Source organism: Meles meles, chromosome 5 (genome assembly GCF_922984935.1).
Source record: "Meles meles chromosome 5, mMelMel3.1 paternal haplotype, whole genome shotgun sequence".
Taxonomy (NCBI): Eukaryota; Metazoa; Chordata; class Mammalia; order Carnivora; family Mustelidae; genus Meles; species Meles meles.
This window is the reverse complement of record NC_060070.1, coordinates 118555376-118843733: the sequence shown is the minus strand read 5'-3', so window position 1 is coordinate 118843733 and position 288358 is coordinate 118555376. Positions and strand designations below refer to the sequence as shown.

Below are 288358 nucleotides of genomic sequence, written 5' to 3'. Positions count from 1 at the left end.
CTTGCCACCATGGCCATTACAAAAGTGATTACAACAGAGGTCCTAAAAGCCTGTGCCAATCTCCATGGCTCCACCCCCTGTTCCAGGGATTGGCTCATCCATGGGGATGTGACCTGGTCCCAGCCAATGAGGTGGGATGAACCTGGGGTCTCAGCCTATAGAGCGAAGCATGGGGTGGACCATCCAGGCCAGGGGATTTTCCATCATGACTGCAGAAGTGGTTTAGGCCAGGCCCAGGAAGCCAGGTGCTCCATAACATTGCTGAGGGCTCAATCAGACTCGTCCTGAAGCCTACACATGCTAGATCCTCCTCTAACTCAGGAGAACCCTAAATGTGCTCATGGTTTTGGCCTGAACAAGATGACCATCAATGTGGTACATAACCTGCAAGATATACCCTGTCAGGCAATGGGGACTGACTCAGCCAAACAATACCTACAAGGAGTTCAAACACAGACAAATGCATTGTGGGAAGTTTGAGGCCTACAGAGAAAAGTGGGAGAATCCTGATGGCCAATCTCCCTATCATCTTTTTTTCCTTTCAAGTGGAGGGACAGGGGTCAAGCAGGATAGATCCCAGTGCACTCCCACCCTGCCACTGGAACAGTGTACTCCCACTCCGCCATTGGAAAAGAACAGACCTCTCACCCATCATCCATCATGTAGCAAATCTGGGGTGTGAGAAACTACCACCCGTGGGCCAAATGGGACCTCCCCCTGTATTCTGTCAATCAAGTGTGGACAGAGCATTAGTTATGGATGGTCTGTGGCTGCTTTCAAGTCACAGTGCAAGAGTGGAGTCATTGTCAGAGACACCACATGGACTGCAACACCTAGCAGAATATCTTTACAGAAGACTGTCCAGAAAAGTCTGTGCCGATCCCTGGTCTCAAAGATCCTAGGATCATGTCCCTTCTTTGAGTAGAACATAGCGCCTTCTGGGTCAAATCTAATTTCTTCACCCCCAGAGGCAAGGACTTCCATCCTCTTAGCCAGAACTCCATCTCATGCCTCCTCCATTGACACCTTGAATGATGCATCTACAGGTCTGAAGCCCAATGGGAATTCACTGTCATTTACATGGCAGTGATGCTCAGAAAGTAAGGTAAGTGTGCCTTGTGAGTGTGAGCGTGTGTTTCCTCTTTGTTATCCACAGTGTGCAAGGAGAACACAATACAGTAGCATGATTTCTGTCCCACAAGACTGTCCATGCAATGTGCTTCCATATTGATCTTAGAAGGAAGCCACGTTCATAGAACAAACTTCCTCTGGGAGGACTCCCAAATCCTTTGTCCTGGACACTATGTTCCACTGGGGCTGGGGACACAGAGAGGGACAGAGACTCCCCCTGCCCATCAGGATTTTGAAGGACACCTGTTGTTCCAGGACAAAAGATCCCCAAACCATTCAGACACCAGTCATCCAGCCAGGAATATGTGAAAAAGATCTACACCAAGCAGAAAGGACAGACAAAGAGACAACAAATGACAGCCTTGTGTGACAAGTGCCACAACAGGGGACACTCGGAGGACTGCGGGCGTGCAAGGTTGGCCACACCTGGGGGTAGGTGGATGGGGACAGCTCCAGAGGGTGATCACAGCTGTTTCACTACGGGGGATGCTCGGGAGGACTGGGAGAGTACAGAGGTGGCCAGTCAGGGTGGCAGGGGACCAGGAGTGCTCCAGGAGGATGTCATAGCTCTGCCCTTGTGTGGCTACACGTGTCAGCGTGATTGAACATTGGCCAGACTGGAAATGATGGGGCGGGTGAGGGGCAGTGTCCCTAAACTGTCTTCTGCAAGGCAAAGTTTCAGTAACTAGATTTCTTTCAGTATGATTACATGTCACATGCATCTCTGAGTAACTAAATCTGATTCTGTAGAACATGAAGTATGATGTTGGCCATGGCTTTCAAGCCTGAGGTCCGGGGGCAGAGCACACTTGAAATTTCTTTTGCTGCCTTCAGAGTAGGATGACTTTTCCCACCTTCATCTCTGACCCCAGGACAGGGAACAAAGGCGACACAGACCTAGACGTCAAAATGTTTACAGAAATCTGCAAACCCAAGTTCTCACACGAGCTAAAGATTCAGGACAGGGTGACAAAGGGGGAGGCAGACAGCAAGGAACCAAAAGAACACATCACGTGCAAGTGAGCTGGCCCACTTCTCTACCTGTGGGAAGCAAGTCATGCTTGACAGGAGGGAGTCCCACCTGCCGCTGGTCTGTCTGTTTGCTGCCCTTGAGCAGAGCAGAGGTTGTGCCTCCGGTCTCAGCTAAGAGGAAACAATAATTATGTTTAGCTACCTACTTCTGGGGACAGGTAATATGCTCAGTGCTTTGGTGACTAAATCCTCTCCCATTTAAGTTTTTTAAAAAAACCCTTAGGCAGGTAAGATTGATATACAAAAAGCTGTCCATAGTTAATGTATGTAACGTGACCCTGGCCCTAACCCTAATACCTAGTTAAGATATACTCGATTTAGAATAGTGCCCATAAATTAGAGGATGGCTTTTAGGAGCTAAGGAATTCCGGGAAAAACCTTCTGTCTTAGTTTCCCTCAAATCTGGTAAATCAGAACACATTCGGCTGTGTGCTATCTGGAGAGTGGCCACACGGGGGCAACAGTGACTAAACATTGCCGCAAACCCCACTGCAACTGCAAAGCCAATTCTTCCTTTACCCTGTCAAACCTTGTTGATCCAATGTTTGCAGATCATGGTATGGATTATGAAAAGTGTGACTTTGTTGAATTTTTTGAAACCCAAACTAATTCCTTCTACCTGTTAAGAATAGAAGTTGTTTTCTCAAATCTCAGAGTTGGGGAGCAGATGAGGGCCCAGGGCCTGGTAAAAGGCTATTACTATTGAATCCATTCAGGTCTACTTAGGAAACAAGGATGGCTTCTATTCCACTTCTTTTCAGGTAGAATTTGTGTCAGCTAGCAGCACTGAATCCACACAAAATAGTGCAGCTCAGAGGAAAAGGAAGGAGAATCAACAGCCTCCAGAAGCAAGGAAGAGCCACACTCAGGAACAAGGAAGACAGATTAGGAAAGTTCAGCTCACCCAATTTGCATTTCTGTAGATCTTGTGGAGCTAGAGTGCCCCCAATGCCCCTGGGAGTCCTGGGTCAGGCCCAGTTCACACCCTGATGCTGCACTGTTGGAACCCATGACAAGCCTACTGGTCCCTTCCTCCATGAGGCACCTCCTCCCCTGATGACTCCAGCCTGCTTCTTGGAACACCCATTCCCCTTTCTGACCCCATGGTTCCCTTTTCCCATCACTGCCATCATAGAGAATACATCCAACTACTCACTATTCTGTCGTGTAAATGATCTTTTTGCTCATGTTTACTGTGAAATGATACCTTGCATCATCTACCCTGATGCAGAATACCTTGTCGCACTGCATGACTTCACTGTGGACTCCGAGTGCCCTCACGGTGTCATGGGGCTAGTGTCCTGGGCAAGCTCCTCACTGAGCCGGCTCAGCTGTTGCAGTGACGGCCTGAGCCAGGCAAGTAAGGCAGCACAGCCAAAACCTTGGTTTGGGTTCAGAATTGTTCATGGCCCCTCAGCCACATCAGATGGCCTGGGGGCACACCCTGCAGACACTGGCTAGTCAGTGTTGCCCTGAGGAATCTCCATGGAGCAGCCATTGTGTCCAATGGCAAACTCAAGAGGAGCAGGCAAGGTGGGAGCTAGTACTCCTGAGGTAGAATCAATCTTGGAAACTGCCCAGAACTTCCAAGGTGTTCATTCTATAGTCTTGCATGAATCAATTAATCTAAAAACATTTCCTCATTTTAGAAGAGATGAGCCTGAAGCCCTGAGGAAGTGACTCTCCTAGGTCATCTGGGCAATCAGCAGAAGAGCCCGACTGAGAGGGGAGATGGCCTCCGGCACGATCCCCCAGAGTGGCTTGAGCTAGAGCTACAATCACCCATGTATCTTTCCTGGACTTCCCGACTCTCATGGGACTCTTCATGGGGCATATTCTGGGAACAAAGCTCATGTCAGGGCCACAGAATCCTCTGACACTGGTTATAATGAGACTTGGTGATGTCAGTGGAGTCCCAGGCTGTAGGCCATCTCAGAGTTTGTCTGCAAAGAGAGGGTTGGTGGGAAACCCACATGCTGACAAAGGGTAGAGGAAGATGGAAAAAGCTAGGGAAAGAGGGGCTGCTCACATCACATCTGGCCCCAGATGACACGGTAGTGTCCAGCAAGACTAGCCCCCCAAATGCCCCCCAACGCCATCACAGAACTCACCCCTAATGTTTGAAGCTGAGCTTCACATATGGGTCATGAGCACTCCGGCTAGCTCAGGGAAGCCATGGCACAGGACATAATCAAGTCAAAGCCTTGACAGATGTATACTCATGGAGCGATTACATTTGTTTCTCCAAATGTAATCTGATATGGTAAAAAATTCACAGATAACATACGGATATTTTTGATTTAAAAGAAAGCCGTACTTGTTCAGTTAATAAATATTTATGGAGTGTGTACTTAGTGCAAATGTATGGCTCTAGTCCCACCTGGGGGCTTGCAAAGTGTGTAGGATATAATCAATGGATCAACGATAGGAAGGGATGCAGGCTAAGGCAAAGAGAGCCATTCTATTCAGAGAGACCCATTAAGGAAGGACCAAGAAGATGCTTTTAGCCAGGACCAGAACGACAGGGTCAGCGAATTCATCTGGGAGAAGAGTCACAGAGCAACTTGATTTATACTTATTTTGACCATGAAATATAAATATCAAGAAATATTGCCATAAGTGTTGCTTTGGAACATTTGGTTCCTCTCTGTAACTATTTGGGTTACTCATGGAGAGTACTCGTAAAACAATGTTTTATTTAAGCATGGACTTCCTGTATTAAAAGGCCAATAAATAAACCCTAGCCAACCCCAGCAAACACCACAGAACGTTACAGGGAAAGGGAGGGAAAACTGAATGGGAAGTCATGAGAGAGGAAGAAAAACCATGAGAGACTCTTCATTACAGAAAGAAACTGAGGGTTGCAGGAGGGGAGGTGGATGGGGTATGGGGTACCTGGGTGATGGGCATTAAGGAGGGCACGTGATGCCATGACCACTGGGTGTTATATGCACCTCATCTATTATTGAACACTTCATCTGAAATGAATGACGTACTATAAGTTGGCTCATTGACATTCAGTTGAATAAAAAGAACTCAAGCAAACACTCCAAAAAATCTGTATGGAACCACCAAAGATACTGAACAGCCAATGTAATGTTGAGAAAGAAAAACAAAGCTGGAGGAGTCACAGCTCCAGATTTCAAGTTAAACTACAAAGCTGTAGTCATGCTAACAGTATGGTACTGGCACAAAAATACACACAGACCAAGGGAACAGGATAGAAGCTCAGATATAAACCCGGAATTATGTGGCCATTTAATTTTTCCCAAGGCAGGCAAGAGTATTGAAAAGGAAAAGGACCGTCTCTATAACAAACGGGGTTGGGAAAACTGAACAGCTATGCACAGAAAAATGCCATTACTCTGCTTCCTTACATCACACAGACACATAAGCTCAAAACAGTTTCAAGACCTCAGTGGAAGACCTGAAACCATAAAAATCCTACAAGACAGTAACTTGTTGACATGGAACAAAGCAACATTTTTCTAGACTGTCTCCTGAGGTGTAGGAAATAAAAACAAAGATAAACTACTGGGACTGTATCAAAATAAAAAATTTTGCCACAGCAGAAGAACTAGGAATAAGTAATAATACTAAGACAACGTACTAAAAGGGAGAAGATATTTGTAAATATCCTATGCAGTAAAGGGATAGTGTCCAAAATACATGGAGTGGGTACAACTCAACACCAAAAAACAAACAATCCAGTTAAAAAATAGTCTGAATGTCGTGGCCAGCGTGACAACATGACCAGGGTCGAGAGGGTAAGAGGATGGTGAAACGAAGTCGAGAATGCAAAGAGATGAGGGCAGGAGGGACAAAGTGGATGATGTCCAAACAATGTCAAGTTTATTTGAGGTTGTAAGGCCATTACAACCTGTACACTACACATACAGTGTACAGAAACAATTACAAGGAAGTTTCTTACTTGATTGATTGTAAAGGAAATTACTACATGTACATGCTAGCCTTCCAGGCCTCCCCTTGTTCTGTTTCCCATGCCCTAGCAACAGACCCTCTAATGCCAGTGACCTTTGTCTTTAAGTAATCTATTAACCAGGTACACCATCTTATAATGGTATGATTTATGGTTTGTGCAAGTACAGCACAGACCCACCACGGACTTATTGACTATGCCTGATTGCCCTATAACAATTAGGTTTGTGCAAGCAGTCACATAAGTGAGTTTCAGGTCCCATTGCTCAAGCCCTTTCTCAAGCGCTACTCAGCCTTTCCATCTGCAGGAGATATTAACCCCTTAGGCATCCAGGAGATGCAAGTCTGGGTCTGGTTTGGTAAACTCACTCTAGCTATTTTGCGGCTGCTCACATCATCCAAAAACATGAATAGACATTTCTCCAAAGAAGAAATGCAGATGGCCAACGGTCCCATGAAAAGATGTTCACCATCACCCAAGCTCAGGAAAATGCAAATCAAAAGTATAATGAGATATTAGCACATATTGTCAGAATGGCTCCCATCAACAGCACAAGGAACAACAGGTGCTGAAAGGATGTGGACAAAGGGGACCCTCGTGCACTGTTGGTGGAAAAGCAACCTGCTGCAGTCACTCTGGAAAACAGTATGGAGGATCCTCAAGACATTACAAATAGAGCTACCCTAGGATCCAGCAACCACACTACTGGGTATTTACCCAAGGCATATGAAAACAATAACTCAAAAGGATATATGCCCCCCTATGTTTCTTGCAGCAATATTTACAAGATCACAATATGGAAGCAACCCAAGGGTCCATTAATAAAGTGCTAAATGAGATGAGAGATATGTACACACACACACACACACACACACACACACACACAACACACACACACAGTGGAATATTACTCAGCCATAAATGGAATGAAATTGTGCCATTTGCAGCCACACCGATGGATTGAGAGAGGATTATCCTAAGTGAAATCAGTCAGTCAGAGAAAGACAATACCATGTGATGTCACTCTTGAGTAGAACTGAGGAAACAAACACACATAAATAAAGGAGAAAAAAAGAGACAAACCAAAATACAGATTCTTAAGAACAGAACAAACTGATGGTTACCAAAGGGGAAGTGGATGGTGGGATGAGTGAAACAGATGAAGGGGACAGAGAATATGCTTTTCCTGATGAGCAGTGAATAATATATAGAATTACTGACTCACACTATTGTACACCTGAAACTAATATGACACTGTACGCTAACTTGACCAGAATTAAAATAAACAATAAAGAAGACTTTTTCCTTCGGTAACCTATTTGAAAAAGCTTTGATACACAATGTTCATATGTCCTACTTGGGAGTATTTCCTCATCAATATTTATTCATTCTATGCCTTGAATTCAAATTTCACTAAATTCTTTATTTTACCTGTTAATCCTAGCCCACAGGAGCCATGATCCCTTTTCATCCAGGATCAGAACCTAAGCATTCAAGAGAGTGTAAGTAGAGAAAGATGCCATGTCATAATCCAAAAAGCTATTACTGTTTCTGTTTTAGTATGAGATGGTCCAGAGTATGGGGCAGGTTTCAGAGCTAGTTTGTTCTTTATCCTGGATCACTAATTCAGTGGTCACTACTTGGATCTATTTGGCTACTAGATTTCCAGTGTACAAGCTTGCTTCTAAGCACATCCGTGGAAGACACAACGGTGGGTGTGCTCAGTGTGGGATAGGAAGAGGATCAAGTACAGATAAGGGTACGATCCCTTCTCTGATCCATGAACTGCCATGGGTGCAGGTATGGGAACAAAAGCAACAGGAAGTCACCAAGCTCACCAGATGAATGCTGGAGTCACAGGTCAAGGGATCTCGTGATGTGAGGTGTGGAGGTTGCTCTGGGATACCTCTAGGAGAGAGGGGGGAAGGAATAAGAAAGAGAAACTGCCTGCCCCTCACCCATGCCACCTGCCCACCACTCCTGGCACACATCAGTCTACACTGTTGACACAGCCTGGGCTCAGGATGGGCTGGCTCAGATCCCTCAGCACTCAGTGGGGCAGCTGGCTCCAGGGCCCAGGGACATGCAGAGGGTGGTTGCATGGCAGGCTGCCCCTCCAAGGTCATCCCTCCTTGAGCAGACACCCCTGCAGGACTGCTGAAAACCCACTGAGAGGTTTGAAAGACATGCCATGGATGAACTAAGGCATGGCGAAACAAAAAACAATATTGGTTTTTAAGGTCAGAGCTGTCCCCTGAGGAAGGATGACAGCTTCCCTGAGGAGGATTGAGGGGAGGGCAGGCCAGGTTGAAAAGGAAGATGTGGCTCTCATGATTGGGGACCTACAACCTCTGTCCAGGGCAGTGCATCGTCCTCACCTCAGAGGGGATCGGTGGAAGTGTTCCATCAGGGGACTGACAGAGCTACCTCTTGAGAAGGCTACCCTGGCATCGCCTTGTACAAGGCAGAGGAGGGCCAGATGGAGGGAGGGCAGTACCCCAGGAGCCCATGGGGCAAGAGCAGAGGCTCATGACCATGAAGATGATGAAAAATATGAGGCAGTAGCATGGGAGCCCCTGGCATGAATGTGTGATGAGCACAGTGCCCACAGATGCAGTGACTGGGCACCTTCTGTGCCAGGCATGGTTCACTACAATGGACTCCGGTTTAGTGCTGACCACATCCCTAGGAAGTGTGCACCACCAGTGCCCTCCTCTCCCCATGCTGCTGCTAGGAATCACAGTTACCAGATCCTGATTGGTTTTCCTGGAAACTGAGCACTGGTTCCCACCACACACTGCCCCTCTGGTGGCAGTCTAGTGTTATCCTTATGCCTGGCCAGAGACTGCTATCTACCTATCTCCACACAACTCAACAGACAGGAGGGTGTCCCTGAATTCCACAGCCTCTGATGAGACAGACCACAGGCCCCACTACCCCACCCACCACCATCACCCAGTGGGTCACCCAGGACCTTGGCTATTGTCATGTAACTCACCATGCCCTGTTCCTGTCACTTCCAACAGAAAGTTGGACTCTGATGCCCAATTTACCCTACATCCTGGTTTATGACCTGGGGCCATGCCATGAACCCACATGGCATCTTCGTGTTAGAGAAGGCCACCCTGCCCTCCTGGAAAATGTTTCTAAGGAAGTACATGTCCATCAGGACTATAGTGTGAACAGTGGTACATAGCTTGCTTGGTAGCAACCAATAATTCTAACATTCTAATAATTCTAACCTCCCCCTGCCTCCCCACCCCAGTCTCACAAAACCTTCCTCTGTCCCCATGGAAGTCATGATCTGCCCTCAGAAAATACCCCAGGGAACTAACCTTTAAACTTGAATGCTCCCTTCATGCTCTGGTTCAAATCTTGTCCAACCACAATAGTATGAAAGTAGAAATCAGTCACAAGAAGAAAATGGGACAGTCACAAATATGTGGAAATTCAACAACATGCTAGTAAACAACCAATAGTCAAATAAGAATTCCAAAGAAAATTTAAAAGTACCTTGAGACAAATGAAAAAGAACCTATGAAAAGTTATGGGATGCAGCAAAAGTAGCTCTAAGGGGAAGTTCATAGAAATTCAGGTCCTCAATAATCCCTCTGAAAGCTCTCCAGTAACCAACCTATTATATTTGGGAAACAAGTGGGGGGGAAAAAAAGCCCCAAATCAGTGGATATAAGGAAATAACAAAAAGGAAAGTGGAAATAAATCCAATGGAGACTAAAAAGACAAAAGATCAATGAAAATATGAGCTTTTTTTGGAAAGTTAAACCAAACTGACAAACTTTTAGTTAAAAAATGAGAGAACTCAAATGCAATGAGGAAAGAAAGACAATTGATTCCTGTCTCACATCAAAATCCTAGAGATTTGAAAACAACCTCTTCAACCTTGGGCACTGCAACTTCTTGTAAGACATGTCTCTAAAGACCAGAGAAACAAAAGCAAAAATGAACTATTGGGACTTCATCAAGGTAAAAAGCTTCTGCACAGCAAAGGAAACAATTAACAAAACTAAAAGGCAATCTGCAGGATGGCAAAAGATATTTGCAAATGGCCTGACAGATAAAGGTCTGGTAACCAAGATCTACAAAGAACTGCTAAAACTCAACACCCAAGAAATAATAAAACCACTCAAGAAATGAGTAGAAGACAGGAATAGTCACTCCTCTAAAGAAGAAATACAAAATGCCAACAGTCCATGAAAAAGTGCTTCACATCAATTGTCATCAGGGAATTCAAAACCACAATGAGATACCACCTTCTAGTAGTTAAGATGGCTAAAATTAACAGGACAGGAAACCAGAACTGTTGGCGAGGATGTGGAGAAAGGGGAACCCTCTTACACTGTTGGTGGGAATGCAACCTGTCTCAGTCACTTTGGAAAAGAGCATGGAGGTTCCTCAAAACGTTAAAAGTAGAGCTGCCCTAACACCCAGCAATTGCACGCCTGGATATTTATTCCAAAGATACAGATGTAGTGAAACGAAGGGACACATGCTCCCCAATGTTCATAGCAGCAATGTCCACAAGAGCCAAACTGTGGAAGGAGCTGAGGTGTCCTTCAAGAGAGGAATGGATTAAAGAAAATGTATCACATACATACCATAGAATTTTACTCAGCCGTCAGAAGGGATGAATGCCCACCATTTGCATCAACATGGATGGAACTGGAGGGGGTTATGCTAAGTGAAATCAATCAAGCAGAGAACAACAATAAGCATATGGTGTCACTCATATATGGAACACAAGGAATAGTGTGGAGGACCACAGTGGAAGGGAGAGAAAACTGAATGGGAAGAAATCAGAGGGACACAAAGCATGAGAGACTCTTAATCATAGGTAACAAACTGGAGGACAGGTAGGTAGGGGGGTGGGGTAGTTGGGTGATGGGTATTAAGGAAGGGACATGTGGTGATAAGCCCTGGGAGTTATGTGCAACTAATGAATCAGGACCATTAGATCAAAAATTATACCTTGGCTACCAGGTGGTGGGTAATAGGGAGGGCACGCATTGCATGGACCACTGGGTGTGGTGCAAAAACAATGAATACTGTTACGCTGAAAAGAAATTAAAAAAAAAAATTACACTTTGGCTAAGTGAATTTAAATTAAAAATGTGAAAAATTTAAAAAAAAGGAACTTGAACTATTACAAGGAATATCACAAAAATACAAAGGATCGTTAGAGAGTACTATGAGCAAGTAGAGGCCAACACCTTGGACAACCTAGAAGAAATGGAAAAGTTCCTAATAACAACCTAGAATGAATCATGAATGGAAAAAAATCTGAACAGACTGATCACTAGTGAAAAGATTGATTTGATAATCAAATCCTTCCAGGAAACAAATGCCCAAGACCAGACAGTTTCACTGAGGAGTTCCAACCAGACAGTAGAAGAAGAATTAATACCTAACCCTTCCCAAACTGTTTTTTAAAAAGGAGAGAAAATGGAAACCTGAGTGGCTCAGTGGGTTAAGCTGCTGCCTTCAGCTCAGGTCATGATCCTAGGGTCCTGGAATCAAGTCCTGCATCAGGGACCTTGCTCAGTGGGGAGCCTGCTTCTCTCTCTGTCTCTGCCGGCCACTCTGCCTGCTTGTGCATGCTCTCTTTCTGACAAATAAATAAATAAAATCTTTTAAAAAATAAAAATAAAAGAGGAGAGAAGGGCATACGCCCAAAATCATTTCATGAAGGCAGCAGTACGCTGCTACCAAAACAAGACAAGGAAAGGAAAAGCCAATATCCTTCATGAACAGAGAAGCAAAAATCCTCAACCAATTATTGGCAACATCAATACCAGAATCCATCCTTAGAATCACACAACATGATCCAGTGGGATTTATTCCAGTGATGCAAAGATGATTCCACATCTGCACATCCACCAATAGCACACACCACCTTAACAAAATAAAAGGTAAAGATCCTAGGATTGTTACAATAGATGCAGAGAGAACACTTGACAAGATTCGATATGCATTTATGATAAAGACTCTAGACCATCTGGGTACTGAGAGAACATACCTCAACCAAACAAAGGCCCTGTATGAAAAGCCCACAGCTGATGTTATACTCGAGGGTGAATGCTGAAAACTTTCCCACGACCAGCAAGAACAAGATAAAGATGCCCACACCTACCACTTTCATTCATCATCATATTGAAAGCCCTCACCAAATAATTTAGACAACAAATAAAACTAAACAAAACAAAAAAAGATATGAAATCTAAATAGGAAAAGAAAATCATCACTCTTTGCAGATGACATGATACTATATGTAGAAATCCCTAAAGAGTCCACAAAAAATAATTTTATTGAGAAATAAACAAATTTGAATAAATTAGGATAAACAAATTTAGTAAAGCTGAGGATACAAAGTCAATATACAGAGACCTGTTGCATTTCTTTTTTTTTTATGAATATATTATTTGACAGAGAGAGAGAGAATAAGCAGATGGAGCAGCAGAGAGGAAAAAGCATGCTCCCTGCTGAGCAGGGAGCCCAATGCCAGACTCATTCCCAGAACCCCAAGATCATGACTTGACCTGAAGGCAGACACTTAACTGAGAGAGCCACCCAAGTTCCCCAACTTGTATTTCCATATACTGATACCCAACTTTCACAAAGAGAAATTAAGAAAGCAATGCCATGGACAATGGCATCAAGCAATAAAAATCTAGGAATACACTGGTGATTCACAGACCTGTTACCCCTGAGGTTAATAATATATGCTTATATAAAATTTAAAAAATTATTAAAAAATAACTAGGAATACAAGTAACCAAGAATGAGAAAAACCTGGTATAATGAACACATGGTGGAAAAGGAAGGAAAAATATGTGCATGTTGGTGGGGGAATGTATGTGTTAAAGATTTGGAAGATGACACAAATATACGGAAGCATACACCATGCTGATTAACTGGAAGACTTAATAATGTTAACATGTGCACTGAACCCAAAGCAATCAATACTTGGGATGAAATCCCTATCTGAATTCCAATGGCATTACTCAAAGAAATAAAAGACAGCCCTAAAATTCATATGGAATCACAAAAGACCCCAAATACCTAAATCAAAAAGGAGAAAGAAGAAGAGAGAGAGAGTCCAAGATGGCAGAGGAGTAGGACACCTTCTGGCACAAGGTATTTAGCTAGATAGCTATCAAACCATTCTGAACACCTGCAAATTCAAGCAGAGATCCAATAAAAGAATAGCTGCAACCCTACAAACAGAAAAGCAACCACTTTCCACAAGCTAGGAGTACAGAAAAGTGAGTATAAGCTGATAGGTGGGAAGATAAACCTTGGGGGGAGGAGCCTCTGTCAGCTGGCTACCACCAGGTGCTATGGGCAGTAGAGCACAAATTCAGAACATTTAGAAGTGTGCTCTTGTGAGGGATGTTGCTCTGATGGCTAGGCAGGGGGGTGGAACCTTCGATGGGACAGTATAGTCTCAGGATCCTTGGGGTCCTAGGAAGACCAGGGGTGCTTGAGGGCAGCAGAGCTCCAGAGAAGGGAAGCCAGCTGCAAAGTGTGAGCCCAGGAGTGGGCTCTAAGCTGGAGGTTTCCATAAACTGTGATCCATGGTATAGTCTGGCTCTTTGAGAAGGTGCCCAAGAAGCAGCACAACTGGGGAGAGCCCCCAGTATCCCCCAGGAGGAGTGGTGCCTGAGCATGCTGCAGGAGTCTTCTGGGTTTGGAGACTCTAAATGGGGTCTTGTGCCAGAGACAGAAATGTCTGGTCACAGGTCATAGGTGCAGAGAGCACGGAGTGCAGACAGAGACCAGGGAGACATGACTAATTGACTGCTTTTCTATGAGGTCGCACTGAGGAGTGGGGCCCAAATTCTCAGCTCTGGGGCCAGAGACTGGGAGGCTGCCATGTTCACTCTCATCCAAAAGATTGGGATCATTCCCTGCATATTTTCAGACCACAATGCTTTGAAAATGGAACTCAATCACGAGAGGAAAGGAGGAAATAATACATGGAGGCTAGAGAGCATCCTACTAAAGAATGTATGGGTCAACCAGTCAATTCAAGATGAATTTTAAAAATTCATGGATACACAAGAGAAAGAAAACACAACTGTTCAATATTTTTGGGATACACTAAAGGCAGTCCTAAGATGGAAGTATTTGTAGAGCACTACAAGTCTTTCTCAAGAACCAAGAAAGGTCTCAAATACACAACCTGACCCTACACTTAAACGAGCTGGAGAAAAAGAGTAGCATAGAAAGCCTAAACCAAGAAGGAGAAGAGAAACAATGAAGATGAGAGCAGAAATCAATGAAATAGAAACAAAGAATAGTAGAACAAATCAATGACAGTAGGTGCTACTTCTTTGAAAGAATTAATAAGTTTGATACACCCCTTGGCCAGACTTCTCAACAAGAAAACAGAAAGGACCCAAATCAATAAAATCATGACTCAAGAAGGAGAGATCACACCCAACACCAAAGAAATACAAACAAATATAAGAACAGAGGATGGCAACTCTATGTCAACAAATCAGACCATCTCAAATAAATGGATGCCTTCCCAAAAACATACAAATGGCCAAAACTGAATGGGGAAGAAAAGGAAACCTGAAGAGACCCTGAATCACAAGGAAATTGAAGTAGTCATCAAAAATCCCCCAGGAAACAAGAGCCCAGCACTAGATGGCTTCCTAGGGGAATTCTATCAAACATTTAAAGACCATTTATTACCTCTTCTTCAGAAACTTTTCCAAAAAATAGAACTGGAAGGAAAACTTCCAAACTTTTTATGAGACCAGCATTATCTTGCTCCCAAAACCAGACAAAGACCCCACCCAAAATGAGAAATACCACCATCCCTGATGGATATGGATGCAAAAATTCTCACCAGCATCCTAGCCAATAGGATCCAACAGCCTATTAAAAGGATGACTCACCACGACAAAATTGAATTTATGCCTGGGCTGCAAGCATGGTTGGACAACCACAAATAAATCCATAGAATCCACTACCTTAATAGAGGAAAGAATAAGAACCACAGGATCCCCTCAATAGATACAGAAAAAGCATTTGACAAATTCATGCATCTCTTACCGATCAAAACCCTTCACCATGGAGGGATAGAAGGTACATACCTCCACATCATAAAAGGCATGTATGGGAAACCCACAGAGACTGTCATTCCCAATGGGGAAAACAGAGCTTTTCCCTTCAGGTCAGGAACATGACGGGGGTGCCCATTCTCATCACTACTATTCAACATAGTACTAGTATTTCTAGCCTCAGACATCAAAGAACAAAAATAAATAAAAGGCGTCCAAATCAGCAAAGAAGAAGCCAAACTCTCACCCTTTGCAGACAATAGGATACTTTCTGTGGAAAACCCTAAAGACTCTACCCCAAAATCGCTAGAACTCATCCAGGAATTCCATAAAGTGGCAGGGTATAAAATCAATGCACAGAAATAACTTGCAGGGGTGCCTGGGTGGCTCAGTGGGTTAAGCCGCTGCCTTCGGCTCAGGTCATGATCTCAGGGTCCTGGGATCGAGTCCCACATCAGGCTCTCTGCTTGGCAGGGAGCCTGCTTCCCTCTCTCTCTCTCTCTGCCCGCCTCTCTGCCTACTTGTGATCTCTCTCTCGCTGTCAAATAAATAAATAAAATCTTAAAAAAAAAAGAAATAACTTGCATTTGTCTATAGCAACAATGCAACAGAAGAAACATAAGTTAAGGAATCCATCCCAGTTTTATTGCACCAAAATCATATGATACTTGGGAATCCATCTAACCAAAGAGGCAAAGGATCTGCACTCAGAAAACTATTCCATGCTCATGAATGAAATGGAGGAACATACAAAGAAATGGAAAAATATCCCATGCTCACAAATTGGAAGAACAAATACTGTGAAAATGTCTATGTTACCTAGAACAACCATAGATTCAATGCAACTCCTACCAAAATACCACCCACATTTTTCACAGAACTGGAGTAAATAATCCCCGAATTTGTGTGGAAGCAGAAAAAACTCTGAATAGCCAAAATGATGTTGACAAAGAAAACCAAAGCTGGTGGCAACCCAACTGCAGACTTCAAGCTCTATTACTAAGCTTTAATATCAAGAGAGTATGGTACTGGCACAAACACACACACACAGAGATCAATGGAACAGAATAGAAAACCAGAAATGGATCCTCAACTCTAGGGTCAACTAATCTTCCTCAAAGTAGGAAAGAATATCCAATGTGGGGGGGTGCCTGGGTGGCTCAGTGGGTTAAAGCCTCTGCCTTCGGCTCAGGTCATGATCCCAGGGTCCTGGGATCGAGCCCCACATCGGCTCTCTGCTTGGCTGGGAGCCTGCTTCCTCCTCTCTCTCTCTCTGCCTGCCTCCTGCCTACTTGCCTACTTGTAATCTCTATCTGTCAAATAAATAAATCTTTTTTTTTTTTAAAAAAAGAATATCCAATGTGGGGAAAAAAGTGTCTTCAATAAATGGTTCTGGGAATACCAGACAGCCATATGCAGAATAATGAAACTGGACCATTTCCTTATACCATATGCAAAAAATAGACTCCAAATAGGTGAATGACCTCAAAGTGAGACGGGAATTCATCCAAATCCTTGAGGAGAACAGAGGCAGCAATGTCTTTGACCTCAGCCACAACAACTTCTTGCTAAACACATCTCCAAAGGTGAGGAAAATAAAAGCAAAAGTGAACTGCTGGGATTTCATCAAAATAGTAAGCTTCTGCACAGCAAAGGAAACCATCAACAAAATGAAAAGACAACAAACTGAATGCAATAAGATATTTTCAAATGACATATCAGATGAAGGGCTTGTATCCAAAATCTAGAGAGATCTTACCAAACAGCACACCCACAGAACAAAGAATCCAATCAAGACATAGGCCAAAGACATGAACAGACATTTCTCCAGAGGAGACATCCAAATGGCCAACAGATGCATATAAAACTGCTCAACATCCCTCGACATTAGGAAAATACAAATCAAATCCATAATGAGATACCACCTCTCACCAGTCAGAATGGCTAAAATGAACAAGTCAGGAAACGACAGGTGTTGGCAAGGATGTGGAGAAAGGGGAACCCTTTCATTCTGTTGGTGGGAATGCAAGCTGTAAACCCACCCTGGAAAACAGTGTGGAGGTTCCTCAAGTTGAAAATAGAGCTACCCTACAACCCTGCAACTGTGCTACTGGGTATTTATCCTAAAAATATAAATGGAGTGATCCAAAGGGGGACCTGCACCCCAGTGTCTATAGCAGCGATGTCCACAAGAGCCAAAGTATACAAAGAGCCCAGATGTCCATCGACAGATGAATGGATATATATATATACCATTGAATATTATGCACCCATAAAAAAATAAAATCTTGTCGTTTGCAATGGCATAGATGGAACTAGAGGGTATTATGCTAAGCGAAGTAAGTCAATCTGAGGACAATTATATGATCTCACTGATATATGGAGTTTAAGAAACAAGACAGAGGATCATAAAGGAAGAGAGGAAAAAAGGAAGCAAGATGAAACCAGTGAGGGAGTCAAAGCAAAAAAGAGACACTTAATCTCAGGAAACAAACTGAGGATTTCTGAAGGGGAGGGTGGTGGTGGAATGGGGCAACTGGTGATGGGAATGGGGAGGTTATGTGCTCTGGTGGGTACTGTGTGGTGTGTAAAATGGAAGAATCTCAAACCTGTACCCCTGAAACAAATAACACATTATATGATGATAATAAAAAAGACATGAAAGAAAAACATTTAGAATACAAATGTAAAATAAGTAAATATAAACAAACAAATAATTTCACTGATAAAGAAAGAAAGAAAGAAAGAAGTAAACAGGCAACTAAGCTACCTAAAGTCACCACACTCCAATTTCAAGCTAGATTACAAATCTGTTGTCATCAAAACGGTATGGTACTGCCATAAAAACAAACACACAGGTCAACGGAACACAATAGAAAGCTCGGAAACATAATCATAGTGCTTTAGGCAAAGTTTAATCATCCATGTATTAAAGAGATATTTAAACTTAGTTCTAATAGAATTATTAATTCTGAAAAAAAATAATTCTTAACTCTGAATGGGAATCAATATTTATGTCCTGTTCCAATGTTTGTTACCAATAAATGCATTTTTAAAACATGCTGTTTTATATAAATATACATTATAAAATAAGGATGATTTAGAATCCACACTTTTAGGAAAAATTAAATTCACATTTGTAAACTTACCATGGAAAAGGAAACATAGATATCCATCATCACAACTGAGAACCTCACAAAAGAAAACAATCAGACACAATCTGGTGTCTGATGGAAGAATAGAATACTACTTAAGTAGTTCTGCCCAAATATTCAACCTGTTGAAAGCTACAGATCCAGCTACTCATTCACAAAAAAACAGATGTCAGAGAGAAGTCCTAGCAAAGAGTATGAAGATGTCACCAATGAAGTCCACACTGCATATATTCTGATGGAAAAATATATTCCCAACAACTGAACAGTAAAACAGGAGAGAAGGAAAGAAAGAAAGAAGAAAGAAGAGAAAGAAAAGAAAAAAGAAAACAGAAACCTCAGAAGCTAACCCACATATGTTTAGGCTTAACTTATGACACAGCAGCAGAAAATATAAAATGGGGAAAAGGCCATCTCTTTAGTTAACGGTACTGAGAAAATTGGACACTAAGTGCAGAAGAATGTGATGGGATCACTTTCTTACACTGCACATACAAATCATGACTGGATGAATGACTTGAACATAAGAACTGAATCCATGAACCAGGTAGTCAGTTTCTCGATATTGGGTGAAGAGTCTCTTACATCAGACACCAAAGGCAAAGGCAACAAAAGCAAACATAAACAAGTGGAAGGACATCAAACTGAAATTTCTGCATGACCAAGGACCATCAGACCCTTAAAAGCCAACCTCCCCAATGAGAAAAAATATCTGCACACCCTATGTGTGAGAAGAGACTAATATCCAAAATTCACAAAACATTCCTTCAAATCCAAGCAAAAACTGAATAAAAACTGGTGAGAATATATGAATAGACTTTCCAAAGATGGCATACACGTAGCCAAAGGACACAGAAAAAGTTGTTCAACATCACTAGCTGTCATCAGGGAAACATAAGTCAAAACCTCAATCAGCTATCACCTCACAACTGTGGGAATGGCAACAGTCCCAGAGACAGATGCCAGGTGTGGTCAAGGGTGTCTACACAAGGGGATCCTGTGTACTGTTGGTGGGAATGGAAATTGGTGCAGCCACTGTGACAAACGCTGTGGAGGTTCCGGGAAAAAGAAATACAACTACCACATGACCCAGTAACTGCTCTACTGGTATTTCTTTGGAGAACACAAAAACACTCTCTCCAAAAGAGAGATGCACTCCCATGTTCATGGCAGCATTATTCACAATTACCAGGCATGGAAACATCAACCTTGGGAGTATTAGGAGTTAGGTAACTGAAACATAGAAAGACAAATACCAGGGGCTCTCATGGACATTCCACATGGAATCCAAAAAGTACTGAATGCATACATAATGAGAACAGATTAGTGGTTGCCAGATTCAGGGATGGGGGGGGGGGGGGAAATGGGTGAAGGCAGTGAAAGGTGCCATGTTGAGTGATAAAAATCTCCAAGTCATGGAATGTTCTGTGCAGCATGGAGACGAAACTAACCTTGCAGGATGGAGTACAGGCTCCCCCACTACTTGAAAGTACAGTGTTCCTAGGAAACTTTTCAAAGCAGAAATGGTGTAAATGGAAAAAGGAATGACCATTCAGTTCTACAGAAAAGTGAGTGAGCATGCTCAGACACCAAAAGTTCCTTCTCTTTGGCTCTTCTTAGGCCTCAGGACACAGCATCCTCACGGATGCCCAAATAAATGGAGATAAAGCACAGCAGGTGCTCACAGACATGATTCAAAGTGCCAGTACCTGGATGCGGAGAGCAGTGCCCAGGAAGGAGCTGGCTGGGGTCCATGCTGCGTCTAATAGGGATTCTCCACAAAATAGATGCTGAACGCAATGTCTACTTCTAGAATTCTTCCACAAGATGGTAATCCTCTACAGGTTGCTTCCTGCTACTACTCCAAAACCCCAACTGTCTTACCATGAACTTAAAGAATAATGGGGAACATTTGTACTTGAAAGTTACTAAGGAGGTAGGTGTTGAATGTATGCCCAGACACAAACATCAGCAGATCCACTGACTCTGCCTGAAACAGGCCCTCAATTAAATCCCCCCACACACTGGGATCTTGTCACAGAGCCAAAAGATCAGGCCTCCCATGCCCCTAGCCCTAGCCCTAACCCTTGGCTGGGTTTTCAGGCATCCATCCCCAGAGGCCTGGTCTTGATTACCTCTGTATGGGGAAAGCCTGAGCCACAAAACAGAAATCCTCCTGCACCCTAGAAGGAAACCGTGCTATTTGGAGCTGTGCCAAACCCTCAGAGATGGAAAAACCTGCATCCCCCTTAAGGCCGCCACCAACACCAGTGCCCCTTGGACACAAACTCACAGGCTGACACAGCCTGACAACCCCATGTCAACTCAGCACCCCAGGGAGCTGGCCTAAGCTCAGGCAGGTCTGGCCTACCATGCCCCTAGGCCCTAATCCTAACCCTAGGTTACGTTTTCAAGAAACTGTCCTCAGAGGCCTGGCCTTGAATCCCTCCATATTGGGGACCACAGAGGCAGAACACAGAACTCTTCCAGCCCCTCAGAAGGAAACCATGCTATTTGGGGCTTGGAAAACCCTCAGACCTGGAAAAACCTGCATGCCCCATTAAGGCAGCCAACATCATTGGTGCCCCTGTATACACACAACTGTACCCCAACGTTCAGCCTGACAACCTCCTGTTGACTCAGGCCCCTGGGGATATGGCCTCAGCACCCACAGATTGGGGCATGCCACGCCCTGTGGGAGGCTGCGATAAGGCTCAAGACGAGAACCAAACCAGGCCCTAACTTGTGTCTCCTCTATTGTCTAACTGGCTGATTAAAGACCGAAGATAATGGAGTTGAGTTGCACTGAGAAAGGGTCTGTGCTGTGTGCTGTGCGCTCACCCACGTGACTTCCCACAGGCAGTTAGCTTGGAATACAATTCGGAAGGGGTTATAAATCCTTAACTGTCCTTGCTGTCCCAGCACAAACTTGTAGATTACTCTGGAGATTGTTGTTACTTCTTGAATCAATATTGAAACAATGTCTTAGCTCCAGCCTTTTGGAGTCGTGAAGTCTGTGTGTGATCATTTACAAGATAGATTAGGGGAACTGATTACGGGAATTTGTGGTTGTTTAACTAGACATGGGTGTATTGCTTCTCTTATTGTATAACTACTCTATATATGGCCATAATGCCCCTAATAAACTCGGCACTGTTGGACATCCTCCTCAGTGTTCCTCCTGCCCAGATCTCTTTGTCTCTTTAACTTCTTTTCCCCATCCTCTTACCCTCATGTTTCCTGGTCGATGACAAGTGGCGCCCGAACAGGGACCGTGAGCACATTTCAGGGGAGCGCACATACAGGTAAGTAGTTACTGACAGTCAGGTAAGAGCAGCCAGGTTGACGGGCCACAGCAGGAGTAAAATAATATGGGGCTTTTTCAGTCTGTAGAACATGATCTTTTTGTCACAGCATTGCAGGCCCTTTTGAAGCAGAAAGGGTCCAAGGCCTTTAAGAAGGACTTGCAGCAAATTTTTTGTACGGTCTCAGAATTGTGCCCATGGTTCCCCAAAGTAGGAACCATGAGTTTGGATGCAGATATTCCCCTTCCCTCTCCTGAGTTAATCGCTACTTTAGTTGGATCGCGGCCACGTGGGATCATTTGTCTTTGTGTGTTTTTGTCAATTGTCCTAAGTGTATTTGTCTTGTTGTGGACTGAGGACATGATGGGACAGACACAGACAACTCCTCTGTCTCTGATGACTGACCACTTCTTGGGCATTAGGGAAAGAGCTCATAACTGAGCACGGACATATGAAAGGGAAAGTTTTGGACTTTCTGCATGTCTGAATGGCCATCCTTTAATGTTGGATGGCCCCGGGAGGACCGCTAGGTTTGCGGTTGTCTTTGTCCTGTCTTTTTGTTGTCGGTTGTGTTGTTATTGTGTTTGGAGACTTGAGGTTTGGAGAAATGAGGCAAGCAGAGAGTAAGGGGACTCTTTCATCTCTCTGTTCCTCCTAATAGATGTGGGGCTTCTCCCTCACTCATTTTGTTTGTTAAAGGCTGAAACTGGAGCCAACTGAGGTTGGCTTAACTTGGGACAGAGACCTTAGGGAATATTCCCAAGCAGCTGCCAAAACTCTGTTTTGGGGAAGTTCCCTGCTTTCTCTGGCCTGACTTGGACTGCTTAACCCTAAGTTGGGTTTGGTGGTTTAATTAAGATAGACATGTCTTTGAAGTTACAGCAGTAAATGTGAAGCTTTTATTCTATCAAAGTTTACTGAAGGTCAAATAAGCTCATGTTATTTGTTAAAATCTGTTAGCAAAGAGATGACTAAACTGATGGTTAGTTGTCTGTCTCAAAGTTTAATGGGTAACTGTTAAAATAGCTTTCAAAGTCTTTGCTAACCTGAAACTTTAGACCAAATGGGATAAAATGCTAGAGTGCTGGTTGCCAGAACTAGGTTTGTGCTTTTGAAATTTGTTGGTAAACATCTTTTGTGCTTAACTGAATTCTGTTGCAACAGCCCCGGGGCCACTGTCTGAGCTAGACCCATTCCTAAGAATGGAAGGGGAGACTGATCACCTCCCATTAGCCAGGGATACCCAGAGGGAGATTGTCCAACCCGTTTGAATCTGAAGAGTGCTTGATTGTGTGAATGTGTCTGCATGGCTCCACTGCTTCAGCTACGGAGTCTGAGTGGGCTGCACCCTGAGTCTCACCGGGCATCATATGGCATAATGGTCATCTACTCCACGGAGTAGCCTGGTCCGGGGTTTATATGGACAGACTTTAGCTAAGACGCTCCTAAGTTCCCGTGAGGGATGCGAGCAGGACAGCATCTGAAAGATCCCCCTCCCTTTGTCTGCAACATCGTTCATGATAGGAGGGAAAACTAATAAACCCACTATCTTAAGATTGCATGCTTAAATATAAAAAGACACTGGTATAAAAAAGCTGGTTTTCTATCTGTTTAAAAGGGCAAAGTTTTCTTAGGTTAATTGATCTGTTAAAAAAAAAAAAAGTTATGGTTTTCTCTTTGCCTGCCCAGAAAATTCAGTTTCTATGTTTTGTTTTATCAGGTGTTTAACCTCCCTAATTGTACTTAGGCACATGTTTTAAAACTTTCTAAGGTTTTAGCAATTGTTGACAAGATTTAAATTATAAATTAGATCTCTTAACTCAGGCTTTTCCTTGGTATGTGAAGTTACTCAGTAATGATGAAGTTCTAGAACCTAGGTGAGGTTCGGTGGGCTGAGGTCCACAGCCAATGACCAAGAAAGAATTCTTGAGAAATCTTTGGTGCAAAATGGTGGTTTATTAAAGCACAGGGACAGGACCCCTGGGCAGGAAGAGCTGCTGCCCCAGGTTGTGAGGGATGGCAGGTTATGTATTCTGCGGTTGGGGGAAGGTGAGGGGAAGGGAGGTTTCAAAGGAGTTTTCATATACTGAAGAGGGCCTACAAGGTGCTGGGAGTATCCTGGAGGTCTTCAGTCTTGATCAATGTGGTCTTTGGCAAGCCATTAACATCAAGATAGTTGGGAGATTCCTGGTGGAATGTCACAATCCTGCTAGCAAGCATCTTTGTTAGAGAGATTTAGGTTCAGAAGAGATTGACCTATATTTACATTTCCTTCTACCTCAGCCTCCTTCAGTTTTGTGTATGGAGGGGAGGGCTTGAGGAACTGAGTTATTTGCCTCTGGAAATTATCAATAGCACAAGGTAACTTCTTTGTTGATCTCGAGGATATTTGTAAACCAAGGGGAACTATTTGTCGTTTATGGTGGTCAGGGGTGCCTGAGGAATGCGGATGGAGAGGGGGTGGCAAGGTGCCAGCTTTTGCCTTGTCCTCAGCCAGCCTCCTGCTCCCTCATCATTCCCACCTGAACAATTTTGACCCTTAAATCTTTGAGGTGGTTGAAGGTGGAAGGTCTCATCTTCTGTAACTTCTTCCTGCTGAATAGGGGCGTAGAGCTGTCCCTACCTACTCGGGTCAACATTGATCTGTGGAAGAATGTATAGGGGAGTTATGAAAGGTGGAGGCAGCTGAATCCAGCGCTGACAGTGAAGAAGTGTCTTTGTCTGTGGTCAGGATCATCTGTCGTGGTGAAGTCATTGCTGCAATGGAGCCTTGGCACCAAGTAGAGAAACACTGAACAAAGCAACATATTAAGATTAATAAGGCGATAAGAATGAGAAGCCCCAAAAGGAGATTTTTAATTGTTGGCCATAATCCTCCCTCAAACCAGGAAGCTAGCCAATCACTGAGAGAGGGAGAAGGATCTTGTAGAGCCTTAATGTGGGCATTCATATCTTTTATTACATTTTTGTCCTGTGACATTTTTGTGACAGTCTGGGATATACACACAACCTTCTGCTTTGATAATTGTGCATGTGCCACCCTGTGCTGCTGTCAGGACATCTAAGGCCATCCTATTTTTTGGACTACCTTGCATATTTGTGAGGCTTCGGTATTAAGCAGGGAGATGCTATTTAGTCAATCATTGAGTGCCTTTGCAGCATATTTATTAAGGGCTTCTACATGCCAAATGGCATCTTCTAGTCCCAGAGATGGAACAAAAATGGATGCGAAGTGATCATACCATTTAAAAACAGATCGTGTCCACCTTTGCTTTGATTAGCCAGAGTGTGATGATTTTAGTAGTGTGCCCATGAATCCAGGCAAATCCTAAAGTACAGCGACCCATCCACCCTGGAGGAAGCCAGGGCCACAGGTTAGGTCCACATATCCAGTGGGTTCTGTTTGGAGCTGACCATCTAATGCCAGGTCGCCTTACCCAATCAGTAGCAAACCAGTCAGTAGCCTGGAGTACTATTATTTGGGAACACATTTCTAACGATAGCCATCCTAGATATCGTGTGTTATTTGTCCAGGTATCATACGTATGATTTTTTTGTTCCCAGCATAAAACTGCCTTTTGACTGAGCTGTCCAATCGTGGGTGTGAGCCACAAGTATGTATCCCAGATTTGATATATGCCATCCTCAGTATAGCAATAAGTAGGATTTTGGAACTTAGGCCCATATTTTATTGGGGAGTTATGGCTTGATAGCAATCCCCTTTCCTTCCAAATAGCTCCATGGGCATGTAGTACCAGGAAGGCATATTTGGAGTCAGTATTAATGTTTATTTTTAGGCTTTGGCAATAGCAACGTGCTAGTGAGCACTATGGTATACCTAGCTTTTCTTATTCTATGGAAAGTATTGTTATCAGTAAACTGTCATTTGTATTTTTAACAGGGGCATCTTAAATCTGACCAAATAGAGTAAGCAAGATCAATAACCTCTGAACAGTTTTGCTCTATAGAGAAAGAAGTACAGTGGTCAGGTTCAGGCATACAGGTAACTGGGTTTAAAGTTTGACAAGTTTTAAGCATTCTTTCTGGCCTATCTGTAAGTGTAGCCCAGTATTTAATAAGTCGGCCTCCACCATCCATTGGTGGCCTTTGGCTTCTAAGAAAAATCTGGACCTGATGTGAAGTCATTACAGTCAGGGACTGTCCCATAGTGAGCTTTGAGGCTCTTTTTGAGGAGGGCTGTTCTATGCTTAGCTAAAGCATCTGTTTGCAATTGCACCTCGATAGAGGTGGCTTCTAGGATAAATATGACTAAGGGATGAAATCATTTAAGAAGCCCTTTGAGTGGTCCAGCCTTAACAATATCCTGATTACAGAGGACCACTGGCAAGTGGGAGAAAACTTGTCAAGAGATAAGGGGAGACCCATATGCATCATCCAATCCACTCATAAAGAAAGTGGGGTCATCCCTTATCTCCACAAGTCCATAGTTAATCCTATGGAGTGCGGTATGCTGGATTTTAGGCAATTTCATTATTCCAGCCACACACAAGGTGATAGTTAAGTTATACAGTTGTTGGGGAATCAATCCCATTTTTCAGTTGTTTAATCATGTGCCATGGGGTCTTGTTATTATCCCCTCAGAATAAAAAAACAAGAAGATCATCTAAATGAGCTATCAGGCAACTTTTCTGAAGTTTACCTCAAATTGTCTAGCTTAGGTAAACAAACATTTAAAGACAATCAAATTTAGAATTGAACATCCACAAAGGTGTATTACCGAACATAATTTTTCTCTCTAAAATAACCCTCATTTTCAGAGATAGCCAAATCAGGACTAATTCATTTGAGAAACAAGTCCAGTTTTCACAAACTTGGCCTATTATTTACATAAGCTCAGCAAGAACAGTAAGTGATCATACAGATCTTTTAGAATCTGCTTTGCTGGAACTTCTTATAAGGAATCTCTAGGTTGAACTTCTAGTAGCCTCTCTGGGCCAGAAGCCAAGCCACGTACTTGTCATCAGACATGCCTGCAATACCTGTCGACTTGGGTGAATTCTTCTTTCTGAGAGGGTCCCAAAGTATCCTGCCAGGAAGTGACATTCTTTACTCACCTGGTGAGGCTGCTGGGAACTCTGTAAGCAAGGTATCAGGCCAACAGTCCCAAGGGGCTTTATGGCTCCAGGTTTCATAAAGTCAACCTTAGTTCCTTTAAACTGTGTGGTCATATCCGAGTCTATGCATGTCTTTCACAAAAATGACATTCGAGTCAAAGCCTTGGTAAAATAGCCAGTTTCCAATGCTGTCCTGTTACAAGGAGAACAGATTCTTATTGAACTTATGCAAATGACTGATTGCCATGGAAGAAAGAATACCTTCTGAGACCCTTTGGTTTCCAGAGGGTTCAGGTAGAGAGAAAAGTTGAATGCTTTGATTTGTTTGCAAATAAATAATTTTACATTTCTGTTGCAGCTTCCAGTCTGCGATGATGACGGGAGAAGAATTAGGCACAAACAAGTCAGCTTCAAGACATTGGGAGCAGGGGCAACAGTCGAAAAGACTGGGGCCACGAACAACTCCTCAGTCTCACTTTTATTAGATTGAAACAATAGCCAACAGAAGAATCGATGAAGGTCAAACGCTAGTCATATGTCTTGTGGACAACAAGCAAGGAGGAGAATAAAGTTTATAGTTAACCAAGCACACTCAAAGGACCCATCTAAAAGACAACCGGCACTTCTGGGAAGAGAAAGGAGCGACAACGGAAAAGGGAAGCAGGCAGTATTTCGTTCCACCCTGAGCTGACCAGGCATTCCCTGGTGCTCTGCTTCCCTGAAGCAGGCAGCGTTCTGCCAGCTGCCCTGCTTCTGTGAAGGGGCGGCGTTCTGCCCTGAGTGAGCCGGGCATCCCCAGCTGCCCAGCTTCACAATTGTATATCGTCCTTCTCCCCAAAGACCTGTTGCCAATACGTTTTTCTTAAGGCCATATCTAAATGTGCTTGACAACTAGTAAAATCCTCCAGGGGCTATAGTTTAAGCAACAAATTGGTCCGAGGGGCAGTACCATTCTGTATCTTAAGAAAAAAGTATCCCTAGTCTGGAAGAGCAAACATTAGAGAACCAGCAATGTCTAAAACAAGACAAAACATTGAGAGACACAACACTATAATCTTTTAGTTCATTTAGTCCCATGTTACTAAATCTGGTGAATGCAGCTTTAGTTAGTTTTGGAAATTCTTACCCATTTCAGTTTTAGGATTCCAAGTATATCAAATATCTGTATTTGTCCTGAAAGTCCTTTATATGAATCTCCTTTACATAAAACTCATTTTACAAGAGAATTAAAACAATTATAAATGACAAAAACTCGGAGTGGATATGGTTAGAGCTGATGAGATGAGAGTTTACAATTTAGCTGGCAAGGAAATCAGGTTATTTCTGTGACACATAAATTTCCATAATTACAATATCAAGCGATGATCTCTCAAAACATTAAAACTTTAGGAAATGCATAGAATCTCTAGAATAGTTATGGCATTTTCCCAAATGTAACCCAAGGTTTATCATTGGTTTGGCAGTACTTCATGAGTAACTTCACATACCAAGGAAAAGCCTGAGTTTAAGAGATTTACAACTTAAATCTTGTCAACATTAAAGTTTAAAGCACATGCCTAAATATAATTAGGAATGTTGAAAACCTGATAAAACAAAACATAGAAACTGGGTTTTCTGGGCAGGCAAGGAGAAAACCATTTACATTTTCTTAACAGCAGTTCAATTATTCTAAGAAAACTTGATCCTTTTGAACAGAGAGAATTTTAGTCTTATACCAACATACCTTCAAAACCCATTCATTTCAATCTTAGTCCATCCTGACCATAGCTAAAATTCCTTCCAAATATTTCCCTTCACAAACCTTCTACAACTTTTCTTTGCATTCAGGTTTTGTCCCAAGCTATTTCCTTCCAAACAACCACCTCATTTAGGACAAAATTACCTTCCCTTACCTTCAACAAAATGTATTCCCATTCCTTAAATCTTTCTTACATATCTCCTACTTTCCTACATACAGAGTTGCTTCCTTTATTTCCAGAAGTCTTAGTTACACTTAGCAGAATTTTGTACTCTTAGAAACACCTTAATCTCTAGTGAAGACTAAGTATTAACCAATTGTGAACTGTTACAACAGAATTCTTCAGATGACAAATTTATGAATCAGTTAAATGCAAAACATGTTTACCAACAGATTTTAAATACTCTTAGTTTCTTTGCAATAAGAAGTCAAAAGCACAAACCTACATGTAATAATTAATGAATTAACATTTTATCCTGTTTGGTTAAGACCTAGATGTCCAACAAATTTAATTCCATTTATTATCCAAGCAAAACTTTAAACTTTCAGGTTACCAAAGACTTTGAAAGCTACTTCAGCAATTACCCATTAAAACTCTGAGACAGACAATTAACCATAAGTTTAGTTGTTTCTTTGCTAACAGATTTTAACAAATAACATGAGCTTATTGGACCTTCAGTAAACTTCAGTTTCACATTTACTGCTGATAACTTAAAAGACATGTCTATCTTCATTAAACCAAGCACCTTAACTTAGTTCAAATACTGATTTACGTTCCACCTGGGCCCAATCCACTTTGAATGCTTACCTGAGACATGGATGGGAAGGTCCGGAGTGGGGGGTGTTAGGTCCAGGGGCTGCTCTTCTTGCTCCTTGACAGTGAAGAGAGAAGGAGCCATGGTGCATGATCTAGAGGCTAGTCATGCGGGCTGCACACATGTTGGTGCAGAAATAGGAGAAGGGGGAACAGAAGAAACAAAGTGCTGCCAGGAGGCAGAGAAAGGATTCCCGGTTTTAGAGCTCATAAACCCCAACAGGAGCAGACGCCATGCTTTCCCACCAGCAAGGGGAGAAGGGTTAAGCAGTCCAAGTTGGGCCAGAGAAAACAGGGCATTTCCCCGAAACAAAGGGAGTTTCAGCAGCTGCTTGGGAATATTCCTTAAAGCCTCTGTCTCAAGTTAAGACTAACCCCAGTTGGCTTCAGTTATAGCCATTAACACGGGAAGTGAGTGAGGGAGAAGTCCCCACATCTATTAGGAGAAACAGAGAGAGATAAAGTCAGAGTCCCCTTTGCTAGGGATGGCCCACCAACCTGGGTTTATTTGAAGTCCTACTAACATAATTATCATCCAGTATGTCAAGATTAAGTTTACTAGCTGACTCATTCAGGCAAACACATTCTGCAAAGCCCCTTAGTTTGGGGTTGTGGTGCAGAGCAATGGAGGCCTAGGTATGAGCAATGGAAGGTATCCTAGGTCCATTTGCCCTGTTTCCTGCAGAGGAGATCTAGCTGACAGATCCCACTGAGGCCATGCAGTGTTACAGGAGCTCAGTCCTTTCCTAAGTTTTGCAATCCAAATTATTTCTAGTGGGTTAAAAGGCACCCCAAGGTAGAGTCCTTGGGAACTGCAGAAGCCTAATGAGGCCATGCCCCCAGAAAAGTAAAGAAGGTCCATCACCAAATCTCCTCTGACCCCTGGGTGGCGTCCCACGTAGGATATGTCAGAGGCTCCCGTGTGTCAAAAGCGACCAGAGGCATCCCTCAACAAAAATCGCTATTGATCACCATCATGCCTTCCCCCAGAAGGCATTCCAGCCATAAAAGGCCCTGGAGGGGTGCCGGCATCCCTCCTCTTCCCCATCACATCCTAGGCTGCTGAAGCATGCCTGGTGAATGGACCAAAAATACTGTTCCATGCCATGCCATCATCTGTCCTGAAAACTGCATACTGTTTTGCCATTTTTTAAAATATTTTATTTATTTAACAGAGAGAAATCACAACTAGGCAGAGAGGCAGGCAGAGAGAGAGGAGGAAGCAGGCTCCCTGCGGAGCAGAGAGCCTGACGTGGGGCTCGATCCCAGGACCCTGAGATCATGACCTGAGCTGAAGGCAGTGGCTTAATCCACTGAGCCACCCAGGTGCCCCCTGTTTTGCCATTTTAACCCATGGAAATACTAAGAAGGTTTTTACAAGGGGAAATTACCCAATTTCGTAGCTTTAAGTAGTTAGCAGAAGACACTGACAAGAAACAGTAAAGACTGAAATCCATCATGGTCTATGCGACATTCCAACACATGTGGTCCTTATAGCCAACTTCCCCAGGAAACGGTCCCTGGTTGCATTTTAATTCAATCGGGTACTAGTTTTGGCTGGCTCCCAGTGGAGGTCTCTTGGCCTGAAGTGGCTAGACCAAAGATGTGGAAGGGATCACATTAGATCAATCAGGAGGAAACCTCACACAGGAGTCTTAAGATTGGCAGTCGTCCTAGTGACTTAGGTGGCTGTCCCGTGCCCAAGAGAGACAACTTCATATAAGGACAGGAATAAAGAGAGTGTATCAAGTTTCTGGGTCCTATTGCCATTCTGGCCAGGGTACTAACTTACAGCCAAAAGGCAGACGCTCTCCTCCCTGTAGAGGATTACAGCCTGAGCAATTGACATGTAAGTGTTCCAATAAGACCATACTCCTTGAAAAGCCCGGAAATGAGAGTAAAGGAAAAGGAGAGAAACTACTCACCAATTTTGCACCAAAGCTCAGAGTCCAAATGTAAAGACTCATAACCCCACGTTCGGGCGCCATATGATGAAGTTCTAGAACCTAGGTGAGGTTCGGTGGGCTGAGGTCTGGAGCCGATGACCAAGAAAGAATTCTTGAGACATCTTTGGTGCAAAATGATGGTTTATTAAAGCACAGGGACAGGACCCCTGGGCAGGAAGAGCTGTTGCCCCAGGTTGTGAGGGATGGCAGATTATGTACTCTGCGGTTGGGGGAAGGTGAGGGGAAGGGAGGTTTCAAAGGAGTTTTCATATACTGAAGAGGGCCTACAAGGTGCTGGGAGTATCCTGGAGGTCTTCAGTCTTGATCAATGTGGTCTTTGGCAAGCCATTAACATCAAGATAGTTGGGAGATTCCTGGTGGAATGTCACAATCCTGCTAGCAAGCATCTTTGTTAGAGAGATTTAGGTTCAGAAGAGATTGACCTATATTTACATTTCCTTCTACCTCAGCCTCCTTCAGTTTTGTGTATGGAGGGGAGGGCTTGAGGAACTGAGTTATTTGCCTCTGGAAATTATCAATAGCACAAGGTAACTTCTTTGTTGATCTCGAGGATATTTGTAAACCAAGGGGAACTATTTCTCGTTTATGGTGGTCAGGGGTGCCTGAGGAATGCGGATGGAGAGGGGGTGGCAAGGTGCCAGCTTTTGCCTTGTCCTCAGCCAGCCTCCTGCTCCCTCATCAGTAAGTACTGGTAAACCAATAATAAACCTTGAGTTGCATTTGGGTAAGTGCTGTAAATACTCTAAGGGTTCTATACATTTCCTAAAGTTATAATGTTTTGATAAGGTCATCACCTGGTAATTTAACCATATCTATTCTGAGTTTTTGTCATTTGTAATTGTTTTAATTATTTTGTAAGATTAAGATTATACAGGAGAAATTAAAATTATGGCTACCTTGAGGAAGGAGTGCTCTCCTTGCAACCTCAAGTCCCCACTGCTCAATTAATTATTATGCCACGAATGGAAACTAATAATCCAGCCGTAAAAGGCAAGAGAGGAACTGGAGGTTTGGGCTCGACTGATATATGTTGGGCCCAATTAATTTCTGCAGATAAACCTTACTTGACTCTGATAATTCAGGGCCGAGCCTTTTTGGGGTTAGTCAACACAGGAGCGGATGTTTCAGTGATTGCTTCCCAACACTGGCCTAAAAATTGGCCTCTTGTGGATTCGGATACTTCCATTAGGGGTGTGGGACAAGCTTGTGCTCCTAAGTTAAGTGCAAATTTTCTAAATTGGTCTGCTGTTGAGGGCCATCAGGGAGCATTCCAGCCCTTTGTATTACAAATTGACCTTAATCTATGGGGCCTTGATGTTTTAACAGACATGGGCGTTTCTTTAACCACAGCCCCTATTCCCAGGGATAAACAGCCCTTGGTCGCAATGGCCCGTATGAAAAAGATGGGATACACACAAGGCAAAGGTTTAATAAAGACTTTACAGGGAGAGTCCGATCCACTCCAGATACAATCGCAGCATTCTAAGGCTGGTTTGGGTTTTCCTCAGGGCCACTGAAATCCCCTCGTGCACTGCATCGAATGGAAATCTAATGACCCTGTATGGGTGGATCAGTGGCCCTTGCCTGCAGAGAAATTGGCAGCAGCAGCGACTTTATCGGAAGAACAGCTGCTTTGGGGTCATTTAAAGGAATCTTTTAGCCCTTGGAATACTAGCCCTTGGAATACTCCTGTATTTGTAATTAAAAAGAAATCAGGAAAGTGAAGACTTTTACAAGATCTGAGGGCAGTAAATGCTACTTTGAAGCCTATGGGGGCCCTTCAGCCTGGATTACCTACACCATCAGCCATTCCACTTCAATACAAGCTGATTATATTAGATCTAAAGGATTGGTTTTGTTTTTTGTTTTGTTTTTTTTTACCATTCCGCTAGCCCCCCAAGATTGTGAGCAATTTGCCTTTACCATCCCCAGTACTAATCATAAGGAACCTGCTAAATGTTATCAGTGGCAGGTCTTTCCTCAGGGCATGGCTAATAGTCCTACTCTATGCCAGGAATTTGTTTCTCATGCAATTTCTCCATTTCCGACACAATTTGAGCCGATGGTTTACTGTATACACTATATGGATGATATTCTTTTAGCGGCTGAAACGGCTGAAATGGAGGAAATTTTGCAACGAGCCTTTGCCTTTTTAGTTGTTCAATTGCAGCAATATAATTTAGTAGTTGCCCCTGAAAAGGTGCAGAAAATGGAGCCTTTTGAATATTTGGGATATATTATTGAGAATAAAAGAATTCGTCCTCAAAAAATTTCTTTGCGAACACAGTCTTTACATACTTTAAATGATTTTCAGAAATTATTAGGAGATATTAACTGGATTAGACCCTTTTTACATCTAACAGCTGATGACATGAAGCCCTCATTTGATATCCTAAAAGGGGATAGTTCCCCATCCTCCTTGAACTTTGAATGAGAGCGAGCGCTAAAGTAACGTTACAACTAGTTAATGATAAACTATCACAAGCACAGCTCTGTCAGCATGATCCTGCCACGCCAATATATCTAATCCTATTAATGCCACCCAGGTTACCTTTAGCAGTTATATGGCAAGTTCATGGACCTTTGGAGTGGATTCACTTAGCTTTACACCAACTACATGTCATCACTGGGCAGGTAGAGTTATTAACACAACTGATTACCCAGGTCGTCAGAGGATTATTCATATTACAGGTAAGGAACCTGAATTCTTGGTCCTACCAATGCTAACTACTGAGCATGTGCAAATGTTATTTAGCTTTAATCTTGACTGGCAAATAGCTCTTTCTAATTATACAGGGCAGCTTAAGTATCACTTGCCAGCGGATAAATTATTACAATTTCTTTCCACTACCCCTACTATGGTGAATAATCCTGTTCAGACACTTCCCCTCGCTTCTGCTATCAATGTCTTCGTGGATGCAGATAAAAGGGGGCATATTGGCATTCATAAATCTTCCTGCTCTGGTCATGAATCCTTTCAAGCATTCTATGCTACTAAGTCAGTTCAGAGGGCGGAGTTAAAAGCAGTACTGCTGGCCCTGGAAAATTTTCCTGAACCCTATAATTTATATAGTGACAGTTATTATGTGGCACGCGCCGTCCCAATGTTGCCTACTGCTTATATCCTTACTAATGATGAAGAGTTTCTTTACCTCTTCACAAATATTCAACAATTATTAAATAAGAGAACTAATCCCATATACATTTCACACATCCGGGCACATACTAATCTGCCCGGGCCCTTAGCTGAAGGCAATGCTATTGCGGATGCTTTACCCATATACAATTAGCAATGATCACTAAACTTGATCAAGCTACTCAATGTCATGCCTGATTTCACCAAAATGCAGCTGCCCTGCGCAAGCAATTCTGGTTGACCAGGGAAGAAGCTCAGTAAATAGTTAAAAATTGTTCTACTTGCCCTATTCATCATCCTCAGCCAACTTACACTGTAAATCCTCCATGCCTAATGCCTAATCATTTATGGCAAATGGATGTAACTATCTTTCCCCATTTGTAAAACTTAAATACCTCCATGTTTCTATTGATACTTTTTCTGGTTTTATACATGTTACAGCACATTCTGGAGAATCTTTCACTGATGTTCAAAATCATTTACTTTCAGCATTTGCCATCCTAGGTACACCAAAGGCAATCAAAACAGATAATGGGTCTGCTTATGCGTCCCAAGCTTTTCAAACTTTCTGTGCTATTTTTCAAATAGCACATTCCACAGAGATTCCATATCATTCTCAAGGTCAAGCCATTGTGGAGCGTGCTAACAGCACCCTTAAATCCTACCTTAAAAAATTTAAAGAGGGGGAGATACTACAGGGAAAAGTGAAATACTCCCCACATATGCATTTAAATTTAACTTTATATGTTTTAAATTTTTTGAATGTTGATGATATAGGCCGGACAGCTGCTGAGCGATTTTGGCATCCTGACTTTTCTCCACTTCCATACACCTGGTGGAAGGATCCCCTGATCAGAGTATGGAAAGGCCCAGATCCAGTACTCTGTAAAGGGTGAGGGTTTGTTTGTATTTTTCCACAGGATGAGGATACCCCGTGCTGGCTCCCAGAAAGGTGGTGCCGACTCCTCCCCCCTACGACAATGCACGGAGATGCTGGCCTTGAATCCGAGAAATCAGCAGAGGCGAAGGCGACGTCTGCCTCCTTTTTGGTCCTATATGAAGTGAATATATACAAGAGGTGCCACGGCTTATAACACCCCCCCCGGAATCCCTGGGTTCACTATCACTGACTGGTCAAAGAAGCCTAAATATTCACTCTGAAGATGCAGCCTTTGTCCAGGAGGACCACATACACCTCGTCTACAGTTTCACAATGTGACTATCCCAGGAGGACTTTTCATCACAAAAAGCATGGTCCATTCTGAACTATGGAAGTCAGTGACAGCTTTGGGCCTGATTTCTGTTAGGAGAGGGGATCATAATCTTGAGCAAGCTGCTCAGGTGGATATTTCCATTAAGGCTTGTGTCCCTCGTCCTTTTCACCTAATTGTGCACCCTGGTACTGTTTATCCACAGGTTTATGAGGGATCCAAGGGACGTTTTCCTACCTATCAAATTGAATGTGATGGATGTGTACTAACTAATTGTCTACCTCTTACTTCTCCGATTTTTGGGGACTCCCCTGTTATGATTTTCCTGGTTATGCAACCTCCCTATGTGCTGTTGCCAGTGGAGGTTGAGGATTCCTGGTATGCTAATTATGGGTACCAATTAGCTATAGAGTTACAAAAACAAATCAACAGGGTTAAATGCTTCTTAGGGTTGTTGATAGCTGGAATAACTGTATTAGTCTCTTTGATTGCTACTGCTACTGTCTCTGCTGTAGCTCTCTCGCAATCTGTACAAACTGCTACACACATTAATTCTCTAGCTAAAAACATTTCACTTGCATTGGCCACCTAAGAGCACATAGATGAAAAAATTTTAAGTCGATTAGAAGGCCTGGAAGAAGCTGTCGAATATTTAGGGGGACAGTTATCTGCCTTAAGGATGCAATTGTCTTTGACTTGCCATGGAGGATTTCAGCATATATGTGTTACTCCCCTTAAAGCCTCCAATTATTCTTGGGATGCAGTTAAGCATCACTTACAGGGGGTATGGTTTCACAATAATGTAAGCCTGGATCTTGCTAAATTGCAAAAGAAATAACTAATATAGGACTTGCACAACTAGAACTAGAAAATCCTGCTGATGTAGTGGCAAAAATTTTAGAGGTCTTCAGGGATTCAATCCAGGCAATGTAATGAAATATTCCTCTTGGATCTTTGTAATAATCTTTGTGATACTTGCTGCTCTGCTCGTTGGCTGGGCTGTTTCCTCATTTCGTGCCGGACAGCAACGACTAAATACTCAAGCACAAATTCATATGCTTGACTTATTTAAAAAGGAAGGGGGAGATGTTGGAGGTGGCGATAAGGCTCCAGACGAGAACCAAACCAGGCCCTGACTTGTGTCTCCTCTATTGTCTAACTGGCTGATTAAAGACCGAAGATAATGGAGTTGAGTTACACTGAGAAAGGGTCTGTGCTGTGTGCTGTGCACTCACCCACGTGACTTCCCACACAGGCAGCTAGCTTGGAATACAATTCGGAAGGGGTTGTAAATCCTTAACTGTCCTTGCTGTCCCAGCACAAACTTGTAGATTACTCTCGAGATTGTTTCAATATTGATTCAAGAAGTAATAACAATGTCTTAGCTCCAGCCTTTTGGAGTCAAGTCTGTGTGTGATCATTTACAAGATAGATTAGGGGAACTGATTACGGGAATTTGTGGTTGTTTAACTAGACGTGGGTGTATTGCTTCTCTTATTGTATAACTATTCTATATATGGCCATAATGCCCCTAATAAACTCGGCATTGTTGGACATCCTCCTCAGTGTTCCTCCTGCCCGGATCTCTTTGTCTCTTTAACTTCTTTTCACCATCCTCTTACCCTCATGTTTCCTGGTTGATTTGTCATGCCCACAGCGACAATGCCCCTAGGCCCTAAACCTCACCCTAGTCTGGGGTATCAGGCATCCATCCCCAGAGGCCTGGACTCAAATCCCTCCATAGTGGGGTCCGCTGAGCCAAAAACCAGGACTCCTACTCCCCTCCAGAAGGAAACCTTGCTATTTGGAGCTGCACAAACCCCTCAGAGCAGGAGAAACCTGCATAGCCCCCTCAGGCCACCACCACATTCATGGCTCCCATGGACACAAACTTGAGCCAGAGACATAGCCTGACACCCTCCCTAAACTCTGACCCTGGGGAGCTCACCTCAGCATGCACATTGGGCCTCCATGCTCTAGGCCCTAACTCTAATCATAGCTTATTATTTCACACTTCTGTCCCCAGAGTTCTGGCCCCCAAGAACTCCCAATTGGTGACCCCAGAGCCATACCGTAGGACTGCTCCTGCACCCCAGAAGGAAACCATACCTCTTGGAGCTGCACAAAACCCTGGGGGTAGGAGAAACCTGCACAACCCCTGAGGCCTCCCCAACCTTTCATGGCCACCCTGGATAAAATTCCACAGCCTGAAAGTCAGCAGAAACCCGCCCTCACCTCAGCCTCTCCAACACCCTGGGAGCTCACTTGAAAACCAAAAGATCATGCCTGTCATGCCCCTAGGCCTTATCCCTAATGCTTTGTTGGGTTCTCAGGGTTACACCCCGGAGACCTGGCCCCCAAACTCTCCATATTCAAGATCCCTGAGTCACACCACAGGTTCTGCCTGACCCCCAGAAGGAAACCATGCCATCTGAAGCTGCACACTACCCGAAGATCAGGAGAAGCCTGCATGCCCCTCTTTGGCCACCTCCACATTCCGCGGCTACCCTGGTCACAAACCCACAGCCTAACACTCATTCTGACACTCCTCCTCAACCTAGCCCCCATGGGAGCTTTCCTGTGGCAGCAGATCAGGTCACAATGTCCCTAGGTCCTACCCCCTAATGGTAGTTTGGGTTCCCTGGCTTCTGTACTGAGGTCTGGCACCCAAGCCCTCTTCTTCTGAAACCTTTCCAAAAAATAGAACTGTAAGGATAATTTTCAAATCCTCTGAATAAAGCCAGCATAACCTTGATCCCAAAAGCAGGCAACAACCTCACCCAGGGGGAGAATTACAGACCACTGTTCCTAATGATTATGGATGCAAAAATTCTCACCACCATACTAGCCAATAGGACTCAACAGTACATTAAAAGGATGATTCACCATGACCAAATCAAATTTATGCCTGGGCTTCAACAGTGGTTCAACAACCACAAATCAATGGAATCCACTACCTTAATAGAAGAATGAACATGAACCATAGCATCCTCTCAATCGATGCAGAAAAAGCATTAGACAAATTAATGCATCCCATCTTGATCAAAACTCTTCCCTGTGGAGAGATAGAGGGTACACACCTCCACACCCTAAAGGACATCTATGGGAAACCCTCAGCGAGTATCATTCCCAGTGGGGAAAAACTGAGAGCTTTTCCCCTCAGGTCAGGAACATGACAGGGATGCCCATTTGCATCATTATTGTTCAGCATAGTACATCATTTCTAGACCACAAAAAGGAATAAAAGGCATCCAAATCAGCAAAGTAGAAGTCAAACTCTCACCTTTTACAGACAATAGAATACTTTCTTCAGAAAACCCAAAAGACCCCACCCCAAAATTGCTAGAACTCATCCAGGAATTCCGTAAAGTGGCAAGATATAAAATCAATGCACAGAAATCACTTGCATTTGTCTACAGCAACAAGGTGACAGAAGAAACAGAAATTAAGGAGTCCATCCCATGTATCAGGCACCCAAAACCCTATGATACTTGGGAATCCATCTAACCGAAGAGGTAAAGGATCTGTCCTCAGTAAACTATACCATAATCATGAAAGAAATGGAGTAAGACTCAAAGAAATGGAAAAACATTCCATGCTCATGGATGGAAGAACAAATATTGTGAAAATGTCTATGTTATCTAGAACAATTCACAGATTCAATGCAATCCCTATCAAAATATCATCCACACTTTTCACAGAACAGGAATAAATAATCCCCAAATTTGTGTGGAAGCAGAAAATACCCTGAATAGCCAAAGGTATGTTGAAGAAGAATAACCAAAGCAGGTGTCAACCCAATTGCAGACTTTAAGCTTTATTACTAAGCTTTAATCATCAAGACAGTATGGTACTGGCACTAAAGCAGACCCATAAATCAATGGAACAAAACAGAAAAACTGGAAATTGATCCTTAACTCTAGGGTCAACTTATCTTCCTCAAAGCAGGAAAGAATATCCAATGGGAAGGGGAAAAGTCTCCTCCAAAAATGGTGCTGGGAACATGGGACAGTCACATGCAGAAGAAACTGGACCATTTTCTTATGCCATACACAAAAAATAGTCTCCAAATGGATGAAAGACCTCAATGAGGCAGAAATTCATCCAAATCCTTGAGAAGAACAGAGTCAGCAACCTCTCTACCCTTAGCCACAACAGCTTCTTGCTAGACATATCTCCAAAGGCAAGGAAAACCAAAGCAAAAATGAACTATTGGGATTTCATCAAATTAGAAAGCTTCTGCACAGCAAAGGAAATAGTCAACAAGATCAAAAGAAAACTAACAGAATGGGAGAAGATATTTTCAAGCAACATATCAGATAAAGGGCTAGGATCCAAAATCTAGATAGAATTTAACCAAACAGCACACCCACAGAACAAATAATCCAACCAAGACATAGGCCAAAGACATGAACAGACATTTCTCCAGGGAAGACATCCAAATGGCCAATGGACACATAAAAAACTATTCAACATCCCTCAACAAATCAAATCCATAATGAGATAACACCTCACACCAGTCAGAATGGCTAAAATGAACAAGTCAGGAAATGACAGGTGTTGGCAAGGATGTGGAGAAAGGGGAACCCTTTCATACTGTTGGTGGGAATGCAAGCTGGTGAAGCCACCCTGGAAAACAGTGTGGGGGTTCCTCAAGAAATTGAAAATAGAGCTACCCTACAACCTTGCAACTGTGCTACTGGGTATTTACCCCCAAAGATATAAATGGAGTGATCTGAAGGGGGACCTGCACCCCAGTGTCTATAGCAGCAATGTCCCTAAGAACCAGAGTATGCAAAGAGTCCAGATGTCCATCAACAGATGAATGGATAGGGCAATGAATTGAATATGATGCAGGCATCAAAAACGAAAACATGCCATTTGCAATGACATGGATGGAATGAGAGGGATTATGCTAAGCAAAATAAATCAATAGGAAGGATAATGATAAATATCATTATCATCATCATTATCATTATCCTTCCCTGATTGACTTATTTCATTGATTATATGTGGAATTTAAGAAATAAGAGAGAGGATCATAGGGGAAGAGAGGAAAAAGGAAGCAAGATGAAACCAGAGAGGGAGACAAAGCACAAGAGACACTTAAACTCAGGAAACAAACAGAGGGTTCCTGAAGGGGAGGAGGGTGGAGGGATGGGGCAACTGGTGATGGGATGGGGAGGATATGTGCTGCGGTGAGCATTGTGTGCTGTGTAAATCGGAAGAATCACAAACCTATGATCATAATAAAAAAGTGAAAGAAAAACATTTAGAATACAAATGTATACTAAATAAAGATAAATAAATAAATATCTCACTGATAGAAAGCAAGCAAACATAGAAAGTCACTGCACTCCAATTTTAAGCTAGATTACAGAGCTATTGTCATCAAAACCGTATGGGACTGTCATAAAAACAGACACACAGGTCAATGGAACACAATAGAAAGCTCAGAAACATAATCATATTACTTCTGGCAAAGTTAATTCATTTGTATATTAAAGGTATATTTAAACTTAGCTCTGATATAATTATTGACTCTGAATGGGAATTCATAGTATTTGTGTCCTGTTCCAAAGTTTGTTTCCAATAAATGCATTTTTAAAAACATGCTGTCTTAGATATATACATATAAAATAAGGATAATTTAGAATCCACACTTTTAAGAAAATTTAAATTCACTTTCATAAATCACGCACGGAAAAGGAAACACAGATATCCATCATCACAACTGAGAACATCACAAAAGAAGACAATCAGATACAAACTGTCTGATGGAAGAATAGAATACTACTTAAGTAATTTTCCCCAAATGTCCAACCTGTTGAAAGCTATAGATCTAGCTACTCATTTACAAAAACACAGATGTCAGAGAGCAGTCCTAACAAAGAGAATGAAGATGTTGCCAATGAAGTCCACACTGCATATATTCCAACAGGAAAAATATTTTACCAACAAATAAACTGTAAGACCAGAAAGAAGGAAACAAAGAAAGAATGAAACAAGCAAAGAAGGAAAGGAAGGAAAGAAAGAAAGGAAGGAAGAAAAAGAGAAAAAAAAAGAGAAAAGGAAAGGAAAGGAAAAGAAAGGAAAGACCTCAAAAGATAACCCACACATATTTAGGCTTAACTTATGACACAGCAGCAGAAAATATAAAATGAGGAAAGGACTGTCTCTTCAGTGAGCAGTACTGAGAAAACTGGACACTAAATGCAAAAGAATGTGACTGGATTGCTTTCTTACACCGCACATACAAATCATGAATGGATGAATGACTTGAACATAAGAACAGAATCCATAAACCAGGTAGTCAGTTTCTCAATATTGGTTTGGGTGAAGAGTCTCTTACATCAGACACCCAAGGCAAAGGCAACAAAACCAAAGATAAACAAGTGGAAGGACATCAACTGAAATTTCTGCATGACCAAGGAAACCATCAAGCCTTAAAAGCCAACCTCTACAATGAGAAAAAAATATCTCCACATCCTATGCCTGAGAAGAGGCTAATATCCAAAGTACACAAGACACTTCTTCAAATACAAACAAAATAAATAAAAATTGGGGAGAATATGTGAATAGATACTTTCCAAAGATGGGCAACAGACACAGAGAAAGTTGTTCAATGTCACTAATTTTGTCAGGGAAACAGAAGTCAAAGCCACCATCAGCTATCACCTCACAACTGTGGGAATGGCAATTGTCCCAGAGACAGACATCTGGTGCAGTCACGAGTGTGTGCATAAGGGGACCCTGTGCACTGCTGGTGGGAATGGAAATGGGTGCAGCCTCTGTGACAAATGCTGTCAAGGTTCTGGAACAAAAGAATACAGCTATCACATGAGCTGGTAATTGCTCTGAGTATTTCTTTGGAGAACACAAAAACACTCCTTCCAAAAGAGAGATGCACTCCTGTGACCATGGCAGCATGATTCACAATTAACAGACATGGAAACATCAACCTTGGGAGCCTTATGCTAAGTCACTCAGAAACAGAAAGACACACACCAAAGGCTCTCATGGACATTCCACACAGAATCCAAAAAGTACTGAATACTTACATACCGAGAATAGATTGGTGGCTGTCAGATTTGGTGAAGTGGGAAAATGGGTGAAGGTAGACAAAGGTGTCATGTTTGACTGATAAAATCCGCAAGTCATGGAATGTTCTGTGCAGCATGGAGACGAAAGCTAACCTTGCAGGTTGGAGTACAGGCTCCCCCACTACCTGAAAGTACAGTGTTCCTAGGAAACCTTTCAAAGCAAAAATGGTGTAAATGGAAAAAGCAATGACCATTCAGTTCTACAGAAAAGTGAGTGAGCATGCTCAGACACCAAGTTCCTTCTCTTTGGCTCTTCTTAGGCCTCAGGACACAGCATCCTCATGGATGCCCAAATAAATGGAGATAAAGCACAGCAGGTGCTCACAGACACAATTGAAAGTTCTGGTAGCTGGATGCAGAGAGCAATGCCCAGGAAGGAGTTGGTTGGGGTGCTACCGCCTCTGTGAGCATTCCTCACAAAACAGATGCTGAATGCAGTGCCCACTTTTTGACTCTTTTCATAAGAGGGAAATCCTCTTCAGGTTTCTTCCTGCTACTGGAGCTGGGTAAAAATGTAGGTCTTTCCAAAAAGACAAGTGTCTTACCATGAACTTTGAGAAAAGTGGGGGAGACTTGTACTTGAAGTCACTAAGGAGGTAGATGTTGGAAGTACACCCAGACACAAACAACAGCAGGTCCACTCTGAAAGGCACCTTCCTCAACAGGTGGAACATGGACTACCTCCCCCCAGAAACCTCCTCCTTCGCCTCACTCAGGACAACCCACAAGAGCTGGGAGTTACCTCAATTCCTCCTTTCTCCTATTCCCAATATCGAACCCATAGGCAAACCTTCTGAGCTCCATCTTCAGTAGGTACCTGGAATAGCACTAACCCCTCCCAGTCGCCCATCTGATCCACACTGAATCCCATCTCTTACCGGAGTTCATGGAAAATCTTCATCATTGGCGTACCTTGCCCATCTTCAACCCTGTGTCATCTGTTCTCAACACTATAGCCATGATGGCCCAATGAAACAGGTTCCCATGGGGTCACCGTCCTACAATGGCTTTCTGTCACCCTATTGTCACCTCCCTGAGGTCATGTTCTAAGCTATCTCCTGTGGCCACGGGTCTTGTGGCTGCTCCTGGACATACCTGTCATGCTGCTACCCAGGGTCTTTGCATATGCTTTCCCTTCCAATTAAAAGACTCATCATTGATATCACTCACCTTTCTTCAAACTTGACTCAAGCATCGCCTTCCTAATGAAGAACTCACCAGCCCCCTACATGAATAGCAAGCACCACTGCCACGTCCCCTTCAGCACCCCACCCCTGCCTCCTCCTTTCTATTTCCAGACCAGTTATCGCAGTCACCAGGCCATCTCAGCAAGGGGGAAATGGAGGCCTACTCAGATGGTTTCAACACTGACTCCCTCTGATTTCCTAGTCCAGAGCCCTGGGGGAAAAGGTGACCAGAGCTCTAGCATAACCAAAATGCCCGGGACAATGGGTCCCACTCCACCACCCTGAAGACTATCAGGAAAATGAGCCATAAGAGGAATCCACTTGCACATGAAACCTGAAACCAGAAACCTTTCTCGATTCTAGGTGAGCATACACACGTCCTCCCCTTGCCTGATGTGCTCATGTGAGAAAGCTGAGCAGAGAAGCATCCTGGGGTCCAAATCTCCCTCTGACCAAGGTCCTGGGAAACAGACATCTCTCCTCCCTGCACCAGCCACCTGTGATTGATGTCCGCCATACTCCTGTGCTCGGGCAGAATGGTGCACCTGTCCCTCTCTCCTGGGATGTCATCACAAACCAGCTCTGCTGCATGGTTTTCAGAAAGGAACCTGCAGCCCCACCAGCAGCAGTGGCAGCAGCAGCAGCAGGAGCAGCACCAGCAGGCCTCCCAGGTTTGGTCTCAGTCTCACATGGGAGATTCCATGTGGAACTAGAGCTACAAGGAGACTGACATGCCCTGTGGCCTTGGAACCTAATGGCAGGAGTTGCTATTTCAGTATGGAACTGAAACGAAATGAGAACTGGCCTCTTCCGCACAGCACAGGAAAGTGGAGGATTTCTCAGGGGTGTGGCTCTGGAAGAAGAGTTTCTGCCACTGAATTCATAGACACCAGGAGAGGACACTTGCTGTGCCTTGTCTGAGGAAGCAAGGGGCACACTGGGCAAGAATCCAGAATGCTGCCTGTGGGATGCTTCCCACCAAGCCCCTTGCTGAGGTGACGGCTGGAGAACCCAACAGGAAGCAAGTTTCCTATCACATCTGCAGCAGGAGGGCTGGCCGGGGAGCAGAGCCCTGACCCTGGAGCAAGCTGACCTGTGCATCAACAATGAAGGCCCACTGCTGTGGCTTACAATCTCTCAGCTATGATCTGACTCCACTGCTAGGCTCACACCTGCTGACATGGTGACTCCCAAGACCCAGAGACTCTCTTCCCCAGCTCAATGCTGCTCACAGAGAAGCCAACTCCAGTCTCAGAAACGTGTTCAGCATTAGCTCTAGAATTCCCTGGGTTTGTCTACACTGGCCCACCCTGGTGTCCCTTCCAGATCATTCCTCTAGTGCCCTAGGGTTTTGAGCCACCTTCAAGACGCTCTTCAAAAGGCAGGAACAGGTCCATATAGAGAGACCAGCCGAGCGGCTCTGCATGTGGGAAACTCGTACCACATCCTCCCCAAACAGCAACATTTTCAAGTCCAAGATTCAAACACTCACTCATGGGGCACAGAGCACCACATCAGCATGAACACTGCTCTTTGAGATCTCCTGTCTCCCATTTCTTCAAATCAGACACAAAGCTCCAGTCACCACTCTATTTTCCCTTCACAGAAGTAAGGGAAAGGATAGAATAAAGCTCTCTGTGGACACAGCACACTCCTATCCAAATAGAATTCCATGTTCTTTCTCATCCAGGCAGACTTACTCTGCCCATACTAATGAAAGGTGCCACAAATTCAGTCCTCATATATATATATATATAGATGACCTTGTGTTTTTCCTTTTGATGTTTGGATCTTGAAGTCAATGTCTATACTGCTTGCTTAAAATAAAAAGAATAAGAATGACATGGTCACGGAAAGGTCTGGGTCTCCATAACCAGACAACACGGCTCTGGTACGGATGAGGATGAAGACACAACCTCTTCCCAGGAAGCAAAGCCCACACCTCAGGGATCTTGACATGCCTCATGGGTGATGAGCTCCTTTGCTCTATGGAGTTGTCCAAGTGCAAAGATGCAGGCACCCTCCAGGGCTCATTCTGTTTTCTTCATCATTCCCAAGTTCAAGTCACAAGGGACTCACTGGGTCAGGCTTCAGAGCCCAGGATGGGCCACCAGGTGAGCAGCCCCCACCCCACCCCCCCAGGGAGGGGAGATTTTCTCTGGGAGCACAAGGAGTCCCTCCCTGAGCTACTCAACAACCTACACTCCATCTCCACGTGTCCTCCTCGCAAAGGCCACTGTGCCCTGTTAGAGCCCCATACCTGTGCTTTACTACAAAAAATATTTTCTAATATTGGAATGTGGTTCACAGAAGAGAAAATCATGAACACCCACAAAGAATTCTTTAAATATTTCAGATTTGTTTCCCATTGCTTAATTAACCAGGAAATGAAAATGCACAGATCGCCCCTTCCACTGGCCTGTACAATTCACAGCAGTGACTTAAAGGAGAGCAGGAAATACAAGAGGAACAGATGTTCTGATGACGCGTCATTTCATCATCGAAGTTGTGAAACTCCACACACACTCAAAGAAAGAACCCAAACCAACGTCTCACCTGGCAATGTAGAGAAGTCTGAACTGGAGGGACAGGGACAGACAAAGAGCTCGTGTGTGTTGCTGAAGCTGGTGGCACACAAGAAGGGGCTCTGCCAGCTCTCCACCCAAGCCTCACCTGTCCCCAGCCAGGAACCTGCTCACAGCCCTGACCTGTCACAACTGTCACACGGGGGACACACGGCCTCCCCTGGAGCCAGCCCTGCCCACACCCTTGGCAGATCACACTCTGCTCTCCTCCGGGACCCCGGCCGCTCTACCCAGACCTGGAACTGCCCTCTCTGATGCAAAGCTCTTTTCAACATGACACTGGCCCAAGGCTTTCATAAATGTGTTGTATTTGTCTCCACTTACCTTCCTACCTGGGCAAACTGACAGTCACGTATCAATGGAACATGAAAGTGCTCGGAGATCTGAGTCTTTCACTGAAGCCTTCTGAGGACTCCTCGTGCAGTAAATACCACAGCCTATGACGGGGGTTATGAAACTATTATTTACAGAATAATACAGCCCAAATCACCTCATTGTTAGTTGCTCTTCATTAGGTCGAAAGTTTCTGTGTAAAAAGCCTTCCCATAGATACTACCTTCCAGCAATTTTATGAGGAGAAACAAACTTTGTGGGATAAGCTGACTCACCCAGCATCAGGCAAGCAGTTCCAGAATTCACCCCAGGGCTCCTGGAGTCTGCCAAGCCCCCTTGATGCCACCAGCATGGCCTCTATCCAGGAGAATTTCCAGAGACTCTCCTTCGGACTCCACCACCAAAGAAACTACAGAGAAAATACTACCAGAGAAAATACAGCACGTTGAAATATCTGGAGGATACATTGAGTCAAACTAGAAAGTCAAGCTTTACTTTTAAACGGTAAAATTTGACATTTGAATCATTTTGAATTTTCCCTGTAGCTTAATTGGAACTCTTGCTATGAAAACACTAATCAGTTATGAAACATCACTTTGACATCACTTTGACAAATGACGGGACATCATCCATGTCTCTATCTGGCTGCAAAAAGCCACCTAACTCTAGATGGTGGCCATTCGACCATACCCCAGGCCCAAGGGAATAAACACTGTTAGATGAAGGATCCAATTACATGCTAAAAACACACTAGATCTCATCTTTCTTCTCCGATACAAGTGACTTCCTAGGAAACAGACGTGCAGATGACATTTTGTAAGCAGTAAATGAACAGCGAAAATGGGATTTCCTGCAATGTCCTTCCTGCAGGGAAACCAAGCAACTCTTGCACCAAATGCAGAGTGCAGACAGCTACTTCAGATTTACTTTGTGCCTCAACTAGAATAAAAGAGAAAAGCCTAGGGGTTTTTGGTTAAAAAGAAGTTTAACCTCCAGTCCTGACACGTAAGTGACATTGTGCCCAATGTACCTGCTGCTTTCTCGGAACACTGATGTCCTGTGACAAGCTGCGTGACTGACTCGGACGCTGTTGTTCAAAGCTTCAGGTCTTGTGGAGCCAGATCAGAAAAGTGTTGTCAGGTGGGGATGAGAAGGCACCTCTGACCTAAGGCCGGCACACCTGCTTCTGTTCCTGGGAGAAGGGAAAACACATGCTTGTTTCTTTTCTTTTCTCTTCTTTTTCTTTTTCTTCTTTTCTTTTCTTTTTTTGTTTCTTAAGTAGTAATTATCAACATTCTAAAGTAGACCAATGACTTTGTCTTTTTGGAAAAATGAAATTATCCTTCCAAATGAACACCTCGACACCTGTTCCTTGTGCAACTTGAGTGAGGTCTGGTTTCCTCCAGCTTCCAGGCCCCCACCTGGAGGATGCTCCTGCAGGATCCTGACAGCTCATTACCACCAATAGCACACTATTGAAGATGGGGGATGGCTCTGGGGCTTCTTAGATCCACACGTGTGCCTGGGGGGGTGGCAGGAACCTGGAGGACCCTCGTGCACAACTCTGACAGCCCATTCATTACCACCAACCCCGCAGACAAGGTGCAAAATGCTGAGGGTGGGGAACTCTTCTGGGGCTTCTACCACCACATCTTTGGGGCGTCTGGAACTGCAGATGAACTGTCGAACTTGGGGTGCTGCTCAAGGTCCATTACCTGCACTGTGCCAGGGGATGGGAAGCACCACAATGAAGTTGGGGACTGTGCGCTGTCTTTACATGCACTTGTCCTGGGGAACATGGGAAACCCTGAAATGTCCGCAACCCATCCCACAAAAGCCTGGAATGTCCGCAACCCATCCCACAAAAGCCTGGGTGAATAGGCGCCCTGGAATTCGGGGGTGTGGGGGATAGGGCCAGTTGATGAACATCAGACAGAAGAGACTTTCAAGGGGAAAAGAAAACCCATCTGAGTCCCCACAATGAACTCACTTCATGCACCTTTCGAGGAACCTACCCCTGGGACCCACACACCAGCATACAGCCAGCACTCACCAAACCAGGACCCAGGCCCAGGATCTCTCCCATGGACACTTGGCCTGCCCTGCCTCTGCATCCTAAGGCAGCTCTAGGCCCACCCACAGATGACTTAGCTCCACCCCCACGTGCTGATCAGTCTAGTGGTGATCAGGTGGTGATCCTGTGATCAGGTGGTGCACTGAGCCAATTGGATGCCACACCTGCCTGTACCAGGTGTCCCGCCCTTAGGCCCATACCTCCCTGCTTTTGCATGGACTCCTGGAGGTGGAGACCTCTCCATCAAACACCTGGCTCCGTGGGGCAGGCATGGGCAGGTCGTGGGCAGCGCTCCCCTTCCCCGAGACATCTGGCCCCTTCTGGGGACCCCCCTAGCTGCAGACCACCGTCAGAGCCCTGCCCCTTCCCTTCCTGCACCAGCCCTCCCTGCAGAGCTCTTCCCAGCTCCGGGCTATGTCAGCTGCTCTCAGACCTTCCTAGGCATGGGCTTTAGGAAATGCAATGGTTGGGGTGCCTGGGTGACTCAGCCCTTAAGCGTCTGACTTCAGCTCAGGTCATGATCCCAGGGTACTCGGATGAGGCCCTGCTTCTGGCTCTCTGCTCAGCAGGATGCCTGCTTCTCCTTCTCCCACTCCCCCTGCCTGTGTTCCCTCTCTCACTGTGTCTCTTTCTGTCAAACAGTAAATAAAATCTTAGGGGGGAAAAAAGGAAATGCAATGGCTTCCCACATTTCCAAGGCAATTTTAAGACCCAGTAAGTAATGCTCTAAGTGGGAGGAGCTTCACCTTCTGGTCTCACCCATAGAGTTGATAGTGCTTCTCAGACCTTCCAAGCATCCTCCTAGGATGAGCCCACTCGTGCCGGAATATATACACGTGTGCTTCGTTCTGCAGGGAAGCTCCAGGATGAACAAGAACAGCCGCCCTCCTGTGCTGTTGGCGGTGAGAACCAGGAACATGGATTTTTCACTTAAAAAGAAAACACATTGTTATTGTAGACACTAAAGGAGAAAACCCTTTTAAACATTTTAGAGAGAAAGGAAGAGAGTTTTACTCAAACCCAAGTCAAGACAGCTGTCTGGGAGACACAGTCTTCACAAGGAAGGGATTGCTCCGTGGGAGGATCATTTGGGGCAGGTGTCTGTATTCTTTCTGTCTTGTTTTTCATACAAAGTTACACATCATCATGAGGAAGAAAATTCCAGAAAGTTACAGAATTTTTCTTTATATTTTCAGTATGTGCAAGTCAGTATGACTTTAATCTAATGGGAGCAGGAGAGGTTCTTTTGTTTTTCTTACCTTTTTGTTTGCAATGGCATTTTTTGGTTCTCTTTTTCTTCTCAAAGCAGATGTACAACATGTGCTTGGGGCAGAAATAGGGCCCATGCTCTGAGGTTTTGCCCAGTCATTTGAGCTTGGTAAAATGTTAAAGGATAGCTTGTCTGGGAGCCCAGGATCCTGGCCCATGGATGGTAAAAGACAAAAAAATCTCCATTATCATTCTAATTACAACTAAAGAGAGGAACTTGAGACAAAAGCACCTTTAACAATCCTACTAAGAAATGAAAATGATGCCTACAGAAGGTGACCTGTTCCATGGTCAACACAGGTAACAGAGGTGTTCACAGAAGCTGGGCTCCTCCCTTTCTCCCACCCAAATCTCTGAAGCACACAGATAATTTAAAGTCAGAATTTTAGAACCTCCCTACATCTTAGAGATGTCTGGTACCATTCCCTCGGACTACAGAATAAAGCAGAGTAGCTCATTGTCTCAACACGAATTTAAACATGAAGTCCCCCTAAAGCTTGAATACACTGTCTTGGTTCTTTCCCTGTAGATTCTGACTAGTGTATGTCATAGTCATACCATATAAACACCACGATGGTTGCAAAGTAAGTCATCGTGGGTAAGGGAATACATTAGTAATGTTTGTAAACATTGTCTCACCTTGTAGAAGAGGCTGAGCTGAGTGTTTCAAAATACTATTTCAGACCTGTCTTACCGCACACTTTGAACATACCAGAGCCTGAATCAATTTTTTAAAAATAGTTCTTTCAGTAAGTTTAATACCAGAAAAATATCATAGTGTCTCTATTCATAGGATCTTTGAGTATCTGACTCAGAGGTCCTCCATGCTTAATGATCATGATGGGCAGAGGTAAAGAGACCAGCTGAATTCATTCCAGTTGACCACACAACAAGAAACTCCTGAGACTTGAGATGTTTCCAGATTGAGAAAACCAGAGATAAGAGGGAAATAGTACCATGTATGGAATAACAAGGGATCTGGAGTCAGTTTGGGGATCCCACTTAGGTTTCTGACACTAAAATCCTCTGTGACTTGAATTATCTCTGAGGCCCTGTCTAACCATCTAGAAAATGTGACTGATAATCTCTACATCAAAGTCTGGACATTTAAGAGGGAGAATTCCAGAAAGAGGTGGTGTGATGGCTCTCAAGGCAGGTGCTCAGGAAGCCATGATTACTATTTGGGTCTATTTCTTTTCCAGAAAAAAGACCACATGTTGAATCCGTATTTCCAATAGATGGCTCCCAAGATGATTTTCAACACTTAAGGAACATCAAGAACCTTCTGTTTTGTCATATTTCACTCAGAAAACATGCTGTTGGACTGGTGAGGACAATACAATAGCACTTTGTCACTAGGGGTATGCAACTTCCCCTTTCCATATGGGTATGTTTGTCCCCCTTTGCTCAGGGCCACCAGAAAGGGCAGCTTGGGTGGGGGCACCATCATCACTAGGAGTGGGAAACTTCCCATTTCCACATGGCCATGTTGTCCCCCTTAGCTCAGGGCCACCAGGAACGGCAGCTCTGTGGGGACCACACGCCAAGGATGCCAGGTTTGGCTGGGGCAGGCATAACTCTGACTTAAGGCTCAACTCCTGTCTAGCTAATTACACTGCTCTTCACACACAGAGTGCCATTGTCTGTGAGCTCTGATGTAGGAAAGGTTGAGGATTTCCCTTGTGATTCCCTCTCTGACCCTTAGGATATGTCGCAAAGTTACATTTAATTTTCAAACATTGAGGGACTTCCTGGTTTTCTTTTCATTATGACTATGACTCAATTCCCCCTGTGTTCTAGGAATATAATCTAGTTAATTTCAGGCTTTAAAATTTGTAGACTTGCTTCATGGCCCAACATTTCATCTACTTGGGTAAATATCCTAGGACCACTTGAAAATAATGTATTCTGTACTTAATGGGTAATGTACTTAATGGGTTACATTTATTACCAATGTTTCATCTGCTTTATCTATCAGATATTAAGAAAGGTATATCTTCAAACAATGCTACTCTAGTCAACATTGCATTGGAGAATCTACCAAGTGTTATAAGACAAGAGAAATAAAAAGAATAAGAATCCAGGGGATAATTGTGACTATTGACAGATAATACGAGGGTGTACATAGAAAATATACAATAGTCTATAAATACACTATTAGAATTCAAAATGGAAAACTTGCAAATCTTAGAACCAAGAAAGCAATCCAGAAAGCAGCCAGGGGGAAGAGATTTCTTATGGTTGGAGGCAGGATCATCAGAATAATGTCAGACTTGTCCACAGAGACCTGGCAAGCCAGAAATGGCTGGCAAGACATATTCAGGATGGTAAGTGAGAAGAACATGCAGCCAAGGATACCTTATCCAGCAAGGCTGTCATTCAAAGAAATAATGTCTGTTCTTTTGAAGCTGTTTCAAAAAATAGAAACAGAAGGAAAACTTCCAAACTCATTCTATGATTTCAGCATTACCTTGATACCCAAACCAGGCAAAGACCCCATCAAAAAGGAGAATTGTGGGGTGCCTGGGTGGCTCAGTGGGTTAAAGCCTCTGCCTTCAGCTCAGGTCATGATCCCAGAGTCCTGGGATCGAGCCCCATGTAGGGCTCTCTGCTCCGCGGGGAGCCTGCTTCCTTCTCTCTCTCTGCCTGCCTCTCTGCCTACTTGTGATTTCTTTCTGTCAAATAAATTTTAAAAAATTAAAAAAAAAAAAAAGGAGAATTGCAGGGACACTTGGGTGGCTCAGTAGGTTAAGTCGCTGCCTTCAGCTCAGGTTATAAACCCAGGGTCCTGGGATTGAGTCATGCATCAGGCTCCTTGCTCCGCAGGGAGCCTGCTTCTCTCTCCACCTCTGCCTGTCTCTCTGCGTGCTTGTGTGCTCTCTCTCTTTCTCCTTCTCTCTGATAAATAAATAAATAAATAAATAAATAAATGCAATCTTTAAAAAAAAAAAAAAAGGAGAATTGCAGACCAACATCCTTGATGAACATGGGTGCCACAATACTCGACAAGATCTTAGCCAATAGGATCTATACAGTACACTAAAAGGATTATCCATCCCAACCAGTTGGAATTTATTCCTGGGATACAAGCCTGGGTGAACATTCGCAAATGATTCAACATGATAAAGCACATTAATAAAACAAAAGACAAGAACCACAGGATCCTCTCAATTAAGGCAGAAAAAGCATTTGACAAAATACAACACCATTTCCTAATTAAAACTCTTTGAAGTGTAGGAATAGAGGGGACATTCTTCAGTTTCATAAAAACCATCTATGAAAAGCCCACAGTAAATGCCATTCTGGCTGAGGGCTTTTTTCTTAAGATCAGGAATATAACAGGGATGCCCACTCTCACCATTATTGTTCAACAAAGGACTAGAAGTCCTAGCCTCAGCAATCAGACTACAAAAAGAAAGAAAAGGCATTCAAATTGGCAAAGAAGTCAAACTCTCTCTTCACAGATTATATAATACTTTATGTGGAAAACCCAAAAGACTCCACTCCCAAATTACTAAAACTTATACAGCAATTCAGTCATGTGGCAGGATGCAAAATCAATGCACAGAAATCTGTTGGTTTTCTATACACTAACAATGTAACTGTAGAAAGAGAAATTAGGGAACCAATTCCATTTACAGGAGCACCAAAAACCGTAAGAAACCTTGGAATAAACCCAACCAAAGAGATAAAGGACCTACACTCTAGAAATTACAGAACACTTATGAGAGAAATGGGGAAGGACACAAAAAGATGGAAAGCCATTCCATGGTCATGGATTGGAAAAATAAACATGGTTAAAAAGTTTATGCTGCCCAGAACAATCTACACTTTCAACCCCATCCCTATTAAAATACCATTGGCATTTTTCATTGATTTGGAACGAACAATCCTAAAACTTGTATGAAATCAGAAAAGACCCCACAAAGCCACGGATATGTTGAAAAAGAAAACCAAAGCAGGGTCCATCACAATGCCAGACTTCAAGCTATATTACAAAACTGTGACAGCAGTTTTTCATGCAAAACAACAGATATTCACATATCAAAAACAGACACATAGATCAATGGAACAGACTAAAGACCCCAGAAATGGTCAACTCATCTTTGACAAAGCAGGAAAGAATATCCAATGGAAAAAAGACAGTCTCTCCAATTAATGGTGCTGAGGAAATTGGACAGCCACATGCAGAAGATTGAAATGCAATCATTCTCTTACATCACACATAAAGATAAACACAAAATGGATGAAAGACCTCAATGTGATACAGGAATCCATCAAAATCCTAGAGGAGAACATAGGCAGTCACTTTTTCAACTTTAGCCACAGCAGCTTCTTCTTAGACACATCACCAAAGGCCAGGGAAACAAAAGCAAAAATGAACGATTGGGACTTTCATCAAGATAAAACACTTCTGCACATCAAAGGAAACAGTCAACAAAACAAAGAGGCAACCCATGGAATGGGAGAAGATGTTTGGAAATGACATGTCATATAAATGGCTGGTATCCAAGATCTATAAAGAATTTCTCAAACTAAACACCCCAAAATCAAATAACCCAATCAAGAAATGGGCAGAAGACATGAACAGACATATCTCCAAAGACATGCAAATGGCTAACAGACACATGGCAGATGTTCAACATCACTAGCCATCAGGGAAATAACCTTACACCAGTTAGAATGGCCAAAATCAACAAGTCAGGAAATGACAGATATTGGTGAGGATGGGGAGAAATGGGAACCCTCTTACACTATTGGTGGGAAAGCAAATTGGTGCAGTCACTCTGAAAAACAGTTTGGAGGTTCCTGAAGATGTTAAAGATAGAACTGCCCTACCTCCCAGCAATTTCACTACTCAGTACCCCAAAGATACAGACATAGTGGAAAGAAGGGACACCTGCACCCCAATGTTCATAGCAGCAATGTCCACAATAGCCAAACTGTGGAAGGAACCAAGATGACCTTCAACACATGAATGGATAAAGATGTGGTTCATATACACAAAGGAATATTCCTCAGCCATCAGGAAGGATGAATACCTACCATTTGTATCGATATGGAAGGAACTGGAGGGGATTATGTTGAATGAAATAAGTCAAGCAGAGAAAGACAATTACCACGTGGTTTCACTCATATGTGGAATGTAAGGAATAGCGTGGAGGACCACAGGAAAAGCAAGGGAAAACTGAATGGGAAGAAATCAGAGAGGGAGACAAACCATGAGAGACTCTAGACCCCGGGAGCCCAACTGAGGGTTACAGAGGGGAAGGGGATGGGGTAACAGGGTGATAGGTATTAAGGAGGGCACGTGTTGCGATGAGAACTGGGTGTTAGACACAACTAATGAATAATTGAACACTACATCAAAAACTAGCGTACTGTATGATGGCTAACTGAACATAATAAAATTAATGGATTATTTAATTAATTAATATGCTTTCTCCATGAAAAACATAATAATGGGAATAGAATTTCAGATTTGCATGATGAAATATTATCAAGATATATTTCACAGCAGTGTAAATATAGTTAACACTACCGGAATTTATACTGAAAATGTTTAAAATGGCAAAATCAATGTTAGGATATTTTACAATTTTTTAAAAGTACATTGTGTATGATTCCATTTTTATAAAGATTTTATTATTTTAGAGGAGAGAGAGTATGGCATGAGAAGGATGGGAGAGGCCCGAGGGGGAAGAGAGGATCGTCAGCCCACACTGCACTGAACACAGACCCTACACGGAGCTCGATTGCCCACCATGAGATCAATTCCTGAGAAAAAAATCAAGAGTCAGCGGCTTAACTGACTGAGCCACCGTCCATCTCCTTGGGCATTAGTATTTGTGCATTCCCTGCTCTCTCCACCACCGCTGTACTGAACACTCCTCAAAACGCATCTATGAAAAATTGTGCCAGAGTTTCCTAGGGCCAGTCTGAATATGAGCACTGCTAGGTAATGGGAGCCCCTGCGGCCCGGAATGGGAACTGCTCACTGTTCTCTCAGACAGGTGTGCCCATCACCCTTCTCTCCGGGGGACCTCCATGTCCTCAGGCACCTGAGGGCCACCCGGCCCAGGAATTCACCTTCTTTAGCAGATGACAGATGGAACTTCTTTCTCTGTCCAGGAGTATGAACCCTGATCCTGGGAAAGGAGAGCTCTCCTGGGACTCTGGCCCAGCCAGGCAGCTATGGCCACCGTGTATGTGACAGAGCCAGAGCGGCTGGGGTTTGGGGGGAATGAGTGCCTCAAACCAGCCTTGTGTAGGGCATGTGAGAGCAGCAGCCCCTGCTTCTTGGGGAGTGTGTGCAGAAGTGATGTGTGCAGAAGGAGGGAGGCTGGGGTGGAGCCTTCTAAGCCACACCACAGTCTTGCCTTTGGTCCTGAAACCAGCAGGAAGGGAGCTCTGAGGACAGACTCCAGGAAGATTCTCATCAGGAAAAGGGGCCCGCTGGAGGGCACTGAAGCTACCAGCCCCCCTGGCCGCAGGCCATTTGCACAGGATCACTTCTGGTGCTTCCTTAGCACATTGTCCGTGTTCGTGTGTGGACAGTGATTAGCCCACTCAATGCTTGTGCACTTCCAGAGATGGACTAGAACCCTTCCAGGGCCTGCTTGTGGGTCAGAGGACCCCCTCCCAGAGAAGCAGAGGGTGTCCCTCTTCCTCTGGTGCTGGGGAAGGCAGCCACCATCTTGGGACAGGACCTGAGCCAGGCATGCGTTCTTTCTGAAGTCCCCTCATTCAGTGGGCATTGCTGTGCCTGAGAAAGGCCCTCTCAGCCCCAGAATCGGGAGCCATGAGGGGCTGTCTCCCATCCTGACCCAGGATCATGACCTGAAACGATCCTGTCTTTGAGAGCACGGGTCTCCTTCAGGAGCCAGGGAGGGGCAGGCCCTGCAAGAGCTCTTCATTCGAGGAGGAGTCATGGAGAGAGTGTGTCTCCTTGGCCTGTAAAAAAATCAAAACCAAACCAAACCAAAACAAACAAACAAACAAACAAAAAACCGAAAACCCAATCCTCAGATTCTAACAGAAGCAGAATTTCAGTGTCCTATTGGGGGCAGCCACATCCCCTCTTACATGGCCTTGGGGGACCCCAAGGAAACTCTTCTTTGTTCTCAAGCCCTCAGAGGGAGCAGCTGGCCCCGTGTCCCGGGGTCCCCACCCTGCCCCACTGCTGATGAAGTCCCATGCACACAGGGACCTGGTGTCAGGAGTGTGATCTCCCAGGGGTCTGGTGGGTGCATGGAAGGGCTGGGTGTCTTCTGGGGGGAGGGGAGCTCACTGGTGACAAGGCTCACCATCCCCCAATGCACTCTGCAGTCCAGACTCTGTGCCCAGCTTAGATCAATCACTAGCACCCCACATGCTCCTGCCCTGGGAGCGATCACTCAGCATCACCGCATTGCACAGAAGCAGAGAGCAAGGCCCAGAGAGGGGAGGCAAATGGCTCCAGTGACAGGACTGGTCAGTGGAGGGGCTGGAGGGCCACGTCTCTCGGGCCCCCGTTAGCCCACCCAGGGACTCCCTAAACCCAGAGCGAGCCCTCCCTTGCCTGCCCTGCCACACACTGGCCCCTGAGCTGGATGATGTACTGTTCTTCTTGGTCCTGGGGGTGATGCTGGCTGATTAGGAAGGGGAGTACAGCTGGCAGGACGGGCTGTAGCTACAGGACAGACTGACAGGTCTGAGCTAGCAGGAGCCACACTCTGGTATCCCTCCCAGAGCCTACCTGGGAGCTGGGGTCTGGGTACCCTAGGGGCTGGCATACAAACAGGGCCTGTACTGACAAGAGAGCCATGGCCCCCAGGGAGAGTCCACTCTGCCCTGTCCCCTCTCCTGCCCCGAATAACCTCTCTGCACTGTGGGGCTCCAGGACCCAGAATCAGGCCCCATAGGGCTGGCTTGTCTCCAGCTCGTAATGAGTTTGCAGCCCTCGGAGCAGCTGGATTTCCTGGGGCAGGAGGGAGGACTGGCTGCAGACAAGGACTGGGCTGGGGGAGATGTGGGGCCTCATGGAGGTTGAAGGATGGGCCAGGGGCCGAGTCCTGGGGCCACTGCTCATGTCTAAAAGGGGCTGAAATCCCTGAATGCCCATGGGGTCCCTCACTACAGTAACAGCACTCTCACACTCGGGCATCCTGGTGGTGGGCCCCTCCTCCCTGGTCTCCATCCCACACCTCTGACTCCAGCCAAGGCTCCAGCCAGGGACAGGCTGGATGTCTGTCCCAGGGTCCTACCAGGAAGATGAGGAAGGAGGAGGAGAAGAAAAGGGGAGTGGGTGGACTGCTCTCCTCCCTGCCCCGAGTCAGCCTCCACTACTGTCTCCAGGTCCTCTGGCCCAGCCCTGCACTTACCTGGACCCTGGGAGGCAGTCTGCATTCCCGGCCAGCTGGGTGGGGAGTATTCAGTGACCTTTGTGTCCCCAGATGTCCAACCCACCTGGCCTTACACCCTGAGGCTTGCATCCCAGGATGGGCATGGTTCCAGGATTAAGCGGACTTTGGGGCCACAGAGCCCTTGGTGGTGGTGAGGAAACATGGGGGACAGGTCCGGTGTGGAGCCGCGGGTGTCATGCACGTGTGCCGCAGGGCTGGGCCATGGTACAGGTGCTGTGTGCAGGTCCCCTGTGCACTCCTGGCCCTCTCAGAAGGGAGGCCTGTGTGCCTGGTGCACCTGTCCTCCACCTACCCCTGGAAGAGTGGCCAAGTTCAAGCATTTCCATGTTCAACCCTCAGGGACAGTTGAGAACCTGGGGTCAAGAGAGGCAGTGACTGGCCCATCTGTGAATGGGGTTGTACAGAGGCCAAGGAGGGGGGCTGCTCTCCAGTACTAGGCCAGCCCTAACCCTCCCATGAGGTTCTCTTTGGGGGAGAGAGCCCCTCAGATCCTCAGGGACAGCTACCCAACCCGACCCACATGGGCACATGACCTTGGGCATCCCCAGAGAAGTAGAGGCACGTGTGCCTGCACACACACACACACACACACACACACACACACACACACCACTCTGACTGCCCAGCCCAGGGTCAGAAGGGGTGGACACCCTGGGAGAAAGGTGGGGGACAAGGGGAAAGAAGAAAGAGCTCAGAGGCAATGGGGCAGGGGCATCAGGACCCCTGGCAAGAACCCATATCCAGAGCATGGGGATGGGAGACAGGCCAGGCTGATGGTCAGGGGGTCCCCAAGTGGCCCAGGGGTTTGGCCAGGGCACTGGGAGAGGACAGGGTCCGGGGTCTGGTGTCCCTCACTATCCTGAGCTACTGGAAGTAGGAAGAGATACCCTCCAAGTCCAGACGGGGCTATAGCACAAAGGCCTCAGCTTACTCTTCTGTCAATTGGGCTACAGAGATGGGTCCCTAGGGTCCCACAGGCTTGTAGAAAAGTCTGTTGGCATTGGATCTCCATCCCTGACCCACTGTACTCCCAGTCCTGGGAAAATGCTTTGTACTCCCTCGAGGTCCTTCTGAGCAGAGGACAGCCTGGGGGATTGGGGGGCTGAGGATCTGGGTTTGCAGAACGTGGCAGAGCCCTGGGCCACTGGTCTGGGGACCAAGGTCAGGATCCACCTTGTTGCAGCCTCAGGGTCCCCACTTGGGAGACGTTCCAGAGTCAGTGCTCTGGTCAGGGTGAGGAGGACTTAGGAGGGAACAAAGCACCAGGACATGAAACGGAAATGGGGGGCAGGTAGGCCTCTGAGGTTTCTTATATCACCCCAGAGCCTACAGATCCTGCTCCTGGGAGAGACACAGAGACACACAGAGAAGACAGAGAATGAACACAGAGAGGGAACCAGGAGAAGTCACAGACTTTCTCCCATCCGGTTGGAAACAACATCCCATCATTGTGCTCCATTCTATTCCTTAGAGCAGTAACACAGGCCATCCACCCTGGAGGGCAGAGAATTCCACAGGGATGTGTGACCAGGATTTGGGAATGCCAGGAGCCACTGTGTGGACTTCCCAGCACATGGGCACAGATGAGGCCCTGGGACCTGGGCCCAAAACAAATGGGAGCCCCTGGAAGTCTGTGGCACAAGAGGACAAAGCCGGAATCCGTTCACTGCAACCTTCCCACAGGGGCTGGGAGACAAGCAGGAGGAAGATGGCTTTGCCTGGACCCCAGAGCAGATCCAGTCCCACTGAGCTGTGTTCTATGCCTTGCCAGGCCCCAGCTTATCCTTGCATTGCCGTGTGTGTGTCCCAGTCTCCTGTGATAGCAGGAACGTATGTAGAGGTCCTACCCCTGATGGCGTCCCTAGAAGTAGAAGACAGAAGACCCCACTGTGCCAGTGGGGAGCCTGGAGAGGCCCTGAGAGGCACAGAGTCTGTCCAGGGTCACAGTCCTGGGCATGAACAGGAGCCCAGTCTGAACCCAGCTCTATGCCCTCACAGCGGGGGACACTGTCCTCGCCCACATTCCAGAGACAACCCAATGCCCAGCTCATTTCTTTGGAGATACTCAAAAGAACATGTTTGCATGTTGCATCCCAAAGTCCAGAGGCTGCAGGCAGAGGAAAACACACCCTGCAAACACTTTCCGTCGCTGGGGATGTCATATCAGGGCTCCCTGACGTCTCTGGTCACTTGGCCGGAAGTACAGAAAGGTGACATCATGAGGCCCAGAGCCAGCCCCAAGCCCCATATGCTCTGATCTGACTGTGCAACCCAGGTCCCCTTCCCATGCATGTGTGTGTGTGTGTGTGTGTGTGTGTGTTTATAAAGGAGGCTAGCGTGGGATGTGCCCACCTCATTCAAGAGCAGGTTGACAAGGGGTCAGATGCCTGGTGGGCAGGTCAAGTTCATACCCCAGATCAAGGCTCACTGGGTGGGAAGGGATATGGTGGGCTGTGAGCTTCTCCCCAGGGTTTATCCTGTGTCCTGCAGGTATAGGTCCCTGTCCCAGGTGTGGGGCTGTGCATACACAGGTCCGTTTCTGATCTGGGAGCAGCAGGGGGACTGGGCAGGAGGACATTGAGGATGGCCGGCAGGGCTGTGATGCGTCCGGGTCAGCTACCGGTCCCTGTCTTTGCAGAACACCAGGGATGATGAAACAGGAAGGAGACTGGTGGACACCAGCTCCATCTTCCTGACACAGGGAGTGACCGTAGGGGTCTCTCTGGGAGCAGGGACTGGGGACTGCCTGGGAAGACCTCTGACACTGCCAGGCCACTGTCCCTGCTGATACCACACCGGACTGTGGTCCAGCACATGGAGGTCAAACCCAAGCATGAGAAGGATGGGGCTGGGTGTATGTGGGTGTCTGGGAAATGGGACGGTGTTAGGCCCCACAGGCAGGAGACCCTAGAGGCTGGTGTGGGGCCAGGAGCAAGGACTGGGCCTGAGCACCCAGCAAGTGGACTGCAGTTGGGGCGATGTCCCAGTGAGGAGGGTTCCTTCCTGGTTGTAGCTTCTCTGGGAGGCCCTGGGCTGAGCTCTGTCTCTGCAAAGGCACGTAAGGATGTTCTTTGTTCCAGGATCTCCAATGAAAGGAGATGGACAGGGGGCTGTCTCTGGAATGTGGGGGCCTGTATACCTCGGTCTAGCTCTGAAGAGCCAGAGCCCGCCCCAACTTCATCCGCAGCTCCAGAGGGGGTGATGGTGCCTGGAGAGACTTCAGCAGGAGACCAGGAGCCAGCAGGGAACCAGGCACCCGCCCACAGAGAGCCCGATGCTGTCCCAGAGGAGTTGGTGCCTGCCCCTGCCCCAGCCCCTGCTCCTGCTTCAGTTCCTGCTCCTGTCCCTGCACCTTCCCCTGCCCCCGCCCCAGCCCCTGCTCCTGCTTCAGTTCCTGCTCCTGTCCCTGCACCTTCCCCTGCCCCTGCCCCAGCCCCTGCTCCTGCTTCAGTTCCTGCTCCTGTCCCTGCACCTTCCCCTGCCCCTGCCCCAGCCCCTGCTCCCATCCCTACTCCTGTTCCTGCCCCTTCCCCTGCCAGAGCCTGGGCATGTCCCTGCCTCTGTCTCAGACCCTGCCCCTACTCCTGCTCCTGTGGGGCTCCCAGAGCCACATCCAGCGCCTCAATTATCCCTTGTTCTATCCCCTGACCCCGGTGTCCTGCAGGAATGTTTCATCCCTACCTGTATATTCTTTCTCTCTGGTACTTATTAACTGTTATTTTATCTTTCCATGTTCTGCATAGTTTATTATTTGTTTTAAATAAAATTACTTGTTTTCACTTGAGCACGTCACGAGCTTTGAGCACATTCCCAACGCTGTGCCACCACCCCAAAGAACATCGCTGCAGGACATCTCATTCCCCAAAGGAGACCCTGAACCCAAAGCCCTCCCTGCGCATTTCTCCTGCAACCCAACCTCTCGCAACCCCTCAGCTGCTTTCTCTCTCTGTTCCGTTACCTGTTCTGGATGTTTCTGTATGTGGAATCACACAATATGTACCTTTGTGTCTGTCCTATTTTCAAAGGGGACTCGTTTTTTTTTTTTTTTTCTGTGTTTATGTGACATAGAATTTCCCTTATTTGATATTGAAACCCCTGATGGATTACAGATGAGATGTAATCATAGAGGCCCCTTTAGGGATTATGACCACAATCTTGGGCTCAAGACCCCTGTTCCTGCTGGGACACCACAGTCTGACCCCAGACAGAACACAGCTGGTTCCTCTTGTGGCCCACACAGAAACCAGGGAAATGCAGAAAGCTGGAAGACACACCACGGAGGGCAAACACATCACTGACAGCCCAAGGCCAGAGAAAAGTTTCACCTGACTCTGCTCCAGCCCAGGCTCCAAGTCACTGGGTTCCACAGCGACAGAGACCAAAGGCATGCAAGTCCAGAAGGGAGGATAGGCACACGGGGAGTATGTGTCAGAGATGCGGGAGCTCCCTGGGGAAGCACTCTGGCAAAGGAAACACTATGAAGGCAGTGCTGGCCACCCTCAGAGTGGCAGGTGTCTGGTCTGGGGACCAGCAGCCCTGGGAGAATGTGAAGAACCAGAGGTCCAATGCAGGCTCCCCAGAGAGAAGGGTGATGGGCACCCCTGTTGGGAGAAGAGTGAGCAGCACCCATCCCAGGCTGCAGGTGCAGCCATCACCTAGCAGAGCTCAGCCCAGAAACTCCGGCACGATTTTACACAGATGTATTGTCAGGAGTGTTCAGCAGAGCGGTGGTGGAGAGAACAGGGAATGGAACAGTGCTAATGTTCAAGGAGATGGATGGGATCCACATCCCAGTCCTCATGAGAGAATGTCCTGTAGCTACTGTCCCAGGTTTGTCCAGGCACAGGATCTGGGAAGCCCCTCCTGAGACCCCCCTCCTGCCACTGTTCCTGGGAATATTCAGAATATTGGAGGAGGTGGAGAGGATCCAGGATGACAGCAGGGCCAAGGAGAAGGAAGGTCAGCACTTGGAGGACAGAAGGATGTGCCCTGAGCCACCCTCCGGGGCCCAGGCTGAGATATCCTTGGACCTCACCCCAAATAATGGCTCCTGATGTATGGACCGGACTTCGGCTCTTCCACCCCCTCCTTCCTCACCTCATTTATTCACTGTCTCATTCATTCCCCCTCTCTGCTTCCCCTCCACCTTCCCTTTGCTCCCCCACTCCCTCACCCTCCCTGCCTGCCTCCCATCCCTCCTCCCTCCTTCCCCTCACTCCCTCCCTCTCATCCTTCCTCCCTTCTCCTCTCTCCCTTTCATCCTCCCTCCCTCTCTCTCCTCTCGCCCTCCCTCCCACCCTCCTGTCTTCCCTCCCATCCTGCCTCACTCACTCCCTCCTGCCTCCCCCCTCCCTCCCTCCCTCCTTCTCCTCCCTTCCTTCTTTTCCCTCCCTCCCTCCCTCCTTACCCTTCCTCCCTCATGCCCTCCTTCATTCGGCAGAAGGTCTGGGGGCCCTGCTCTGCACTGAGCACTGGGGCTTCATCCGTGAGCACTCCCCCAACCCACGTGGTCATGTCCACTGTGGCAGGAGACAGGGAGCTGTCCTCAGGGCTAGCAGTGGTGATGAGCACCAGGACTCTGCTCCTGAGAACAGAGGCTGGTGGCACAAAGAAAAGAATGGAGAGAACCATGCTTAGCACTTCCCCTAGAAAAATCTGGTCCTGAAAATTGATGAAAAATAAATATATCCCAGACTTCATGCAGCGTGAGTGCTAGTGGCCCATACATCCTGGGTCAATGAATAAAGCAATAAAGCAATAAATAAAATAAAGCAACAAAGAGTAAATCATCCAGTGCCAACTGGGGGTTAGTGACACAAATTTTCTGACCAAATGACAGCGTTTCAGCCAACATCTCCAGGGCCTCAGAGTTTTCCCAAGGGTCTCTGTGATCCTCTGACTCTTCCATCGACCTCCTTGGGAAGCTCTGTCCAGTTATCTTCATTTTCTCCTGCCTTTTCTGCAACCCTTCTGTGGTCTGCCCTCCCCCGACCAGGGCCACCCTCACCAGGATTCCTGATACCCCTTGGCCGGGTGCCCACATCCCACACTGGGCTCCATGAGCCCTATCTTTTGTGCAAGGCGTGTGCTCTCCCTCTGGGGTCACCTGGCTTCTCTGTTGAGGCAGCCTGCATCTTCCTGCACTGGGTCTCCTCTGACGAGTCTGTGAGGCCAGCCTGTGCCCATGTCACAGCCATGGAAGCAGGAGTCCAGAAGGTCCAGATGACCCACTCCCAGTCCCAGCGTGTGGAGCCTGGGCCGAGAGTGGTGCCTGAGCAGAGGAGGAGTTAGGCCCAGGGATCCTGAGGAAGGACGTGGCACAGTGAACCCCCAGGAGGAGAGTGAGCACCATGGGGGCCTGGCGCTCAGACCTGCTGGGAGACCACGTCCCATCCGCCCTGGATGTCCCCAGGGCTGGAGGTCATTGGGGTATCCACCCTCCCAGGCTGCAGGCTGGCAGTGACTGCCAGGGGAGGGGCACGGCTGGTGCAGGAGAGAGCCCTTAGGTAGAGAGGAAGAGGCAGGCATTCCGCCAGCAGCGGGTGCACTGGGGCGGACTGAGGGGGCATCAGCGGACAGCAATGTCTGCAGCTGGGGTCTCCACACAGGCTCCTTCCTGAGGCTCAGCACAAGCTTGTCTGGGTGGCCTATGTCCCCAAACACAAAGTCTGGTCCAGGACTTCCCCTTAAGCTCCTTCTCCCAATCCTAGGTACTCAGCTCAAGTGCAAAAAATGGCCAATAGTTTAGGTGGTGTTGGGTGCACAGAAACATGTGATTTTCAGGCCCATGCTGTAACATTGCTGGCATTTGAAAGATCTCAGGGCTTTGATTCAAAAATGGTAGAATGCAGCGCGCCTGGGTGATTCAGTGGGCTAAGCCTCTGCCTTCAGCTTAGGTTATGATCTCAGGGTTCTGGGATCAAGTCCCACATTGGGCTCTCTGCTCAGCGGGGAGCCCATTTCCCCCTCTCCCTTTGCCTGCTTTACCTCCTTAAGAGGAGCTGAACAAAACTTTCCTCTCTTGGAGCCCTGGGCAGGGCTGGTGGTAGGTGGAGTCAGGAAAATCCATCCTGTCTTCCTGACCTTGGTTAAAACCACCCTCTGCTGGGAAGCAGCATAGGGCTGTGCATGGCTGGGGCAGCCAGGGAGAGGCAGGTGGAACATGTAGGAAGCTACCTGAGCCCCAGCCAGGGCACTTGGCCCCATTGACAGAAGGGAGGCGGTGGGGGGATGGGGTAGCTGGGTGACAGGTAGTAAGGAGAGCACATGTTGTGATGAGCTCTGGGTGTTACAGGCAACTACTGAATCACTGAACACTACATTAAAATCCACTGATGTACTATATGTTGGCTAATGAATTTAAATTTTAAAAATTAAGTTAAATTTAAAAATAAAAAATAAAACCAAGGTGGAAACTGCACATAACTCAGAAGGCTCCATGCTCTTGGAAGCTGAGCTAGCGGCCACAGCCAAGGCCTCTGGCAGTCAGGGGACTGAAGGTCTGAGAGGAGGCTTGGTGCACCCCTGCCCCTGAAGCCCCATGGCCCTGGAAAGGTCCAGGGACTGGGAGGGAAGACTCGACCAGAGGCCATCCTGGCCCCACACACAAACTTGATCCCACTGGCCAGGTCAGCCCCCATCACCAGGTGACAGGCCAAGGTCAGTTAGTGAACCTCCACCACCAACCCCTCAAAAAAGGCCCTCATGTAGTAAACATCGCCCTGGTCCCTGGGGATGTGGGCCTGGAACCATGGCTGGTACTCATAGCTGAAGTCTTCATGGGACACCTAGTAGAAACTGGGGTGCAGGGTGCCAAAGGGGGGGCAGGATCTCCATGCCCACGTGGTCGCAGAACTTCATGTCCACATCCACACATACCAGGTCATCCAACTCACAGAGGAAGTGCTGCTCACAGAAGCTGCTGACCATTGCTATGTGCTGCATGGACACATCCTGCCAGTTCAGGGTGCTGGAGACCTCGATGACCACCACCCTCCAGCCCTCCCATGGGGGCAACAAGGGCCTGGCAGACTGTTGGTCGGTGATGACCTAGTAGATGAAACTGTGTCCCACCATGATGGGCTTCTCTGTCCTCTGCAGCGACAGCTCCAAGAGGACCACCTGTCTACCGGGATGAGGGACAAGTTGGGAGGAGGGTCACTGTCAGAGGCTGGCAGCAGGACCCCAGAGCTGGGGGCCATGGATGTGTGCACCTTCTTCATAGGGGCAGGCCCGGGGCTGCTTTAAGCTACAGCCACTCTCCCAGCCTGTCCTGATCAAGTCTGCTTATGGGGCCTCCTTACCTTCTGCTTCCAGAGATGGGGGCCATCAGCACCCCATCAACCAAAGGGGAGTCTGAGGCTTCAGAGACAGGAAACCAACTTCACAGCCAGCCTGCTGGAGCCAGGAACCCTCCTCCTGTGATGAGCTCCCAGGCAAACCTTGCAGGCAAACCCTGTACCCTTCCCTGGCCGACCCCCTGCAGGTCCTGTCCCCACCTGCCAGGAGTAGAGCACCTTTGGGCAGAGCCCTCCTTTCTATGGCATTACAGACTGGCTAGAATCAGCAGGGCTGGTCTCCTGCCCTACTTTGCTTTGTGGGGGCTGTCACTGGCCCCACAGAGCTGTCTTCCCTTGAAGGCTACTGGGTCTCTTGCTGACAAGGTCCATCAGTCAACCACTGCTATTCCTAGGAGTAGTCACCCTCGAACTCTCCCAGACTAGGAATCAGGTCCAGTCCAATCACAGGGAATGGGAAAGAGGAATGCTGGAAGAAGAGGGGGCTTGCTAGGGCCCCAGCCGTGAATCCAAGAATGGGAACTTCCGGGTCCAGGTCTACATCTCCCAGGCTCCAAGAAGTTGGAAGTCTTGTCTCTCTGAAGGGACTACCTGTGGGGACAGCAGCTCCCCCATTGTCAGCAAGGCAGTGAGTCACTTTGAGATGGATTTTTGTTAAGGTTTTATTTATTTGTTTGACAGAGAGTGAGAGAGACAGCTAGAGAGGGAACACAGGCTGGGGGAGTGGGAGAGGGAGAATCATGCTCCCCACTGAGCAGGGAGCCCAACATGGGGGGATCATGTGACCCCAGGATCACGACCAGACCCAAAGGCAGATGCTCAATGACTGTGCCACCCAGGTGCCCTGAGACTGATTTTTTCATATAGACACTAAGGCTACTTCCCAGTGCCTGCCCCATACCTTAGTAAATGCTTAGTAAATGACTCACACAGGGAAAATGGGCACTACATTTAAACAGGGGACAAGGCCACACACAGCCAATAGACACGAGTCAGCTCACTGGGGGGCAAGTCCCAGTCCAGTCAACAGGGGGAACAAGCCAGACATGAAGCAGAGGGTGGGAAGAATGTTCCTGGCAGAAGACAGAGAGAATATAAAGGCCAGGAGTCAGGCCTGAGGCACATGTGGGACAAACACACCTGGGAGCCCCACAGGGTTGGGGAGGATATGGTGGGAGAGAAAGCCTAGAGAGGACAGGAAGCTGGGGAGCAGATCACAGAGAGGATCAAAGGTTATGTTACACAAAGATCACTCTGCTGGTTACTGGAGAAGAAGGGGCTCTGTACAGCGGAAGACAGGGAGATCTTAAACCTAAGCCCTAACCCTAACCCCACCCTAACCCCAATCAAACACTGTGCTCAATTTTGAGGACTGACAGCTCTACTCTGAAATCATGAACAAGTCCATCGTGCTGGCTTTCACTCTTTGCTCAGTATTGCACTGAAAGTTCTACCTAGAACAATAAGGCAAGAAATAAGGAACACACATGTGAAAGGAAACAGTAGAACTAGGTCTATTCAGAGACCAGAGATGGCATCATCTTATATAGAGAGCTCCCTAAAGAATCAACAAAAAAATGATCACAACCAGTTCCCTAATTCTGCGAAGTTATAGGACAAAATATCAATACACAAAAATCTCTGTTTCCTGTATACACTAACAATGAATCATCCAAAAAAGAATTTAAGAAAACAATTCCATTTTAGGGAACATCAACATGGACAAAATACTTAGGAATAGATGTAATCAAGGCATACATCTTATACACCCCAAATTACAAAACATTGCTGAAAGAAAGTAAGGGAAACCTAAATAAATCTGAGGATACCTCATGGTGATAAAAGACATACTGCTGATAAGATGGCAACAGTAACAAAGCAATGTGGAAATTCAATATGATCCCAAGAAATTTAACAAAGGCCTTTGGGAAGAAATGCACAAGCTAATCGTAACAGTCATATGGAATTTTAAGGGACCATAAGTTAGCCAAAACCACCTTGAAAAAGAAAATCAAAGGTGAAAGGTCATACTTCCAAAGTTCAAATCTTAATACTAAGCAACAGTAAATAAAACATTGTGATACTGTTGTAAAGGTATGCATACAACCTAAAACAAATAATTCATTATATGGGGCGCCTGGGTGGCTCAGTGGATTGGGCCGCTGCCTTCGGCTCAGGTCATGATCTCGGGGTCCTGGGATCGAGCCCCGCATTGGGCTCTCTGCTCCGCGGGGAGCCTGCTTCCTCCTCTCTCTCTCTGCCTGCCTCTCTGCCTACTTGTGATCTCTCTCTCTCTCTCTGTCAAAAAATAAATAAAATCTTAAAAAAAAAAAAAAATTCATTATATGTCAATTAATTGGTTTTAGATTTACAAAAAAAATTTTTAAATAAATAAAATAACATTTTTTAAAAAGGATGCATACAGATCAGTGGGATTTAACTGAAAGCCCAGAAATAAGCCCCTTTATCTATGGTCCACTGAAATTTGACAAGGGTGGACAACATTATACTGGGGAAACAGAATGGTCTTTTCAACAAAGGGTGCTAGACAATTGACTATCCATGTACAGAGGAATGGAACTGGACCCTTACCTCACACCACATATACACATTAACTCAAAATAAGTTAAAGGCTTAAATGTAAGAGGTAAAATTATAAACCCTAAAAGAAACAAATGGGGATAAATCTTTATAACTTTGGACTTAGCAATGCTTTTAGATCTGACACCAAAGCATAAGAAGGGAAAGAAAAAAATAGATAAAATAATATCCTCAAAACTAAAAATCTGTCCCGGGTTCCTAGGTGGCTCAGATGGTTAACTGTCGGACTCCTAATTTTGGCTCATATCATGATCTCAAGGTCATGAGACTGAGCCCCATGTCAGACTCCACATTGAGTGTGGGGCCTGCTTAAGATTCTCTTTCCTTCTCCCTCTGCCCCTATTCACTTGCATACTCTCTCTCACCCACTCTTAAAAAAAGAAATGTAAAAAGTTTAAAAATATTTGTACATCAGAAGATGCTATCCAGAAAGTATAAATACAGCCCCCAGAATGGAAGGAAATATTTGTACATTATTTATCTAGTAAGTGTCTGTTGCCCAGAATATGTAAAGAGCTTTTACAACTCAACAAAAAGACAACCCCATTGTTAAAATGGACAAAGGACTTGGATAGACCCTCCTCCAGAGAAATTACACAAACGGTGAAAATCACATGAATAGATGTTAAACATCATTAGTCTTTATGGAAATGAAGATTTAAACCAGTTAGACGTCCCTTTACACAAGTAGAATCACTATGATCAAGAAAACGAAAAATAACAAAAGCATGTTGAGAGACTGAAACCCTTAAACTTCACTTGTGAAAAATGGTGCAGTCTACATATAAAATAGTTTGGCATTTACTCAAACAGATCCAAGCAGAATTACTAATGGGTTCAATAATTGTACTCCTAGATATATACCCCAAAATTGAAAACACTGGCTCAAACAAACAAACAAAAATGTACAGGAATATTCATAGCAGCTGTGTTCACAACAGCCAAAAACCAGAAATGTCCATCCACAGGGAAATGGATATCCTCTTTCAAATGACATATGCAAATGTCCCTCCATGGGGAAAAGAATAAACAAAATGAGATAGGTCCATAAATGATTATCTTGTTCTGCCCTATGCAGGAATGAAGTAAAATGGTTCATTTGTGGGGAAAAAATATGGTGGTTCCTTAAAATAATAAACATAGAATTCTACTGCAACCTATATGCCCCCAAAAACTGAAAGTAGAAGGACCCATATTCAGAGCAGCATTTCTCACAACAGCCAAAAGGTGGAGCCACCCGTGTCCACTGACAGATGAATGGATAAGCAAAATGCGGTTTATACACCATGGAACATGATTCAGCCTTAAAAAGGAAGGGACTTCTCACACAGGCTACAACACCTGTTGAACGTGGAAGTCATTACGCTGAGTGAAATCAGTGAGTAACAGAAGGACAAATACTGTATGATCCCACTTGGATGAGGTGTCTGGGACACAAAGCTGGGTGGGGCTGCAGGGGGCTGAGGAGAAAGGACAACAGGGAATTGGTGTTTAATGCATACAGGCTCCCTCGGGGAGAATGAGAAAATTCTGGAGAGTGACATACAACCGTGAGATCTCAGCTAAGGCCAGAGAATTGTATACCTGAAATGCTTTAAGGGGTCAATGTTCTCATGTTCAGTCCCTGTGAAAAAGTGAACGAACGACTGATGCATGTCACAACGCGGATGGATGTTGTGTCCACAGAAAACAACCCCAGTGACACAAGCCATACAGAAATACCACTCAGATGGGAAACTTCTGTGCTCCTTAAGTCCATCAAGGTTGCCCCAATAAGGGAAAGTTCTGGAAGAAATTCCAGAAGAAGAAAACGGGATCCGAATGGAGAAGACATTTCAGACCATCAGGCAGGTGGTGGCAGCTGAAGCGGGCCTGTGGTTCTGGGTTCAAATGTGGGAACCTCATGATTTCCTTACTTGGTGTTACGTGGTGGTTCCGTGGGACACTGTCCCTGTTTGGGGTAAAATGCACCGAAGTAGCCTGTGTGAAGTGGCAAATGTGGTAAAGAAATGACAGCTGCGGAGTCTGAGTGTGGAGATAAGGTATATTTCTGCTGCTGTGACAAGTTACTGCAGATTTGAAATCACCGCAGAGTAAAAGACTCTTCCAAACATCCACGTTAGCACCACATTGCAGAAGCAGAGAGGACATCGGACTTCAGGATGGAGGCCAAGCCCTCCCAGATCCAGTTCACCCACTGTGGAGAGGCCATTCACCCTTGGAGGAGGCCACATGTTAGCAAGAGACTCGTGAGAGGATTAAATCGGGTGCCCCCATGTCTTGGGTGAAGTAGAAGCAGTAGGATTCAGAATTCCAATTCTCCACAACACTCCACCACAACCTGGTTAGAACTGTGGAAAAGCATGAAGGGAAGCCTCCATAAAGTGGGCTGGGGATACCAGCAGGGGAGGCTGGAAGGGGGTACCTGGTGCTCAGTGCCCATTATGGACCCCACATTACAATCCCCCATGGGAGACACTCATCCATTCCAGGCCCCACAGGGGCAGCTGGAGGGCTCATCTCCTACAAGAAATCCAACATCCAGGGCACCTGGGTGGCTCAGTGGGTTAAAACCTCTGCCTTCAGCTTGGGTCATGATCCCAGGGTCCTGGGATCGAGCCCCACATGGGGCTCTTTGCTCAGCAGGGAGCCTGCTTCCCCCTCTGTCTGCGTCTCTGCCTATTTGTGATCTCTCTCTGTCAAATAAATAAAAAAAATCTTAAAAAAAAAAAAAGAAATCCAACATCCCCCACCAGAAATGTCCATCCATGGGGAAAAGGATGTCTTTTTGCAAATGACATATGCAAATGCACCATCCCCACAACATAGCCGGTGAGAATCCTCCATCACCCTGAACCCCTGCCTTTCTCCAGGGGACTTTCCTTGCAAGCAAACCCTCCCAACTTCTTCCTCCTCCATGAAATAATGTTCCTCTCCTTTGTTTCTTGCACTTGCCTGTGATGTGCCCATAGCTTGGTCATCCCAGATTGCCTTTCTCTGCTATTCCCACATAAACCCATTCTGCTGGTCAAATAACTGGCAGTTTGAGTTTAAGGCAAACAGAACTAATAAATTCAAGAAACTTGCAAGGAACAAAATCAATATACACAAATCAGTTGCATTTCTATGTGCTCAGAAGGAACCATCAGAAAGAGACTATGGAAAACAATCTCATTTACTATTGCATCCAAAAGAACAAGATGCCTAGAAGTCCCCTGATCCAAGGGGGTGACAGACCTGTCCTCTGACAGCTGTGGGACACTGATGACAGACAGGGAGGGAGACACACGGAGATGGGAAGACACTCTGTGCTCAAGGAAGAACTGACACTGGGAAAATACCTCCTCTCCCCAAAGCTGTCTACACAGTCCGCGCTGTCACTCCTGCACTTTCAGACTCTGGACAAACCCTGAAGTGGGTGGGGACATGGGAAAGACCCTGCAGGGCTGAGGCAGGGAGAGCACGAGCTCTGAGGCTGATGGCTGCTCCCTCACTGCAGACCGTCTCAGGAGCCCCAGGAACCAAATCCGCATGCACACAAACACAGATGCAGGACCCAGGGTGCACATCTGAGCCCAGGAAGGTGGTACCCCACAGTGCCACAAACAGCACCGCGGGAGGCCACCTCACCACACACAAAACCACGGAAGCCCCAGTGTCTACACAGCATGCCCTTCTTCCATGGGGTACTGAGATCACGCAGCCCCTCGCTAGTCCCTGCTCAGGCAGCTTCTCCTCACCTCCTCCAGCAGTGGGTCCTGAGGGGGCAAGACTGCTGTCAGTGTGGACACAGCCCCACGTCCTCCACAGTGGGTCCTGTCAGTGTGGATGTGGAACCACATCCTCCCCAGCTTGTTCTGTCAGCGTGGGAGTGGCCACACATCCTCCAGAAGTCTCCAGAGTGACTCCCAAGTAGACCTGATTCCTGTCCCCGCTGTGGCTGCACAGGCCAGGCTCAGGATGGGAGCTGGCTTCCTGCACCCTCTGCAGGCGGTGGAGTGCAGTGCAGGACTAGGGGAGCTCACCCTTCAGTGGAAGCACCTGCTCCCTCCCGGGATCCAGCTGGAGCCATTTCATTCTGGAAATTCAAGCTGCATGGAGCCCAACATTCCCCAACTTCTCCAAAAATAGCTAATAAACAATGAATTGGAAACAATATGGAATGACAACAGTCCCTGACCCAAATGGTGGCAATGAACATGACTCTGGCCCTGACGCAGACCCACACTCTGATCTGAACTTGCTCTCAATCCTGGCCCTGACCCCAACCCAAGACCCTAGCCCTAGCCCAGAGTCCAAACAGTGTTCACCAGAATCAAAAAGTAGAAACTGCAAATATCCATCAGTGGTGAATGCATAAACAAAGAGTGGTGAAGGGTTTCAACTGGGTTCAGGTTCAGGTTTCAGCCAGAGTTCTAGATCAGGCTTTGGGGATAGCGTCAGGGTGAGGATTTAGAATGAGGGACAAGGGAAGAGTTAGAGTTTAGGGCTTTAGATTTATGACTTAGGGTTTAAGACTCAGAGCTTCTGGGATAAAGTCCAAGGTCAAATTTGGGGTTTGGGTTCATGCTGGGATTTGGGTTCAGGGTTCATGGCTCAGAGTTCTGGTTTAGGGTTTGGGTTCATGGTTCAGGGCTTGGGTCCAGGGCTCAGGTTCAGAGTTTAGGCTTCGGGTTCAATTTCAGGTTTGGGATTCAGGGTTCCAGTTTGGGCTTTAAGGTCAGGTTATGTTTCACCATTAACGTTAGGGGTTAGGTTAGGTTTAGAGATGACACATTTTCTTTGGTTGTCATCATGGACACAAATTACTATCTGAACTTTCTAAATCTGAAATGCATTTCATCTGGGTGTCAGAAGCTCATTTAGAATTTAAGATCTCAGTAACTCCCTACCAAAAGCATTCTGATCCCAGGGTCTCCCAGTCACTGAGAATTTGCCTTTGTCTTGGCTCAAACATACCCTTGACAGAGAAGCGTGAGCAGCTGCCAAAGTTGGGACGATTTCACAATGGTAGAGATGTGAGCCCAAATATTGTGTAACTGTTCATGGAAAATGAAATAGGGGACAAATAATAGGTCTACTCCTGATTCTTCCACAAAGACCAGTTCTCCAACAGAATGTGATAATGTTCCCTAGGAAGGCCTATGGTACTCATTACCAGTACTTAAAGAAGGCCCCTCCCCTGTTTTAAACTAAGAATCACAGCAGGATACATCCTACTTTGTGTCAAAAATAAAATTTTATTATTTGGCTGTTCCAGTGTACAATTTGTTGAAGCACTGACAACATTTTCCTTTCTTGAATCCTCATCAACACATGAGTAAAATGCAGGCAATGTTGTAATGGTCTGCTCATTGGAATACCAAGTATCAGAAGCAATAAAAAGATATCAAATATGAAACTCAGGAAAAGAACCCTTGATGGGCACTTACTGAGGATCCCTAACCATAAGATCTAATGTCTCATCCTATGGAATTCACCCATATAAATCATCAATAACAATAGCCTGCTGACCACTGTAACCACCTCACCTTTGGCCTCTAGGCTTGTAATACACACTCCAACCACTAGAGACACACTTCCCAGCAGCAGAATGGGACTTGCCCACTTCCCGTGGACCAACTCTTACAGTGAAGCCAAAAAATCCCACCCCTTGGAAATCCCAGCCATCAGGACATAGTCACAGAAACCACACCCAGAACTCAATAAAGGATAGACATCGCATGAAGTTGATGCTACAGATCACCACCACTCCCATGAAGTAGCTCTACAGTGGACTCCAGGTCTGTTCCCTGCCTGGAATCACACAGGGCCCTGCATTCTTCCAGGACTCCATCCTCAGAACAAAACCGTGTCCTCATCAGTCCTATGTGTAGGCCCACAGTGAGCCCTGTGAAAGCCAGACACCTTCTTGAGAGCACTCAGCCTCTCATGCCTATCCTAGCAGATGGAGGGTGCTTCTCTCCCTGACTTCCATACCAACTAGAGAATTCTTGGAACAAGTCTTGCCATACTCCATGCAATAGACATATTCTCCATCTACAAAATAATGGACGCTGAAACACCAGGATTCCTTGCACCTTCTTGAACCTAGATAAGCTTGAGCTACAACTTGGCCAGAGCTCCCCAACTCTCTCTCTACACACACACACACACACACACACACACACACACACACACACCCTTCCCTTGTGGACTCCAGATGAGTTTCCATCCATCTTGTTCATTCTCAGCCATTGTCTCTGCAGAGTAGTACAGGAGTACTGAGGTGCTGGGACTGAGGTGCTAGGTGCTAAGACAGCACCTTCAATGACTTACTATCATAAATTAATATTCATTTATTAACAGATGCATCACAGAAGATCTTGCCACCATGGCCATTAGAAAAGTCGTTACAACAGAGATCCTAACAACCTGTGCCAATCTCTACATCTCCACTTCCTGGCTCCAGGAATTGGCTCATAAATGGGCATGTGACCTGGTCCCAGCCAATAAAGAGGGAGGAACTTTAAGTCTCAACCTATAGACCTATAGATCTCTAGTCAGCCCCAGGCCAGGGGCTTATCCATCGTGACTACAAGTGGCCTAGGCCAGGCCCATGCCAGTGTCACAGATTGCCCAGGAAGCAAGGTGCTTCATAACATTGCTGAGGGCTGAATCAGACTCATCCTGAAGCCCACAAATGCTAGATCCTCTGCTAACTGAGGAGAACCCCAAATGTGCTCATGGTCTTGGCCTGAACAAGATGAGCATCATCAAGATAGACCTGCAGGCTATGGGGACAGACTCAGCCAAACAATACCTACATGGAATTCAACCACAGACAAACATGTTGTGGGAAGCTCAAGGCCGGTAGAGAAATGGGGGGTGGGTGGGTGGGAGGGAATTCCTGAGGCCTTCATTGTTGGCCAATCTCACTCACTATCATCTTTTTTTCCTTTCAAGTGAAGGGGCCGGGGTCAGGCAGGATGGATCCCAATGTCTTTCCACTCTGCCACTCGAAAAGAAGAGCCCTCTCGCCCATCATCCATCATGTTGCAGATCTGGGGTATGGGAAACTACCACCATGGGCCATATGGAACTCCCCCTATATTCTCTCAATCAAGTGTGTCTGGAACATTAGTTATGGATGGCCTGTGGCTGCTTTCAAGCCACAAAGCAAGAGTGCAGTCATTGCCGGAGACTCCACATGGACTATAACACCTAACAGAAAATCTTTACAGAAGACTTTCCAGAAAAGTCTATGCCGATCCCTGGTCTCAAAGATCCTAAGATCATGTCCCTTCTTTGAATAGAATGTAGCACCTTCTGAGTCAAATCTAATTTCTTCATCCCCAGAGGCAAGGACTTCCATCCTTTTAGCCAGAACTCTCTCCATCCTCCTCTCTTGTCACCTTTAATGTCACGGCTACAGGTCTGCCACCCAACCGGAATTCACTGTCGTTTCCATGCTAGTGATGCTCAGAAACAGAGGTGTAAGTGTGAACTTGTGAGGGTTAGCGTGCGTTTCCTCTTCAGTAGCCACAGGGTGCAAGGAAGCTACCATACAGTAACACGCTTTCTGCCCCACAGGAATGGCCATGCAATGTGGTTGCATAGTGATCTCAGATGGAAGCCACCTCCATAGAACAAACTTCATCTGAGAGGACTCCCAAGTCCCTGGTCCTGGACACTAGGTTCCACCAAGGCTGGGGGCACAGAGAGGGACAGAGACTCCCCCTGCCCATCAGGGTTTTGCAGTCAAATGCTCTACCACTGAGCTATACCCCCACCCATCAGGGTTTTGAAGGGTGCCATCCAGCCAGGTATCTGTGAAATCTACTTCAAGGAGAAGGAATGGCCCAAGAGACAACAAATGACAGCCCTGTGTGACAAGTGGCATGACAGGGGACACTCAAGAGGATTGGGGGTGTGCAGGATTGGCCAGACTGGGGGGGGCAGGGGGACCAGGGGTGCTCTGGGAGGATGTCATGGCTGTGCCCTTGTGTGACTGCCCATGTCCGTGTGACTGGGCATTGGCCAGACTGGAAATGACAGCGTGGGTGAGGGACGGTGTCCCTAAACTGTCTTCCGCGAGGCAAAAGTTCAGTAATGAGATTTCTTTCAGTACGATTTCATGTAGAACCTGAAGTATGATGTAGTGGGCCATTGCTTTCAAACCCGGGGTGCCGGGGGCGGAGCACACTCTGTCTTTCTTTTGGCTGCTTTCAGAATAGGCTGCCTTTTCCGGCCTTCATTTCTGACCCCAGGACAGAGAACAAAGGCAACAGAGACGTACACCTCGAAATGTCAACAGAAATCTGAAAGGCCAGGTTCTCCAAGGAGCTAAAAGTTGAGGACCCGGGAGACAGAAAGGGGAGGCTGATAGCAAGGAACTAAAGGAACACATCGTCATGTGCATGGGAGCTGGCCCACTTCTCTACTGGTTGAAGTAAACCATGCCTGACAGGAGGAAGTCCCACCTGCATCTGGTCTGTCTGTTTGCTGCCCTTGAGCAGAGCGGAGGATGGGCTGATCAGGGTGTGGCTGTCGCCATGACTGTGGCCATGACTAGCTGGTCACAGATGCTACCAGCCAAGTCCCTAGAGGATCACCCCTTGTCTTCCACTAAGCTGAAACCATCATTATGTGTAAGGACCTATTTCCAGAGACAGGTCATGTGCTTGGTGTTTTGGTGACTATATCCTCTCCCATTGTAACTTTTTCCAAAACCCCTTGGAAGGTAAGATTGACCTACTGAGAGCTGTCTCAAGTTAATGTATATAAGTTGACTCTGACCCTAAACCTAATATCTAGCTAAGAGATACTCGATTTAGAAAACTGCTCATAAATGAGAGAATGGATTTCAGGAGCCAAGGAATTCAGGGACCAACCTTTTTCGGTCCTATTCTCCCTTGAATCCAGTAAATCAGGAAACAGTCAGTCACATGCTATCTGGAGAGTGGCCACATGGAGGCAGCAGTGAGGAAGCAGTGCCCCAAACCCCACTGCAAAGCCCATTCTTCTTTCACAGTCAAACCTTGGGCATTCAGTGTTTACAGATCCTGGGAGAGATGATGAAAAGTGTGACTTTGTTGAATTTTTTGAAAACCAAACTAATTCTTTCAACCTGTTAAGAATGGAAGACGTTTTCTAAAATCTCGGGCTTGGAGAGTATGTGAAGGCCCAGGGGACCTGGGGAAAGGCAATGACTATGGAAGCTATTCAGGTCTACTTAGGAAACAAGGATGGCTTCTTTTGCCCTTCTTTGCAGGAAGAATTTGTGTCAACCAACAGCCCTGAATCCACACAAAATAGTGCAGCTCAGAAGAAAACAAAGAAAAATCAACAGACTCCAGCAGTGGAGAGAGAGTCACACCTAGGAACCAAGAAGACAGACTGGGAAGCCTCTGCTCAGGCTCATTGGCATTTCTGTGGAGCCTCTGGAGCTGGAGTGCCCCAGTGACCCTGGGGGTCCTGGGTCAGGCCCAGTTCACACCCTGACGCTGCCGTATAGGAACCCATGACCAGCCTCCTGGTCCCTTCCTCCATGAGACACCCCCTACTCCCTGACGACTCCAGCCTGCTTCTGAGAACTCCCATTCCCCTTTCTGACCCCATCATTCATGTTTCCCATCACTGCCATCATAGAGAGTCCATTGAACTACTTACTATTCTGTCATTGAAATGTTTTTGTCATGTTTGCTGGGAGACGATACCTTGCACCATCTACCCTGATGTAGAATTCCTTGTCACACTGCGTGACTTCACTGTGGACTCCGAGTGCCCTAACAGTGTCCCATGGTGCTAGTGTCCTGGGCAATGTCCTCACTAAGCCGGCTCAGCAGTTGTGGTGAAAGCCTGAGCCAGGCACTGCTATTTATGTGCAGGTAAGGCAGCTCAGCCAACACCTTGGTTTGGGTTCAGAATTGTTTATGGTCCCTGGGCCACGTCAGATGGTCTGGGGGCACACCCTGCAGACACTGGCTAGTCCAGTGTTGCCCTGGAGAATATCCATTCAACTGCCATCGTGTCCATTGAGGGAACTCCAAGGGGGTGGTGATGATGGGAGTCAGAACTCCTGAGATGGAATCCATTTTGGAGACTGTCCAGATCTTAGAAACATTTCAAAATAGAGCTACCCTATGTCCCAGCAATCCCACTACTAGGTATTTAGCCCGAACATATGGATTGAGTGAAATGTAGTGGCACCTGCCCCCCATTGTTCAGACATGGGAGTAGTGGGACTGGGAATCCTGCAGGATCACCTTCAAACGCCGACCAAGTCTTTCTTCTACTCAATCCTCTGTGGAGCCCACCTCAGCACTGGCAGTATGCCTACCATGCCCTTAGACCCTATCCCTATGCCTGGGTTTGGTTCTCAGGCTTCCTTCCCCAGAGGCCTGGCCCAAAAGCCCTCCTGATAGGGGACCCCTAAGCCACACCCCAGGAGTTTGCCTGCCACCCAGGCAGAAACCATGCTCTTTGGAGCCGCAGAGAACCCTTAGAGCGGGAGAAAACTGCATGTACCCCAGAGGCCACTGCCATACTTGGAGGTCTCCTGGGCCACAATCCCAGATTTGACACCCCATTTGAACCACACTCTCCAATCACACTCTCCAGTCAGTCCCCCAGATAGGGCCTGCCAGCACTGAGCCCCAAACCCTGACTCTACTTTAGGTTGTCAGTCTTCCATCCCCAGAGGCTTGGTCCCCCAATTGCTCCAAACTGGGGACCCCTGAGCCACACTCCAGGACTCCACCTGCCACCCAGGAGAAGACCATGCCATTGGGACCTGCACAAAACCCTCAGACTGCTAGAATCCTGCATGCCCCCTCAGGTCACCCCACCTTCTGTACCACCCTGAGCTACAAACTCAGAGCCTGAGGCTCAGCCTCTCCTCGTCCCTTAACTCTGACTCTGGGGAGCTCGCCTCCCTGATGGCCTACAGGGAAGCCATCTGGACCAGGACCATGGTCCTATATGTCCCCAAGATGCACCTAGCAAGAAAGTGCTCCCAATACGTGGTGGGCACGTGGCCGGTGTTGCCTCACAATGATGGCCAATTCTCACAAGTTTTCTGCCCAAATGAATGCTGCTTTGGGCAGAAAGCTTGTAAGAATTGGTCGGGTACCCAGGCAAACTAGCTTACGGTGGTGGGGGCTTTCATGGGGGCCACGTCAGTCTGTCCCGGGGTACCGTGTGGTCATGGGCCAAAGCTTGCAAGAAAGCCCCTGAACACCAGATGAAATCATGGTGCAGATGGCCTCTGAATGCAGGACAAGTGTGTCCTTTACTCAGCCCTTTGGGAAGTCCACCTAATAGCTGGTAGTTGGGGTCTGCCATGACCCTAGACCTTAATCCTAACCCTGGGTTGGGTTTCACCCAAGAGGCCTGGCCCCCAAGCCCTCCACATTGGGGACCCCTGAGTCACACCCCAGGAATCTGCCTGCCACCCAGGAGGAAACCGTGGCCCGTGGAGATGCACAGAATCCTCAGAGAAGGAGAAACCTGCATGCACCCCTGAGTCCATCCCCAACTTTGAAGGTCCCCCTGGCGATAAACTCAAAGCCTGACACCCCATCTGAACACTCCCTCCACTCAGCCCCATGGTGATCCTGCCTCATTGTTGGCAGATCGGGCCTGCCATGCCTCTAGCCACGAACCCTAACCCTCGTTTGTGTTGTCAGGCTTCCATCTCCAGTGGCCTGAGTGGCCTGGCTCCCCTAACCCTCCAGATTGGGGAGCCCTGATCCAATGCCAGGACTCTGTCTGCCAGCCAGGAGGAATCCATGCCATTTGGAGCTGCACAAAACCCTCAGAATGGGAAAAACCAGGATGCCCCCCAGAGGCCACCCCCACCTTTGGCGCCCCACCAGGACATGAACATGGAGCCTGAGGCTCAGCCTGAGCCCCTCCCTCAACTCTGGCCCTGGAAAGCTCCCCTCAGCTGTGGCCCTCAGGGGAGTCGAGCGGGTCCGGCCTGAGTTCCCAGATGGTCACAACACGTAGGTAGCGAGAAAGCACCCTAAACAGCAGGCATGGGCGTGGCCCAAATCACCACACAATGCTGGACAATTCTCATGAGCTTTCTTTCAATATTGATTTGGGCAGAAAGCTCATGAAATTTGGCTGGAAACCCCCGGCCAACTCACTTCCAACTTGCTTGCTTGGGCTTTCAGGGAAGCTGCCTAGGCCTGGCCAGAGGTCCCAAGTTGCTGTGTCCCGAACCCTGTGAGAAAGCACTCTAAAAGCCAGGGCACAGGTGGCCAAACACTCCATCTACTCAGCTCCCTGGGGTTTCATTTTCAGCGCTGGCAGATCAGGCCTGCAATGACCCTAGGTCCTAACCCGAACCCTAGGTTGGGTTTTCAGGCTTCTGTCCCCAGGCCCTGTCCCTCAAGCCCTTCAGATTTGGGACCCCAGAGCCATACCCCAGGAGTCTGCTTGCCACCCAGATGGAAACTGTGCCATTTGGAGCTGTGCAGAACCCTTCAGAGCCGGACAAACCTGCATGCCCCCCGAGGACTCCCCCATGTTCTGCAGCCCCCTGGTTACAAACCTGTAGTCTGACATGCCGCCTGACTCTGCCCTCAACTCAGCACCCCAGGGAACTCGTCTCAGCACTGGCAGATTGGGCCTGCCATGCTCTTAGCTCAGCTCACCTCAGGGACCCCTGTCAGCTCTAGGCACACCCGGAACTCCCGTCTGCCACAAAGCTCTGGGATCCCCCCCCTCCTTCTTCCAAAATTACACTGGCCCAAGTCTTTCATGATAAAGGGAAAAGGCTACCTCTTGAATGCTTAATACTTCCTTTCCTCTTCTGTCCTATTTCTCTCCACTTACCTTTGTTCCTGGGCAAACTGTAAGTGACATATGAATGGAACATGTACTTGTTCTGAGATCTGACTCTTTCACGGCAGCTTTCTGAGGACTCCTTATGCAATCAGAAACTAGCATACCCTACCACGGTGTGTTTGAAAATGATCATCGACAGAATAGGAGATTGAAAATTACTCCATTTTTACTCACTCTTCATGAAGCAGAACATGGTCTTCTTTTCTTCATTGACTTCAATTCCAATTCATTTCCATGCAATGGTAATTCCTTTGCTTCAGGGTTTACCATTCCTCACCTGCATAGAACACCCAGAGCTCATCACAACAAGTTCCTCCCTAATAGTCATCACCCATTGAACACTTCCCCCCATACCCCTGCCCTCTAGCAACCCTCGGTTTGTGCTCTAAGGTGGAGTCTGTTTCCTCATTGGCCTATCTCTCTCCCCTCACTATGTACATCTGTTTTCTTTCTAAAAACTCCATAGAAGTCAAGTCATAGGGTATTGGTCTTGTCCTACTGATTTTGCTTAGCTGAATCCACTCTAGATCCATCCACATCCTTGCAGACAGTAAGATTTCATTCTTTTTGAAGCGGACTCCTATTCCATTGCATATGGATATAGATATGGATCACCCACATCCTCTTTCTCCATTCTTCAGTGAATGGACATTTGGATTCCTTCCACAGTTTTTGCTATTGTTGAAAATGTTGCTATAAACATCACTGTGCTTGTACCCCATTGAATGTGCATTTTTGTGTCCCTTGGGTAAATACCTAGGAGTGCAAATGCTGGATCCTAGGGTTGTTCAGTTTTTAGCTTTTGGAGGAACCACATACTCTTTTCCAGAGTGGCTGCAGCAGCCCGCATGCTCACCGACAGTGCAGGTTGTTTCCACAGAATATTACCTGCCAGCAATTTCCTAAGGAAGAAATGGAAAACCTGTGGGACAGCCTGTCTCACCTAGCATCAGGCCCCAAGTCTGTGAGAAAGCTCTCTAAACGCCAGATGCACTCGCGATCCAGGTCATCTCCTGATGTCCGCCAAACCCTCCCTCTACTCAGGCCCTTGGGGAACCCGCCTCAGCACCGGCAGGTGGGGCCTGGCATGCCACAGGGCCTGCACCCTATTCCTGGGCTGGGTTCTCAGGCTTCTGACCCTGGAGGCCTGGTTCTCAAGCCCTCCAGATTGGGGATCCCTGAGCCATACAGCAGGACTCCTCCTGCCACTCAAGAGGAAACCATGCCCTTGGAAGCTGCGGGAAACACTCAGAGTGGGAGAAACCTGCAAGCCTACCTCAGGCTACCTTCATCTTTGGTGCCCCCTTCTGCCAAAAATGCTGGAGGCTAATGCTAATGCACACCCCTTCCCTCAAATCTGCCGGCAGGTAGTTTTCTTCTGCAGGGGCACTCAAGGTACATCATGGGCCAGGCTTACATTCCCGCACAGCCCCAACATGCACCTTGCGAGAAAGTGCTCCCAGCTCAGCGCCAGCCTGTGGCTGAATCGCCGGCCAGCGCCGGCCAATTCTCATGAGTTGTGTGCCCACATCGATGTCGATTTGGGAAGAAAGTTCGTGAGAATTGGCCCGAAAGCCCAAATGAACTTGCTTCCAGTGGCATGGGCCTTTGGGGTAGCCGCCTGGCTCCGGCCCAGTCTCCCATATAGTACCGCCTGAAGCCTGAAAGAAAGCGCTCTAAACGCCAGGTGCACGTGTGACCTGGGTCGCCTCCAAATGCCGGTCATACCTGCCCTCTACTCAGCCCCCTGGGGAGCCCACATTAGCACCGGCAGGTAGGAATGGCCATGCCCCCAGACCCGAGCCCTAACCCTGTGTTGGGTCCTCAGACTTCCATTTCCAGATTGGGGACCCATGAGCCAAATGGCAGGACTCTGCCAGCCACCCATGAGGTAACAGTTCCCTTGGGGTCTGTGGTAAACACTAAAAGTGGAGAAACCTACATGCCCACCTCAGGCCACCCTCACCTTTGGCGCCCACTTCTGCCAAAAAAAGCTGGATCCTCACCCTAATGCACACCCACACTCCGTCAAATCTGCCCCCTGGGGAGCTTTCATCTGCAGGGGCCCTCAGGGAGCCACGTGGGCCCCACTCGCAGTCCCGCACAGGCCCAACGCACACCTAGTGAGAAAGCGCTCCCAGCATGGTGCAAGGGTATGGCCCGAATTGCTCCCCAGTGCCCGCCAGTTCTCTGGAGATTTCTGCCCAAATTGATGTTGATTTGGGCAGAAAACGCCTCATGAGAATTGGCCATAAAGCCCCAGCGAACTTGCTTCTGGTGGCGGGGGCGTTCAGAGGAGGTGACTGGGCCTGGCATGGGGTCCTGCATGGTATCCCTTGAAGCCTGTGAGAAAGCGCTCTAAATGCTGGGTGCACGTGTGGCCCGGGTCTCCTCCAATTCCAGCCAAACCCGCCCTCTATTCAGCCCCCCAGGGAACCCGCCTCTGCACTGGCAGGTGGGGCCTGCCATGTCCCTAGGCCCCAGCCCTAACCCTGGGTTGGGTTCTCAGGCTTCCATCTCCAGAGTCCTGGCCCTCAAGCCCTCCAGAATGGGAACCCCTGAGCCATACAGCAGGACTCCACCTGCCACCCAGGAGGAAACCGTGCCTTTGGGAGCTTTGGGAAACGCTCAGAGCAGGAGAAATCTGCATGCCCACCTCAGGCCACCCTTTCCCTTGGTGACACCTTCTGCCAAAAAAAAAAAAGCTGGAGTTTGACACTAATGCTCGCCCCCTCCCTCAAATCTGCCCCCAGGGACCTTTCATCTGCAGGGTCCCTCAGGGAGCCATGTGTGCCCTGCTGGCAGTCCTGCACAGCCCCAACCCGCACCTAGCGAGAAAGCACACCATGCACGGCAGAAGCGCACAGACCGAATTGCCGCCCAGCGATGGCAAATTCTCATGAGTTTTGTGCCCAAATTGATGTCGATTTGGGCAGAAAGCTCATGAGGATTGGCTGGAAATCCCTGGAAAACTCGCTTCTGGTGGCACGGGCCTTCGAGGGAGCCTCCTGGGCCCAGCCTGGGGTCCCGAGTGGTGTCGCAGGAAGCCTACTGGGATGCGCTCTGAAGGGCGGGTGCATGCGCAGCACTGGGCTCCTCCAACTGCCGGGCAAACACATCCGCTACTCAGCCCCCCAGGAGCCTGCCTCAGCACTGGCAGGTGTGGCCTGCCATGCCCCAGGCCTGAACCCCCACCCTGGGTTGGGTTCTCAGGCTTCTGTCCACAGAGTCCTGGCCCTCAAGCTCTCCAGATTGGGGACCCCTGAGCCATAGGGCAGGAGGACTCTGCCTGCCATGCAGGAGGGAAGCCATGCCATTGGGAGCTGCGGGAAACACTCAGAGCAGGAGAAACCTGCACACCCACCTCAGGCCACCCTCACCTTCGGCACCCTCTTCTGCCAAAAGAAGTGGAAACTTGAGTCTCAGGCTCACACCCTAACTCAACCCTGCCCCTGGGGAGCTCACCTCTGCAGGGGCCCTCCAGGAGCCAGGTGGGCCCGCCTCACCTTCTCTTACAACATCAGCATGCACCTACCAAGAAAGTGCTCTAGCCCACAGGCGCCAGTGTGGCCCGAATTGCTACCCAACACTGGCCAATTCTCATGGGCTTTCTGCCCAAATCGATACTGATTTGGGCAGAAAGCTCGTGATAATTGGACAGAAAACCCCTAGTGAAGTAGCTTTCAGTGGCGCAGGCCCACAGGACTGCTGCCTGAGCCTGTCCTGGGGCCCCCAGTGGTCGCGTCCCGAACACCCAGAGAAAGAACTCTATGAGCCAGGTGCACGCGAGGACAACCCATCCCGCTATTCAGCCCCCTGGGGTACCCACCCCTGCGCTGGTCGTTTGGGCCTGCTAAGTCCCAAGGCCCTGGCCCTAACCCTTGGTTGGATTTTCAAGCTTCTGTCCCCAGGGGCCTGTCCCTTGAGCCCTCCAGATTGGGGACCCCTGAGCCACACCCCATGACTCTGCCTGCCACCCAGGAGGAAACTGTGCCATTCAGAGCTGCGCAACAACCTCAGAGCAGGAGAAACATTCATGCCCCCCAAGTCCACTCCCACCTTTGGCACCACACCAGGCCGCAAACACGGAAGCTGACACTCTACCAGAACCCCTCCCTCAGCTCAGCCCCTGGAAAACTCCTGCGTGGGGGGCACTTGCAGGAGCTGCATGGCTGACCCAGCCGGTGTTCCCGGATGGCCAGGACATGCACCTAGGAAGAAAGCGCTCTAGACAGCAGGTGCCAGCACGGCCCTAATTGTCACCCAATGCCGGCCAATTCTCACAAGCTTTCTGCCCAAGTTGATATTGATTTGGGCAGAAAGCTCATGAGAATTGGCCGGAAAACCCCTCAGAAGTTACTTCCAGGGGTGCGGACCTGTGGGGCCATTGCCTGAGCCTGACAAAGGCTCCCCACTGTCATGGTCTGAATGCGAGAAAGTCCTCTATAAGCCAGGCACTCACGGGGTCAGCACCTCCCTCTATTCAGCCTCTTGGTGTACCCCCCACCCCAGCCCTGGCGAATTGGGCCTGCTATACCTTTAGGCCCTCACCCTAACCCTTGGTTGGGTTTTCAGGCTTCTGTCTGAAGGGCCTCTCCCCCAAGCCCTTCAGATTGGGATGCTGGATCCACACTCCAGGAGTCCGCCTGCCACCGAGGAGGAAAGCATGCTGTTCGGAGCTGCGCAGAACTCTCAGATTAGGAGAAAACTGCATGCCTCCCTGAGGACACCCCCATATTCTGCGGCCCCCACTGGCCGCAAACTCAGAATATGATGTGCTTCCTGACCCACGTCCTTGACTCAGCCATGAGGGGAGTCCCCCTCAGTGCCAGCAGATCGGGCCTGCCATGCCACTAGGCCATAACCATAACCCTAGGTGGTGTGACCAGACTTCCATTCCCAGAGGCCTGGCCCCAAGCCTTCCAGACCAGGAAACCCTGAGACTATGGTGGATCTGCGACAGCTGCCTAGGGTGAAAAGGTGCCATTTGGAACTATGCAGAACCTTCAGAGAGGGAGAAACCTGCATGCCCCACTAAAGCCAACCCCACCATCGGAGGCCCCCCGGCCACAAATCCGGATCCGGTGCACTGTTGGATGCCTGCCCACAACTCTGCCCCGGGGGGATCCTGCTTCAGCGCTGGCAGATTGTGTCTGCCATGCCCCTAGGCCCTAACCCTAACCCTAGGTTGGATGTATAGGCTTCCGTGCCCAGAGGCCTGGCCCCCAAGCCTGCCAGATTGGGGACCCCTGAGACTCACCTCGGGATTTCACCTGCCACCCAGAGTGAAATGGTGCCGTTTGGAGTTGTGCAGAAACCTCAGAGCGGGAGAAACCTGCATGTCGCCTGAGGCACCCACAGCTTCTGCGACACCCCTGGACACAAACCCAGAGTCTGTTGTGCCATCTGATGCCCCCCCTCAACTCAGCCCACCATGGAGCCTGCCTCTGCACTGGCATATCGGATCTGCCATGCACTTAGGTCCTAACTCTAACCCTAGTTTGGGTTTTCAGGCTTCCATCCCAAGAGGCTTGGCCCCTGTGCCCCCCAGATTGAAGATGCCTGAGCGACACCCCAGGACTCTGCCCACCATGCGAGAGGAAACCATGTCATTTGGAAATGTGCAGAACCCTCAGAGAGGGAGAAACCTGCATGCCCCCCTAAAGCCATCACCACAATCGGTGGGTCCCCTGGCCACAAACCAGATTTTGGTGTGCTCCCAGACACATGACCTCAACTCAGCCCCACGGGAAGCCCACCTTAGCGATGGCAGATCAGGCCTGCCATGCCCCTAGGCCTTAACCCTAACCCTAATTTGGGTTTTCTGACTTCCATCCCAAAAGGCCAGGCCCCCAAGCAAACATTAAGGATGCCTGAACAACACCCCAGGACTGTGCCTCCCACACAGGAGGAAACCGTGCTGTTTGGAGCTGTGCAGAACCCTCAGAGAGGGAGAAATCTCCATGCCGCCCCGAGGCAACCCCCAGTTTCTACAGCCCCCCCAGACACAAACTCGGAGTCTAATTAGCTGCCTGATGCACACCCTCAGGTCAACCTACTGGGGAGTCCACCTCAGCACCGGCAGATCGAGCATGCCATGCCCTTAGGCTCTAACCCTAACCCTAGTTTCTGTTTCAGACTTCCATTCCAAGAGGCTTGGCCCCCAAGCTCCCCAGATTAAGGACCCCTGAGTGACACCCCAGGAACCCAACTGCCACACAGGAGGAAACCATGACATTTGGAGCTCTGAAGATCCCTCAGAGAGGGAGAAACCTGCATGCCCCCCAAAAGCCACCCCTACCATTGGTGGCCCTCCTGGCCACAAACCCCAATTCTGCCACACCACCGGATGCATTCCCTTAACTCAACCCCCAGGGGAGTCCGCTTCGGCAGATTGGGCCTGCCATGCCCCTAGGCCCTAACCCTAACCCGGAGTTGCGTATTCAGGCTTCCTTCCCCAGGAGAGCCTGTCCCCCAAGTTCTCTAGGTTGGGGACCCTGGAGCTACACTGTAGGAGTCTGCATGCCACCCAGCAGGAAACCAGTCCTTTTGGAGCTGCACAGAACCCTTCAGAGCCGGACAAACCTGCATGGCTCCCTGGTTGGGGACCCTGGAGCTACACTGTAGGAGTCTGCATGCCACCCAGCAGGAAACCAGTCCTTTTGGAGCTGCACAGAACCCTTCAGAGCCGGACAAACCTGCATGGCTCCCTGAGGACTCCCCCACATTCTGCAGTCCCCCGGCTACAAACCTGTAGACTGATACACCACCTGACCCCCCATCCTCAACTCAGTCCCTCAGGGAATCCACCTCAGCACCAGCAGTTTGGCACTGCCATGCCCCTGGCTCAGCTCTCCTCAGGGACCCCTGTCAGCTCTAGGCACACCTGGAACTCCCGTCTGCCACAAAGCTCTGGGATCCCCCCTCCTTCTTCTAAATTTACACTGGCCCAGGGCTTTCATGAGAAAGGGAGAAGGCTACCTCTTGAATGTTTAACACCTCTTTCCTCTTCTGCCTCCACTTACATTTGTACGTGAGCAAACTGTAAGTAACATATCAATGGAATATGTACTTGCTCTGAGATCTGAATCTTTCATGGCAGCTTTCTGAAGACTCCTTATGCAATAAGAAATTAGCATATCCTACCACGGTGTGTTTGAAAATGATCATCGACAGAATAGGAGAGAGAAAAATCACTCCATTTTTGCCTCACTCTTCATGAAGCAGAACACAGTCTTCTTTCCTTCATTGACTTCAGTTCCAATTCATTTCCATGCAGTGGTAATTCCTTTGCTTCAGGATTAGGGATAGGATTTTACCATTCCTCACCTGCACAGAACACCCAGACCTCATCACAACAAGTGCCTCCCTAATAATCACCACTCGTTTAACCCTTACCACACACCCCTGCCCTCTAGCAACCCTTGGGTTGTGCTCTAAGGTGGAGTCTGTTTCCTCATTGGCCTTTCTCCCCTCACTATGTTCATCTGTTTTCTTTCTGAAATTCCATAGGAGTCAAGTCATAGGCTATTGGTCTTTTCTTATTGATTTTGCTTAGCTAAATCCACTCTAGATCCATCCACATCCTTGCAGATGGTAAGATTTCAATCTTTTTGAAGCTGACTCTGATTCCATTAAGAAGATGGGGGAGACATATCCCCCCCATTTTTCTCCAGTCATCAGTGAATAGACATTGGGAGAAAACGCCACTCCCTCCATAGTTTCGCTATGGTTGATAATGCTGCTGTAAATATCATAGTGTTTTGTACCCCCATTGAATGTGCATTTTCGTGCCCTTTAGGGAAGTACCTAGGAGGGCAATTGCTGGATCCTAGTGTTGTTCAGTTTCTCCTAGGTACTTCCTGGGTGAAGGAGAGACACATGCTTGTTTCTTTTCTTTCTTTTTTTTAAAAGATGTATTTATTCAATTGACAGGGAGAGAGAGAGAGAGAGATCAGAAGTAGGCAGAGAAGCAGGCAGAGAGAGAGAGGGAAGCAGGCTCCCTGCCTAATAGAGAGCCCTGAGATCACGGGGCTCGATCTCAGGACCCTGAGACCATGACCTGAGCTGAAGGCAGAGGCTTAACCCATTGAGCCACCCAGGTGCCCCACATGCTTGTTTCTTAAGTGGTAATTAACTTCCTTTGAAAGCCAAGCAATGCCCTTGTCCTTTTTGGAGAAGCGAATATACTCTTCCAAGGAAACACTCAACTCTTTGGTTCCAGATGCACCATGAGTCGGGTTTGGTTCCCCCCCACCCACTCCAGACCCCCATCGGGAGGATCCTCCTGAACCATCCTGACAGCTCATTACCAGCAAACCTGGGGAAACACACAATTCTGAGTGGGGGCCCGGCTCCAGGGGTTGTTACCACCACTCTTGAGCCTGGGGAAACAGACTCTTCAGCTCACCACTCCCTCCTGTAAAAACAAGCTGCAGTGACTCATCTTTCAGGGTCTCTCACCCAGCACCTCACCAGTGCCCTCAGAGCCAACAGGCTGCACTGACTCCTCTTCAGGCGTTTCCCACTGCAACTCGGCACTGCCTCCAGCGGTGGCAAGCAGCATTACCATGCCTTCCAGGCACTCTCGAACCACAGCTCACCACTCCCTCCAGTGGCATAAACCGGCACTGCAGGGCCTTCCAGCATCTAATAGAGCTCACAATGCCTCCACAGGTCTAAAGCCACACTGACACTGTCCCTCCAGATTGGGGACCTCTGAGCCACACTCCAGGATTTGGCCTGCTACCCAGGAGGAAACCATCCCATTCGGAGCTTCACAGAGCCCTCAGAACAGAAGAAACCCTCATGCCCTCCTGAGGCAATCCCTACCTTAAACGCCCCCCCCCTCCCCCCCCCCCCCCCCCCCCCCCCCCCCCCCCCCCGTCGCAAACTCACAGCCTGATGCACTTCCTGACCCTCATCCTTGTCACAATCTACCACCTCAGCGACAGGCAGATAGGGCCTACCATGCCTTTAGGTGCTAATCCTAACCCCATTCTGGGTTTTCAGGCTTCTATCCCCAGAGACCTGGCCCCCAAGCCCTCCAGATTGGGGACACCTGAGCCACACTCCCCAGACTCCGCCTGCCACCCAGGAGGAAACATGCCAATCAGAGCTGTGCAAAACCCTCAGAGCGACAGAAACCTGAATGCAATCCCCCTACTCCCCAAGGCAACCTGCACATTCAGAGCCCCACTGGGCTGCAAACACGGTGGCTGATGTTCAGCTGGAGACCTTCCCTCAACTCTGCCCCCAGAAAGCTCCCCTGTGTGGGGTCCCTCCCGGGAGCCGCGTGGGCCCAGCCCACGTTCCTGGATGGCCGCGACACCCACCGAGGGAGAAAGCACTCTAGATCACTGGCAACATCATGGCCCAAATCGCTGCCCAATGCTGGCAACAGCATGGCTCAAATCGCCACACAACACTGGCCAATTCTCCCAAGTTTTCTGCCCCAATCGATATCAATTTGGGCAAAAAGCTCAGGAGAATTGGCCAGAAAACCCCTAGCAAAGTCGCTTTCAGTGATGTGGGCCCATAGGGCCACCGCCTTGACCTGGCCCAGGATCCTGAGTGGTTGTACCCCAAACCCTGCAAGAAAGCCCTGTGCCAGACAGGCACACATGCCGCCAACCACCCCCTCTACTCAAACCCCAGGGGTGCCTGTCCCAGTGCTGCAATGTCCCAAGGCCCTCACTCTAACCCTTGGTTGGATTTTCAGGTGTCCATCCCCAGGGCCTGTCCCCTGAGCCCTCCAGATTGGGGACCCCAGAGACACCCACTACGAGTCTGCCTGGCACACAGAAGGAAACCAAGCCATTTGGAGTTGCGCAGGACCCTCAGACTGGGAGAAACCTGCATGCCATCCTGAGGCCACCCCCACCTCCAGCGACCACCCCTTGCCACAAAACCAGGAGACTGACGTGCCACCTGACCCCCCATCCACAACTCAGCCCCCTGGGGATCTCAGTGCCGGCAGATCAGGCCTGCCATGCCCCTAGGCCCCTTACCCAAACCCTAGGTTGGGTTTTCAGGCTTCCGTCCTCAGAGACCTGGCCTCCAAGCCCTCTAGATTGGGGACCCCTGAGCTATACCCCAGGACTCCGCCTGCCACTCAAGGGGAACCCACCTCAGTGATGGCAGATCGAGCCTGCCATGCCCCTAGGCCCTTACCCTAACCATAGTTGGGGTTTTCAGGTTTCCAATCCCAGAGATCGAGCCACCAAGCTCTCCAGACTGTGGACCCCTGAGCCACACCCCAGGATGCTGCCTGCCACCTAGGAGGATACTGTGACTTTTGGAGCTGCGCAAAACCCTCAGAGCAGTTGAAACCTGCATACCCCCCTAAGGCAACCCCCACCTTTGGCGCCCCATTGGGCCGTAGACATAGAGGGTGACACTCAGCCGAACCCCCCCTCAACTCTGCCCCCAGAAAGCTCCCTTCTCAGGGGCCTTCCGGGGGAGCCGCGTGGGCCTGGCCCGTGTCCCCGGATGGCCATGACATGCACCTAGCGAGAAAGTGCTCTAGGTCATGGGCGCCAGTGTGGCCCAAATTGCCACCCAGCTCTGGCCAATTCTCACAATATTGATTTGGGCAGAAAGCTCATGAGAATTGTCCCCCAAACCCCCAGCAAACTCGCTTCCAGCAGTGCAGGTCCGCAGGGATGTCGCCTGGTCCTGGCATGGAGTCCTGAGTGGTTGTGGCCCGAAACTGCATGAAAGCCCTCTAAGAGCCAGGCGCACATGAAGACAATGCATCCAACTACTCAGCCTCCTAGGGTGCCTGCCCTGGCGCTGGCAGATTGGACCTGCTATTCCCCTAGGCTCTGGCTCTAACCCTTGGTTGGGTATTCAGGCTTCCATCCCCAGGGACTTGTCCCCCGAGCCCTCCAGATTGGGTAGTGCAGAGCCACACCCCAGGAGTCTGCCTGCCACCCAGGAGGAAACTGTGCTGTTCAGAGCTGTGCAGAACCCTCAGACTGGGAGAAACCCGCATGCCTCCCTAAGGTCACCCCACATCCGGTAGCACCCCCGTACACAAACCCAGAGCCTGGCATGCCACATGATGCACATCCTCGACCCACCCCCCGGGATTCCGCATCAGTGCCGGCTGATTTGGCTGCCATGCCTCTAGTCCCTAACCCTAACCCTTGGTTGGGTTTTCAGGCTTCCATCCCCAGAGACCTGGCCCCAAAACCCTCCAGATTGGGGACCCCTGAGACACATCACTGGACTCCACCTGTGACCCAGGAGAAAACTCTGCTGTCAGTGCTGTGCAAAACCCTTAGAGTGGGAAAACCAGCATGCCCCCATGAGGCCCCCGCCACCTTCGGCACCCCACCATTCCACAAACACGGAGGCTGAAACTCAGCCTGACCCCCTCCCTCAACTCTAACCCCAGAAAGCTCCCCTGGGCGGGGCCCTCAGGAGAGACCTATGGGCCTGGCCCATGTTCCTGGATGGCTGCGACACGCACCTAGGGAGAAAGGGCTCTAGACCACGGGTGCCAGCGTGGCCTAAATCACTGCACAATGCCGGCCAATTCTCACGAGCTTTCTGCCCAAATCGATATTGATTTGGGTAGAAATTCATGAAATTGGCCAGAAAAACCCCTGGCGAATTCACTTCCAGGGGCGTGAGACTGCATGGCCACCGAATGGACCTGGCCAGGGGTCCTGAGTATTCGAGGCCTGAACTCTTCAAGTACGCCCTCCACAAGCCAGGCACATGCAGCACCAACAACCCCCTCTACTCAAACCCCAGGGGTGCCTGCCCTGGCGCTAGCAGATTGGACCTGCCATTCCCCTGGGCTCTGGCTCTAACCTTTGTTTGGGTTTTCAGGCTTCCATCCCCAGGGGCCTGTCCCCTGAGTCCTCCAGATTGGGAACCCCAGAGCCACACCCCAGGAGTCCGCCTGCCACCCAGGAGGAAACCATGCTGTTCAGAGCTGTGCAGAATGCTCAGACAAGGAGAAATATACATGCCTCCCTGAGGCTAGCCCACCTCCGGCGGCCTGCCCAGGTGACAAAACCTGGAGCCTCATGTGCGGACTGACACCCATCCTTGACCCAGCCCCCTGGGGATCCTGCCTCAGGGCTGGTAGATCAGGCCTGCCATGCCCTAGGCCCTAAGCCTAGCCCTACATTGGGTTTTCAGTCTTCCGTCCCCAGAGACCTGGCCTCCAAGCCCTCCAGAATGGGGACCCCTGAGACACTCCTCAGGACTATGCATGTCACCTCGGAGGAAAATGTGCCCCTTGGAGCTGTGCAAAACCCTCAGAGCTGGTGAAACCTACATGACCACCCTGAGGCCACTTCCACCTTCAGCGCCCCACCCGGCCACAAACACGGGGCCTACGCTCACCCGGACCCAGTCCCACAACTCTGCCCCAGAACACTCCCCTGGGCAGGGGCCCTCAGGGTAGCCACATGGTCACGGTCCATGTTCCTGGGTGGTCACAACATGCACCTTGTGAGAAAACGCTTTAGACTGCGGGAGCCAGCAAGGCCCGAATCGCAGCCAAAATCTGGCCAATTCTCATGAGTTTTCTGCCCAAATTGTTATCAATTTGGGCAGAAATTCATGAGAATTGGCCTGAACACCCCCCACAAACTTGCTTCCGGCAGCAGGAACCTGTAGGGACACCGCCTGGGCCTGGCCCTGCCTCCCAAGTAGTCGGAGCCCGAACCCTGCAAGAAAGTCCTCTGCAAGCCAGGACCACATGCTGAGAACAACCCCCTCTACTCAGCCCCCTGGGATGCCTGCCCTAAAGCTGGCAGATACGACCTGCCAAGCACCAAGGCCCTTGCACTAACCCTCAGTTGGGTTTTCAGGCTTCCATTCCCAGGGTCCTGTCCCCTGAGCCCTCCAGATTGGGAACCCTGGAGTCACATCCCAGGAGTCTGCCTGCCACCCAGGAGGAAACTGTGCTCCTGAGAATTGGCCAGAAAACCGCCGGCCAACTTGCTTCCAGCAGCTTGGTCCCACAGGACCACTGCCTAGGCCTGGCCAGGGGTCCCTAGTAGTCACATTTGAACACTGCAAGAAGCCCTCCACAAGCCAGGCACACACACCGCCATCAACACCCTCTACTCAGCCCTGTGGGAGTCCCCACCCTGGTGCTGGCGGATCAGCCTCTACGCCCTTTGTTGGGTTTTTAGGCTTCCATGCCCAGTGGCTTTCCCCGAGCCCTCCAGGTTGGAGTCCCTAGAGGCAAACAGCAGGAGTCTCCCTGCCACCCACGAAGAAACTGTGCTATTTGGAACTGCACAGAACCTTCAGATCAGGAGAAACCCACATGCCATCTTGGGGCCACCACCACTGCTGGCGAGCCCCCCGGCCACAAATACCAGAACCTGATGCACTGCTTGACCCCCAACCTCGACTCAGCCCCCCAGGGATACTGCCTCAGCACCGGCAGATCGGTGCTCCTTTGCCCCAGGACCTAACCCTAACCCTAAGTTGGGTTTCCAGGTTATATTCCTAGAGACCTGGCCCCCAGGTCTCTAGACTGGGGACCCCTGAGCCACACCCCAGGACTACGCATGCAACCCAGGAGGAAAATGTGCCCTTTGGAGCTGTGCAAAACTCTCAGAGTGGGTGAAACCTACATGACCGCCCTGAGACCACCCCCACCTTTGACGCACCACTGGGTACAAACACAGGGTCTGATGTTCAGCCAAACCCTCTCCCGCAACTCTGCCCCAGAAAGATCCCCTGGGTGGGTGCTCTTGGTAGACCCACATGGGCCTGGCCTGTGTTCCTGGATGGCCATGACGTGCACCTAGGGAAGAAGCGCTCTATATGGCAGGCACCAGCAAGGCCCAAATCGCTGCTCAAAGCCAGCCAATCTTCATGAACTTCCTGCCCAAATCAATATCGATTTGGGCAGAAATCTCATTAGAATTTGCCAGAACACCCCCTGTCCCCCAAACTCGCTTCTGGCAGCAGGGGTTCTTAGGGCTGCTGCCTGGTCCTGGTCCGGGGTCCCTAGTGGTCACAGCCTGAACAGTATGAGAAAGCCCTCTGTGAGCAAGGCGCTTGCATCAACAACCCCCTCCACACAATCGCCTGGGGTGTCTGCCCCAGTGCTGGCGGATATGGCCTGCCATAACCCAAGACCCTCACATACACCCTCGTTTGGGTTTTCAGGCTTCCATCCACAGTGTCCTGTCCCCCAAGACCTCCAGATTGGGGACCCTGGAGCCACACTCCATGAGTCTGCCTGCCACCCAGGAGGAAACTGTCATTCAGAGCTGCACTAAAACCTCAGACCAGGAGAAACCTGCATGACCCCCTGAGGCCACCCCCAACTCTGGCGGCTCCCCTGGTTGCAAAACCCAGAGCCTGACACATTATCTGACTCCTGTCCTTGACTCAGTCCCCCTGGGATCCTGCCTCAGGGCTGGCATACCAGGCCTGCCATGCCCCTGATCCTCCTAACCCTAGGTTGGGATTTCAGGCTTCCTTCCCCAGAGACTTGGCCCCTAAGCCCTCCCAACTGGGGACCCCTGAGCCATACCCTAGGAGTCGGCCTGCCACCCAGGAGGAAATCATTCTGTTTGGAACTTAGGAAAACATAGAATGGAGAAACCCACATGCCCCGAGGCCATCGCACCTTCAGCAGCCCCCTGGACAGAAATCCGTAGCTTGACAATCAGCCTTACCCCCTGTCCTCAATTCAGTCACCCTGGGAGCTCGCCTCAGCGCTGACCGATCGAGCCTACCATGCCACTAGGCCCTAACCTTATACCTCGGTTGGGTTTTCAGGCTTCAGACTCCATAACTGGCACTCCAGCCTTCAAGTACGAGGACCTTGAGCCACACCACAGGACTCTGCTTGTCCCCCAGAAGGAAACCGTCATTTGAGCTGTGCAAAACCATCAGTGCAGGCAAAACCAGCATTCCTTGCTGAGGCCACCCTCATCTTCAGCAGCCCCCACCTGGACTCACAAACCAGCAGCCTGAAACTAAACCTTACCCCCCCCCAACACACCCCCTGTGAGGGCTCGCCTCAGTGCCCACAGATCAGGCCTACTATGTCCCAGACCCTAACCCTAAACCTTGGTTCGGTTTTCAGACTTCCATCCCCAGAGGCCTGGCCCCGAAGCCCACCAGACTGGTGACCACTGAGCCACACCCCAGGACTCTGCCTGCCCCCCAGAAGGAAACCGTGCCATTTGGAGCTGTTGCAAACCCTCAGAGTGAGAGAGACCTGCATGTGCACTTAGGCCACCCCCCACTTTCAGAAGGTCCCCTGGACACAAACCTACATCCTGACACACAGCATGACACCCGATCTCAACTAAGCCCCTGGGAACTTCACCTCAGCAATGGCATATCAGGCCTGCCATGCCCCTAGGCCCTGACCATAACCCTAGATTGGCTTTTCAGGCTTCTACCCCCAGAGGCCAGGCCCCAAATCCCTGCTGATTGATGACCCTTGAGCCACACCACATTACTCCGCCTGCCCCCCAGGAGGAAACTGTGCCATTTGGAGCTGCACAAATCCCTAAGAGCAGGAGAAACCAGCATGCCCCCTGATACCACCCCTACCTAAACGGCCCTCTAGACACAAACCTGAAGCCTGACACTCAGCTTGACCTCCTCTCAACTCTGCTTCCCAGGCACGTCCCCTCAGCACCAGCAGATTGGGTCTGCAGTGCCTATAGTTCTAAACCCTAAACGTAGGTTGGGTTTTCAGTCTTCTGATTCCATAGCTGGCTCCGCATCCTTCAATTATGAGGACCCTGAGCCACACCACAGGACTCTGCTTGTGGCCCAGGAGGAAACCGTGCCATTTGCAGCTGTGCGAAACCCTCAGGACAGGAGAAACCTGCATGACCTCCTGAGGCTACCCCTCACCATTGGTGGTCCCCCCTAGACACAAGCCCTCAGCCTGACACTCAGCTTGACACCCGCCCTCAACTCACTCCCATAGGGAGCTCGCCTCAGCACTGGCAGATTCAGCCTACCAGGCCCTTAGTCCTTAGCCCTAACCCTAGGTGTGGTTTTCAGGCACCAGTCCTAGAGGCCTGGCACCCAAGCCCTCGACTGGGGACCCCGGAGCCACACTGCGGGATTTCACCTGCCCCACAGAAAGATACTGTGCCATTTGGAGCTGTATAGAACCCTCAGAGCAAGAGAAACCTGCATGCCCCCCTGAGGCCATCCCCATCTTTTGCAGCCCCCCGCCCCCCAGACACAAATCCACAGCCTGAAACTCAGCCTGACAACCCTCATCAAATCAGCCCCCATGGAGAGCTCACCTCAGTGCCAGCAGATCAGGCCTGCCATGCCCCCAGGTCATAAACGTAACACTAGTTTGGTTTTTTAGGCTTCTGACTCCATATTTGGTGCCCCAGTCTTCAGGTATGATGACCCTGAGCCACACCATAGGACTCCGTCTGCCCCCCAGAAGGAAACCGTGCCATTTGGAGATGCACAAAATCTTCAGAACAGGAAAAACCTTCAGGAACCTTGAGGCCACCCCCACATTTGTGGCCCTTTGTACACAAACCTGCAGACTAACACTGAACCTGAGCCCCATTCTCAACTCAGCCCCCCAGGGAGCTTGTCTCAGCACCGGGAGATTGGAATGCCATTACCCTTGGCCCTAACACTAACCCTAGGATGGGTTTTCAGGCTTCTGTCCCCAGAGTCCTGGCCCCAAGTCCTCCAATATTTGCGATCCCTGAATCACACCACATTAATCTGCCTGACCCCCACCCCGAAGGAAACCATGCCATTTGGAGCTGCACAAAATCCACAGATCAGGGGACACCTGCGTGTGCACCTGAGGCCACCCTCACATTTGGCAGACCTCTGGACACAAACCCGCAGATTTACACTCATCCTGACCCTTGCCCTGTTCTCAGCTACTGGGGAAGGTCACCTCAGCTCTGGCAGATCAGGCCAGCCATGCCCCTTGGCCCTAATTCTAACCCAGAGTCCTGGTCCCCAAGTCCTCCAGACTGGGGATGCGTGAGCCACTCCACAAGACTCCACTTGCCCCCCAGAAGGAATCTGTGCCATTTGGAGCTGTGTAAAACCCTCAGAGCTGGAAAAACATGCATGTCTCCTTAAGGCCTTCACCACCATCAGCAGCCCCCCTTATTTCACGGATGATATATAGAATTTAAGAAATAAGACAGAGGATCATAGGGTAGAAGAGGAAAAAATGAAGCATGATGAAACCAGAGAGGGAGACAAAACATAAGAGACACTTAACTCAGGAAACAAACAGGGTTTCTGAAAGGGATGGGGGTGGGGGAATGGAGTGGCTGGGTGATAGGCATGGGGAGGGTATGTGCTGAAGTGAGCACTGTAGTTGTGTAAAACAGAAGGATCACAAACCTGTACCCTTGAAACAAGTAACACATTATATGACCATAATTTTAAAAAAGTGAAAGAAAAACATTTAGAATACAAATGTAACCTAAGTAAAAATAAATAAATAAATAAATAATCTCACAGATAGAAAGCAAGCAAGCAAGCAAGCAAACAAGAGACTAAGCGACCTGGAGTCACCACACTCCATCAGGAAAATGAGCCATAAGAGGAATCCAGTTGCACATGAAACCTGAAACCAGACACCTTCCTCGATTCCAGGTGAGCACATAAACATCCTCCCCTTGCCTGATGTGCTCACCTGAGAAAGCCGAGCAGAGAAGCATCCTGGGGTCCAAATCTCCCTCTGACCAAGGTCCTGGGAAACAGACATCTCTCCTCCCTGCACCAGCCACCTCTGGTTGACGTCCACCGTCCTCCTGTGCTGGGGCAGAATGGTGCACCTGTCCCTCTCTCCTGGGATGTCATCACAAACCAGGCTTTGCTGCATGGTTTTCAGAAAGGAACCTGCAGCTGCAGCAGCAGCACCAGCAGCAGCTGCCCAGGTTCGATCTCAGTCTTGCACGGGAGGCCCCATGTGGAACTAGAGCTTCAAGGAGACTGGTGTGCCAGGTGGCCTTGGAACCTAATGGCAGGAGCTGAGATTTCAGTTCCGAGTGAAAACTGGCCTCTTCCGCACAGCACAGGAAAGTGGAGGATTTCTCAGGGGTGTGGCTCTGGAATAAGTGCTTCTACTGGCTGACTTCATAGACACCAGGAGAAGACACTTGTTGTGCCTTGTCTGAGGAAGCAAGGGGCACACTAGGCAAGAATCCAGAATGCTGCCTGTGGGCTGCTTCCCACCAAGCCCCCTGCTGAGACAAGGGCTAGAGAACCCAACAAGAAGCAAGTTTCCTATCACATCTGCAGTAGGAGGTCTGGCTAGGGAGCAGAGTCCTGTCCCTGGAGCAAGCTGGCCTGTGCATCAAAGCAGAACACCCACTGCCACAGCCTCACAATCTCCCAGCTATCTGATCTGACTCCCCTTCCAGGCTCACACCTGCTGACACAGTGATTCCTAAGACCTAGAGACTTAGGGCTCAATGCTACTCAGAGAAGCAAACTCCAGTCTCAGAAACATGTTAATTGTTAGCTCTGGAATTCCCTGGGTTTGTCTACACTGGCCCACCCAGGTATCCCTTCCAGATCATTCCTCCAGTGTCTTAGGGTTTCAAGCCACCTTCAAGCTCCCCTTCAAAAGGCAGGAATGGGTCCATTTAGGCAAACCAGCCGAGCAACTCTGTGTGTGGGAAACTCAGACAACATTCCCCCAGAACACCAATGCTTCAAACCCCCACTCCCTGGGCACAGAGCACAATGTCAGCATGAACACTGCTCTTTCAAATATCTTGTCTCCCATTCCTTAAAATCAGAATAAAGCTCCACTCACCATTCTATTTTCCCTTCAGAGAAGTAAGGAGAAGGATAGAATAAAACACTATGTGTGGAGGGATGAGCAAGATGGTGGAGAAGTAGGAGACCTAAATATCATCATGTTCCAGGAGTTCAGCTAGATAGTTATCAAACCACTCAAAACACCTACAAAATCTAAAGAGATAGAAAAGAAGAAGAGCAGCAATTCTAGAAACAAAAGATTGACCCTTTCTGAAAGGTAGGATGTGCATAGAAGTGAATCCTAAGGCAACCTAAGGGAAGATAGACTGTGGGGGGAGGACCTGGCTCCCATCAAGCTGTGGAGCAGCTGATCACAAAATCGGAACTTTTAGAAGTCTGATCAACTGAGCGACGTCACTCCAGAGGCTAAGCAAGGGGTGGAGCCCTCGTGGGGACAGTGTGTTATCAGGACCTGCGGGGTCACAAAATAACCAGGGGTGTCTGAGGGTGGCAGAACTCCCAGGTATCAGAGCTGGGAAGCTGGATCCATAGATGGAGCCGAGGAGTTAGTTTTCAGCTTGAACTTACCTTAAACCATGATCTGAGGCATAGTTGGGCCACTGTTCTTCGAACAGGGACCCCACAGGTGCCAGATCCATGGAGACCCCCTCCTTCTTCTACCGGGAGGACTGGTGTGGGAGCATCTGGGAGGAATCTGCTGGGTTTGGAGACTCCAGATGGGGCCATGCACCTGAGATAGAAATGCTCAGTCACAAGCTGGGTGAGCATGGAGTGCGGCCAGAGATGAGGGAGATGGGCGGGAGGGGGGGGGGGCGGTGGTGGTGGTGGTGGTGGGGATTGACTGCTTTTCTCTGAGAGTGCACTGCGGAGTGGGGCCCTGAGCTCTCAGCTCCTATGGGGCCAAAGATTGGGAGTCTTCCATTTTCATTCCCATCCTCCAAAGCTGTACGGAAAGCATTCAGGGAACAAAACTCCTGAGACCAAAACCGTGAAGATTACTTAGCCTGGCCCCTGGCAAAAGCGGTCAATTCTGCCTTGGGCTAAGACATTTGAGAATTACAGCAACAGGCCCCACCTCAGAAGATCAGCAAGAATATCCAGCCAAGACCAAGTTCACCAGTCAATGAGAATTGTGGAACTGCAGAACTAGGGGAATGCAACACATAGAATTCATTGATTTTTTTCCCATCATTTTTCAGTCTTTCAAAGTTAAATTTTTTAATTTTATTTTTTTCTTATTCTATTTTATAATTTTTCCTCTTTCCTATTTTAATCTTTTCTAGCAATTTTATAAGTACCTTTTAAAAAATCTTTTAAAATTTTCATTGTTATAGTCATGTTCTATCCCTTCACTGTATTTAACCTTATTTTTTGTATATAAATTTTTTTATTTAAAATATTGGTATACAATTTCTTCCAATAGATCAAAATACACCCTAAATCTTGTGCATGGCTTTGTTCTAATCTCCATCCTGATCACATTCTTTCCTCTTTTTTTTTTTAAACCAACTTCTTATCTTATCAATTCCATTTTTAGAATGCTTTTTAATTTTCATCTTTATAGATATATCCCATCAATTCATTTTATTTACCCTTATTTTTGTATATATATAAGTTTTTCTTTCTTTCAAATTTTGGGAGGCAGTTCTTTCTAACAGACTAAAATACACCCAAAATCCAGTGTGTGGCTTTGTTTGCTTCACCAGTCTAATATATATATATATATGAATAGAACCAGAACATATATATATATATATATATATATACATATATCCAGAGCCACACACTGGATTTACATATTTATATAAATATATAAATATACATTAGATATGTTTCTAATTAATGTATATAATTAATATATATTATATATAATTAATATATAATATCTATATATAAGATATATTTCTAATATATAGATAGATCGATAGAAATAGATAGATATCTTTTTTCCCCTTTTCTTCTCCCTCCAGTTTTCAGTCTTTTCTGATATGGTTAGTGTATATTTCTCTGTGGGTCATTGCTACCCTTTAGTATTTTGTTCTCTCATTCATCTATTATCTGGATAAAATGACAAGGTGGAAAAACTCACCACAAAAAAAAGAAAGAAGAGGCAGTACAGAGAATTTCAGACCAATATCCCTGATGAATATGGATGCCAAGATTATCAATAAGATCCTAGCTAATAGGATCCAAAGGTACATTAAAAAGATTATCTACCTTGCAAAGGTAGGATTTACACCTGGATGCAAGGGTGGTTCAACATTCACAAATCAATCAGTGTGATAGAATAAATCAATAAGAGGAGAGAAGAACCACCTGGTCCTCTCATTTGATGCAGAAAAAGCATTTAACAAGATACAGCATCCTTTCCTGATTAAAATACTTCACAGAATAGGGATAGAGGGAACATTCTTCAGCTTCATAAAATCTATCTATGAAAAACTGACAGCAAATATCATTCTCCATGGGAAAAAGCTGACAGCTTTCCCTTTGAAATCAGGAACACAACAAGGATGCCCACTCTCTCCACTGTTGTTCTACATAGTACTAGAAGTCCTAGCAACAGCAATCAGACAACAAGAAGAAGTAAAAGGTATTCATATTGGCAGTGAAGAAGTCAAACTCTCTCTCTTCACAGATGACATGATACTTTATATGGAAAACCCAAAAGACTCCGCCCCCAAACTACCTGAACTTATACAGCAATTTGGTAATGTGGCGGGATAAAAAATTCACTGCACAGAAATCAGTCGCTTTCATATACATTAACAATGAAAATGCAGAAAGGGAAATTAGAGAATTGATTCCATTTACTTTAGCACCAAGAACCATAAGATACCTGGGAATAAACCTAACCAAAGAGGTAAAGGATCCATACTCGAGGAACTATGGAACACTCATGAAAGAAATTGAAGAAGAAATAAAAAGATGGAAAAGCATTCCATGCTCATAGATTGGAAGAATAAACATTGTTAAAATGTTTATTAAAAAGTAAGAGCAATCTTACTTTCGATGACATCCCGATCAAAATTTCACTGGCATTTTTCAAATTGCTGGAATAAACAATCTTAAAATTTGTCTGGAACAGAAGAGATCTCAAATTGCTAAGGAAATGTTGAAAAACAAAAACAAAACTGCAGGCATCATGTTGCCTGATTTTAAGATTTACTACAAAGCTGTGATCACCAAGACAGCTTGATAGTGACACAAAAACAGACACATAGACCAGTGGAGCAGAGTAGGGAGCCCAGATATGGACCCACAACTCGATGGTCAAATAATCTTCAACAAAGCAGGAAGAAATATACAGTGGAGAAAACACAGTCTCTCCAAAAATTAGTGCTGGAAAAATTGGACATCTATGTATAGAAGAATGAATCTTGACCATTCTCTTACATCATACACAAATATAAACTTGAAATGGATAAAAGACTGCAATGTGAGGCAGGAGTCTATCAAAATCCTAGAGGAGAACATAGGCAGTAAACTCTTCAACATGGCCACAGAAACTTCTTTCAAGATATGTCTCTAAAGGAAAAGGAAACAAAAGTGAAAATGAACTTTTGGGACTTCATCAAGATCAAAAACTTCTGCACAGAAAAACAAAGAGTCAACAAAAAAAGAGGCAACCTATGGAATGGGAGAAGACAATAATACAATAATAGTAAGGGACTTTAACACTCCCCCTCACTGAAATGGACAGATCATCCAAGCAAAAGATCAACAAGGAAATAAAGGCCTTAAATGACACACTGGATCAGATGGACATCACAGGTATATTCAGAACATTCCACCCAAAGCAACAGAATACATAATCTTCTCTAGTGCACATGGAACATTCTCCAGAATAGATCACATCCTGGGTCACAAATCAGGTCTCAACTTTTACCAAAATATTGGGATCATTCCCTGCATATTTTCAGACCACAATTCTCTGAAGCTAGAACTCAATTACAAGAGAAAAGTTGGAAAGAACTCAAATACATGGGGGCTAATGGGCATCCTTCTAAAGAATGAATGGGTCAACCAGGAAATTAAAGAAGAATTGAAAAAATTCATGGAAACAAATGAAAATGAAAACACAACTGTTAAAAGTCTTTGGGACACAGCAAAGTCAGTCCTGAGAGGAAAGTGTATAGTGATACAAGCCTTTCTCAACAAACAAGAAAGGTCTCAAGTACACAACCTAACCCTACACATAAAGCAACTAGAGAAAGAACAGCAAAGAAAGCCTAAACCCAGCAGGAGAAGAGAAGTAATAAAGATCAGAGAAGAAATCAATGAAATAGAAACCAAAAAAACAATAGAACAAATCAACGAAACTAGGAGCTGGTTCTTTGAAAGAATTAATAAGATTGATAAACCCCTGGCCAGAATTATCAAAAAGAAAAGAGAAAGGACCCAAATAAATAAAATCATGAATGAAAGAGGAGAGATCGCTACCAACCCCAAAGAAATACAAACAATTATAAGAACATATTATGAGCAACTATACGCCAGCAAATTTGACAATCTGGAAGAAATGGATGCATTCCTAGAGACATATATATGACCAAAACTGAACCAGGAAGAAATAGAAAACCTCAACAGACCCATAACCAATAAGGAGATTGAAGCAGTTATCAAAAGTCTCCCAACAAACAAGAGCCCAGGGCCATATGGCTTCCCAGGGGAATTCTACCAAACATTTAAAGAAGAATTAATGCTTATTCTCTTGAAACTGTTCCAAAAAACTGTAATAGAAGGAACTTTATGAGGCCACATTTTATGAGGCCAGCATTACCTTGATCCCAAAACCAGACAAAGACCCCATCAAAAAGGAGAATTACAGACCAATATCCTTGATGAACATGGATGCAAAAGTTCTCACCAATATACTAACCAATAGGATCCAACAGTACAGCAAAAGGATTATTCACCAAGACCAAGTGGGATTTATTTTTGGGCTGCAAGTTTGGTTCAACACCCACAAATCAATCAATGTGATACAATACATTAATAAAAGAACAAGAACCATATGATACTCTCAATAGATGCTGAAGAAGAATTTGACAAAGTACAGCACCTCTTGATCAAAGATCAAACTCAAACTTGATCAAAACTCTTCACAGTGTAGGGGTAGAGAATATATACCTCAATATCATCAAAGCCATCTATGAAAAACCCACAGTGAGTATCATTCTCAATGGAGAAAAACTGAGAGCTAAGGTTCCTAAGGTCAGAAACATGGCAGGGTTGTCCACTATCACCACCTCTATTCAACATAGTACTAAAAGTCCTAGCCTCAGCAATCAGACAACAAAAAGAAATTAAAGGCATCCAAGTTGTCAAAGAAGAAGTCAAACTCTCCCTCTTTGCAATGATATGATACTTTCTGTATAAAACCCAAAAGACTCTACTGCAAAACTGCTTGTACTCATATAGGAATTCAGTAAAGTGTCAGGATATAAAATCAATGCACAGAAATCAGTTGCATTCCTATACACAAACAGTAAGACAGAAGAAAGAGAAATGGGCTGATCCCATTTACAATGACACCATACAAAACCATACAATACCTAGTAATAAACCTAACCAAAGAGGCAAAGAATCTGTACTCAGAAAACTATGAAGTACTCATGAAAGAAATTGAGGAAGACACAAAGAAATGGAAAATCATCCCATGCTCATGGATTGGAAGAACAAATATTGTGAAAATGTCTATGCTACCTAAAGAAATCTACACATTAAATGCAATCCTTCTCAAAATACCATCAATTTTTTCAAAGAAATGGAACAAATAATCCTAAAATTTATATGGAACCAGAAAAGACTCCAAATAGCCAGAGGAATGTTGAAAAAGAAAACCAAAGTTGGTGGCATCACAATTCCAGACTTTAAGCTCTATTACAAATCTGTAATCATCAAGACTGTAATTACAAGACTGTAATCATCTTGTGTACTGGCACAAGAACAGACACATAGATCAATGGAACAGAATAGAGAGCCCAGAAATAGACCCTCAACTCTATGGTCAACTAATCTTTGACAAAGGAGGAAAGAATGTCTAGTCAAAAAAAGACAGTCTCTTTAACAAATGGTATTATGAAACGTGGACAGACACAGGCAGAAGAATTAAACTGGACCAGTTCCTTACATCACACAAAAAAATAGACTCAAAAATGGATGAAAGACCTCAATGTGAGACAGGAATCCACCAAAACCCTTAAGGAGAACACAGGCAGCAACCTCTTCCACCTTAGCCACAGCAATTTTTTCCTAGAAACATTGCCAAAGGCAAGGGAATCAAGAGCAAAAATGAACTATTGGGACTTCATCAGGATCAAAAGCTTCTGCACAGCAAAGGAAATAGTCAACAAAACCAAAAGACAACTGACAGAATGGGAGAAGATATTTGCAAATGACATATCAGATAACGGGCTAGCACCCAAAATCTAGAAAGAACTTATCAAACGCAACACCCAAAGAACAAATAATCCAATTAAGAAATGGGCAGAAGATATGAACAGACATTTCAGCAAGGAAGACATCCAAATGGCCAACAGACATATGAAAATGTGCTCAGTATCATTTGGCATCAGGGGAATACAAATCAAAACCACAATGAGATACCACCCCACAACGGTCAGAATGGCTAAAATTAACAAGTCAGGAAATGACAGATGTTGGCAAGGATGTGGAGAAAGGGAATACCACCTACACTGTTTGTAGGAATGCAAGCTGGTGCAACCAGTCTGGAAAACAGTATGGAGGTTCCTCAAAAAGTTGAAAATAGAGCTACCCTATAGCCCAGCAATCACACTACTGGGTAGATACAAATGTAGAGATTCAAAGGGGCACTTCCCCTGAATGTTTATAGCAGCAATGTCCACAATAGCCAAACTATGGAAGGAGCCTAGATGTCCATCAACAGATGAATGGATAAAGAAGATGTGTACAATGGGATACTATGCAGCCATCAAAACCCCCTGAAATCTTGCCATTTGCAATGATCTTTCTGATATGAGGAATTTGAGAGGCAAGCTGGGCTCACAGCGGGTAGGGAGGAAAAAATGAAACAAGATGGGATCGGGAGGGAGAAAAACCATAAGAGACTCTTAATCTCAGAAAGCAAACTGAGGGTTGCTGGGGGTTGGGGGGCTAGGGATAGGGTGGTAGGGTTATGGACATTGGGGAGGGTATGTGCTATGGTGAGTGATGTGAAATGTATAAGCCTGATGATTCACAGACAGACTTCCCTGGGGTAAATAATACATTATGTGTTAACTTAAGAAAAAAGCAATAAAAAAAGTCTTTGGAAATAAAAAAACTTCTCTTACAATGTGCACACACAAATCTGCAGCTTACAAGCTGAAGCAAAATTGAGTTATTTCCTCATATATAGTCACCAAAACTTCATTGTATATACTTAATTTACCATTAATTCTTCTGTTTATGAAAAAGTAAGATAATATAATAAGAAAATATAATTTGGGCTTCCTCCCCTCTGTTTTTCTTTTTTAAAGATTTTATTTACTTATTTGACAGAGAGAGAGATCACAAGTAGACAGAGAGGCGGGTAGAGAGAGTGGAAAGCAGGCTCCCTGCCGAGCAGAGAGTCTGATGTGGGGCTCGATCCCTGGACCCTGAAATCATGACCTGAGCCGAAGGCAGAGGCTTAACCCACTGAGCCACCCAGACGCCCCTCACTCTGATCTTTATATAGAGAACTTACTGTAGTATATTTCAGCCCACAATAGTATTTCATATTTATTAATCATTTATTATGTGCCAGGCACAGTTTTAAATGTTTTATATCTTAATCGATCTTCACAAATATATGAAATATTTACTGAAATCTTCAGTCCTCCTTTAAGATAAAGGAAAAAAGTAATTGAGAGTTTAGGTAAATTTCCCAAAAAGTCACAAATCGTAAGTGGAAGAACTGAGATTTGAACAAATGCAGTCTGGGTACAGATTCCTTGCTGTTCAACTTTATTCTATTTTGTCTAAATTAAACTCTGTAGTAGAAACCATGAATGAAAAAAGAAGGCAAGTTGGGACTGTTGAATTTAGAAATGGATTGGTAAACTGTCAACAATGTTTAATAATTGAAGTCATTATGAATGCATATTTGCCTGGGGCAATCCTGGCTTATTCCTTCTCTTCATTTCTTACAATTAATTGTGCCTCTTTTATTCTCAAATTTTCCTTGTTTGGGAAATTAATTACAAATTCATCTTATGAATAAGGCATTTGTGCTATTAGAACATAAGCTAACATTTCAAAGTTATCAATAAACAGGACTTGACATGTTGAAATTAAGGTTATCACAGACTCTCTTATTCTTTGGGGGAGGGTCAATAATTGTACTTCAAGTTAAATCAAAGTATGGTAAGTTAAATCTAGAAAATATTTGGGGTAAACATACAGGTAGAGTTTACTCAATGATATTGTTGATGGAACTGATGTGTGCTAAATGTTTTTCATATATTTACACAACAGGGAAGATAATCATTGACTTACTTCCTGTTTTTTATTTAGTGATGCATTTCAGTTTGTCCACTGTGGTTTTCAATCTTACCTCATATTGATAAGTTATGAAAGATACCTAAAGCTAAAAGAACAGATTGTGCTTCCAGCTTGAGAAAAATACATTGTATTAACTTAAAATATTTTAAAATTCACCATCATTATTCTCCAAAATTCCAAATGATAGAACCCTTTATTGAAGATGTGACATGGAAAACTTCAGATGCCTTTGTTATGACATTATTTAAGTAGATTATAGCTACCCTAAATCTATTGTTATATCAACAGAACAACCTTATCAACCCCTCCTCTCCCCAAGAAAAAAGGTAGAAAAACCTTTGGGAAGTATCTTATGGCATGAATTAAATAATAAAATAAATCTCTCATTCATAGAACATGGTGATTAGAATAAATTATATATATATTTAATTTGACTCATCAATGTATTTATTTATATATAGACCAAAAATATTTAATATAAAGTACTTAAAGCTGATTATGTAAAACCAGTAGGCTACATAAAACAAGTAGCACACATAGAAGTAAAAAAAAAAAAGGCTTTTATGAGACAATAACAAAATTTTGACAAGACTGCTCTAAAAACCAAAGCATGAATGTACACAATTTGCATTGGGTAATTGGTACCATCACTCAGGGCTGGCTGACAATAAGTTTTTGTATGTATGCATGTATGTAGTTTTTAAATCTCATTTTCCGATCTCTGTTTTGTCTTGTGGGCGATGGTCTTTGTTATATAAGGTTATAAGTGATGTTAATGAGGGCACCTAACAGAATTACAGAAAGTATCCACGTTGTCATCACTAGGGCACAAGATTAAAGTTCCCTCTTAGCAAAACACAAAAGGGAAATCAGAAGAAGTAATTTAGTATTTCAAGCAGGAAATTAGCTATTTAAATGCATTTTGGAATTTACTGTTTCTAAGTGAGAAAGCAAAGCATGAATGTTTCAACAGGTGCAGTGTTCTCTTTTAACTTCCCAAAATTTATGTACATCTCTAATAATATTGCAAGTAAGGAGTGAGTGCTAGCAACTCAAATTCAAAGCAATACTGAAGAGAAAATTTAAAGGTCAACGTTCAGTAGTATTTTTGTTGAAATACTATCAAGAGAAAATCTCCATTTACTAGACTCCTCTAGTTCATAGCTATGTTACCTCTAAATATTTCATTTATTTATTTTATTTTATTTCTTCATAAAGATGATATTTCATTTCACCTTCAATCTAAAAGGGTAAGGATTTTCCTCCCAGATAAATGGATGTAATTAAAGTGAATATATTAAAACAAATACATCAGCTTTCTATCTTTTCGATGAAGCCTCCCTTTTAAAATAAAACAAATAGTAATTCTATCCATTTTAAGCAAGTTATCTCCCTATATTAATGCATGCATTATATTTTTCTTTGTAAGTATGAAAATGTCTCAATGAGTCTCCCTTGTCAACTGGTTATTAAAAATAGAGCATGATTTTCTTCCACCTCTTTGTTCTACTTTACAATGCTTTTATGGTCAGATCAGATCAGAAGTAGAAAGAGTGTACAGATAAGTGGGAAACAAGGATTGCACAAACAAGAATGAGCACATTTTGAAACTAATCAAAACCTTAGTAATTGGTTTTGTGCATTCCAAAGGAGGTGCAGGAATGAGCTAATATGTACCAGCAGGAATACGATGGTGCTTGCTTAAGGGTGTCAGGGCAGAGAGGTACAGAACTTGAGGCTGGGTAAACAAGAATTCATAGACTTGGGGCCCTTTCCCAATACAGAATTTAACAACCAGCAAAAACCCAGAAAATATGACAAGTTCACTGCTAGAGTGGTCCTTTAAAAGCCTGGAGAGAATGGTTGTCCACACCAAAAAAAGTGGGAATGCCTGAATTTTCCTGGGATACAGTTCTAGAAGGGGTCAAAATGGCTCAGAAAAGTGGCTTTGCAGGAGGGAATATATTGTGTGAGACCATACCACTCAACGGGGGATTATATTCTGTAAGAATCCCAGTGGGCATATCTATTTATCCAAGTCATCAGAACACCACTGGTGAAAGGGGTACTGGTACCATTTTGTACTGTAGAGATTTCTTCTGTAGGCCAGAGTTGATGGTAAGAAAGACAATCACAGAGTTTGGCTTTATAGCAATAGAGAAGATGGAACACCAAAGCAATAGTGAAGAGGTGGGAGTTTATAACTTCAAGAAGCCAAGGGACCACAATTACTAGTGACTTACATATCAGAAAGATAAGCAAGGGTCTCAAACCACAAGAAGTTAAGGAGATGGTTAGTAAAACATAGTGTCTTGGAAAGCAAAAGAGTTGGACAGAAAATGGATTTGGATGCAGATAGCTTTTTATTTTCTTTTCATATCACTTGTATTTCTATATCTTCCTTTTCCTCTCCTTAGATATTTATTCTCACAATATAAACATTTCCAAGATTATATTTGACATATATCTATATATATTATATGCACAGCCATGTCAGTATTCTCCACCAAACTGAAAGAAGTCTAAGGTGTAAAACAAAATCACCATCACCCATTTTTCTCTTTATAAATTCTAGCCATCATTGTTTGGTGTTCATCTCCACCATTTCTTGACACTCAATAACCTTTTCTGCCTTTATTCATTCACTCAATTGATGTTTATTGAGGGTGTATTACATGCTAGTTTTACTGGAGATACAAAAGTGAACAAAACAAAATTTGTGCCCATGTGGCACTTCCATTCTAGGAAAGAAAGAGAGACAGTAGAGAAACAATCACATGAAGTACAAGGTAGTGACTGATGCTCTGGAAAAATTAGAGTGAGGTAAGTGGGATTAAGTGTCAGGAGCTGGCAGGGAGGTGTAGTTCTTTTTTTATTGATTTTTTTTGTTATAAACATATAATGTATTTTTATCCCCAGGGGTACAGGTCTATGAATCACCAGGTTTACACACTTCACAGCACAGGGAGGTGTAGTTTTATTGTATTCTCTCCTCTCTGTTAAACCATGGTTTTAAAAGGAACAGTTTTCATCTTAGTCTGTGGAAGTTGAAAAAGATTACTGGGGGATAGTAGGATTTGTGATTTTCATTAATGGTGAAACATAAGAGTCCATCATTTTTGGGTACAGGAAACATTTGAAGAGATCAACAAAAGAATCTAATTCTTCTCTTTGGACTAGCACTGAGTTCTCTACCTATATATTACCCCCAGCCCTTGCATCAATATCTTGAAATATTTATATAAATTATAAAGATGATAAAAAGAGAAATGATTTAAACTTCTTTTTGATCCTTATATCAGAGCACCCACCGCAAAATAAAAGTTTTCTCCAAACACATACATCTTACTATTTCTATGAGATGATTTATAAACAAACATGCAGATAAGTCAACCAGACATCCAAGCTCTAGTCTCCTGTTTTGAATTCTGTGAAGCATTTAAACATTGCCAGGGCAAAGGGGCTGTTATTGCCAGTAAAGGCTAATTTTACAGGTTGTTTTGCTCAGATGGTAGCAAGGTAGTATTCCCTGCTACCTTTTTAAAATTTCTTTTCAGTGTTCCAGAATTCACTGTTTATGAACCACACCCAGTGCTTCATGCAATACGTGCCCTCCATAATGCCCACCACCAGACTCATCGAACCCCCCACCTCCCCCTTCGAAACCCTCAGCTTGTTTCTGAGCCCACAGTCTCTCATGGTTAGTCTCCCTCTCCAATTTCCCCCCAACTCACTTCTCCTCTCCTACTCTCCATGTCCTCTGTGTTATTCCTTATGCTCCACAAATAAGTGAAACCATATGATAAGTGACTCTCTCTGCTTGATTTATTTCACTCAGCATAATCTCTTACAGTCCCATCCACGCTGATACAAAAGTTGGGTATTCATCCTTTCTGATGGATTATGGAGGCATGATACTCCATAGTATATATGGACCACATCTTCTTTATCCATTTGTCCATTGAAGGGCATCTTGGTTCTTTCCACAGATTGGCAACTCTGGCATTCCTCAACTTCATAAAATCTATCTATGAAAAACCCAGAGCGATGGGTGCTTCGCTCCTAAAAATATATTAATGTCATCAACAACAAAGGCAAGAACAAAGGGGAGAAATAAAACTCTATCAACACAATCAGTGTAGTGGGGACTACAAACCAGAACAGAGAAGAGCATTCCTCCTGTTAGGTCCATTATTAAATGAAATGAGACTGAGACAAAGTAAAAGTTATTTAAAGCTTTACTTTATGGTAAGCATTAGAAGTCAGACTGATTGGCCAGGGGAATGAGACTGAAACAAAGTTAAAGTTATGCAAAGCTTTATTCTATGCCAAGCATTAGAAGTCAGACTGATCTGCCAGGGCTGTCTCCAAAGAGAGCGACCCCTCCCAGCCTCACAGACTAAATAATATAGAGCAAAAGCATGACCACACATAGGTGGCCAATGAGATTGTAACATTGTATAGTTATGTTAGGTCACATGCAGGTGGCCAATTGAATTACAATTTACCCTATAGTAGCTGTTTAACTAACCTATTACTCTGGTCAGAATTGGCACTCAAGTTTGGTGACCAAAAGGCAGAGTTTACATTTTTTGGTGGTTAGGGAGACAGTATGTGTACTTTAACTGTTTGGATGTCTCCTCCTGGCCTGACTCGTCCTTGTATTCTGGGCTCTGTTATTAGGAACTAGCTGACCATATTTTACTGGTTTCCCAGACTTGCTTCTAAGTAAGTTTCTCTGGGGGTGGGGGGAAGGGTCAGTTTAAGTTTTACTGCACAAACAACAAAATGGCTTTTAACCAAGATGGAGTTGCTCTTGCTAAATAGGCCCTTACACTCCTATTTGCAAAGCCTTCCCCTTCTTTGTCTGATTGGATCTGTCTCTTGCATGTTAAACACACCTGGAATCCCAGTGAATACTCTGCAAAAAGTTCAGCAAAAATCACTGATTACAGTGCCATTGTTGTGGGAGCTACAGTTTTTTTTCCTGCCCAAATGCCTAGAAAATCTCAGCTATGGGTGGATCCTTTATGCTGATTTTGATTTTGTTAGTTTTCTTTGAGCAATTAAAATCTTGAAAAACATTTCTTCATAGTACAATGGAATAGGGATACGATTAGTGGATTTCCCCATTTCTCTGAATTAAAATTTACTCAAAATCTTTCAACAAGAAATTACAGTACTAATTTTTCTAAAAGGAACCAAAAATACTAGCAATGAAACAAAGAGTTGATAGCATATATTTATCTCTTCTGAAGCCTGAAATGACAGTAAGTAGCATAATGGCACATGAGAACAATCTGGAAATATTCTAGGTACTACAACAATATGCAGTACTCACTTCTTGCCCACACAAGTACATCACTCTAGTGATGCTTCCCTCTTCCTTCTGGTCTGATAATTCCAGTATCTTTACCATGTCTGTTTCTGATACTTGCTCTGTCTCTTCAAATTGTGTTCTTTGCCCTTTTGGTATTTGGCTTTGTTTTTTCCTGATAGCCAGACATGATGTGTTGGGTAAATGGACGAGCTATAAATAGACTTTTGCAGGGCACCTGGGTGGCTCAGTTGGTTAAGCGGCTGCCTTTATCTCAGGTCATGATGCCAGGGTCCTGGAATCAAGCCCCACATTGGGCTCCCTACTCCGTGGGGAGCCAGCTTCTCCCTCTCCTTCTGCTTGCTGCCCTGCCTGCTTGTATTCTCTGTGTGTCAAATAAATAAATAAAATCTCTCTAAAAAAATAAATAAACCTTTGGTTTGCAGTATGAGATGTGAGGAGAGGGGAAGAATTCTATAGTCCTATGATTAAGCCTCTGACGTTTTAGTGAGTCTTTTAGTTAATGTATGTCTCTTCTGAACTATGAACTTCATAAGCATTTATCAGTTTTGCTTTGTTTGCTTTTTTCCTTTCCATTAGGTGGTACAAGATGGCTAGAGTGGTCTATACTTGGCTATTTCCCCTCTTTCCCATGGAAAATTAGACTGGCCAGACTTGGTAATTTTTCTTTCAGCAGGTGAGCTGGATCTCCTAACACCCCAGCAGGTTAGATTCTGGTTGAACAGCTTCTCTTGAGGGCAGGCTTTGTTAAGGGGAAAGCAGTTTGCTCTGGTTGGTTCTTTTTTCTTTTCAAAAAAATTTTTAAGCTTTCTATCATTGTTTTTATTACTGTGGAATATTTCAAACATTCACTAAAGTAGAATGAATAGTGTAATAATTTCCAAAATACCAAACATTTCTTTTTTTTTAATTTCTTTTCAGCATAACAGTATTCACTGTTTTTGCACCACACCCAGTGCTCCATGCAATATGTGTCCTCCTATTACCCACCACCTGGTTCCCCAACCTTCCACCCCCTGCCCCTTCAAAACCCTCTGGTTGTTTTTCAGAGTCCATAGTCTCTCATGGTTCATATCCCCTTCCAGTTTCCCTCAACTCCCTTCTCCTCCCCATCTCCCCATGTCCTCCATGTTATTTGTTATGCTCCAGAAATAAGTGAAACCATATGATAATTGACTCTCTCTGCTTGACTTATTTCACTCAGCATAATCTCTTCCAGTCCCGTCCATGTTGCTACAAAAGTTGGGTATTCAACATTTCTGATGGAGGCATAATACTCCATCGTGTATATGGACCACATCTTCCTTATCCATTCATCCGTTGAAGGGCATCTTGGTTCTTTCTACAGTTTGGCGACTGTGGCCATTGCTGCTATAATCATTGGGGTACAGATGGCCCTTCTTTTCACTACATCTGTATCTTTGGGGTAAATACCTAGTAGTGCAATTGCAGGGTCATAGGGAAGCTCTATTTTTAATTTCTTGAGGAATCTCCACACTGTTCTCCAAAGTAGCTGCACCAACTTGCATTCCCACCAACAGTGTAAGAGGGTTTCCCTTTCTCCACATCCTCTCCAACACACGTTGTTTCCTGTCTTGCTAATTTTGGCCATTCTAACTGGTGTCAGGTGATATCTCAATGTGGTTTTAATTTGAATCTCCCTGATGGCTAATGATGATGAGCATTTTTTCATGTGTCTGATAGCCATTTGTATGTCTTCATTGGAGAAGTGTCTGTTCATATCTTCTGCCCATTTTTTGATATGATTATCTGTTTTGTGTGTGTTGAGTTTGAGGAGTTCTTTATAGATCCTGGATATCAACCATTTGTCTGTACTGTCATTTGCAAATATCTTCTCCCATTCCGTGGGTTGCCTCCTATTCTGAGTTAGGAAGTGTGTTCAGGTCTGAGGCTGAGTAGGATAAGTATCCTCTATGAGTTTCCCTTGGGAGTGGCAAAATAATATGAAAGGAAGCATGGAAAGAAATAATTATTATAAGTTAGAGGTGTAACAGAGTTAGGAAAATATTTCCTTTATGTGACTAAGAGATGACAGTGCTATTACTGTACATAAGAAAGCTTTCATGTTTATGTGCTACCAATAACCATCTGATTGTCTTATATAAAGCCATAATCTATAAATCTATATAATATCCCCACACTTAATTCCATTATGAGTTAAATTGTTTCCTTATTTTCTCCAAGTATTACAGTTTGAAATGCATCATTTAATGTTTTAAGTGATACTTAAGAGTACAACATACTTGAATAAATAGGTCAAGAACTATTTTTATGGTCCTCTTTGAAGCCAAGACTGTGAAGTCACCTCTCTTCAGTGACTCTGAAAGTTCTGAGAAAGCATTACAGATGAATTAGAAACCCCACATATGTACCATAGTTTCCTGATAGTAGAGAGATCACACTGAAAACAGAGATCGGCTGCTACATTTAATTTTGGAAAACCTCAGATAATATTGATACTGACAAGAGTTAGAAATACATGTGTGTGTGTGTGTCTGTATTTATCTCTCTATATATTGAAAACATGAGAACGAGAGCCTTAAATGATTATTCTTTATGTGGCTTATTGTGGTGGCTGTTGTTCAGTCTTTGTAATATCTTATTTTCAAAATACCATTCTCATTCTTATTTTCTTAGCTATTAAAATATTATTTTGAGGTATAATTTGACTTTAGGACTATTGGCTTACTGAACTAGCTATATGGTCTTGGACTGAAACATGTTGTCTTGTTCCTGATCATGGGTAAGGTGGTCTGTATTTCAGCATTAATTATGTTATCAGCCATAGCTTTTGATTTTAATTTTGTTTTTGAGATTTAATTTATGAGGTTGAGAAAATTACCAGTATTCTTAGTTTACTGATCAATTTTATCTCATGAATGTATGTTGCATTTTCTCAAGTGCACATCTTTTGCAGTTAGCATATAATATAATATTTCTCCTTTAATTTTAATGGAATAAATTAAATGTGTAGAAGGGTTTTTTTATGTTGACAACTTTGACTTACTCTGGGATTACTTTGTTCAACTAGCTTATTTAAGATTTTTTTTAAGGTAATCTCAATACCCAATATGGGGTTTGAACTCACATCGAGTCACATGCTCCACCCACTGAGCCAGCTCAGTGTCCCTCCACTAATGTGGAAGTTTATGTCCTAGACTGGACTCCTTTTTTGTTTTTCTTTATTGCATTTAGTGCTATAATCTAAGCACTGATTAGCTTATGAGACAACTTTTAAAAAGTTGTGTTTTCATCAATTATTTTTGAGGTTTTATTTTTAGACTCATGATCTATTAGAAATCGTGTAATCTTCAAGCATGTGAAGATTTCTCTGGATTTATACTACTTAGTGACTTAGAATTGGATACTACTGTAGTACAGAACGAATTCTGTACAAATTCTCTTCTAACAAAATGTGACCTATTTTGTGGCTCAGCATATGGCTTTGATCACTGAGTATTTCCAGTACATTTGAGAGAAATGTGTATTTTACCAATATTCAGTGTGATGTTACATAATATCAGTTAAGTCAAAATGGTACAGCTCTTCCAATCTGCTATATATTTACTGAATTTCTTTGCCTAATTAAAGACTGGAGGAAGGATATTAATGAGGCCAACTACTAATTTATGAAGAGGTTATTTTTGTTGTTGTTGTTGTTTTTTAGATTGTTGTATTTACCATCTATTTATTCTTCCAGGCAGTGCTATCTATTCAGAATTACTTTTCTATATGGCATCTTTTCTCTTCAGTCTAAAGAAATTCTTTTAACAGACTTTATTTAGCAGGTCTGCTGGACATAAATTTTTCCACATTTCATCTGAAATATATGTATTCATTGATCTTTATCTGCTATTTACAGTTCTCTCAAAAGCTCCTCGCAAATCTTACTGCCTAATGTGAGTTTTTTTTATCATAGCATTTCCATTCAGTGATTTTGAAAATTTCCATCTCTTTATTGAAAAACATTATTTATTCCCTCATGTTGCTTACTTCTCTAAATTATATAGCATGTTAATCATAATTACCTTAATCCATTTCTGATCATTCCAACATCTGGACATTTCTGGGTCTGATAGCATTATTATGATAGTAATGTTTTCACGTTTCTTAATATTTCATTAAATGTGAGATACTTTGTATAAAAAATTGATAAAAATTGTTTCCCATAGAAATGAGACTGTTTCAGCTTCCAAGTTATTCATCTGGGATTGAAGGATAGAGTTCCTGATGCATTGTGTAAGGCTCAGCCACCTGTTAATTTTCTCCTTTTCCTCTACACACATCCTTACTCTACCACGCTCCTTGCTGTCCCTTGAAAACAGTGACCCTTACTTCTCCTGCCTCAACTCTAGGGACAGACAGTCATTTCCCATGTTTAAATTTCAACTGCTTTCCTCTTAACAGCATTTAAGGAGGTTTTTTTCCTCCTCTCACATCTCTATTAAAGGTTAAGTCCACCACGGATCTCATCTAGCAGGGGACTTGTCACTTTTTTGTATTCACAGGGTTCGTATTCCCATGTCTATTTTCGAATGGTGTAAAATAACTATGATTTTGTGTATTATTTGTCTTGAAATAATTACTGAGTCTTAAGTGGCATTCTTTAGTGATTACTGGCCTGGTACTAATTTAAAATGGCACTTGGAGATCTGGTCTTAAAAATTAGTTGTACTTGAAACTACTGTGAAAATCAGTATATCAGTACTTGTGCTAAAATACCCACTGTAGGTATTTTAGTCACCCCTGACAGTGTTCCCAAAATTATAGTTTCCTTGAGCAAACTCTTGAAAGTAGAAGAAGAAAAAGGAAGAGACCATGTAACATGTTTACTGAGAAATGCAGGTTTATGTTTTCTAAGGAATCAGGCAGTAAGTCTTCCCAACTGAGTCTAATAGATACTGAAAAAAATACCGAGTAGATAAGTTTAGGGCCACTCCATATAAACATTCATTCCTGCTATTAGAGTAAAAAAAAAAATGAGAATGAGTCCTCTTATAGGAGGTCATTGAGTGGACAATTCTTATATCTTGCCAAATACATATTAATTGAATTATTCTGATTATATACTATGCAAATGAAAAAAGGGACAATCACCAAAAAACAACAACAAACATATAAAGGATATTGGGGTGTATCTGCTTGACCAGTAAAAAGACATGTCAATCTGAAAAGAGGGAGCCAAGCCATACTTTAGAAAAGATAGATGATTAATAATAAGAAGACCACTTATTTTGGTGAAGTCCCATTGTTTTATTTTTACTTTTGTTCCCCTTGCCTCAGGAGACATATCTAGAAAGAAGTTGCTAAAGCCAATGTCAGGAGACATATCTAGAAAGAAGTTGCTAAAGCCAAAGTCAGAGTTTACTTCCTGAGTTCTCCTATAGTACTTCCATAGTTCTCCTATGGTTTTATGACTCACATTTAGGTCTTCAACTCATTTTGATTTAATTTTTGTGTATGGCATAAGAAAATGGTCCACTTTCATTATTTTGCTTGTTGTTATCAGGTACTTTGTCAAAATAAAAGCTTCTGCACAGTGAAGGAAACAACAAACTAAAGGCAAATTATAGAATAGGATTAGATATTTGCAAGTGACATATTTAATAAAGGATTAGTATCCAAAATATATAAAGAACTTAAGAAACTCAAAACCCCCCAAATGAATAATCTAATTAAAAAATGGGCAGGAGACATGAATAGCCCTTCTTCCAAAGAAGACATACAAATAGCCAACAGGCACATGAAGAGATACTCAACATCACTGATCATTAGGGATATAAAAAACTATGATCAGCTATCAACTCAAACTTGTCAGAATGACTAAAATCAAGAACAGATGAACTAACAGGTGTTGGCAAGGATGTGGAGAAAGGGAAACCCTCTTGCATTGTTGGTGGGAGTGTAAAATAGTGAAGCCACTCTGGAAAACAGTATGGAGTTTTGTCAAAAAGTTAAAAATAGAACTACCATACAATTCAGCAATTTTACTACTAAGTATTTACTCAAAGAATCCAAAAATACCAATTCAAAGGGATACATGGAACATTATCTACAATAGCCAAATTATAGAAACAGTCCAACTCTCTGTCAGCTGATGAGTGGATGAAGGGGTTGTGTTTGTGTGTGTATGTGTGTGTGTGTGTGTGTGATTTCATTATTTTCATGGCTGAGTAATATAATATCCCACTGTATATTACTCAGCCATGAAAATAATGAAATCTTGCCATTCGCAATGATGGGGATGGAGCTAGAATACATAATGCTAAATGAAATAAGCCAGTCAGAATAAGACAAATACCATATGATTTCAGTCACGTGTAGAATTTAAAAATCAAGTGAGCAAAAGAAAAAAGAGAGAGAAAGACCAAGAGACAGATTCTTAACTATAGAGAAAAGTGGCTGGTTACGAGTGGGGGTGGGTGAAATAGGTGATGAGGATTAAGGAGGGCATTTGTGATGATGAGCACAGGGTATCTTACAGAAGTGTTGAATCACTATACTGTACACCTGCTAATATTACACTGCATGTTAACTAGCTGGAATTTAAATAAAAACTTAAATTCATTTTTAAGTTACTTTTTAAAGTTTGTAATAGAACACAAATCCATGAAATTCAAGCAAAAATTAATAAGAACAGAGATGAGAGGAAAAGAATGTAAGATAAAAGGGAAGTGAGTGAATAAAGCAAAATTTAAATTATTTAGTAATCAAATGAGGTATTAACATAGTTATCGTCTCCCATCCAAGTACTAACCAGGCCCGACCCTGCTTAGCTTCCGAGATCAGACGAGATCGGGCGCGTTCAGGGTGGTATGGCCGTAGACAGACAAAAAAAAAAAAAAAAAAAAAAAAGATCTAAAGTTAATCTAAAACAACCACCAGTAAAAGTATGACAAGCATAACAGTGAAAGTACTTTTAAACATAAAGCTTTCAGAATGATCACAGCATGATTGTCACAGATGAAACTTAGGTTCTTATAATACGAAGTGGCCGTCTTTGAGACACAGAGCATCTGAGAGGGAAAAAGGAAAAAGAGAGGAACCTCTTGGCAGGGGGATATAATGGAATATAACTAAGATTTTAAACAAGAATCTCAAGTATCTTTTTGAAAATAAATGAAGATCTGAATCTACAAAGTAGAGGGCAAACAGGAGAAAATTTTCTCAGAATGATTAGGTCTTAGAAGTATCCTAGTAAAACTATTAATCTTTGAAGAGAGAGATGAAAAAAAATAATTGAGCTCTTCAGCAAAAAAGATCAAATAACTGACAGGGCAAAAAGGAATTAGAATGACATTCAAAACATGAACCATGAGAGACTATGGACTCTGAAAAACAACCAGAGGGTTTTGAAGGGGCGGGGGTGGGAGGTTGAGGAACCAGGTGGTGGGTATTAGGGAGGGCACGTACTGCATAGAGCACTGGGTGTGGTGCAAAAACAATGAACACTGTTATGCTGAAAAGAAATTAAAAAAAAAAGAAAAGAAAAAGAAAAACAAACAAAAAAGAAACAAGACCAAAATGGAGCACAATCCACAAAATATTATTAAAAGGAAGTGTGAACCAAGGATTATATATCTAGTTAAACATTTCCTAAATAAAAAGGTTATGGAAAAAGTTTTAAACATAGATGAATTTAAGGAATTCTTTACTAATGAGACCTTCTTGGGGAAGTTAGAATGAGCTCCATTACAATAAGAGATGCCTGGGGAAACTTCAACAAACGGACAGATACTAAACATTTTAATGTATGCAACTTAAATTTAATGCTGAAAAGTGGAGATGAGGACAGACTAATGTACAAAATCTATAAATGGTGACATAGCAAACTTTTTTCAATGGGAGGAAAACGGAGATAGAAGGAATTTGGATGAGCTCATTGATTCCTTTTAAATTGATGTATAATATTATATTAGTCCTTGACACATGTATAGGCCAAAGATAGGAAATAAAGGATCCCATTAAAAACTGACAAACCAGGTATTAAAAGTTTAAGTATAGAAACTGGGAACTAAGGGCATTCATGACTTAGAAGTACAAAGGTAGTACCTAGAATAAAAATACAAACTTTCCAAAATACACTTTTTAGTTAAAAAGAGATTGTAGCATATAAAGAAGTGTGAAATTAAAACATAAAACCTCTAATTATAGGGCTCCTGAGTGGCTCAGTGGGTTAAGCCTCTGCCTTCGGCTCAGGTCATGATCTCCGGGTCCTGGGATCGAGTCCCGCATCGGGCTCTCTGCTCAGCAGGGAGCCTGCTTCCTTCTCTCTGTCTCTCTCTCTCTCTCTCTCTCTGCCTGCCTCTCTATCTACTTGTGATCTCTCTCTGTCAAATAAATAAATAAAATCTTTAAAAAAAATAAAACCTCTAATTATAAAATATGGTTACAGATATAAAGCCAAAAATATTTGGCAGAAAAATAAACAGGAACAAATGTAGTTTCCCTCTTAAAAAAAAGATACTGAATTTCCTCACAAAACAAGATGCGATGATGTTATTTTCAAGAGGAAGATGCAGATAAACTGATTTAAAAAAGACAAAATTTTTTTTTAAAAGACAGATTTTTAAAGGAATGTCTAAACTTATATGAGGCAACTAGAAACCATAAGAAAGTGTGATGGCAATGCTACTTATCAGACCAAGTATAATTCAATCCACAAGCTAAAACCTCATTTGACAGAGATGTTGATAAATCACCGTAATTGGGACAGACTAAAGAAGAAAAAACCTACACAGTTACTGTAATCTAGATATTTTTCACAGGATTATAGTTTAACAGTTCAGGCACCACGTATATTCAAAGATTGAGCAAATTAATATATTATGATGAAAGTCAAGACTCAATTGTTAGAGAACGTAGTTAGATGTAAACAAAAAAAAAAAAAAAAGGAGGCAAAAACTAGAATAAACTCCAGGTGTTGGTTTGAATGGGTAGTATCAATAAAAGCTCATTACTTACTACATCCATCTTTGGAGAGATCCTAGAAGCAGTGATCTTCTTGATGTTGGTTTTTAAATCTATTCTCAGTTAAAAGAATCAAGGTTCCTTAAAGAAATGGTTTATTGCATGGCAAGGTGAAAGCAAGATGAATTTGGAACATCTTGTGGTATAAAAAAGTAGGAAGTGCTCAACAGATAAAGGAGGCCTTGCAAACAGACAAAACATTATATTGGTGAGATAGGTAGTTGGTACATAAAGTTAAACTTCATTCATTCTTCCGGCTGCATCATTCCCATTATATTAATATACTAAAATGTTTTTATGCATCCCCTTCTGGGTGGGCATTTAGGCAGTTTCCAATCCAGATCTATTTAGAACTGTGCTGCTATGAATTTTTTGGTACATGTTTGTTAATAAGCATGTGTATACATCTATGTTGGGTATGTATTTGGAAGAGGGTCTGCTAAGTTCTAGAGAAGGCATATGTTAAGCTTTGACAGATACAACCAAACAATTTTTTTCTTTTCTTTTTTTTTTTAAGATTTTATCTATTTATTTGACAGAGATCACAGAGATCACAAGTAGGCAGAGAGGCAGGCAGAGAAAGAGGGGGAAGCAGGCTCCCCGTGGAGCAGAGAGCCCAATGCGGGGCTCCATCCCAGGACTCTGGGATCATGACCTGAGCCGAAGGCAGAGGCTTTCACCCACTGAGCCACCCGGGGGCACCACCAAACAATTTTCTAAAGTGGTTATCCCACTTTCCTTTCCCATCAGCAGTGCACGAGTTCCACTTGATCCATATTTTCTCCAAATTCTGTAATTTTCTTCCTTTCCACGTTAGCCATTCTGAATTCTTGAAAAGCCTGCAAAGAGAGACCTATTATCTCAAAGAAATGAGAATCATGACAATAGGCCTCACAGCAGTTACTTTGGAAGTCAGAATGTAGAAAATACATCCTCAAACAGGTCTTCAGCTTCTGCCCTTGACTTCATATAGCCGGATAGCAGCACAGCCACCCACGTCATTTGATCAAAACATTAAATCAGATCATGTCCCTCCTTGCCTTAAAATTATCCAATGGCTTTGACTCTCATTCTATTTAGAAAGCCCAAATTCTGAATACAGTACACAATAAGACCTTCATGAATTGTCACCTCTTACCCTTCACTCTACTTGCCTATTCAGCCTGACCCCCTACTCTTGCTCACACTCATGTCCTTTGTTCAGTCTGTTCCTTAGCCTGGAAAATGTTCCCCCCCAGATGTCCACATGGCTTCCTTGTGAAATATTTTCTCAAAATGTTTAAATAACAACTCTTTTCACTTCATAGTCTCTTTCTTGCACAATTCTACTCCTTGATATCTATCCCTGTCTAAAATGTTGTATTTTTTTTTTGTCTTCATCTAACATGATACATACCTAATTTTTTAAGGCTCTGTTGTATAAGCACAGCTTAAAACAACTATCATGTGAGGATATCACAAAAATCAAAAAATTGCTGTTTCTCAATGGGTTTGCTGCCAAAACACAGATGTTACAAAAACCAGCAATAAACCTAAACAAAAATGGGAAAGGATAAGATTCATACCAACCCCATCATCGTTGGACATGTAGATTCAGGCAAGTCCATGACTACTGGTTCTCTGATCTACAAATGTGGTGGAAGTCACAAAAAAACTATCGAAAAATTTGAGAAGGAGGCTGCTAAGATGGGAAAAGGCTCCTTCAAGTATTCCTGGATCTTGGATAAGCTGAAAGTGGAATGTGAATGTGGTGTCACCACGGATATCTCCCTGTGGAAACTCGAGAACAGCAAGTATGATGGGACCTTCACTGATGCCCCAGGACATAGAGACATTATCAAAAATGTGATTACAGGCACATCTCAGGCTGACTGTGCTGTCCTGATTGTTGCTGCTGGTGCTGGGGAATTTGAAGCAGGTATCTCCAAGAATATGCAGACTCTGAGCATGCCCTTCTGGCTTACACACCAGGTGTGAAACAACTAATTGTTGGTGTTAACAAAATGGATTTCACTGAACCACCCCAAAGCCAGAAGAGGTATGATAAAATCCTTAAGGAAGTCAGCACCTACTAAGAAAATTGGCTACATCCGGGGCACCTGGGTGGCTCAGTGGGTTAAAGCCTCTGCCTTCGGCTCAGGTCATGATCCCAGGGTCCTGGGATGGAGCCCTGCGTCGGGCTCTCTGCTCGGCAGGGAGCCTGCTTCCCTTCCTCTCTCTCTGCCTGCCTCTCTGCCTGCTTGTAATCTCTGTCTGTCAAATAAATAAATAAAATCTTTAAAAAAAAAGAAAGAAAATTGGCTACATCCTTGACATAGTAGCATTTGTGCCAGTTTCTGGTTGGAATGGTGACCACATGCTGGAGCTCGGTGCTAAGGTGCCTTGTTTCAGAGGATGGAGTCACCCGGAAGGATGCCAATGCCAGTGGAACCGTACTGTCAGAAACTCTGGATTGTACTTTACTACCAACTCCTCCAGCTGACAAACACTTGCATCTAGTCCTTTAGGACGTCTACATGATTTGGTGGTATTAGTAGTGTCCCTGAAGGGAGACTGGTGTTCTTAAATCTGGTCACCTTTGCTCCAGTCAGTGTTACAACTGAAGTAACGTCCGTTGAAATGCACCATGATGCTTTGAGTGAGGCTCTACTTGGGGGTAGCGTGGGCTTCAATGGCAAGAACATACCTGTTAACGTGTTCCTTGTGGTGTTGTGGTTGGTGACAGTAAAAATGACCCACTGATGGAATCAGTGGGATTCATGGCTCATTGGATTATCCTGAACTCTCCCAGCCAAATCAGTGCCAGATAACCACCTGTGCTGGAGTGGCTCACATGGCTGGCAAGTTTGCTGAGCTGAAGGAGAAGATTGTTCATTGTTCTAGAAAAAAAAGCTAAAGATGGCCCCACGTTCTTTAAAGCTGGTGATGCTGCCATTGTTAATAGGATTCTTTGCAAGCCCATGTGTGTTGAGAGTTTCTCTGATTATCCTCCTCTGGGCCGTTTTGTTGTTGGTGACATGAGACAGTTGCTTGTGGGTGTCATCATAGCTGTGGACAAGAAGGCAGCTGGAGCTGGCAAGGTCACCAGGTCTGTCCAGAAGTTGAGAAACGAGATGAGTATTATCCCCAATTATCCCCTGCCACCCTAGTCTTAGTGGTGAGAGAACAGTCTTAGAACTGCTTGTGTCAGGGCGCCTGGGTGGCTCAGTGGGTTAAAGCCTCTGCCTTTGGCTCAGGTCATGATCCCAGGGTCCTGGGATGGAGCCCCATATCGGGCTCTCTGCTCAGCAGGGAGCCTGCTTCCTCCTCTCTCTGCCTGCCTCTCTGCCTACTTGTGATCTCTGTGTGTCAAATAAATAAATAAATAAATAAATAAATAAATAAAATCTTAAAAAAAAAAAAGAACTGCTTGTGTCAGTTGGCCATTTAATAGTAAAAGGCTGGTTAATGATAACAGTACATCATAAAACCTTGGGAAAGAGAGAAATTTTTGCAGACCATTGGCTTAGTGTGTGTGTAGCAGTTTCAAGTCACTAGTTTTTAAAATGAGTAATTTTTAATGGAAACAACCCAATCAAAAATCTGTGGCAGATTTTTGAGACCCATTAGATCAAAAGTGTAATGGGGGGGGAGGGCAAGAAAAATTAATTTATTAATTAAATAACATGTAAATTTATATTCAAAGTACGTTTTTAAGCTTATAGTTACTTGTTTGAAGGAAATTGGTTTAATTTTCTTTATTGCTAAGTATTTCTTTCATGGGTTTCAGAGTTTTAGTTGTATATGCCTGCCCGTGCTTTGTCTTTATATTTATACTACTGTGCACTCATACTCATTTTTGAAATTGTGGATTGATGTTTCATACATTTTGGAAAATTTTCAGCTTGCATTTCTTAAGACATCCATTCTCTCATCTTCTCTATTTTGCAACTGTAGTTACACACTTTTTGAATCTTTCTACCATGTCCATATGTTTCTTTCAGACTTTACTGTAATTTTCATCTCTGTTTTCTTTATATTTCTACCTGGCTGTCTTCTGATTATCAGGCTTTGAATTCTCTAATCCTCTCTTCCATTATATCTTCAACATCTATTTGTAGACACTCTATTTTTAATGTTTAGGAGTATTTGCTTTTTTTAAGCAAATAAATGTTATTTCCTTGGTGAAATTATCCATCTTTTTAAAATATATTTTAATAAAAATAGTTGGAGTTCATTTTTCAAAACTCCACGTTTGGATCACTTGCAGCTTTATTGGTTTGTCTTTGTTCATCTTGATTTTTATAACTTGGTCTTGTTTCTTCCTAGGACAGATTTCACTGAATGCAGTGTACATGAACAATAGCAAAGGCTCGAGATGTTGTTTTGTTTCTCCACACTGCATTTAATTTTCTTCCTATAGGAAATGGAGAATAGTCAGATCATCTTACTCCAGCTTAGCTTTGTCTGCCTGTTTTTTTCCCGTCTAGAGTTTACCTCTTTCAAGGTCTCACATGAAAGCCTGAATTTTAAATTTAGCCCCTCATTCTTATCAGCTGTGAACCCAATTTTTGTCTTCGCTGTGTATATTCTGGAAACCCTGATTAGTGCGATAGTCTCTTTGGTGTCTGTTTTAACATTCTCAGGATCTCCTCCAATGCAAGTAGTATTTATTTCAAGATGAGACTATGTAAGGACTTCGCAGCTCATTTAATTTTATTTCCAGGATCATGACACTCCTTAAATCCCAGCCGCCTTTGTTTTTTCGATAGATTTAAACATCTTTAAAAAAAAAACACTTGTTTTAGTTTCTGCAGGAAACTAAAGAAGACTCTTCTGCAAGAAGAGTTAGCCTATTACAGCTTCTATCATGCTACCTAGATGTGGAATTTTCTCTAAAAATATATTTGGGATTAAAATGTGTAACCATTTCACATGAGAGCCAGTTGTGTTGACTGAGGTTTCAGAACAGAAAAAAAGAAATCCTTCTCTCATTTTTAGACCAATACATATTAAACTCTAACACCTTTCTTTCAAGTCAGGCTTCTAATTTCAGTATCAGGGAATCTATTGATAACTTTGAATTGTCATGATAATTTCTAGTTGTGCCATGGTGGTCAGTGGAAATCTATCTATATCTACAAATGGAGAGAGAGAGAGTTGGGAGAGATCTTTTTTTATTGTGAAAGGCATTCAATCTTCCTAATCACAAAACAACAAATAGTAATTCTCTGTATTAAGCAAAAAAGACAAGTAAGCAAGACTGACTACATAAATTGTCATAATTTGACAGAATGTAACATGAAAATGCAGGGCCCTTATTTAAAAATGAAGAATTTCATGACATCTAAAGCAGAACATTAAGTAGATTTTAGAATAACAACTGTTCTTTCTTTATTTCTAAAGTTTATAAATAAGCTAGGGTAGAAGCAACTCTAAAAATTCCCCTCATTGTAATGTTCCAAGTATTTCTCTAATGATGAGTTGTTCAGTGCCCAATATGATATGTACACAGTAATATATAATCTACTAGGGAAAAAATTCCATATAATAAGAATATATTTAAGGAGTATTTTTTTTTAAGGAATATAGATGAGTTACATAAGAAAGTAACTTATTCCTCTTTGATCAGTTAGAAAAAATACAAAAACTTATATTTTATATATTAACCATAATGTATATTTTCTTCTTGAGAGCTCCTCTGAGACTGCCTATTTTAACTTAGAGCCATTGTTTGCATTCTGCTATGTTACGCCGAGTCCAAATAGCCACAAATGGTACAACTTCTTTTTCATGTTCTGATACTTTTTCTTGGTAAAAATTAACTTACATGTAAAATTGGATACCATAGTCTTATAACACTTCTAAATATTGTTTGATAAAAAAATAATCAATGGCTTAATTTTTCCCCATACATCATGTTTTCTCATGCTTTTGAAATTTCATATTCTGTTCCTTTGGTCAAAAATGCTTTTGTCATCCTGATTTCACTGGCAAACCTTGTTTTAATTTTAGGATTCAGTTTAGACAAAAGTCTTGGAGCTTGCTGGCCGAGTTCTGACTGACTCTGTGCTCCTGTAGCATCTTTTTTTTTTAAATGTGTATAATGGATTATTTGCTTCCCATAGCATCTTTTACGGACTTAACGCCTAATGGACCATTAGGTACAGAGTAGCATAGACTCTCAATGTGTGTGCTTTTTATGGCAGTGCCCTGCTTGATTGATCTTTGTTATCTCTTTCTCAGGTGTTCAGCAAACAACTATTTGACTAAACTTTAGTCAACTAAGACAATTGTGTTCCTAATTTCACTCATCAAACATTTCTTGAGTGCCTAGCATTTTTTGCACAATGGACATATGCTACTTATCAAGAAAGATTTGTCACTGCCCTTAGAGAACTTAAAATACTAGCAATAAAAATTAGAAATGAAAAAGAAATACTGTGATCATCACTATAAGAAGACTAAAGAGTGCTCAGGGCATGTAAATGGATCTTAGGACCCCCAAATTACTTAGCTTAAAATGAAGTTGCTCAAGTGATGTATTTAGTATTAGCATTACAAATAATCAGAAAGATTGTGCAGGCAACTAACCTCATTAAGTCTATTTTCTTTTTGTTACTAGATAATGGTATCACCCTCCACTTACTAATTTCAGATTTTCTGACTGCCTTTGTATTCATATGAACCCTGAGGCAAAGAGATAAGGGACTGGTATTTTAAAAGCATGATTTAGATACTTAGGTTTTGCATTTTCCTAATTCCAGCCACATTCCCTTATTGACACTCCCTGGCCTCCTTGTGAGGAACCTTGGCCACACCTCCCATTTATTGGCACCAAGTCAGCACAGGATTAATACCGCCTGCCTCCAACAGAAGGAATAAAGAAAATAGATTTCTACAAAAATTATAATACCTCAGGGTCATTTTCAGAAATCTGTGACAGCCCTCAAATTTATGCCTTTCTATTTTAATATTTACTCTATATTTGTTCTTTGATAATATGAAAATATTTAGTAATATAACAGATATGAAAAATGAAATCATGTGTCACATAAATGGGCAACATACTACTTTAGTGTTAATTCTCTTGTTTGAAGATGTAGGTAAAATGATAACAACATCAAAAATTTAGTCACTTAAAAGCTTTGTTATGGAACTTGATTATTCAAATGTGATGTCAAGTAGTAACACATGAAGTATAAATGGACTGGACTCCAAGATCACCTGGTCAGTCTGATGATCTTCATTTCTGCTTCCTCTACAGACTACTCATACATAAGCTGAATTATTTTCCCTTCAGATCTGACTTTCCTAACACAGATGATAACTTCTTGGTTTATATCACTAGTACATAATTTATATTAAAATATCACTTACTTTATTGTCATCCTTATTTATAAGATGAACAGTCTCGGCTTTGACTAAAAACTGTGTTTGACTTAAAGAGTGAATAGAGCCTTGGAAGACATGCTAAATGAGAAACTCTTTTGGTCTCCTACACCTACTATTCCTTATGTTTCCCAAGCACATGTTTCCTAACATAAATGATTTGAGTAGTTTAACTCTGTTGTGTTAGGGGAAACTGCTGTTGAGGTAATCTAGGGGACAGGTTTACCATATTCAGGTAGAATATCTTGAGAAAAACCCTGTGCATTTTTAACCTTTAAGTAAAAATCTGCTAAGTAGTCATACATGATAGAGAAGCAAAACTTTTCCAAAAACAAGGGAAAAAATTCTTTTTTTTTGGTTTAATTTTATTTTTCATTGTTCCAAGATTTGTTGTTTATACACCACACCCAGTGCTCCATGTAATACATGGAGTGGTGGCACTAGACTCACCTAACCCCCCACCCCCCTCCCCTCCAAAACCCTCAGTTGTTTCTCAGAGTTCACAGTCTCTCATGGTTTTTCTCCCCCTCCGATTTTCCCCAATTCACTTTTCCTTTACTTCTCCTAATGTCCTTCGTGTTATTCCTTATGTTTCACAAATAAGTGAACCATGCGACAATTGACTCTGCTCTCTCTGCTTGACTTACTTCACTCAGCATAATCTCCTCCAGTCCCATCCATGTTGATAGAAAAGTTGGGTATTTATCCTTTCTGATAGAAGCATAATACTCCATGTATATATGGACCATATCTTCTTTATCCATTTGTCTGTTGAAGGGCATCTTGGCTCTTTCCACAGTTTGGCAACTGTGGCCACTGCTGCTATGAACATGGGGGTACAGATGGCCCTTCTTTTCACTCATCTGTATCTTTGGGGTAAATGCCCAGTAGTGCAATTGCAGGGTCATAGGGTAGCTCTATTTTTAATTTCTTAAGGAATCTCCACACTCTTTTCCAATGTGGCTGCATCAACTTGCATTCCCACCAACAGTGTAAGAGGGTTCCCCTTTCTCCACATCTTCTCCAATACTTGTTGTTTACTGTGTTGTTGATTTTGGCCATTCTAACTGGTGTAAGGTGGTTTTGATTTGAATCTCCCTGATGGCTAGTGATGATGAACATTTTTTCATGTGTCTGTGAGCCATTTGTATGTCTTCTTTGGAGAAGTGTCTGTTCATGCCTTTTGCCCATTTTTGGGCATGATTATCTGTTTTGTGTGTGTTTAATTTGATGAGCTCTTTCTCGATCAGGGATATCAGCTCTTTGTCTGTATTGCCATTTGTCAATATCTTCTCCCATTCCGTGGGTTGCCTCTTTGTTTTATTGACCATTTGTTTTGCTGTGCAGAAGCTTTTGATCTTGATGAAGTCCCAAAAGTTCATTTTCACTTTTGTTTCCTTTGCCTTTGAGACATGTCTTGAAAGAAGTTTCTGTGGCTTATGTTGAAAAGGTTACTGCCTAGGTTCTCCTCTAGGATTTTGATAGATTCCTGCCTCACATTGAGGTCTTTTATCCATTTCGAGTTTATCTTTGTGTATGGTGTAAGAGAATGGTCAAGTTTCATTCTTCTGTTCATAACTGTCCAATTTTAGGAAAAAAATTGTTACTTTAGGTAAAATAAGATAACCCATATATAGCACAGGCCACCATGTTTGGAACTTATCTTCCCTGTATGTCTTTCAAGAGTAATCAGAGTTCTGATCTTCAGAGAAACTTAGGTGAGATAACCTGAAAGTCCTCAAATCCTAATTACTGAATATAATTAAAATGTGAGCTTTGGTGTTGGCAATTTTCCAGTGGATACCATGATCAACCAATCAACTACTTTTTCTTCCATTAAATAGCAAAATTTATTGAAACTGTTATAACTGCTTTGTGTTTTATTTCTTTTTTTTTAACATAGTGAAGTATTCTTTTTTTCTCACTTCATTTTATTTTTTTTTTTCAGTGTCCCAAGATTCATTGTTTATGCACCACACCCAGTGCTCCATGCAATATGTGCCCTCCTGGCACATATTAACACCACCAGGATCACTCAACCCCCAACCCTCTCCCCTCTAAAACCCTCAGTTTGTTTCTCAGAGTCCACAGTCTCTCATACTTTGTTAACTAATCTGCTTTTTTTTTTTTTAAACCAAACTTCTTAAAGGACTGAGGCCACAAGTGGGTAATTTTCTCTCACCTACCCATTGGGACAGATAGCAAATTAGTTCATGTACATACACTGGCCTTTGATCTTATAACACTAGGACTAAATTAGTGTAGAATAATAATTATAGTCTAGATAAGCTAAGATTCTTCTTTCCTAAGAGCAAAGGAATAATATAGCAATTTAACTTTAATACATTACTTCTAAAGCCTATATGGCCAGAGGTATGACATAATAAATCTATGTTTAAATTTTAAATTGGTTTTCAAAAGTCTTCTTAATGGAGTTAAAACATGACATAGACACACAAAAAAGCCTCCATTTTTAACATCAGAGAAAACTATGTGTATGTGTATATCTTCTAGACTTCACACTATTTGTATGTGTATATCTTCTAGACTTCACACACATATCTGGGCTAAAGAAAATGTTGAATAATGATTTATTAAAATAAAAGAGAAAAAAATATTTAAAACTCTAGAAAAGAATTCACCCCTATATAACCTTCCCTTTTATAAACTATGTATTTTAAGTATTAAACTCAATCATTATTCATATTAATTTTGCTTTTGGTCTCTAGGGATCCAAAAAGTAAAAACTGTAGGAAAAAAAAATAAAAGAAAAAGTCAAGACTTTAGGAGAATAAAAATAGAGTATTTCGGATTTTTCTTCCAAAATGGCATACTGTGTTCTTTCTCTAAGCACACCATTTTTTGAAGGCCCAACTGCATAATTTGCAGGACCCAATAGAAAATGAAAGTGTAGGGCCTTATGTTAAATGACCAACATTTACAAGACAACCACAACAGAGCATGAAACCAAGTGTGAGGTTCTCCTCTGTGTCTGCCTAAGTTGCACACCCATGAAACCTACTACTTAGGTATTTTCTATGTAATTGCTTCTGATTGTAAAATGGCTTGTCAATTCTTTCCCTTCTTCCAATTTTTTAAAAGATTTTATTTATTTATTTGACAGAGAGAGATCACAAGCAGGCAGAGAGGCAGGCAGAGAGAGAGAGAGAGAGAGGAAGAAGCAAGCTCCCTGTCAAGCAGAGAGCCCGATGCTGGACTCGATCCCAGGACCCTGAGATCATGACCTGAGCCGAAGGCAGAGGCTTAACCCACTGAACCACCCAGGTATCCCCTTCTTCCATTTTAAAACCACACTAATACTTATTAGAAAGTAGATTAATATTGATTAAAAACACTAAACATGTTCATAGGTTTTGATGTGAAAGAAGAATAATGTTATAATACATATGGTGAATTTATCGGTTAGCAGATATATTTAAGAAAATTATCCTTGGTTAATTCATTATAAATACTGGTTGAAGTAAAGCCAATGATAAACTTCCTAGTTGAATTTTTTCTTTTATTTCCTTTGCCTTTGGAGACATGTCTTGAAAGAGGTTGCTGTGGCCAGTGTCAAAGAGCTTATGGTCTCCTCTGGGATTTTGATAGATTCCTGATTCACATTGAGGTCTTTTATCCATTTTGAGTTAATCTTTGTGTATGGTATAAGAGAATGGTCAAACTTCATTCTTATATACATAGCTGTCCAATTTTGCCAACTCCATTTAATGAAGAGACTGTCTTTTCCACTATATATTTTTTCCTGCTTTGTCAAAGATTGGTTGACCATAGAGCTGTGAGTCCATATCTGGGCTCTCTACTCTGTTCCACTGGTCTATATGTCTGTTTTTATGCCAGTACCATGCTGTCTTGGTGATCACAGCTTTGTAGTAAAGCTTGAAATCAAGCAACATGATGCCCCCAGCATTTTTTTTTCCTTTTTTCAACATTTCTTTAGCAATTTGGGTCTTTTCTGGTTCCATACAAATTTTAGGATTGTTTGTTAGAGCATTTTGAAAAATGTCAATGGAATTTTGATCAGGATGGCATTGAAAGTATAGATTGCTCTCGGCAATAAGGACATTTTAACAATGTTCATTCTTCTGATCTATGAGCATGGAATGCTTTTTCATCTTTTTGTTTCTTCTTCAATTTCTTTCATGACTGTTCTGTAGTTCCTGGAGTATAGATCCTTTACCTCTTTGGTTAGGTTTCTTCCCAGGTATCTTATGGTTCAAGGTGCTATAGTAAATGGAATCGATTCTCTAATTTCCCTTTCTGTATTTTCATTGTTAGTGTATAAGAAAGCAACTGATTTCCGTGCATTGATTTTTGTATCCTGCCACATTACTGAATTACTGTATGAGTTCTAGTAGTTTGGGGGTGAAGTCTTTTGGGTTTTCCATCTAAAGTATCATGGCATCTGTGAAGAGAGAGAGGTTGACTTCTTTGCCAATTTGAATACCTTTTATTTCTTTTTGTTGTGTGCTTGCTATTGCTGGACTTCTGGTACTATTTTGAACAACAGTGGAGAGAGTGGGCATCCTTGTTGTGTTCCTGGTTTCAAAGGGAAGACTGTCAGCTCTTCCCCATTGAGAATGATATTTGCTGTGGGTTTTTCATAGATAGATTTTATGAAGTTGAGGAATGTTCCCTCTATCCCTATAATTTGAAGAGTTTTAATCAGGAAGGGATGCTGTCTTTTCAAATGCTTTTTCCGCATTGATTGAGAGGACCATGTGATTCGTTTCTCTTCTCTTATTGATTTGTTCTATCACATTGATTGATTTGCCAATGTTGAACCATCCTTGCATTGGAGAGATAAATCCCACCTGTCATGGTGGATAATCTTTTTATTGTACTATTGGATCCTATTAGCTAGGATCTTTTTGACAATCTTGGCTCCATACTCATCAGGGATATTGGTCTGAAATTCTCCTTTTTGATGGAGTCTTTGCCTGGTTTGGGTATCAGGGTAAAGCTGGCTTCATAGAAAGAGTCCGAAAGTTTTCCTTCTGTTTCTTTCTTTTCTTTCTTTTTTTTGAAACAGCTTCAGGAGAATAGGTATTATTTCTTCTTTGAATGTTTGGTAGAATCCCCCAGGGAATCCATCAGGTCCTGGGCTCTTTTTTTTGGGAGGTTTTTAATCACTGCTTCAATCTTGTTACTAGATATTGGTCTATTCAGTTTGTCAATTTCTTCCTGTTTCAGTCTTGGTAGTTTATAGGTTTCCAGGAATGCATCCATTTCTTCTAGATTGCTTAACTTATTGGCATATAACTGTTAATAATAATTTCTCATGATTGTTTCTATTTCCTTGGTGTTAGTCATGATCTCTCCCCTTTCATTCAAAATTTTATTAATTTGGGTCCCCTCTTTTTTCTTTTGGATTAGTTTGGCCAGTGGTTTATTGATTTCATTGATTCTTTCAAAGAACCAGCTTCTAATTTCATTGATGTGTTCTACTGTATCTCTAGTTCCTAACTCAGTACTTTCTGCTCTAATCTTGATTATTTCTCTTCTTGTGCATCAGGCTGGCTTAATTTGTTGTTGATTTTCCAGTTCTTTAAGGTATACAGAGAGCTGGTGTATTCAGGATTTTTCCGTCTTTTTTTTTTTTTTTTTTTTTTTTTTAAGTGAGGCTTGGATGGCTATGTATTTCCCTCTTAGGACCAACTTTGCCATATCCCATAGGATTTGACCAATGTGTCTTCATTCTTCTTGGTTTCCATGAATTGTATAAGTCCTTCTTTGATTTCCTGGTTGATCCAAACATTCTTGAGCAGATTGGTCTTTAGTTTCCACGTGTTTGAATTCCTTCTAAATTTTTCTTGTGGTTGAGTTCCAGTTTCAAAGTGATGTGGTCTGAGAATACACAGGGAATAATCTCAATCTTCTGGTATCAGTTGAGCCCTGGTTTGTGACCCACTATGTGGTCTTGCAGTGTCACTGAAATTCCTTCCTTGGTCTTAAAATTCCTTCCTTGCAGTGTCATTGTCCCCCAAATATTTTGTTGGAATTCCTAGTCCTTGGGAAGCTGATCTGATAGGATCACTTCATCAAGATTTATGAGGACCAGTTTCCAAAGCCCTCTCTGTGAGTTGAGTGGGAGAGCCATTCAGAGGACTGAGAGTCTGAGTCTGGGGATGAGCCAAAGACAGGAAGAGCAGAGCTCTAGGATGAGGGACACACACAGCAAATGACCAACAACTAGGCTGGAAGGAGACCGGAGCTGGCTGGCTGTTGGACTCTTCTGTCAGCTGGGGCAGCAGATAGGGGTTTGAGAACCAGCTGTGCCACTTCCAAGTCACGTGGCTTTAAACAAATCCTGAAACCTTTTATTTAAACATCAGGTTTTTTCCCCTCCATCTGAGATGCTGTGGAAATAATAGTAGCTCCATCTGCCTCAAATGATTGTTGTGGGCATTGCACTGAGACGTACTGGTAAGTGCAATATATACTGCATGAATGTCTTTTTTTTTTTAAGATTTTATTTATTTATTTGACAGAGAGATCACAAGTAGACAGAGAGGCAGGCAGAGAGAGAGAGAGAGAGAGAGAGCAGAAAGCCCGATGTGGGACTCGATCCCAGGACCCCAAGATCATGACTTGAGCCAAAAGCAGTGGTTTAACCCACTTAGCCACCCAGGTGCCCCATGAATGTCTTTTTAAAAAAAAATTTTTTTTAAAGATTTTATTAATTTGAGGGAGAGGAAAAAAATTACAAGCAGCAGAGGAGGGGCAGAGGAGAAGGAGAGGGAGAAGCTGACACCCCTCTGAGCAGGGAGCCATGGGACCTCAGGGACCCTGAGATCATGACCTGAGCCAAAGATGCCACACACACACACACACACACACACACACACACCCATGAGTGTCTTTTAATTGGTCAATCCCACCCTAAATTCTCTTCCATTGAACCTTCTTTTGACTTTTAATAACTACCACTTCAATGGTTCCCTCTCTCAGATCCATTTAATCTCTTTTCCTGCCCCTTTAGAACACCCTAGGTGCTTTAGAGTAGCATTCTGTGATACTTTCATAAATTTTCTTCCTACCACAGCCCATCTCAGGCCCAGAGAACACAGTTGTAAGGTTTTAGACATGACTGAGATGTGCCTTCAGTTTCAGGTTGTGTGACATGTCAAAGACTACTCAAATTACATTGCAATGAACTTCAATTACATTGTGAGGAACATCTCATCAATCTGAGATGCTAGGAGCCTTCTTAATATCTGAGGGGGTGTAGAGATCCTTCTGTGACTCTTTCACTGTCTCTAACACAATCATCTTTTCACAGAAGTTCAGACATAGTCATTTATAAAACGCCTACATTTTCTTGGAATACTTCCTATATTCTTTCTATTTATAACTGCATTTGTTTTGCCTTTTTTTGTGTTCCAGCATAATGTTTCTTTATAAAAAAAGATGTCATGTAATCCTTGCAATGCCCTCCATGATAGGAAAGATGAAATGAAGTTTTAGTGGAGTAAATGACTCACTAGGGAAAACACATGTCTGTGCCATGATGTCATCACTGATGATTCCATAGCCCCTTTGTTCTCGAGGGACCTGCTGTTTCCATAGGCCGTCTAGCTCACAGGATGATTTTGCTTTCAAGTAAAGCCAACCTCAAAATTATGCTAAGTGTGAGGGCCAGAAGTTAATAGGAGTTAAGGAATTTCTAAAGACAATAGTGCAAAGAAGATTCCACTGTTCTTGGCAGCTAGTTCTCCAGACCGAATGGAATGAGTCAAAATTCTTATTAAGGACTTATTAAATATGATGTCAGTAACCAGGATTATTTGGCACCTTGAATAGGGACTGGCTGAGCTTACTTTTTAGCTACCAAGTGCCAAGGCCAGCCCAGCCCATATGTCCCCAGAGGCCGGACAGTTAACATTGCATTGGTATTTATTAGTGATAGAGTCTGCTGCTCATTCCCTATTTTGTCTTCTCCCTTTCTTCCATAACACTGGAACCAGAGTTTTAGATGGGCACCTGGTGGGTCAGAATAAACTACATTGTCCAGCCTCCTTTGCAGCTAGATGTGGCCACATGACTAAGTTCTGACCAAAGCAACATAATTCCAATCAGCCAAGAGCAGCTTGTGGGAGTTTTCCTCTGAAGACAATAAAGATTACTATATGACCCCTGTTCCCCACTTTTCTTTTTGTCCTTTGCTTTTTTCCTTTTGGCTAAAACTGATGTGGCACACCTTAGGTCAGAACAGCCATCTTGGACCATGTGGTACCTCCAGATAGATGTCTCCTCTGTGGAGTACTAAGACGACAGAAGCCTGCATGTCTGAGGACTTCATGGACTAGCCATGATCTCAACTGTGGACTGCCCACCTCTTGATTTTGGGGAGTGTTTTCGTCCCTGTTATTTCCGCCCCCTGTTGCTAGCAGCAGAACCCTTCTGATGTAACAGAGCGCCAGCTGTGGACACTTTGAGGAGAGGAGAGATTAGAGGGGTGGCAATGTTCTCAGGGATTCCCGAAGGTGGCCTCAGGAAGGAAGCAGACACTGCCTGGGGTAGGACAAGAGTCCAGTGTGACAGGTGCATCCTTCCACGCACACACAGCACACACGGCAACTGCTCTGGTATTGCTTTGGCATCTGAAGCCAGTAGTCCCCAAGGCTGCCCCGCTTCTTGCCTGCTTTGGAACAGGAACTCATGGCTCCGAGGAAACTGGTCTCCTTATTAGCTGCTCTGTCCACGGTGCTGGTAAGGGCTGGGTGGGCCAGCCACATCTTAGATGCATCAACCTCTGCCTGTTGGTGGCAATTTTGTTTTGCTTTAACTTTCAGAGATTTCAGATGTAGATATCCTGCGACAGGTGGCAGGCTTCCACTGCTCCAGTCCCATCCTATTCTTGAGGAAGTGTGGCAATGAGTTCCAACATGTTTTGCAAAATTAATGACATGCTCAGGAATCGGGTACCCAGAATAATGGAAAGAAGACCAACCAGGCAGCTGGCACCTGGATTCTTAGTCCTGGCACCAATCATAGAAACAGGGCATCGAGCAAGTTCCTGAGCCGTTCTGGTTCTCGGGTTTTGGAAACGGGAAATGGTGCAGTGGGTTACATGATTTCTAAGATCCTTTTTGGTTTTACAGTCTGCTGGGTGTCCCTCATTATCCCTTCTCTTTCTTCCATAAGAATAGAACATCAGAGTTCTGTTATCATTCCGATTATTTCTGTCACCATTACACAGATGAGGCTTACCCTACAATTTTATTTCTATCTCTGCAAGTATTCAACTCACCTGTGTAATATACATCGAGTAAAACATTTTACAGTCCTTTCATTGGAAATGGGAGAAATAAAGCAAATTAGTCCTCACCTTTGATCGTACACTAGTAAGGACAAGAAAGAAAAGAGCATTTTGAGTGTCCTTGGGTAAATGAAACTGAACCATGTTTTTGTCTGATTTCATCTTTAAAGCCAATGAAAACCATGAAGCTAATGCTTTCCAGGGGTCATACGGAGGAGAGGAGTTGTGGAAGCTTGGGAAGAAGGTGGGGATGGGTTTGATTCTGGCTGCCACACTACCGGCTCTATGACCCTGGCCAATCAACTTTCCCTTAGTTTGCTGGTTTCCTCAAAATAATTTCCTAACTACTGCTGGCAACACTGAACCCACATTTAAACACTCCCCCCGGAACCTTGACTTAGGGACCAGTCTTACAGGTGATTGGCCCTCCTGACCTGCCAGTACTAGATGACTCCCCTTAGTCTTCAGGTAGTGGTTGAGTTCTCATCCTGCCTTAGCACAGACTCCATGAATAACCAAGGGGGCTTGGCTTTGATCATCATGTATCAACCCTCACAGGTCATCAGAATTATCCAGGAAGTTTCAAAAACATACAGATGCCCAAGCCCCACCATGGGGAACACTTTGATTTGTCTAAGGGTGGTGCTCAGGCATTGGTACAATGTTTTAATTTTTTCAGTTTTTCAGACTCCTTGAGTGATTATTTTGTGTAGGCAGGCTTGAGACCCATTGGCTTAGATCTCCTACCCTGTGGTAGGGCAGTAGGGCAGAAGTGGGAGGAATATCCCAAGTCATAGATAAGCAGAGGAGAGATTGAGGGTTGAGGAATATCCCAAACCAGTTGCAGAGCCCACATAATAGCCGTATTGTGAAAGCCCATTATTTAATTGCGGAAATCCTTACCTTAGCTCCGGTGTAGACATGGGAATGAGCATCACGCACTGCTAAAAAGTGCAAGACCAGCCCCTCAACTTCATCTTCACAGGTAGCAAGAGAAATAGTAAAGGCACAAGGCTTCATTCCAAAAGAGAGCTAATAAAAACATAACCTCAACACTTGGTTCCGTACTTTGGTGTTGTGAGCACGGCCTTAACTGTTCCTCAGGTCAGAGATCAGAATCTTTTATTTTGGGGGCAGTTAGTGGTTCTGTTCAAAGCTATTGCTACCAAGAAAAAAACAAAAATATAAGAGATGAAGCTATTCAATAAAGAAAACTACACTTAGAAAAAACAAACAAACAAAAAAAAGTTAGACCACGTGTGAAAGTTTGAAATGATTTTCTCCATTTAAACAATGAGTGAGGACTTTATGTACTTTCAGCCTGACAAGTCCAGCACTTGGGCAGCATAGACAGAGGGGAGGATGGAGAAAATTGTTTAAGAATTTCCCAGATGCTTTTTGTATCACATGCAGTGTTATGTATTCAGACACCCATGAGCAAGCTTGCAGGAGAGCCAAGGAACAACAATGCTGTCGTTTGCCCTTTGAATAACTAACCACCCGTCACAGAGTGCAAATGTGATTCTTAAGTAGTTTTACACACTTTGCAAAATTCTGGCAAAAAAGGGAAGGATGCATTTCTCTCTCTTAAAAAAATCTGTATTGACATCTGAGATATTATTTATATTTTCTATAAACGTATTAATAAAATGTAATAGAAAGTTCCCCCCAACTTTTTTTGTTAGGAAAAAAAAACTTGCCAGGAATTTTGGTCATTTGTAAGGCCATTTTGTCATGTTCTCTCTCTCTCTCTTTTTTTTTAAAGAGTTAATTAATTTATTTGAGAGAGCAAGAACACAAACAGGGAGAGTCTTAGAGGGAGAGGGAGAAACAGACAACCTCTCCCCCCAAGAAGGGAGCCTATGGTGTGGGGGGCAGGGCTTAAGGCTCCATCCCAGGACCCTGAGATCATGACCTGAGCCAAAGGCAGACCCTTAACTGACTGAGCCACCCAGGTCCCCCTTGACATGTTCTCTTAAAAGCAGCTTGCCTGTCCCAATTCCCTAATTTTCCCCATGGCACATCATTCTTTGAGTCATCTGACTTTGCTCAGTCATTTTAAGATATTTTCCCATTCTGACTTCCTAACACAGTCTTCCTCTTTGCTTGCTACTATTGTGAGCACCACAAGGTGGACCCTCTGAGTCTCTCATCTGGACTCTGGGCCCCTCTCCCTGCCTCCCGGCTTGCAGGCTGTCTTCTCAGAAAGTTACTGTGAACTCCACTGCCAGATTAGGTTTTTTACAACAAAATTTTGTATCATTCTTTTGTGTAACAAGCATTCATTTTAATACAGTGGCAAGACCATGAACTCAGATGTCAGAGAGCAGAGTTCAGGTCTGAGTTCCAAAATTAACTAGTAAATCACTTGACTCCCCTGAGCCTCAGTTCCTTATCTATAAGCATCGAGATAATAATTAAATATCGTGAACTGACATATGTAAAAATGCTTCATGCAGAGTCTGGAATACACCCTGTCAATTATTTGCTCAGCGATTATTATATTTGAAGGAGTGGATTCTAGAATCTCAGCCACTTCTAAGCTCTAATACTATTCCATTGTGTTCACAAACTTTCCCCTCAAACAACTCTGCTTTATTTATTGCCCAAGACATTTCCTGTCCCTTTGCTATTTTCTCAACTTCTCATTTTGAATCTTGGGCTTGGAATGTTAACTGCTAGTCCTATAAAGTCTTCCTCCTCCAGAAATTCTTCAGGGACCACCTCAGCATTTGCTGCCTTCTGCCTTCCATGAACTTGCAGCAATTCCTAGCGTGGGGAGCCATCGCTCTATGGGTCTCTCATGCTTCTCGGGTCTTTTGAGCAGGGGTTCTTGCTGCCTTTGTCTCAGAGGATGTTTCTAGGGTGTTTGTATATTCACAGCTTGAGGATACAGAGGTAATTTCTCCCTCTGGAGCAAAGGGCAAGTTTGTTTACTGTCCAGTGTAATAAAGAGAATGCCTCCTTTCAGAGCAAAAGTCAGGCAGGCCCACTGCCCTCAGACAAGACATGGGTTCCCCAAGCCCAGTTCTGTTCCAATAATGCAACCCGTGGTCTATGTAAGGGTCACTGGGCCTTCTTTGCATTAGCCTGTGGGACCCAGGGCCTGGAGGACCAGTGCAAATGATGATCCTCTGGCTGCTGATCATCCTGTCAGTCACTCCTTGGGGTCTGGTTCCTTGTGTGTTCTGCCAGCATCCCTGAATCTGTAGAATGTTAACTTGTTAGCTTGCAAGTAAGATACCATTTCAGATCCTAGAATAGTTCTTGACAACTATTATTGTTATTGTTATTATTTGGTTGCTATGGTTTCTAAATATTTTTTCGTAACAATCTACTCTTTCCCCCCTTTTTTCTTGTCATGGGTCTGGGGAGAGACTGATTTATAGAGCAACCGGTTTGTGGGGAAATCGCCTTTTTTTTCCCTTCCTGCAAGAACGTTCTGAATCATGGGTTGCATTGATTGCTTCCTGCGGTGTTATTTGTTTTGATTCTGTATACCATATTCCCCAACCCCCAAATTATTTTTCGTGTTGGTCTGTCAGCTTGCAACTACACACTGTCTCCAGAACTCTTTTGAGTCATTTGGCTTTTGTTTATGTGTATTTCTGGCCTTTGTTACTTACATTTATGTTTTCTTATGGAGAGGGTCTCTTTTGATTTGCCTTAAAAAAAAAAAAATCCCCCACGGTTTCTAGTGAACATCATGATTAGAGCAACGGCGTTTGCTGAATGAATGCTCAAGATACAAGCCTTTGAAGGAGTTAGTCAGGTAATGGCCATCCTCTCCCGCTTATCCACCAGAGGGCGCATTCCGTTTCATCTTAGATTTAGGAACATTTCACAGTCTGGGATTCCGTCTGCTCTGAAGACCTGGGTGTCTGTGCTTCATAAAGGTAGCTGAATGAAGTGGTGAGTGTATAAAAATGCTTTCTTACGTGAAGCCCTGGTCTGGTTACACTTTATCCTACACTGGAGCTCCAACTGGGGCCAATGAAACCTATGATTTCATGGCTATTGCGTTTCAATTTACTAGGCAGTGAGTTTGAAGGCCAAGATCACATCCTGAAAAATGGGTTCCTTTGATTTTTCACATTTTCCTGCAACCTGAGAGTTTATGTCAATGCACACATACTGACAGTCCACACACAGAGCAGTGGTCTGACTAGAAATTCTGGACCTTGTGCGACTTTGAGGGTTATAAAATAAATAGATTCCAAGTCCTGAGGTGGTAAGGATGACTTAACCAGTATTGAATCTGAGAGAAATGAAGTGGCAAAGTGTTGCTTTCTTAATATGAAAGTGAATTTACTCCCTTGTATCTTTCACAGTTTGCTCAAGGAGGTCAGAGCTAACTGAATAATCAACTCCCACCAGCACGGGACTTTATTAAATTTGAATGGTTCATCCTAAGAAGATACTGTATTAGTATTAGGATGAAGGGTTTTTCTGTTTCTGTTTTTGTTTTTAAGCTTCATAACTTTCCACACAGCCACAGCTTTTTGAAGTCACTTGAAGTTTGAGCTAGTCACCTTGGGGAGGAGGATGAATATGAAGCACTTACTGTTTTTCTGCTCCATGGTTGCTCCCATTCTGACAGGGAGAGATTGTTTCAGGACAAGTGAGAGGTCTGGATGAGGGGTGCGCAAAGCTGTAGACTCCACAGAAGTAGCTCTTTGTGAAGAAGCAGGACCTGTCAAGAAGGCAGGAGTGCAGTATCCCCTCTTCCTTCCTTTAGGGATGGCTTTGGCCTCTGGATTGTTCAGTTTTGCTAGTACAGAGAGGGCAGCCGTCTACCCTTTCTCATTTGTAACATTAAAACATTTTGGGGGCGCCTGGGTGGCTCAGTGGGTTAAGCCTCTGCCTTCGGCTCAGGTCAAGATCTCAGAGTCCTGGGATCGAGCCCCACATCGGGCTCTCTCCTCAGAGGAAAGCCTGCTTCCCCCTCTCTCTCTGCCTGCCTCTCTGCCTACTTGTGATCCCTCTCTCTCTGTCAAATTAAAAAAAAAATCTTTAAAATAAAATAAAATAAAACATTCTGAAGTCATTTGACGCCATAAACTCCTCAGAGATGTGAGGGGGCCACTGAAGTTGCTTCAGGCACCTCAGCTCTTCCTTAACAGAGTTTTGAGGGCAAGGCCTCATGTTAATTATCATCATATCCAGTGCTCTGAGCTTGTCACTGTACAGGCACACGGAAGGTGGTCATTAAGTGTACGAGGTTCTAAAGGAAAGGACTCAGATATGTGACTTCTTGACTCTTCAGGCACACTGCCTTGCTGCCCCTGAAAATTAGTGTAGAGTGCTACCTCCTCTCTTCACACTTAAAAAAAAAAAGATTTTATTTATTTATTTGACAGAGAGTGACAGTGAGAGAGGGAACACATGCAAGAGGAGTGGGAGAGGGAGAAGCAGGCTCCCCGCAGAGCAGGGAGCCTGATTTTGGACTTGATATGGGGACCCTGGGATCATGACTTAAACCAAAGGCAGCTGCTTAATGACTGAGCAACCCAGGCATTTCTTCTCTTCGCACCCTTAACCTCAGCGAGCTTATGCAGGCTTTCTTGGCCCAAGACCCTTAAAGCCCTCTCTGGCTACAACCCACACAGAGCCCCCAGAATGGGACAAGCAGTGCACATTCAGCCTGGGTTCCTCTTCCCAGGTTCCCCACCAGGTACCTCAGCAAGCACCTTCACCTGTACCAGGAACCCTGGCTAGGTTAACCCCAAGGAAACCAATGAAGTGGCTGCTTTTGCCTTTTTATAAATTAGGGACGTGATTTTTCCCCAACCCCCCACCCCATAATTTGAACTCCTTCCTGAAAGGAGCACCTCTTCCTTTGTTTACCCCTGACCAGAACTTTGCCACTGCCTTGGGGCAAGAATTTCCATAGGCTGTTAGCTGAGGGACACAGAGAAAGTCTATGCTACCTCCTCACTTGTTCTGCCGTCTTGCTGGCTGTCAGCCATTCCTGGGAATCAGGCAGATGAATGACAGGTTTTTTTGTTTGTTTGTTTGTTTTGTTTTGTTTTTTTTTCCCAAAAACTCCCTTAAATAAACTCAACTTCTGGGTCTACACTGTGTACTTTGACCTCCGGCGCCAGCGCTCGCGCTGACCACTAGATCGCGCTGTCGGACAAGGAATCCGAAGCTCCAGCCCCACCAGGAACTCCGGAGCCGGAGGGAGAAGAGGTGCAAGCGGAAGGCAGGGAGAGTGAGGAGGGAGATCCCCGGGTATAACCTGAGGACGGAAAGCAACCAAATTTCAATCAGCTCTGCCTCAGTCGGTAAATATCAATTCGTTGCAAACATTAATGAATCCCAAGGGGGTAAGAACTGGACGCACTACAAAAGGGGACAGATGGGAGGAGGGTTTACACGGTTTTGGTGTTTGTTTTGTTTTTAAACCCACTTATTCACTTAGGGTGCTAGAAGTCTAGCGTGTGTAAGAGCCCCCGGAGGTCAAACCGTGCAGATGTCATGGTGGAAAGCCCCTGAAGATCTCCTTTGGATACCCTTGAGTTACACGCATGTCCCCTGGGAATGGGTGTGCTTGGATTAGCTTGTGAATATACATGTGTGTATTTCCGGAACCAGTGTCCCTTCTTTCCTCTTATCCTACTTTGGAAGCACTGCGTAGAGATCCTTTTTTGAGGGACAGAGAGTGTTTTGAGGCCAGTGACTTTGTTACAGACCTTTGTAACAATTATTTCAAATGCATTAAATCTGTCTGTGAGCGACAATGCCTTAAGAGAGGATGGCCACGGGGGTCCCCAGGACGCCAGTCTGGGTCCTAGAGCGGCACCAAGTGAGCGCTCTTGGGGTCTTGAGCGCAACATGTACAGCTCTGAGTCAAAGCAACAGGAGAGAACGCTTTTAAAACTAGTAATATCACACCCAGAGTTACACTGCTCCCCAGTCAACAACTTTGCCATCACAAATTAAAAACAACAAAAAGTACATAAAGAAAAACGGGCCCGTGCGCGCGCGCACACACACACACACACACACACACACACAAACACACACCTGGGCAAAATGCAAACCCCAGCCAGCCTTGGCTAGCGTGCAAGGCGACGGTTTTCCTTTTCTAGACAGTGGGTGTCGGTTTCCCAAGGGGCGTCCCTGGCCGTTCCAGGCTGCTGTGGGGTCCAGGGCGTCTGCAGGGTGCCGCGCAGCGTGACCCACTGTCCTGCAGGCGGCTGCCGGGACTTATCTGCCTCTTGGCTCTGTCATTGAGCTCGCTACCAGCCCACGTGCGTCTGTAAGCAGGAATTTGAGTGAGGGTGCGGGTGGAGGTTTGTGCCGGACACTCGGGGTTGTGAGAGTTTGAAGGGGGAAGACTATGCGCGTGTGTGGGCTCTTTGTGAGAGCTGCCCAGCTGGACTTCGAGTGGGCCCTGTGTACTCAGGGAATGTGCAGAGGTGGAGATTCCCATTTTTTTCCGTTCCTTCCGTCCAGTCTTCTCTCTGGCTTCCTCTGGCTTTCGCTGAAGGCATCTGTGAGTAGGGCAGAGTTGCGGGGTGGGGGGGCAGGAGGAGGGCGTTCAGCAAGTTCTTGTCGTTCTAAAGGCAAGTTCAGAGGATATCGCGCCTGTTGGAGGGAAGGCCCAATTTGCAGACGTCAGATCAAACAGGGAAGAGAAGTTTACATTAGCGACAAAACCCTCCGCTTTTACTATTGGGGGCGGGCAGTTCCAGGAGAATAGCTCCCGAGTTTGCCTCCGAGCCCCCTCCTCTGTTTGGGTGGCTCAGCCTTTCAGGGTTAACCTCTGGACGTCAGGAGGCCAAAAGTACAGGGCTTTTGCCGAGGGCACAGACGTGGGTAATCTGAACTTCTCCTGGAGCCTTTTCTGATGCCACAGTGTAGGAGCCCCGCACTACCTCCCGTGCGCCTAGCACCGTTTGGCAACCCTGAGTGCCAGGCTCCCAGCACAGGCCAAGGAGGGTGGAGCCGAGGGGAAGGGGGCGGTAGAAAGGAGAAGATGCTGGCAGAATGTAAGCCCCCATTTGGCCTCCATCTCTTTGGCAGCTGGGGGAAACTTAATTTCATTTGTCTCCTTGACCCCAAGGGGTTTTAAGGGCAAATTTTTGGTCCAAAGCCTCCACCAGGGTCAGCTTATGCTCACGGTCTCTGCCGTGATTACGACTTGTTCTCTAGCGGCTTCTTGTTCTGAGGATCCCTAGGTGTTTCATTGCGTCCCTCGACCTCTCTCTTGGCTCAAATTAAGCCTCTCAGTTCGTCGCAAAGCATCAGGGAAGCAAGACAGGACTGGGAAAGCCATCCATCCCGTCGCCGAGCCCCGCGGGCTGCTGTACGGGTTCCCAATCGCGGCTCGAAGATTGGAAAAGACAGAAGGCGCGCCGCGTGCACAGACAGTTAGTTAATGGAAACCCTGTAAATCGGTTTTAAGTGCACCCAGGACGGAGGGGGAGGAAAATGTAGGTGGTGATGATGGGGGATGCGGCTAGGGTGGTTTGGGGTCGGTCACACATTCTTGCAGTTCTGAATGTAAAAGAGTCGCTTCCCTCCCTCCTATTGTTCTTAATCTAGAAAAAAATAAATTCATTAAAGAAAATCGCAAGGATAGGGAAACCCGAGCTCTCCAGCCCGCCCCAAGCGGAGGAGTGAGCGGCTTCCCTTGGCAGTGAACCCGACTGCGGCTGTCCCCCTCCTGGCTTCCTCCTCCCCCTCCCTACATCCCTCCCCCTTCCCCGGCGGGGTACTGCTACTACGGGGATCGCCACCTCACGCCGAAGGAATGCTGGAAGTATGCACACGTTCCCAAAAGTAGACCTCCTTCACCGCCGGAGGAGCATACATCACCCCGTGGCAGCCGTCCACCTTCTCAGGCGTTTCGTAACCGAGTAAACTGAGAGCTGGGAACAGCCCTCTATTAAGTAGCCGGTGGCGCGGAGCCTCTTCCCACTCGACTAAGACGAACCGTCGCAGACGCGTCCGCGCCCGGACAGCTGCGGTCCCGGGCAGTCTCCACGGGTTCCGCAGCGTCTGCCGCACCTCCGGGGATCCTCAGCTCTTCGCCTCCTCGGTGGCCCTGCCGCGGCCCACCTCCCGGCAGCCGCCAGGTGCTCCCAGAGCGCAGCGCCAGTTGCCTGAGCGTGCGGGGATCACACCGGACCCCGGCTTCTACGACGCCGGGAAGCCGCTGTCGCCGCCGCTACCTCGGTCACCACCGCCTCAGGTTGGTCCGGCTTGTAGCCATTTACCCTTACCCCACACCTCGCAAAGATAACTAGGGAAACTTGTTTCTAGCCTGTTGCCCAAGCCCTTAAAGGTCGCAGGCAAGAACCGTTTGTACTCATAAGAGTGGAGCTCTGCCCGAGATTTACCGGGTATCCTGGGGTTCTGCGATTCCTTTTATCTTTGTGGGAGAAAGAATTGTAGTTTTTCTTAAGGGCTGTACAGGGCGGCTGTGTGCGTAAAGCACCCTTCTCATTGTTTCTGTTTGCAGAGGAATTTCATGTATAGATGCTGTCGATTTCAATGAAGCGTGCCCCAGATTCTGTGGCCACCGCGTTATCTCTTGGCAATAGCTTTCCCCGGGGGTGCGGTGGTGCAGCCCCGGCGCTGGGAAGGTATTTTAGTGACGCATGGTGCGGAATTCTTTGGAGGGCTGGCTGAGTGCTCTGCAGCTCGTCGAGGCTGCGCGGGTGTGTGTGGCATCTTGAGACAGATTCCTAGTCGAGTGTTCTGGCTCTTTTGCTTTTCAAAGCATCTGAGATGGTGGGTTAATCCAGCTCTAAGGAACTCAGCCTTGGCCTTCTCAACTTCTGGAGAAAGCTCCCCCTCCCGACCTCTTCCCAAGTGCACTGGTTGAGGCCATGCTGGGGCTCCGTGGAACCTTTGAAGTAGTTTCCATTCCAAATTCTACACAGTGTAAAGATCAGAGAGCTTGGAGGCGCCGGGTTCATTTATGGAGCGGAGATTCGAAGCGAGGGAGGAAAAGAGGTACCCTAACTCGAGTGTCCTTAGGGAAAGGTAACCCATAGGGACGTTCCAAAACCCCTATCCCTCACAGCCACCCCCAAGCCTGGACTATGTGATCTAAAGTATGCTGGAACACTGGGGAAGGATGGAGCAAGGAAGGGAATGAGCACTAAACCCGCCCTTGACTAATGTCAAGGTCGCAGTGGGTAAGAGGAGGTAGGTGACTCGAAAGGGATCTGGAGAAACCCCACGGGGTAAGGGTAAGTGTTAAGTTTCTTTTTTAACTGGAATCGGGAGTAAAAGAATGGGTCTTTTCCGGCGGGGTGGGGAAGGGGACAAGTTGATGGAAGGACACCAGTCCCTTAAGACCTCCCCCCGCACGCGCTCCTCCGCAACTGATTCATTTTCATTCATGAGGGTGAAATGAGGGAATCCTCTCTGACACGTAGGGGCGGCCTCTTTCAGACATTTACGTCTGAGAATGTTCAGTGAAGCATTGAGCTAAGCATTCACATAAAGGTTTTGGCTAAAAGGAGAGATTTTTTTTTTTTTTTCTTTTTTTAATGTATGGACGGAATGACTGGCCGGCTGGTAGGTTCGGATACCCCAACGCAACATGATTCATTCTTGCCGCTGAGCCAGGCAGCCAATAGGTGGCGCTCTAGACCCAGACAAAAGAGCTTCCTTCCACTCTTAAGGTTTTTGTGAAAAGTTCAAGATTTAATAAAAAAAGGTCGCACAGAGCTTTTTGATGGGTCGATTGTCAGCCTTTAACTTTTCGCGAGCACGCTTCCAACTGAGTTCGAAATTACTGTAGCAAAGTACGGCCAGCTGATGGGAACAATGGGCCAGTCTCACCTCCTGCTTTTCACTGATGGGAGAAGAGGGTTAGAAATGTCAAACAGCTGTTAATTAGGAAGAAGGAAATCGCTGGAGCCCTTGAATCTTCAGAGCAGCGCCAACATTTTAATCTTGGCTTCATAAAAAGGAGCTCTGGGCAATTTGGCACGCCTGCTCATCAGATGTTTAAAACGCAATTTACACTCAGGCAGAGGAGAGATGCTCTAATACATTGTGCCAATAATTTGGAAGGGCATAGCTGGAGCTTGTCAGTTTCTTTTCTCAAAGAGGGCTCGACCTTTGGCTCATTTTTGGATTCCCAAACAGGACTTCATTTTTCAAGGGGGCTCATCTGTTGCCTTACAATAATTTATGTACTTCACAGTCAACCCTCTTTTTACGTTTTGCCTCTGGCAGCTTCCCAGTTCAGTTCATTGCTAGTAGTTTTTGTCTCTGCATTGGACCTCAGAATATTTTAGAAGATTCTCTTCTGCCAACATAGATTAAACACCTACTGTGTGCTGGGAGTCACCAAAGATGAATAAGACTCTTCGTCTTTAAGGAATTAATAACCTAGGTACAGAATCAGGAAAAATCAGAATAGAACATATTCTCCTGTGGAGCATATATACCTGCAATCTTCTGGATCTGGAATCTTCTGGAATAAGTGAAGTGAAAATAAGTTAAATGAATATTACTGAGAATTTTTATAAAAAAATTTCTTGGGAAAACAGACAAGAGTGTGTGTTTTTTTTTTTTTTTTTTTGTCTCTTCTATGGCTTGTCCTTTTTTAAAAATAATTATGGATCTTAGAGTTGTTTTCCCCTCATTTTGGGTAAAGGATTTATCACATGTGAAGACAAAGCAGCTAGCTGTCCGGTCAGGTTTCAGCTGGGACTTACATATTTCTGTATAATCCATTTCAGACCTTAAAGTGCTGCATATTTGTAGGCAGAACAAAATGAAGAAAAAAAAGAGAGTAAAAGAGTTTTATTATACTTTTCCAAATTACCCTGAGACCACTAAAGTACAGTTACCTAAAGAGTTCAGCAGCTAGGAAAAAGCTGCCGGCCAAATAAAATCCCCAGCTGGAAGAGACATTTAGTTGAGTCAGGGATAAAATGACCTCTGAATTAGCCATCACCAAGGCAGGATGAAGTCATGTGGGGCCTGGTAAGGCCATCACCCAGGGATGCTAAGCAGGACCAACCTCCAGGAAAACAGGACCTTCTTTAAACTTGAAATCCCTCTTAGTGCCATGATTAAACTGCAGCAGATGAACTTGACTTCCACTGCTCCACAATAGGCCCATTATACGCCAGGCTGGGCCCTGAGGTTATTAAGGCAGATCTGGTCGGGTCCTGGCCCGGCTCCAGGCTCCAGTTCTAACCTGGTTCCAGGCCTGCCCAGACCCGGTTCTGATACGGTCACTGCTTCCTCCCGCAGATCCCTTCATGTGGCTGTGAGCTTGGACGCTGAGCATGCGAACCAGGCTTCCCCCAGCGCTCGCCGCCCTGGGCGCGGCCCTGCTCCTGTCTTCCATTGAGGCAGAAGGTAAAACGCTCTTCCTTTCCCCTCCCTCAGTGACAATGCAGAATTCTAGAAAGGAAAAGACAAAGGATCTTGCCACTATTGCTTGCTCTGTTTTCCCTGTACTTCGTGTTTTCTCCGGATGTTTCTCTCCTCTAAGAGAAACACCCCCTTCTCCTGAGGTCTGTCTATTTTCCAGCTCTCAGGTCAAGCTCTTTCGTATTCTGCTTAATCCATTCCGTACAGTGCTGTGTGGTCTCCTTGCGCTTGTCCCTGCGGTGTGCTGTCCACACTGCCACCTACACCGCTGCCTTCCGAGAGCATCGGCCATCCGGGAGGGGGCGACAGCTGCACCCAGCTCTACGAACAGGACGCCTCCTGGTGCTACCCAGGAGCCCCAGAGCACGGGCAGGCTCGCTCACGTGGCTGGTCACCATCTGGTTCCGGGCTGCGACCTCGGGGACAGCATGAAATAAAGGACTCCAACAGTGCCGGCTCTGCGCCTCTGTGTGTTTTGTGGGGAGCTTAGCCCTTTAGGCGGATGGTGCAGGCGAACCAGGTGGCAGCTAAACCGCCTAGGGGATGGGTGGCAAGCAGAGATCCAGACCCAGAATGTGTTCTCCTGGCCTAGGGTCACTGCTTCCCTGTTTGGTTTGTGGAGCTCGGAGGAACGTGGCTCAGGCCCAGTCCGGCGAGGACAGCTAGGGTCTGCGCCAAGGTTTCCAACCCAGAAAGCAAGTGGGCGCCAGGAAGAACAGGCTCTCCATCCTTCCCTTCTTCTCTCTCGAAGCCCTGAGTGGGGTCGGTCAGGGGCTGGGACCTGGGTGTCCTGGTCCCAAGGTCTGCAAAACGGCTAAGCCCTATCGAAAATGAAGGACGTTTGCTAGATTTTCAACCTCACTTTATTCTTTTTATTGTGTGCACTTGATGTCCTAATTTCTCAGTATTTATTTAAAAAGTTATTTCTGTGTATTAACCTAGTGAGAGCTTCTGTGTTCCTTCAAGAATCATCCGAGACCCACAAACTAGAGTTATTGTTTGTTCTGCAAGGTAAATCGGGTAATACCATAACAGACATCTTAATTTGTTTTTTTCCCAATAAAAATGCCCCCGATGGAGTTAAGGGAGGGAAGAAATGCGTGGGGCAGCTGTGGGAATTCTAGGGTGGGTGGTACTTTTTTAGAGATTGTGGGAAAGGAGAGCCCTTTCATAGCAACACTGAGATTTTAAAAAAACTTTCTATTGTGTTTGATTTTCCACTTCAGGATGGCAGGTACAAAAAAAAAAAAAGAAGAAGAAGATTAGGAAAAACAGAGAGGCTCCAAAATTTGTGACCTGCTTAGAAAAGTGGCAGAAACTTGCTCCTCTTATCTGACCCCTCCTGTGTGACTGTAGAGGCTTTGCAGAGTGGTCTCTGTGAAGTAATACTCAGATGAGGTTGCCTTTAATGTTCCTCTCTATGTCGTTGTTAGGAAGGAATTTTATTTGAGGAGCTTCTGGAAGTCCTACTAAAGATATTTTTAGATAATTCACTGAAGTGGCCTATTTATTGCCCATTAAGAGAATAAGTTATTTGAAAATCAGAAAGATTTGAGAATTCTTAGGAAAAGAATTAGGTTGGAAATGATGTAAGTGGAAAAAATCAATTCTCAATTGGATAATGGCTGCTTAGCAAAGTGCAGTTAAAGAGAACATTTTACTATTGTGTGTCAACTATACAGCAGTAATAAAAAGAAGAGAACATTTTACTATCTATGTTACTGATTATTTCCGTATTTCTCACATTTTAACTTTCCAATTTGGTGCAGCTCTTACTTTTGCTTTCTTCAGCTGTGTCTTTCTGTCTCCCACCTCCTTAGGGTCAGCATTTAATAATTATATTTTATTGGGATTCATTTTTTTTGGCCTTATTTTCTAGTTTACTACAGTCAAAAATATATATATTGTGAGCCACAAAAGCATGCCACACGTGTGACTTAAAATTTTCTGGTTGCCACATTAAAAAAGGAAGAAGAAGCAGGAGACATTACTCTTTATATTACATCTAACTTACCCCACTATATCCACCATGTTATCACTTCAACATGTAATCAATATAAAATTTTTTAGTGTGATATTTTACAATTTTGTACTAAGTATTTGAAATCAGGCATGCATGTTTCATTTTGAACTGTCTGCATTTCAAGTGCTTAATCGCCCCACGTGGCTGGTGGCTCCTATAGTGAACACAGCTTGGGTGTTCACTACGAGCTAAGTGGTCCCACGAGCTTGTGAAGGGCTACCAAAATTTGTGGGCAAGGTCTTTCTGGGGATAATGACTGGAAAGAAAATTTCTTGGAGACATTGGGGGGCATTTCAAAATTTCAACTGGCACCCCTGCTATGTCATTTTGAACTGAGCTGTAAAATGGCCATAGTTACTTTTCTTTCCCTTGTACAATGTCATGCTTGAACTCTTGAATTCATACTATTTCTATTTCCTTAACTTTGTATATGTTAAAAACAATACCTTTTTTGAAATTAATTAAAAGGTTTTGGCATACACTTTTTGTATCTCCTTTTTTTATAGTGGTACCACTCTTGTCCTGTTGTTTTCCTTCTATCTGCTTATACAAGGAACTTTATTTTTCATAATACAGTATTTTGTCTTATGGAAATGAGGGCAAAATGATTTTTTTTTTTGCTTTAGTAGACTTTATTGGCCTTGTAACTTGGCCAGTGTTCTGTATGACCTACAATGTATGAATCATTTTTGGTTCACGTATCATATAGTATGTTAATTGCCTTTTAGGAAACTTAATACTTAGCACTTAAAGATTAATGGCCAGCATTCCCTGAGAATTAGACATCTTTCTAATTAACCTGGAATTCAACTTGAACATGTCTTATGAAAAACAGGGTTTTAAGTTTAGTAAGTTTGACTTGTATTTATAATTAATGAGGAGTAACTGGTTATTATCAATTGACCGGTGAGTTGAGGCCATTAAGGACAAGCTGTAATTGTCTTGTGTCTACGTGAGAGGCTAATTAATAAGTATTTTTATAATCTGTGTCTATGTTTGTCTTTTTTTGAGATTTTATTTATTTGAAAGAGAGAGATAGCGAGAAAGAGCACAAGTCAGGGGTGGGGGGTCAGGCATGGGAGAAGGAGACTCCCCGCTGAACTGGGAGCCCGATGTGGGGTTCAATCCTGGGACTCTGGGATCATGACCTGAATTGAAGGCAGATGCTTAACTAACTGAGCCACCCAAACGCCCCTGTGTTTATGTTTATCTGATAATACTATGCCATAACAGAAATTTTGGACTATAGGGGAACTTACAGATCATCTGTTCTGAACTTCTCATTTGCAAATGGGAAAATGAGGAAGAGAGGCTGAATAACTCAGTCAACTAATGTGGTTACTTCACGTTTCCTTGTCCTGCTTTAGTGCTAGTTCTTGCTTGAAAACTGGTCAGCCCTGAAAGAACATGTTTTGTAATGTGTACAGAATTATCCATCACTTGTTTAAAATATCAACTGTTAATTTTTTATCTTATAAACAAATGAAACAACTATATCATGGCAAAGATCATTAAACTTAGACTAGCTTTGGATGGAAGATATAAATTAATGCCAATTGCATAAAGTGAAACCACTTTTGCATACTACTAAAGGGTTCTGAAGGTAGAGTAATATCCTTTTCAGGGTTATCACAAAGATCAGACTAAAAGGTCTTGCTAGTTAATCAAGATGATATTTTGGTAGTATGTTTTGCTTTATCTTTAACATCTATGTTACCAAAACTTACTAGACCATTCTCCTCTCTGTCCATCTTTCCATCCATCCATTCATCTCTGTTGGTAAACTTCCTTTTGTTTACCATAATGAAAAAAATTGTTTTATAAAATACGTATCAAGATCGATATTTTATTTTTAAAGAAAATGGGTAAAGTTAATTTGTCAAATTCTATCCATATCTGAACTGGAAATATCTGAATACCACATATTTCTTACTGAACAGACATCAAATAATGTTTTTTAACAGAATAAAAAAATGCATAGGTATGTATTAATAGGCACATATGTACAAATATTGCTTTGTAAAGTTAGCCTTTACTGAAATATTTCTTCATTTTTACTTTGTATAATCTGGCGTCTGGCTATGGGATCAAAGTTTTCTTGCTTATTAGATGTATTAATCTCTCTGAATTTACTGACTCATCTGCGAAACCGATAACAGGGCACATTATGCTGGATTGTTATGAGAAGAAAAAGAGACAATAAAGGTGACTTGTACTCTGCCTGTTGTATAGTAGACACTCCGAAAATGGCTGGCTCTAATTATCATTCCTAAAAAGCCCCACATCCTGCCAATTTATGTAACAAAAATATCACCAGAATGCAGTTTTCATAGCATAGCTTATTGATAAGGGAAAGCATTATTCCTAAATGGGAGTTAAAACTACTAGAGTTAGGAGAACTTAAAATTTTAGTCTTTTCGTTATCGGTCTTCAGGTTTTTTGAATATATACCTTATTGGTATGTTATTTATTTATAATTTGAGTTCCAGCTCTCTTGGTTCAGATTCTCATTCTATGCAACTGTGGCTCTCTGCAATCATAGTCCATTACAGATAGCTCATATTTTAAAAATTCTGGCATCTGCATTGTCTCAGGGTAGACACTGCTTGTGACAATACGTTGGCAGTTGTGAATTATTTTTATGCAAAAAAAAGGTTTTCAAGATTAATAAAGAAATGTTTCACATTGATTAAGTTGACACGGGACCCTACTCACACCTGCCTTGTTATCTTTTCTTGTGAAATGAACAAGCAAGAAACATACAAATGGAGTGGCAAGCCTGGAAGGTTTTACATGTGATACAAGGGGCAGGAAGAAAAGTGGAGTGGGTTCTCAGTTGCACACATGCTACTTGGCCATTCTTTCCTGCTTTTGATTCCCAAGTACCACATCTGAGTTTCTATGAACACCTCCTTAAAATCCTCTGAAATGTTAAAGACTTTTCCCAACAGTCAATTTTTCAGTTTTTCTGGAATCCTGGTCATTTGGACACCAACAAGGTGGGCCGCTGCTGCCCTTCAGCAGTTTTAACCTAATGTCCGCTGCTTCAGGTCAATTTCCTTGCAAGGTTGGTGGTACTGTTTTTCCATGTACTGATTTTTTTTTTAAAAGCATGCTCAGGCCAGTTGTGTCTGCCTTTGCATTAAATTTGTCCTGAGCCATTGCTACTGGAACAATATTTTATAATGATATTCTTAATACCTCTTGTTCTATTAACATTTGTTGCATGCTTGTTATACTAAGTGATGACTCCAGCTAAACCTTGCAATATGATTACAGACAGCAGAATGTTGAATAATTAAGCTATGCATGTAGATTAATAGTCTAATCTCACTGCCTGTGTATGGATAGTAAGAAAATAACATTCATTCCGTGGCTAGTATATCCAACGAAAATAAAAAGCCATCTCCACAGTTGGAAGCATCAGTTCTTCAAAGCAAATGTTTGCTTACTTAATTTGTTTTATTTCCATTAAAACGTGCTATTAATATTACATAGATCCCTAACCCCAGTTAAATTCTGTGACTCGCGTCTCAACGCTACTACTGTATTTCAATTGACATCTATGAAAACCTAAAAAGGAGATCATAATCCCTCAAAAGAGATGCAAAGAATCTGACTCACAAGGAATACTTTCAGACTTAAATACTTTAAGAAGAGGATGGCTGCTAGTCATCTTACTTTGTTGACCTACTTCAAGGGTAATCATTTATAACACATTGACCATGCACTGACAGTGAGTCAGTACAATGCTGCATGAAGAGGCATGAACATTGCAGAGAGAATATCATTATAAAATATCTCTGAAACGTCTTTGTGTAATGACTATTGTACATGGAGGCTTTCGTTCATTGTGGGAAACTAAAAACAAGTCAACATTTCATTGACACATGCATGAAGCTGTATAGTTTTGTATGTAAACTATTTCTTTCTGTACTTTTCAAGTATTCCTGTCATTGACTTCTCCAAGTTTTTATGCACAGTCATGTCTTTAGATCACTGATCCTTCTTCACTGTTTTCTTTAAGTTCTGTAAAGAAATGTCCATAAACATATGGTTTGATGTTGTCTTTTCATAATTAACCACCGTTTTGTAAAGGACCATACTGGCATTTTAATCTAAAATGCCATTTCTAGTATGGAGTATACCTGCTGCAAAGAAAAATAAGTGTGGGTTTACACCTGGCAAACATACAGCATATTGGTGTAAACAGGCAGAATTATTAGTTTTATAAACAACTGTTTACATACACTTTTTATATCTTTATAAATTAACAGCCCTTATTACTATTTTTGAATATTTGTCCATTTGAATGTGAATATACATTTAAATGTATATTTTCTTGTGCAACATAACAGTGCTAAATTTCCCATGACTTCTCTCTTTCATTAAATTTCATCTCTGCACAGATTGAGATTTATCAAACAAAAATTATGCACAAAAATGATGCAGAGAATCAAAAACATCAGTGATTCTTTTCCACATTATGGGAAAAATACTACTATGTCAATGTTCTAAATTAACTTCTGTGGTTATAAGCAGGTTGTGATTTGGCATGCTTGTTCAAAATGCTCTCCGCATGTATTGAGATCCCTTTAATCGTTATGTGAATTGTTTGCATATGTGGTTATTATCTGTGATTTCATTGTACTTGTATGTACTTGTATCCAAATATGTTTCTACTATGCTTGATTTTGCTGGCCATTCTTGGATGACCTAGCAACTCAAGAATCAGAAGTGTTTTGTGCTGTCTTCTGTAATATGTATACTCTCTGATGTTTTGTCATATCTTGTCAGCTTTTAATTTTATTCTTATCCAACAAGATATCTTCTATATTTGTTGGAAACAAATTTATGCAAAGACAATTTTAGTAAGCTTTGCTCGACACAATTCTTTATTGATTAAATTGAAAATTTGTGACATTGGAGAATGTAATTGATCTCAACTCTCTCTTTTGCAGTTGACCCGCCTTCAGACTTGAATTTTAAAATAATAGACGAAAATACTGTTCATATGTCATGGGCAAGACCAGCTGATCCAATTGTGGGTTACAGAATAACAGTGGACCCTACAACAGGTAAGTTTTGAGATGTTGGGTTTTTAAAACAGAGACACCAAAGTTGATATCATCCAGTCTTCTCTCCTCCTTCCATTTCATTATGAGAAAGCTGAAATTTAGAAAACCTTAGGAATTCAACCAATGTCACCAGATAGTTGGTGAACTCAGGTCTCCAGATTTCCAGCCTAGTACTCATTATTATATTTTTGTAGTGTTGAGCTTTATTAAAATGGTTCATTGTGCTAAGCTGCTGTTATTAAAAGTGGACTTTTTTTGGCCTGATCAGAATATTGCTTATAATATTTGATTTTATAAAATAGGATTCTCACTTCTTGATATTCTTCTTGAATTAGTCTTTTCAATATTTAAAGTGTCAAGTGATGAAGTGAGTTCTTTCCTTACCCAGTCTCCTGCACACTTCAGTACTCAGGAAACATTCTGGAATAACGGTGAGCTGCCATGATGAAAGACAGGAATTTACTTTGGCGAGGTGGATTCCATAGATCCTGGGCTAAGAATAAGAGTCTTTGAAAAGCAACAACAACAAAACACCTTGTTTTGATTGTTCTCAGGAGTTATCTTTAAGTGTTTATGATGTTGCCCAAGTGTGGAAAACTAATCTCTGTTGATTAACTTTCAGTTTTAACGTGGAAAGGGAAAATAACCATTTCCACTAACACTGGTCAGGTGGTAGGAAGAAGTCTTATCTGGCTGATAGTAGAGAGGGATGATGTCAATATAATTTATCACTATGGTCTCTAAAAATATTAATGATTTAAAATGCTAATTTCTCACAGAACTGGGAAAAATTTTTTAATAGGATCTGGGAACTTACGGGGTCAACAATTTACTTTTTCTTCTTTGAATCTTTTCTCCCCAAATGTACTTGCAGTTAACTCATTCGTTTATTCCAAAGCAATAAAGCTGTTGAAAAACAGTTCCGTCAGTTCCCATGTGTTGGAAATTTCTGACTTCTGTACTCTGCAAACTGGCACTGAGACCACTCAACCCAGCAGAGCCCTGGTATCTTGTCCTTTGGGGGCGGGCCCTGGTTGGTTCTGCATGCTCCACACTTAAACCAGGACTGTTTCTTGGGGTTCTATTATACTCCCTGTTACTTTTTTTGATTATTTCTGTTTTGATGAAAATATAATAAAATTAAAAATCCCAGCAGGCTCTTAGTCCCTAGGAAATACTGTTTCCTGAATGAATTAAGAATGAACATACTCTAGAAGGGAGCACCTAACTGTCAGTATATAAGTATATACCCAGTACATGGTATTTTGAAATGTTTGATACCTAGTTAAGTCAACTGAGAGGACTATGGCTACCTATTAATATATACAACCTTTTGAGGATGGAGAATGCATTCTCCAGACTGCTTCCCACTACAGCTTAATTTCAGCTATGGTGTTTGTTGTTCTTGAGTTGATTTTCATCCCCTAATAACCTTTCTTCACTCTTCTCCAGGACATAATTTAAAATTAAGTTATTTTCTGGGTTTTTTTTTTTTTTGGTCTCATTTATGAAATAATTTTGTTATCTACCATTCACCTTCAGAAACAGTGGGAGATTTTGGTTTGATATTCTGGTGTATCTTTATCCCAGAGGAATCCTTGAGTCCTCAAAAAATATTGAATATGATTATCATTAAGTAAAGGCTATGACTTTTTATAGAATAGAATTTATAGAATGCCCATTTATAGAATTTCAAAGTTTTGGTTTCAGAAGAGAGAAGAAGATAATGAAGATAGTGTTTGGATGTTCTGAAAAAATGTATATATATTTAATTTTTTACATTTTGAGTATATCTGGGAATGATATTATATTGTGTCATGTTATATGGGAAAGATAGTTTATTGCATTCATATTTTCCTTTCTGTATTTCCAGATGGGCCCACTAAGGAATTTACCCTTGCAGCTAGTACCACTGAAACTTTATTATCAGACCTTATACCTGAAATAGAGTATGTGGTGACAATTACTTCATATGATGAAGTAGAGGAAAGTGTACCAGTCATAGGACAACTAACAAGTAAGCACACATATAAAGTGCCTTTATGCTTTTAATTTTGCAGGAGACATCTCCAGCTTTCAGATTTAATCTGTTATGCAGAGTTACTTTGTATCAGTATTAAATATTCTTCCTATGATCCTAGGCATTTGTGGATGTTAATAATTCATTCTCAATTTACAACCCTAGTCTTTGGAAGCAGCAGGAAAATTATGAGTGAAAACTTTGCCAGCCTACAATATCACTATCTTTTTGAAATACAGCTAAACCCTCACCAAAAGTAATTTGTAAGGCATGGCTTATTTGGCAGTATTCTCTGAGCAGCTGGGCATGGATCATACGTTTGAAAGACAGTAATGGGAAAACAACATATTTATATTTCTTAAGGAAGTATTTGTACAGGTTCATTTCTTTTTGTAATAATCAAGTTTTGACTCAGTTCAAACAGGTGGTCCGACAAAGCCAGGTGAGAAGAAACCTGGAAAACCAGAGATACAAAGTAAGTATTTCCCTTAATATTTTTGCTTGGATTTATAGAAGTCATAAATGTAGTATAAAGGAGATGTTCCAACTATATGCATACTTTGATTTTACCCCCATATTAATTTCTATAGGTGTTATCTAGAAGTAATATGGGTGATATAATAGTAATATCTGACAAAACAGTTATACTACCTACATTTTGAGTTTCTAGTCAATTTTTCATTCTATTTAGTAAGTATTCATTATACTGGGAGTAAACTGTATATTGGTGTGTATCCACCTTTTTTTTTTTTTTTTGGTAGGATTTTGGCAGTAGGTGAAAAACAAAGCTCACCACTAGACTTAACTCATTTCTCGAAGGCAAACCAATAGAAATAAGGCTATATGAAGAATATAAAGCTAGAACACCAGAGAGTCGCCCTCCTTGTGTTTGAAGAATTTCTTGCCATGAAAATATATTCCCAAATCTCTGGCTGTGTTATGCTCCCCTCTAGAGTATTTGCATGACTTTCAATGATGTCAGTGTCACCATTTCCAGTGTCTGTGTAAGACATCTCTAGTAACATGTGGGTCTTCACATATCTGAAGGATATACACATTTTCCAGAGAGGATGTTGGGGAGCTGGTGTCTGGGAGACACCAGTGGGGAGAGAGATGGGAGTGGAGCCCTACTCAGTTTGAAACAACTCCCCTGGTCATTCTGATACATTCTTGCACCACCTTTATCATGATTTCACCCCCACAAAGAATCATGGAGACAAATTAGAAAAGAAAAAGTCACGGAAAACAATGCTGTTCACAGTGTTCTTTGTAATATACAATCGGGAGCCCAACCCCAAACAAAATAAGATACCCAATGATCCTTGGTGCACTCATAACCAAACAAAAGGAATTTTATTCAGTCTAGGTTTGACAATTTCTAGCCTCCTTTGTCTTCTATTGTTTTGTCTGACTTACTGGGATGGACCCTTAAGGGGTTTCTTGGACTTCTAATTTGCTCCTTATAAAAGTTGGATTTATGACCAGGAGGACAGTAAAAGGATTTGAATACAAAGTCCCCTTTACCTAGAATTTTTCCTTACAAATGCCTGTTCATCATTCTTTCTGATGTCTAATAATCTACAATGAACTTTGTAGTATTCAGTTATAATGCTAATATTTTTCCTGAACCATCGATATTTATTCTAAATCAAAGCATCGTACCAAATATTGACTATTTAATAGACTTAAATGGGCCCATTAAATGGTGTGCAAAAATTATTTAAGCACACAACTTGTATTTAGCTCCAAAATTTTCCAAGACCCTTTCCTTCTCTTTGTAGCCAAGTATTTCTTTTGTTATTCACCAACTGACTACAAGGATGAAAACATCTTCAGAAAATTCACTTTGTGTTGCCTTTCAAATATAGATTTTCATGAAAATCAGCCTGTTTTCCTTCTGACTGCAGAGAAAAGGAAAGACATGGGTGTTCATTTATAAAAGCCAATCATTACATTTCAGTAATTTAAAGATATAATGTGCCTTTTTAACTTTTGAACTGAAATGTTTTTCTACTCTTTGTTTTGTAAAAGTAGGTTTTAGATGTCAAATTTAAATACACTGGTAATTAGGACAATAAGATATTTTGACTGTCTTGTATCATATTTATACTTCTTTTTACATTTTTTAAAAAAGATTTTATTTATTTATTTGAGAGAGAGAGAGTGAGAGAGCAGAACCTGGTGGGAGGGGTAGGGGGAACAGCGAGAGAGGGAGAAGCAGACTCCTTATTGAGCAGGGAGCCCAATGCTCCATGCTGGATCCCAGGACTCTGGTATCATGACCTGAGCTGAAGGTAGAGGCTTAAATGATTGAGCTGCCCAGGTGCCCCTATGCTTGTTTTTACTTCTGTTAGATTCTATTAACCCTCTAGATTAAGTCACTGCAGACTTTAGACAATTGCATTCTAAAATGCAGAAGAATTTTAAAAGATTTTCTCTTTCCTTCCGCTTAACTACATCTGCTTGAATAAGACAGCAATTGTTTTGTATTTATTGCTAAATACCAAGGAATGAAGACACTGCTTATTTTGTATGTCCCCCAGATGTTTTGTGTAATTTGTACTTGGAGAGAAAAGGAAAAGGATGTCGTTTATAAAAATAGGTTGATAGCATGAATACTTCAGTCACATGCTCTTGGAGAGTGGGTCATGTATCTATTTATCTCTTCTTGCACAATGTCTTATGTACTAATTTCGAGCCATATAGTTCCATAAATGCATCTTAGTGAAGGCACTGAAAATGCTTCTGTGTTTGTTAATAAAATGGTATATTCTTTTGTGCATGTCAGTTGTGGGTGAAGAACAATGTGAATATGTTCTAATGAACAAAATGATTTAAGGAGACAATAGTTTTTCAACGTTAGTTTGTATTTGTTAAGGATGGATAGAGTTAAGAATACATCATTTAAAAATATATCAAATGTATTTCAGAATGCTCTGTCAGTGCCTGGACTGATCTAGTGTTCCTCGTGGATGGCTCATGGAGTGTGGGAAGAAATAATTTTAAATACATTTTAGACTTTATTGGTGCTCTTGTGTCTGCTTTTGACATCGGAGAAGAGAAGACAAGGGTTGGAGTTGTTCAGTACAGCTCTGATACCAGGACTGAATTTAACTTAAATCAATACTACCAAAGGGATGAGCTTCTTGCAGCAATTAAAAGGATTCCATACAAAGGTGGCAACACAATGACAGGTATGATTTTACAAATTTTGTTATTGTTGAAAATAAATGAAATAGCTGTTTGGGAAAGAAATTGAGGATTGCACAATTTTCACATGTTAAATAATTTTGAAAATAATCACACGGTTTTTGACTCTGGCAAAATTTTGTGAGGAGTGAATGAACACGTTTCTTTTTCACTTTCAGGGGATGCCATTGATTACTTAATTAAAAATACTTTCACGGAATCCGCTGGAGCAAGAGTTGGCTTTCCTAAAGTGGCAATTATTATTACGGATGGCAAATCCCAGGATGAAGTGGAAATTCCAGCAAGAGAGCTTCGAAATATAGGGGTTGAAGTTTTCTCTTTGGGTAGGTCATGTTTGGTTAAGTATTTTTGCTTTAGACATATCTCAATACTTAAGGCTTGAGAAGAAGAAAGGTACATTCCTTAAAGAAAGATGCTATTAGAAGTGTTTAGTGTTTAGCATTTCATAGTGTAGTGTTAAACCATGTCATCTTTTGAGTAAAAATTCTGCTTATGTATTTCTCTCACATAACTCCCTTAGCCTATGCATTGTGAGGTGGTATTCATATTTGTCAGCCCTCTCCTTTTCAAAGAATGCTGGACCAATGATTCTAATAAAGATCCTCCTTGTATTATCATTAACTGCTTTTTAAAATGTGTTTCCTGTATTATGTAATACTTGAAGAATTCGGAGGGTTCCAGGTCATTCAGGACTCTGGAAGAAAAAAGTATTATCTTTACAGATGGCAGGGGCAAATGATGGCAGCGTTGAGATGAGAGCCTGCTCTGTATTATTAACCATTGATTTTCCTTTCTGACTGGCCACTTTCTATGAACTTATAAAATGCCTTTGTCATTTGAACAGTTGCACATTCGTTACGAAGCCAAGCAATTCTGATTTATGACTAAATAAGTATTTACAAATGGCTTTACTTTCAAAGGACTGAGAAGGCAAAAAACTTCCCTAATTCAGCACATTTTTCTTTCCAATATATATCCTTGTCCTTTTGTTTTTGAAGGCATTAAAGCTGCAGATGCAAAAGAACTCAAACAAATTGCCTCCACGCCTTCATTAAACCATGTTTTCAACGTGGCCAACTTTGATGCAATTGTGGATATTCAGAATGAGATCATCTCCCAGGTGTGCTCCGGTGTTGACGAACAACTTGGTGAATTGGTTAGTGGAGAAGAAGGTGAGTGAATGGTTCAGTGTTCCCCTGTGTTTGCTTTTTCCATTATTTGGTAGCATTTATAGCTTTACAGGTATTCTAAAAGTAGGCACACTTATTCAAACACCTCTGGTGATTCTCCAGGTATATACTCCATCATATGGCTTTTCAGTAACTCAACTTATCATTTGAATTGTTCCCCCTCCCTCAGTAGAGCGTGAAGTAAAATATTTATGTCATTATAAAGTTCTTAAAAATCTTTTTTGGACAAGTTTGACTTGTTCTTTTTCTCTGCGACTATTTTGTGCACATTGGATGTCCATAATTATGCTATCCATATACTTGCTTTAATGGCCTTACACTCTGAAGTAAACACTGACAGGCTGGGAGGACGTGTATCTTAACATTCAGCAACATCAACTAGTGAGAAACAGTGTTCTCACTGGTGAAACAAAAGGGTTTTCTATCATCATTCTCTGCATGTTTTCAAAACTTTTAAAAAATACTTCAAGGATCAGTCGGTTTGATCCTTCCACATCTGGAAAATCTTCCCATTTTTATCAGTTATTGCTTCTAAATACATGGGCGAAAGAAAAGACATTTCAGAAGACATTTCATAAACATCCTTTTGGCCATTAAAAAGTCATAATTTCCATGATTGTTCTCCTCTTAGCTTGAGAATTGACAAGTGATTAAAGATAAGTTCTAAATAGCTACTTCTTCAGTCATATAAACTCTTTAATCTCCAAACCCCAAGTATTTTGGCAACATTCGATGGCTGTAATTCTGCTTCAGAACCCCTTCTCATTACTTCATGGGCTCCAAGCCTTTTTCTTTGTCTTACTGCCTAATGTCTGATTCTTTTGCTCTATGTGATTACAAAATTGATCCCCTCACCCCACTTTCTCCTGATTAACCTCTCTTTACTTAGTCTTTTAAACATTCTGACACTGCCCTGTCTTCCCTGGGGTGCATGTGTGGGATAGACCAAACGTCCATCCTGCCACTGTTTGAACTCGGCTTGGATATGGCATGGGGCTGCACTGCAGGTGTTCACTGTGCTCCTCGGGGCCTCTCTTCCTTCCTGGCTTAGTCCGTGGCTTGTTCTCTGCGTCACTCAAAAGTTTTGGCCAAACATCCAGTTGGCACATCTGTTATTTCTCCCTGCTCCCCACCACTTATCACATTTTAGAAATCATTTTTATGCACTCCATATGATTACCTTTTTGACGAGGCCATGAGGAAATTTGTGCCTGTTTGATCATCCACTTCTTGCAGGATGAAATTAAAAAAAAAAAAAGGAACTGTATACTCTGCGAAGTTGATTCCATTGACAAATGTAAAAGTGTGAAAATTTGATCTGAAGTATTTTAAAATACTTCATACTACCTGTTAAGTACCTCAGTGTCGTATTTTCTGTTAAGTACCTCACTATGTTCTACATTGCATAAGGATAGAAATGTTTTAGATGATCAATATTTCCTTGTTAATATACATGTTATTAAAAACTGAGTCCCTCTTGGTGACATTATGAACATTTTTTTTCTTGGCTTGAAATAAGTGAGAATACAATTTTCTAAAATTAGAAGAACTTGTTTAAGAGCTGCTGAATCCTTTATCTTTCTTACTGTACTATAAAGTGTCTTTTAAAGATTATATTTTAGCCTTTATGGTATCATTAAAAGAGAAAAAGAATTGAGTAAGTCATTGATTTAACAAGTATTTATCAAGTGCTTACTTTGATACCTAAGAATAAAGACAATGAACAAAATATCAAAACCAGAATGGAAATTTTGGTTCCAGAGAATTAGACATCAGATATCTTATTATTAACGTCTTCCAACAACTTTCTTTTCCCCTAACTTTCTCAGTGCCCTGACTAAAAATCAGGCACTGAGTCTCTTTTGGTTGTGGATAGGTATAGGTAGAAGTAGAGATTTGGAACTGGGCAGCTCTTCTAGACTAATTCATGATTAATTTGGATAAGGAGAATTGATTGTTCAAACCTAAGGGTTGCATCTCATTGTAGTTAATATTTATTTATTTATTTATTCTCTACACACAACATGGGCTTGAACTTATGACCCCGAGATCAAGAGACAAATGCTCCTCCAGTTCAGCAGGCCAGGTGCCCCTGCATCTCACTGGTTTTAATCACTGTTCAACTTGTTACTTTGCAGTTATTGAACCTCCTTCAAATTTGGTTGCCACGGAAGTATCATCAAAATACATTAAGCTTAGTTGGAGTCCATCTCCTAGCCCAGTGACTGGCTATAAAGTCCTTCTTACACCAATGACGGCTGGAAGCCGACAGCACGCGCTCAGTGTGGGTCCTCAGACCACCATACTTAGTGTTCGTGACCTTTCAGCAGACACAGAATACCAGATCAGTATTTCTGCCATGAAGGGACTGACATCCAGTGAACCCATTTCAATAATGGAGAAGACTCAGCCAATGAAAGTTCAAGTGGGTAAGTGAATAGGTCTATCATTGAGTTTAGTGTATGTGATGGTCCATTGGACAGTATGTCTTACTGGTTCAGGTTTAGTTTTAAAATATTTTTAATAGTTTTCTTTAAATAAGTGTGTTTATTAAGAAAACCAGGTATCTATATTTAATGATTAATTTATATTTGTTGAACTTTAATGGACTTTTTTTCTTTTCACAGAATGCTCACGTGGTGTGGATATAAAAGCCGATATTGTGTTTTTGGTTGATGGCTCCTATAGCATTGGGATTGCAAACTTTGTTAAAGTTAGAGCCTTTCTGGAAGTTCTTGTAAAAAGTTTTGAGATTTCACCAAATAGGGTACAGATAAGTCTTGTCCAGTACAGCCGGGATCCTCATACTGAGTTCACTTTGAAAAAATTCACCAAAGTTGAAGATATAATTGAAGCAATAAACACCTTCCCCTACAGAGGAGGATCTACAAACACTGGGAAAGCAATGACTTATGTCAGAGAGAAAATATTTGTGCCTAGCAAGGGTTCAAGAGGCAACGTACCAAAGGTCATGATTCTTATCACGGATGGGAAATCTTCGGATGCTTTCAGAGATCCTGCTATAAAACTAAGGAACTCAGATGTGGAAATCTTTGCAGTTGGTGTCAAGGATGCTGTTCGCTCAGAGTTGGAAGCTATTGCCTCTCCTCCTGCTGAGACACATGTGTTCACAGTGGAAGACTTCGATGCTTTTCAGAGAATATCTTTTGAACTCACACAGTCTATCTGCCTTAGAATTGAGCAAGAATTGGCAGCTATAAAGAAAAAAGGTTAGTAGACTTTGTAGAGCCAAAATCTCTTCATGAGCAAAGCATTTTCGGTTCTAAAATTGTGGATAATATGCTTCTCAGATTCCTGTTAGATACAGGAAGGAGTAACTTTCCTATCTTTATAAATCTTTGGGCTTAGTTTATTTAGCTCTGAAGTATGACTTTTTCCTGGGTATGGATCATGTATTAATTAGTGAAAAAGTTATTTACCAGGAATCATTAGATGTTTTGATCCTAGACCCTTCAGCAGGGCTGGGCACCAGCTTGATCACACCTATTTGTCATATTCAATACAACAACCCCTAGTTGAGTGTGCACTATGTAGTAGATGGTGAGCCAAGTCCTTTGAATTAAAGGTGATGAGAACAGAGTCCTAGAACTTTGAATTCTTTTTATGCATTGCCTTTTCTGGACCAATTGTGGGCATTGTTTCTCACAGTTGGAATTCCTTAACCTCATTTCTTGATTTGTTCAAATTCTATTTGTCAACCTTCAGTGACCCGACCCATCTCTTTCATAAAGTCTTCCTTAACTGTTCTAGTGCTGCAAAACTTACTATCACTTCCAGTCACCTGGGGTTCATAGGTACCGCTCTGAATTGTTAATAATGTCACACTCTCCTGTCTTTCTTTCTTTTTAATTTGTTTATTTACAGCATAACAGTGTTCATTGTTTTGGCATCACACCCAGTGCTCCATGCAGTACATGCCCTCCCTATTACCCACCACCTTGTTCCTCAACCTCCCACCCCCCGCCCCTTCAGAACCCTCTGGTTGTTTTTCAGAGTCCATAGTCTCTCATGGTTCATCTCCCCTTCCAGTTTCCCTCAACTCCCTCTCCTCTCCATCTCCCCATGTCCTCCATGTTATTTGTTATGCTCCACAAATAAGTGAGACCATATGATACTTGACTCTCTCTGCTTGACTTATTTCGCTCAGCATAATCTCTTCCAGTCCCGTCCATGTTGCTACAAAAGTTGGGTATTCATCCTTTCTGATGGAGGCATAATACTCCATTGTGTATATGGACCACACCTTCCTTATCCATTCATCCGTTGAAGGGCATCTTGGTTCTTTCCACAGTTTGGCGACCGTAGCCATTGCTGCAATAAACATTGGGGTACAGATGGCCCTTCTTTTCACTACATCTGTATCTTTGGGGTAAATACCCAGCAGTGCAATTGCAGGGTCATAGGGAAGCTCTACTCTTAATTTCTTCAGGAATCTCCACACTGTTCTCCAAAGTGGCTGCACTAACTTGCATTCCCACCAACAGTGTAAGAGGGTTCCCCTTTCTCCACATCCTCTCCAACACACGTTGTTTCCTGTCTTGCTAATTTTGGCCATTCTAACTGGTGTCAGGTGGTATCTCAATGTTGTTTTAATTTGAATCTCCCTGATGGCTAGTGATGATGAACATTTTTTCATGTGTCTGATAGCCATTTGTATGTCTTCATTGGAGAAGTGTCTGTTCATATCTTCTGCCCATTTTTTGATATGATTATCTGTTTTGTGTGTGTTGAGTTTGAGGAGTTCTTTATAGATCCTGGATATCAACCTTTTGTCTGTACTGTCAATTGCAAATATCTTCTCCCATTCCGTGGGTTGCCTTTTTGTTTTGTTGACTGTTTCCTTTGCTGTGCAGAAGCTTTTGATCTTGATGAAGTCCCAAAAGTTCATTTTTGCTTTTGTTTCCTTGGCCTTTGGAGACATATCTTGAAAGAAGTTGCTGTGGCTGATATCGAAGAGGTTACTGCCTATGTTCTCCTCTAGGATTCTGATAGATTCCTGTCTCACGTTGAGGTCTTTTGTCCATTTCGAGTTTATCTTTGTGTACGGTGTAAGAGAATGGTCGAGTTTCGTTCTTCTACATATCGCTGTCCAGTTTTCCCAGCACCATTTATTGAAGAGATTGTCTTTTTTCCATTGAATATTCAACAGAGCAGTGTGCCTTAAACAATGGCTCTTCTATGATTTTGTCTCATGACTATTCTTTTGTTAGGAAGAATTCCTTAATCATTACTTTGAAACACTGTCTACTGCTAAAAGTTAATATCTGATTGCCAAGGATTAATGGGAAAGTATTGCTGGTTCATTTTAGGTCTGTTACTATTTAAATATTCTAGTTGCAGGCAGGACCATTCCATTACTTTTTTGTATTTAGAAACCCAATTCAAATTAAATTTTAATTAATCATTTAAACAGTGTAACTTAGTATTATTAATGGTCAAGACAAATGATCACGACCTCCTGGTAGGGTTGTAAATGAAAGGCCTTCTCTCAGTGGTCTTATGTGGAATATTTACTCCATACATTTGTCTCAATGACTATTCCCCCAATGAACATAAGCCATTTCAGAAACATAGTCATCAGGTCTATTTTTGCTTTATAGATTTAAATATTTTTAACTGTGTCCTTTTTTTTTTTTTTTTAATAGCTTATGTGCCTCCAAAGGATCTTAGTTTTTCTGAGACAACTTCTCACAGTTTCAAAACTAACTGGTCTCCTGCTGGAGAAAATGTATTTTCATACCACATCACCTACAAGGAAGCTACTGGGGATGATGAGGTCACAGTGGTGGAGCCGGCATCAAGCACCAGCGTCGTTCTCAGCAACCTGAAGCCAGAGACCCTATACTTAGTCAATGTGACTGCGGAGTATGAGGATGGCTTTAGTGTTCCCTTAAGTGGTGAGGAGACCACAGTGGAAGGTGAGATGGGGTTTTGGACCTTGTTTTCCCAAAACTAGCAGTTTATTATAGAACCAAGTTACAATTTGAAATAACCATATCCTTTATAGAGATGGTGAATGTCTTTGTAAGATTCAGAATCTATAAAGTACAGCTATTCATACATCTCTTTAAAAGTGAAAAAACTTTTATATATGTATAAAAAAAATAAACCCTAGGTTTATTTTGATAAATTTGAGGTTAAAAGGTGTAGAGAACTGTTAATAACTATGGCACTAGCTCTTGAAATACTCCAGATTTTTCTGCCCCATATTTCAAGAGTGTTATGTTCAAATACTTCTGAATTTTGTTTACTTTATTGATGGATGTGATGGCAAATATATTACCACATGTTTTTTCTTTTTAAAAATTGTGGTAAAATATACATAACATAAAGTTATCATTTTGGCCATTTTAAGTATACATTTCAGTGGCATTTAGTACATTCATATTCTTATGCTACCATTATCATCATCCATCTCCACAACTTTTCTTGTCTTGCAAAATTGAATCTCTGTACTCATTAAAAAAATAACTCTTTGTTCCCCAACCCTCCCTCCCTTCACCTCATTGCCCCTGGCAACTACCATTCTATTTTCTGTTTCTATGAATTTGACTACTTGTAGGTACCTCATAAGAGTGGAATTACACAGTATTCAGCCTTTTGTGTCTGGCTTATTTCACTTAGCACAATGTCCTCCAGGTTCATCCGTGTAATTTGAGTCAGAATTTCCTTTCTTCTTATGGCCAAAAGAGAATCCCATTATATGTATATACTACATTTTGATTATCCACTCATCCACGGACACTAAAGTTGTTTCCACCTTTTAACTATTGTAAATAATGCTGCTGAGAACATGAGTGTACAAATTTTACCAAATGTTTTAAGCATTATTTGTTTCAATATGTCCTCTTTACTGATAAGAATTGAATGCTTTCTGATATGTTTCATTACATTTGACATTTAAAGGATACCAAGGAATGTGGTTACAAGAAGACTAAGACTAGGTAATTACTCTTCAAGATAAATATCACAAATAATAAAAGACATGTCAATTTTTCTCTATTTTTACTGGGAATAGGTGAAGAAGCTGAAACAGATGCATGAGGAAATTAAGATAGTTACAAAGAAGAGTTTGCTAACAGGAAAGTCATATATTGGCATATCTTGCAGATGAAAGCAAAAAAGAGAGTCTTTTTTCTCTGAAAGATTTTTAAAATAAGATTGATCTATTCTTTTTGTGCATGGTTTAGGTATATTTCTATCTAAAGGCCTGCCAATAAAATAATGACCTAAGTTGACTTTTTTTCTTATGATTTTTGTGTTGAATAACATGGAAGTCCATATTTAGATATTTTATTTTCCTTTTTTTTAAAGATTTATTTGAGAAAGAGAAAATGCATGCATGACTGGAGGGTAGGGCAGAGGTAGAGAATCTTTAAGCAGACACCCCACTGAATGCAGAGCCCAATGTGGGACTTAATCTCAAGACCCATGAGATCATGACCTGAGCCGAAATCAAGAGCTGGACGTTTAACCGACTGAGCCACCCAGGCACCCTCATATTTCTGATTTCCTGATGATTTCTCTGTAATGTGCATATTGTTACTTAATGAGCTTGGCCTTTTCCTTCATCACTTTGGGAGGGGGATGGGAACGTATCTCAAGAAAAAAATTTAAGTCCAGGAGGTTTTTGAGTAAAGCCAACTACATTCATATATGTTCTAGTTTTTGCTCATTGGGCTTCAACAATAGCATTTGGTAATGCGTTTCCAGTTCTACCGTCTGAATGAAATCTGAGATTTACACTTTCCTTAGTAAATAAGGAAGCTTCTGATTTCTTAAGCTAACAATTATTGAGCTCCGGCTTATGTGTCAGTTATTATGATAATTGCTTTCCATGGATTATTTCATTTAGCCAATTCAATAATCCTATACACAGTCTTTTTTTTTTTTTTTAACTATTGGGTAATCTAAGGCTCAAAATTACACATTCAGCTCCAAAACTAGTAAAGTAGTTCCCCTTGATCCTCAGCTTCACTTTCTGTGATTACAGTTGCCTATAGTCAACAACAGTCCAGAAGTAGATGATTGTCCTTCTGACTATTGTTAGAAGGTCAATAGTAGCCTAACATTATGTCATGATGCCTACATCATTCACCTCACTTTTTCTCATCTTGTAGGCATTTCCACAAGAAGGGTAAGTATAGTAATATATTTTGAGAGGGAGACCCTATTCATATAATTTTTGTTACAGTATGTTGTTATTATTCTATTATTAGGTATAACAATACCTAATCTCTTAATCTCTTAATGTGCCTCATTTATAAATTAAACTTCATCATAGTTATGTATAAGAAAAACATATTATAAATAAGGTTCAGTACTATTCGTGATTTTAGGCATCCTCTGGAAATCTTGGAATATAACCCCTGCAGATAAGCAGGGGTGGGGAACTACTATATTCAAATTCAACAGTTTATTTGCCTCATTTGTTCTGGCTAATTTAGTCTTTTTCCTTGCCATCTAAAATGAGTCATGGGTGTAAGTCTGCCAACTGTCATTCATTTTCTTAAGGGATTCACTTTCTTTCTCCCTGAAGTGACCTACTGATGTGTTGGCTATTTAGATAAATTTCTAATTATATGTGAGGTAAATGCCAATGTATTGCACTGTGCTTTCACTCCAGTGGATTGAGAAGACAATAACCTTTATTTCATCTTTTCTGAACTTGTGGTCCAAATGGACAGTCTGCCTCTTAAATGAATAAATAATTTAAGCATGTTTACTGTCTATAAAGCCAAATGATGTTCTCCTTTAGGCTCAATGAAGATCCCATTTAAGATTGTGAGTCAGTGTACATTACCCCATTGCAGTTTAACTTCAAGATTTGGATCCTGCTAGCATTCATTAAGTACAGTGTGTTTGGTCCAGTTACTGGGTATGGTCTAATTATTCTCCAAGTCAAATGATTATATAAATTAAAAAGTTAGCTGTGGAACTGACTGGACAAGATTCAAGTGGATAAATATGGTAGAACTGGGTGTTAGGTATTATTTTCCTACTTTTCTGGGAAAAAATAGAGTTAGAAGGAACTATTGGTTACCTATATTTCAAGAAATGAAGTACTTTTATTCCTGAATTCTATGTCAATATGAATTTACTACTTAATAGAGTACTTATGATTTTAAAAGTTTACTATTAGGTACCTCTTTATTTGATTAAAAAAATTAACAACACTTAGTTTCTTTCTGTATATTATAGAGTATTTGTTGTTTCAGCATCTAGTTAATATCTGCCTAATTGAATGCTGTAACCAGGGTTTTAACAAAAAAACTGCCTTTGGATTTGCTTAGAGAAATGTTATAATTTAGTGATCAAAATCTTAGTTTTGCATTTTTTATGTAAAATAAACTTTTTTTTAAACCAATTTCAGTAAAAGGAGCGCCTCGAAACCTAAAGGTGACAGATGAAACTACAGACAGTTTTAAGATCACTTGGACTCAAGCTCCAGGGAGAGTTTTAAGGTACCGAATTATGTATAAACCAATTGCTGGTGGAGAAAGCAAAGAAGTTACCACCCCTGCCAATCAGAGGAGGATAACACTTGAGAACCTGACTCCAGACACAAAATATGAAGTATCTGTAATTCCTGAATATTTCTCGGGACCTGGTTCTCCATTGACTGGAAATGCAGCCACGGAAGAAGGTAGATGAAATATGCTGACTGTATGGTAACAACCCAGATCTTGGACCTCAAGGGGTCCTGTAGGCAGCTATCCAGACACTACAGGCAAGAGACACTGTCTCAATTATCTGAGTATCTTAGATGGTAGTCCTTTTAGACGTGGGTTACTCAAATTTTTGACTTACCTATAACAGCAATTTTTTGTGTCAATAGGACTCAAATGCTATCATATGGCCTAAATATTATTTAAAAAAATATTATTAAATATTCTAATATAAATTGAAGGGTTATTAGGGGTTAAAAATCAAACTGCTATGTACTATTGAAAGAGATTAGATATTACTTCTTCAGGAAGATTTTAAAATAGTAGCCTGTTTTTATTTAAATGGGATAGACTCCCAGGATAGATTCTGATATTTGTTGCAAATTATTAATGTTTAATTAAATGTTTAATTAGTGTTTTATTAAATGTTTAATAAAAATTAAGGCATTTCTAATTTTCATTTTATTCCCTATCTTTAAAGTTAAAAAAAAAATAATAACAACAACATATTAGCAATCGTGAACAGTTACTGAGTACTTAGTTGTGTCAGGTTCTGTGCAAAGAGCTTTTCATATATGATCTCATCTGATCCATGCACAGTCAATGGAATTCTTAATATTATCCTTTTTTATAAGGAAATCGAGGCTAAAGATACTAAATAGTAACTGAGTCAGGCTGCTGATAAGCTGATATGCTGCTGATAAGCAGTGCATCTGAGGCAGACACTCATAAGGAATATCCATTCCCCGCTTGTCCTCCATCACTGCTTGTTGCTTCTCTCCCAGGGGAACCTAGCTAAACAGCCTTTCCTGCAGAGACCCTTTCTCTTTCCATCTGCTTTCTTCCTCCTCTCTGCCCTTCAGGAAATCACTACATTTCTTTTTCTCTTTCTAGTTGGGGATGTAGGGCCCTTTGTGTGGGGACCATAGAAAGACCCAGTGACTCTTCATCTTTCTGTTTTCTAGAGTGAAAGTGGCTAGCTGTTCCATGCCCAGTGGAGAGTGTCACAGGGTTGGGTGACTTCAGGCCCTTCAGAGATGACATGACCACCCTACCAAAAAGTCATGAAAGGCCAAACATCATAGTTGCAAAGGGATAGGTAGCCCCTGAGTTTTACTCAAGGCAAGACCTCACTCAGGTTGTTTCCTTTCTTAAGTTTTTTTTCTAGGGATAGCATTTGACCATTAGTCATTTTTATCACATCAGTGTATTTCTAGGTTTTCTCGGAGGTGGTAAAAAACCTACATTGTGATACTAATCAATGTGTTTACAATGTGTAGCGCCTTGTTCCACTTTCAGGGAAAAGACTGTAGATTTTAATGTCAAAGACAGTAATGCAAAAGATACTAACCTGCATAAACACAGAAGAGGAATTGGATGCCTTTTGCTTTGTTTCTCCCAACACTCAAGGCCCAGTTTAGAAATGCTGAAGCTCTGTTGCTTGTCAACAGTTGAAATTGCTGTCATACTCCTTAGGATATAAATTTGATGCAGCACGCGCGCCCATGCCCATACCCATGCGCGTACACCCACGCACACATGCGCGTACACCCACGTACACATGCGCGCACACCCATGCACACATGCGCGCGTGCACACGCACTTAAAGCAACCAAGTGTTTTTTAAGTCATTTTATTAAATAATGAATTTTGATGTTGGTTTTTTTTTTAATGAAGTTAGAGGGAACCCAAGAGACTTAAGAGTGTCTGACCCTACAACATCAACTATGAAATTATCTTGGACTGGGGCACCAGGGAAAGTGAAACAGTATCTCGTCACATACGTCCCAGCGGCTGGGGGTGAGACTCAAGAGGTCACTGTGAGAGGACATACGACCAGTACTGTGCTGAGAGGATTAAACGAAGGGACGCAATACTCCTTATCTGTGACAGCCTTATACGCATCCGGTGCTGGAGATACCCTTCATGGCGAAGGAACAACCCTGGAAGGTAATAACTCTGTTTTATAGAAATCCCTGAGTTTGTGATTGCATTTAGGAAGCTGAAAATGTTTGCGGAGAATCAGATCTAGAAATGTGCTATCCTTTCTCTTAAAAGGAATTTGTATTGAAAAGTAGTAACTACAAAACTGCCTCTTATTCAGAGACATAGAATGTAAGCTGTTGTAAAAAATTAAATTTGATCAGGGAGAGGTGTACTGAGAAGCTGAGTGCATTAGAAGGCCGTAGAAATATGTTCTCAATGCTATGGGCTGGTTAAGTGGAGAATAGGTGTGTGACATTCAGAGTGAGAAGCGACCTTGGGAAACATCTGTGGATGAAAAGGATTTGGGTTGCCCATGATAACACAGCAACTTCCATCACTAGGAACAGACAGGAACCCTTTCTGACTCTGAATCTCTCGTTCACCATGCATAAAAGCATTTAGTTTGAAAAATATGAGGATCCCGATTTCTGTTTGGTTTGTCTTCTAAATGACCTCTGAAATTCAGTTCTGTGTTAGAAGTTTGAAGTTAATGCAGTATTTAGCGAGAACCACCAACAAGACTGGAGCTGTGTCCTTGGTTTTCCAGACTTAATTGTCAGAGGGCTTCGTAGTTCTTAGACTCTTTTGAAATACAGTGGTGGCTTGCATTTAACTCACCGCAACTACAAAATAAGTTGTATAAGAGGGAGAAAATGTAAATTTAAACTAGCCACAATAAGAATGTTATGATGTTAAAAAGAAGTATCAGTGGATGGTTAAGATAATGAGTCAGTACCATAGTTGGGGGCCTAAATGGGAAATCAGGCATTGATTCCTTGTTATCACCATCTTTTATATGACCTATTTAACATAATTATAGGAAGAAAACGCATCTGAAGTATCTTTTGTGATGCGAAGTCATGGTGACTTTAGGTAAAATATCTGTCCAATTTGGAGGATCCAGGAGTTTGGAGCTTTGTAGATGTTGTAATTAATGGGGACAAGGCCCACATTAGGCAGTTTCCATTAAAAGTACAAGATTTAGTCAAGAATTAAAAACAAATAGCCAAAACATATTCTAATCAATTCAATCTCTAATAGTAATCAAGAATTTAATTTTAATAATCAATGAAATTTATTTTGAAAAGATGATTTAAATGAAAGATTAAATACCAGTGTGTAAAATACTGATTACTAGAAGAGTCCTGGTTTCATTACTTAGCCATGTGACCTTGAAATGGTTCCTTAACCCCTCTGAGCCTCAGTCTACCCATCTATAAAGAGAGGATGATCATCGCTTCTGCATCCCAGATTTGCTGTGGAGATCAAACGGGAGACTGTAAGAGAAACTTTTTGGGAACTGTAAAATGCTATAGGTATATAAAGTTCATTAGGAGGAAAAGACATTCACTTTAGAATCGATATCTAAAAATATGGCTTTTGTAAGTAAGTATTTAAGAGATATTGATCAGCTACACTAATGTTTTGGAAATAATAAGAGGTAGTGGTGGAAATTGCCTTAATTACAGACACCTAATCCAGCAGTAAAGTATGTGATCCTTGTATCCAGAGCAACACCCAGAATTTCTGACAAGTTTGTTCTTCTGTTCTGACCTTTTGAAGTTCTCTTTCTCTTGTGCTTCCCAAAGGCTTTCAACATAGATTGTTTACAGGATTTTATTTTAGGGATAAACTTTTGAGCTTTCATTTTTTCCAGAATAATTGTAGGTAATTCCTGTTTGTGAAAATTTCTCTCTTATAAGGAATATCTTGGAAATGCTTTTAATAGCTTTCCTTCTTCTTGTACCTTTCAATCTTCTGATATTCTTCTGCCTTTTCTTACTTCAAAAAATATATTCATACTTGAGGTTAAAATTAGGCATTTTTCCTCAGAATGATATATTAATCATTAGAAAACAGACTACACATTTTAATTTAACAGCAAACACATTCTGCAGGCTTTGATTTTTCTGGTGTATAGCTAAACTGTTTATAATTGAACTGAACTGTTTATCGCTTTGCAAGTAGTATAGAAAATCTACCAACGTGTATGTATGTGTGACTATGAACCCATGTGCACACACACACTTACTTGATCAGAAATTACCTCTAAGTGAGGTACATAGGTAGTAAAAGAAATCTTTAAAAATTACCGTTTTTCCATTTCCTGAGAAGGAGGGTAGCAAGATGATTAACTATAGTTAATTGATAAATAAGTTGTCATAGTACATTTTTTCCACTTGTACCAAATCTCTTTACTACAGTGAAGGATTACATAAAATGCTGCCAGCCTAATTTTATGAACATATTTATCCCGTTGCATTATGTGTGGTAAACTTGACAAATATGTAAAAGCGTAGTTGTGACTAAATTAAAATAGTAGAAGATTTTAGCCCCTGGTTATTCCATTTCATTTTATTGTATTAACTCAGCCAAATCCACATACCATATACAGGAATAGGATATGATGGTAAATGCAGGGAATGGAAAGCCAGAAACAGAGCCAGGAACTGCTTTTGAGGGCCGCTGTTTTTCTAATCTGTTTTTCTCTTGGGAGAGAAGGTGGTAAGAACAGACCTTGAAGGAATGTTTCTTCCATCCAGAGGCATGGCTCAGCCGGCAGGAGCATTCTGTAGGTTGAAAATTTTATAGATGGCCTCAAGTGCATTCTATTCAAATCAACAAACAGAAAAAAACCCAACATATTTCTTGTGCTCTACAACTGTCCCTAACTTGAATCTATTTCCTAGTTTGTTGAAATATAGCCAATGATCAGAAAATTCCCCTGTCCCTGGAAGAGAGATTTATTAGAATTGGCATTGGGGAAGTTCATGGTTTGCTCTAGGATTGTATGAAATAGGATCACAAAGGCAGTGTTTATTACTATTTCAGATCCAAACTTTAGAGGAATCTGAGCACAAACTATCAGGTTTGATTTATGTTGCGCCCCCTCCCCCGTGTTGTTTTTAAAATAGATTTAATGTGATTACTAAAGGACTGTTGTACATGTAAGTGTAGTTGAGGTCGTGATAGAGCTTTTAGTTGTCATTGTTAGTGTGTAGAGACAGGAAAACCTGCTCTTATAAACCTTGAAATGAATAATGGTCATTTTAATTCCGAGATTTTACCACAAATGAATGAAAATTTCAGTTTGGGAATAATACGGTTCTTTTTGTTTTTGACTGTTGGTTCTTGGCTATGGAAAAGATGATTCTTTAAAATTTCCTTTTTTTTAGTTGCTATAGCAACCTGCCAATGTCCTAGACAGGGACAGCTTCCTGTACATCAAACCAAGCTCACTCTGCTGACATTTTGTTACAATGAGGTTTTTAGCACATCATAGGAATTCCTCTGCAGGATGTTGAGTAACATGGGGCCTCTCCAAGATGGACTAAATAAGGTCTCTGTTTCCCTTGATTTACTGCTATCTCATAATTTGAAAGATCATACATTCTGGGTATAACAAGGCTGAGATTTCCGGGGAGCTTTAGCACAATTGCCAAATAGCAACTCATATTTCCTTTCCTATGCATTAATGGCTCATTGGAGAAATATGTAAATCACATCGGGGACATAACAATTACGGAAGAAATCCCATACAGACTTTGAGGTTGAAGGGTGATTTAATTGTTAAGAGGTTTTCAAGAACTATGTATTGGAACTATGTATTGCTTCATGTAGTTGTTGCTTATCAATAGTGAACTTTGTACTTTGGAATGGTGACTCTAATTCACTGGGGTTGTAAATCAAGTGTGTTTCCACATAAACGTGGAAGCAGGTTTTCTGTATTCTACTGTGGAAAGTTGGATGACTTTTGAGCTGAGCTCTAACGGAAAAGACAAATTGATTTAGAAGAGGATTTACATTACATTTTCAATTTAACTTCTATTTTTGAAAGTGGTATGTGAAACTCAATGAAAGCCGACTGGAACAATTTACACAGTTTCATTTCATTATGATTAATTTTTCAGTTATCATCATTGGCTAATTTGTGTTTTAATTATATTTGAATTGGATGATGATTTGCTTTTCAGATAGCAAATGGAAAAGGGCTAAGGAAACATAGGAAAGTTACTTAAATGAAGCATTAGTTCTTTGGCCTTGTATATGGAAAAAAATAGAAATCAACCCCTTGTGGATGTTCAGATCATGAGAAATGCACCTGTCTAAATTACCTCTCACACTAGTAGCTCAGAGACGCATGTGAGCAGGCATGAGAAAAATGCCTTTTGAATATATCTAAATACGGTTCATAATCAGAGCAGAAAGGCTGAGAGTATCAAAATTTCAAAAAACTGATAAATTTTGTGTTTTAATGTATGACAGAAAAGAATGTTATTCTTTTTTTTTAATTTTTTTCCATTTTATTTATTTTTTCAGCGTAACAGTATTCATTCTTTTTGCACAACACCCAGTGCTCCATGCAAAACGTGCCCTCCCCATTACCCACCACCTGTTCCCTCAACCTCCCACCCTTGACACTTCAAAACCCTCAGGTTCTTTATAACTATACTGGTACTATACCAGGGAGAGTAAGATAGCTGAGGAAACTATTGAGAAGAGTAAAGTTGAAGGCCTACCATCATTATAGAAGAGAACTTGTTTGAAATGACTGCCAGAAATTCTATTATCAGAAATTAAAATAATATACAAAGCATAGGTATATACCCCAGGGCAGCAGAAAATAGGTACTATTTTATTTTCTTATTATTTTATTTTATTTATTATTATGTATTTTATTTTATTTTATTCATTTTATTTATTGAAAACAATGCCACTCATGTGAAGTCCTGAACAAACTGAAACATCGTAAAACAAACATTTATAAGTCTTGGGGGAGAGCAAAAAGAGGAACTTGAGGAAGTTGGGAGCCGTTGCTAGAGCAGAAGTGGATGCAGGTTCTGGGAAGCACAGTGACAAAGGGGCAAAAAGACTACTGGATTTGGTTCCTATTCACTGGACCTGTCAATGGTTTCCCCTGTTGAGACACAGTAATGCCTCTTGCAGAAAGCTATAGGCTTGTCTTTAGACATCTTTCCTTTCTTCTTCTCTCTTTCTTTTCCTTCCCAGTTTCTCTAAAAAGAGATTCCCAAACCCAGTCTAACCAAACCCAGCCAAATAATCTCTTCCTTTGTTACGGATGTCCTGAGTTCCTTAGATTGAGGACAAAACCTACAATTCAGTATTTTAAACCAAAACAAATGCTTGGCTAGATACCACTTGAGTTGAACCTCATTCACAGGAAAATGTGGTCAACTCTTGAACAAGAAGCATGTGTTGAGAGCCATTTCCTTCTGAAACGGGATGAAGGGGAGGAGAGAGCAGTGAACATCCCACAAGTGTTATGGGATGGAAAGGATGTGATGAGAAGATCTGATCAACTTCTCAGGTCCCTGAGGGTCAGCCTTGAGACATTCGACTACGGGGCAATTAGTCGTGTGTGGTCATAAATCCACACAATGTATAAACCAACTAACAGTCCCACGCAGCAACCCTGAGCCCAAAGATTTTGATCAGGTTTGCCCTCACCGCACCTGTCCTGATTTTGTTTTTGTTTTTTTTTTTTAAAGATTTTATTTATTTATTTGACAGAGAGAGATACAAGTAGGCAGAGAGGCAGGCAGAGAGAGTGAGAGGGAAGCAGGCTCCCTGCCGAGCAGAGAGCCCGATGCGGGACTCGATCCCAGGACCCTGAGATCATGACCTGAGCCGAAGGCAGCGGCTTAAACCACTGAGCCACCCAGGCGCCCCCTGTCCTGATTTTGAAGGAGCCTCATGTCAGAGTGAAAGCAAGCATGAGGGTTTCTTCCTGCACCGACCAATCCCATCTTCCAAGTAAATGCCTCCCTAGGCCTCAGAGAGGAATAGCAGAAAGAAGGGAAAGGAAAGAAATGAGAAAAGAATAAAGAATTGTAGGGGAATGAGAATAATAGAGATTTTTAAAAAAAGATATTTATTTATTTATTTATTTATTAATTATCTGTCAGAGAGGGACAGAGAGAGAGCGCGAGTGCCTACAAGCAGGGCAAGTGGCAGGAGGAGGGAGAAGCAGGTTCCTTGCAGGGAGCCTGACATGGGACTCGATGCCAGGATCCTGGGATCATGACCTGATCCAAAGGCACATGTTTAACAGACTGAACCACCTAGGTGTCCCAAGAATAACAGAGATTGAAAGATGTTTTAGGAAGTATCAGTACTTAGGTCTATCTCCAGATATTTCAATTTAGTTGATTTGGGCAGGGCCCACTCTTTTGGCACCCCAGGTGATCCTGTGTATCCTCTCAAATCTAGTCCATTTTTTTGGTCCCAGGGCCTCAGGAGGTGACATAGCCTCCTGCTGGTGGCCTATTCAGCTAGTTATACACCAGGTCTTAAGACCAGCTTGGCCACTCACTGCCTGCCAATTATATTACAGGGTACAATTCAATTGCTTCGTTTTTTTGTAATCCAATATTTGTCCAAGCCAAGATTTCATTTAAAAAATATTTTTTAAAGGTTTATAAGTCTGATAAAATTTACTTGTCACGAGTACATCATATTTTCAAAATTCTTGGGTTTAATGCAGCAGGTAGAATACCCAACCCTCAAGCTTTTTTGAGGAAAAAATATTTATCAATGTGTGTGATGATGGTATAAACTTAATATTTAGTCATAGTCTTATCAAACTGACTGACTGACACATAGAAGCTTGTTGAAACAGTTTGTCTTTTCAATCTTGGCTTCTGGATAGAGGTGCCTTTCTTCTTTCGTTAGGTTCCATATTTCTTTGTTACTCACATGGAATGTTGCAATGCCAGTGTCTGTACATAACGCCTTTGGATGTCACAGGCAGATTCTATAGTTTTTTGAGGATTGTTTTCTGTAATTTAGAATTTACTCAGTGCTCATTGGAATTATCGTTGTCATGCCATTAATTAGAACTTCAGAATGTTTTTTAATTAATACTTCATTTGTATTTTTGAAAAAGTGCTTTTAACCAACTCTTTTTGGGACACTGATAAACCTTGCAAACATCTTTATTGAAATTTCACTAGTATTTTGTTCCAGCTTTACAGGTTCTGCGAGTGTTAAAACAGTTGATTAAGATCCATGGGAATGCATGTCTAGTGAACTAGGCTCCTTTTGTTTGTGGCCCAGAAATATCTTTGTGAATGTATTTTTGCTTCAACCACAGTTCTTTTCCTATTATTTTCTCACAGTGGAATCATTAGCCTGTGTTTGTGAGATTGATGTCTGTTGTCATGGAAATAAATAATGTCACAAATGCAGTGCTATAGAAAGCAGGGAGGAAAACGGGCTGAGAAACACAATCTTGAAGCAGGGGAGAAGCGGAAATGATTGTTTGTAAACTCCTCCACTGTTAATTTGGAACATAATCCCCACAGTCTTGATAACGTATTCATCTTAGACTTTTGTGGAATGTCATCAACGCCATTTTTAGCTCATTTAAGTTCAGTCACTTTCAAGTACAATGATTTTACAATGGCTACAATTTTTTTTTAAAGATTTTTATTTATTTATTTGACAGACAGAGATCACAAGTAGGCAGAGAGGCAGCAGAGAGAGAGAAGGAAACAGGCTCCCCACTGAGCAGAGAGCCCCATGCGGGGCTAGATCCCAGAACCCTGGGATCATGATCTGAGTTGAAGGCAGAGGCTTAACCCACTGAGCCACCCAGGTGCCCCATGGCTGCAATTTCTAACTGCAATTTAGGCTCTTTAGAAGGGGCACATGTGAAAAAAAGGTGTACACTAAACAAAGAAAACATGTGCTGCCCATTTTAAAACTTAGAAACCAGTTGCTGGGATATCAGTGATCAAAACAAAATAAGACATAAAAGACGACAAACTGGATCAAAGGAATAGTTTATTTATATTCCCGTATATAGAGAAAATATAAAGATATGTGACCATTTAAGTCTCATACAGTGAAAGAAGGCCTTCAAGTGAAAATAGCCTCACATACTGAGGGAGCAAAGTCAGTATTCTCTTGAAAATAAGTATTCTTGGTTTCAGTGAAATATGTAACTATTTTCCCTCCAGAGATGAGATGTCCTGTCAGCAGTTACAGTTATTTATAATGGAGTTAGAATTTTCCATTTGTGCTTAGGGTCTGGTAGGATGCCCAGCTCCTGTTTTATTTATCTTTCCCCTCTAAATCCTACAATATGATAGGTTTCTGTCTACCCAGATTTCTTTCTTTCTTTCTTTTTTACTTATCATTATCTTTACTCTTCGTGTTGAAATTTAGTGGCTTAAGGTATCCATTTTTACTCTTTAATTCATGTAAAATAATCGTCTTCAGAAATCTTGTACAGCTTTATATATCATTTGCTTCAATTTACAACAATTACTGGTGAAATGTATGCTGTAGAAGCAGATAGTTTTATGTTTATGTCATGCTGTGGCATGAACCCTAGTAAAGGTAGCCAATATAAAGTGACCTGTGTATTTATCTTATATTTAAATGATGGAAAGTGAGGGTTTTATTGGAAGACATCTGTGCCTCCTATTAAGTTGGGGTTTCCATATTTTTCCATTTGGGTTGTAGTTTTTCTTTTTTCTTTCTTTCTTTTTTGTTTTTTGAATTGAAAGAGCCAAAATTTAGTACATTTTTGATCAGCTAGAACAAGCGGTGTGTTTTGTTTTGATGACTAATCGCTTTAAAGTTTTCCAGAAGAATCGGTGGTTTTCGTTTCGTCAGAGTTTAGCTATATTGGAGGTTTGTACTTCTCCTTTTAAATTGCATGAGCAAATAGAGTTTTCACCAAAAAATGATGCTGGAATTAATTTTAGCAAGTGATATGAAATTGTTGCAATTGTCATAGGTCATACATTGACACTGAGCTTATTTAAATTATATCAGAGAGAAAAAAGATGATGGTAAAGAAGTAAAGATCTTTGTGAACAATGGGGTATGTTATAAAGTACACTGACATAGGATGAAATTTTGGGATTTAGATGCCTTTTTTCCCTTTGGAGAACAAATTTTTTAGTCACGTACTCTTTCATGTTTGGATGGCATCCTTGTCCTGAAGGGCCTTCCCGTCTGAATGAACATGTGGAGACCAGGGTGATAGGTGGGAATCAGAAAGGATTCTAGAGTTCTATTCCATCAATCTGGTCCACTGACAGAACAGGACAGATAGCTCCAAAAGAGGAAATGGGCAACTTTAGACAAACTGAGTTTGAGTTCAGCAAGTTAGGATGGCCACTAGGATGAAGGAATATTTACATCTCTAGTAGACATTGAAAAATGATTACCCTTTAATTTCTATTCTAGAACGTGGTTCACCTACGGATTTCGTTACTAAGGATATCACGGACACATCAATTGGGGCATATTGGACATCTGCTCCAGGAATGGTTCGAGGTTACAGAGTCTCCTGGAAGTCGCTTTATGATGACATTGAGACTGGAGAGAAAAGTCTTCCCGGAGATGCAATTCATACTGTGATAGAAAATCTGCAGCCAGAGACCAAATACAAGGTTTCAGTCTTCGCAGTTTACAGCAGTGGAGAAGGAGAACCTTTAAATGGAGAAGCTACAACTGAATGTAGGTAACATCATGACTGTGTTTAGACGTGTGTTGGTGCTACCTAATGGCTATCAGCTCAAGTGATAGTGTAATCACTTGCCTTTATTTTTTGTTCTATGATAAATGGGGATGAAAAATTAAAATCTTTAAAGACTGTGGTTTAAGTTCAGGTTCGTTTAGTTCACTTAGTATAAAAATTATATCACGTTTTGAAATACTGAATCCCGTTCAACTACCTATATTTGTCTCTCTCTCTGCCTTTTTTTCCCTGATAGGATGGTCAACTAGATAAGAAACTCAACTAGTGAAAAGATCAGGAGCCATGGAGACAAAAAGACTATAGGCCCATTTACAGCTGTATGACTTTGGGCAACATTCTATTTTCTTACCTGTAGCTTACAGTCTCAGAGTTGTCTTGAGGATTAAATGAAATGACAATGTGCAGAGCACCAAGCATAGTGCCTAGTCACTTTGAGTTGATTGATACATGAGAGTGGCTACTGAGACTGTGATTATTATGTACCCAAGACCAGTCCTAGAGACTTGACTTCATCCCTCTTGTATTTGTTAAATCAAAAGTCCACTCAATATTCTGGTGGCTCAGATTTACCTTAATGTCATTAATATTCTTTCTCGTGAATAATTTGAATGACTTATAATCATTTAGTATCAGCTAGTTGGTGAAAGCTGCGCCAGCATTCCTTAATTCTCTTCCCTAAGAAGCTGTTTGTTAAGCATATAAGCATTTCTAAGAATTTATAGGAGGAAAACTGATTCCTTTTGTTCTGAGAGGGTTTTAGGAAAAGGGAAGAGGATGGGACATTCTTGCATTTCCTTTTATTAAAAAGAAATAGAGGGTTGAGGGATTCTTCTGGTAAGGGAGGGGAGAGGGAAGTGTCCTGAGAAATTTCAGATAAGCCCCACATCCTGATTTTCAGTTGTCCTTAAGTTGAAGTTTTTTGGTCTGAGTTGTCTGAAGAACTCCTCTCTCTCTTTTTTTTTTTTTTTAAGATTTTTATTTATTTATTTGACAGACAGATCACAAGTAGGTAGAGAGGCAGGCAGAGAGAGAGAGAGAGAGAGGAGGAAGCAGGCTCCCTGCTGAGCAGAGAGCCTGATGCGGGACTCGATCCCAGAACCCTGGGATCATGACCTGAGCCGAAGGCAGAGGCTTTAAGCCACTGAGCCACCCAGGCGCCCTCCTCTTTTTTTTTTTTTTTTTTTAATCACTGGCAAACTCAGTAGGATATGTCTAAGTTAAAATCTGTGTCAAAATTAACTGGATTAAAAAAAATCAAACTCCTTATTCGAAATTTAATATGTGAAAAGGCCTATTTCTCAGATAGTCGTATGATTGGTTCCCATGGTAGTAAACGAAATCTTGTGTCTGAATATATTGGCTGCTGTAGTTTAAGAATCTGGCAGAAATTTATTTGTTTTAAAGAGAAATCATAGGCCAGATATGACACATGTAGCTAAATTTATCTGTAGGAGTAAAGATACAATTCATGCGGTTGAGCAGTTATGAAAGTATATATATTTAGAAGGAAGCTTTTTCAAAAATTCTCCTCTATTGTGTCTTCTTCCAAAAAAACCGAGTCTTCAGATGTATATTTGGGATTGAAAATCTCCACAAAGGATTTCTTTTAGCCAAATGCAAGTATGTTACCATAAATCCTAATAAATAAATAAATTTTCATCTCTAAGAAGCTGAACCTCTACGAAATTGTATTTCTTGGCTAATTGATTGATTTACCTTTAAAAGTAAGTGAAGAAAAAGGCATTTTTTAAAATTTGGAGTGGATTAGGCAGGAATGAAACTTTTTTTTTTTGAGTTTTGTTTCTATGCAAACTGCTCAAACATCTAAGCAGATAAGAGAGAAGGTAAGAACCTTTTTTGTGCTGTTACCATTTTGTTGTGTCTTATTTTGTTCTCTTCTTTGGAAGTACAGCAGTTTAGAAAGTGCTTGAGAAATCTGAGTCAGATGTGGTATTTAGGTGGCAGATGAATCCTAATGTATGGTTAAGTGGGACAGAGTCACTAGGTCATGCTCTTAGAGTTTCTTAGACTTCCAGAGGGACATTTGGGGAATATTTTCAGGATTGCTTTTACCTAAAACTCAACAAGATGGTACACAGACTGTTGATACAATGAAAACCATGGATTGTGGCTAGAAAGCCAGACGATGAGAGCCTATCTATTGGGCTTCCAGTTTATGGCAGCTGGTTTAGCTGAGATGCAGTGGGTGTTAGAAAGCATCTTGTGAAAGTTTCTAAAACATGAAAAGAACTTTCAGTGTGAATGCTGCACCATTTTACAGTGTGTGGCGTAGGTCAGGGAGGTGAAATATCTTGGTTTTTACTCATGGGATGCCAATGAGGATTTTCCCCTCCCAATATCCAAAGTTTTCCATTAAAACTAGGGTAAGATATGTTGTACCTTACGCTTGCATAGCTACTATGATTTTCTTTTGAACACTGATTCGAAGCAGTTTACTTCTGAGGCTCTTGATGTAGTTTTTTTTTTTTTTTTCATGCTTCTTGGTGCTTAGGGAGTTCATTGAGTTTCTTGGATCTGTGAGTTTATAGTTTTATACAATTTGAAACTATTTAGACCATTATTTTTCTCAAATACTGTATTTATTACACCCCCACTCTCTTTAGGTACTCCAATTATGCATGTGTTATTCTGTTTGAAGATACACACAGTTTACTATTGTGCTGTTTGGTTTGTCAATCTTCTTTTTTCTTGCATTTCATTTCAGATAGTTTCCATTACCATGTTAATAGTTTCACTCATGTTTCTGCGATTTCGAATCTGTTGTCAATACCATCCTATGTATTTTTCATCTCAGATATTGTGCTTTCCATCTCTACAAGTTTGGTTTGAGTTTCCTTTATATGTTCTATGGCTTTACTTAACATGTCTACTATTTCTTCTGCCACCATCAATGTCTGGAATATAGGTGTCATAGCTGTTTTCCTGTCCCTTGTGAATAATTATGTCCTATATGTCATTTCTGGGTCTGGTTCTATATATCTGATTTTTCTTCTTCTTATGGGTTGTCTTAGCTCCAATTGCCATAACAAAATACCAGAAAGTGATGGCTTAATCTGTTTTCTCACATTTCTAGAGGCTGGAAGTCCAAGATGCTAGTTCTAGGAGAATTTGACTTCTGGTGAGAACTCCTCACTTGCAGATGGCCATCTTCTTGCTATATCCTCACATGGCCTTTCCTCCTCTCTGCATATGCGTGGCGGAGTGGTGGTGGTAAGAGCACGCTCTGGTGTCTCCTCCTCGTTTTATAAGGATTTCAATTGCATCAGATTAGTATTGTACTCTTACGACCTTATTTAATCCTCATGACCTCCCAGAGGTCCCATCACCAAAGACTATCACATTAGAGGTTAAGACTTTAACAAATGAATTTTGAGGAGACACAACCATTCGGCCTATAACATAAGTCATATTTTTTCCTTCTTTGCGTGCCTGGTAATTTTTATTAGACGCCAGACTTTGTGAATTTTACTGTGCTGAGTGCCAGATATTTTTACACTCTTATAAATATCCTTAAGTTTTGCTCTGGGATTTAGTTAGTTACTTGGAAGTAGTTTAATTTTTCTCAGACTTTCATTTAAGTTGTGTTAGAACTGGACCAGAGGATCTTTTAGTTTAGGGATAACTCTGCCTCATTACTGGGTCATTACTGGGGACCTGCATGAACTCTAGGAATTAATTGTTTCTTCTGCTCCTTTTGGGTGGTTCTTTCCCTAGTTTTGTATAGTTTCCTCATGCACTGATTAGTATTGGGCTGAAGACTCCAGGAGGACCTCTTGCAGATTTTTGGAGCTCTTCCCTCTGTTACACATCTCCTCTCCAATATCTGCTCTGCAATTCTAGATGCCTTGGACTCCCCTGACTCACAGAACTATCTCCTCAATTGAGTGAGATCACCAGGCTCCATCTGGTTTCTCTCTTCCTAAACTGGGGCTGGAAATTTTTTCTAAGCAATAAGCCAGGACAATTATAAATCTCACTGTCATATTTTTCTGTCTCTCAGGAATCACTGTCCTATATTGTCCAATGTCTAACATTTTAAAAATGTTGATATATATATACACACATATACTCACATATAAATCTGAATAAACTAAAATATGTATGTTTATATTTAGTTTATTCAGATTTTTTAGTTTTTCAAGTGGTCCTTGCCTTTTTGAACGTGAAAATTTCTCATACGATTAAGAAAGGTTCTTTGCAACATTTCCTTCAGTTTACTGTCTTTGTATAGAAAATGTTTATGACCTTTGAATGTTAAGATGAGATTACTGAACTGAGTGAAATGATCTTGCTTATAAACTCTAACTATGTAAAAGGAAAGAAATGTGTTGGCTATTTGTGGATGTGGGATGATCTGTTTTGGATACAGTTATTGATAATTGTGAGATATTAGTAAAAATGATTTAATTAATAATATTATATATTTATGAAACATTTTTTACATATAGCATTTCCTAAAACACTCAGTGTGTACCAATTTATCTTTAGAGCTCTTGAGATATTTTTATGTGTTAGAGTTTCCTACTCTTTTGTGTTCATAGTTTTACATGTCTGTGGCTGTCAGAAACAATAGTGTTAAAAATAGTCAACTCTGGCTAGTCATTTATGGACTGTACCCTTTTCTGAAACGACCCAAGTAATATTTCTGACCCTAAAGTCATGATTTTTAGTATTCCTCATAGTATGATAACCACAAGAATTATTTACAGCTGGAAATACAATAAAAATTTGAAAAGCTCATCTCCGGAAATGGATGTTTTCTTTACTAAAGTCCCTAGAATGCAAAAGGAAATCCGTGCAATAAGAACTTCCATTTTTTAGTTATTAGCTAGATAGAGAGAAAACATCTTACTGTGATCTCACTGAGATTAGGCTTACACGCCATCATGAATTTATGAGAGATCGTTCTGCTAAACAAGAACACAGTGTACATATTTAAGAAACCAGAGTTTTTTTTTTTTTCTCACGTAAATGGGAAAGTAGACATGTTTATCTTCTTTCATGGTATACATTGTCATCTTCCTTTTATCTCACAGTATCCCAAGATTCAAAAATCTTAAAAGTGGATGAAGAAACGGAAAACACAATGAGAGTTACCTGGAAACCAGCACCTGGGAAAGTCATCAACTACCGGGTTGTGTATCGCCCCCGTGGGGGTGGAAGACAAATGGTTGCCAAAGTGCCACCCACAGTTACCTCAACAGTGTTAAAACGACTTCAACCCCAGACTACATATGACATCACAGTTCTCCCAATGTATAAGACAGGAGAAGGAAAGCTTAGGCAAGGATCAGGCACAACAGGTATAAAATCATAATTTTTTGAGAGTGGGGAAAAGTGTTATATTTAAAGGAAGGTTTTCATACATCTATTTATTTGTAAATGTCTGAAATTAATTCTGTAATAAATTAAATTATAATAATTAGATAGGATGCCTAATTAGCATTCTATTTTTACCACCCATGTTCTTGGTAAAATGATTCTACATATTAATGTTCTAATGCTAATCTAATCTCAATTGTGAGAATTATTTATATGTTCACTTGGGTAGCACTTGGTAATCAGGATTTTTATTGGGTATTATATCCTGTGCTACTTGACTTAACCCATTGATAAATATACAATTTGAAGTGTGGTGTATGTGATAATTCTCATGTATATCACTTAGATATTTCTAATTTAATTTCTTATTGCGGGGGGGAATAAAAAATCCAAAGCTTAGTCTTAAACGGATAATGTTTTAAAATCTTTTTATCTTTATAGCTTCTCGATTTAAGTCACCCAGAAATCTCAAAACATCTGACCCAACTATGTCAAGCTTCCGAGTGACTTGGGAGCCTGCCCCCGGGGAAGTGAAGGGTTATAAGGTCACGTTCCACCCCACAGGGGATGACAGAAGACTGGGGGAGTTAGTGGTCGGACCATACGACAATACAGTTGTTCTGGAGGAACTTAGGTAAGAATGAACTATATTGTTTTTGTTAAAAGATTGAATAATTTATGGAAATTAGTAGGCCTTCCACAGATAATCACTTATGTGTCTGCTAGTGGAGGGTTTAGAATCAATGGAAGTTACTCTCTTATTCTTGGACTTGCTGAAGTTGAGGTTAGGGTTTAGAGGCCAGCAGAAGTTTTTGTAATGTTTTAATGATTTTTGTTATTACGTGAGCAGGAATGGCATTTTTTCAATAACATCCTGCTTTTTAAAAATTAATGTCTGTATTATACGATTTCACCTAAAGCAGCTTGTCCTTAGTCAGGTCCGTGGAAGTATGGGAATTCTTGTGCCTTCTGGAAAGGCCAGGTGACTCACGCTGTGATGCTGATTATGAATCTCCTACCAGGGTGGGCCATGGGAGAGAGAAGCAGGACTTTGTGCTTGGTGCCAGCTGGCTGGATTGGGGAAGGGTGGGCTGATTAAAGTCTCGCTTCAGGCTGTGCAGTGGAAAACAAGGAAGTTTGAGTTTGAACAGCACCCTACATTCATTACAGTAGGAAGAATGGACTACTGTGCACTGCCTTTTGGAAAGTTTGTTTGTCTCAATCATTCACTCACCAATATTGAAATCTATATAAGCCCTCACTATTTACTCTTGTCAGATTAGAGAGGATGAAATTTATTGAGCCCACTATGTGCCAGGGACTTTAGTTACCTTGCAACATACAACATTTGAATTATTTTCTTAAAGGCCAGTGCTTAAAAGCAGTGTCTTAGAACCTGCTTTAAGTAAATGAATGTAAATCAAGATGAATGTCTTTAACAAAGCCACATATGCTACCACTGGAGCCTGTATACATACAGACTATATATTTTAACATTTCAGGGCAGGTACCACCTATAAAGTAAATGTTTTTGGAATGTTTGATGGAGGAGAAAGTTCGCCACTTGTTGGACAAGAAATGACAACCCTTTCTGACACAACTGTAATGCCAATTTTATCTTCTGGTAAGAAATCGAATTACATTACCCTTGGGAATCTTAATATTATGAAACTATTTCAAATGTGAACTGTTAGGTTAATCACACGGTGAAAAGGAGCTATAAACATTTTATACTAAAATGCATTTAAATAATTTACATGCCTAAAAACATATTTTCGAACATCCATCTAAGTGTATCTTTGGGAATATTTTTTTAAGGCCTGTCTTGTCAGCATTACCTTGGTTACATAGTACTGTATTATTTGAAGATGAGTTTTTGCAATGGATAGGTAATATACATTTTCTCTCTTTTTGATGACTAAAACACAGTTTTATTTTGTAAATGTAGTTGCAGAAATGATTTATTTGAGCTGAACAAGCAGAGTTGTGGCTCTGAGTAGGTGGATAACCATGACTTGGGAAGCAGCATGGTAACATAGACCCTTTGGATTTTCCTGCTCCTGCCACAATTATAGTTTCGATGTGCTTGAACCTAGTTTTGAATGTTCTTAGAGGTGGAAGTAGTGGATAGTATTTACTTCCCAACATTTCCCAGCATTTGATAAAGAAAGAGTAGATCTGGGCAGGATAGGGGAAGTCTTGCAAAGGTTTAGGTGTTTGGAGTCGCATCTGGGAGTCCTCAATCCTGGCGCGGTGTACTGTATGCAAAGGACAACTTTGTAGTGTGATGAGCACCATTTAGTTTTTCCCAAAGAGTTTTTTTTTTTTTTAAACAATATAAAGATGAGATGCTAAAATGGCAAGAAATTGGAAAAGTCATAGCTGGGAATGTAAACTATCAGAAGAGAAGGTATTTAAAAAATATGATGTAGATAAAATAAAAGTGTCAAATCCTGCTGTTTTGCATGAATGTTCTATTGTTTCTGTTATGATGATATTAACTGACTTATATTTTTATTTTGTAGCTTGTGCACTGAGGATATTGGGATTTTTCTCTCTTTCCCAAGCACCCTAGCTTTGTATCAGTGTTTGTGTTTGTTGTCTCTATAGCTCTCAATTTGTTTATTTGTTTGCATACTTCCTCTAAATTGTCTTCCTTCTTTCTTGTTTTTTTAAATGTGCAGACTTCACCACCTATATTTACTTGATTGTTATACATAGTCAATGATAAAGTTAAACAGCTAACAACTTAATAATATAATAACTATCAGGTTTTAAAACAGCATATCTTTATTTCAAAAAGGTCTAATTTTAAGTCAGGTGTCTAATCCTTCATGATATATGAAATAATTACCCAGAAGCTTAATTATTTTAGAAGATGTTTTTAGCTCACTAAGACCCTTCTTAGCTCACACATTTTATCAGTTCTTTTCATATTAGTCTGCTAATGACCAATACATCTTACAGGAAAATGCAGCATGTAATCTTCAGATCACATTAAAATTTTATTTAAGTTATTTATGCCTTATAGTAAGATAGCCATACATTTTTATTCATTTATTTCAACTCTTGGGTTTGTGAGCCCATTCATATTTACAATGATGGTTTAATTTAAGTCTCTAGGGTCTATGATGGTGGCCAGGAAATATGGTCAAAGATGAAGGAAAGATTTGCCATGGAAATAACCATTGGAGGAATTGGTGATTTTCTTGAATGTTATTTGAGGTTAATAAACCATATGGATGTACATTGAGAGTCTTGACCTCCAAATCACAAAGCTAAGCTACAGAACTGAAGCAGCTAGGCAAACATCCAGGGATGGCAGAGGCATGGCTAGGAAGTAACCCTGTGAAGAATTTGCTCCTGACCCTGTCCTGTGTCATGATTACCATATTAGGGATGGAGTGTATTACCAGAGCGGAAGCAGACATTGTGTTGCTGGTAGATGGATCATGGAGCATTGGCCGGGCAAATTTTCGAACTGTGAGGAGTTTCATCTCTCGCATTGTGGAAGTCTTTGAGATTGGTCCCAAAAGAGTACAAATTGGTAGGTCTGGCAATACTGAAGACCTTTAGACATTTTCATCATGCTCTCTTACATACGCTAATGCCAATGATGTTATTTTAGCCCTTGCTCAGTATAGTGGGGACCCCAGAACAGAGTGGCAGCTAAATGCTCACAGAGATAAGAAGAGCTTGTTGCAAGCTGTGGCAAACTTGCCATACAAAGGAGGCAATACTCTCACAGGTGAGTAAGGGTGATGTGGTATGCTTTTAGCTCCTGGTTTTGGTCAGAACTTGTGGCTGAATAATGATGTGACTGGTGCTCTTTTAAAAATCCCACTAGGAATGGCTTTGAATTTCATTCGTCAACAGAGCTTCAGGACCCAAGCTGGCATGAGGCCTCGAGCTCGAAAAATTGGTGTTCTCATCACCGATGGAAAGTCACAGGATGATGTTGAGGCACCTTCAAAGAAACTCAAGGATGAAGGCGTAGAGCTGTTTGCTGTTGGTAAGCACTCAAAAGGCTAGCAGTGTCCCTGGGGTTACAAAAGTTGAGGATATTTTTGTAGTTAAAAATTTTTTTGAAGCACAAAAAACAAACATACATATTTTCCCTATCGCATAATTTATCAAAATGATATGCCAAGAAGTTAACTTATTTTCTTCTTTTCCCCTTGAAATGGGACAGTACTACATGGCTTCTTGGAAGAAAGTAATGGATCAAGAGGACAAATGTACTATTAATAGGATCCAGGAAAATTCCTGTTTGGTTTTCCGTGGCACCATGTTTATTTTTGATAGCCGTTATTTTACTTTCCAGAAAAAACACTCAAGAGACACTTTTCGGTGGGAAATTGGTGCTAGAAGCATTTAGAAGAATCTAATTCAGAATAGCCTTTAATTTATATTATTTATTCCTTTGTTTCTATTTTGTAACTATAGATAATCATTTTATTATTAAGGAAAATCACATATATGTTCTACTTAACATTGAAAGTTCAAATGCTTCTAATTTGAATATGTCCTTTTTTTCCTAAGGTATCAAAAATGCTGATGAAGATGAATTAAAGATGATTGCGACAGATCCTGATGATACCCATGCATACAATGTGGCAGATTTTGAGTCACTCTCTAAGATTGTAGATGACCTCACCATTAACTTGTGTAACAGTGTCAAAGGTCCAGGTAAGATTAGCCCAGGGTTTCTCACCCTTGGCACTGTTCATATTTGGGGCAGATAATTATTTTTGGGATGGGGGAAGGGAGCCCTTTAGTGTATTGGGAGATGTTTAGCAGCATCCCTTGGCTCTGCCCACTGGATGTTGGTGGCATCCCCTGGGTTGTGACTAATAAAAATATCTTATATATTGCCAAAAAATGACTGCTGGGGAAAATAATGTCCTCAGTTGAGAATCATTAGTTTGTTTATTTATTTATTTAGATTTTATGTATTTATTAGACAGAGATCACAAGTAAACAGAGAGGCAGGCAGAGAGGGAGTGGGGGGAAGCAGTCTTCCTGCTGAGCAGATAGCTGGATGTGGGCCTCTATCCCAGGACCCTGAGATCATGACCTGAGCCAAAGGCAGAGGCTTAACCCACTGAGCCACCCAGGTGCCTTGAAAATCATTAGTTTAGTCCCTGATTTTTTCTCTGATTTGTTTCTGATGGCAGCAAACTAGAAATGACTTGTGACTTATTTGAAGATAAATAATTTGGTAGAAATGGTTTATATGCTTTGGGTATTGAGGATGCATTTATTTGCCTTTTTCTTTTTGAGTTTTTCTCTCCAAACATTTACAGATTTCCTTTTTGGATTTTCAACAACAGACTGACCTTTTCCCTGGAGAAATAAACCAGCCAAGAAGCCAGAATTTGTAGGCTTCTGGCTCTGGATTAGCTGAGAGAGCTGTAGTTTTATTTTGTTGGAGAGGACTTTGAGTGGGGATGAAAACATCTTTTATCTGTTTTCCTTTATTTTTTTTTATCAACTATGTAATAGTTGCATTCATTCTAGTTTCTCAGACAGTAAAATTGCTTGATAGTTTTGTAGGGTTGATTATGACCCAACTATAATAAAGGTTAGAGTACTAAGAATGGAAATTCTTTCCCCAGCTTTACAAAGACGGTTGAAAGAGTTTTTATGAGACTGATTGACATGCTAATGAAGTCATTGGATTAAGTCTCTTTAAATTATTATTGGGGACATCTTTCTAATGGTCATAGTGAATTTAGTATTTCTATTTTCATTGATGTTAATTCTGGATATTGTTCTGAAGTCATTCTGTTGTTCATTGGTCATTTCACTTTACCCACAGAGAGAATAATCACAGGCAGTAGGGTATTCCCAAATTTTAAAAGACTTGGTTGTTTTTCTTCTTTCTTGACTAAGAAAGTGGTTAACTTCTCTTACCACTGATCTAGGTCCTGTAGGGGAACTAAGCATAAATAAGAAACCAATTCTGTTCTCACAGAGCATAACCTAAACTAAGGAGGTAAGACATGATGAATTTAAATATGGTGAACTTGGGTGGTACCAACAGTGATAGAGACAATAGAATTGCCAAGACCCAAAACCCTCTTCAATAATCATATGTATAAGATTAGAGAAAGGAGTACATATTCAAGGATGATTCAGAGGTTTTTGAGTTCGGCGACTGGTAAACTGGTGGTGTCGTAAGGAAGGGTGGGACCAAGTTTTAATGAAAGACAATGAGCCCAGCCTTGAATCTTCTGGGACAGAAGAATCCTTTGCCTACCCATTCAGAGAGGTCTTACGAACAATGGAACTCTAGACTATATATGTGTGTACAAGTTTGAAATATGGGAGGTAATACTATTCTAATCTACTTTCAAATCTCATCACCTTGCTATAATAATGAAATAAGCTTATGTATTTTATTTCCATGTGTAGGTGACTTGGAAGCACCTTCTAATCTAGTTATTTCTGAGCGGACCCATCGTTCTCTTAGAGTGAGCTGGACACCTCCTTCTGACAGTGTGGATAGGTATAAGGTGGAATACTACCCAGTTTCTGGAGGGAAACGTCAAGAAGTGAGTAGGCAACACCTACAACCCATTCTCTCCTGATAGGAGATTGACTTCACATGAGCATTCAGAAAAATGTTGGGTGTGGAGCAAGAAGGATGTCGAGTGGGGCAGAACTGAGTCAGCAATGGTGCTTTCATTTGGGCTTAATTAAAGGGAAAGATCTTTTTAAAATTCTTATAGTTTCTACAAATTGCAGAATACCAATATGGTTTTTAATTAAAGGATACTTGATTAATTTTGAATTTATATTAGAGTTATGGAGTTGGAAGGAAACATTAAATATGATCTAGTTTACCCACTTATTTTACAAATAAGGAAACAAGAGCTGGGAGAATAAGTTACATGAATTGTCTAAGATCTCATTGTAATCTGGTAATTTCCAAAAGTGAAAAACAATGGCCTCATTGAAATATAATTTATAAGTTCATTGCAGTTAACTACCTTGTAATTATAGTAGAAAAGAGGGAAGCAATTACAACATAAGTTATTATTATTTTATTTTTTCCCCTAGTTTTATGTCAGCCGACTGGAAAGTAGCACAGTACTGAAAGATCTGAAGCCTGAAACTGAGTATGTTGTTAATGTGTACTCTGTAGTGGAAGATGAATATAGTGAACCTCTGAAGGGCACAGAAAAAACCTGTAAGTCTGATAAAAAAAAAAATCTCCTCATTATCTTTTTTAAGATAAACTGGAGACATTCCATATGGGATTTTTGGCAGCCCTCTAAATCATTCCTTTATTCAATATCCATTCAACAAATATTTACTGAGTGTGTTCTTTGTCCAAGTGCCCAATAGATATTCAACTGCTCTTACTGGGTGTTTTTGCCATTGTGGGACCCCACTGGTGGAATGGGTAGTCATAGCCATAGATAACTTAGAAGGATAACTTACCTTTCATAGATTTATTCACTTCTTAAGAAAGATATCACGTGGGGAGTGGGGCTCAGATTAGGAAGGGTTGCTGTGCAGAGGTGACCTATTTCAGTTTTGCAGGTGGTCAGATTTTCCTCCTACCAATGAGATCACCCTTGTCTTCTGGCCGTTGCCTCCTGGCCTTTACTTGAGAGGCTCTAATGGCTTTGACTTTGAGTAGAGCTTTTGACAGAGATGTTCCTTGCTCCTGAGCCTGGCAAGATTTCTGAGGCCTGGTAGGGTTTTTGAAGCCACATAAAAATACTCTTTCCTTCTCCCATCTTCTTGGCTGGACTCCAAGGGAAGGGAGGCCTCTTATAAGACAAAGAATTGGGCATCACTCTCTCCAAGGCAAGGATTGATTCTATTTAATCTTCAGTTCTGTTAAATCTTTATCTTCTCTTTGTCTCTTTACTATATAAGTTTTAGGTGTAGAACATTGTAAGTCAACATCTGTATACACTACAGGGATCCCCCCTAAAAGGGTATTACCATCCATTACTCCAAACTTGATCCTCTATCACTTTCACCCACCCTCTAACCCCAGGCCCTCTGGCAACCACTGATTTGTTCTTTGTATCCATGAATTTGGTTTTGTTTCATTGTTTCTTTGGTTTTTGTTTGTTTTTAGACTCCACATATGAGTGAATCAGATGCTATTTGTCTTTCTTCTGATTTCACTTAGCATCACCTCAAGGCCCATCACAAATAGCAAGATTTCGTTCTTTTTTATGGCTGAGCAGTACTCCATTACATACATTACTCCATTATATATAATGGAGTGCTGTAATGTGTTATGTATATTCATATATTTACCTATTTATTCATGTAATAATATATATTAATTATATATAATATATTATTTATACATATTACATATTAATATAAAATATATATTAATATATATATTTCATTATATACATCTTGTATAATAAATATATCATCTCTTCCCTACCCATTTATCCATCAATGCACATGTAGGTTGTTTCTATATCTTGGCTATTATAAGTAATGCTGCAATGAACATAGAGGTGCATGTATCTTTTGAATTAGTGGTTTTACATTCTTTGAATAATTAGCCAGTAGTGGAATAGCTGAATCATATGATAGTACTGTTCTTAATCTCTTTTTGTAGAATCACCATACCATTTTCTTTCTATAGTGGCTACACCAATTTGCAATCCTACCAATAGTGTGTGAGCTTGCCAGCACTTGTTATTTCTGGTCTTTCTGATAATAATCACTTCTGATAATAATCATTCTAACATGTATGAGTGAGGTGATATCTCATTGTAGTTTTGATTTACATCTCCCTTATAATTAGTGATGTTGAACATCTTTGCATGTGCCTGTTAGCTATCTGTATGTCTTCTTTTGGAAAATATTTATTTACAACCTCTCCCCATTTTTTAATTGAGTTGTTTGTTTTGCTGTTCTTGTTGCTGTTGAACTGTATGAGTTCTTTATACAGTTTGGATATTAACTCTTTATTGGAGTTATGATTTGCAAATATCTTCTTCCATTAAGTAGGTTGCCTTTTTGTTTTGTTAATGGTTTCCTTCGCTGTGCAGAAGGAAGTTTTTTTTAGTTTGTTGTGGTCTCATTTGTCTATTTTTACTTTTGTTTTCCTTGGCTTTGGAGTCTGAGCTACAAAAACATCACCAAGACTGATATCAAGGAGCTTACCATCTATGTTTTGATTCTAGGAGTTTTATGGTTTCAAGTCTTATACTTAAGTGTTTAATCCATTTTCAATTAATTTTTGTGTAGAGTATAAAACAGTGGTCTAGTTTCATTCTTTTGCCTGTGGCTGACCAGTTTTCCAATACCATTTGTTGAAGAGACTGTTTTTATTCCATTGTATGTTCTTGGCTCCTATGTCACAAATTAATTATCCATATATGTGTGGGTTTATTTCTGGACTTTCAATTCTGTTCCACTGACGTGTGTATGTTTGTGCTGGTGCCATACTGTTTTTATTACTGTGTCTTTGTAGTATAATTTGAAATCAGGGAGTGTGATACCTTCAACTTAGGTCTACTTTCCCTGTGATTGCTTTGGCTATTTAAGATCTTTTGTGGTTTCATACAAATTTTAGCATTATTTGTTCTATTTTTGTGAAATATCCATTGTAATTTTGATAAGGATTGCATTGAATCTGTAGATTTCTGTCGACACTAAGGACATTTTAGCAATATCAATTCTTCCAATCTATGAGAACAGTATATCTTTCCATGTATTTGTGTGTCTTCAATCTCTTTCATCAGTGTCTTATAGTTTTCAGTGTATAGATCTTTCACTTCCTTGGTTAAGTTTATTCCTAGATATTTGATTCTTTTTGATGAAATTATAAATGAGATTGTTTATTCTTAATTTGTCTTTTTGATAGTTTGTTATTAGTATGTGGAAACACCACAGATCTCTGTATATTGATCTTATATCCTGTGGTTTTACTGAATTCATTTAGTAGATCTAAGAGTTTTTTTTGGTAGAGTCCTTAGGATTTTCTATATATAGTATCATCATTTGCAAATAGTGACAGTTTTAGTTCTTCCTGTCTGATTTGAATACCTTTTTTCCCCTTGCCTAGCTGCTATGTCTAGGACTTCTGATACTATGTTGAATATATGTGGTAAGGGTGGGCATCTTTGTCTTGTTTTTGAACTTGGAAGAAAATCTTTCAGCTTTTTTCCATTAAATGTAATGTTATCTATGGGCTTCTCATATATGGTCTCTTTATATGTGGTGTATTTCCTCTATAGCCATTTTTTGAAAGTTTTATCACAAATGGATGTTGAATTTTATTGAGTACTTTTTTTCCATCTATTGAGATGATCATGTGATTTTATCTTTCATTTTGTTAATATTATGTATCACATTGATTGATTTGTGAATTTGAGTCATTCTTGCACCCCTGGAATAAATCCCACTTGATCATAATGTATGATGCTTTTAATGTATTGTTGAATTTTGTTTGCTTATATTTTGTTGAGGATTTTTACATCTATGTTTGCCAAGAATATTGACCTGTAATTTTCTTTTTTTCTGTCATCCTTGTCTGGTTTTAGTATCAGGGTAGTGTTGGCCTTGTAAAATGTGTTTGGAAGCATTCCCTTCCCTTTAATTTTTGGAAGAGTTTGAGAAGGATATGTATTAAATCTTTTTGGCTGTTTGGAAGAGTTCACCAGTGAAGTTGTTTGGTTCTGAACTTTTGTTTACTTTGAGGTTTTTGATTACTGATTCAATCTTCTTCCTTGTAATCAGTCTGCTTAGGTTTTCTATTTCTTTCTAATTTGTCATGGAAGACTGTATTTCTAAGAATTTGCACTTTTCTTCCAGGTTGTCTGGTTTGTTTGTTAACATATTATGGATTGTATTAGTGTCTTATGATCCTTTGTATTTCTGTGGTATCATTAACTTTTCTTTCATTTCTGATTTTATTTATTTGAATCCTTTTACCTTTTTCTTTGTTAGTTACCTAACGGTTTGTCAGTTTTGTTTATCATTTCCAGCTCTTCGTTTCACTAATCTTTCCTATTTTCATTTTATTCTCTATTTAATTTATTTCTGACTCTGATTTTACTATTTTCTTCCTACTACTAACTTGTAGGCTTCCTTCGTTTTTCTTTTTCTAGTTTCTTTAGGTGTAAAATTAGATTGTTTACTTGAGATGTTTTTTGTTTCTCAAGGTAGGCCTATTTCTGTCTAAGAAGCCTTTTGTTGCATCTCATAAATTTTGGTATGTTATATTTCTTTCCATTTTCTTGAGGTATTTTTTGATTTCTCCTTTGATTTTTTTTTTTTTTACAACCTAATGGTTGTTCCATTGTATATTGTTTGATTTTAATGTTTTTGTATTTTTCCCAGTTTTGTTATTGCAATTGATTTCTAGTTTCTTACTTTTGTTGTCAGAGAAGATGTTTGATGTGATCTCAGTCTTCTTGAATTTATTGAGACTTATCTTGTGGCCCAACATGTAATCTGTCTTGGAGAATGTCCATGTGCACTTGAGAAGAACGTGCATTCTGTGGCTTTTGGATGAAATATTCTGATTATATATCCATTATGTATATTTCTATTATGTCCATGTGATCTAATATGTCAATTAAGGTCAAAATTTCCTTATTGATGTCTGTCTCATGATCTATTCATTGCTGTAAGTAAGATGTTAAAGTCCCCTGCTATTATTGTTTTATTTTCAATTTCTCCCTCCCTTTAGGTTTTTTTATTTTTATTTTTAAGATTTTTATTTATTGATTTGACAGAGAGAGAGAGACCATGAGAGAGGGAACATGCGGGGGGAGTGGGCAGAGGGAGAAGCAGGCTTCCTGCCAAGCAGGGAGCCTGATGTGGGGCTTGATCCCAGAATCCTGACCTAAGCCGAAGGCAGCCACTTAAAGAATGAGTCACCCATGTGCCCCCACTTCCCTATAGGTTTTCAAATATTTGTTATATATTTTTGTGCTCTTTTGTTGGGTGTTTATAAATAAAACTTATTTATAAATGTTGTATCTTCTGATTGGATTCATCCCATTATCATAATGTGGTTCTCCTTTGTCTTTTAGTACAATCTTTGTTTTTAAGTCTATTTTATCTGATAGGAGTATATGCTAGCTTTCTTTTCATTTCCATTTGCATAGAATAATTTTTCCCCTTCCTTCACAGTCTGTATGTGTTCTTAGTTCTGAAGTCTTTTATAGGTAGCATATGGACATTTTTTTTTTTTTAAAGATTTTATTTATTTATTTGACAGAGAGAGATCACAAGTAGGCAGAGAGGCAGGCAGAGAGAGAGAAAGGAGGAAGCAGGCTCTCTGCCGAGCAGAGAGCCCGATGCGGGACTCGATCCCAGGACCCCGAGATCATGACCGAGCCACCCAGGCACCCTTTGTTTTGTTTTTTAATCTATTTAGCCACTCTCTGTCTTTTGATTGGTAAATTTAGTTCTTTTATATTTGAAGTAATTATCAAAGGTATGTACTTATTTCTATTTTGTTGTTTTCTGGCTGTTTTGAAGTTCTTTTTTGTCCTTTTTTTCCCCCTCTTTCTCTCTTCCCTTGTGATTTGCTGGCTTTTTTTTTTTTTTCCATTTTATTTATTTTTTCAGCGTAACAGTATTCATTCTTTTTGCACAACACCCAGTGCTCCATGCAAAACGTGCCCTCCCCATTACCCACCACCTGTTCCCCCAACCTCCCACCCCTGACCCTTCAAAACCCTCAGGTTGCCCCAACCTCCCACCCCTGACCCTTCAAAACCCTCAGGTTGTTTTTCAGAGTCCATAGTCTCTTATGGTTCGCCTCCCCTCCCCAATGTCCATAGCCCGCTCCCCCTCTCCCAATCCCACCTCCCCCCAGCAACCCCCAGTTTGTTTTGTGAGATTAAGAGTCATTTATGGTTTATCTCCCTCCCAATCCCATCTTGTTTCATTTATTTAATATTATGCTTAGATCCTTTCTTATTTTCTTTTATGTATTTAGTATAAGTTTTTCTTTGTGGTTACTGTGAGGTTCACTTGTAGCATCTTATGTATATAACAGTCTCTTTTAAATTGATAGCAACTTAAATTGGAACACATTCCAAAGCTTTACATTTTATCCCCCATATTTTATATTTTTGATGACACATTTTATGTCTTTTTATTTTATGCATCCTTTAGGTAATTATTGTAATTTTAATTAATTTTATTATGTTTTGACTTTCATACCTTTTGATCTTCATATTTGCCTTATCAGTGATTGATCTATTTTTACTATCTCTTTACCTTTTCCAGTAAGATTGTTACTTTCATATATTTTCTTCTTATTAATGATTATCTTTTCTTTTCAGTGTAGAGAAATCCCTGTAACATTTCTTATAAGGTCAGTTTAGAGGTGATGAACTCCTTTAGCTTTTGCTTATCTGGAAAACTCTTCATTTCTCCTTAAATTCTGAATGATAGTCTTGCTGGATAGAGAATTCTTGGTTGGAAAATTTTTCCTTTCAGCATTTTTAATATATCATGACCCTTCCTTCCCGCCTGTAAAATTTCTGCTGAAAAAATTTCTGATAGCCTTATGGGGTTTCCCTTGTATGGAATAAATTGTTTTTCTTAGCTATTTTAAGATTCTCTCTTTAGTCTTAAATTGTACCATTTTAATTATAATATACTTTTGTGTGGTTCTCTTTGTTTTTTTTGTTTTTTGTTTTTTGTTTTTTGTTTTTTTTTTTGGAGTTCTCTGGGCTTCCTGAACCCAAATGTCTGTTTCCTTCCCCAGGTAAGGGAATTTTTCAGCTATTATTTCTTTGAATAATTTTTCTGGCCCTTTCTCTCTCTTCTCCTTCTAGGAACTCTATAATACAAATATTATACCATTTGATGTTTTTCTAAATGTCCCTTTAGTTATCCTTACTTTTTAAAATTCTTTCTCAATTTGTTGCTCTGTCCAGTTGAAATCCATTGCTTTGTTTTCAATCAGCCCACTGATTTGGGCTTCTACTTCATCCATTCTGCTGTTGAATCCCTCTAGTATATTTTTCATTTCAGTTATAAATTCTGTTTGGTATTTTCTTCTAGTTTCCATCTCTGTTGAAGTTCTTACTGTGTTCATCCATTCTTCTCCTGAGTTTGGTGAATATCTTTATGACCATTACTTTGAACTCTTTGTTGAGTAGGTTACTATATTCATGTCATTAAAATCTTCTTCTGGGAATTTGTCCAGTTCTTTGGTTTGGAATATAGGCCTCTGTCTCCTCATTTAGCTGACTCTCTGGGTATATTTATCAGGTAAAAATGCTACCTCTCCCAGTCTTGAAGGAGTGATCTTGTGTAGGAGATAATCCATGGGGTCCAGAGCCCAGTCTCCCCTGGACTCCAGAGCCGGGCAACCATCTTGTGGGTGGGACTCTCTTGTGTGGACTATGTGGACCTGCTGGCTGTGGTGGGGCCACAGCTTTGGTGCAGGGTCAGTGGCATATGGGGCACTCACCCAGCCTGGTTGTGGTGCAACTGCTACTGGGGCGGATGGAGCATGTAGCACGCACACCAGTGCTAGCAGACGTGAGGGAGAACACCAAAAAGGGTGCTTCCAGCTCTATCACTAACAAGTTAGAATAGGATTGTAAAAATGACACCTGTTAGTGCTTCTGTCCATAGAGAAGGTCAATACAGGTTCCTGCTTCTCTGGCAACTGCTTTAAAATTAGTAAGCAGGTCTGTCTCACTTATGATCTAGGCATTTTCCAAACTGTTGCTTTTATGTAGGATCTCAGGGCAAGTGGGTCTGCGCATGAGCTCTTTAAGAGCACGTTCTCTATTCCCTATAGTTTCATGGTTTCCCTGGACTTCATCCCTGTTCGTTTTCAAAATGAGGCATTTTAGGGGCATCTCTTTCAGGTGCTGGACTCAAAGATCAAGGTACTTGATGTGGGGCACACTTCTTTTGCTTCTTGAGGGAGAGTTCCATATTTTGGGAATTCCTTCCCAACTGTGGGTCACCATGCTTGGGGTGGGGTCCTTGACAAGTCTGAGTTTCTACTTCTCCTACCAGCCTACCTATCTTTGTTGTGGAGGCACTGTTTATCTAGTTCTCAGGTCCTTTTCAGAGGATATGATTTCATGTGTAGCTATAAATTTATTATATCCATGGGAGGAAGTGATTTCAGAGTGTTCTTATGCTGCCATCTTGAACCCCTCCTCCATGTTTTCTATCACTAGCCTTCATATTATACCATAGGAGGTGGGAAATAATGTATTTCATAACGGGCAGGATTAATCTGATAATTTCTGAAAACTTTAAACTCAGTCTTTGGACAATATATGTGAATCTATATTGGCATTAAATGAAGAGGAAACTATAAATCTTTTACTGTGCTTCATGAACCTATCTTCAAAAAAACTCATGAATCCCCTAAGTTCCAGTTATTAATGTATGACTCTCTCACTTAAATTAATTTTTTGTGAAAGCTCATGTAAAATACTGTGCTGGTTACTTATGTGTGAAATTCTATGATTGAAGACTGAAAACAGTCAACTTAAAGATGTTCCAGAAAAAGAGACTGAAATCTCAGGAAGTTGGTATCTATTTTGGCTTCCATATAGACTCATTGGAATGCCAGTTGAAATTTAAATTTTTTTCCTCCATGAAATAGTTGTAACTTGCAGTCCTGAGTATGAGAAGGCAATGAACAATGAGATTGGGTTTTTCAGGAGAGAGGAAAGGATTCTATTGACTCTCACTGACTTCTCATTGCAACTCATTCTCTATTTAGCATATATAAATATCACTTAGTAAGTAGAAAACAACAATTAGAAATGAGTAGAATGACAGGCATTAGACTAATGTCTGCCTTTACATTCCAACAGTACCAGTCCCTGTGGTCAGCATGAATATTTATGATGTTAGCCCTACCACCATGCATGTGCAATGGCAGCCAGTGGGAGGAGCTACTGGCTACACCTTGTCATACGAACCCATCAATGCCACAGAACCAAGAAAACCGAAAGAGGTGGGAGACATTTGTTTCTTTTTCATTGAGTCTTTCTGAGACTTTATAGTTTTAGAATCCACATTAAACTGCAGTTGCTTATGAATCATTTATAACTTTACGTGCAAAACAAAAAAATAGAAAATTAGACTTGGGTCCTGTGACACATTTTGAAAAACATTAGCATGAAGAAGGAAATTCATTTCAGAGAGATGAAAAAGAAAAGTTGTGTTATCGTCTAGTAGTTATAAGTAGGCTGTAATTGCCTATCCCGTCAGTGGAAAGGTTTTATTTGAATGTCTTATTTCCCTTTGGCATGTCCCTATGCAGATGCGTGTGGGGCCAACAGTGAATGATGTGCAACTGACTGATCTTTTCCCCAACACCGAGTATGCAGTCACAGTCCAGGCTGCCTTGCATGACCTCACTAGTGAACCTGTCACTGCTCGCGAAGTCACGCGTAAGATATTGCCAGTGTTCCTTCTTTCTTTATTGTTGGAAACATAATGTTCATTAGGATTTTTCTTTTACCCAATAATGTTATCAATAATTTGATAATTTATGCATAATTCACAAGGTTATTCCTTATGGCAATCAAATTCGAGAATTAAAATTAACTCTAGCCTTATGGCAACATCTTAAATTGATTCTAGGATATCCTTTTTTTTCCACATTGAACATAGCTGATATTGAGATGTTTCTTACAATTGATGGTATACTTTGGCCAAGTGTCACGGCATGGAGCATAAAATAATGGTACATCTTAAAGTTGGTGTTGTATATCCATGAAGAGTGTATAGCCCTGGTGAGAAGGGAATGTTGGGTGAGTGTAATTTTGGAGTAAGATACTAGACTTAATATTAAGATGTTCCAAGTTCTTGCTGAAGTAGGTACTTTATGGCACTTATAGAAAAGTTCATTTCAATTAAGTGAGTTAATCATCTTACTCAATCCAAAAACATATTGGTCATATACTTCTGTCACTATGCTAGATATTGGGAACGTACCATGAGGCAATACCAGGCAACACAGAGCACTTGAACTTCTTTGGGGTTTGCACTTTTCTTGTGTGCATTGATCAATTCCTTTTGCGTTTTTGGCTTGTTTCACTGGCATTGAGGTGTTTTTTTTTTCTTGAAAAGTGGCAAGAATTGCACCTAGAACCCTTGCCTTTCCTGGCTGGAGGTTTTGTTTTATGCTTATTGAGGTCATGGTGAGATAGATGACATGGCTTAAATTTGAGGCTCAGCACACATTTTTAAGGCAATTAAGAAGACAGAAGAAAACTTCAAGGGAGAAAGGGGACTGAGAATCATGATAAGGCAGAAAAGAGAAAGAGCCCCTAAAGGGCGGGACAATATAAATTCATTGACAATAAATAATCATTTTTTATTTATTAAACCCTGTCTGGAATTGGTGGCTTTGTAGAAATGAGGTAGTGGCAGATGGAAAGAGTAGGAAGCCAGCTAGGGATGGAGACATGTGTTCTCAAAGTGCTGGGAGAGAAGACCCGAGAGTTATTGTGGGATGAAAGGCAAGTGCAGTCATGGATTTGATATAAACTTGACTGCACCAGTGGAGGAAGGGAGGCCACAGAGAGATGCCGAGAGACAAAACATCGAAGGGATAAAGGTGCAGAATCATGTAGGTAGAGGGAGACATTTAGGAGAAGAGATGCACAGAGTTGAAATGAGAGACAATGGGCAGCTGGAAATTGAGATCTGTCTCATATAACAAAATAAACTTTGTTAGTTATCCTTGTCTTTGTTCTTTTTAAGTAAGGCTTTGACTTGGCAAAAATTTATCATTTGAATTTTCTTGTAACCATTTAGACCCCTATGGATTTTCTTATAAGCTTACCAAGTGCTTAATTTTGGTCCGTCTTCATTCCTCACTCTCATAAACATTTGTTTTTCTATCAATTTCTATTCTTAGGAGACCATAACGCTTTGGATTTTGTTTTCTATCCTAACTGATTTAAATATCTGAGAAAGAAACGCAAGCTGTACATTTGTCGTGAATTATGATTTACTGTAGCTGAGCAGCAAGTAAGAGCTGGAAAATAGAGTGGAAGTTTACATATAAAAGAGAAATTAGAATTGTAATAAAAATTTCAACTTATCATATTTTAAGAAATTTTCTTAAGAGAACTTGAGCTTTACCTGGTAGAATCATAGTACTTTTGTCATCAGAGCTATTTGTTTAAAGTTACTTTGCTGCACACTGTTAAATTTTCTCTAAACAACTCCTTGAAAGCTTGTGTGAATGCTTTAGAGTTTTGTGGTTGAGAGCCACATCTGGAGCTCATTGTTCATGCATCTCCAGTGCCTTTACCCAAACCTCGAGATCTGAGACTCAGAGATGTGACTCACAGCACCATGAATGTCTTATGGGAACCTGCACCTGGAAAAGTGCGTAAATACATCGTTCGCTACAAAACACCAGAAGACGATGTCAAAGAGGTAGGTTGAAGTTAGAATGGATTTGGAAGTATTTGTTTTCCTAGTAGGTTTAACAACCGAACTCAAAAAAGTGCAGAGGATAGTGTGTTTTGAATATTTGTCACTTTATTAATCTAAGGTTGAAAGCTTGTTATATTAGTAGAGCAGTTTTTGAATATTGATAATATATTGGATTTTGTTGCATTTATTTTAGAAATGTTTTCTTTCATGATACCATCTCAAAATCATCATCCCTTAGTGCACAAAGAGTCATAGAATGTAGATAGTACTTCCTTTTCATCCAGATGTCTTTTTTGGTGCTCTACATTCAATGAATTACTTAAAAAAATAACAATGTGTCTAAAAATAAAAGCCAGTAAGGGGTGCAGGAAGGAAGGGGAGAGTTTGTCAGAAAATAGGAAGATAGGACAATGGAAAAGTTCTGAGAGAAAGGGTAAATAAATAGATTGTTAGAGGAAAGTCCTTTTGGCCATGAGCATTTTTGAGATGGGGCAGAGATTTGTTTCCGTGACAACCTAATTCAAAGCGGGAGCAAATTGAGGATTTTCACTAGAGAATGGGTTTAAAACTTATGTGTGCTTGGGAGCGTATCAATGACAGAATCTCAGAGACATTTTTGGAAGATAGAAATAGCTTCTGTAAGCCCCTAGTTATTGACCATGCTGTTCAGTTGGGTTATATCAAAGCTAATTTATACATAGGAACACATTCATTTCATTCTAGGTTTCAATTTCAAAAGAGACACCATGACCAGAGGGTCTCACAGGGCTCTTGTGCACAGCAAATGAGATAATGCACAGGAGAACATTTCTGAGAGAAATAAAGCAGTGATGCAAAGGGAAACAGAGAAACTGTCAGTGAAAAATGATTAGGTTGTTTGAATCTGTTGGCAGTCTTATTTACCAAACCCTGGCATTCAGATAGAGCTCTAGGACATACATTTCCCCACTTTATAAGCATTTAAACTGTCTCCAGTTCCTGGACTCACGCATATTGAAAAACATTGCTATTTTTTGTAGCACAATTCTTATGCTCTTGTGCGAAAAAGTACAATAAATAACAGAGATGTTAAAACTAGACCCTTCCTAAAAATAGTTCCACTGCTCTATTACAGGTAGAAGTAGACAGGTCACAGACCAGCACACCTCTCAAAGACCTCTTTTCACAAACCCTATACACAGTAGGCGTCTCTGCAGTGTATGATGAAGGAGAGTCTCCCCCTGTGACTGCTCAAGAAACTACCCGTAAGTTATAATCGTGCTACACTGATACTTGAGAAATGACATGACATGATTGTGTAACTGAACTTATTGGTCCTTTTGTTTTTTGAGTATTTAATGTTTGAATTTACAGATTGCTTTTCACTTATTTTCTTCTTATCTTCTACCTTCATGTCCATTCTTCTTGCTTATTTATTTTTATTTTCAATTAAGTTTTAAATTTACTTTAATTTAATTTTATTCCCCTATAACATATGGAGTTATATTAGTTTTAGGTATATTAATAGAGTGATTGAACATGTCCATTCCTTTTATGATAATTTTTATCCTCCTATTATTCTGTCAACCACTGTCATTACTTCATCTTCCAGATACTTAACTGGTGTGTGTTTGTGAGTGTTTTGTGTGTGTGGGTGTGAACGTGTTTGTGGGTGAGGGGGGGCAATGGGGAGGAAGTAAGTTCTTGACGCACTTTGGACATTTTCTCTGGGAAGGTTGTGTTAGTTATCAAATATTTTGTGAGATCTTACTATATGTAAAGTGTTATCGGGGTAACAAAATAGAAGTATCTTTGCCCTTACCAGTTCATGATTTCATTGTGGAGATAAGAAAAATTGATTGAGAACACATGGGATGGTGTAGGGATGGTGAGGTAAGTGGAGCTCAGATTGCATGCGGTTGGATGTCAGGTGAAGGGGAGGGCTGCATGATGGAGAAGCAGGGGAGATGTCAGGCAGCCTTCCTAGGCTTCTCCTCACCAGCTCCATTTTGGTGCTGCTTTCAGAGCTGTCTGTTTCTTTCCCTCTCAGGGTACTTCCATAGTATTTAACCCAATTATGATTACCTGTTTGCTTTTTCCTATCTATTCTGCTTTCCCCTTTCTCCCCCCAAGTGAAGGCAGAGACATACTTACTTTGTACAACTTTGCATCTCCAGTGCCTGGCACCATGTTCAGCGCATAACTTCCTGCTCAAATAGGGACTAAAAACTTGAGGTCTAGAGCCCTCAATGTTCTGAAGAAATATAATGAGAGCTACTTCTGTAATTCAAAATTTTCTAATAGCCACATGTGAAAAAGTAGAAAGAAGGGAAACTAGTTTTAATAATGTATTATAGTCAACCCAATGTATCAAAAATATTATCATTTCAACATGTATTAGTAGAATAATTATTAATATATTTCACATAATTTTTTCCATAATAATTCTTTGAAATCCAGTGTGTGTTAATTTTATACTTACATTAGATCTCAATTTGGACTAGCCACATTTCAAGTACTCAGTAGCTGTATATGGCTGGTGACTCTGAGAGTAGACAGCACAGGTCTAGAGAATTTAAATGACTTGCCCTGCCTCGTCTAGTTAGCTACTGGTGGGATCAATACAAATCTGAACTTTTACTTGCTGTCCTGTCACTCTCTCACAGACTAGCTGTCTGTACCTGATTGGGCCTCTTGTCAAATGGCACAGCCTATGCCTTAACAACCGACAGTATCTACTTCTGCTACTTTCTTACCCGTGATCCCTCTTAGCAGTCTCACTTGCCTTCTTGGCATTGGTTCTTACTTGGTAAGGGTAGTGTCTGGAAGTGAAAATTGGTGCATGTGAGTAGACTGACAGCTTTGGATATGCATAACAGGTGAAGTAGAGGAAAAAAGTCTAGGGAAAGCAGATAAGTTAGTATACTAAGTCAATACTTTCGATATGTGGTTGGTTTTGGAGGGGATGGCAGTGGGCAGTTGGGTGAGCCTTGTGGTGGGTATCAAGGAGGGCACATATTGCATGGAGCACTGGGTGTGGTGCATAAACAATCTTGGAACACTGAAAAAAAAGAAAATAAAATTAAAAAAAATCCTGAGCTGTCCTAATAACTTTAGGTATAGCCAAAGTGTATTCTTAACAGTTGGTTTGTTTTGCAGTTGTGCTTCTGGACGTGATACCACTCATTTTCTCTCAATGAGCCTTTTCATTGTAATTATTAGAAATACATTTTTGATGGCCCTGGATTTTGTGAAGTCAGAATTGGTCAATAGTGGATAGATAAGAAATTGACGGTGAAAGCTCAGAACCGGGGAAAGACATTCCAGATTCCATGTGCTGTGAACTAAGTAGAGTGCCTGGTCAATAGAGGGGCTTTTAATTGGGGTTTCAGCAGTCATCAACACTGTAGGGTTATTCCTATCTCTGGACACAGTCAGTACATCTTCTTCAGTTGTGTTTAACATTAGCATTCTACAGGAAAACCTTATGCATGGGTTACTTAGATCATAATATTTCATAGACTATGATAGCCTATGCACTCTTTGATAATCAATACCAAAGTTTGTGCTTATGTGTACTGCTCTGCAAACAAGTTCATGGTTTTGACACATAAATGTTCAGCTTCAAATATGACATTGAAAAAAAATGTGTGAGATGCAGAATGATTAACTGGGTTAGAAGAGTCTTACTAAGAGGCATTTATTTATTTATTTAAATTAAAAAAATTTTAAATAAACATATAATGTATTATCAGTCCCAAGGGTACAGGTCTGTGAATCATCAGGTTTACACACTTCACAGCAGTCACCATAGCACATACCCTACCCAATGTCTATTACCCCACCACCCTCTCCTTACTCCCTTCCCCCAGCAACCCTCAGTTTGTTTTGTGATATTAAGAGTCTCTTATGGTTTGTCTCCCTCCCAATCCCATCTTGTTTCATTTATTCTGTTCCCATCCCCCAAGCCCCCCACGTTACATCTCCACTTCCTCATATCCGAGAGATCATATGATAGTTATCTTTCTCCGACTGACTTATTTCGCTAAGCATAATACCCTCTAGTTCCATCCACGTTGTCGCAAATGGCAAGATTTCATTTCTTTTGATGGCTGCATAGTATTCCATTGTATATATATATATATACCACATTTACTAAGAGGTATTTTTAAAAAAATCACCATTTTTAAATTATTGTGTTATGTTGGTCACCGTCCAATACATCATTAGTTTTTGATGTAGTGTTCCATGATTCACTGTTTGTGCATAACACCCAGGGCTCCATGCACCATTTTAATTTAATACAAATAGTAGCCTATTATATCCATATGGTGCTTGAAGTTTTTGGAGCTTTCTTTTATACTTCCCTTTCAGATGAACTGAATTGGTAAGGTACTTGGTTCTAAATGATGATTTCAGCTTGTTTCCTCATGTCCATGAAGATAAAACGAGGCAGCTTTAGTATATCATTTGTGTATTATATTGTTTGTTCAGAAACTTTGTCCTCTTTACCTCATGATAGGCACGGTGCCAGCCCCAACAAACCTAAGGATTACCGAAGTGACACCGGAGAGCTTCCGAGGGACTTGGGATCATGGAGCTTCAGATGTGTCCCTTTACAGGATAACCTGGGCGCCTTTTGGAAGCTCAGATAGGATGGAGGTAATGTTAATTCTCTTCATTCTTCCCTCCCCCTTCCTTCCCACTCCTTTCCCCTCTCTTCCTTTCTCTTCCCTTCCCTTCCCTTCCTCCCTTCCTTCCTTTGTAAAAGTTTTTTTTTTTTTAAGCTTTTCTTATTTCATGACAAGGAATCGTGTTTGAAATAGGTATTACCTCTGTTTCCTGAAAAGCATCCTTTTCTATTAGTGACATTTGAGCTCCTGGCATGTATCAAAGGCAGAAGAACATCTGGCTGAATAATGTCAATAAACTGCCATTGAGAGAATGATAGACATGGTGACTTAATTTTTTGTGGGTGTGTGTTTTTTTTTCTCTTTCACTAAGACCATCTTAAATGGAGATGAAAATACTTTGGTGTTTGAAAACCTGAACCCGAACACTCTCTATGAAGTTTCTGTTACTGCCATTTATCCTGATGAGTCAGAAAGTGATGACCTGACTGGCAGTGAGCGCACACGTAGGTGTTCAGCTTTCAAATAGGACATTATTATGTTAAAGTTAATTAAAAAAATAGAGCTATAACTATATTAGTAATATCTCCCCAAATTCTGTTTTTTTTTATTTTAGCACGTTTGATACCCCTAACAACACAAGGTAAGAGTTTAATTTGCTGAACCATATGAATGACCAAATAATGAATGAATGAATGAACAAGTGAATGAATGGAAAAAATACCACAAAATTCATTGTAAACAGGTTTTTCTGCTTTTAAATTATAAGGCATCTCTTGGGACTTTTTAAAAACTTTTTTTTTGAAAAACATTGCTTTACTGCCATTTGTTAAGGAGTCATGTACAATTCCATGACCATCAGTTATCATGAGGTCAAATTTAGTCCTAAACCTAAAAGTATACTGATTTTCTTGTGAATGGTGCTTATTTTGGGAGGAGGCCTCATTCTATGAGCTTACTATGTTTCTCAACAACCTTTTTTCAGCTCCAAAAAGTGGCCCACGAAACCTTCAGGTGTACAACGCAACATCTAACAGCTTGACTGTTAAATGGGATCCCGCCAGTGGTCGTGTGCAGAAATACAGAATCACTTACCAGCCTTCAACAGGAGAAGGCAATGAGCAAACGGTAATTTAAAATACATATATATATAACTTGGAAAATTCTACCTCTTCTCCTCAAACTCCTCTCCACCCAATGTATAGTTAGTTGTACTACTTTGAGAGATGCAGAATTTACTGTAATGAATGGATGTATTTGACTCCTTTCTTATGGGAACTTGGACACCCTCTTGGGAGATGAAAGTTGCTTTTCATGTTGGGTAGCCCCACAGCATCAGAGATGTGCCTCATACATAGACATTTCCCTAAGAACTCTTAGGGCTAGATTATCTATGAAGATTTCTTGGGTTTTGTTTTTGTTTTTTTTTTTTTTGGTCTTTAGATTTTTAATATGTATCTCTCAAACTTAATCAAATACTGAAAGTTTGCCAAACTTCTCTTGCTGTAATTTTCTGGTTTTTGCATGCCATAAGGTATCTCTTGTATCTGGAATTTCCAGATCTAGGTGGCCGTTCCCCTAATTCATACTGTTCATCACTTTTGTATTTACCCAAACAGAGGTTTCTGAGAAAGGTGATATGACTGTCAATAGTCTTCATCTTCTTTATCTTTCTGGTCTTCCCCGTTTACAGGATCCTTAACCTTGCTTATGTTAGGTGTCTGTTTTTGAACCTTCTCCAGCTTTGTTTTGTGAGATGTGTGACTAGAACTGCACATACATATCATAGGTCAGGAAGCATCATGATTTTTTACACCAGGAAGGGATGCTTCCTGATTTATTTCAAATGCCTCTTTTGGTAAGTTTTAGTATTTTGTTGACATTCTTTGGGCTATACTATTTCCTCACATAGTCTTAGAGAGAGATATGAGTTATTATCAATTAGTCACCTGATTTACTGAGCTCTAGCAAATGGGTTCTACGTCTTTCCAGTTTAGAGATGTTAGCAGACATGGATGCTGGCAGTGGTTAAAGGTTTCTGATACTGCATATTAAGTGGGTTTAGCTGAACCAGACCCTCTTCCATCCTAGTGTGACTTTCGAGTTGATCTTTTGAGGTTTCCATACAATTAGTCTTAGGGAGTATCTTTGGATAAAAATGTTGTCTAATTAAATAGGTTACCAGTAATACACTAAATACCAACTGTAGTCAACTGGCTTTTGTTGGAAATAAGATAAGACACATGTGATGAACTGATATTTTCATGTCAGAAACAGAACTTCTTTTGCCTATGCCAGGCCAGATTTGGGTAAAACTATAAAGCAGGTGAGGCTTGTCTCCAGCATTTCCACTCTTGGTGATAGTGACCCTCCAGCTGCTGTCCTCAGTTTCTTTACAGCCTTACAGAGGTTTGTTATAACTTGAAGAAGTCTCATGAACTCACCCTCTGATATGTATTAGCTGACAATCCCTCAAGTTTTGTTGTTCTTAGGGATATTTGCATTTTACTGCTAGTCCATGAAATAAAGTTTTGAATCACTGATACTAGAATTTTGGAGAGCTGGACGGGAGAATTAAGTGGACACCCTTCTGCTTACTCATAGGGCTAGTTCTACTAAGTGGACGCCTTCGGATTTGTTAAATATCAAAGGGCTTACTTGTACAGATACGGATACTCCTCTCTTATAACCTCTAATATTCAATTTAGTAAAATTAGCTACTGTCATTAAGTTTGCCTCATACTGAGGGTGAGTACAGTGTTTCATTGAGATTTTCTCTGGCACTCAAAAAGTTAATGGGTGGTAAGTTGGAAACATTTGGACTGTTACCGACATGTCCAGCCGTCCAGATGTGCGCTCTTTTGGGGCAGGGTGCCATTTTCATACGATTTTAATTAGTATCACATAAGTATTTGAATTCAGTAGACTGTTAACAAATCATACAAATTTTCTTTCAACAAGATAGCTAGATGGCTTTAAGCAGTGAATAAAAAATTTCAAAGTCTGTAATTGGAGGAAATTGAAAATCTTCGTACCACAAGGCTGGTATCATAGAGATGGCTGGGAACCCCAGCCCCGAGTGTGGTCTGGCAAAGGGTCTAGTCACATAGTTTGCACAGCTAATGTTGTTAGAATGGCAGTTTTGGGGGGGAAACATCAAAGTTTTAGATCTTCTGCTGAGTCATTTTAATGTGTTCTCTAAAGCAAGTAAAAAAAATCTCTATAAAAAAAGCAAAAATAATAGCAAATGGTGTGGAGCCTCTAATATTTGGCAATTCTTTGCTATCTTAAACTCCTTTCTAGCTCACATATGATTAATGCCTTTTGGGGGAAGACATCCATGAAATGTGTTTTGGATTAAATTTTGCTGTGCTGGCGGCAAGCAAGTTGGGATATCTTTTTGAGGTCACCAGTTTAAGGCTTAGAATGCCTTTTGTGATTTAAGGTGCATACTTTACATTTAAAATTATACCATAAGTTATATTTTAAATCTTCAGTGTGGTATGTGTTTCCAGATTTTGGCCAGGATCTCAAACAACTCCCTTGTAGAAAGAGCTTTAACAGATCAGTGAGACTGAGAGAACAAGGCTAACCCTTACCCTTATCTTGCTCCAGACCACAATCGGGGGGCGGCAGAACAGTGTGGTCCTGCAGAAACTGAAGCCCGATACTCCTTACACGATCACTGTTTCCTCCCTCTATCCTGATGGCGAAGGAGGTCGGATGACAGGGAGAGGCAAGACAAGTAAGTACCAGGCCCCTGTAGCTTCTTTAATAGCTACCACAGAATCCCATCTTTACCTGGAAAAAGTGGGGTGACACGGTTTTGCTAATCAAATTTTAATGCATTTAAAAAATGATATCAATTGCCTTTAATATCCTTGCTTAGGGTTACTGAACTCTGTTTACGGAGAAAGGCAGTTATTACTTTCTAGGATTTTAAAAACAAAAACCAAAACCACCCTGGGACCAAAATATCTCATGGAAGGGAGATGTGTACCAGATTACCACAGACGTTCTTTTATTTATTCACTACTTCAACAAATATTTGTAGGGGGCCCACTGTGGGGTCCCTGCCATGTTTGAACTGCCTTGGAAATATCAAGGAACCTGCATTTTGAGTGTGCTTGGCTGTTAGGCTCATAGTGTCATGTGATTTCTGTGCATTGCAGAACCTCTGAATACCGTGAGGAACCTCAGAGTGTATGACCCTTCTACCAGCACCTTGAATGTTCGCTGGGACCATGCAGAGGGAAACCCTCGTCAGTACAAGCTCTTCTATGCACCAACAGCAGGTGGTCCAGAAGAACTGGTAATTATGTCCCGGAGTGAAAATTCCATGTTTATTTAAACTGTAGCTGAATGATTTAAAAGGTGAACTAAAAAGGTTAACCAATTTGCTTTAGGGCTCAAAGAGTTGGTAGTCATTTACTAGAACTTGATAGAGGCTAATAGATTGTTGCCTTAGTGCCGGGGTGATGGGGAAGAGAATGAGCTGAGAGAAGTAATCTTTTCCCGGAATTCTAAAGAGGGATCCAAGAGTGAGCGTAGGGGTCTAGAGGAGTCTTTATCACCTCTTGTAACAGTTCATACAGGGCACATCTTTTTACCCCACTATTACAGAACTTGCTTCTTGACTGGGTCTTGAGTTAGTATTTTGAGTATTATATTGGTTGAGGTATTAGTTCTTTTACAAGTTTTTCAAGTCAAGTGCTTTATGTTTATTAAAATCTTTAGGTACCAATCCCTGGGAATACCAACTACGCCATTCTTAGGAACCTGCAGCCAGATACCCCATACACCGTCACGGTAGTTCCTGTTTATACTGAAGGTGATGGAGGACGCACATCGGATACTGGGAGGACGTGTAAGTTGAGAAGGAAGAAAAAATGTAGCCTTTTCATTATAAAGTCCACATAGGGCCATTAAGAAAATTTAGAAAATCACAAATGATAAAATAAATATATACCCATGGTTTATCTTCCAAACACCACCAACTGTTAACACTTTGATGTCTGAAATAACATATTTATGATGGTATTTTTCTTCTGAAATGGTACTGTCAGGATTTATGAATGTGCATACGATCATCAGTCTGCGATTTCAATCATTCTTTCACCGACGAAAGTTCGTTTTGCTTTCTTTTGTGCTTTATACACTTGTGTGAAGCAGTGCTTTGTAATTGGCTTTAAGGGTGTGAATTGTTTATTGCATTACATGATTGTATAGTTCTCCGGTTTGCTGATGAAGTGTTTTTGGTCATCAAAATTCTTGTGCTTTCATTTACCGTTAACATCTTGAGAAACCAGTTTATAGCGGTTTTCTCATTCTTCGTAGTACTGCTTATAGGCTTTTGTGCATATTAATAAAGAATTTCTTTGGCTTTGAAAATATGTTTGCTGATGGCTAAAAGGAAGCAAGTATGGGTGGCTTCTTCAGGTAAAAGATCAGTACTCTAGAAAGATGATGTTTTTGGTTCAAGTAGATTTTGGGGTTAATACATGGATTTAATTTGTATGTTTTTCTAAGTCCCACATGGGGCAGGTAATTGAGAACTGAGTGTGTGTTCTATTTCTCCCTCCTTTTGTCTTTTTTTTTCTTTTGGTTTTGCTTTTCTCTTTTTTCCCCCTTTTTAAAAAAATTATTTTTTATTGACATATAATGTATTATTAGCCCCAGGAGTACAGGTCTGTGAATCACCAGGTTTACATACTTCACAGCACTCACCATAGCACATACCTTCCCCACTGTCCATAACCCAACCACCTGCCTTTTCTTTTAATCACAGAACATATCAGTACCTATTTCTTGAATGAAGAATGAATGAATGAATGAATGATTGAAGCCAGCTGACTGAATTACATGGGCTTCATAGCTGTTGTCAGTGCGTACTTAGAAGGCAGACACTGTAAAATCTCTTTTCTCTATCTCTTCATTATCTGTGTTGGAAAACCAAAGCTTCTTTTCCACTTTCTAGTCCCTTATCCCTTATCCTTTCATGGCCAACCCAGTACTACTACTTTTACTAGCTTGTTCTTATTGGCACCAACTTTGCTTCCATATAGACAAAGGCCATAACTGGCTAACCTAGACTAAGTTTGGATTTGGAGGGTTTTAATCTGCTTTTGTTTGTACATAATTAGAAGTGGAAGGAGGACAGTGTTTTATCCTGTTATAGAGTGTAAGTCCTAGAGAAGTGATCATGAAAACTCGACATATATAAACAGATTTCAGAAAATATGTGTGGGCTTCTCTTTCTCCAGTGGTGAGAGGGCTGGCAAGGAACGTCCACGTGTACAATCCGACGCCAAACAGCCTCGATGTCCGCTGGGACCCCGCGCCTGGGCCCGTGCAGCAGTATCGCGTCATATATTCTCCTGTGGCCGGCACGAGACCCTCAGAGTCTGTAAGTGATTTCATGCTCTTAGAGTTCAGTCCAAGATCTATGCAGATTCCCCTGTGACTCCGGCCCTGGCTGCTGCGCCAGAACAGTAAGTCAGTTGTCAGTGTGGCCTGCGGTCTCCTGGAAGCACCCTTTCCGGATGAACCTAGTCTCGTGCTTGTGTCTTGTTCGCTGGCCTGCGAGAATGCCAGTCACAAACGTGACAATCAGTAATGCTTAGATGGTTGCTCTTATGGATTTAAGCAGGTGTACTAACTACAGGGTTAATTGGAAAATATGAATTTTTGGAAAACACAAATTAGCTATATGAGTTAACAAGCCCAGGAGTAAATGCAAATCACTGATTGACCTTGTCAATATAGGCTTTTGTTGTAACATAGAAATGTCTCCTTTATGAAAACACCTTAACGTTTGCCTTCACTGACTTTACAGATTGTCCAGTTTATTTTCCCTTCCCAGTACTGTTCAGTTTTATAAGTAGATCGATAATGTAGGAATCAGGAATTACTAATTTGAATAAGAGTAGACTTAACACACCTCAGGGAAAGTAAGTTGATAGACTAATTTATGTCTTTATAAATATGGACGATGGTGGCAAACAAAGATAAACAAATAATTTGCCCATCCCTGTATTTGGCAGGACTTATTCGGACAACATTGCCATTATCCATTTGTGGGGTGGTTCTCTATTTTAACACAAAATCTCTCCCCTACTAGCCTGTGTGGGGAATCCCTTCTCTTATGTGTGTCTAACATCTGGGATGCTCTGTAGGTAACTACCATGAGCCCTGGATGTTGTATTTGAGAATCTTCCCAGTAAACATAAAGGGGAGATATTTGAAGCTGCTAAGGGTAGCATAGTATGTTTATTAGTTTAGTGAGTATGAACTCACTTTTTTGGGGGGAGAGGGAATTTCTGAGGAGAAATTGTATCTCACGGTGTGGCTTTGTCAGATTTCATGAGGAAGCATAGTAGTGAACTTCTGACGTGCCTAGGCTCAGCTTTTTATTATAAATGTTACTATGTTGACTAATAGAAGACTTGATAAGCATTTGAGTTGCTGTTGAGCAGAATTTGGCATTTCCTCCCCTCCAGATTGTGGTGCCAGGAAACACGCGCACGGTGCACCTGGAGCGGCTGATTCCCGACACACCCTATTCTGTGAACATTGTAGCTCTCTACTCGGATGGAGAGGGGAATCCCAGCCCTGGCCAGGGCCGAACGCGTGAGGCAGAAATCCTTTCCCCACCCCATTCCCTTGTAACTCGGCTGGCAGGGCTTCTCTGAGTGAGTGAGAAGTGGGAGGTGGGTGGTGACTGAGAGGTGGTGAGAGCTTTCTCCACCTCTGTACAGGCAAGGGTAGGCCTGGGCATGCGGTTCCGCCTGGGCATCTCCATGTTCAAATTCCAGGCTGAGGCTCTGGGACCGTGACTGCCATAGGTGCTGAGTGAACTGCAGTCGGTCATTTTCTCATCTGGGACTTTAGTTTTAAGGAGGGGCTTTTCTCTTCTGCCCTGCAGTGAGTCTTGTCACCAAGTGGGAACTTTAGAAATGTGAGAGCTGGGCCTCTATGTTTCATTAAACAGGAGATGGTTATAGTAATTTAAAATACTCCCTTTCTCTCCCAGTCTATATATTTAGGCTCAAACCTAGCTCAGTGTTACTGAAAGTTCAGCACGTAGCCATAGCTCTGAAATGTAGCACTTTCTGTTTATGGTTTCCCACTGAAACCAGGTATATATTTTATCAAAAGGGGGTAAACATCCTAATGAATGTGAAACTCCCACAAGTAACTTCCTTAATCTGACCTGGAGAAAATTCTTTTGTATCCCTCTGCTACCCCCATGTCCACCGTGCTCACAGACAACTGACTTGATTGTATTTTTATTTATTTAGTACCACGAAGTGGACCAAGAAATATGAGAGTCTTTGGGGAGACAACCAACAGCCTCTCTGTATCCTGGGATCATGCCGATGGCCCAGTTCAGCAATACAGGATCATTTATTCTCCCACTGTTGGAGATCCCATCGATGAATATGTGAGTCCACTTCTCATTTAGTTGAGCATTTTGTAAACTCTGACCTGGTTGGAAGGTGAAATTAAGGTTTTTTTCTTTGGGAGTGTACTTTGATTAAAGTTGAGTAATTGTGGGGCAGTAACATTTTATAAGACTTCCTCTGACACAATATTGGGAACACCCAAAGGCGTCTGTTGTGGTCCCCCACGTTACAGAGAATCAATGTCTTTGGGCCCATTTCTGTTCTAAAGACAGATTGAAAAATTGTCTTATTGCATGAAATGCATATTTCTAGCCACCTAATTTTATTTATAGGAACCAGGTCTAGGGAGACAGGGTACCTAATATTCTGAGCTACTTAATGCTCAAAAGATGTGACCGTCCATATCCGATCCTTCCTTTAAATCTATTTTCACTACAAGATATTCCCTTAAGTATTCAAGCGCTAACTGATGTCTCTTTTCTTTAAATTTAACATTTTTGGTTATACTTTGGTTTTGGAATATACATGCTCTCATATTAGTTTCAAACTTTTTGTGTGTCACACTATTTCTTGAGAACAAGATTTAGGTTTCTTGTAGTTTCCTCACAGGCCTCACCAGGCATATCCATTTGTTATGGATGGAAATACTCACCACTCTTTAATACGTGTAGTGATTAGCTGAAGTGTTATTAGGTCAGCCGAAGATTACACAAAATGTTGATAGTAAAACAGTTAGGTCTGTGGTTTACAACCGTTTTGCCACAGACCCTCTTGGATCATCCTCCCTTTGTTATCTCCATATTATGTTTCATCTATTGGAACTTGATACATTAAGCTTTAATTTAAACCTGCATTTTTATTCATCAGAAACACATGTAACTGTCATTTAGAGTCTCTGATCAAAAGGAGATAAACAGGGGCGCCTGGGTGGCTCAGTGGTTAAAGCCGCTGCCTTCGGCTCAGGTCATGATCTCAGGGTCCTGGGATCGAGTCCCGCATCGGGCTCTCTGCTCAGCAGCAAGCCTGCTTCCCTCTCTCTCTGCCTGCCTCTCTGCCTACTTGTGATCTCTCTCTGTCAAATAAGTAAATAAAAAAAAAATCTTTAAAAAAAAAAAAAAAAAAAGAGATAAACAGTATCACCACACTTATTTTGCCAGAGCAAAGAAGCTGGTATTTTAACGTTTATTCAGCTTTGCCATGGACGAATATTCAATTTCCCCCCACTTTCTGAAAACATTAAAAATATAATTTCTTCCCCCAATTCACCATTTGTAATCAGGGGACTCTATGCTGGGAATCACTGGCGTAAGTGAGGCACATTGTTTGTAGAGGTAAAGCACAAGTTTGGAAGAGAGATTGAGAGATTTATCTGGTTCACTTTCTCATCATGGAGGTAGTTGAACATACTTCCACTTCCTGTTTTTCAAATTTTCCACCTGATTAGTATCAGCCAAGCCAATCTTCCTGAGGGCAGGCCCGGGGTCTGCGTTTGCTCACCAATGCATTCCCGTGGCTCTTACCACGCCTGGACCGCAGTGGCTGCATGGTGCATATTTGTTGCAGGAACGCATGGAAATGTAACTCACAGATGGGAGACAGAGACAAACGAAGGGCTACTGTGTGCTGCAGTGGTCAGTAATGTGTGCCCAGCTGTCATGCGCATTCTTACTTTTCATCTTCACCATTTCCTCCAGAGACGCTAGGTCACAAGGCTGGCAAATGGCTGATCTGGGATTCAAACTCAGATCTCTCTGACTCTCAGACCATTTTTGCACACTGCACAGAGACAGTGTAGACCTTGCCGACATGAGCATGGTACGGCAGAAGTAAAACATGAAGAAACCGTTGCTGTTCATAGAATTACATAAAACAGTGTTGTCTTTTGTTCTGGAAGGCGTCTGGCTGATAATTCATTTGCAATTTAACTTCCCTGCAGACCACAGTCCCAGGCAGAAGGAATAATGTGATGCTGCAGCCGCTACAACCTGATACTCCGTATAAAATTACTGTTATTGCGGTATATGAAGATGGGGATGGCGGCCATCTAACAGGAAACGGAAGAACCGGTAAGTGTCTTATCCCTTTTATAATCTTTAAGTTTTGCCTTTACCAATGCATCCCCTATACGCCATTAATACTGCATTAACATTGAATCCTGGCAAAAATGATGTGGGAACAGAATTTGTATTTTAACTTTTTAAAAGTCCACTATAAGAAGAAAGAGGAGACAAAAATCTGAATATTCTGCTTTGCTTGAGGTAGTTTTGGTTCTCCTTTGGAAAACCATTGCCTAGTCTCTGAATAGTGTTTTAGTTTGTGTGGTGTCAGTGAAAGAGGTAGCTGTTGGACTCAGCCAATGTATTATCAACAAAAAAACACTATCCTGATAGAATCTTAAGTCATAAATAAAGAAGCAAGGTGATTAAAAATCATCTTCTGTCTTTATAGTTTTTTCTGTTTTTTTTCTATTGTACCAAGTAATTTACAGAAAATTATCGGCATTTGGACCCCTTTCTACCTTACACAGGAGTCAATTTCTTATTGTTTAGAGCAAAGGCTCTCCAAGTTGGTTGCTCGTTGAAATCACCCGAAGAGCTTTAAAACATGCTTGTGCCTGGGTACCACCCCCAGAGATGCTGGCTTGAGGTGTAGCATGGATCCGCTTGCCTTCTAGTGTACAGCCAAGATTGAAAGTCACTGTTTCAGCAAAAAGGCAGGGTGGGCGATAGGTCTGAGCTCTGTTACTGGTCAGTATTGGTGTTCCTCTTTCCACTTCACTCTGCAAAAATCCACGTAAGTAAATGATTTCAGGATCCTTGCTACACTTGGTTGCCCAAACTCTTGGTGCTTAAATAATCTTGGTATTACAGAATTTGGGAGAGGTGACATTTGAAAGCTCCAAAGATAAAAGCATGACTAGGGTTGTTTTAACTTAGTCTCTCAAGGCCAGGAAGTTACATATTTATTGATATTTATTGTCTACAGGATGGAGTCAATGGAGACTCAGTTTAGTAATTCAAAATGATTTAAATGGAAGAACATTTCATTTTTCACATTCCCTTAGGTTTTAGAATATATTTTGGTACTTTTTTTTTTCTTTTATTTTTATTTCTTTTTTTTTTCCATTTTATTTATTTTTTCAGCATAACAGTATTCATTCTTTTTGCACAACACCCAGTGCTCCATGCAAAACGTGCCCTCCCCATTACCCACCACCTGTTCCCCCAACCTCCCACCCCTGACCCTTCAAAACCCTCAGGTTGTTTTTCAGAGTCCATAGTCTCTTATGGTTCGCCTCCCCTCCCCAATGTCCATAGCCCGCTCCCCCTCTCCCAATCCCACCTCCCCCCAGCAACCCCCAGTTTGTTTTGTGAGATTAAGAGTCATTTATGGTTTGTCTCCCTCCCAATCCCATCTTGTTTCATTTATTCTTCTCCTATCCCCCTAACCCCCCATGTTGCTTCTCCATGTCCTCATATCAGGGAGATCATATGATAGTTGTCTTTCTCCGATTGACTTATTTCACTAAGCATGATACGCTCTAGTTCCATCCATGTCGTCGCAAATGGCAAGATTTCATTTCTTTTGATGGCTGCATAGTATTCCATTGTGTATATATACCACATCTTCTTTATCCATTCATCTGTTTTTGGGGGAAATGCATGTTTTAGAATTTTGTGCTTATCTATCTATCTATCTATCTATATAAAGTTTTTTTTTAACCAGACTTGAATTTTCTAGGATATGCCAAAGCTATTTCTAGTTTCTCTTGTAAAAAAAGTTCTTAAGTTGAATTCTTTATTTGCGTGATGCTATAAATAATAACTCAGGGACGAGTCAGCATGCTGCCTGACAGCATTGGTTTACAAGGGTGTGGGGTTAGGGGCAGTACCTCTGGAGGCTTGAGGATTTGCTCTAGGTTATGCTGGGGGAGGACAGAAGTGTGCTGAGAATGAACATCATTTTAGTCACTAGCTAGCTGTGTGGTCTTGGGCAAATCAAATCTTATTTATGTGATAAGATCGTCAGACTAGACAGTTTCTAAATTGCTTTTTGGCTCTAACAATCTATAATCTATAACATACTAAAAATGGTGTGAGATCTCTTGTAGTTTCTGTACTTCTGCATTATATAACCTAACAGCTCTGGGACTCATCAGTTCCCGAGTCCATTTGAGTGGCTGTTTTAATTTGGAAAATTGGTACGCTTTCTGTTGAACATTTCAACACTTTTAGATTGTTTTCTGGATGAGGGCATTGTAAGATTTTATTAAATTATGCTCATGGGACCACACTATCAGTACTCATAATCAGTGCTCATGAAGTTCTGTGCTCTCCTTGTGTGTCAGCGAAAGGTCAATAATGTGTGCCAATATTTGCTTGCAGTGGGACTGCTTCCACCTCAAAACATACACATCTCTGATGAATGGTACACGAGATTCAGGGTATCCTGGGATCCTTCACCTTCTCCGGTTCTTGGATATAAAATTGTGTATAAGCCAGTGGGTAAGGAATCATCTTTATTATCATAAAAATGCATCAGAGAGCAATTTGTTTATGAGGGAGCTAATTACAGTCTTTTGATCAGTTGTCACATTGAATCCCCTCCCACCAGAGGCAATATTTTTGGAAATAATGTTGTAAGCCAATAGTCTGAAGTGTCATTGTTACTATGGGTATAGATGAGACTCTCTTCAAATTGCATGATTAAAAAGTTTGGCCTGGTTCATAAAATTATACTAATGGAATCTGAGTCCAGACATTCTGTATGTTATTATGATTGTGATATAATGCACATTTAATCAATATAAACTTCTGTATTTTCCCATTAAGTCAAGGTGTTATTCTATTTTGGGCATATGCATTTTAGTTTATTCCTGCCGGGCTTGCTTTCTACTTCCCATTGACATTTACACCTAAATGGATACCACCTTGATTAATTGATTTATTATCTTTGTTTTTATGTTCTGTCCATATGCTTAGCAAAATGGAGGAAAAATTCTCTTCGTACCAAATTCGCCAGTGTCTCTTCCACATACCCAGAAAGGGTGTGAGCTAGGAAGAGATAAAGGAGAGATAACAAGAGAGGAAACATGGGCCTTAAGAGAGATAACTGAAAGAAGGAGGAGGTATTGGTAACTGAGGGGACCTTCAGTAACCAAACTTGAGGCATGAGGACCAGACAGAAGCTCTTAAATCACCACTATGACAGATTGGAAAAAACGTTAATTGAGCACCTACTGTGTGCAAAGCACCATGCTGCCAAAATGGGGCTTAGAGAAGAGGCTTGAAGATTTAGGGTAGTTAATTGCCTGATTGAGTTTATTCACTAAAGGAACATTGATGACATATCTACTACATTCTAGGTATTGTGCTACATATGTTTTGAGAATAAGAGGTGAAGAATTTGGTCTCTGTTTATAGTTTTGTTTTTCACCATGTAATGGAATGTGTGTTACAGTGAGCAAGTACATAACGGACTGTGGAATTAATGGTGTTCATACTATCATTTGAGTATAACTTACTTGATTTTAAAGAAAACTTGAGACTAGGTATGGAATATTTCTGTCTTTTTATGATTGTTATTCAAGGTTCCAATGAGCCCATGGAAGCTTTTGTTGGAGAAATGACATCGTACACGTTACACAATCTCAATCCTAGCACCACCTATGATGTGAATGTTTATGCTCAGTATGATTCTGGACTTAGTGTCCCCCTGACGGATCAAGGCACTACCTGTGAGTCACATATCTTTTTCATGGTTGTAAGAAAAATGTAGTACAAATTGCAAGGTCAACGTGTTTCAGTTTTATTTCTTCTTAACATATGCATGTTTCCTCAGCAATAAGTGAGTCGTTCTTTCTTGTCCAGCCAAACAAATATATAAGGAACATAATTAAGTACACAAAAATATATGTGATGAGGTATTTTTATATCTCATAAGATATTTTGAATGTTGAAAGATAAAAAGTATAGAAATTATGACTTATCCATGAATTATCATAAAATTAGATTTGGAATGCTATTTGGTTTTTTGACATATGATGTTAAAACCTATATTACCTAAATACAGAAATGCCATATTTACTGACTCAGCCCAAAGATAGATTTTGTTGTCAACAATAACTAAATGACTATTTAAGGACTTAGAAAATAGTCCTTTAGAAACATATCTTATTATTTTACATAAGACATCTTTGTCATTTACAGTGTCCAGTGGAACTATGAGGAAATGTCTTTCCCTTGAAAATTAGTGATAGAAAGAGAGGTCTGTTTTAGCTGTACCACATTTCCATGTATGTTTCATATAAGTTTCTTACAAGGAGACATACTAAGAATTTAGGCTTTTTTTTTTTTCTAGCCGCAGTAGAAGTTTTAAGATTGTTATGATTAAGAGTATGCTTTTTTGTTTTTATTTGTGAAATAAATCTATTTCTTTTTTTTCTTTATGTTGTAGTGTATTTAAATGTAACAGATCTGAAAACTTACCAGGTTGGATGGGATACATTCTGTGTTAGATGGTCTCCTCACCGGGCAGCCACCTCCTACAGGCTAAAACTAAGCCCTGCTGATGGTACGTGTGCCAAAAAATAAAAAAAATCAAATAATAATAATAATAATAAAAGAACTGGAGCACATAGTAGCAACATTTTAAGCTTCAGGAAAAGAGATGAAATGACATATAAAAATGTCTTTAGATATAACTGATGGTGATGCTGGTATTTCATTTTCTCATAATCAGGAACCAGAGGACAAGAAATCACAGTGCGTGGATCAGAAACCAGTCACTGCTTCACCGGTCTTTCACCAGACGCTGATTATGGCGTCACTGTTTTTGTGCAGACACCGAATCTCGAGGGACCGGGAGTCTCTGTCAAAGAACATACCAGTAAGTTTTTGAGTAATCTGAAAGTCTCTGTAGGGCTTCCGAATAAAATGTTCTAGGTGAGGGAGACTTAAGGACTCCTGCTTAGCTGCCTTTCCCTATGGGCCACAGTAATGATTATAATGATGGCAGATTTATGAAGAAGGAAATTGTGGCTGGTTCAGGACCTTTCTCTACAACAAATCCATGTTTTCCCTGTTACAGAGTTGGTGTTATTTTTAGGATAAGGCTACAGGAGGGCGATTATGGTTCTAGCTGTCAGTGAGAAGCAGAATATGCACCAATAGTAGTGACTTTTACTCATTGACCCTATTCGAAGGCCTCCACACGACCTTCCATGTGGTTTTGCTTCTGCAGCTGTAGTCAGTGTTGGAATGACTACCAATGATACCAAATTTGGATAAAATAGAATTTCCAGTCTATTAGTGCCAATGAGACTTGGTCTGTTATATAGGACTTAAATTGCTCTTAAAATGTGATATGTGATATGGAATTTGTACAGGTTATGTTTTTCTAATTATCCTTTTTAAATTCTAGCTGTAAAACCAACAGAAGCCCCTACGGAGCCACCCACGCCTCCTCCCCCTCCCACAATTCCACCTGCCCGGGATGGTAAGTGGCAGTACATTCGGCTGATAGGATTTATAGCCTTCTTATTTATGGAGCCTATACATGATTTCCAATTGATATAGGGTATTTCTGATTTACTATTCTTGCTGAAGAGTTTTTAGATTAAAAAAAAAGATTATCAGTAATTGTTCTTCTCCCTCAGGCCCATTTTGGTGTTTATGAAATCAGTCATAAACTATAGCTCTTCAGTTGGAACCATTTCCTTAGTTTTGCAGATTAATGTGTAGTGATAACATTGCGTCCGCAGTCACATGATGGACATTTCTTTCTCCTGGCTGCTGGCATTAGTAGGCACTGTGAACTGTTTTGGCTGTATCTTCAACCTACCCCTGGGGCCTCTGGCTTTGGAATTCCTGGCTTTTGCCATGGATTGCACAAAGCTAAAAAATGCTCATTCACTGAAGTTTGAGACATAATTGTCACTTGCAGTGAACTGGCAAAAAGACATGCTGAGCTAATAAGGCTGGTCTCTCAGTAATTTGGGGGCAATTCTCAGTGTTTTATCAGATTAAGTTTAAGTTAATTAACTACTGGTTTATTCTTTGCCCACATTCCATTTTCAGCATTTAGTTGAAGAAACTTCATATTTTTAAAGTATTTTTCTTTTGTTTTTTAAGGTTCTAGAATGCTGTAACTTTATTAAGCCTATTAAATAAATAAAATTAAAAAAGAAAAGTGTATTCTTATAGGATAAAATAACATACAGGGCAAATGTATTATTATTATAGGTAAAATAATAACGGGTTTCGGGGCGCCTGGGTGGCTCAGCGGGTTAGGCCTCTGCCTTCGGCTCGGGTCGTGATCCCGGGGTCCTGGGATCGAGCCCCACATCGGGCTCTCTGCTCTTCAGGGAGCCTGCTTCCTCCTCTCTCTCTGTCTGCCTCTCTCTCTGTGATCTCTCTCTGTCAAATAAATAAAATATTAAAAAAAAAATAACGGGTTTCTTTAAATTAGACTATTGAAAGAAATTCACTAAGTAAACTTGGCTTAAAAATGTTAATTTTTTTTTCTTAATAGACTCTACTTCTTAAAGCAGTCTTAGGTTCATAGCACAACTGAGCTGAAATTACATGGAGTTACATATGTATTCTTGTGGGCTCCCCTCCCCAGCCCCATCACTCAGCGTCCCCCGGTATCAACATCCAGCACCAAAATGGTGCATTTGTTATAATCCGTGAGCCTACACGAACACATCATTTTCATCCACAGTCCACAGTTTACATTAGGGTTTACTGTTGGTGCTGTATAGTGTACATGTTAAGTTTTTATATACTAAAATTTCAATTTTTTTAACCCTCCAAGTCTAAAAATTCAAATCAAAGACATTATTTTATTCCTTTCCTTTCTCCCCTCTGTATAATTTTAGTGACCTAATTTAAAATGAAAAGACACTATTTGCACCAAATTTTTGATAAATACATACAAAATCTCCAGACCCACTGATACTGATGGCTGTTCTTAAATTCTGGACATTGTTGTTTTCATTTGATTCCCTCCTCTTCCATTGTTTGAAGCCACTTGAATAGTTCCATGAGGAAAGAGCATGTATTTGCATAATGGATCTAAACAGATGGGGTAATTCCAGAGCAGAGGTTGAGGGCTAGTTAGACTAGAGTTTCTCAACCTTTATTATGCATGTTATTTGTCCAGGCATCTTGTTGTTGCTAATCTGATCCAGGAGGTCTGGGGTAGTGCCCAGGATCCTGCATTTCTAGGAAGTTCCCAGGAGATACTGCTGCTGTTGAACTACACTTTGAGTAATGAGGTTTTAGGCTACATTTCTTGGTTTTGTAACTTCATTTGAATGAAATATTTCATGAGAATTGGGGTTTCTCTGTTTTTTTTTTTTCCCCCAGTATGCAAAGGGGCCAAGGCAGATATTGTATTCTTGACTGATGCCTCCTGGAGTATCGGGGATGATAATTTTAATAAAGTTGTAAAATTCATCTTCAATACTGTGGGAGCCTTTGATGAAATCAGTCCTGCTGGAATTCAGGTAGGTACTGTTTCATAGGTGGCTATTCATTTGTAATGTCTTGGTGGTGGGTTTTTTTTTTTTTTTTTTTTGAGTATTGGTTTTTACATAGAAAGGCGTGGGCACCTGGGTGGTTCAGTGGGTTAAGCCTCTGCCTTCAGCTCAGGTCATGGTCTCAGGGTCCTGGGATTGAGCATCAGGCTCTCTGCTCAGCAGGGAGCCTCCTTCCCCCTCTCTCTCTGCCTGCCACTCTGCCTACTTGTGATTTCTCTCTCTGTCAAATAAATAAATAATTCTTAAAGAAAAAAAAAAGGCTTTTCAGTATAAACTACATTTTGACTTCTGTTATTTAGTATTTTCTCGACACATGTATCATGTATTTTTGGGAAGGAGTTGGGTGGAAATGGCAAATAGAAAAATAAACCCTCCTCTAGGTATTTTCTTGGCTAGCTGATACTCCTTTTGGAGATTTTAGAGCATTCCTACTCTGACTTCCTGCTTAAGACTTTCAATGATGATACTTTTTCCATAAAAGGTCATCTAATGTTCTGGAAACTAAATGCGTTATGATTGTCATGCCCTGTTAAGTTAGAGGACTCAGTGATGAATAGTGACTGGAGTGGGTGTGTGGCATTTTGTACTTGGTCATTGTGGCGTTCTAGATAAAGAAAATAAGAGATTTTGACGGAAGCCACAAATAATTTCGTAAACAAATCACTCTTCTTTTATGGGATGTACAAATTTCAAATTCCCCAATAATCCTGTGAACATTTTTGCAATCCAAGAAGAGTAAAAATTCAAGCTAGTTAGTTATAGTCCTAATTTAATGTGTTAGCAACCGAGCCACTTTTTTCATCCTTTTAGACACTGAGATTTCTGATAAAAAGTAAAAATTCAAAAAAGTACTGTATTTTATTAACTTCTATGTGCCAGCTACTTTCTATATATGATTATCAGTTCTTTAAACAACTCTAGAAATTAAGTATAATTATCTCCATTTTACTGATAGGCAAACAAAAGCCATGAGATGCAGAGAACTTGCCCTAGGTCACATAGATACCAATTGGCAGAGCCAGGATTTGAGCCCATTGAATTCTATGAAGCCTGTACACTTTCCAGTAAATCATACTTCTACTAAGTTTGTGGTAAGAAGAAGCAGTTGGCTGAGAACCAATTGCTTTGCTGACATTTGAGTTCAAGATGGTGTGTTCCCATATCTACTCCTGGGATGTCACTCTTCCCCAGCTTTACCCATCCCTTTCTACATCCTAGAGAAAGGATGTGGTTACCATGTGACTACAGCATATTTGCAATGTTACTGTTATTGGCAATTTCATCGAAGAGTAGAAATGAGAGAATTTAATGAGGCAATAGTAGTCAGTGTTATAATATTAGCTATAAGAAGATTATAATATTCTGTTAGCTCTGAGACACTTCCTCATTCAACAGCAGGAGGAGCCACTGGGAAGTTAAAATACAAAAAGCGGTGTCTTACACCTTGGACCACATTTCCTTTCAGGTCTCATTCGTGCAGTACAGTGATGAGGTCAAATCTGAGTTCAAGCTGAACACGTACAATGACAAGGCCCAAGCCTTGGGGGCCCTCCAGAATATTAGGTACAGAGGAGGCAACACGAGAACAGGTACGGTTTATCAAAGTGTATGTAGACCTTCACCTTCCAAAGTTTTGGGAGTGGTAGAACTTGGTGTACTATCACATTTCATTATTCAAATTCTTATCAACTGAGTGTGACTAATGGCACTGGGATAGTTTTTGCTGAACTGACACTAAAATGTTCTATGCTGCACTGTATAGGCAAGGCTCTCACATTTATTAAGGAGAAGGTCTTGACCTGGGAGAGCGGCATGAGGAAGAATGTCCCCAAGGTGCTGGTTGTGGTCACAGATGGTCGGTCACAGGATGAGGTCAAAAAGGCAGCTTTGGTCATCCAGCAGTCAGGTAAGCACAGGCATGAATTTGATGCCTAGTGATTGCACTCATTATCTTAACATGTTTTACGTGCTCAGGAATGATAGCAAATGATGAAACCGCTGCTTTTACTTCACTTTACTGTTCTGCTTTACTCTGGACTCTACCCTTGAAATGTTAGTTTATATTTAATCATGGATGGTTTAGTGATTGCTCAAAAGGGACATTGTGTATATCTTTGTTCAAGATGTGACTCAAGGTGTGTGAAAAAGCAAACCTAACTTCCCCATAGTGGCTGGAAGGCTATGGAATGCAATTAGATAATACTTCTAGAGCAGGCTTCCTGCAGATGTGAACTTCGATGCTGGGTCCCTGTGCAAGGAGAAGCATAAGGAAGTCTTTATCTTTTAGCACATCCTTGCAGATGCAGACCCAAAGCAGATTGCTGAAAGGAGATATAGTGAGGCCTCAGGAAGACATCTTTGGGGTCCTTGAAATCAAAGACCTTGAAAATCAAATATCCTGAGAGCCTCCTGCTAACAACTTCCCCTTGGATTTGTTTTTTAAAAGAATTAGTAGAGATGAAATGAGGTCTTACCAGCATTCACACTCTCCACAACCCAAATTCCAAACCCCAGGTAGAGTCCAAGGTAAATGTACCTTGGAGAGAATTCTATTTTGTGCATGATCTATTGTATAAATTACAAAATAATTTGTTTTATGGAATTTGCCATCTGCATATACATGATTCTTTGGCTAAAATATGAGTCATGATTAGTGCTAAATGATACTGTCTTCTTTCAATACATATTGTTCTTTGCACTGACTTTTTCTAAAATAAATTTTTGCCTTTATGTTAAGGAGATATCTACAACTTAGGGGTTTTGGCTGATTTAAATTTGGAATTATGAATACTTGCTCAGGTTACCTTATTCATATCTCATTAGAGAACTGACTTCTTATTTATATATATATAGTCTGCTTTTTCTCCTTTCAAATTAAGCTTTTGGAGTGGACTCTTTATTTGTATTAGTCTAAATAAATGAAAGTTTATTGCCAGTGGGAATTATAGATTCCATTCTGAAAGTGGCCAGAGTGCCTCCTTTGTGCCTGAGTTTATTGAGAATATCAGTTTCAAGAAGTCAAATTTTAAAATGAGCCCATTCTTGGTTTCCAAATTATATAAGCTCGAAATGTTAATAGTGCCTAAGAGAGCTATGGAATGGGTGGGTATATTAGGACTGTGTTCTCTGTGAGGAAATGTGCACCACTTTCTGCTGTTAAAATGTGCTTCTCTTAATTGATAGGATTTTATTTTAGGAAACCCAATTAGTTGAGTTTTCTAAGCCATGAAATAGGAAGACCTGGGGAAAGTACATATTTATTAAAGAGAGTTTATGTCAACTAAAAGGACTTGCTGCTTCTACTGAGAAGATACATCATCATTTCTGAAAAGATTTTATTTTGAATTGCTGAAACAACAAAGGACAGAGAAAGGGATATGTAATTCACTCCATAACCACTGCTTTGCAGGGTTCAGTGTCTTTGTAGTTGGCGTGGCTGACGTTGACTACAACGAGCTTGCCAACATCGCCAGCAAACCCAGCGAACGGCACGTGTTCATTGTTGATGACTTCGAATCTTTTGAGAAGATTGAGGACAACCTCATTACATTTGTCTGTGAAACTGCCACTTCAAGTAAGTCACGGTCCAAATGGATCCATAATCTCACCTGTTTTGGAAGATAACAGCTTAGTGGACAACTGTCTGTCCTACATGGGATCAAGTCTGTGCATAAATAGATTCTGGGGAAATCACTTGGGAATATGATGAGTCATTGTTCCTACTGAGATTGTGCTGAATGTGTGTTTGTCACAGGTCTGCTTTTAGCCTTGACGATGTAATATTCCTTGTATGGAAATGAAATGTTTTAACATACCCTTTTCCCACCATCCCAATGCTATGACATTTGAGTAAATTAATCTTTAGCTTACAAATGCATTTGTAGAAGCATTTCTGTGAGATGAAGGTTTTCCCTATTAGTAATCAATTGGTATTTGTTCTGTCAACATCCGCGATTCAAGGGAGCAATGAAAACAACACTGACCTTTGCGTGTGCACTCCATAGAAATGCGCTTGGTTCTCATTTGTTTTTTTGGGTGTATATTTTTTGCTTTTTGCCAAGACTTCAAGTTCAGCTCTTAAAATACAGTGAAGGACCAAAGATTAATTATTTCAGTCAATTTATGCTCTTCCCTATCCATAAGCACTAATTCTTGGGATATCATATTTTGGAGACAGTTTTGTGGCTAGTACAAACCACTGGTCCTAGGGAGAGCTGTGCTTTACAATTATTGTATTTCCCCCTATTTAGCATTACTGAAAACTCAGAACTCCCTGTAGAGATGGCCATAGTCAACACCAGTGGTTTACTCTGAGAGCTTACACTGAGGCTCCGCCTGGAACTGCCCTGGGGGAAGTGGGTCTGGAAGTACTGTTGTCTCCCTTGAACAGCAGAGGGTCCTGAAAGCCACCCCAGGTAGCCCTGGCTCTGGAGGCTCCAGGGTGAAAACTATGGTGCACTCCTCACTGTTAGGTGGTGTTTGGTAGCCAACATGAGGCTCAGTGGCATGGCAAAGATGGTTGAGTAGGGACAAACTCCTCCTGCCTTTGCATACACACAAGAGGAGAAGGGAGTTGGGGGAAATTGGGATGGGGGGGCAAACCATAAGAGACTGGACTCTGAGAAACAAACTGAGGGTTTTGGAGGGGAGGGAGGTGAGGGGTTGGGTGAGCCTGGTGGTGGGTATCATGGAGGGCACGTATTGCATGGAGCACTGGGTGTGGTGCATAAACAATGAATGCTGAAACACTGAAAAGAAATAAAAGAAAATAAAATGAAAAAAATAAAATCCCTTGGGAGAAATCTTCTTTATTGAAGAACATCTGAAAATTTAATTCTTTTTAATTCTATTTTAATTATTGACTTCCCTTTTAAAATCCTTTAACTTTATTTTACTATTCATAAGAACACTGTAAAATTCCCACTTGGACTGGAGAAATTTCCGAAAACATGGATTATACCAGTCAGTACTAGAATTTCTACCGCACAAAGGAAGTGTACAAAAATAACTTAAAAAAGGGTAGATTGTTGCTATTTTTTATAAACGAATCAGCAGTTACTTGGTACAGGGACACAGCTGACTTCCGTGTGTATAATGTGTGTATATCGTGTTGATGAATCATACTTACGGAGCACTGTGCGTTGCAGGTTGCCCTCTCATTTATTTGGATGGCTACACCTCCCCAGGTAAGCCTTTTACCCTTGAACTACTTTATTTCAGGATTTAAGCAATAAAATCATTAAAATGACCTCATTTCAATATTTGCTTTTCTTTTTTTGATGTAAAGGCTTTAAGATGCTCGAAGCATACAACCTGACAGAAAAGAATTTTGCTTCTGTACCAGGAGTCTCTCTGGAGTCAGGGTCTTTCCCCAGCTACTCAGCGTACAAGCTTCAGAAGAATGCCTTTGTCAATCAGCCTACAGCGTAAGTGGGACTGCTAGGAGGTTTCTGACACTTTATGGAGGTTCTTAAAATTTGTCCTGATTTCTTAGAAGCTAGAAACTTTAGAATCGTCAGAAGTCTCCTTATGGATGATTTAGTTTAGTTTCCTTAAATACGGTTGGGTCAGGTGTCTTCCATCGGGTCCCATAGGAGACTAGGACTCAAGCCTTGCTATTCTCAGACCCAAGCATCTCATCCTGGTTCTGTAATATTATGGATTACGGACCTTTTAGGATTTAAGGCGAGGATTATAGATCTAAGCCTTCTTCTAAACAGGAAGGCAACTAATTATTTTTAAACAGGAAGGCAACTAATTATTTTGAATATTTCTCCCTGTGGTGCAGAGGGACTGAATGGAGTAAGTGTTGTAGAATGGGAGCCGGCATTCTTTCTAGTGTTTCAGGTCTCCAGAAGATGAAATGTTGTGGCAGTTTTGCTTGTCCAAGATCAGACAGACAGTGGTTAGTTTTTATTTGCCAGTGCTCTGGCAATCTGTTGGGTAGCTCTAGCTGTTGTTATTTTACTTCATGAACGTTTGCACCTGGGTATCATAACTAAAATATGTATTTTGTTATTCATTAGAATTAAAACACTTTAATGTTGAAAATATGTGTTTGGCAGCTTATGGAGAAAAAAGAACAAGGAGAAATAAAGCCTTCAGAACCTTAGGACAGGGTCGGAAAATGATGTCTGAAATTTGAAATGCTCTGGGAAAGCTGATGGAAAATTCAGACTAAAACCAAAGCTAATTTCTTTTCAGAAAGCACAGATCACATTGTTGTAGTTTGACCGCATTGGAAGTTCCTAACTCTTTCATGGTTAACCATGTTGGTTCACAGCTTTAGCTTTGTCAGTGAACCCTTAATACCCAGTGTTTAACTTTCAGTCACCACAAGATATGATTCCTGCATTTTAACTTAACGACAGCCTACTGTGTTCTCAAGAGTCAGAACTTGTGGCTGAATGAAGCTGAAAGAAAGAAGCATAAATGCAGTTAGAGGTTTTTTCATAAGCATTCACTAACGGAGGAAGGAGAAAAATAGATTGGGTGAGAGATACATGGAGAAGGTAATATTTTTAACATGGAATATTATGAAGGTAGTGGGTTTTTTGCATATACAAAAGGCAGCATGTCAGCTTGCCCAGAACATATGTTTTAAGAAGCGGGGCAGCATTGTATCCCAGAGATATCAGTAGTGTAGTATGGGACATGAAACCTCAAGAGATACTCTGTGCCCTCTGTCAAAGAAATAGCTTCTTTTCTGTCTAAGAGTTGATACGTAAAGCCTTTTCACTACCTTCAGGAAGAAAGTATTATTAAATGGTCTCAGACAGAAACCCATCAATCCTACCTACTTCAAAGCTTCCCCCAGAACAATGACTGACTCAACTCTGGAAGAACACACGGGACCACATTTTTTGTCTAATAGACTTAGAGCCAAGAAACACTTCCTTTTAATTGAATCACATCCTTTATTATCACTAAACGTTTGCACATGTACATGGTCTTAACATTTATTACTGGTTTTATTTTTGGGAACATGTGAGCTTCTGGAGATTATGTGATTTATTTAATTTCAAGGGAGGAATTTGGAAGTGTAAAAATGATTAGAGTTAGGGATGGAGAAATTAAAACCTTAAGCCATATGACTTAAGATTTCATACCTTTGACATTGGAAATTAAGTATATTTAATAAGATTCATTCTCTTTAGGGGCACCTGGGTGGCTCAGTGGGTTAAGCCTCTGCCTTCGGCTCAGGTCATGATCTCAGGGTCCTGGGATCAAGCCCCACATCGGGCTCTCTGCTCGGCGGGGGCCTGCTTCATCCTCTCTCTCTGCCTGCCTCTCTGTTTACTCTTGATCTCTCTCTGTCAAATGGATAAATCTTTAAAAAAAAAAAGATTCATTCTCTTTAAATTACATCCATAGATAGAATGTTTATCACTCTAAAATTATTATATAATTTATAATCATCTTTGTGTCTAGAAAAAATTAATAGGATATTAACAGTTTTTAATAGTAGAATAAAAGAACTTTGGGCAATTTCCCAGACTTTTGTGACTTTAGCAGATTGTAAATAATCTATACTGTATATATACATATATTTATAAATGTATAAATATAAATAATCTATTAACTATTTATGTCATGGATCTTTAGTGTTCTTTTGATGTGTTTCCTAAATTTTCCCTCTTCTCATATGTAGCCAGATTATTATGAATGGATTCTAATACTACTGATAATGAGATTATCATACAAAGATTTAAAATACCCTCTATTTTTAGTGAGAAACCCTTATTAAATACTAATTAATCAATTATGTTTTATCCGACAGAGATCTACACCCAAATGGACTCCCTTCTTCATACACGATCATATTATTGTTCAGACTTCTCCCAGAAACTCCCAGTGACCCTTTTGCAATTTGGCAAATCACAGATAGAGACTACAAACCACAAGTTGGAGTGATTGCAGATCGTAAGGATTTTTATCTTATACTAAGGCACATGCATGTGTATTTTTGATTATGTTTTCTCTTTCTGTCTCTTTAAGAACCTTCTGAATATATATATATTTACTTGATATATGCTTTTATGTTTAATGGTTTAAAAACATGACAGTAAATATTCTAATTACATTTTATCTCAACTTACATGATTGAATATTTTAAAAATCTCTCCAGCAAGAGTTATCTGTTAATACTTTCAACATAAAGCATGCCACGTGTGTGATTTAATAACAATTATGTGTTGGTTACAGCTTCTAGCAAGACATTATCATTCTTTAACAAGGATACAAGAGGTGAGGTGCAAACTGTTACATTTGACACAGATGAAGTGAAGACATTATTTTATGGAAGTTTTCACAAGGTAAAAACAAAATTATCCTTTTTTATAGAAAAAGAATATGACTTAAAAATTTAAACTAATTTATAATTTATTAAAATGTCAGGCTAACTTGGTAGAAACATAGCTATGTCTTTTAAGAACAAAATCTCATTTTCGAGGATTTGATTAATTCAAAAATATTTAAAATAAAACAATGATTCTTCTAATAAAGAGATAACTGATACTAGCATTTTGATATATTTTCAATGCTACTATCTTTACAAAGTATGAGTCACATAGTGCACATAGTACTGAATGCCTATTTTTTCTACCTATCATTTTACTGTGATCCTTAATGTCATCTCATTTCAAAGTTTAATTTTTGTGGATTGTATTTTAATTGATAAAATTATTCTTTTTTAGAACATAGTAAGCTGCTTCTGCTTGCTTGTTTATTGAAAAGTTACAAACATACTCGTCCAAAAGTTATGGTTATATACCAAAATAATTAATATACATATTTATGAGATTAACTTTTCAATTATGAGATTAACTTTTCATTAAACACACTTATGGCTTCTCTAAAAAATATTAAAATTTCTAAGGTGGATTCTTGGGGGATGGTTTATTCTTGTTGATCTTCATTGGTTTTTTGCCTGTCAACATCAGAGGATAATGTAGACTTTCTATCAAATTTCTAAAGGATGATTAATTGACACATTAATACTAAAGTTGGGATCATTAGAAATGAGAAGAACCGTCTAGGTTAGGAATGGACTTCTTAATGGTATTCCTCCATCTCTTGGATTGAGTTAACGGGAAGAATAGCACTGGGGCAACAGTATGGCACTCAGAAAATTAGTCCTCGTGCACAGAAGACAAATATTTCCAGTTCAGTCTGATTCTCAAGTGAAGATTGAACTTTCCTGTACTTTAATAGTTTAGCTAGATTACTTACAGATTCTACTCCTGAGAATCTTAGTTTCTTTCCAGAATGTTTTTTTCAATTGATGAATCACTCTTGCCAAAGATGGCAAGGGACTCTCTCTATGGAGCTCAAAGTGGCTTCAGTGTGCACATTAGTGAGAAAAAAAAAATGAAGGAAAACAAAGATTTCTGAGTTATAATGTCATATCTACTTAACACTTTTCAGAGTTCCATGATGAAGTACAGTAAAATAAATGCCTCACCAGAAAAGCAAATTCTAGTTTGACAAATATTATTAGCTTTAACTGCTCCTTATCTGATAGTAGATGTTGAATTTGGCTAAGTTCTTATGAACTTTTTTGGCTCATTAATACACCTATTAAACTTACTTTTGAGTACTTGCTAAAAAGAACTATTTTATTTTTCCTTCCATATGAGTGAACTTATTAGAAATTTAGTCTTCTAACAACTGATAACAACTTAAAAATTATTATTTTTAAATTTCTAACTTTCATCAAATACTTCATTTTACTTAGGATAAAAAAGGCAGTATTTTGTGGAGGTCCATAGTGACAGTCCTTAATTATAAATCAAGCTAATTTTTTTTTTTTACATTTCCTTCTTTGCCTTTATAGAAAGGTATTTGTGTTCTCAGGTTTTATGTAATGCCTCTTCTTTTTTCTTCTGACAAGCTCTCTTGTCTATTCAAATATCTACCTTCTTTTTTCATCAGATCTTTTTTTAGTTTCTTCTCTACTTTCACCATGTTCTTTTTCTTCCTTCATTTCTCCAACCCATTTTTTTTTAACCTATTCTCACTTATCTCATTCAAGTGCCAAGTTCAGTCACTGTTTACATTCCTTACAGACCCAAAGGTTCACTTTTCTTTCATTTTCCATCTAATTTGGAAACTAAAGCTCTTCAGTCTTTTGGATGAGAATGGGGGGTACTCTGATAGCAGGAAATTAATGAAAATGACATGCAGAAGGCTTTTGGGAGAGATGATGAATAGCCCAAAAGAGCTTAAATAAGGAATGGCGAACAGCTATGGCTCCTTAAGGATTCTCTTGACAAGTTTTTGGTCTCTGTTCCAAGTGAGAAGTTTATGGTAAGAAGAAAAAATGGAATAGATGAAAAATAAAGATTTAGGGAATGGCTGAGCTTGGGAAGGGAGACGAGTTGATAAGAGTGTTTCTGTTATTTTCTACTTTTCTGTGACCAAAAAATGATTCACAGCTAGGAAGTAGTCCCTGAATAGTCTACAGATGAAGAGCCCACTTTGAGATGTTATTATGCGTGTGTTTAAAATGTATTGAAACATATTGAAGAGATTGTAGCAAAATATGTTTTTAAAATCAATTTCTTAATGGTTGGTATTGACTGATAATTGGAATAATTTTGTTAGAAATTAAAAATTTTCATTTTGAAATAATTTTTGGAGTACTATGATTTTTTTTTAATATGTTGTGAATTTTTGGCTCTGAAGTTATTCATACAAGAGCCAACAAATAAATTTTTTTAAGCTGGGTGTGGAGTCCAGTGCAGGTTTTGAACTCAAGTCCCTGAGATCAAGACCTGAGCTGAGATCAAAAGTTGAATGCTTAACTGACTGAACTACCCAGGCACCCTAAGTTTTAGTTCTTATTAGATAATAAATATCTTGGGTATGCATATAAAATGTTCTTCTTAAATTCAATATTAGATGAAATTTATTTTTAGTAAGCTATGTAATACTTTTATATAAAAGCAATCAATAGGAAATTCAAACTTAAAACTAATTGATGCACTAAATGAGTGTTTTGCTGTTGATTCTATATGGGAAAAATATTCACTGTTTAAAGACATCTCCAGAGATTATCCTGATGCTTATTGACTCAAAGCACTTAAGAGATTTCTGTTCCTTTTACCTTGGAGCCAAACTTTTCAAAGTAATCAAGTACTTACTTGAGTATTTGTGCTGTGATAAGTGGAAACTATGAGCATAACTATCAACTCAAAGATTACCTGCAACAATTTTTTACATTGTTAAAATACAAATGTTTTGTTAATTATCTGCACTAATAGATTTCAAATTCTGAGTGTCTTCAATATCAGATAAGAAATAAATCAACATAGGATTCTTTCCTTATAAGGAAATTGGATCTTGTATGTGTTGATTTTCAGAATTCAATCTCTGTAGAAGACGTGTGTTAATTCTTTACTAAGTTAGTTACTATGTTACTATGTTAATTCTTTACTATGTATCTATATGGTGTGCAAGTTCTTTTTGACTGAGATTAAGGGGTAACAGATTAAATAGCGAATTTAGCAAAATCAGGGGAAGACATTTGAGGCTCCTTTCTATTGAGTATAATAATATGTTAATAATTTCTTAATTTGTATTTGAATAGTTCTTTATAGTTAATGGAATCATTTCATCTACAACTCATCTCTGGTAATCTCAGTAATGGTACATATGGGAAACTAAGAAATTATACCATATTTGTGGATGAGGGCTCATTCAGTTTGGTGTTGTTAATAAATAACATTGACATTGCAACATGGTTGTTGGATTTTTTAGCCCAAGACTTGATTTGGATTAAGAGTAATTTAAAGAACATATTTTTTAACTTGTGATCTGAAAACTGCAGGAGTCAACTAAGTTTTTTGGGGTATAAATTTTATAATAGAAACAAATGATCTTTTTAGGTTCATATTGTAGTGACCTCAAAAAGTGTTAAGATTTATATTGACTGCTATGAAATAATAGAAAAAGACATCAAGGAAGCTGGAAATATCACAACTGATGGTTATGAAATTCTTGGAAAACTTCTTAAAGGGGAGAGGAAATCAGCCACAGTAAGTAACACCTTTTTTTTTTTCTTGGTACCTTGTGCTAAGATTGAAATCACATTTTAAAAATAATCAGTGAATTTTTTTGTTTTTTTTTTTTCCCAGTGAGATTTATTTATTTATTTATTTTTAGGATTTTATTTATTATTTGAGAGAGAGAGACAGAGAGAGCATGAGTAGAGGGGAAGGGCAGAGGGAGAAGCAGACTCCCCACTGAGCAAGGACCCTGATGTAGGGCCCAATCCCAGGACCCTGGGATCATAACCTGAGCTAAAGGCAGACGCTTAACCGGCTGAGCCACCCAGGTGCTCCCTTGGGGAGTTTTAAATTGTCAAATGTATTAGGTTGAAGCATTGAAAAAGTTACATTGAGGAAATAAGTACTGACAGAACATAGTAATGTACTTGACTGCTAGAAACAAAGTAAGATGTCAAGGCACCAGAGAACACCATGTAGTCATCTTGAAACAGGATCAAGTTGGGGAGTACAACACAAATCGTTGCCAGGATAATCAGTGAAATCTAAAATAACTCATTTTTTGTTCTTCAAAGATAGCGCTTGTTAGTACAAATTTTTGCAATCAAAAAATTAATCATTTATAGCTTAATGACACAGACACAGACTGTCACTGTCATAGAGCCTACACTCTCTCACAGAGGAGTCATCATCTGTCTCAGAAGGAAGAGCGGCGTAGGGGGCGGCCAGCTGACCGACCGCATTACTCACAATTTAAACTGGCTCAAATTTGAGGTGGGAGCATACCAGCTGTATTTACAGTGCTCTCTAGTAATACAATTTTAAATTTAGAGTTTTCACTGTCTCAGGCTAATTAATTAAGTTCAAGTTAAGCATCAGTCAATAATAATATTGTTCTAATAATATTGTTCTAAAAGCAAAATATTGTTCTTCCATGGACAGGATTTCCTTCTCCTAGATTCACAAGTGAAGTTTTTATTCCACAGTGTAGAAGTAATTAGTGCAAACTTAATGTGTTGTGATTAACATCTTGACTTATAATTTAATTAAATCTTAAAAATTTTTAGAGATTAATAGAATAATTAATATATTTAATGCTCTAAATTAATAGCCATGATAATGATGATTACTAAGATTTATCAAGAACTTAGAATGTACCTTTTTATTTTTCTTTATTGAAGTATAGGTGACACAATGTTACGTCACTTTTCGGTGTACAGCGGCGATTCAACAAGTTCGCACACAGACTTTTTTACTGAGTATTGGATTTGTTCTTCACATAAAATAATTACAACAGGTTTAGAGAAGGATGGCTATATCCAAGCAGTCTTCCTTTTCACCAAAAGAGCTTTATTTTTAAAATGAATGAATATAGAAAGCATACACTATATTGAAATAGTTAAGCTGAGGGTTATCATGAAAGTTCCTAGTCCGCCAGTCAGCTCCCAGGTAAGAATTTATGAAAAGAAAAGCATCAGTTTTAGAATAAATGAAGAATTTTTTAAATGTAAATTTTCGACAAGGGTAGACTCTCCAAAGTTGATTTAAATGTATAGAGTCTTCAAATTCTTAATTAAATAAAAATTTAATTCTTAAATAAAGAAATTAATGTTCTTTTTAAAAAGACAAAACGCAATCAAGCATTTTATTTTACCCAAGGAAGTGAATCAGAAGTGGGAATCTCACATACGCATTTTGCTTGCCTTAACATCTCTTTCTCTTAGGCATAGGTTTTTATTTTCTTTCCTTATGAAGTAAGGATCACGTTGCTTTCAAGGGTTTGCACCCTTGAGAGAGTCTCTGTGAGAAATTGACAAAGGTTACAATGTGGAAAAGTTAATATAAAATGTTTTCTCGTGCATCTTTAGCTGATGTTGCTGTTGGTTGTTTGCAGTTCCAAATCCAGAATTTTGATATCGTCTGCAGTCCGGTGTGGACCAGTAGAGACAGATGCTGTGATATTCCCTCTAGGGTAAGTAAAATGGAACGGAATCGTGTCATGGCCTTAAGAGCCCTCCTGGAATAAGGGATGTGGATGCAGATGGTCTGGAAGAGGAAGTAGCACTCAGCAGCTGAGTCTCCAGCATGGAGCTAAGGGACAGGCATGTTGTGCATGCTCACCCACTTCCACAGCTCAGGCCAAGGACCCCTCCGTCCAAAGCCAGGAATACTACAAGAGCACATCTGGAAATTCTCCCTCACAGCCAGTGTGGTTATGTATAGTTAGAAAAGTCCTGCTGAGTCAGCGTTGTTTGATAAATCTACTTATTACAAAACCCTCCTATTGCTTATAAAATATCAGCATTTTACAGAATGAACCATCATCTCTGGATATCTAAGGCTTATGGCAGACATAACTATATTACTTTGTGAGATGATGGTTTTCCTTCATTGTATGTAACTCTGTAAGTGGTGATAGTTACAAAATTGAACGTAATGATGGATTGGACTCTTTTGGCAAGCAGCGAGCTGCATACATCCCCAGGATGAATGTGTGTTATTTATTCATCAAATAACTATTGAATGCCTGTTTATTTTAAGCCAGGCAGAATTCTATGTGTTTGGGTTACAGCAGTGAAAAATGAATATTCAGGTGGAAAGAAGGGGAAGAGAAAGAATTAACAAGTAGATATACACTACATTACAAAGTAGAAAGTTCTATGATACAAAGTAAATCCAGGTGAAGGGATAGAGAGTGAGGTGAGTACCATCAGCCCCCAGTGATAAAGTGAGGTTTAATCAGAGACCTGATGAAGTGAGGAGGTAGAAAGTGTGGATAAGGGAGAAACAGCATTCCAGTTGGAGGAGACTACATGCAAAAGCCCTATGGCCACAAAGTGCCCTGAATATCTGAGAAATATTAAGTAAGAACAGTGGGGCTGGAGCTATGTGATTGGAGGGGCAGTGGTAGGCAGTGAGATGGGCAAGGTGGTGCTGGTTTGCAGAACATGTAAGGCCTTGTAGGCCTTGGAAAGGATTTTAAATTTACCCCCAAATGAAATGGTATTGCTTGCTGAGCTACTCAGCATTTCTCTAACACTGGATTAGGGAAAAATTATATTAAATTACCAGTGGTCCCCATGGTGGTTTTGTAAACACTTGTCATGTAAGGTTTCCTGAAGTAAATAAAACAAAATAAAGATGTAAAGGACCAAAGCAGGATTCAACATAAGACTGTTTGTCATGCTAAATACAAATTATTTCTTCAACTTGAGAAACAGATTTTCTTGTGTATATAAGTGGGAGGGGAAGGATTTGAAGTCGTTTTGCTCTCAATTCATAGGCAAATATGTTTTCAAAATTTCAGAGAGATGAAGCAAAATGCCCTGCTCTTCCAAATGCTTGCACATGTACACAGGACAGCGTTGGACCTCCAGGTCCACCCGGGCCTGCGGTAAGGGAACTGCAACAGTCCTAGCTTTTCCTCTGCATCTTTGGAGTGATCATCTTTTTGCCAATATAGAGTAGATAAAATGCTTCTAGCCATCTGTATTTTCTTGGACAGAGCAAGCTAAACTGCAGATGATTTTTTATGGTATGTTTTGAGATCTGAAATGGAATAAATCAAGAAGAAAATTTGAACACATTTGCATACATTTCTCCAGTCATGCAGGAATGAATGATAGTGGCTAGTATTCAAGAGCTTTGCTCTTAAAGATGTGAATTTGGGTTTCCTGCTATAATCATGATTTTGAAAATTTCTTCTGTCTCCTAAAAGCTTCTTGTATGTATGTTATGGAGTCAGGTTGAGAAACTGACCCAGAACAACTTGTTTAGAACAACTAGGATATGTATACTTTATGTAGTACGCATATAATGAGAATAACATGCAAGGAGGGTAATTTATATATGTGATGGTATTATACACTCTAAATAGAGGGGTTTAAAATGACTTGAGTAAGAAGTCTATAACCAGGTCTATTCATGTGTGAGGGGAGACCAAGAAAGTGCAAGGCGTAACACTGAAGATTCCAGTGATAGTTTCCACTAATCACTGTGGAACCTCTTGATCTAACCTGGCATGGTTTTGTGGAATGGAAAGGATACCTCTAAGGTCTATCGGCCTCTTTTAAAAAAATGGTTGATTAATGTAGGAAAAGCTCCGAGATTCTCAGAACACCAAATTTTATCACACTTGGGTCATATTAAATAATGTAAATTGATTCTAGGTTAATTACAAACAAGATTCTCACATATAGAATCAAATGTCACTGGAATTATCACCATTTATTTATCCTTTATTAACAGTAACTTACCTGATTTATATTTGTAATCACAAAATTATATCTGGGTGTGACTTTGATGTGTTTGAAAAATAAATGTTTTTTTGTCCTCTAATTATAAGATAACATTATTGGATGCCACTATCATATTTATTTCCTCTTTGTTCAGTGAATTCTGAATTTCAGTTACTAAAGTACGTGTTCTGCCATTCTGCGAGTTTCAAGATACTCTTCTTTTTGCATATTAGCTTCTCTGAAGAATGCATACATATAATTCCAAAACAGAATTTTCTCCTTACTGTATTGAAGTAATGCTTTTTTCCCCCATTAAACTTGAAATTTTGAAATAAACTTCAAAACTTGCTAATGATGAAGAGAAGTTCAGAATGTAAAAGTGAGACACTTAAAATGTACAAGGTGTTGAAATTCTCTTTCCCCACATATTTATATGACATGTATTATTCCGTTCAGTATTTTGAAGGTAGCTATTGATTGTATTGGTCGTATTGGTTATTGGTAATATTGGTAGTATTGATTGCCTAGAGAACACCCTGCTGCTGGAAGTAATTTCTGTGTATCAACTTCTCCCTACTGTCCTTATTTTCACCCTAAAATGTGTTCTTACTATGTACTTTAGGGAGGACCCGGTGCTAAAGGTCCCAGAGGTGAAAGAGGAATCAGTGGGGCAGTTGTAAGTATATTTTAGAGCACATTAAAATTTTCACGTGTAGTGTTGAAGTCTGATTGTTCAAATTTCCACTAAGGGGATATGTGACCTTGAGCAAGTTAGGTCAAGTTTAGTGTGCTTTAGGCAATATAGCTACTTGTGCCTCATCTCTGGTTTTCAAGATGATGGATTAGACTAGCCAGAGAAAGAATTGTTAAAGGCATCTCACTGCTATAAGAATTTCACGTGGGAAATCTGCCCACAAACGTAAGGGTTCTGCTGCAACATGGAGACACAGAGCTGGTCACCCAGTCATCAGTTGGAAGACCCACAGGGAGCAGAGTCCCACGGGGAAGCTCGAGAGGGTTGGGAGCAGTTGTGCTGCTCTTTATTTCACCTGTCTCAGAGAAAGAGCTGAGGGGCCATGTATGCATTCACTGATGGTCATTAGGCCCTTTCTACCAGGTCCAACACAAGCTTATTAGGGCAATCTATTAGGAAGATAATGTCATAATATTTTTAATTTTTGTCATAATTTGTCAAAAATTGTCATAAGTTTTTGTCAAAATATTACTAATTATAATCTAACCCAGTTAGGAAAGGGTGAGACTGGGATGCTAAACCAGGGTCCTGACTCCAAGTTCACATGTTTTCCACCTGGACAAGTTGCAAAGAAGCTCCAGCATAAAGCATCTTCTTAGTGGATATCTGTGTTTCCTTGCTTAATTCATGTATATATTAGTCCCAGAAATAAGCCCAAGTCTAAGAGAAATCAGGAATAGCTAAAACTAAATCAAATCCACTGAAATTCAAGCTTTGATCTCATATGAATTCATGAATATAAATATATGAATATATCATATTCAGTGTGACTTCTTTTAAAAAATCTACTTCTAATGGGACTTTTGGAAAATTAAGTGCTCTTGTGATGAAAAATGTTATTGCATTTTTCAGCTGATCTTTAATGAGTAGTAAAGGGAAGAAAGGAATGGTATTAATAAATGCTTTTATAGGTGTGTAGATTTCTAAAATGTTCACCAGCATTATATGATTAATGTCTTAGAGTTATGACGATAGGCTTCTGACTGGATGTTAGCTTTGGAAGGTCATTTCCTGACTTTGTGGTTGTTTCTGTCTTATGTGTTTTAGGGGCCCCCTGGCCCTCGTGGAGACACAGGTCCTCCAGGCCCCCAGGGTCCTCCAGGTCCCCAGGGACCCAACGGACTCTCTATTCCGGGAGAACAAGTAAGCACAAAGGCTTTCTGTATTTCAGTGAGGATGGTGGATTAACATTAAATTGAAGTGGAATATTTTTTACTGTATTTTGCCAAACTCAGATGTTTTCTGATAACTCAATAAGGTTAGTTATTGAGATAACTTCTTATGACTGTAATTTCAGATATGTAAATCGTGTGTGGAATAATGGATAAATGTGTCGATAAAATTATTGCCACTAATTTGACCTTTAAAAAGTAATAGGTGATGCATAGGTTCTTCAGCATCCTGAAAGCTTTGAAATTACTTTCAGACTTTGCAGCAGGTGGCTAATATTGATGACCTCAAGGCAAGCTTGCATTATTTCTAGGTCTTTACTTCCTTAAAAAAACAAAACAAAAACTTTTAAATAAAATGTTGACCTTTTGTTCCAAATGCAAATCTAAAGTTATAAAAGGTTTTTACCCTTTAAGACTCATATTTTATTTAACTAATACCATTTTTTCTATGTCTTAAACAAAAAAATACAGTAGAAGAATTATGATAACTGTACAGTTTAAAAATAAAATAAAATACATATTTTATATTTATTTATAAATATTTTATATTTATTATAAAATAAAATGAAATTTATTATCTGTTAAAATGCCTTACCAGATAATTTTTTTTGGCGCTTAGAGGAAAAATAATCAATATTAGATATAGCTAGAAATGAGACATGTGGAGGGATAGGGCTTTCTCACTCAAAATTGTTGACTTCATCTACTTTTAACGTTTTCTGTTCAAAAGGGAGTTTTGGGGCTTTTTACCTGTCTTACTACTATTATTAAATTAACTAGTTTAAATTAATTCAACTTGGCCTTTTAGCAAATGTTTTCTATCACATAATTATAAAGATCCAAATTATGTTACAACATAATTTTCATTGACTGTCTTCCTATTAAAATTAGCGCCTAATTAAATATATTAAATTAAAAAGTAGTTTTTTCCCTTCAAATTTTATTTATGTGAAAATCCCTTATGTTAAACTACGTTCTTTTAAAGTAGTAAGTATATCATCCTATAATTATATAAAATTATCCTATAACAAGTGGAAATCAACACAGTTTTAAAAAAGTGAGCATCAATCCCCAAAATGATTTATTCACTCTACCTTCCAAAATGTGTTTATATTGGATTTATGAAGTGATGGAGATTTCAGAAGTGACTCATGTCCTCCCGTTTCACTTAATCTCTGTAAAGTGCTTGAGGACTGTTTTCCCATTGTTTCTCTAGGGGCGCCAGGGGATGAAAGGTGATGCTGGAGAGCCAGGACTTCCAGGCCGAACAGTAAGTTGTTCTTCAAGTCACCTTTTCTTTCACTTGTCAGGTGCTGTTTGAAAAGTTGCCCTTGTAGTGCCCCAAAAGGTGAACTCGGGGAAGCAGCAGAGTAGATGCCAGACTGTGGGCTCCTATGATTTCCACTTCAGCCCCTGGTCTTTGTTGTCAAGTTTGTGCTGTTCAATTCAAGCGTTGGCTTCTTCTTTTTTTTAAATTATTTTTATTAACATATAATGTATTATTTGCCCCAGGGGTACAGGTCTGTGAATCGTTAGGCTGACACATTTCACAGCACTCATGATAGCACATACCCTCCCCAGTGTCCATAACCCCACCACCGTAACCCTAACCTCCCCAACCCCCAGCAACCTTCAGTTTGTTTTGTGAGATTTAGAGTCTCTTATGGTTTATCTCCCTCCTGATTCCATCTTGTTTCATTTTTTCCTTCCCTGTCCCCCACAAGCCCTCCACCCTACCTCTCAAATCAGGTGTTGGCTTCTTGACAATCATCTATTATATGGCTGGCACTGTGCTTAGTTCTGGTTTTCTGTTGCTTTTTGAAGCCCCCCGAAAAAATTTTTTAAAGATTTTTTTTATTTATTTGAAAGAGAGAACAGGAGGAGGGCCGAGGAAGAGGGAGCAGCAGACTCCCCACTGAGCAGGGAGCCTGATGCAAGGCTTTCCATCCCAGGACTCTGAGATCATGACCCAAGTTGAAGGTAGACACTTAACCAACTGAGTGACCCAGGCACCACCACCCTGTGAAATTTTTTTCAAGCATTTTGAAAAATAAAAGTGTCTTTTCCCATATAGGAACTAATTTACAGCATTTCACTTGTTTGTTTCCTTTTATGTAGGGAACCCCAGGATTACCTGGCCCACCAGGACCAATGGGACCTCCAGGAGATAGAGTAAGTTTTCTTGGGCAGGCTCTGATGATGAATAGGACATCACATTGTTGCCTATTAATTAAAAATCCTCCACAATTCAGTTTGCATGTCTGGAGATGCAGGACCCACAGATATTGCGGAAGACTGAAAAACTAGTATCAGTGACCACCTGACACCAGATCAATCAATGAAACTAAATGGTAGGACTTTTGGCAGGTCCTTGAAATTTTCATTTTGGGAATTTTAGAAAAACTTACCCTATTCAGAAAAAAGTTCATAAAAGGAGTTTTAGCCTATTAGAAGGAGATTCAAGAATCCTAACAAATGCTTTTAAATCATAAGCTTAAGTTCTTTTTATGAGGCAGCTTTTATGTAACTCTGAGAGTAGTCTTAATTTTCATGGCATTTTCTATGAAGTCAGGACATCTTTTCTAACACATGTGGAACTCATATTCCACCTTTACACCTTGAGGATGGGAGAGACAACTGTCTTAATAGGAATTTTGCTTCTTTGTGGCAGCTTTCAGGTTTCTCTTGATTTATGATGGAATCAGTGTAGGAAACCTCATCTTTTCTAGGACAAGTAATAAGAGGCACGGTGGACATATCTTCTGTGTTCTATTCAACATTACAGGATCATTTGGTTTCATAGGAAACAATGAATACTTTAATAAGAGATTTTAGTGTCACTCAGAACCAAGGAACTGTTGACTTTTCAGTATCTTAGGGTTCAGACAACAACCTGGAGTTGTCTGTATTCTGACTAATCAAGGTAAAGCTTGTGATTAGCAGCGGGATCTGAGAGAGCGGACACTAAAATAGCGATCACTAACGCACTGATTTTCTAACCTTCATACCTCTAAGACACCAGGCAGAAGAGGAGGGTAATTCAATTGGAGCAAAGATTTGCCCAGATAATACTGAATGGTGGATGATATGCCAGTGAACTTTATTTGCCTACTTTTGAGTTTGAGAGAGAGAGAGGTCAGAGAGAAAACTATGTTCTTTGGAAATCTGTGACCTGGAGAGGTACTTGTATGATACATTCTTCTGACTCTTTTGAGACTGGTACTTCAGTTTTTTTGAATTCTTTCTTTATTATAAAAGACAATAGTAAGATTGCAGAGGTGATGAGTTGGTCTATTCAATTAGAGGACAAAACCAAAAATACTGCAATTAAGTGATGATGGACTGACTCACTTGGTGCTGTTATTGAGGAAGTCTTGTTGTACCCACCACGTCCAGCCTACAGATACGGTGGGTCGCCAGTGATGTCCCATCAACAGGTTCTTCCTGAACTGGTGATCAGGCAGCCTTTGCCACCATCGCTGCCTCTCTGAAAAAAATGAGGGAATGGGAAGGTTCTATGCTTTTCTGCTTTTTCACTCTCAGACTCTAATCTGTGAATCCAACTTCGTAGTGAGGCCCCCCAGATCTCCCAGGTTGAGAATGAGGAAACTTTTCAGGAAACCATTCCCCTCTTTCTCACCCAGCCTTGTTCACGTACCCACCACTTAGTTTCCTACCATGAATACTGAAAGTAGGGTGCACAGCTGATAGAACATAATCAACTTTGGAAAGTTAGATAGACTTTGATATAGGCATCGTGGCTGAAAAGAAAAGGAAAGAAAAGAGAAAAGAGAAAAGAAAAAAGAAAAGGAACGAAAGAAAGAATAGAAAAGAATAGAAAAACTTCAAGTCTGTGGTGGAAGAGAAGAGAAGAAAGCTCAGGAGAGCAAGCCCAAGGACTACAGTAAGGAAGGAAGAAGACTTGTTACCAAGAAGGAGTTGGTAGGAATTGAATACATGGGTTGTCTCCAGCATAGATGATTTGCAAAATGAGGCAGAGCTTTGGCGACCTTTAGAAAGAAACAAAAGAGGTGAAGTGAGTTGGGGGAAATCGGAGGGGGGAAAAAACCATGAGAGACTGTGGACTCTGAGAAACAAACTGAGGGTTTGGTGGGGGGGGGGGAGGGTTGGGTGAGTCTGGTGGTGGGTATTAAGGAGGGCAATTATTGCATGGAACACTGGATGTGGTGCATAAACAATTAATTTTGAAACACTGAAAGAAATTAAATTAAAAAAAAAGAAGAAACAAAAGAACTGTATGTATAGGTATCTAGTACATGTGTATCTATGAAAACATCCATAGATCTTCTTAGTCAGCCTCAAATTGGGGGAAGCAGCAAAAGCTACTGCAGCTTTGAAAGTGGAGAATAAAATAAAATTATAGCACGAAGTCCTGCAGATGGCTCAGGGGGCAGACCTTCTAAGGACATCAGAATGAGATCCTTTTCACCCCCAACTTAGATATATGTTTCTTCTAAAAGAAAGTGGTTGATCAGACCTAAGTGTTCATGAATGGATAATATGTATATGGTTCAGCCTTAAAAATAAGAAAATCCTGTCATATGCAACAACATGGATTAAACTCGAATTTGGAGGACATTATGGTAAGTGAAATAAGCCAAGCACAGAAAGAGAAATGCTACATGATCTCGCTTATGGATGGGATCTAAAAAAAATTGAACTCATGGAGACAAAAAGTAGAATGGTGGTGGCTGTGCGCAGGGGTGAGGGGGAAGTGGAGAGATGTTGGTTAGAGCTACAGTGTTGCAGTTGTTAGGTAGGATGCATGAGCTTTGGAGAGCTAAGGCACAGCATGGTGGCTATAGTGAATAACACTACATAGTATACTTGAAATTTGCTAATAGAGTAGATGTTTAAATGTTCTCCTTGTAATAAAAAAATGATAACTGTGTGAGGTGGCTCTATGTCAATCATCTTGGTTGTGGTAATCATTTCACAGTGTATACGTACACCAGAACATCATGCCGTGTACACCATAAACGCAAACAACTTTTATTTGTCAGTCATACTTCAGTAAAGCTGTGGCGGGGGAGAAAATCGTTGATCAGGAAGTTCTTTAGCTGACTGAGGAGGATTATTTGGAAATATAATACTCAACTCAACAAACAAAAGAGTGTCCTATAGACTCTGGAGAAATTTAGGTGGGAGAAATGCCATTTGAACTGCTAAGCAATACCACCAGAGCCCTTTTCTTCTTCAGTGGATCTCAGAAGCAATGGTGATATTGTATTAGATGAACCTGGAGTCTGTTTTTGTTAAGCAGGCCTGGATCGCCCTGAAAACAGTCTGAAATCTTTATCTGTTTAAGTTTCTGGGGAAAAAACAAAAATCGAGAGGGGGTGGTGGTGGTGGAATATTTCTAACACAGTTTTATAGAAATAATTGAAACATCCTCTGGTGTAAAATCAATGGAAGCATGGATACTGAATGCAGGCAGTTATCCAAATGCTCTTAATTTTTGCTAGAATCCAAAAATATGGATGAAATTATCACTCTTATTCCCTGCAGAAAATGAGACAAAAATCTCCTTTGACAGGGGAATGCAAGAACTATAAAAAAGACCTGACTCTGAAGTCCTCTGCTGAATTTCAGAGTTCTCGCTGTTGGAATGAATGCTAACTGGGTAGCAGAGTGACTCATTCTGGGCAGAGGTCATCTGGCACTTGGATGGAGGCAGGTCCTGAGAGCCTGCAGGGCGGGTGGGGTGCTGCGGAGGCACATCTCTCCTCCCAGGCAACCTGACACCCATGGGGATATGGCCTTCTGTGCCAGATGAGAGACAAACCACTAAAAGGATTAGCTGAGGATCTGAGGATTTTCTTTCCAGTGGAAGACAGTTAAGACAACTTCACACATTTCCAAGGTCCAAGAGAGAAAAGTCCTAGGGGTGGAGTCATCACTGGCCCTGCCCTTGGCTGTCTGGCCATTGTTTAGGAAGGAGGGAGTTTTTACTCAAGGGGTTGGCCTTTCCTTCGTCTTTTATGATACCATGAATTTTGGGCAGCAACATTTCCTTTCCTCCCACTTTGATTCTTTCTGGGCTAGTTTGTGGACATTGATGTTTCAGTAGAAAGGGTTAGCTTTGCTCTAGGCTTCCTCACACTCATACACAAGCGAAAGCTAACATCTTTATAAAAGGAGTCTACCTTCTTCAAAGAAGATTCTTAAAATGACTTTATTTATACTGTGTATTTGAATAAGTATGGAAATTACTCAGTTAAAGGCATAGCATAAATTGGAAAGCATTTTTGGGGGGAGTATATTTGTTTTCATATTGGAAGTTTAATTGCTGTTGGGTACTTCACTCTTAACCATCTTTTTAGTGTCTTTCCTTTTCACTCAGTCATTATTTCACTAATCCATCATTAATTTTATGTTTACAATAGGGCTTTACTGGAAAAGATGGTGCAATGGGGCCCAGGGGCCCCCCCGGGCCACCGGTAAGAACTGAATGGATTATATTTTTGTCTCCCCACCTCACAGCCCCTATCCCAATTGATAGGGAAAAACCCAGTAACCTGGCCTTTGAGGCACATTCCATCAGTGCTGTGGGTACACTGTCAAGGGAGCTGTTGGTTTTGTTTTCCTAAATGAAAATGCGCTACTGAAAACAGATGTGTTAAAATACAGAGTCTTTCTTTTTAATCAAGTTGTATTTGGAAAAATAGAAAAATACCCCTAACTAACTTGGCCACTGGCTGGTTGGTGCTCCCATTCCTTCCAACCCCATGTTGAGTGGTAGGGTTTTAAGACCTTACTGATTACTTTCTGTTGTAAAATTTTGAGAATCTATGGTCTGTCATATTTCGATTTTATTGGTATTTATTGCTGAGCACTATTGGTTATTCTGAGGAAATAAGTTTCATCCAAGTAGGTCTTCTAATTAAGATCTTTGGGGAAAATACCGAAGCCAATGATTTGGAAAGTTATCATCTGTATACTTGTGTGTGGGTGAGATCATAATGAACTTCTGTGCTGGTGGGAGGAGATGAAGATTTGAGTGTTATGTGTTAAAATAATGTTATTATTCATGTTTAATATATATGTTCTCAGGTAGAGGAGAGTGTAAATGTATAGTAAGCTTGCATTTTAAATATTTACTATGGAGCTTACTTAATATTTGCATAATTGACAAAGGATTAACTGTCCTACAAAACTTGATGATTCCCTTTTAAGGAAATTTGGGGCTTTAGAACATAAAATATTATTTAGGAGATATTATAAATATTCTATGAAAAATATGGCTAAGACTTTTAAAGCTGTCTTAAAAGCAATAGGGAGAAATTCTTATGGTTTGGATGGGATGAGGGGTGCTGACATGATAGAAGAAAATGGAAGTGTAGAGAAGGCACCAAAAAAAGGGTGAATGTCTGGGTGAAGAGCAGGACTCCCAGGAACAAGTGTTCCTGGAATTTAGCACAATCCCAGCTACTTTCTTGATTTCTTCCCCAACCATAGTTTTCACTCCTATCTTTTGAGGGTTTTTCTGGTTTTGCAACAGAGATAAACTGAAAAACAGGGACTGCTTTCTGCAAATTCATTTAGTAACCAATCTACTAGACCCACAGTCTGTGAACTGTGAAACTGATTGTGTGTATTTACAGATTTTCTCCAAATGGTCCTAAAGTATGTTTGAGAACTATCCACTCCATAAGACTGAGAATTATTAAGATTTTCTTTTTCCTTCATGCTATCTTGAAATTTGACTTTACTCTTCCCTGTTGCATGCTGTTTCTGCGAAAGGCTTTTAAAGCTGGCCATGTTGGCTAGTTTACTTGAGATGGGATTTTTCTTTCATCGTCTCCTTTTGCAGGGAAGCCCAGGCTCCCCAGGCGTCACAGGACCGAGCGGGAAACCAGGAAAACCCGGAGACCACGGCAGACCCGTAAGTGGACAGATTACATGTCGTGAGTCCTTTTCCCTGTGGCCATAAATAATGAGGATGCTGCAAGGCTTTGACCTATTTATGTTATCCCTGCTGTAATGGGCTTGAAGCATTTGTTGAAACTCTGCTAAACCCCTGGATTTCACTTGGTACCAGTTCTAAAGTTTTCTCTCTGAGTTATAATATTCAGGGATGAAAATTGTGGTCATAGGGTTTCTTTAAAAGGAGAACGGGATTTTGAGCCAAGGCACATATTTCTGCACTGTATAAACACTCAAAGCTGGGTCAGCAGAATGATGCTTTTATTTAGGAGTGGTGTGCTGCTTAAGACAGAAAATACGTGGTGGTGGTTCTCGGCGCCTCAACCCCATTTGGAGTTTGCAGATGTTAACCCTTCATGAAATTCATCCAGACACGCCTTCTCTCATTTCCCTTTCACCGAGGATGCTAGAACAGTAGTCCCAGGTTTAAAAGGATTTCTCTAATCCACTACTTTACTTTTGTATGGGGCCCTTTCTTTCAGCCAGATGGTTTGGTTAAAATAATAGTTAAGATGGCATCATGTGGATCTGGTGTTTTCAAGTTAGTCCCTCCAAAACTGAATGTGAAGTGCCTAAAATGACAAATCCAGAAGTATTTGCAATCACTGTTGAGCATCATCTTCTGCTTTATAGCCTTTTTCTTCTTTGTAAGTATGAAGTGTGAAAATATTTTTAGCAGTTTGTCTGAATTGAATTCTAAGAGCTAAAAGTTCATGTCGAAGATAATGAAGTCCAACTATTAATGAAGACACAAATCCATCAGGGCTGTTCTCTGGACAGAATTCTTTTTTTTTTTTTTTAAGTATGTCCAAGTCATATAAATCCCAAGCTTAAAAACTGTTTAATGTCAAAGAAACTTAGGGTAGAATCTTTATGTGACAGGACCTGCCTTCCCTGTTTACATAAAATTAAGCAAACAGCATAAAGATGAAAGGACTCCTGATACACTTTATAATCTGTGTGTACCCTAGCAGATTCCTTTATTACTCTCTTTTCCTCAATGAATCATAGAAAAAACTTCACAAGAGCAGCTTAAAGCACATGGAACTTTTCTACCCATTCACAATTCTGTTTCATTAGAGTTTGACTGAAATGGAGTCTCACATAAGAATCTACCTGATGTAACTGATGGCTGGAGCTAGAAACCTAAAAGATACTTCTGTTCCCTTTACTTGAAATGTGATCTCTAGACACTGGCAATAAAGATGATTTCTACAAATCATATATCCTAGAACAATCTCAGAGTGGCAGTAAATTACACACACACACACACACACACACACACACACACACACCAGGAACAATCTCAAAGTAGCAGTAAATGTAGGAGAAAAACATTCCTTGCAATTTACAGAAGGCTCCAAAGTGAGTCATAATAGTGTTTCCATAAGAGTCTAATATTTTTGGCAAAGGGAGCACTAAACTCCTTTCTTATTATAATCTGGTAACATTTATTTGGACCTTATCCCCCCTCTTTTCTCCCTTTATCTTCCTCATCCTTCAAAGGGGGAAAATTGCTCCTTCTTTTCTTCTCTTTTCTGACGTTCCCTTAATTTCTAAAACTAAAACTAGCAGATGGGTGTATAAAGGTCTTAGCAAAGAGCTTGGTTCAATCACTGTTAGCTCATGTCATTAGCTATGGTCATCAGTTAGTATGTTTTTGCTAACTTGTAACACACGACGTGCAGAGGATGTTTTAAGGAACTGCTTGTGGAATTTCTGCAGTCACTTATTCAACACCTGTTCAGTGCCTAAATGTGTTAGTCCGTGTTCCAGGGTCTGGAGATAAAACAAAGTCTGTGTAAACAAGACAAAATCCTGGCCTTCACGGAGATTCTTCTAGTGGGGGATATAGACCAAGAATGTGTAACTAAACACTATAGTTTCTGGTGGTGTTGAATAATATGAAGAAAAAGGAAATGGAGTAAGGGGTCAGGAAGTAGTTGTGATAATGAGAAGGCGGCTATTTTAGCTATAGTAGTCAGGGAGTCTCTTTGAGGAGGAGGCACTGTAGTGATGTGAGGGAGGAAACTGTTTGAGGATCTGTGGGAAGAGGATTCCAGGTATGAACAAAAGCCCCAAGTGAGGAACGAGTCTGGCAAGTGAGGAAAGAGCAGAGACGCCTGCGTACCCTAAGTGAAGCGTATTGAAGGGGAGAGGGATAACAGGAAGGTCAGAGAGTGGGCAAGGTGATCACGTGGACAATCTACTGGTGGTATGGAATTCTTATTTCATGCTAAGTGTGATGGGGAGCCCTTAGAGGCAAAGAAGTGACATAATCTTATTTCCCTTTTAAAGATATCACTCTGGCTTCTGTGTGGAAAACAGACTCTACAGGGGCAAAATGGGAAAACAGGAAGACCAGTGAGGAAGATAGTGGAGTTGTTCAGGCAAAATTCTTAGAGGTTGTAAGAAGTGGTTTGGTGTGGGATGTTATCAGAGTATCGGGTTTGTCAGTGGTTTGGATGTTCCTTCCATGATCACATTTGGCAGCCTAGAAACATATTACGGAAAGACAAACACTTCTTGCCTTTAGAGAACTTTTTAAAAAATCCTCTTCTGGCCAGTGAGAGGCGTGACCGAGGAGGGACAAATATTCTGTCCTGCGTTTCGATTTGGGACCACCATTTGGATTGAGTTATTTAGTAAGAGAGGCGCATGGTTCCTTTTATACTCAATGCACACACATACACAATAATTGGAGGAAGCCAGAGATGTATATTTAGTTAGGAAATTGACCAAAAGCCCCCGAGTTCTTACTAGAACTGAACCTGGATTAATCTCACGGATGAGCTACAAGAAGAAGCTAAGCTATCCAGCCATGGTGATGTAAAGGAAAGCATAATGGTACCAAAGGCAGTTTCTCATCCATATTTTAGTTCCAGGCTTATACTGTGAAGAGCATCATAAATATATGCAGAGCACGTAACTTCTAAATGTGTGATCATAAAATTCATACTTCATGGGGCACCTGGGTGGCTCAGTGGGTTAAACCTCTGCCTTGGGCCCAGATAATGATCCCGGGGTCCTGGGATCGAGTCCTGCATTGGGCTCTCTGCTCAGGGGGCCCTGCTTCTGCCTGCCTCTCTGCCTACTTGTGATCACTCTCTCAATCAAATAAAGAAGTACAGTCTTTTTTAAAAAAATAAAAAGATAAAAAAATAAATAAAATTCACATCACAGCACTCATTTGGAGGCTATATGCTCTGAGAGAGACAGAGAGAAAGGGAAAGACAGAAAGTTTCCTTTTTACAGACAGGCAAATTGCAAGCAACCTGGATAGAAAGTTGCTGTGTCATTTTGCTAATCTGTTAGAAATCAGACCTTGGTGTCTTTCATCATGTGCCTTCATGAATCATTTTAGATCATGCTTGTCAACTTCTAATCTATGAAATTACTATATTTCAGGGTCCATCTGGGTTGAAAGGAGAGAAAGGCGATAGAGTATGTATTTCTTAAAATCTGATTTACATTTATTTTGTGTGTTAAACATTGAAGTCTGAAACTATAGAAGTAATATGCTAATTATTCTCATTGATTTAATTAACAAGGGAGACATCGCTTCCCAGAACATGATGCGAGCAGTTGCAAGACAAGTCTGTGAACAATTGATAAGTGGTAACACTTCTTTTCATTTTTAATGTATGAATGGTTTTTAAATTTATTGCAGGAAAATGCAGAGTTGAGTCATAAAGTTTCTAAGATATATGTTTCTATTTCATTTTGATGATCTCGTATTTTTATACATTCTCCGTTTTGGATCTAGTTAGATAACACTAGCGCTATTTTAATGATTGTCATTAAGATAAAGTAAGAACCCAGAGCAAAATAATCGCCTGTTATCCTATACTTGATCTGATGCAAAATCACATTTTGAAAGGGCTTTTCAATTTCCTTATTAGGATTTTCAGTGATCTTCATCTGGGTATATGTAGAAGCAACAGACATTGGGTTTTCAAAGTTATAAACTTTAAGTTATTCTATGACTTTAAGGAAGGAGGCCCATCAAGATTAATTTGATCACAGAAAGTACATTTTGGTGGGGACCTTTTTATTGCCTCCTTATTTTTCAGACTCTTTCTTCTTATTCTACAAAGCCTACTGAGTGGTAAAATTCACTGCCCACAAACCAAGTATGGCCTTAAACTCAAGGTTCCCTGTTTCAGGAGTCTTAACAGTGTTTCTTCAGGTGTCGTCCCGAGGAACACTGCTTTAGAATTACCTTGTTAAAAATGAGGGCTCCTGGGCCACCCTAAACATAGCAAATCACTGTCTTTGGACACGAGGCCCAGAAATCTGTATTTTTCAAAGGATCCCACAGCTGATTCCAATTGATACCACAGCCTATCATTCTTAGACACACACAAAAATGGTATACTTCCTTACTTTAAGAAAGGTTCTATTTTGAGTGACACCATCTGGCAAACCCCAGGGCTTTGTATCAGAGGTGTATTAAACTTTCACAGCTCTTTTATGGTTTATAGTAATGCTGTGGCTTACCGCTCAGTATTTTGGGGAGACAATTGTTTATTTTGGGATCATTTTGTCTTGGATGGCTGGAGTGTTATTTTTAGGCTTCTAATTAGAATGTGTCCTGGAGGGAAGGAATGGAGATGGATTGCACTAGACTCTGAGAGAAAAGTTTTTCACCATCTCAATCCCTTCCTTATGGGTTTCTTATTAACAAGTCTTCTTTCTGTTTGTAGGTCAGATGAACAGATTCAATCAGATGTTGAATCAGATTCCAAATGATTATCACTCCAGTCGCAACCAACCGGGCCCACCGGGTCCCCCAGGCCCCCCAGGTGATGCGGGAGCCAGAGGTGAACCAGGACCTGGGGGGCGACCAGGCTTTCCTGGCACACCAGGGATGCAGGGACCCCCAGGTGAACGAGGTGGGTGTCTCCGGCTGCTACGCAGGGATAAAAGAAGGAGTTTGCAAGTGTGGGATCTCGGTCAGGTTGAAAAGCGTGTGGAAGACTGAACTTGGCAAACTGCTTTAACTATTCTTGTTTGGACCGCCCAGGAAAAGCTGTGTGTCCATGAACCTGTCTTTTCATTAAGGCAGCCCCAGGCCATCGAGATCTGTATCAGAGAACACAGGAAGATTTTGTTAGGAGATCTCAGCAAAGATAATGCTATGTTCTGATGGTTGTTGTCATTGTTGATGGAAGAAACCGTATTCTGGCAAACTCACTCAGACACTAAAATCTGATTAATTATTGTGACTAGCAAGAGTTGGGGTCCAACTGAATGTACTTAAGCAGCCCTACAGTTTTAGAACCAAACTCTTCTGGTGCCTTTATTCAGGGCCTGGCACCAGTCTTATGTGTTTGTTTGGCTTTAATTTCATAGTAGATAAGTGTCATTGAAGGAAAAAGAAGAAAAATAGGATTATTTGATTCCAGATGTTTCAGGACTCTGGTGTTCGCTTTTGTTAAAGCAGCAGTTAATATTCTGGAGAAGATTTAGATACTTTGGTAATTCAGACGGTTTGGATGCTGTGCGGTAGGGCTACTGAAGATAAGATACCTTTAAGATGTTTCTCACTGAGTTGTAACTCTTCATTCAAAATTCCTGTTCTTAATTACTGTTTCTAAAAAAAAAATATATTAAATATGTTTGTTTTCTTCAAATAATTTTTCCCCTGACTTGTAGCCAGATTTGTTTCTTGGCCATGAATCTGGAATTACCCAAATGTCTAGAAAGAATTTGGCTTCAAGAGTGAACTTCTGTGAAAAATTGGGTCCTGCTTTCACTAAAAGAAGTGAATTACTTGTATTAAGCATTATCAGTTAAGATGAAAACTACATATTTCCCAATAATTTTCTCCCTGTGATTTCTCTTTTTGTCCTCGCTTAGGATTGCCGGGAGAGAAGGGCGAAAGGGGTATTGGATCTCCAGGACCACGAGGGCTACCTGGCCCCCCAGGTACGTGTGCCCGGGCATCAAATAAGTAAACAGTAGAAACATTGGGAGAGCGTACAGCCCCAGGAGGCTGATTCACAATCTCATCCTCTTTGCTTCAGTCAGGCCTGCCACCATGAATTTATTTTAGCAGGAAGTTCAGCTTGGATAACCTTCTCATTTTTATGTTCTCTTTGTTCAAAAAACTGTTTGAATGGGTTCCATTAAGCATTTACTGTAACTTTAACATATGAGGGTATGAGTTTTAGTGACACAGAGGATTGCTGTTTTCATTTTTATGGAATTCCTATTTGTTTTGTTTGGCTCCATGGCTTTTCAGGATGGTGTTATTTCCTGTTTTTTTTCTGGTATTGTTCAAGAGGTTGCTAGCAGACAGAAAATATATTCTTACTAAAAAGCCTGACACATTGCAAGATTTCATTCACAGTTTCTTTATTGATGTTCTGGAAAGAAATAATAGTCATCCAGTTGTTTTATGCATTTTGTTTCCTAGACTGAAAATGAATTTTTGTTTTTCTTCATCGTAAGGCCCATGAGACCCTTGAAAGGTCCATAAGGTCAGCCCTAGAAGTTACATCTTTATGTTTATGTTAACCGTAAAGAAGTACAAGATCCAGAAATAACATCACTCTGCATAGTCTGGAGGTGTGGAGCAGGCGCTCCCATGTCTTCCTGGCAGTCTGATGTGGCTAATATAGCCATTTTCTTCAGAGAGTTTTATCTCTGTAGGAGTGGGAGCCATCCGGGGAACTCATTGACAGCTTTAGTTTGGCTTAATTCAGTTTTCTTTGGATAAAATCGTTAAAGCAGTTACCTCTCTGTCATTAACTCTGGATGGATCATTGGTAAGAAAGTTCTACACTTTGGTTCATACCGGTGATCTCTTAAGGAAATATTTTCTTACCATACCCTAGTGTGTCATATAGTTTTGAGAATTATTGATTGCGTCAGGAAATGTGTTTAACAAAAGGGGAAATCTTTGTTTTAACCCCGTACTAGGTCCACAGGGAGAATCCAGAACAGGTCCACCGGGGTCCACAGGATCAAGAGGTCCCCCTGGCCCCCCGGGTCGTCCTGGAAACTCAGGTATCCGAGGCCCCCCAGGTCCTCCTGGATACTGTGACTCGTCGCAGTGTGCCAGCATTCCATACAACGGACAAGGATATCCAGGTATGTTGTTGTCAGTGTAGGAACCCAAATTCACTCGAATTAAGAACCTTTATGGAAACCAAGTTCCCTAGGATTGAAGGAAGGTTGATTTGGGGATTTCTTGAAGATATCAACTCTTTCAGTGACGTATTTTGATTATGTAGTAACATTGTTCTCTCTCAAAGCATGAAGCAAATACTTCATTGTTAAGGAGTTGAATAATAATTTGCATTTGCTCTTCCTTCCTATATTTCTACATTTGCCAAATCACATCGTAAACCTCTCTTTAATTTCTTTTGGGAGTTCAGAGAATGCTATCAAATGACTTTTTTTTTTTTTTAAACCTAAAGATTGGGAACAGGGATTTGTTGAATATAATTTTAGAATATCAAGAGTACATACTAAAAAATTGTTTTGGCAACCTAATGTTTAGGCAAACCACTTGATAACATGGTGCAGACAACTGAAAATAATTCACTGTCTCATGCTGTCCATAGTATTAACGTGCATAAAATCTGGGACTTAAGTTTTTCAAAGAGTTGGTAGTGCAGATCTAGTGTTTGACCATTACAGAGGCCAGGTCGCTTGTGCCTGCTTTTGGAGTTGTGAGGACAGGAGAGATTATGTTGATCTGGGAATAAAAAACTCATGTTTTGATCAGTGGAGACCTTTTCATCAGCGCACCCTCAAGCATCTTGCAAGTTTTAAAAATGATACCGCTGTTTGATATGGTTGGCTACTAGCAAATAGTGCATGAGTAGTTGAATATCTAAATATCTATATATCTATATATTTATGTGCATACTTAGATATGACCAAAAGTAATAATGAATTTTAATGCAAATTTCTCATGCAATTCATTCAAAAAATTATAGTTTAAGTCTTTATAAGATAAATTTTAATTCCCTCTACCTTATGGTATGTATGAATAACTGGAAATATATGGATATATATATATATATATTTTAACCATTACATACTTAGATGGATGTGTATATATATTTTTTGCATAGTAATTCAACTTTTAAAAACTATCATCTTTGACCTGTTTCAGGTTCCGGCTAACAAATTTTCTAAGTCGCCAGTGCTGCTTACAGTTTGAATACATGAAAATCCTGTTTCTGAGATGTTTGCGCACGTGCTTATTAGGAAATGAGTCTGTATGGAAATCTCACCACAGATATGGTTAAAGAGCCGGGTGGACATCATAAAGGAGGGTGGAGACTCTTTATACTAACTTGAATGAGACAAAAGCAGTGGTGTTAGTTTATAAGCCTGATGCATTTTAGTAATAATGTAGAAAAATATTATTAAAAAAAGAAAAAAAGTTCAAAACCACAACCACGAGGAGCCTCATTGTGAAAGAGGCGCATAATAAAACTACTAACCAGCGGAGGTTATGCTATTTTGAGAAAAACAATTAACCTGGTTCAAGAGAAATGTTTTATGTAAATAATAAACTAATTGTGGCTTGTAAATGATTTGTATGTGATCCTGTCCACTAAAATCACTTAACAATTCTACAATAAGCTTCTGCATCAAAGCCTGCTGCTTGCTCTGTGCCGAAATAACACCGAATGGAATCTCCTCATCTCTTGCCTGTTAGCTATGTGTCTGATTCAGGGCATGTGTCTTATTACTCTTATTTTTTGTACATGTACTCTCATTTGGGTTTTGTAACTTGCAATTTTCAAACCAAAGTTTTACAGTCACTTTTTCTCTTCCTGTTTCGCTGTAGTCACTGGTGTTCCTTTACCCCCGCCCCCCGACTGTAGCTCAGTCTGTGGGAGAGACGGCCCCAGAAAATGTCATGTACTGTATATTACCTGGTCATAGTTGATTTTCGCCTCCACAGTTCGGTTTCTAGGAGCCAATAAAACTTCCCCTTGCCTCCTCATCTTTCCAAATTGTTCTTTGAATTGAGGAGTTTGAACTCATGAAGGGTTGCTTGGGGATTTGTGACAATCCTACCTAGGTTTCTGCGTTTACAGTTCTTTGGCGCAGTTCTTTGGCGCAGCCTCGGGCCCTTCCCAGGTACTGGTGCGATGATTGTATTCACTGCTGGATCCTTGAAGGTTCAAAAAAAGGTGCCATTTCATTATTTGATCATCACCAAATTCTTTCTGCAAATGGACGTAATCAGAACATTGTAACTTATCTATTTATAGTGATGAGATTCAGACTGGAGTGCCATCACCTCGGGTGATGATTTAGCTTTTGCTGTGTGTGTGCCTTCCAAATCATGCCATAACTGTAATGTTGAATCGGACAGAGCCCTACGTGCCCGAGGGCGGGGCCTACCTGCCCGAGCGCGAGCCCTTCATCGTGCCTGTGGAGCCCGAGCGGACGGCAGACGAATACGAGGACTACGGCGCCGACGAGCCTGGCGACGAGCAGCCTCCCCACAGGCGCTGGCGGCGAGCCCTGCCCCGCGGCCCCCGGCAGTGAACCTGAGACCGCGCACCCGGCGGCCACTCTGGGGGGAGGTGTTGGGATTTTCATTTACAGGTCAGACAGAGCAGTGTACGTCTTATCTGCGATGTTTCTTCCGGCGTTGCTTCATCCAAGAGTACGCTTTCTGACTGTAGAGAACCTTGTTTCTGCAGGAAACCTAGCTCGCTGCACGCAGTCTTGTAGACATTTTTGCCTTTGCCCTTGAATGCTTGCAAAATACTTTGCTCGCGAAAGCTGCAAGGAGAGAACGTGCCTTGTGCCTTCAGTTAGCACAAAGGGCAGCCTCAGTGAAACTCTTAGGTTAAGCAGTAAGTCCTGGAACCCAGAACTACTGTATATTTCCAGAGGGCAGTTCATCTTTTCCAATACTTGTTTGCAATTCAGTTACACCACGATTAAAGTTATTCCCTTCCTCAAACCAAAAAGGAGGAAAAAAACAACTTCATTGCAATTATTTATCTTCCTCTTCTATCTTCTGTTATGCATTAGGGCACAGAATGCTCTTATACATCTCCTTAACAACCACAAACCTTAAGCCATGTAGCTGAAATTACTGTATCAACTGGATACAGTTCCATATTGCCTTAAACCTCCTTGTTTTAGACACACTAACATTTATGCCAAATTGCAGATTATTCTGCAGAGATGGAATTGCATGTTTGTGTTGTATATTTAGTATGAACTATTTTTTTCAGAACATAATGTTTCTTAGTTATCAAAAGCAGTTGGAAAATGTTTGCAAGACTATGAACATAGAATTGCTGCTTTTATATTTTAACTGCAGATTGTGAATTTCACTGCCTTATATTATTTATTTCTGAAACAAAAGAGGCATTTTTCAATAAAACTACTGAAAATTTGACATGGTATGTTCTTTCTTTGAATGGCCTTTTGGAGTGTTCAGGCGGTTGTCACAACAAACAAGTTTATATCCTTGGATACGGTTACAAATCTTGCTAATACTATTAAATTATGCTAAATAACTTTAGATTTTTAATGATACGGTGAAGTCATAGAGAATGTTGAGAGCCTTAAAAAGCTCAGCAGATTCCAAAGGCTTTATTGGGAATGTAGAGGATGTGTGGGTTGGTGGAAAAACAACGAGGTATCCTAGGAGACCCCAAACAACTAAATAATCTTTAACAACTCACATGATTTTGATTTAATCACCTTCCTATACCATATTTTACCCAATAACATGTTTAATGCAAAAAGGAAAATTCTTTAATGGAAATTTTTACATTTGGTTTTAAAAATGTCCTAAATGTAAAAATTTCCTTCTGCACTTTAATGAATTCAGTAACTCCATTCTAAATAGCAAAGCAAACAATGTAAATGTTGGTTTGAAAGAACCAACATCAACGGAAGGAGAGAGGTAGCAATAAAAAATTTTCTACAGAGCAAAACATTTGAGTTGAATACTTCCTGGAGACCAAGATCAAAAGGAAACGACATTAAAAGAATTCATTGTGCTCAGGAAGTTTCTGGCACATAGTGATAAAATCATAGCATTCACAGGTAATTCCCCAGTACCTACATTTTATTATTTTTTTTATTATTACGTTCATTTAGCCAGCATATAGTAAGTACATCATTAGTTTTTGATGTAGTGTTCAACGATTCATTAGTTGCGTGAAACAAACCAGTGGTCATCACCACACGTGCCCTCCTTAATACCCATCACCCAGTTACCCCATCCCTCACCCCATCCCTTCTGTAACCTACATTTTTAAAGTTAGAAGAGACCACCGGGATCATTCCAGTTCAATTCTTTGCTTTATGGAGAAGGAAACAGACTCAGCTAATTAGCATCAGAACAAGACCAAGACTCTAGGTCTTGTGGTTTTTAACCCAGTTTTACCACAAGATGCTCCTCTCTCCCCTCCTAGGAACACTTATTTTCTGGGCAGGAGCTTTCAAACCTTACAGTTCTATGAATTTATTCTGATGGATTTTCTGATTCATTTGCGTTTCTGATGCTCCTTAATGAAGAGCCCCCGTATCAGGAGATTGAAGACAGGTTCAGTTCCTTGTCACTGACCCAGCTGAGTTCCAAGGCTATGTGAGTTTGGGACACAAAGGAATTCCATCTTCTCTCACTGGCTCAGTGTGGGTTTGAGTCTTGACATTGATGATGCACTGAGTTAATTACCTGCTAGTCTGTGCTGGGAAAGGGGATGAGGGGTCAAGGCAGTTCTAACCAGGGGATAAGTACAAAATTAATATTTAGCTGAGATTATATGTTGTGGTTTTTATTTTCATAGTATATTTTCTCCTTAGGTTTGGTGAATATTATGTTAAAATTATTTTTGTAATACCTCTGAGTGAATACAGACACGTGATAGGGAGAAGTGACCAGGTAGCCTCAGTTTAGAAACTAATGGCAACATGTGAATGTTGGTTTATTTATTCAAACTTACTTTTGAGGGAACACAACACAACCTGAAACACTTATTCTAGCCCTTTAAATTTGAAAGTATTATAAATTCATTTTCTATAATTTATATTAGAAGGCAGGGCTCTTATTTTTAAGAAACTAGTTTGAAAAGTGGGAAGGGATTGTAGCTTCTAATGAGGTCTACTGTGGGAGATATTTCAAAATTTAATAACAGCACATACAGAGATAATAAATTTCTGAATATTCTTATAAGAATATTTTGTACAGCGGGATTAACACATTTTTAAAGTAAGTTTGACAGGTGGCTGCATGTATATTTTCTCAGATTTGTGAGCATCTGTTTTGAGTCTGTAAAGAATTATGTTGCCTATGGGACTGCTCAAGCTTGCACTTAATTTTTGTACAACTAAGGTGAATATAATTGTTCCTAAGTATTCATGATTTTTAATATACATTGTCCTGTATTTGGCACATTAAGTTAAGTCCTCATTTGATTTTAGTCATAATTTCTCCATAATAAAAGGGGTTTGATTATACTACCCTCATATGGTTTGAGTGCCTTATAAAGAGTAGCCAGTTATATAAAGAAGAACTGTGTTAAATCTTTTTTTTGTTTTCAAAGACAATCTTTTAAGTACAGATTAACATTGATCCCAAAGTCACTCCATACTTGCATTTAGAAAATGAATTTAAATGTGAATGTCTAAATGAATGCTTCTTAACTTTTTCACTCTTTGATCTGGCTGCTGAAGGCTATTGGGAAAATCACAAGGACTTGCTTTCAGGGGATGACCTATGTGTGATCCCCATGCTGATGTCTTACCTGGTTCTATATCAGTATATCCAACAGTATATCCCTCCTTGAAGTTCTATAGACAACTCAAAATTAACACATTTGATATTTACTAGGATTAGAATTCAGTTGTGACCAACAGAAAGTCACAAAATAACAGTGGCCTAAACAAGTAGTGATGTCTTTATTTCTCATGTTTAAAAAGTCAAAGACCCAGGCTCTTTCTCTCTTGCTGCTCTTCCTTTTGTGGTTTCTATGGCCCAGTTAAACTGAGGATTCAAGATTGTTAATAGAGCTCTGGCTCTGATGTCCATATTCCCCTGTAGGAAGGAGAAAGGATGGAAAAAAACCCCACCCTTCCATTTAAGTACACTTCCTGGAAGTTGCAAACATAATTTAAAACAACACATTTATATTCCATACCATTAGCCAGAACTTAATCATTTGGCTATATCCAGCTCAAAGTGTGAAACATTACCTTTATTTTTGGTGGCCATGTGCCAAACAAAAATCAGCTCTCTGTTACTATGTGAGAGGGGAAAGGAACACTGGAGGTCAACTCAAGGCTTCAGTCTTTGACAGTGTCCAAACCTCAACATATCTCTCCATAAATCTGATTTCCTCCATTGTTCCCCCCACTCTCCTACCATTAATTTCCTCAGGCCAGAAATTTGAGAATGACCTTAAACCCTTCCTTCATTTCTCACATCTAATCAGTGAAGACTAGCTGAGTGAACTCCTACATATATCTGAATCACCCTTATGACGCAATTGTTACTACTAGACTTTTGGGTTTCTTGTCATGCCTATAATAAATGATCTCTTAAAGGTTCTCTTCTATAGCATTGGGGCCCCTCAAATAAGTCTTCAGATTCCAGAATGAGTCAGCATGTTGGAGATGGAGACCCCAGATATGTATTTTAAATGTGTATTTAAATGTGTATTTTAAATATATTCTTCATGTGAGTCATAATGATCAGCCAGAATGGGAAACTTTTACACCTTCTGTCTTTGGCTTTGGATATATTTTTTTATGCCAAAACTATATTTCTAGGCCAGTCCTTTCTTTTGATCCTTTAGTATATATCCAACTGCCTTGATACATCTCCAGTTGGTCATTTTACCAGGCATTTCAAATTCAGTATGGACAAAGTGAAATGCCTCACCCCTTTGCCCACACCAGTTTTTCTCTACAAGACAAGTTTCCTGTCTTTGTGAGTGATATTCTCTCAACTGCTTAACTCAGAAACCTGGTAAGTAACATGACTTTTCTTTCCCTCACCTCCTACATCCCATCAATCTCTAAATGCTTTTGATTCTATCTCCCAAGCATCTTTCCACTCTTCGCCTCTCTGTATCCCCACTGCCATTCTCTCCCTCTAGGCCCCACTGACTTGTCTGGATTCCTCAGAAGTCATCTATCTGTTCTTTTTCCAGCCACTCTTCCTTCACTTTAATCCATTTTTCTTACAGCTTAGCAATCAAAATGATTGTTAAGAATGTAAATCTGGTCACATCACTACATTTCTTAAAAATTTTTAGGGGTGTCTAGTTCAGAAACCTTATCAATACTCACTAGTCATTAATGAGTATTAGTCTAGTCTTCCTAGAGTGAATGATACTTCACCTGACATCAGGATACCTCACTTATCTCATTTGATTTTCTCTGACTACACTGGCTTCCTGCCCGACCCCTCCATTATTTTGAGCATTCAAATGTGTTATTTCCTTTCCCTGGAACATGCTATCTTCATTTGGTCAGATCCATTTAATCCTTTAATTTGATACCGAAATAATCACTTTCTTTGGAACACCTGTCTTATCACTTCGCAAGTTCAAGATTCCTGCAATGTGGCAGAGATCGTATTTTTTTTTCACTTTTGTGTTCCTAGCAGCTACCAAAGTATTGGTATTAAGGTGGTATCCAAAGGTATTTTTATTGAATGAATAATTTCAGGTGGAATAAACTCTTTTCCTTGACTTGCCAGATTCTATTTGAGACATCAAAATACTGTATGAAGATTGAATGATTCATGTGTAATTGAACTTCTTCATGTCCACTTTGTTGCAGAATGTTTTTCCCTCCCACCCTCTGCAGGAGCCACCAGTGATAGAGAGTCTTGATTATTCTTTACTTTGAGCTGTTATATAATTATGCTTCTTTTCATGGTACTATCCTTCTGTTGGAGGAGGATATAAAGAGAACATGCCACCAGTTGACCAATGAGCTGGACCTGGGCAATCGGAGGCTCTCTCCATCTCTAGATGTTTCAAGATACAGCCTTGAGAGAATAAGGTGTTGTGGGAACATCTGGACTAAATACAAGACTGAAACCAGTTAAGACCTCTGTATATACTTTTTTAAGATTCTCATGGCTGGATAGGGCTATCTATTTATCTTGTAGTTGCCCAACACAAGTCTTATAAATTCCCTTGCTTATTAAAACTGCCAGCTACCAATCTGGAGTGGTTTGCCTCTTTCTTTGTTTTCCCCTTGTCTTCTTTGTATAAGGACCAGTTTCATATGTCACCAGGGAATCTCTCAAGGTTTTGAACCAACAGTTGGTGAGCCAGCTAGGACAGAGGGGTGTTGGGAGAGAGACATCCATGAAGGAAATCCTATGTTGATCATTGACCTCTACTGGGGAAGGGTGGCTCATATGTTAAATACTTGTGGTCCACAGTGTGCGACTGCAGGGACACCCTGAAAATGCTGGCTGGTCTAATGCACTTGTTGGAAGAATTGTGCATGGTGGGGGTTGGGGGGGCACTGCAGCAAAGAGAAACGCATGGCTGCCACAGGGGGATGGGCTCTACTTTGGATAGTTTGGCTGCACATCCGTGAGCAATGAAAGCTGAAGTTGAACTAGAAAGCTGGAGGTAGAGCTGAGATTAGAGAAGGATGTGAGGTTGTCTGCAACACTGTTGGCTTTGGGGCTGACAGATGAGGTGAGAAAACAGGAGAGTAAGCTGGCGACCTTAGCATGTCATTCTGCAAAAGTAGGAGGTTGTAAGCCGCTGTGGATGGAGGTGGAACACTGGTGACATAGACTCACTGGGACACGAAGAGGTGGAATCCCTGGAAAAGTGAGAAGAACAAAACGGAGGATGCAGTGGTGATTGACAGTGGAATGGATGAACACCCCATGCCATCTGATTCCTAAGACAAAAGAAGAGCACAGTGACTGCAATCCCAGTCAGCGGGGCAGCCCCCAGTTCATGACGAGAGAATATACTCCCACTGAGCTTATTGTTATAGCTGCCATGTTTCAGCAAAAGGTCAGGGGAAGTATCCAGCTGTAGTTAGTGAAGGTGGGAGTAGGGGTAGGGGTGGGCGGGGGGTAGGGTAGGGTGGTGGTGGGAGTGTGATGGGAGGCAGTGGTGTTTTTCTGACTCAACAGGAAATAAATAAAAAAAGAGAAACCTTACTATACCATGCCCCCCAATAGTACCTGTGCTTAGGGATTTCAAGGACCTCACTACTGTATAGATTGTATTATTTTAATCTGCAGGGGGGCTTGGCCCAATGAAGGGGTTTCTCTTCTCCCTGGGCACGTGGAAATCTCTGGATTTCTCCCTGGAAATCTCTGGAGGAGGTACAACAAATTCTTAGGGAGTAAGGAGTGAGACAGATCATCTATACCCTTGTCTTTGAAGGCCCAGATTACATCACACTCACTATAGGAAGGAAAGCCATACTCCAGTCTGCCCTCGTCGTTGGTGTGGATGTTGACGTCCATGCTGAGCCTAGTTGTGGGACAACACATCTATGATATTTAGCCATCTGTTGCTGATCTGGGAGAAACGGACAAATCCTGGAAACTGGAGTGCTTATGGAAAAAACCCAAGGTAGGGAGGGAGCTTGAAAAGTCAAAAGGTTATTTCAATCAATTATAAAGTAAAAAAGTAACCCAGAAGCAAATGTGGTTTTACTTTATTGATGCCGAGATCTCACTTGAAAAGACAGGCTGAAACCTAATAATGAGTTGGCCAGCCTATGGAAAGCCTTGAAAATGGACAATGGTTCAGACTTACCCCATCTGCCCCCATTATCCCTTATGTCCAGTCAGCTCCAGAAGAGGCCTCAGGGATTTAGTCCTGTCAGGGTTGGGGCCACCCACACTAGGTACAGGGTGCAGGCCAAGATTTCCTGCAGGTGAGGGCTGTGGGAGGCAATCAGAGGCTTCATGTTGAGCTCACTATAAAGATCCCAGATATAAACAAAAAGCAACTGTTCTCATTGTTACTAGAGCTGAATGTACTCTAATACATGATCACTCTCAAAAGTTTTACGGCCCTCTTAGTAGTATGGATGGTTAGGACTATGGATAGGAAGTTCCCTTTGATAATGAGATATGGACATTCTATTCCATAAGAGAATATCATATCTCTTCAATACCAGGGAAAGCATTGGGAATGGACATTTTACAAGGTCAAATGTTAAACACCTGCACAGGCAAATTCTCTCTCCAGGTTATAGTCATGAAACCAGTGCTAAGGAGAAATGTCAAGTGGGAACCAGTAAGAATGGCAACCAGCAAATAATATAAATTGGAGGTAGGAGAACGGAATCAAGTGGGTATTGCACTCCTTGACCATTGTGCTTTCAACAGCCTGGTATTGCTGGTAAAAAAAGCCAGGTAGCTCATGGCAGAAGACTGAGGACTACTAAGAATCCAAAAAGTTTTATTCTCCATCCATGTATCTGTGCCCAGCATTGATGCCATCTTAGATACCTCGACCAAGGTCCTAGGAGTGTGCCACATCGTACTGGACTTAGAAAATGCAAAAATGCAAAAATCTGTCTTGCAGCTGCATGAGACGAGCCTTATAAACAAGTTTTCTTGCTTATTAAATCTGCCACTTACCAGTGGGGAGAGATCGGCCTCTCTCTTCGCTATCTCCTTGACCTCTGAGCACAGGGGCCAGTTTTGGATTTTACCTGGGAATCTCCTGATGTTTTGAATCAACACTTATACTTGTGAGTTCATGGTAACATGAACAATAAAGAGTAGATAACTGACTAGATTATAGGAAACATTTCATGTAGTCTTCTTTAAGTCGGTAACTGGAAAATGAGAAATAGAGGTTGTTCCAAAGTCTCACTGAGTTATTAACTCAAAAAAACTCAGGCGCTCAAGAAATGCCACACAGAAGAAAGGATGTTTTTATCTTCTTTCATTGAAAAGAACTCTTTTGTCCAAACCACTCCCTCCAGAACTAATACCTCACAGAATGGTTAGACAGTGGTGTTTGCTATGAAATTGATGTTTTGTTGAGAGAACTGTTGTCAGTCATTGGAGCTTTTGACTATAGCTAAAGTTACCCCAAATGGGATAACCAGGCATATAAAATGGGAAATACCTTTAATTAGAATGTTTCCCAGGGTTGCCAAATCAAAGCAGATGTGAGATATTTATCAATTTAAATTTCTGCTCTTTATATACTTCAAAGCAGAAGCTACTGAACATGTTGTTTAAGGTCAATTCATTCGAGTCGAAGCAAACTAACAGAATTTACAGTTTCCTTCGAATATACCTTTAACTTTACATTTTCTTATAATGTATATTTTGTTTTCCTCAACCTCTAATTTCTTAGTTTCTCATCTAGCAATATTAATCTTAGAATAGAACACGAAATGTAATTGACACAAGGACATATTAAGTTAGATTTTAAGAGAACTTCTAATGAAGTTATAAAATATTTTCCATGGATGTTTTAAAGACAGGAAATAAAACAGACATGTAAGCTCTTTTTTGCCTGGCATGAGGCTAAATGCTTCCACTTAGGGATTCTTGAGAGTATTATTATCCCCATTGTACAAATGAGAAAAAAAATCTTTCAGAAAGTTGGACGACTACTGAAGGTCATACAGTTAGAAAAGAGAGGAGGCTTCCACTTTATATCTTTCTTCTATGCTGTGCTGTCCTCACTTGTGCTGGTGTCCTCAGAGTTTTGTCTCTAAGTCATTATTCAGTTAAGAGTGCAAACTTTGCTCTCCACTAGACCTGGGTTTGAGCCATAGTGTGGGTGATTTCTTAAGAAGTTAGTTTATCTCTCTGATTCCAAAGTTCTGAAAACTCAGGCCTTATGATTATTTCTAGAGTTGCAGGAACATTAATACCAATATCTGTTATGTTTCTGACCATATTAAAAAATTAGACCAGGGATGCCTGGGTGGCTCAGTTCGTTGAGTGTCTGCCTTGGGCTCAAGTCATGATCCTGGGGTCCTGGGATGGAGCTCAGTGTTGGGCTCCCTGTTCAGCGGGGAGTCTGCTTCTCCCTCCGCCCCTCCCCTCATGTGTGTGCATGCATGCATGCTCTCTCTCGCGCTCACTCTCTCTTAAATAAATAAATAAATAAATATTTTTTTAAAAATTAAAAAAAATAAAAAGGCCAGATACAAATCCTGTGAGAAGGTACTTAGAGAGTTCCGCAGTAGCTATTCCAGTTCACGCAAGGGTGGTTCAGTTCACTTTCCAGCCAAAGCTTTCTTACTTTCCTTTCAATTTCCAGTCCATTATGTGAAGTTTTAACACCTGTTTCTCCTTTTTCTTGTTGATAGCTTTTACTCCTATTTTCAGTACTCTTTCCAATGGAGTGAGAGAAGTTAATTATGCAAACGTGTCTAGCACATTGGTCACTAAAAATAAATGCTGTCTCTCTCCCCACAATAGCTCCAGTAAATTGGTTTTAATGTGATTAGATTTCTCAGGGCTTCCTGGAGATCAAGGTGAAAGCCATTGTAAAAGGTTTTAGTAAAGCTCTTACACCACAGGAATTTAACGTTCCCTGCCTTGACTTAACCCGATGGAAGAATGTGGGGGAGGAACACTGTAGGGCTGCCTGAAACAGGGAAACTCTGGGAATAATTTTTTTTAACCACTATCAAAATTTGTTAATGAGGAGAGTTTCACAATTTTTAAAGGTATTGGAATTATGTCTTTCTTAAATAACACTGTGTTCTTAGGTTGTGAAGCCAAGAGTTACATTTTAAGAATAAAATAGGAAGGGAAAGCAACTCACCCAGGGCTTGGCAGTGCAGTAATGGAAAAAGAAGGGCTTTGGAGCCAGGAAGCCCTCGATGCAAGTCTGGGCTTTGCCACTTACTAGCTGCTTTGTAAAAGTAATTTAACTTCTCTGAATTTTACTTTTCTAATCTATAAAATGAATATATCTCCCCTTGTAATGTCGTATCAGAGGTAATACGTGCATAAACACTCGATATGTACTAATTTACCTTTAATCTAATGGAAAATCATAAATAGGGAGAATTGGTTTTTCAACATTTGATACAGGGCTTATTTCCATGTGGATGTTCTGTCATTCATTATAATGAGTGGGATACCAGCAAGCTGTTATAAGGGAGGGAATGTACCAGGAAAAAATGTAGCTTTTCGCACAAACATTCTTTTATACTGTCTAAATTGGGACTGATTGGGAATTCCTCTTCTGTCCTCAAGTTAGTCAGCTATTTAGCAGAATTATCTTTGTCATGGCATATTTCTTAGCAGAAATCTATCTTGAATTTAAAGGACTGTCAGTGTCTTCAGAATTGATATACAGATTAGATACCATGTGTTGGCAAAACACACGTTCAAGAAACTATAGGTCTTGTTACTAGTGGAAATACCTTAAAGGACCTATCAGACAATGACACCAAGAGTTTAATTACATTTACTATCTGAACTGGATGCAATCTAATTGTTGACTGTGACTTTATCTTGAGTATTTTAAAAGCTTCCTCAAATTGGGCTGGCCACTAAATGAATTGTTGACTGAAGTATTCCTCTGACTTCCAGCATATCTGATGTGTAAATATTCTGATCTGCAGATGAATAAAGTGTATGTCCAGAAAATCCCTCCAGCAAATTTAGAGCTTAATAATTTATTTGTGAACAGAATTCATGCCTCTTGGCCATCTCTTCAAACACTGACAACATTCCACTCTTTTAGAATTGAAGGAAAAACAATAACATATGTCAACCAGGAGTCAAAACACCCTTTGATATATACTGTAGCATACAGTTGGGCGAGGGAGTCACTCAGACATCCGGGACACAGAAGCTTCATATGGGTTTTGTTTGGGGTTTTGAGTCTGGTGGGCAGGCGGCCCTAACCACTGAGTACTTTCCATGTGAAATCCAAAGTCTCTTCCTGGAACTTGTGGATAGGGAGAAACTTCCTAAAAAGTTGGCCCAACTTCTCATTAGATCTTTGGTCACTAGTGCACCGAAAATGACTAGGCACTTGTATACTACTTCTTCAGTGAAATCTAATGAAGAGATTATTAAAATTGAATGTAATAAGATGATAACAGCTGAATCAGATTGGCAGGGTGGGTGAGGGGCAGTGGGGGATTAGTAGGAGGGAATCTTCTTAAAGAAGGTTATACTTGTGCTAAGTTAAAAAAGAACAGAAGAATTCCCTTTTATCATTCTCAAGCATGATGCTAATTCAAATATCTTTTGTAAAATGTGGTCTCATTGTTCCTACAACGTAGTAGAAAACAAGTAATATGTAGAAAGATTACATTCCATAAAGACTAAGGTATCTTTACTGTGATAGAAACTGATAAATCTTTGTTTTAGTTCTGATTTTTAATGAGTAGTCAACATTTAAGTTAATTCACTAACATTATTAATAATACCAAACATTTATTGTTTTACCATATGTCACTATGGTACCAAACATACAATAGGCATTAAAAGAGCTAATACATGGCAAGCACTTAAATCAGTTCATGCCACATGGTGAATGCTCAAAAACATTTTTAGCAATTATTGTTATCACAATCTACTATTATATACAACTTATTATATAATAGATATGTGGACCGAAGTTTGAAGACATCAAGTAATATACTCAAGGTCATAAAGCTAGTAAACAACAAATTTGGGACTGGAATTCAGAAATCTCTAATTCAGAGCACAAACTCTGGATCATTGTGATATACTCTCAGTTTGTTGAAATTACTTTCCAACAATCTGTGAACTAAATTCATGTGAAGTAATGGTGGAGAACATGAGCTTATACACATTACTTTGACCTACACTATTGGCAGTCAGTTTTTAAAGCTCTGGTAACACATTGAATATTGTAAAGAACAATTTATTCATTAGTGGTATTAAAAAAATCTCTGGAGATAAAGCAGATATGCATAAGCATGGGGTACAGATATACCAGGAATCTAATAATGCTGGTGAAAAAGAAGTTTCACTGATGTGGGATTCAATCCCTGGACCCTGAGATCATGACCTGAGCCAAAGGCAGACACTTAACAAAAGAGCCACCCAGGTGCCCAAAGTTTTGACTCTTAATTTTGACTCTGGTCCTGAGATCAGGATCGTGGAATCAAAACCTGTGCTGGGCCTGTGCTCAACATCAAGTCTGCTCGATGTTTTTCTCTCTCCCTCTCTTTCGGCCCCTCTCTCAACTGGCACATACTCTCTATCTCCCTCTCTAAAATAAATAAACAAAATCTATTTTTAAAAACAGAGAATAAGAAAAAAGCAGGAGAGAAAATCAACAAAACCAAAATTTGATTCTTTGAGAAGATAAACAAAACTGACAAATCTTTACCTAGACTGATCAAAAAAAAAAAAAACTCAAATTGGAGAAATCAGGAATGAAAGAGGGATATTACTTCTGACTTTAGTATATGTGCTGCCAAAGCGAGCACTTACTTCTGACTTTAAAAAAATTAAAAGAATTATAAAAAAATATTATGGAAAACTGCACGCTGACAAATTAATTTAGATGAAATGGATAAATTTCAAGAAGTGTGCAAGCTATCCAAGCTGACTTAGGAAAGAATATGAATAGACCTATAGAAAGTGAAGAGATTGAGTTAATAATAAAAAAACTACCCCAAAAGAAGTCTCATGCACAGATGTCCTCACTGCTAAATACTACCAAACATTTAAAGAAAAATCCATAACAGGAGGAGACAAGATGGCAGAGGAGTAGCAGGCTGAGATGACATCAGGTAGCAGGAGATCAGTTAGATAGTTATCAAACCATTCCGAACACCTACAAATCTAACAGGAGATCTAAGAGAAGAAGAGCAGCAATTCTAGAAACAGAAAATTGACCACTTTCTGAAAGGTAGGACCTGCGGAGAAGTGAATCCAAAGCTGCGGGAAGATAGACCACAGGGGGAGGGGCCGACTCCCAGCAAGTTGTGGAGCAATGGAGCACAAAATCAAAACTTTTAAAAGGGGGACATTGCTTCAGAGGCTAAGCTGGGGTGAAACCCATGCGGGGACAGACAGCATGGTCTCAGGTCCCGTGGGGGTCACAGAAGGATCGGGGGTGTCTGGGTGTTGCAGAGCTTACAGAGTGTTGCAGAGCGGGGAAGTTGGTTACAGAGACAGAGCTGTGGAGTGAGCTCTCAACTTGGGGTTATATTAAACTGTGATCTGTGGCACAGTCAGACCAGTGCTCTTTGAGCAGGGACCCCATAAGATCTGGGGAAGACCCCATGGAAGAGTGCAGGGATCTGTTGGGTCTGGAGACTCCAGGCAGGGCTGTGTGCCAGAGACAGAGACACTTGGTCACAGGCTGGGTGAGCTTGGAGCATGGCTGGAGCCCAGGGAGACGGGAGTGATTGAACGCTTTTCTCCAGGGGCGCACTGAGGAGAGGGGCCCCCGAGCTCTCGGCTCCTCCAGACCAGAGATTGGGAGGCCGCCATTTTCATTCTCATCATCCAGAACTCTATGGAAAGAGTTCAGGTAACAAAAACTCCCCAAAGCGAACCTGAGCAGATTATGTAGCCTGGCCCCTAGTAAGGGCTGTGCATTCCGCCTCGGGCAAAGACACTTGAGAATCATTACAACAGGCCCCTCTCCCAGAATATCAGCAAGAAATCCAGCCAAGACCAAGTTCGCTTATCAAGGAGAACAGCAGTATTCCAGAGGAGGAGAAAACGAAGCATGGAATTCATGGTTTTTTCCCCATGATTCTTTAGTCTTGCAAAGTCAATTAATTTTTTTTAATTTTATTTTTCTTATGCTAAAATTCTTTTTAACTTTTACTCTTTCCTCTTTTAACATATTTAACTAGTTTATCTTAACAATATCTTTCAAAAAAATCTTTTTTTGAACCTTCATTATTACAGTCATATTTTATCCTTCATTGTATCTAACTTTATTTTCTGTATACACACAGAATTTTGTCTTCTAAAAAAATTTGGGATACAACTTCTAAAAGATCAAAATATACCCTAAATCTAGCACAGGGCTTTGTTCTAGTCCCCAACCTGAGCAAATTCTGTCCACTTCCTTTTTCTTTACTCTCCCAATGAATTTATCTTATCAACTCCTTTTTTAGAAATTAAAAAAAAAATTTCATCTTTATAGTCATATTCCATCCGTCATCGTGTTTACCATTATTGTATGTGTGTATGTTTTTTTTTTCATTCTTTAAAATTTTGGGAGGTAGTTTCTTCTAAGAGACCAAAATACTCATAAAATTAAGTAGGTAACTCTGTTCTATTCACCAGTCTAACATATGTATTTTCTTTTTTATATTTTTTCTTAAAAATTTTTTTTTCCTGAACTTCTTTTTACCCCTTTTCTTCCCCCCATGATTTGGGGTCTCTTCTGATTTGGTTAAGCACATTTTCCTGGGGACTTTGCCACCCTTTCAGCATTTTATTCTCTCCTTCATATATTCTTATCCAGATAAAAGGACAAGGCGGAAAAACTTACCACAGGAAAAAGAACAAGAGGCAGTGCTGAAGGCTAGGGACCTAATCAATTTACAGACATTGGTAATATGTCAGATCTAGAGTTCAGAATGATGATTCTCAAGGTGCTAGCTAGGCTCAAAAAAAGCATGGAAGATATCAGAGAAATGCTGTTTGGAGAAATAAAAGCCCATTCTGGAGAAATGAAAGAACTAAAATATAACCAAGTTGAAATAAAAAAAGCTGTTAATGAGGTGCAATAAAAAATGGAGGCTCTTACTGCTAGGATAAAGGAGGCAAAATAGAGAGTTAGTGATATAGAAGATGAAATGACAGAGAATAAAGAAACTGAGCAAAAAAGAGGCAAACAACTACTGGACCATGAGGGGAGAATTTGAGAGATAAGTGATACCATAAGACGAAACAACATTAGAATAATTGGGATTCCAGAAGAAGAAGAAAGAGAGAGGGGAGCAGAAGGTATATTGGGAAGAATTATTAGAGAGAATTTCCCTAATATAGCAAAGGGAACAAGCATCAAAATCCAGGAGGTGCAGAGAACCCCCCTCAAAATTAATAAGAATAAGTCTACACCCCATCATCTAATAGTAAAGTTTACAAGTCTTAGTGACAAAGAGAAAATCTTCAAAGCAGCCTGGGACAGGAAGTCTATAACATACAATGGTAAAAATATTAGATTGGCAGCAGACTTATCCACAGATACCTGGCAGGCCAGAAAGAACTGGCATGATATATTCAGAGCACTAAACAAGAAAAACATGCAGCCAAGAATACTATATCCAACTATATCCAATATTGAAAATAGAAGGAGAGATAAAAAGCTTCCAGGACAAACAAAAATGAAAATAATTTGTAAACACCAAACCAGCTCTTCAGGAAATATGGAAAGGGGTCCTCTAAGAAAAGAGAAAGCCTAAAAGTAGTAGGCCAGAAAGGAACAGAGACAATATACAGTAATAGTCACCTTACAGGCAATAAAATGGCACTAAATTCATATCTCTCAATAGTTACCCTGAATGTAAACGGGCTCAATGCCCCAATCAAAAGACACAGGGTATCAGAATGGATAAAAAAACAAAATCCATCAATATGCTGTCTACATGAAACTCATTTTAGACCCAAAGACACCTCCAGATTTAAAGTGAGGGGGTGGAAAACAATTTACCATACTAATGGACATCAAAAGAAAGCTGGGTTGTCATTGTTTTATCAGATAAATTAGATTTTTAAGCCAAAGACTATAATGAGATGAGGAAGGACACTATATCATACTCAAAGGGTCTGCCCAACAAGAAGATCTAACAGTTTTAAATATCTATGCCCCTAACATGGAAGCAGCCAACTATAGAAACCAATTAATAACAAAATCAAAGAAACATATTGACAATAATACAATCATAGTAGGGGACTTTAACACTCCCCTCACAGAAATGGACAGATCATCCAAGCAAAAGATCAACAAGGAAAGAAAGGCCAGACACACTGGACCAGATGGACATCACAGATATATTCAGAACATTTCATCCCAAAGCAACAGGATACACATTCTTCTCTAGTGCACATGGAACATTCTCCAGAATAGATCACATCCTGGGTCCTAAATCAGGTCTCAACTGGTATCAAAAGATTGGGACCATTCCCTGCATATTTTCACACCACAATGCTCTGAAGCTAGAACTCAATCACAAGAGGAAATTTGGAAAGAACCCAAATACATGGAGACTAAACAGCATCCTTCTAAAGAGTGAATGGGTCAACCAGGAAATTAAAGAAGAATTGAAAAAATTCATGGAAACAAATGATAGTGAAAACACAACCATTCAAAATCTGTGGGACACAGCAAAGGCAGTCCTGAGAGGAAAATATATAGCAGTACAAGGCTTTCTCAAGAAACAAGAAAGGTCTCAAGTACACAACATAACCCTACACCTAAGGGAGCTGGAGAAAGAACAAGAAAGAAACCCTAAACCCAACAGGAGAAGAGAAATCATAAAGATCAGAGCAGAAATCAATGAAATAGAAACTAAAAAAACAATAGAACAAATCAACAAAACAAGGAGCTTGTTCTTTGAAATAATTAAAAATATTGATAATTTATTATCAAAAAGAAAAGAGAAAGACCCAAATAAACAAAATACTGAATGAAAGAGGAGATTCACAATTAACACCAAAGAAATACAGACAATTATAAGAACATACGATGAGCAACTCTACGCCAACAAATTTGACAATCTGGAAGAAATGGATGCATTCCTAGAGACATATAAACTACCACAACTGAACCAGGAAGAAATAGAAAACCTGAACAGACCCATAACCAGTAAGGAGATTGAAACAGTCATCAAAAATCTCCAAACAAACAAAATCCCAGGGCTAGACGGCTTCCCAGGGGAATTCTACCAAACATTTAAAGAACTAATTCCTATTCTCCTGAAACTGTTCCAAAAAGTAGAAATGGAAGGAAAACTTCCAAACTCATTTTATGAGGCCAGCATCACCTTGATCCCAAAACCAGACAAGGATCCCACCAAAAAAGAGAACTACAGACCAATATCCTTGATGAACACAGATGCAAAAATTCTCACAAAAATACTAGCCAATAGGATTCAACAGTACATTAAAAGGATTATTCACCACAACCAAGTGGGATTTATTCCAGGGCTGCAGGGTTGGTTCAACATCCACAAATCAATCAATGTGATACAACACATTAATAAAAGAAAGAACAAGAACCATATGATATTCTCAATAGATGCTGAAAAAGCATTTGACAAAGTACAGCATCCCTTCCTGATCAAAACTCTTCAAAGTGTAGGAATAGAGGGCACATACTTCAATATTATCAAAACCATCTATGAAAAACCCACTGCAAATATCATTCACAATGGAGAAAAACTGAAAGCTTTTCTGTTAAGGTCAGGAACATGGCAGGGATGTCCATTATCACCACTGCTATTCAACATAGTACTAGAAGTCCTAGCCTCAGCAATCAGACAACAAAAAGAAATTAAGGCATCCAAATTGGCAAAGAAGAAGTCAAACTATCACTCTTCATAGATGATATGATATCATATGTGGAAAACCCAAAAGACTCCACTCCAAAACTGCTAGAACTTGTACAGGAATTCAGTAAAGTGTTAGGATATAAAATCAATGCACAGAAATCAGTTGCATTTCTGTACACCAACAATAAGACAGAAGAAAGAGAAATTCAGGAGTCAATCCCATTTACAATTGCACCCAAAACTATAAGATACCTAGGAATAAACCTAACCAAAGAGGCTAAGAATCTATATGCAGAAAAGTATAAAGTACTCATGAAAGAAATTGAGGAAGACACAAAGAAATGGAAAAATGTTCCATGCTCCTGGATTGGAAGAATAAATATTGTGAAAATGTCTATGCTACCTAAAGCAATCTACACGTTTAATGCAATCCCTATCAAAATCCCATCCATTTTTTTCAAAGAAATGGAACAAATAATCCTAAAATTTATATGGAACCAAGAAAGACCTCAAATAGCCAGAGGAATATTGAAAAAGAAAGCCAAAGTTGGTGGCATCACAATTCCAGACTTCAAGCTCTATTACAAAGCTGTCATCATCAAGACAGTATAGTATAGGCACAAAAACAGACACATAAATCAGTGGAACAGAATAGAGAGCCCAGAAATGGATCCTCAACTCTATCGTAAACTAATCTTTGACAAAGCAGGAAAAAATGTCCAATGGAAAAAAGGCAGTCTCTTCAACAAATGGTGTTGGGAAAATTGGACAGCCACATGCAGAAATATGAAACTGGACCATTTCCTTACACCGCACATGAAAATAGACTCAAAATGGATGAAACATTATATGCCATCAAAATCCTTGAGGAGAACACAGGCAGCAACCTCTTCAACCTCAGCCACAGCAACTTATTC

General features: G+C 41.5%; 1 protein-coding gene and 1 pseudogene across 3 annotated transcripts; both read left to right on the top strand.

The window, feature by feature from the left end:
- The first annotated feature begins 125407 nt into the window (after positions 1-125407).
- On the top strand, positions 125408-150024 carry LOC123942205 (annotated as a pseudogene).
- On the top strand, positions 149278-269667 carry COL12A1 (collagen type XII alpha 1 chain). 3 transcript variants are annotated; one of them, XM_046005218.1, is made up of 66 exons: positions 149278-149718; positions 152751-152858; positions 159858-159974; positions 161848-161991; positions 162410-162469; positions 164925-165188; positions 165363-165527; positions 166203-166376; positions 168533-168823; positions 169022-169624; positions 172061-172333; positions 175789-176061; positions 177761-178033; positions 187292-187564; positions 192644-192910; positions 193371-193563; positions 194432-194553; positions 196327-196476; positions 196558-196677; positions 196777-196941; positions 197472-197618; positions 199347-199486; positions 199995-200124; positions 208742-208884; positions 209194-209323; positions 211189-211325; positions 212440-212569; positions 215827-215966; positions 216309-216441; positions 216552-216578; positions 216921-217063; positions 219551-219680; positions 220108-220247; positions 220673-220802; positions 222199-222341; positions 223435-223564; positions 224236-224378; positions 226277-226406; positions 228726-228845; positions 229931-230077; positions 230797-230913; positions 231082-231228; positions 231763-231837; positions 233712-233851; positions 235350-235473; positions 235647-235790; positions 237294-237458; positions 239032-239070; positions 239172-239310; positions 241665-241807; positions 242090-242199; positions 245773-245922; positions 247787-247864; positions 249200-249286; positions 250753-250806; positions 251932-252027; positions 253273-253326; positions 254175-254228; positions 258464-258517; positions 259891-259962; positions 263412-263447; positions 263555-263621; positions 264710-264898; positions 265866-265934; positions 266931-267101; positions 269353-269667. In XM_046005218.1, exons 2-66 carry the CDS (start codon positions 152786-152788, stop codon positions 269526-269528), a joined length of 9363 nt encoding a protein of 3120 aa, XP_045861174.1. In that variant the 5' UTR covers positions 149278-149718; positions 152751-152785; the 3' UTR covers positions 269529-269667. The 3 variants fall into 3 exon arrangements, with proteins under 3 accessions (XP_045861174.1, XP_045861175.1, XP_045861176.1); XM_046005219.1 differs by having other exon boundaries at positions 268135-269494; XM_046005220.1 differs by lacking the exons at positions 159858-159974; positions 161848-161991; positions 162410-162469; ... (10 more) ...; positions 193371-193563; positions 194432-194553 and having other exon boundaries at positions 149283-149718.
- Positions 269668-288358: the final 18691 nt, after the last annotated feature.

Excerpts from the sequence above, each read along its gene's own strand:
- COL12A1 (XM_046005218.1), top strand. The coding sequence starts at position 152,786 with ATGCGAACCAGGCTTCCCCCAGCGCTCGCCGCCCTGGGCGCGGCCCTG. Across the intron at positions 209,324-211,188 it reads CACTGCTCGCGAAGTCACGC|TGCCTTTACCCAAACCTCGA; the intron begins GTAAGATATTGC and ends ATGCATCTCCAG. Across the intron at positions 242,200-245,772 it reads TTTATGGAAGTTTTCACAAG|GTTCATATTGTAGTGACCTC; the intron begins GTAAAAACAAAA and ends TGATCTTTTTAG.